This window comes from Acomys russatus, chromosome 5 (genome assembly GCF_903995435.1).
Source record: "Acomys russatus chromosome 5, mAcoRus1.1, whole genome shotgun sequence".
NCBI lineage: Eukaryota > Metazoa > Chordata > Mammalia > Rodentia > Muridae > Acomys > Acomys russatus.
In genome coordinates, this window is record NC_067141.1 from 61067870 (window position 1) to 61356227 (window position 288358).

Genomic DNA, 288358 nt, shown 5'->3' on the forward strand with positions numbered 1-288358 from the left:
TTACTGCACAATGGAAATGCTGGTATACTTTGAGACAAATGGGGTAGCGGGACCTCTCTGTGTTGGCTGTTCCCCGAGGGGGTGCTGTGAGGCAGAAGAAGGAAACCTAGAGAATGAGAAGACTAAATGATGCCTGGGCCTCTCCAAAGAAGTCCAAAGCTTTGCCTGGTGAGAGGCGGGTCTATCATGTTTAGAAGTCGTATTGAGGCCCAGCACTGGGCTGTGTGTATGATATAACTATTTAATACTAGGAGAGCCATTTAAAAGATATTTAATGGGGCCTGGAGAGATGGCTCAGTGGTCAAGAGCACTGGCTGCTTTTCCAGAGGACCCAGGTTCAATTCCCAGCACCTACATGGCAGCTCACAACTGTCTGACACTCTCACACCTATGCACATAAAATAAAAATTAAATAATTAAAAAAAGATTTAATTACATATATTTAAATATACTACCCTATAAAAGATCTATATCTGTCTATCTATCTATCGTCTATTTATATCCTTTTATCTTTGTTTTTTTTGTTTTTTTGTTTTTTTGTTTTTTTTTTTTTTGAGACAGGGTTTCTCTGTGTAGCCTTGCCTGTCCTAGGCTCACTTTGTAGACTAGCTGGCCTCAAACTCACAGCAATCCACCAGCCTCTGCCTCCCGAGCGCTGGGATTAAAGGCGTGCGCCACCACACCTGGCTTTATTTATATCTTTTTAAGACAAGATTTTTCTATGTAGCCCAGGCTTGACTCAAACTCATAGCCCCCACTTTCCAGGAGCTGGGACGATAGGTGTGTACCAGCACATTTGACATCACAAAGATTTGCATCTCTTCATCCCTGAGTCTCAAGGTGCTGGAGTAGCTCATTAGCTTACTTAGCTGGTACACAGCATGTCTATGAACCTGAGTCCGTCTCTTGCTGAGGCCAGTGATCTTCCGCAGAGCTGTCCCCGCCAACCCGCCCAGAAGCCAATTAGGGAATCTGTCTCCTTCCCCCCAGCTTAAGGCAGGGCTTTCCAGCTCCAGCTCCTGTCAGCCTTTTGTGATGGGGCCTGGACCTCTTGGATAGATAGGAGTGGGTGGCTCACAGACTCTATCTCTTTCCCATTGTTTATCAGCGAGTAACCTGGCGGTGCCCTCGGAGCGCCCCACTATTAATTGATCTGGGAAGGGGGCTCTGTTAATTGCTGACCCAGAATAAACAGGGCTGGGAGAAATGGGGCTGATAGCAGGGCGAGTTCCTCGGCGGTGTTGCCCTTTGCCCTCTGGGAAAGGGCGGTGGGAAGGGATGATAGACAGGCAATGGGAGGTGTGCTCCTGGGATTGGCTTTGGAGTGGGGGGATGGAAACTGGCTTCCTGGGCCCCAAGGATTCACTCTGTGTGTCCTTCTGGGAATAAAAGTCTGGGCCATGGCCTGTCAAGGGGGTTGGGATGGCAGCCAGCAGGACTCTGATCCTCATCTCTTTTGTCCTTCCCTTTATCCGTTCATCCTTCCCTTCCTTTCAACATCTTTGCATCTTTCTCTTCACCTCTTCTCCCTTTGAGCCATTCATCCATTTTTTTCCTTCTTCTCCCTCTCAGTAAAGTCAGTTTCTTCTTCTTCTTCTTCTTCTTCTTCTTCTTCTTCTTCTTCTTCTTCTTCTTCTTCTTCTTTTTTTTTTTATTCAATTCGTTCATCTGAAAGCCCGTGTTTTCCTTATGACCCTTCTCTGTCTTCATTAGTCAGCACCATCTCCATCCATCTTCCTCTTCCCTTCCCGCTGCAGAGTGGCCACATGTTTCTAGGGAAGAGAACGCTCAGAGTCTCCTGACCAACCTAGCCATGGGGTTCTGAGCCTGGCTCTTACACAGTCCTGACTGAGCTAACAGTGTGACCTCAGACATGCTCAGCCTCAGGCAGTCTCTCTGTCCTCGGGGAAGGATAAACCTTATGCCTCAGAGTACAGACCGTATAACAGGACACTCCAGTCCCTAGTAGCCGCCCACCTGGGCCACGAGTGACCTCACAACGTGCAGCCATCTTTTGTTGGCTCCAGCCATGGTGAGTCTGTGACTCAGGCCCTTGTCTCCAAAGCTAAGACTGGATTTGGGGATGGGCCCAGTGAGTAGAGCACACATCAACACCAGGCCCTTGGTCAGAGTTGGGTGTCTGATCTCCCTTTGTTACCCCAGAGCCCACACTCCCACATGACAGGAGTACTCGTGTGTGAAGGGGTTTGCTACAGACTCAGCTAGGCAGACCCTCAAACCTAACCCTCTGGTTATTGCGTAAAGTGACACAGAAAGCAACTCGTCCAATAAGCCTGCTTCCAGGTTCCAAACTCTGTCTGTAGGCGAGGCAGGAGGCTGCAGGGAACACTCAGACTCCTGGTCACCTTTGGTTTCTCCAAGAAGGAACAGCAGCAGCAAGAATGTTGGGGCTGGATAGATGGCTCAGAGGTTAAGAGCACTGTCTGTTCTTCCGAAGGTCCTGAGTTCAATTCCCAGCAACCACATGGTGGCTCACAACCATCTATAATGTGACTTGGGCCCTCTTATGGTATGCAGGCAGAGTACTGTATTAAATAATAAATAAATCTTAAAAAAAAATAAACAATGATGGGTAACGATGATGGAGCCTTTGTTAAGTGCCAGACACAGTCCTGATTGCCCAGCCAGTGCTGGTGGGTGTGCAGGGAGTACAAGAGGCTTGCTGGGGGACAGAGCCTTTTGGGACCCTAACCTTCTGCTTCTGCCCCCCTCCCGTGACTCCCCTCCCCCGTGGAGCTCTCAGGTGGATCTTGTTGATTGCTTTCACCTGCCTGCCACCACCCCTCCTCCTGAGCTGCTCTACCGGGAGATAAGATAATCAGGGCCCATTAATCAAGGTGGCCGGGCATGTTACAGGTGCAGATAAGCCCCTGCCGGACTGGCTCCCCAGGGCTGGGCCAGGAGAGGTTGCTGGGGAGTTTGGCTTCAAGTTCCAATATGAAGTGTGTGCCGGTGGAGGTGGGGTCTGTCCATCATGGTCCTTGGGATGGTGATGTGCTGAGAAAGGCAGCCGATTGGGAGTACAGAGATCTGGCTGTCCCCACTGTGTCTTTAGATAAACCCCAACACTTCTTCTCTGGGCCTCTGCTTACACCTGTGAAAGGAGTGGGGGAGGGGCAGGGATGGCATGAAAGGTCCTGTTTGAAGATGCTCTGTGGCCAGCACAGGGTGGTGAAGAGCAGACTCATTTGTTGCAGGGATAGGGGCAGAGGGTGTGTATGGATGGAGGGCATGCCTTGGCTAAGGGACAATGGGCTGGATGGGATTTATCCTACTCACTGTCATGGGGGGTAGTTGGTGGCCATACAGGTTGTGTGACAGTGTGACAGGATAGAGAACGAGCAGTGAGTCACTGTGCACTTTGGGGTCAGGTAGCATAATGGGTAGGATCCGGGATGATGGAGGTTGATTAAGGCCCTAGCTCTGCCACTCTTCCTATGCTGAACCTTGAGTGGACCACTCAGCCTTGTCCCCTTTGGTTTCTCAAGGTCGTAGGAGGAAGGCCAGTGAAGAATGCTCAGCCCCATGCCTGACAGGCAGCTGGTGGCAGGCAGGTGGCAGGTGCTCAGTAAACATTAGTTTAAAGAAAATTATTATTATCCTTTCCTTCTTGGCGAGGTCCAGAGTGCATGGGCGCCTTTTGGTGTGTAATCTGTGTGGCCAGGACTGTGGAAATGGGGCAGCTATCCCCTAAACGGCCATTGACCTGAAGATGCTGAGTCTAAAGTGTATTAGTTGCTATTTTTAAAGACTTATTTTAATGACCTCATTGGTCAGGAGTTCAGAAGCAGCTCAGAGTGGTGGCTCTGACTCAAGATCTCTTATGAGGTCAAGATCAACTGTGCATCAGGGCTATGGCCATCCCAAGGCTTGTTTGAGGCTGGAGGCTCTGATTCTAAGCTTACTTGTATGGCCATTGATCAGGCAACATGGAAACAGCTCACGGAAACAAACCCAGAACTTGGAAGGAAGTGAGTGTGGAAGGAGTGCGGTCCTTTTCTTTGCTTGCTCTAGAGCTGCTAAGCAACACTAGAGACCAATCAGTAAGTCCAGGTCATCTCCAGGGCAGGGGACCTTTCTGTGCCTGGATGCTCTGTGTCTGGATGCCCTGTGCTGGAAACTGTTGTACACTGTTTCTGATCCTCACTCCTAAATCACGAGCTACTTTGCTTCTGCCAGTGAGACCATAGTGGTTCAGAGAGGCTGAGGATCTGCCCAAGGCCACACAGCAGAGATATCTGAGGTAGTGTCTGGTCCTTGGGGCTTGCCTTACTTGCCCTGGGCCATTTCCCACTCCAGCTGAGCCGTGTCTAAGGCATCTTGGCTCTGAAAGACACAGGACCAGCTGGGGGAAGCACAGGGCTTCCTTGATTGTAGATAGAAATAACATAGGAAGCTCAAGGGACAGGAAACAGGGCAATGACCGGAGGGAGCTCCTCTTACTCCTAGTCTTTCATTTATTTTCTGCTTCTTTTTCTGCTTCTACCTGCAGGACGGCTGCAAGGTAAGGGGAGGACAGTATAGGAGGTATGTACTCTATTTGTTATTATTAGGATGGGTCAAGTCACTTGGATTGGTAGCAGGCTGCCTATCCTTGGGAGGATTGTGTATTTTTAAAAAGCCATGTCCCCTTTTCAGTCTGGGGCCTCCCAGGCTGTGGACGGAGGCCAGGACCAAAAGCCTCAGGACAGGAGGCCCCTGAGTGGGGCAGGATTCAGGCCAGACAACCGTCTGCCGTGCCCTGTCAACTCCCACCCTCTTCCTTTATCTCTTCCTAGGCTCAGGGTGCTCTTCAAGGAGTTCCCAAAGCCTTTTGTTTACCTTTCCAAAGGATGGTGCATAGATGTCCAAGCACTTCCCCAGATTTGCCAGCAGAGGGAGCAGATGCTGTGTCTGGGAACTGGGAGGTTCCAGGAGAGGCTTTCCAGCTGAGGCGGTCCTGTCCAGGAAGCCCTTCAGCCCAGATGCTTGCTGGAGTGCGGAAATATTTTAACAGCCCATCCGTCTGTCTGTCCGTCCATCCGTCCGTCCGTCCGTCCGTCCATCGTGTGTACAGGTCAGAGATGAGACAGTTCTCTCTTTCTGCCGTGTAGGTTCCAGAGATTGAACTCACCATAAGGCTTAAAAGCAAGTGTGGCTAATGCACTGAGTCATCTTTCTGGCCTAATTCTTATTCACACTGGGTCTCATGTCCCCTAGGTTGGCTTTGAACATTCTGATCCTGTGGTTACCAGTGTGTACCATCATCTTGGCTTTATGTGGTGTTTGGGGTGAAACTTGGGGCTTCGTGTATGCTAGGCAAGTTCTCTCTATACCGCTGAACTATATTCCAGCTGTGGGATGGGGGTGATTGGAACACAGATGGCCAGGGTGGGAACAGCATCCCAGAAAGGACCAATTTTTGCTCCTCGAGATAAGAAAGGAGGGAAGTGATGGCATTTCCAGGACTGGTGACTTCGGATCTCTGCCCATGGCTTCTGTGGAATCCAGAGGAGGAACAGAGGCCACTGAAGCAAACATCTTTGAGTGTCTACTGTCTGCCAGGTTTGTGTCACACGGCAGGACATGGCAGGCAGGCGTGGTCTCTCACAGGGCTGTCGTTCTAGTGGGAGCGGTGCAGAGGTGGCACATGAAATGGGGTTTTATTGCAAGCAGAACGTGAGGAACTGAAGGACAGAGAGAGTCAGCATCAGGTCATTTGTGCCTCCATTTGTTTCCCTCGATGAGGAGGCTGAGGTGGAGCAAGGCAGTGGGTTTGTGGGTGGGAACTGCCTAAAACACAACATCAGGCTCCCATCCTCATCATAGGCAGTGATGGCAACAGGGGAGACTTGGGGTCCATTACACACCTGCAGTCAGCCACAGGCAAACCCACTGGAGGCCCTGGAGGAGCAGAGCAACTCTGTCACTTAACCAACTGTGTGACAGAACCAAAGGGACTCAGCTCTATTATCTACTTAAAAGTTGGTTTGTGTGTGTGTGTGTGTGTTTTGTTTGTTGTTGTTTAAGACAAGGTCTCACGTAGCTCAGGCTGGCTTCAAGCTCAGTACGTACCAGAAGATGGCCTTGGATTTTTGATCTTCTATCTGCTAGAATTGCAGGAGTCTACCACACATCTGATTTATCCGCTGCTGAGGACTGAGCTAAGGGCTTTATGCATGCGAGGTGAACCTGTGCTACACCCACAGCCCCCTTTGACTTTATTCTTTAAATCCAGGAGTGTGTTGTACTATAGTTTAGGGACACAAACTGCACCTGAAGTCAGTTGAGTGGTTCTGAACATACTCTACATCAGTGGTTCTCAACCTGTGTGTCATGATCCCCTTGGGAGCTGAATGACCCCTTCACAAGGGTCACCTGTGAGACACAGATATTTTCATTATGATTCATCAGTGTAGCAAAATTACAGTTATAAAGTAGTAATGAAATAATTTTATGGTTGGGGGGTCACTATACATGAGGAACTGTATTAAAGGGTCACAGCATTAGGAAGGCTGAGAACCACTGGCCTATGTTCACTCATGGGAAGCAAGCAGTATGCCTTTCAGTAAGCATGTGGATAAACTAAAGTATGTTCATGCAGAGAAATATTATTCAGCAAGAAAAAAGAAAATGACTTATTACCCACGAAGAGCCATAGAAGAAACCAAAAGGCCACATACTGGAAAAGACAAAACCATGGAGATAGAAAACAGGTTGCCAAGGTTGGTAGGGGTGTAGAGAGTGAAAAGGTCAGGCACAGTTCTTTTAGGGAAGCGAAACCATTCTATATAACACTGTCAAGGTGGACAGATGTCACCATGTATTTGTCAAAACTCATAGGGTACAAAAAATCACAGGGCAGAGTCCTAATGTGAACTTTAGGTTTACATTACAGTGTATTCACACTGGATCATGAATTACTAGCCACAAGACACTGAGGCAAGATGTTCATATAAGGGCAACCCGGAGCATTCAAGTTTTCTATAATGCCCGGAGCATTCAAGTTTTCTATAATCTTAGATTCCAAATCTATTTGTTTTAAAATGCCACATTTAATTAAGACCTGAAATGACAAAGGCTCTCCCAGAAATGGCAGCAGCCTTTGAATTAACTGTCATCACAAAGACTATAGTGCTCATTAAAGACTGAGTAGTGAGAAGGTGTGAATTGGAAGCTGGTGTGAAAGCCTAGCCACAAATACTGGCAGTGGAACAATGAATGGCTTTTCAGGCCAGGGGTATTTCACGGTGATACAATTCAATTGTGATAAGAAAACCTAGGTTGATTTCTGGGCTGTTTCCTGATGTCTTAAAATTCACTGCCAGGAGGTTATTAGTAACGTAGGATGCAGTGTGGAAGCAGAAGCTGCACTTCCTGGGTGGCCCCTCTGGTCAGCCCCACCCCCCCAGCCATGCTCCTCAAATGAGGGCTGCTCCCAGCAGAGCACCTGCAGCTCAGCCTCCAGCAGCAGCTGCACCATCTGCAGTCGGCTCACCTGCAGCTGCACCCCGGCAGTCAGGCCTGATGGCCCAGATGGCAACCACTGCAGCAGGTGTGGCTGTGGGCTCTGTGGCGGGGCACACCCTAGGTCATGGCATCACTGGGGGCTTCCGTGGAGGAGGTAACGCTGAGCCCACAAAGCCTGACATCACTTACCAGGAGCCTCAGGCATCCCAGCTGCTGGACCAGCAATCTCGTGGGCCTTGCTCCCTTGAGATCAAGCAGTTTCTGGAGTGTGCCCAGAACCAGAGTGATGCCAAGCTCTGTGAGGGTTTCAACAAGGTTCTGTGGCAGTGCAGAATTGCAAATGGCTTAATCTAATGAAGAAATTCAAACTGAAGAAATGTAAATTGGCTTTACATAATTGATAGTGCAAGTATGGATGCTTATTTCTAAAGCTCCATTGCTTCAGAGCGGCCATGAAAGAGTCTAACCACAGATGTTCACCGAGGCTTGTAGTGGCTGGCCTTCTTGAACTCACTATTGTGTTTTGTGAGTTAATATACATAAAGTGGTTTCTCCGTTGGTAGGCAGCTTGCCTAGCATGGCCTTGCTCCCCAGTGCTAGGTGTCCGAGTGTTCGCCTGTAATTTTAACACTCAGAAAGGCAGAGACTGAAGGACCAGAAGTTCAAGGTTTTATGGTGAGTCTGAGGCTAACTGAGATGCATGAGACCTTATCTTAAAAAATTGGGGTTGTGGGGTTGGAGAGACAGCTCAGCGGTCTTCCAGAGGTCCTGAGTTCAATTCCCGCAACCACGTGGTGGCTCACAACCATCTAGAATGTGATCTGATGCCCTCTTCTGGCCTGTGGGTATATATGCAGGCATAGCACAGTATATAATAATTTAAAAATTGGGCTGGAGCTGGGCACAATGGCGCACACATATAATCCCAGCACTTGGGAGGCAAAGGCAGGCAGATCTCTGTGGGTTCAAGGCCAGCCTCGTCTACAAAGTGAGGCCAGGAAAGCCAAGGCTACACAGAGAAACCCTGTCTTGAAATCCCCCACCAATGGGGCTGGGGAGATGGCTCAGCAGTTAAGAGTATTGGCTACTCTGTCAGAGGACCCCAGTTTGGTTTCCAGCACCCATATGTTGCCTCACAACTGCCTGTAATTTTGGTTCCAGAGGATCTGATGCTGTCTTCTAGATTTCATGGGCACTAGGTGAACATGTGGCACAGACGTATACATGTAGGCAAACACCCATATACATAAAAATTAAATTAAAAGGTCCCTGCTAGGATTTTCCCATTGGTTAGTACTATGATGGTTCGCTGCACCACACTGGGGCCACTCCTGCCAATGTCTTCCCTCAGTGTGACAAGGAACATCGCAGCTCACTTCTCAAGACCTTTTAGCACACAGGAAGAAGAGTTACAACATTTCCCACATCTTTAAAACATTTTAAAAAATTTAATTGACTTTCTTCAAGTATTTGGGGGGCAGGGGAGATGGGTCAGTGGTTAGTAGTATACACAGTTCCTACAGAGCACCTGAGTTTAGTTCCCAGCATCCACATTTACGACTTATAATCACTTATAACTCCAGCTCCAGGGAAAGTGTGAGAGGTTTAAAACTTTTAAAACTAAATAATTTAAAACAAGTATTTTATATTTGTTCATACCAAAATTGGACAGGAAGTACAGAGGCTCCCACATGCTCTCTCCCTCCTATTTCCCCCGCCTCCCCCCCATTCTGTGTCCCATGCCAGAGCGGTACATCTGTTATAACTGAGGAATCGGAGTTGGTGTATCATCAGCATCTAAGTCCATAGTCTACACCTGGCTTACTTAGTGCTGTCCATTATATGGGTTTGGACAAAGGGATGAGGGTGTGCCCCACACTATGACGCCATGCAGAAAGCTCACTGTCCTTCAAATCCCTGTCCCAGTCACTTACCCTCTATGCCCCTATGTGGTCTTCTCCATGAATTTGCCTTTTTCAGAAGTTGATTTTGCTGGAACCACACAGTTAAAAGGCCAGTTGTGGACCGGGCATAGTGGTACACATCTTCAACCCTAGAACTTGGGAGACAGAGACAGGCTGAGCTCTGTGAGTTCCCAGCAAGCTTAGTCTATACAACAGGTTCCAGGTGAGCCAGGGCTACATACCAAGAGCCTGAATTTTAAAAACGAGAAAATTAAAAACCTATTTATTATTGCTGCATGTGTGTGCTCGTATGTGAGTGTACTACAGCATTTGTGTGGAAGTCAGAGGCAACTTCCAGACATTGGTCTTTGCCTTGCACTTTGGGATCAAGGGATGGATCCAATGGTACACTATAGTTTCCAGTTCTGTTAGCATTATCAAGCTTGGATTTACAGTTATTTGAATGCAGTAATCATAGTTGTTTTTGCAATTTATACCTGATAACACCAGTGTTTGTGTACGTTTTGGTCTGCTTATTCTGTCTGTTGCGTTTGATTTGATTTTTTAAAAAAAGATGTTTATTTATTATTATGTGTAGTGCTCTGCCTGCATGTACACCTGCAGGCCAGAAGAGGGCATCAGATCACATTACAGATGGCTGTGAGCCACCATGTGGTTGCTGGGAATTGAACTCAGGACCCCTGGAAGAGCAGTCAGTGCTTTTAACCTCTGAGCCATCTCTCAGCCCATTTGTTTTGTTTTATAGACAGGGCCCAGCCTGGCCTCAATTTGCCATGTAGTGGAGGATATCCTTGGCCTTCTGGTCCTCCTGCCTCTAGCTCTGGAGTACTGGGATTTACAGGTATGCACCACCTTATGTGGTGTTGGGGATCAAACCCAGGTCTTTTTGGGGTGCATGCCAGGCAACTATCCTACCAACTGAGCTACATGCCCAGCCCTATCTGCCATCTCTTATTGTAGATTTCAGAATAATACCTTGATACCTAGGGTTCAACACCCAGAGAATATTTGTATTTTCTTCAGCTGTGATTCGATTTCGGGGCTGGATGGTTGAGAGGGAGAATCCAGAGGATGGGGCTGTCTGCGGCTGGCTGGATCCAGTGTGGCCCTCTCCCTGCTCACTGCGCCCCCATTCTCACACACACACACACACACACACACACACACACACACACACACACACACACACACACGCAGGCTCCGCTCCATGCAGGGTCTGGGTTTGCAGCACCCTTCCTTCACCTGGGGCTTCACTTCTTTCCCTCCAGCCCTGAAAGGACCCAAAGTGCAGCCCTGCTCTGGTGTTTCCAAGGTCAGCAAATGCCCTTGCGATGAATGAAGACAGCCCGACAGCTCAACGCTCTTTGCACAGGTCTCAACCTAGGAATGTCTCGGTGGCTTGTGGTTTTTGGCACTTTCAAGATAATGTTTGTCTAATTTCTTTTGCTTCCCCTCCTTTCATTGTCCTCAACGGAGAACTGGCCTGAATTAACTTGTCTGACTGAGTTTATAGGCAGAATGAGCATCTGTGGCCACGTCTTCCTGAAATAACCTTCCTAGCCTCATCCCGCTGTTGGAGGCTTGCTGTTATCAGATGGGTCGGTGTTGGCTAAGGCCAAGGCTGGCCCAGGCTTTGTCACCTCACAGTCATTCTGTTGGTCCTAGCTGTCCTCTTGTCACAGGCAGTGACAGCCGAGGAGGAGTGGGAGGTTTGGTCTCAGTGCATCCCTCGCCCCTGGTGAGGGAGTCCCTTCCCAGCTAAGCCTTCAGCCTTTGTGTCTTTAAATAGTTTACATGCAGCGTGGGATGAAGAATGTGCTCTCCCACGATCATCTAAAAGGATGCCTGTGAAAACTCCCATCATGTGGCCTGACAGATTTAGATGCCCACAAATGTTTGATGAATATTAATCCAGAGCAGTTACATGGCTCTACCAATTTAGTTGTAAATATTAGAATGGTCCCCCAGGGATGGAAGTGGCAGAAGATGCCCCCCCTTCCCTCCCTTCTGAAGGAGGAGTGCAGGGCTAAGATGTGACTACACTCCATCAGGGTCTCCTGCAGCCTGGCTTCTCCTCCACCCTGGGTGCCCCACCTTCCCATCCAAGATGCTGCCCATGCTGTGCCTGTGTTACAGGCAGTAGCAGGAGGAAGGAAGGGAAATCTCACTGTCCTCCCATGCCAGGAGACACCCTGGAGGTCCTGCAGAACAAACCAGCTCAATCTCTTGGGCCAGGTCTTAACCCACAGCTCACTTGGGGCTGCCAGGGACGTAGAGGGACACAGAGGGATGTAGAGGGACATAGAGGATGGCACCTTTAAACTGAGCAGCACTGGGCAGTCTGTCGGATTCTTTTTTTCTGAGGAAAAGGAACATCAGCAGTGAGTCAATTGAAATATCTTTCCTCATTGGACTTCCCTTCCTCACCCATGGACATCGATGGAGGGGTGCTATTAGCATTTTGAGTGGTGCATTCTTTGCTGTGCAGTGCTGCTCTATGCCATATAGGATTCCTGTCATCCCTGGCCCTGCCTGTTAAGTAACAGTCACGTCTCTAAGCATTGTGATCATCCCTAGGGACATGGCATCACTCATGTCTAGCCTCCCCTGCCCCTAGGTGACAATACTTCTTCCTGCTGAGAAGCCACGGGCCCAGATGATTCTAGAGCCTTCCACCAGTGGCTTTCTGTGCTACTCTGGATTCTGTGGTGCCTGAGTTTCAGTGTTTTTATCTGTCATATGGGTGTGGGTGTGGGTAGGGGAGAGAGGATGGGAGTGCAAACGTCTACAGGAGCCCTCCCTGGAGCCAGAGGGGGAGAGCATCACAGTGGAGTTAAAGAACAGGACACTAGTGGATCTCCTAGTGGAGAAAGAGAAAGGATGGAAAGAAGAGGCCAAGACAGTTTTCCAAGAAATAGGGGGCAGGGGGAGGGCGTAAACTCAGAACACCTGGTCTTAGCACAGCTTCCCTGCTCCTTCCCAGGGTCCTTCACGGTGCCCTTGTGTGAGGGATGAAGGAGAAAGCTGGCAGTGCTGGCCTTCATCTGTCATGATGCCCTCATTAGTGGCTCCCATGTCCATTGGCGGGACCTCATCAGTGGGGCCACCTGACCTTTGGGGTGGCAGACACTCTACCTGGCAGACCTGATCAAAGAACTGGGGCAAGGAAGCCTTGAGACCTGGGCCAGTGCCCACGGATTGGTTCTGCCTCCTCTCTGGCAGGTCTCAGCCCCTACCAGGGTGGGGAGCAGTTAGACGGATCATGGTGGGGAGCAGTTAGATGGATCATGCTGTGCTAACTCAGGAGACACTGATGGAGCCGGGGAAACATTTGTGAGTCATGAGACTTACGCTGCCTGGATCCAAAGCTGGTTCTTACACACTTCTTAATGGTGTGAACATTTGACCCATTGTTTGACCTTCCTGTCTTGTTTGTTTGCCCTTCTGCAAAATAGAGATAATAATAGATGATTTTCACGGGGTCAGCATGAGCTGTAAATGGGACACCACTGGCAGGTTAGGAAGAACAGTGACTGATGCAAAACTGATGCTGGCTTTCAGGAAATGCCAGCCACCAATGCTTTGAAGTAAGACCTCTCCTCTTGGTTCTAGCCTCTGGAGTCTCTGTACATATAATGCGGCTTACAGGGTTTATGGGGTTTGCCTGAGGTTCCATAGACAAGGGAACAGGCCAGGATGGTTGCTCTGCCCAGAGAAGGTGGCATCTCTGGGCCATGAGAGTTATGGAGGCAGTGGAGGGGAAGAGTTTGCCATGCTGAAAGCTTCAGCAAATTTACTACGGCTGGTGGTCTGGTAGGACGAGGACTGTGAATAATCTGTGAGGAAGACGGAGTGTGATGAACTGGACGATGGCCCAACTGAAGCCATATAGCAAGCGGAGCCGAGAGGGACTCCACTCAGAGAGGGCACCTGAGCCTCAGCCTGCCTCAACTATGCCCATCATAGGTTGAGAATGCAGAGCCACTCCCCAGCCACCTGCCCTGGTGTCAACATGGATGCTGACATGGACACAAGGTTACTCTATTAGATTTTTAGCTTTCTACTATACATGTGAAGGTATGCTGGGAGCTGTGGGGACAGAGGTGTCTCCCCCTCAAGTGGAATGTTCCAAGCAGCTACTCAGGTCACCAGGGCTGGGGGCTGGGGTGGGGGTGGGGGTGGGGATGGGGGAATGGGGGTTTAGAAGGCCAACCAGCAGCACACTGTCTACTCATGGTTACTGCAGGGGCTCATACACAGTGTGAATGAAGTGGGTCTGTTGGCTTCCAAGCACACAGCAAGGTCCACAGAGTCCCTGGTGAAGACCATCCATCTCCCCCAGGGTATCTCTTCTTGTCTGCCCTCATTCAGCGAGACTGGGTACAGGGAGGGAGAGGAAGGACTGTGGCTGGGGACAATGGGATATTTGGGTTGACATATTGGATCTGGGGTTTGGAGGCCCAGCGTTGGTTCTAGAATGCATTATTGCTGAGTGTTGTTGTTGTTGTTGTTTTAAGATTTATTTATTTAGTAAGTATACAGTGCTTTGCTTGCATGCACACCAGAAGAGGGCGCCAGATCTCATTATAGATGGTTGTGAGCCACCATGTGGTTGCTGGGAATTGAACTCAGGACCTTTGGAAGAGCAGGCGGTGCTCTTAACCTCTGAGCCATCTCTCCAGCCCTGCTGAGTGTTTTTAAGGAACATGATGGTAGCAGTGACCGTTAGGTGTCAATGAACAGTGGGTGTGAGTTAGTAATGATAATCACCACTTCTTACAGCACTGCTAAGTGCCAGATGCTCACGTGCCATCTACAAGTCCTCATTCACGCTCCCTAGCAACCCTATGAGGAAGGTACCATTTTGAAAAGGAACCACTGCACCAAGAAAATGGTGTGTGACTTTTTCTGCTATGTAGCAGGTCCACAGGGGAGCTGGGACTGCATTCTGCCCTGTGGCTCTCTAACTTCTCTCTCTCTCTCTCTCTCTCTCTCTCTCTCTCTCTCTCTCTCACTTTATCTAATATTTATTTATTTATTATGTACACAGTGCTCTGCCTGCATGTACCTCTGCAGGCCAGAAGAGGGCATCATATCACATTACAAATGGTTGTGAGCCACGGTGTGGTTGCTGGGAATTGAACTCAGGACCTCTGGAAGAGCAGCCAGTGCTCTTAACCTCTGAGCCATCTCTCCAGCCCTCTAACTTCTCTTTGCTCATTGGTGTTATAGTGATTTTTAAGTACTCTGATCTGGGCTATGTCAGAGTGACAGAAGCAGCTGGATGGGGGATGTGACAGGCGTTTCAAGCTCGCTCCACCATTCAATCCACCAGGGTCCGTAGAGTCTGTGGTTCTGCATCAGCGCCTCTTCCACAGACCAGAGACAGAGCATCAAGCAGCACAGCTCCTGCTCTGGAATCTGGACAGCAGCACAGAGTCCTGGGGACAGGCGGTCACCAGGTCCTAGAATAAGCAAGTCCAGAGTTTCTGGGAGTGCTCAATGCTCGCGGGAAAATGAGGGGGCCGGCAGGCCGAAGTTGGTTTCACATGGATTGGAAAACAGGAGCCATCATGACTGGAGTTGAAGCCTGTTGACACTAAGGAGCAGACTGTGTAAAAAAAAAAAAAAAAAAAAAAAAAAAAAATCCTTACAAATGAGGGCTGGGGAGGTGTGACAGGTGACACAGCAAGAGGAAGAGAGGGCTGTCATAAGAGATTTAATCAGGCGGGGCCCAGGCTAGGCGTCTCGTGGGCACTGGCTGGAAGCTTGAATTCTATTCTCAGGGCAGTGGGAGCTGTGGAGTATAACGGTGTTGGTGGGTACTAGAGCAACAGTGGCTGAAATAAACAAAAGCTCGCTTTTTTCACTTGAGAAGGCGGGAGCTGCGTGGCTGTTGAGTCTGTTTCAGTACCCTGTGGGACTGTCCTCTGAGCTTTCTGTTTCTCTTGTACACACAGCTGAAGGAGCCGTAAGTATTCTGTCTCTACTCAAGGCAATGCCTGCTTGCCACTTAGCTAGAGTGGCTTACCACTCCCGCAAGGATGCCTGGCAGAGGAAGCAGTGTGGGAAAGGGGGATTTTGCTGAGGAAGGCAGGGTTGGGGGGAAGTGAGGCGCTCAGCAGGGTTTTATACTTTAAGCCACCTAGCTGCAGCCAGGCACTCAGGTCTCTATGCCCCTTCTGTACCTGTCTGATTGAGTTGGCATTTGGCAAACTGGCCCACAGACAAAAATTCAGCTACCACCTAGTTTTGTGTGGCTTGAGAGCTAAGAATAGATTTCACATTTTGAGTGCAGAATGCAAAAACAAGACTGCTTAGACCTTCATCTAGGACACTTGCTCCATTTTACTTCGGGCCTGCGAAACCTAAAGTATTCACTCTCTGGCTCTTTGTAGGAAAAGCTGACTGGCCCCTGGCCTGCATTAATTGGGTTGGCTCAGACTGAAGAAGACAGTGTGTCCAAGTGTGAAACCCTCCTTGTCACCACTGACCTGTTTCTCTAGCGTTTTAAGTACCCACCGGTTGTTGGACACAGGAGCCTACCACCCATTGTAAGCCCACCCTCTGCAGTGTTCAGCCCAGTCAGATGAGGAGGGAGGGAGGGAGGGCAGGGGGAGGACTTGTTAATGCTATCAGGGCACTGTTCACTGGAACAAGTGATTTATTTAGCATCTAAATTTTAAATGGTGCCTGTGCTTCCCAGGAAACTGTCTGGCTTAGAAAATTACCTATAATAAATGCATGTAATAAATCCACTCTTTTGAACCAAAAGGAAGGTACCCAAGTTTTCTATGAAAAAAAAAAATCAGTTCCTCCTCATCCTTGCTAAATACATGTTGTGTAAATAATTAAAAACAATGGTTTGAATGGATGTTAAATTATCAGCTTGCCAAAATGCAATCAGGGCTCTTATTTTCACAATTAATCATGTGGAAAAAAATTCTGTTGTTGGCTTCTCCCTAGAGAGTGAGTTCCCTTCTCTGCACCTAGATGATCCTGGATCCGCAGTCCTGGCTCAGTCCAGTGAGCTGAGGGGCTTTGCTGGGTCGGGGCAGGAGACATTTGGAGAGGTCATCCTGGTATTCAGGCCTTTCAACTGTTAGAACTGGTTTTGGGGTGTCCTTTGCTTCCTCACTTACTACTGGGGGTGCTCTGCAGTGGTTTTCACACTGTCCCCAAGGCCACCCTACTCTAAGACTCTCCAGGTTCTCACTCAGTTTGTGTTTGTTTAGTGACCAGGAGTTACATATGCTAAGAAGCAGTCAGCTTTGGTCCTGTTGTCAAGAGAGCCAAGTGTCTAAAAGCACCCAAGAGGCTTTTGGGGTGCAGGACCTACTGGGCAGGGCGTGGGGGAGGTACTCATGGGGCCGCTGGGGATTGGGTGCTTCCCTCTAGGGAGTGCCATTTACAAATTCTTCAAGCCAAGTGGTAACCCCTATAGATGAGTTCTGTATCTGGGTTTCTGGCACCCCATGGCCCACTCTGAGGCTGTGTCTGTGCTGGGGAGGAACACCCTGACATCATGCCATGTCACCCCACCTGTCTAAAGATCACATTGAATAATTTCCCTCCTTCCTGTTGCCTGCACCACACCTCCTAATTTAAGAGCAGAATTCATTAGCACCTGCTTCACACTCTCTAGGTAGTCAAGCACCGGGACAAATCCTTGGAGCCATTACTGCATCACTTTGCAGAGATGCTTGCCCTCAGTCTGGGCATGCAATAGCTGTGCATAGGGCTATCAGTCAGCCAAGGATACATTAGGAGAGTGAGGGACACAGGGTCCCTTCTTGTCTTTGAATGCTAGTGTGTGAACATGGGATTTATCATAGGCTCTTGTGATCGTGTTGGATAAAGCCAAAACAATGTCAGAGAAGATGAACCGTGCCTGACATTTAAAAAAATTAATTAATTAATTAATTAATTAATATTCTGCCTGAGTGTGTGCCTGCATGCCAGAAGAGGGCACCAGATCTCATTATAGATGGTTGTAAGCCACCATGTGGTTGCTGGGAATTGAACTTTGGAAGAACAGAAAGTGCTCTTAATCTTTGAGGCATCTCTCCAGCCCTTCTGATTTTATTGAACCACTGAATTTACATAACCTGGAAGTCTCTCACCTCCACACTTTATCTTTGTTAAAATAAAGTTTTTAAGTTTTATTTATGAAATGTTATTGCTTACGCACATGTGTGCATGCTTGTGATGTGGGGGTGGGGCATGTTGCCACTGTGCTTGTGTGGAGGTTAGGTGGTAACTTCATGGTGTCAGTTCTCTCCTGCATTTTTATATGGAGTCTGGCGACTGAACCCAGGATGTCAGGCTGTGTCATCAGGTGGCAAGTGCCTTTACTTGATAAACCATCTCACTGGCCCCTCCACACTTCTTACAAGAACTAATAAGTGCGATTTATTATGTGAGTGATTTCTAGCAGCCCAAAGCTTGCCCTACACGCTTGTCCTTAAAGAGCTCTCAGGGTCACTGAAGAATCAAGGAGCACACCCAGGTACCACGAGGTCGCCGCATGGCAGGAGTGGACAGTTCGGCGTCAACCACATCTTGGGAAAGGAGAATGACGTCAGCAGGAGGGAGGGGAGACCCAAGTTTGTGGGTCACAGAGAAGGCAAACTGCCAAATAAAGGCCCATGGGTGATTATTCCTGAGACACGAGCCACTGGAGGGACCCTGGCTGCAGCCACATGTCTACCATGTGTCCCTAGCCAGCTGAAGCAGTCTCTTCCCTTTGTGCGTCCAGCCTAACTCACAGTGAGAAACTCGGGCAAAGAGTTTTCTTCAGTAAGGTAGGGAGGTGGTAAAGTGCTTGGTACCCAGGTGTGAGGACCCAGAACCCGTGTAAAAAGCCGAACATGGCGGTCCATAACTATAACCCCAGCTTTGGGAGAGGAAAGGGTACAGACAGATAGATTTCTGAAGTTCATTGGCCAGCTGGCTTAACTGAATGGATGAGCCTTGGGTTCCATAGAGACCCTGTTTTAAAAACTAGTGATGGAAGAGCTGCAGAGAGGGCACAGCTGTTAGGAGTGCGTGGGGCTCTTGTTGAGTTTGGTTCTAGTACCAATGTCAGGCAGCTCACAACTGCCTGTAAGTCCAGATCCCTGACACCCTCTTCTGGCTCCGGTGGTCAGCTGTGTATGTGTGTGTGTGTGTGTGTGTGTGTGTATACACATGATTCAAAATAAAAGTATTTTAAAAGGTGGACAGTGATCAAAGAAAGACATTCTGCATCTACCTTAGACCTCTACACACACACACACGCACACATGCACACACGCACACGTGCATACATATACACATGTACACAAATATGTACACATGTACCCATGCATCCAGAGACACACACACACATGCACGTACCTGTACACACAACAGGGTCTTGCTTTTGCTGCTCCTTGCTTGTGCTGTTATGTGGCTCTGGGTTTAGGGCTCAGCTCGACCCCAGAACACAGACTTTCTGCCTTCAGATTGATCCTGAGCTAGTCCCCAGACTTCTCCCTGTCTGTGAGTTTGGACTTCCTGGTCTTGCATCTCTGGAGACACCATTTGGACCTCCTCTTGCACACTGTGAGGACAAACCCTCTGTGCTGGTAGCTTGGCATGACCAGGGATTCTCCCAGCTCTGCCCCACTGTATGCCAGCAAGAGCACGGACATGCTTCGAGCCTGCGACCAGTGAGATCGGGGACTGAAACGTCATGTCTGATGTTAATTCATGGGGATTTCACACGTGCTGGCTTAAACAGGTCACTGGGATATGCAGTGTTCAAAGTGGCTTGCTGTCAGGAAAGCAGGCCCAGACCTGCCATGGCTGCCCGGTAACCAGTGCATAGACCACAGCTGCAGATAGCAACAAGGCCTCCGTAGAGCTTTGGCGTTGACACAGCATCTTTCTCCTCCTTCCCTCTTCTGCTCACCTCCCTCCTTCCTCTCCCTCTTCCTGTGTGTGTGCACATGTGGAGGCCAGAGGTCTATGTGGAGTGTCTTCCTTTGCCACTTTCTTTTTTGTTCACAATTTAACTACTTAGTTTTGTGTGCCTGTGAGTCATGGTATACTTGTGCAGGTCAGAGGACAACTTGGAGTCAGTTGCTATCTTCCACCGTTTAGGTCCCAGGTCAGCCGTGGCCAGTGTCTTTACTCACTGGCCCTCTACCTTTTGAGATTAGGTTTTACCTCACTGAATCTTGGAACTTATCAGTTTAACTAGGCTGGCCGGCCCTGGCCAGAAAGCCCCAGGGATCTGCCTGTTTCTACCTCCTCAGTGTTGGGATTATGCACATGCAACATTCTGCCTGACTTTTTACATGGGCTGTGGATCCAAATCTTGGTCCTCAGGCATGATCGGCAAGTGCTCTCCTGTTGGAGCTGGCTCCTAAGCCTCACCTTCATGCATCTTGACTTGCGGATCTGCAGAAGGCTCTTCCCAGTCCCTCTTCCATGCTGCTATATTCTTTGTATATCCAGATGAAATTTACATAAAGCCCACGAATCTTTAAATGTACCATGTAATTTAGGACTTTTTCTATATGGAGACATCCATATGAGTACCATCAGGATTAGGCTGGGGAACATTTTCATCGTTCTGGAACCTTCCTCATACCCCTTGCCAGCAGCTGCTGGCCCCTGCCTCCCATTAGCCCAGCTTGCCCCAGGAAATCTTCACCGTGGTATGGGTCACTCAGCACAGGCTCACTTCTTTCCTGATCAGTTTCAGACATGCTTGCATCCTCATATGCTTTCAACGGACCAGGCTCCTCTCTGATGCACATCACTCCTAACAGTGTGTCTGCTCTCCAAGATGGGCAGAACCCTTACATACGGCTCCTCTGGCCCCCTTGGGCCTTTTCTCCAGGTGTGGCCGTGTGGCTCTGCTCACTCTTGCTTCTGTGACTCTTGGAGTCGGCACAGGTGGAAGTCTGGACAAAGGTTGAGAAGTGGCCTGACAGAGAACAAACAGAGAGGGTGGGAGTGGGGGTGGGGAATCATAGGATCAAAGTGGACCAAACTGGAGACTCAAGGGAGTCTGCAGTATTTGTGGTGCTCGTAGACAGTCCAGGGATGACTTCTGAAAGTACCTGAGGCCAGGGCATGGTGAATTAGACATTAGCCTTGACCTCGAGGATGGGAGGTGAGGCAACATTGGACCTTATTGACTGACCAGGCTGGTCTCAGGCACAGTCCTCACTCCCCACAAAGTGTCCCTCCCACCTACTCCCTGACAGTATGTTTTAATTTTCTTGGGAGCCCTGTGGCCTAAGGATGACACAGCACCTTGTGTTCCATGAGGCTTGCGATCCAGACTAGACTGCAGCAGACGCTGTGGGGCAGGATCCCCAGGTAGTGTCCAAATCATGCAAGTACAGCAAGTACCAAGAGGAAGCTGGGGTTTAGAGGTTTGGGTCAAATGTAAACCATGTTTCTAGGGCAAAGTTGAGGACCTGACTCCACCATCTGCGTTCCTGATGGAGCCTTGTTCTGAGCACCTCCCTTTGGCACCCGCCCACCTCCAGGCAAAGGGCGTGAGAACCACCTTCTCCAGGCTTCCGGCCCCTGCACCTGGAGGAAAGGTCACGGTTGCCTTTGCCAAGTCTCATCATCTCCTGGAGTCTTTGAACTGCTACCCAGGCAGGGGGCCAACTCCTGGGTGGGACAGTGGCAGCTGGCAGGTAAGGGCCATCTTGCCTCTTTCTCAGCCAGGTGGCTTGACAGTTGCTGGGCTCTGGCCAGGAGGCCGGACTCATAGCTCTGTGCTTGGAGAGAGGGGGACTTGGAGGCTTGTGCGAAGGGTGAGTGCTTTCCCGAGTTGGAGGGGCCAAGACAGAGTGAGGGGTCTTGGGCTATTGCTGTGGGAACTTCAGCTATGAGAGTGGGGGTGATGAGGCACATAGGAGAGGGGGCTATCAGGGAGGGGTCTGAAGAGTGGGGGAGTACATAGGAAGTGCCCCCCTCTAGTGTTGGGGATCAACTCAAGGCCTACCATATATTCGAGCTACACATCCGGTTTCAGGAGGCACGAATTCTTAGAGTGGTAAAGTGAACTCAGGCCTTAAAGTGACCCTGAAAGTGGATGTCATCCCTGAGAGCTTAGTGCTCAGGAAGCAGAATGCAGGGGCCCCTGAGCCTCTGGGTGTTGGCTGTTGTCTGTCCCACACAGAAAAGTGCTGGGCCTGACGGTAGAGGAGGAGAGACTAGAGTGGACATCTGAGGACACTCAGAGAAGATTCTAGGTTCTCAACTTGACCATCCTGCAAGTCCCTAGGCAGCTTTAGACTTTTATCATGTCCTTGTTCTAAGCATTGAGATTCCAACTAAGTATTCTGGGGTGCAGCCTGGTTGCTGCGGTTTTTGAAGCTGCCAGGGGATTTGAATGCACAGTGGTATTTGCAAACTTCCAACTCCCCCCCCCTTTTTAAAAGACGTATTTATTTTAATACGTGGGAATGCTTGCCTGTGTGTGTGTATGTGCACTGCACGCATGCCTAGTGCCCATGGAGGCCAGAAGCAGGCACTGGATACTCTGAAACTAGAGTCACAGGCAGCTGTGAGCCACAGTGTGGATGCCAGGAGCTGAGCCTGGTAGCTCCTCTGCAAGAGCAGCAGATTCTTTTAGCCTTAAAGCCCCCTCTCCAGCCTCAGACCTCAGTCTTGAAGGATCAGGGTGGGGGTGTGCTTCCCTGGTTTTCCCTTCTTGGCTTTTGACTGAGGCCTCACAAGCCTAACAGAGATGTCTGTGGCAGAGCCATGGGACAGACCACACAGAGGAGGATATCTGTGGCAGAGCCACGGAACACACTACACAGAGGAGGGAACTGGAGCACAGAAGGAAGCTGACATTCAACTTCTCTGTTTATGCCTGCTGAGCCTTGTTTGTTACCTAAGAGTTGACCCTAAGGAGCCCACAGCCTCAGGCTCAGTTGACAGACAGGTGCCCAAGTCTGCTAGGCTGAGGACATTACAGGCATCCTACAGCTGGGACACAGCGGAGCCTTGCCTGTTGTGCACTTGTGATAAGTTGATAAGAAATGAAAGTCAGGACTGCTGCCCACAGACTTGACTCACAGACCACTTTTTTCTATCATTAATTCTTTAATAGTATATATTAGCTATACACAATGGGTTTCATATGATGCTTTCATAACGTGTGTATGGTGCGTTTTGATTATGTCCATTCCATTTCTCTTTTTTGCCCATCTTCTTTTTTTCCTCACTTCTGCTATTCTACTGTCATGAAGGTTTTTGGCTTAATGGTCCAATGAGTTTCATTAGAGTTATGTACAGGAGCATGGTTGAGGTTAATTAGAGTTTGGGCACTTTGCCAGTGGCTACACCACTGAAGAAATGTCTCTCCCTTTCCAGCAACCACTGAGTTTGCACAATTCTCAGGGAGGACCATGGATTCATGAACCCCCTCACAACACCATTACAGGATGCTGGGCTTGGGGAGGCAATTTGTGCAGGTAATCATGGTCGCTATGGCTTGAAGGATGCTGCAGTAATGTCACGTCCAGAAGTCAGTGTTCCTACCACTCCCCTGTCCTCCCATCTGCTCTTACATTCTTTTGCGTCCCCTGTTCTGTGATTCAGTCTGAGCTGGGAAGGGGGTGATATAAGTTGTCCTTTTATGACTGAGCATTCAACCACCTGAGGACATGTCTAAAGTCAGCTCCTGGCAAATCAACATGCACTCCCACGGATGTATGTCCTCACACACACACACACATGTGCACACATGCCAAAGTTCTACTAATGAGCTTATTACATCAAATGAAAGAGCAACAAGAAGCAATAGACACAGGAGACTGTTCAGTCATTATGCTAGAGTGTGGCTGACAGAGAGACTTGGTAGGGAGCCAACCCAGCATCCTGAAAGATGTCAAAGCACACAAGAACAGACCACCGAGGCTTCTGGAGAGAGGCGGGGCATTTAAGGTGAGGCTAGGAGGGTGCTCAGAGTTCTACATAAGTTATGTGAAATAACTGTCATTCTGGCTTCCAAAGCAGGTGACACTGCTGAGTGGCTTTTTGCTGTGGCAGCGAAAGTCTGTTTTATTTTTGCTGATGTGGGTTTTTGCTTTCATAGGGAGGTTCCCGCAGAGGCAGTGGGCAGGAGGAGAGCACTGGGTTTGGCTGGGACACTTGATCCAGTTCATTCTGGCTACTTCCAAGCTGGCTTGGATAAGGGGCTTTGCTTCTGAGTTCTGCAGTCATCTGGATGTGTATAGGGGGGGGGGGCAGGGCTTCTTCTGGCCATGAATGAGGGAAGGGACTGGATTTACCCTCCATATGGCAACATTTAAAAAACAAGCAGACAGCATTCTTGGGGTAACGGTTCTCAAGATACAGGACCCAAGATTCTTGACCTCAGAGTGTTATGATTGTCCCTGCTTACTGCTTGTCACAGAGAAGGAAACAGGCTAGGAGAGAAATGGGAGGGTACCACTGTGATGTCCTTATACAGTGTGAAAAGTGCGAAAGAAAGCTGTGCAGACCACAAAGCAGTAAGTAAACCAGCAGAGGTCTAAGTGATCAGCCGGGGGAGGCCATTGAAAATAGCCTTAGAAGAGGCAGAAGCTGGGACTAGAAACGGGAAGCAATCAGTAAAACAACGGTAATCAGTAAAACTGCAAACCTAGCCACAGCAAGGGAAGGCGTCTGGGCACCAATTGTAGATGGTTGGTCTGGAGTCAGTGATTCACCGCCTTGCAGAAACACTTATAAAGAGACAGAAATATGCTGAAGGTGAAGTAGGGAAGAAGGAAACTGTCACCAGCACCAGTCAGCTGGATGCTGGAGATGCTGCCACACCAAGCCTGTTTAGAACAAAGGGGATTAGCTGCTAGGTCAAGATCTCTAGTCTCTAATCCAGGTCTGTGTTGTAGGAAACATCAATCCACGCCTTGTGGGATTTGGCAGAATCCCAAGTGTGGTAACACCTAGGAAACGGCCCGAGGCGAGCCAAGAGGTGTGACTGGGCCCTATTAATTAGAAGTGGAATCACTGAGCCCTTATGAAGAATCAGATTATCAGGCCTGAACTGACGTTGTTGTGGGTAGTTGTCATGGTGGCACCCAAGATGCCAACCAAGGATTTCCAAGTCAGAGTTTGCCCAGACAAACAAATGTGGGAAAGTCAAGGATGCTACAAGAACCACCCGGAGGTTGTGAGGTATCTCAATGGGTGAAGTACATGCTGTGTGAGCATGAAAACCCAAGTTCAGATCCCCAGCACCCATACAAACTCATGGTGCAATGACGTGTGTAACCTGACAGATGGGGCGGGGGAGGGGTGAGACAGGCGGGTCCTGGGGGCTCTCTGGGTAGCCAGCCTTGCTGAAGCAGTAAGCCCCAGGTCCAGTGAGAGATCCTGTCTTAAGAAATAAGGTGATTGGGTGTGGTGGCGCACACTTTTTTATCCCAGCACTTGGGAGGCAGAGGCAGGCGGATCTCTGTGAGTTCGAAGCCAGCTTGGTCTACAAAGTGAGTCCAGGACAGCCAGGCCTACATAGAGAAACCCTGTCTCGGGAAAAAAAAAAAAGGTAGATAGAGAGCAGTAATGGAAGTCACTTGAAGTCAGCCTTGGCCTCCTCGTGTGTATGGATGAACATATCTGCACACACATGCATATAGCGCGTGCGCGCGCGCACACACACACACACACACACACACACACACACACACACACACACACACACTTTAAAACTTTTATATAACCAAAAAGAACTTCTTATACCTTTTCAATGATGACTCTTTTTCTCTTTTTAGTCCCTGGCAACCTAATCTGCTTTTCCTTTTAATGAATTTGCCTATCATGATCATTTTATACAAAGTTAATCATTCTCCATGTAACATTTTGTGTTTTTAGCATGTGCTAGCATTTCATTCCTTTCTATGGCCAAATGTTAATCTATTTTATGGCTATGCCACAGTTTCTTCAGCCACTCATAGACCTTCACTTCTTCCCATCTCTTGGTTATTGCTGCTGTACGTGTGTGGACAGCTGCCTGTTTGAGTGTTTTGTTTGCCATTCTTTTTTTGGTTTTTTGTTTTTTTTTCCGAGACAGGGTTTCTTTGTGTCACCTTGGCTGTCCTGGACTCTCACCACCAACACCTGGCTTGTTTGCCATTCTTTTGAGCATAAACCAAGCAATGCAATTGTTGGGTCATATACTAATTCTATCAAACTGTCATTCCCCAATGACTATCTCTGTCTTTTTATTTAATATGAATTTATTGGTAGTATGGATATGTGTGTGCCTGATGTGTGTGTGAGTGCAGGCATATGTGTGCCATGGCACAGGCGGAGAGGACCTAGGACAACTTTTGAGAATCAGCTATCTCTTCCCATCATGAATGCCAGAGGGGAACCCAGGTCACTAAACTTGTGTACTTCTGGGCTGGAGAGGTGGCTCAGAGGTTAAGAGCACTGACTGCTCTTCCAGAGGTTTTGAGTTTAATTCCCTGCATCCACATAGTGGCTCACAACCATCTATAATGGCAAGAGATCTGGTCCCTCTTCTGGCCTGTAGGCATACATACAGGCAGAACACTGTGTACATAATAAATAAATAAATCTTTAAAAAAAAAGACTCGTGTACTTCTTACCCACTAAGCCCCTCTCTCATTGCCCCCCCCCTCTCTTTATTTTTAAGACTATATTCTTCTGAGTGAAAAGATGATCTAGTATAGGAAAATTGAAAATTCTTGATTGAGAAATTAAAAAGTGTTTTAAAAGCAGTTTAACTGGATGTGTCAGTGCATGCCTACAATCCCAGCACTCAGGCAGTGGAAATGGTAGAACTGCAATTTTGAGGCCAGTCTGTGTGATATGGTGAACCCTTGTTTCATAAAACCAGGATATTTGTAACAGGGCTGGAATTTTGTGGTAGAGGGTCTGCCTAGATTAGACTCCCAGCATGTGAAAGGGGAGCAGTTTTAATTAAGAATATATAAAACTATATACAAATATATGCACATGATTATTGTAACAATTCAAGGAAAATTCTAAGGAAAAAGTCTTTGTATTTGCTCCCTCTTCCCTCTCTGAGGCTGACTCGAGCTTACCTTTAGTGGGCACCGTAAACACTTTGCCATATAGTTAGGAGGTGTAGTGGGGCACACCTTTAATGCCAGCACTTGGGAAGTTGAGGCAAGTGGATTTCTATGAGTTCCAGGGCATCTAGAACTATCTAGGACCAGATAGACCCTGGCTCAAAACAAAACAAAAATTAAAAATTTAATGTTGTTCATTATTATTATTATTATTATTATTATTATTATTATTATTATTATTATTATTATTATTATTATTAATCAGTACTAGGGATTCAATGCAGAGCTCTTCGTGCTAGGCAGGTGCTCTACCACTGAGCTGCATCCCTGCCCTATTGTGTGTCTTTCTTTACATTTTTCTGGGCATCAATATTATTTTGAATATTTTCACATAAATATGTCACACTATCCATATTGCTTTGAAACCCTTCTATTCATTTCTTATTAATTCCTGTTGTTCTAGAGGCCATCTTACAGCCAGACTGAGGGTCCCCACCCTTGATCTGAGACCTCTCTACATTCTATTTAATAAAGTGTGGCCGTCTGATCCTCAGACTGGATATAGCTGCCTTTGGGTATGGGATAGTGAATATAGTATATGGATATATTATAATTTTTCTTTTGTCTGAATATACAGATTCTTTGGAAGATGATCATGAATTACTTTTATAATAAGAAAAAAAAAAAACCAGTCTAGAGTTGAGGTCCTGCAGGCTTTGTGCCCAGCTTGTCCCTTAATTTAGCACTTGCCTGAGTCTTCGTTGCATAATGAGTTGTTTGTGTGTTTGCCTTCTCTGGGGGCGTTTGGGCAAGCGTATTCATCCCCCTGCCCTCCCTACCTCTTCCCACAGAGCTGAGCCCAGGGCTAGGCACACAGCCGGTTAGCTCAGTGGCAGGGTGCCCCTCTGGCTTGCAAGGAGGCTACAAAGAAGGGGGTGGGTCGAAAAGACCCTCATCTCAGACTCACAAGGGGGCTATGAGTATCGAGTCCTGACCCTAGAGGCAGGCGTAGGGGTGGTCACACTCTCCACCTGGATATGGGGTCCAGCCCCCCTGGGATGCTTGGTGTGAACACAGGTGCCTTTGTTCCTGGTAGCTTCAGCCAGGGGTGGCAGGCAGCACCCAGCTGAGGAAGTAATTAGTACTGCCAGGAGTGGGAAGGAAGAGGCAATGCTGGGGGCCCTGGCTCCCTTTCTAGAGAGATATAAATAGCTGGTCTCTGGGCGGAGGTGAAGAGCTGTACACTCAGGAATTGAGGTGCGAACTACCAGTGTGGGGGGACTGGGGTGCAGGCTGCCTTCTTGGGCATGTCTGTAAGTCTGGGTGGGGAGGCCACAGGGAAGCGATACTGAGGGAATGGGCTAAAGTCTGGGTCTAGAAGGTGCCTGGCCAAGGCTCTCCTTCCCCAGCCTGGGGCTTTCCATCTGTCCCCAAAGACTGGCCTGCCAGGACTCACATTCCTGCTGGCCTCTGGTTGCTATTGGGGGCATGAAGATGGCTCCCCAATGCAGGTCCCAACCTCCTTCCTGACTTTCTACAAAGAGCAGGCTGCTGGTGGTCGGTGGGGGCCCAGAAGTCCATGCTATTTATAGCATTTCTTTTGGACCATTCCCTGAGGTGCTGGGCAGTGTGTGCCTGACTCATCTGAAAACAATTTATAAATAACCCAGCAGGGTGGGGTGGCATGGGCTGTCCTCTCAGAGCCTGACTTTAAGCACCCAGGCTTGCTGGCTGTCCTCTATAGAGCGCCTCTACTCTGGTGGGGCTTAAGATGCTGGCAGGAACTTTGTCCGGCCTGGACGGGTTGCATAGCAGGTCGGGACCTCTCAGCCATCATATCAACACTACAGCTTTCTGTTGGGAGTCCCAGGGCGTTCTGACTAGGCAAACAGGGCTAGTATGGACTAAGATCTCTGGGTAACCTCGTACGACCCTTTCCTCTGAGGTCTCAGACTCTCATTGGCTGGTACAGTTTCGAGTCTCCTCTGTAGGTACAGGTTGGAATCCCTAAATTAGACTCCAGGGTATTTACTGAGTCTCTACATGGCTCAGTTGTCCTGGAAACATATTTTAATAAGACTTGGCTGGTTAGCTGGCCTATTGTTTGGGGCCTTTGCAGATCAGTCAATCCCCAAGGATGGTGCATGAGGCCTCTCAAGAGCACAGTGGCCACCCTGTGGCCCTGAAGATGCACCTGGCATGGGATGGGTAGTGAGGAGGCACTAATGTCATCTCCACATCTCCAGCTCTTTCAGAACTCACAGAAAAGATGGGGTCTGGGCCAGTGTACATGTGAGGATAGCAAGATGTGGGTATGTTCAATCACTTGCCCATGCCACACAGCGGAGAACAAGGCTTGGCCTTGGGTCTGGTGACTCTAACCACATGGGGACCCCTCAGTGGCACACTATTCCTTTATGGATGCCAGCCTCCAATTTTTACTTCGTTCTCTCTCAAGGCAGGGCCTCTTTCTATGGCTGAGAACTCTACAACTCACCGTGTAACCTAGGCTGACCTCTGGCTCACAGTCCTCCAGCCCCCTCCCCCGCCCCCCTGCCTTGGTCTCCTGAGTTTCAGTATTACAGACACATATCGCCACATCTGGCTTATTATGAGTGCCATTCTTCTAAAGTATGCGTGGCACCCATGTGCCCAAGGCCCCAACTGTATCTGTCCAGGGTGGCGACACGCACCCTAATGAACATGAAGGAAGGGTGAATTGGGAGGAAACTGCATTGGAGAAATTAAAAAGAAAGAAAGAAAAAAACTTAGTGTCAGCAGGACCTACACCTGAGGCTTTACCTGAGTGTGGAATCAAGTGCTGGGGAAACTGAGGCACATAGGCTTTGGCCTAAGCCTTGGGCTCCTGTTGTGTGGGAGGCTGGCTGGCAGTGGGATGGCTGCAATGCTCCCCGTTTCTGTGGATTGCCATGGGGGAGGAGCCCCCAAGAAACAGAGCTCTAAATGGTCTCTCAGAGGATGTGTTGATGGGGGAACGTTCTAAGGACTCGGGCAGCATATGTGAAAAGCTCCCACCATTGGGAAGCTGAGTTGGGGAAATGGCGAAGTTCTCTGGGAGTCTCCGAGTAGAAGAAAGCCTCATGGCGGGCCCCATGAGCAGGGTTGGACTGGGGAGGATACGTGTGTGTCTTTCTGGTCTTCCCTGAGCCTCAGTTTCCTTAGTTGGAAAGTGGGAAGAAAGAGACCACCTCTCTGCAGGGCTATGGGACTTGAACTGGATCACAACAGTAAACCGGCGCCTTGAGCCAGGGCGCCATCAAAGCTGTGTGGTGCCAGGGAATAAGGGGGTCCTAGTTTCCTTCAGCCTACCCTCAGCACCGTAGCAAGAGGAAGGGAGCGTCAAGACATGGTGGCTCATGTCCCTCGTCTGTTCACAGGTCTCCAGGGCGTTCTTCTAACAGTCCCTATGTGTCTGCTGCTCCTGTTCCTCCGGGCTCCATTCCAGCCACACTGGCCTCTTTGCTATGCCTTACTCTTGTTCCTGCCTTGGGGCCTTTCACTTGCTGTTCCCTTTGCCTCTGGCCATGCTTTCTAAAAAATCATAGATGGACTTCTGCTCCTGACTGACATGGCTCCTGACATGCCTCGTCTCCTTTCCTGCTTTCTCTCCCTTCTCATCTCTCTCACCTTTTAATGCATTATGTATTTTATTTTATTTTTTTTTTTTATTGCTTGTCTCTCCCACTAGAAAAAAAGGCCCACGAGGGCAAGACGTTTGGTCTATTTTGTGCCCTGCTGTATCCCTATCATCTACCTCAAAGTTGCCGTTCGGGAATGTGTGCTGTCGTGTTTGAGTTAGTTCTGGAGCTCAGAGGATAGCATGAACCAGCCTTCTCCTGCTGCATGGAGTTGGCCCTGGGTCTAGGGCCTTAAGGCATCTCAGGCACTTCAGGAGGCTGTTTCCTTCAGGCCCCACATTACCACAGGAGCTGCAGGCAGCAAGTTGACAGCCTCCTCCCCGGCAGATATTCCTGATTATTTCCAAACGCAGCTCCTTCACTCCCTTCCAGGCTCCCCAAGTCCCAGGGGTGGTGCCTGGCTGCCTGTGCACCTTCTCATTTCGGAAGAATTTCCCCAGATCCCGAAGCAGATGAGGGCCGGGAGCCTCCCGCCTGGGTGGCCTGACTTAGAGTTGCAGCTGAGGCTGCCCTTGCAGCTGGATCTCTGGAGGACACTCTGGCCGAGCCTCCTGCCATTTGCACCCTTTTTCTGGAGCTGGGTTTTCCAGATCTCTGGTCTTTGTCCAAGCATGAAGCACAGTCCCGTGGTCCCTCTGACTGCTAGCCAGAGGAGCACCACCCTGGTCACTGGTGTCATGAGATCCCTCTCCTCCCAAGAGTTCCAGTCTCCACCCCCAACAAGCCCCCCCAAAACCCACATTCCACAGGCTTGTCTGACCCATTGGAGTGTCTGTTTTCTGACACACTCCCCAAGACATGTGTCCCCTCTGGAAGCTGTAAGAGACCCAACATTTCGTTTTACGGTGTGGTCAGTTGAACTGCAGGCCTGTGAGGTAGGATTCAGCGAGGCTGGGGGAAGACTTGCCAGAAAGAGAAGAGACAGATTCATGAAGCGAGACTGGGTTCCAGACTTCACAGCTTAGCCGAACCACTCGGCAACTCGCTTGCTAATCTGTAAAGTGGGTATGGCAGGGGTGCTGCCTCCTAGGCTGTAGAAGTAAATGAAATACTGTGTCTGAGGCCCTTAGCTGGGCCTAGCACAGAATAAGGGCTCAGCATAGGCAAGTAGCAGTGGGATGTGAGCCTTGGCTTCCTCTGAAGAGAACTGAGCCATCATCTAGTGGCCCAGGCCTGTCTAAAGTCCTGCAGGACAGAGCATCTCTTAGAACTTGCCAGAGGCACGAGGCAAAAGCCCTTCTCCCTAGGCCTGACTTCTCTATGGCGATGTACAGAGCCTTGTCCTTCGGTCTGTTCCTTCCTTCTGACCAACCAGGGCCCTGATGAAGTGGATCACCCTGAAGTCCCGGAAGCAGCTCCCTGCCCATCATATTGGGTAAATCTTTCTGGCACTCAGCCATACCAGCTTTCTAGAGACTTCTTGAGGATCCTGAGTTACACAAGTCACAGAAGCCAGTGACACTGTGGGATGGGGGGTGGGGAGGGGAGGAAGGTTTGCCTCTGGGTCCAAATGAGCCCATGACAGGAATACTTCATGACCTTGTGCCCACGCCATCCCTCCTGTCCCTGGCAGCCACACTCTCCCCACCTCTGCAGTCCAACCACCATCCTCATCCTTGAGAGCGCTCTCCCAACCCTACCAGAGAGGACAGGCCAGTGAACCTCTTTCTGTGCCCCACTTAGCATTCCGATTGTGGTGCTTTGGGGGTCCTGCTGTTTGTGTTTTAGATGCTGGTAGGAGGCCATGGCCTTCCCGATGTGCATCTGGAGAAGATCAGAAGTGAGGTCAGTTTGAGGGGCCACAGGCAGGGAACTTGGGGTCACCTGTGTTCCCAGCTGAGCTCACAGAACAGGCCCATCTGCTGCTGAGCCTTTGCTGGCCATGGCGTCCTCCTCAAAGGCAGGCCTGGTTTCTCTTTGCCACCTGGCTTCTCTTCGCCACCTTGCCCAGTCACACGCTTATCTACCCTGAAACTTGCCAGAGAGGAGCTTATCTCTGAAATCGTAGTAGATACTTTTCTTTTCTCAGTTACTAGAGATGGAGCCCAGATCTTCACATATGCTGAGAAAGTGCTCTGTGCTTGAGCTATGTCCCTAACCCGGTAGATACTTTTAAACTCGGGGTGGCTCTTTCAGAAAGCATTTTACATGGAGGCTCCTAAATGAAAGGCCATCTCTATAAGGGATGAGACACTGGACCTGTGGCCAAGGGGCCTGCTGGCCATCTGGTTGGCTGGTTTCTGCTGCCTTGAAAATAAAGAAAAGGGAGATGTGGACCTGTGTGGCCAGGCTTTGTTGCCGGGCATTGTATCTGCTGGGATGCTCACACACCACAGGCTCTGCTGTCTGCACTGGACTGCCACCAGCTCCGTGCTTGGTTCCCACACGGTTGTGGTGGGAAATGGCACCTCAGAATCTATTGAAACCCCAGGATTCTATGGCTCCAACTCTATCCCCATCTTAGTAAAGATGGGATCCCAACAAAACCGAAGAATGTCTCCATTCAGGGCTTTGAGCCAAGACCCGATGGGTTTTCTGTTCACCCAGCACACTAACAAGAGCTGACACAAGTTGTTGTGTTTACTCTCCTTGTTTACGTTATAGCATTAGTGTCACCATTTCCCAGATGCAGATATCAAGGTCCCAGGCTCATGAACCACATGCCCACAGCTACATGCCAGGAAGCTGCCAGCTAGGCTGGACTCAGCTCTCTGACCGAAAAGCTTGTTCGAATGACCACCATACTACCCCACCACCAGCTTACCTCTGGCCAACACTTGGCCCCAGTCTTCTAGAATAAGGTAGCTGTGTTTGCAGTCTCTAGGGTCTGGCTCACAGTGGGCTTAAATGCCACCAGGGTGGTGCCTACTTCTTTTGTTAGAACTGTGCCCAACCTCATAGCTCTCCCGGGAGGAAATGGTTCCGACCACTAAGCTGAAAATTCCCAGGGATTCCTTCTGTTCCATTTGACATAATTCTACCCTTCACATCATCTCCAATGCCCCGTCTCCCTCAGAAGGCTGCACAGCCTCGAAGGCCTTGAATGCAATTATCTGATCCCATTTAACTTGGCAGAGGCCAGAGTGTGGCTTTTTTCATTCGCTGCAATTATTCCTCCCCCCCCCCACCCCATCCTGTCTACACACTGTTTCAGATAGCTCATCTCTGAGCAGCCTCCAATTTGGGGTATCTTTCTGGAACGGTGGCTGCCAAGAAACTAAGGGGAAGAACTCATTAGGGGTTGAGGGTGGAGGTCCATGTGCCCACTGAGGGGAGCCATGATCTGTCAGCCACAGGCCTGTCTGGAAGGCCTGATTTCCTCTCTTTATGCATGCCTGGATACAAGTCTTTAGGTAGAGAGAGCTAAGTGCTGGGGTGGCCACAGAAGAGGTAGGTAGAGGCTCTGAGCTGGAACATGGGTGGGATCTGTTCACCCGTCTCCATATTAGTTGCCTTTACCAGCTGAGTTCAGCTTTTTAGTTATTCCATTAGGCTAATCATCACCTGCCCTGTGCCTGATTAGAGCTATGAGACGCTCTAGTTTGAGACGGTCTAGTATGTGAAGCTCTGGTGAGCAGCAAAGAGCTCATGGGAAAGACTTAAACAGAGCGACTTAGTAATGTGAGCAGGCAAAGCTGTGGCAGGGCAAGGGGCAGAGTTCAAGGAAGGGGAGCAACTAAGGGCTCCAAGTAAAGTAGAGTGGCCAAGAACGGCCTCTCATAAAGTGCCATTAACATTGAGATTTGGAAGTGGGCAAGACACTGCCAGGAAAAGATCTGGGGTTTTGGGGACAGAGGGAGAATGTACAAAGCCCTTGGCAGGAGGGCCCATTGGGTGGGATGGGTGGAAGGTCACCACACTTGAGTAGAGGTTGGGGGCAAATTGCCGGAGACCCGAGGGCGCCATTCAGATCAGCTCTGGCCCTCTCTGTGTTGGAATGGAGGTCTCAGTGCCCCTTTCAGAAGCAAGTAGGAAACTTCAGTGAGAATTACCAAGATGGCTGAACCTGGCTCGGGGCAAGGCCTCTGGGAGCCAGATGTTCCTCTTTATTCTCACCTCTAAGTCCCTGAGGAGACGCATCTAGACATCCTAGTCCTGTCTTCATCCTCCATTTCTCTTTCCTCCAAATGTGGAGCTCACAAAGTCTACCTGATAGCAGACTGAACTAGTCAGATTTCAGCCAGCCTGGCCCTGAAGCTTCTGGGCTCTGCAGAGTGTAGACGGTGGAGCAGTGGAGAGAGTTTATACCCTCAGAGTAGGCTGTACGCAGCCTCATCCCACCTTGATGCTCTATGCTCTTTCTTTTAATTATTGTAATTAAAATTTCCATGAGTACAAAGGATGTGTCTGGGCTATGTAATCCATAAGGAATGAAACGGCAACAAAAGCCTGTGCACCCGCCCTCAGTTTAAAGGGAAAAGGGCTCCCTTTCTATCTGGAGTCCTCAGTATGGTTGTCTCCAGTCTTGCCTATACCTAATCATTTTCTTGGATCTGGACTGTGTGTGTGTGTGTGTGTGTGTGTGTGTGTGTGTGTGTGTGTGTGTGTGTGTGTGTTTCCTCTCTGGTAGTTTTTCACTCGTGTTGATTTATATCTAAGTAGCATATTGTTTTAGCGTTTGCATGTTGTGGAGCTTCATATAAATAACCACACTGGATAGGCTCTGCCACTGTTTGCCTTTTTGAACAAGGTCTTCTGAGATCAGCGCAATGTAGGGTCTCTCTTGCCGTGTACCCTGGGTTGGCTTGGAACCCACCATCCTCTTTTCTGAGTTGGGGTATTACAGGTGTGAGCCACCATGCCTGGTCTCATGTTTGGCTTTGTTAAGGTAAAAAGACACCATCTTCTCTTCAGAACCTGTTTCCTTGAATTGGAGAGTGCTCGGCCTTTAAAAGCACTTACTGGGCTTCTACGGACACGTGTGTGTTTTTCAGAATCTGTTTCTAGACTCGAATTCTTGCTTATGCCAGAGAAGGCTACACCCTGCCCCTGCCCCTCCCCCAGCATGGGCCCTTTCCCATCTCCTTTAGGACCCGACTCCTCCCTCTCTTCTCTGCCATCTTCAGTGTGATGATCCCCACATTTCATACCCAGATAGCAAGGCAGATGGTGTTGGTTGCATACCCAGTCTGCCTGTTTTTAAACCTTCTTTCCTGGTCTCCCTGCCCTTCTGGAGTCAGATGAGTCCTGGTTTCCATTGGTGCTAGACACGGGCAATGAAACAAGCAGTGCCTGGTAGGAGGCTCCTGGGAAAGGGAAGCACGTTCTCCCTTCCTTCCCACTGTAGATGCTTGTAAACTGCCCTTGGCACAGCAGCAGCTGGACTGCGTCTCTGAGGGAGAGAAGCAACTGCTCAGGATCTGGTAGAGGAAGGATGGAAAAATCCTACGGACATTGGTGAGCCACTGGGCTAATTTTGGAACTGCCACCCTCCAGACTTCTTATGTTAGTTAAATGTCTGCTCCTCAAACGGTGTTAATAGGACAATCTATTTGCAGCCCGAATGCCCTGGCTGATGGAGTTCCTCTTTTGATACTCCTCCCCTCTTCTCTGTTATCTTGCTTACCTGCTCCCTCTGCCCCTCCTCCTAACTGCTCTCTCACTAGATTCCACGATGTAATTCCTGCCAACCTAGCTGCTCTTGAACCTTCCTGTGAGACCTCACACTGTTCACGCACCTTCCTGGGAGACTTGACTTTGGGCTCCTGCCATAGTCCGGGGCTCAGGGTCCAGCTGCCAGTCAATTTCTCCTTCCTCCCCCTTTGCTGAACACCTAATACAGGCCAGGGCTGACTCTGGCTCTTCCCAGAGCTCCTGTGATTTAGGGAACACTGTGCCCACATTACTTGAGGGAAGCTGGGCTTGTAGAAGTTAAGTGCCTTGCCAATGGCCATCTAGCCAGTGAGTGGCACGGGCAAGGCTGAGCCCACCATTTAATAGCCAACCCCTCATACAGCTCTGTTTATCCTTCTATGAGACCAAATGGTCCGTTTTCATGGCATCACCTATAGCCCGAGGTTCACTTATATTCTTGCACTAAGTCTTAGCCTTAAGGATCATGGGTGTCTTTTTTTCTTTCTTTTTTTTCCATCTTGTATGTGGAATGCATAACACGAACTGACTCCGACTTGGAACTTTCACTGTAGCCTGGATGGAGAGAGGTGACACCTTCTGGCAGTGGGCAAGGAAACAGGGCCCAAGAAGGCATAATGAGGCACAGGAGGAAGAGAACGGGTCCTGGCTGGTGGAACGTGGAATCCTGTAGAGATGTTCCAGCATAGCGCCTCCTCCTTATGACCTGCCAATAGCTAGGAATTCCAAAACCACAGCGCAGGGGTCAGACAGCTCTGTCTGTGGGTATAGTGGCTGAGGAGAGGCTTTGGATGGGCAGACTTTGACACATGGCCAGAAGGTAGGAGTCCTAGCATCAACCTGGGCGGTTTGGACAGCCTTCTCTGCTTCCTGCCTATGCAGTGGGAGCCCTGTTCTCTTCTGCTGAGAACAGGGTAAGGTTCCCAAAGTTAAAGCGTAAGAGGTAGCATCATGATTCTATCATCTAGAGACTTGAAGATGAGCATTGGGAGACCTTAAAGCAGAAATCCGCGCCCCCCAAAAGACTGCAACAGTCATTTCTGTGGGGCAGAGAGGGTATGACCTCTGACCTTTTCTCCCCCCTCTTTTTGTTTCTTTCTGTTTTTGTTTTTGAGACAGGGTTTCTCTGTGTAGCTCTACCTGTCCCAGAACTCACTTTGTAGGCCATGTGGCCTCAAACTCAGAGATCTGCCTTCTTCTGCCTCTCAAGAATTAAAAGCACGTGCCACCGCTGTCTGGCATGGATGCCTGGATTGTTAAAGTCATAGGTTTGTGTTGTATTAGTGATTTAAAAAGTATTGTTCTGGAGCTAGGTGCAGTGGTGCATGCCTGTAATCTCAGTGATTGGGGAGACAGAGACAGGCCTCTGTGAGTTTGAGGCCAGCCTGGTCTACAAAGCCAAGTCCAGGACAGCCAAGGCTACACAGAGAAACCCTGTCTCAAAAAACCAGAAAAGCAAAGCAAAAAAAAAAAGGACTATTCTGCAGAGGCAGAGCATTGGTGGGGAGAAGCCTTGGCAGCTTTGGTGGGCATGAGAGGTAGGGGTAGGGTAAGAGAGTAAATGAGGTGTGTCTCCCTTTATCCAAATTCACCTCTTCTATTTTTCATAGACCTTTCATGTGAGATTGTATTTGAACAAAGGGTTCTTCAGCTAAAATTGGCTTAAACTGCAGGATCTGGGTTGGTTCTCATAATTAATGACGCTTGAAAAGCACCTGTTACCCTTTATGCCCATGCCTTTGCTTCCTGAGAACATGCTGTTCCATTAGTCTTTCCCAGTGGTTGTGGTTTGTTGTGATGACTGAGTTTGCCACCAGTGTACTTGATGTGGACATAAGACCCAAGAGTCAATCATTCATGAATGACACTCCCTTGGGAGCCTCCCTGAGGTGGCTTGCACAGCCTCCAGCACAGTGGCTATTATAATGACAAGTAAACATTTTGGCCAACAGTTTTCTGGTGTTCTCCTGGTCTCTGTAGTTCCCTCTCTGGTGGCTATGAACTCTACTGGTAGACCTTTGCCTCCTACTCCACTTCCTGGAGGTGGGGGCGGGGGTGGGGTGGTGGTGGTGGTGGGGTGGCAGTGGGGGTGGGGCGGGGGTGGGGTGGGGTGGCAGTGGGGGTGGGGCGGGGGTGGGGGTGGGGTAGTGGTGGGGGTGGCGGGGAGGATAAGGAGTTCAAAGAGGCAACCCCACTTTGGCTTAGTCACCTCCTAGTGACTTCACTTGCAGACATGTGTCATGGTCTGCCTCCTCTGGCACTGTTTTTAGGGCAGTCCCCTCATTCATGCTTCTGGGGACTTGAGAGCTGCCTTTGTCTCTGGCTGGCTGCTGCTTCGTTCAATCTGCAGTTCTCAGGTACCGTGTAAGCATTCTTAGCTTCTGCAGCTGTTTACGAGTCTGACGCTAATCCTTGACAGTACTTTTGAAACCTCACATAGCTTTAGGGCCCCACCTCTCAGCACTATGTATTCTTGCTAGCATTTATCGCGGGTCTTGGTTATCTTTAAAAATTTTTTTAAATTTATTATAATTTATTCAGATTACATCCTGATTGTCATCCCTTTGCTTGTATCTTCCCGTTCCCCCCCTCCCTCCCTCTTCCGCCCTATTCCCCTCCCCTAGACCTCTGACAGAAGGGAACTTCTTCCCCCACCATTTGACCACATCCTATCAGGTCTCATCTGGATAGCCTGCTTCCCCTTTCTCTGTGCGTCTGGCCACACCAAAGAGGAAGGGATCAAATTGGGACGCCAGAGTTCATGTCAGAGGCAGTCCTCACTTTTCCCACAACTGTGGAGAATGAGCTGTCTATTGGATAGATCTGAATGGAGAGTCTATGTTTACTGCATATATTGTCCTTGGTTGGTGCAACAGTTTGTGCAGGACCCTTGGGTCCAGATCCGCAGGCCTTGATGGTCTCCTGAACCCTCTGGGTTATTCCATCCTCCTATCCTTGCATACTTCTCTCACCTGGAGTCCAACAGCAAGTCCCAGCATCTATCCTGATCCCCTGCTGGGTGGAGTCTCTCAGAGGACATCTGTGTTGGGCTAATATCCACTTATAAGTGAGTATATACCATGTGTGCCTTTCTGGGTCTGGCTACCTCACTCAGGACGATCATTTCTAGTTCCATTCATTTGCCTGCAAAATTCAATTTATCTTAGTCTTTGTTTGTTTGGCAGCAGGGTCTCTTGGTGCGTACCAGAGACTGACTTTGAACTCCTGCCTCCACCTCTCAAGTGCTGGCATTACAGATACACGTCACGCACACTCCTGTCTTTCCAGTCTGTTTTCTGCTGCTATCGATGCATCCCAGAGTGGGGCAAGTTATAAAGAAAAGATGTTCATTTTGGAACATGGTTCTAGTCTGGGGTCAAAATGTCTTTCTTAGCAAGGTCTTATGGCAAGCACAAAGTATCATGTGGTAAGAGTTAGGGAATGCGGAGAGACCTGGACAGACTGGCTTTTTATGGCAGATCCACTCTTAAGATAGCCCACTAGACCATTATCCATTACCTCATTAAATGCCTGAGCCTTAATAACCTCTTAAATGTCCCATTTGGGTTTCTTAATATAATGGGGATTAAATGTCAACGTACAATTTTTGGTGTGTATTTTATTTATGTGTTGTACACGTGTGTGTATAGGTATTTATGTAATGCACGTGTGTGTGTGTGTGTGTGTGTGTGTGTGTGTGTGTGTGTGTGTCTACTTCATTCCTGTGAGGCAGGGTGTGTTTCACCGTGTCTGGACTCATCGTTTTCCACTAAGCTTGTGGCGAGCAAGCCCCTGTGAATCTCCCATCTCTGCTCCTTTTCTCTACCACAACACTGGGGGTGCAGATGGATGCAGCCGTGCCTTGGTTTTAACGTGGGTGCCAGGGTGTTGGATGCAGTTTCTTAGGCTCACACAGCAACGGCCTTAGCCATTGAGCCACTCCTCCATTCCCTCACCATGCATTTTAGAGAGGGACGGACCATATTGAAGACCATATTCCTGGTCACCACTGATGGAATTTGGTGCTTGTGTAGGGGTGGGAACACCCCACGGTCATCTTTCTGGCAGGTGGGTAGTAAATGATTGTAGCTCTCTTTTCTGTGCGGTAGGAAGACCTGCTGGGCTAGGAAGAAGTGTCGCTCACACCCAGTAGCACACCCACACAAATCCTTTCCTGCTTTCTTCTCAGAAGATTTGCTTTGGAAGTCAGGTAAGATCTAGAGAAAGCTTCCTGTACTTGGCAGCTCCTGGGGGTGTATGTGTGTGTGTGTGTGTGTGTGTGTGTGTGTGTGTGTGTGTGTGTGTGATCACATGACCCCATAATGAATAATGGAACCCGAGGCTGCGTCCCATACAATCTGGCTCCAGAGACACCGTTTTCTACCACACACTTCCTCCCAGTCTCTAGTGCACTGCGCAATGACACCATTTAAGACTTTCCAGACCACCATTTCCCCTCAAGAGCTCATGCAATTGTTTTCCTCCCAGGCTCCATCTTTCCTTCCTTTTCTCCACCTCCCCGAGGTTTGCCAACGCTTTCCCGGGTTCCTCTGCAGTCTGCAGGAGTTATTTTTCCTCTCATCTCTTTCCAGATGTCAGGATTTCCAGATCTCTCAGTTGCTTTCTTTTTTTTCTGGCCACACTCCTCCTTTTGGATACTTTCCAATGCAGCCGCAGATTGGAAGATGATAACAGTGAATTAGTTAGTGGATCTTCTTTGATGTTATTTTGTGGGCGAACTCATTAATTTATGACAAAAACATCAAAGACCCAGGCTCCTGCACGGGACTGGGCTGTCTCAAGGCATCTGGATAATAATGATTAGTCAGATTAAATCTCAGGGCCTCTCTGCCTCGAGAGTTACAGCTCCGAAGACTGGGGTGTGAGAACATTCCATCCTTGCAGTGTCTTAGCCCAGGCTGAGTCAGCACGCTGTGGGGCTCTCTTCTCACCCATGCCTTCTGCTCTGTTGCTTCAGAGCCTTGAGGTCTCTTCCTGTCAATAAAGTTAGTTGTTGAAAGGGATCCTCTGTGCCTGTGTAGAGGACCTCAAGGTTTTAGCATTCTAGTTCTACGGTGTAGGTGGAAAGACTCCCAGGGAGAGGCTGTATCACACTTGGTGCCTCTCAAGCTCTCTATGCACTTGTAGATTGAATGTTGAGGTAAGTCAAGGCTGTGGTTGGTTGAGTGGAGCCTGGAAAAGAATTCATCTTTGTTCACAGTACAGCTGGTCAGCTTGCATCTGTGGTCACTGGCATACTGTCTTCACCACCCATGGTAGAAAACTGGCTGTTCCCCACAGTCATGCCTTCTGTGCCATCCCTGTATTCCACTCTTTGTTGATGTACTACAAGTTCACTCCAGCCAGGTACAGTGGCTCATGTCTTTAGTCTCACCACTCTGGAGGCTGGTGGAGCTTTGTGAGTTCAAGGCCAGCCTGGTCTAGACAGACTGGGCCAGCCAGGATATATACTAAGATCTTGTCTTTAAAAAAAAAAAAAAAGAGTTTTGCTTCTGAAGTTGCCTGCTCTTCTCTGAACCATCAATGTTTGATGTTTCCCTTGCCACCCGACTTCCTGTCAGTGTCCCATCAAGCCCCAGTGTCTGCATCTTCAGAAAGAACCTTCCTGGGCTTCTCCCAGACCACCACGCTGCTCTCAAGGTCGTTACTTTCTCTCCTTTATTCTAAATCTCAAACCCTAGTCAGGAGCACATCCTGTCCCACTGACAGCCCTCCTCAAGGTCACCAGTGACTCCTCTGCTGCTAAACCAACGGTCATCCGCATTGCTTATTTTAGATTCTGTGGGAGTAACATTGGGCAACAAGAGTAAGGTTTCCTTCCCAGCCTTTCCTGCTGGGATCCAGGGTGTCATTCTCTTGGGTCTTGGACTTGGCAGTCTCTTTTTTAGTCTTTTCTGTCTTCTAGTCTAGAAGTGGTAGACTCAGGATTAGTTCTTGACAACTTTTCTGGCTATATCTCTCTTTGTTTCTTTCCCTCTTTCTTTCTTTCTTCTTTCTTTCTTTTTCAAGACAGGGTTTCTCTGTGTAGCCTTGGCTGTCCTGGACTCAATTTTGTAGACCAGGATGGCCTCGAACTCACAGAGATCCACCTGCCTCTGCCTCCTGAGTACTCTACCACTGCCCCTGGCTTATACTTAATTTTTAAATGAACTTATCTAGTCCATTTTTTGAGGGGGAGAGTTTAAGACAGACTTTATTATGTAGCTCTGGCTGTCCTGGAATGCACTGTAGGACGGGCTGGCTTTAAACTCACAGAAATCCACATGCCTCCGCCTCCCTAGTGCTGAGATTAAAAGCATGTGTCACCGTGCCTGGCTACTCCTATGGTTTTAAACCTTGTTTGGGTCTGAAGAGGTCTAGAAGTTTTATTCCTAATGCTTACCCCTTCCCTGACTCCTAAATGCCTTCTCCACCACTCTATACTGTTTATAGCAAACTTCACACCTACTTCAACCAAACACAATTCAAACTGCACCCCCATACCTTCAGGGCTTATTTGGCTCCTAGTCCTCACCTTTCAGGTGTCTCAGATCTCAGCATTGGGATACTTTTGGTCTCATTAAAATCGTACATTTAAAACTTTGCACACACTGTCACCTCATCACCTTCCAGCTGCGTCTGGAATAAGATCCCTCACTTCCTCCAGCGTTGTACTCAAAGCTACTTCTATCTGTCTCCCCACCTTGTCCGCACTAAGTTAATTGGTCTCAAAGCTTCCAACCTTGCCTCTCCTACAACACCAACATCCAAAACAAAATCTAAAAAAACTACAACTAGATAATGTCATGTCTCTACCCTAAACCTTTGACTACACTTTGCCGTCTCATTTTCTTGACTGTGATCCGAAGTTCTTGGGGAGGCAGGGAGCAGCAACTAAAAATCTGGTTGCTTCCCACTTTGTTTTGCTTTTTGTTTTTAGAGACAGAGTTTCTCTGTGTAACCTTGGCTGTCCTAGAAGTGGCTTTGTAGACCAGGCTGGCCTTGAACTCAGAGAGGTTCATCTGCCTCTGCCTCCTGAGCGCTGGGATTAAAAGCATACATCACCACTGCTCTGCTACTTCCCATTAAAAAATAATAATAACCCTATTTTCCTTTCCTTTGCTCTCCATTCTATGGACACTAATTTGGAGCTATTTTTTGGACACATTAGGCCTACTCCTTTTTGGGGACCTTGAACTCTTCTGCCCTTTTGCTCTTTCCAAGGTATTTGTAAGTCTGTTTCTTTCCTTTCAGACCCTTGCCCAAATTTGACCTTATTAAGAAAGTTTCTTCTGAGTATTCCTTCAGAAATAACCTCTGTATGTCAATAGGTCCTTATCACAGTTCACTTTACTTTCTAGTAATGATCACAAGTCTGCATCAAACTGATTTTCTCATGTGTTGCCAATGAGAACAGTCTGTGTGCATTTAATCATTGCTGTATCCCAAGTCTCTACAGTCTAGTACAAAGATAAAATGAACGGGTGGAATGGCTTCTTTCTAGCCACCGGGTAAACAAGGTGGTTTTCAGATGATTGTCAAGTCAATATGATTGAAATCAAGTGAGGGGGATTTGAGGACATGGACACCACTAGATAGTAGGCTCACTTGTTAGCAGTGCCCATCATGGGATTTGCAGATAATCCTAGTTTGTACATTAATGCCAAAACACTTACTGAGCTATATAAGGTAGGCCAGAATGTCTGCCTTTAGCTGTTTTTGGCATGTCACTTATCCTTAAGACCCAGTGTGCTCTTATGAAAAATTGGCAGTTGGAGATGTTGGTCCTCTGCCAGCTTATGGACTGCAAAGTTCTAGAAGGAGGCAATGTAGTGAGTGGACAAGCCACACGCTGGCTTTAGAGTTTAGCTGGCTTTGTCTAAATCCTTCACATGGGAGACCTTGGGCATCTTATTTTGTTTCTTCCTTTGCAGAGTTGGAATAATAAAAAGATGACAGTAATATGGAAATAGGGCTGGGGAGTTGGCTCAATGGCTAAAGTATTTGCTGTGCAAGTGTGAGGAATGGGTTCAGATCTCCAATATCTATGGAAAAAAAAAAGCCAGACACGGCATGCCTGGAAGTCCAGTGCTCATATAGTGAGGTAGGCCAGCTAGCCTGGTGTATGTGGTGGCAAACAAAAGACCCCATGGAAGGTGAAGATCGACACTCAAGGTTGTTCTCTGACCTCCTCACATGCTCTGTGGCATTCAGAACAGGAATTCAACACACACACACACACACACACACACACACACACACACACACACACAGAGACAGACAGACAGACAGACAGACAGACACAGAGAGATTCTAAAAAAATTAAAAAGAACATGCAATTCACAGCAGTTGTAGGGATTACAAAATATATATGCAGTGTGGGACATATTGTCTGGCACACAGTAAATGATCCATAAATGTTTGTTATTAAAAATAGAAAGTTCTTCAGGAATTGGTATAAATATGTCTTTGGGGTGACAAACTACCCTAAAATAGTAGGATTACTATAGAATTGTAAAAGATATGATAAGGATATTGTGATTACATAGGAGAATGCTATTCTGTCTTTTGAGACAAGGTCTTATGTCTCTGCAGCTGCCTCAGCCTCCTGAGCGCTGAGATTAAAGGCATGCGCTGTCATGCCTGGCTTAGGAAAATGTTCTTATTCCAAGGGGATGAATGCTGAAGCATTTGCAGATAAAACTATAGTACACTATCACTTTCTAATGATCTAGTCAAATTATATATATATATATATATGTATGTCCTTGCTTCTATTTCTATCAGTAAAACAAACACATCAAATGGGGTTAAAAAAATACTATTGTTAAGGAAATTAGAACAGTTTACAGCAAATAAACAGCTCCCCCCCCCCACTTCCCCTGTATGTTTGGGAATTTTAAAATAAAAATTCTATTAAAAAAAAAAAGGGCTCTAGCTATAGGCTAGTGAAGGTCTAAGAGAGTATTCTGCAGAAAGAGGGCCATAAACTCAGGAGGTGAGAGACAGTTGCTCAAGGTAGGAGATCAGAAGAAGCCTGAACTCCAGTCAGATCTTCTGGCTCCCTGTTGTCATTCTTCCCTGACCCCACCCCTGGAGTGTGTGTGTGTGTGTGTGTGTGTGTGTGTGTGTGTGTGTGTGTGGTGTGTGGTGTGTGTGTGGTGTGTGTGTGTGTGTGGTGTGTGTGTGTTGTGTGTGTTGTGTGTGTGTGGTGTGTGTGTGTGTGGTGTGTGTGTGTTGTGTGTGTGTGGTGTGTGTGGTGTGTGTGTGTGTGGTGTGTGTGTGTGTTGTGTGTGTTGTGTGTTGTGTGTGCGTGGTGTGTGTGGTGTGTGTGGTGTATGTGGTGTGTGTGGTGTATGTGGTGTGTGTGTGTTGTGTGTGTGTTGTGTGTTGTGTGTGTTGTGTGTTGTGTGTGTGTGGTGTGTGTGGTGTGTGTGTGGTGTATGTGGTGTGTGTGGTGTATGTGGTGTGTGTGTGTGTGTGGTGTATGTGGTTGTGTGTGTGTGCATGTGTGTGAGCGCCTGTGCGCGTGCGTGTGTGTGGTGTGTGTGTGTGTGTGCTGACCTGTGAGCAGCCAGGATATAAAGGAAGTACCCAACTCTCTTCAGACACAGATCTGGGGGGGATTATGGGTGTGTTCAAGGGCACCTGTGTTGGGGTTTCCTTTCTGCTTATTAAGTAGATAAGCCGTTTGATCGAAAGGCCTGATGCCAAATTGCCACCTTGGAGAGCCGGCATACCGGTTTGGCTCTCTCTGCTTGTGGTTTTTGACTGGTGGTGGTAATGGGGAAATGTGTATAAACTCTGTGGTGGCAAAGGGGAGAAAGTGTAAGCGGTAGGACCCAGGCCAGGAGCAGCATAAGGAAAGGCTCCATATGGAGCTCCGAGAAAGCAGGGACCCCAGGCGAAAGCTGGGGTTGAGATGTGTGCAGGTGTTTAAGGGAAAGATTCTCTATCCCCAGCATCTACTGCTAAGCTAATGGGGTCCAAGGAGATAAAAAGGAGAAAAGAGAGGAGGGGATGCCCACGTAAGGCCGGGTAGTGCTTGGAGAATACATAATGATGAATCAGGCTGGAAAGAAGAGAGAGAAAAACAAAAAAACAAAAACGAGAGGAGGTGGCCGGGACAGGGTCGGGGAGGGGTTAGAGTCAGATGTTCAGGGGTGTTTGGAAAGGTAGAGGCCACACATGGCGGCCTGTGGACGATCGGGGTGTCCCCGCAAGCTGGAGAATCTTGCAACAGAATCCAGCCGCTCTCCACTGCCTCTAGAAGTCCTCGGAGGCGGTGGCAGCTCGCGCAAAGCTCTAGGCTCTCCTGGGGCTGGAGGAGGGGGATGAGCTGGGGGGGAGGGCAGGCAGGAGAGGCGGGGCGCTGGGCGGGGCGGGATGGGGCGGGGCGGGAGCGGAGCCGGTAGCTGCGGGCGGGGCTCCTCTCTGGCGGGTGCCGGAGTCTGGGGGCCGCGGCTTCCCCCTCCCCGCCCGCCGAGGAGCTGGCCCCTCCTTCCCCCGCCGCCCCCGCGCCCGCCGCTTCTGCTGTTGTCAATGATAAACCGGGCCGTTGCCTGCAGGAGCCCTGGCTGCAGGCGATCGGGCGGTGAGGAGCCTCGGGCGCGGCCTCGCCTCCCCGGCCCGGCTCCCGCAGCAGCACCGTGGACAGCACAGGCCCCTTCTCCAGGACCCTGCAGCTACCGAGAGGACGCCTCAGGCTTCGGAGATCCCATCAGCACCGCGGACAGCGCCCGGGCCCTCGCTGTCCTCGGCCAGCCAACTCGCTCTTCCAGTCAGTACCGCGGACAGCCCCCCTGGACCAGCCCTGAGTCAGCCTAGGAGTGGTCAGCAGCTGGTGAAGATGGCCACTGAGGTAGGGGCCAGCACTTTCGCCTGCAGGCAACGCCGCAGGAATGATTCCCCACTAGGGGCAGACTGGGCATGAGGAGAAGGTGGGGGCGGGTGGGGCTAGGGGGTGGTTCCCTGGGTTTATGGGAGTGCGGGTATGGAGTGGCAAGGCCGCAGAGCAGGGCTTTGGTTAGTGGCTCCCTCACCTCTGGCATGTCAATCTTGCTCATGCCACCCTGAGACCTGGGAGTCCACTTGTTACCAGTAGCAGGTAACAAGGTGCCAGCTGGGCTGGGCTTCCTTTTCTCCTTAACACAGGGTTCTGATCCCCTAGAGGTTTGGTGATCCCTGCACACCTGTGTAAGGCGAAGGGAAGGTGGCCTAACTGCTCTTGTTGCTATGCAGTGCAGTGTCTTCTGCTAACCCAAATGCTTGAGTAAGGAAGAGAGACCTTCCTCTACATCTGCATTTCCTTAGGAGGAGGGCGTGGACAAAGACATCCTCGGGTCCAGAACCTGAAGGGTTGGTTTTAAAGAACTTCCTGCACCGGCCCCCACTTTCGAGAATCATCATTCCTTGCTTTTTTCTCCATTTGAATTGCTGGTCCCAGAGTGTCCACACTGGTGTCTCTCTGTGTGTGGAAAGACTGCATTCTTCACGGTGTGCCTGCCTATGGACCAAAGGATCTGGAATCTAAGGGCAAAATCTTGGCATAATGCTGAAGAAGTCAGGACTTTTGTCTTCATCCCTAGAGGTTACCCACTCTCCTCCTCCTCTTGTGCTGGAGATGGGAGCTTTTTATGCATGATAAAGCCAGCATATGGGCAAGAAAAGGGGTTGGTTTGGTACTTGTACAGCATGCCAACAACAGAGCTGAAAGTTTCTTTGAATTTTTTGGAGTGTAACAGCACACTGAGTCTCCCCAGTTCGGCTGCTGTCGTCTTTTGTGGTGTCTCCCCATTCCCAGCCTCGCTGGAACACTGCCAAGGAGGAAAGCGAAGGCCTGTGAATGAGTCTGTGTGGTGCCTGTGGGTTTCTGTGAGTGGAATGACATCAGTATGAAGCGCTAGTGCCATTATTCCACTGGGTCTCCTAATATGGCTTGGCACTGTTTGTCCTCCCAGAACCCCCGTGTGGAGGCAAGCCTGCCTTCTAGATGAATTCAGAGTACTTCAGAAGCACCACAGAGACCAAGGGTCTGGTCACTTCCCAGACTGCAGCTGTGTTTGCTTAGAGATATCTGATGAATTCCAAACAGGTCTGTCTGTCCTAGCGTCTCTTCCCTACAGGTCTGCTGTGGCCCACACATTCTACCCACGGGCTCACACCTCTCGGCTGAGGCCAGGTTTCCAGGAAGCTGTTGGTAATAGGCTTGATGACTCTCCCTTGGGAGAGGCTCTGCTATAATGCCTCTGTGGGTACAGCACCATGGCACACAGAATGCTTCTGAGTGTCTGAGCAGCTCTGTGAAGTGGGCAAGGATGGTGTTATTATCTGCAATTAACAGATGAGATGACGGAGGCTTGGAAGCCTGCTTCAGCCTGGTTAAAAAGTCAAAGAAGGCTTCATTATCCCACTTTACAGATGAGGCAATGGCAGTGTTAAGACAATAAGTCATCTTGTCTCTATGACCACTATCTTTGCTGGTTGGCATCCAGGATAGCATATCTAATTAGCCAGTATGATGTTGACTAGAATGCTAGGGGTCTTGAGACAGGATTTTGAGTGAGGAGAGATAGTCAGGAAGAGCTAGAGCAGCAGTTTTCAACCTTTGGGTTAGGGTCATATCAGATATTTGCATTATGATTCATAACAGTAGCAGTATTACAGTTATGAAGTAGCAGTGAAAATAATTTTATGGTTGGGGGTCACCACACACAACACAAGGAACTGTATTAAAGGGTCACAGCATTAGGGGGGTTGAGAAGCACTGAATTAGAGAGACTCAGGTTCTCTGACTGGTCTGGCTGGTCATCTTGAGGGCAGAGGGATAGAGGAATGCCTAGGATGGGTAGGAGCTGAGGGCCAACATTTCCAACCACACAGCTTGGCTTTGGCTGGGCCCTGACAGCAGTGCTGAGAGAAGAAACTCAGTCTCTGCCAAGGCACAGGATGTATGGTGTCTTGGCTGGGGTGAGTCATCCCCTAGTCTGTTTTTACTGTTAGGATTGGCTTGAGACTACCAGGAAAAACCTGTTGGGGGAGAAGGAAAACCTCACTTTACGTTCACATGGTCATTTCCTTAGCGTTCTGAAGAGGAAGAGGAATTCTGTGAGGAAGAGGAGACAGGGAGAGAGAGAGGAAAAGAGAGAAAGAAGGAAGGATGGGTGAAGGGAAAACTGCTTCCTATGGAAACTGTATCTTTTTTGCTTCATAATTTCTGTTTAGAAGTTAGCATTAGGGGAAGGGTGTGTGTAAGGAACACAGTGGAGGGAGTAAGGTTCCTGAGTGAGGAACTAACCTCATTTGGAAAGCTTTGCAGAGCCCATTTCCTGAGCATTGAACCTCTGAAAATGTGTGTCACTTGGAGCAGGGTCTGCCTGGGAAACATTCCAAATGGCCAAGAACAACTGGGAAATGCCTTTTGTTGCAGGGGGTTCCTGAAGTGGATTTTGGCAGGTCAGAGATACTTAAGTGCACCCAAGTAGTATTGCCCAGGCAGGATGTTTGGAGGTCTGATCTCTGAGTCACTGGCTTGCCATTGGGCCCGAGTGTAGGCTGAGGGGAAGGGTGGCCATGTGCCCAGTTTTCCACCCTCAGGCCCTACCTGGCTGCCAGTGACTCATGATCTGCACTCCTCTACTGCCCAGCCCAGTGTTGGCGGATCATATGAACCCCATGACTCTTGAGCTGAGGCTCACCTGCACCTTCTGGAATGAGATGGTTTTTAGTGGGGATGAATCTGTAGACCAGCTGGGACCTCCTGTTTGTCTTGGGCATGCCAGGCCCAGGAGCTCATTGCATTCCGGTGGTTGCTCCATACAAGCCCAGCCTGAGGAACTTTTAGGTGTACAGGGACACACTGTACACTGCTGTGCCCCACCTCCAGGTATCCTTCCATTTCTTATCACATTATGGCTTGGAAAATGGTACCCACAGATCTCACCTCTGATTTTCCTCCTCATGAAATAGCCTTGATCTTGTCCTTGGCTGCCAACAGGCTGTGTGAGAGGGACAGAGCTGAGGACTGTGAGATAAAGGGACTAGCTCAGCTCTCAGAGACATCTAAGACACCCTTGGAGTGATGCTAAGGGGGAGCTGCTGAGGGAAGACACAGAGTCTACAGCCTCAGGGAGTGTTGTGGTGGCCCTAAGAGCTCCTTCCCGCTTCCCGGAGTCTAAGAAGCAGGACAGTAAGTACTTGGGACCTGGCTCTAGCCCCTGTCTTTATTTTCAAACCAGAGCTATTGGAATTAAGCTGTTATTCACAGGTGCCTTTATTTAGTCTGCTTCGTGCTCACACTTAAGAAAATATCGAAAACATTTAGAAATCATGATATCTGATATTAAGGAAATTTGGATTTATGCTTTCCCTAAAAAGTCACAAGTTGAGCTGGGGGAGGGGGTGGTGATGCACACCTGTCATCCCATCACTCTGGGAGGCAGAGGCAGGCAGATCTCTGTGAGTTCGAGGCCAGCCTGGTTTACAAAGGGAGTCCAGTCCAGACAGAGAAACCCTGTCTCAAAGCAAAAGGAAACAGAATATCACAAGTGTCGAGTCTTATCTGCTCATCTATAGACTTCTCAGAGCCCAAAATGCATTCCCCAGGGGCAGAAGCGGATGCCTCATCCCCTGCATCCAGTACAGGATCTGAGGTTCATGTGTTGACCCCTCCCACTCCAGAGCCTTGACAGTGAATGGATCAAAGTCAAGAGGAACTAGGTCTGTAGTATATAACACAGCACCTAACATCTTAACGATTGAAGATTACTTCCTTTTCAGTGAAGTCCTCAATGGGAGGATTCCTGACCAGCAGGCAGATATCCTAGTTCAGCAGGTATATGTCCTCCAAGTGGTCATTCAAGGACTCTGGCCCTTTTCAGTTCTACTATCTTCAATGCTTGGCTCCTTTGGTTTCTGGGGAAGGGAGGCGTTTCGGGTCTGTATGAGTCAAAATAGGCTATCCATCACTTCCACTCATTTTTCTCAGCACGTGACCACTCTAACATGCAAGGAAGCCTAGGGGTGAACTTAGCTGTGTTCCTAGGAGGAATAAGAAATAGCTGGTCATCAGCCAGCCAGTCACTGAGAGACATGCCTACATCTGTGTGCATACAGGTGTGTGTGTGTGTGGGTGTGTGTGTGTGCAGGCTCAGACAAAGGATGACGCCTGTGGCAAGAAGCAAGTCCAGGTCGGAGTGGTTGAGACGTGTTTTTTTTTTTTTTTCTCCTTCCCATTCTTACCACATTTTGTGGTTTAGCATTATCTTATTTTTACTCTGAACTATGACAAAAAGAATCTCCTTCCAGTGGGTCCCTTAGGCTTACCCACTCCTATAAAACTGTCAGAATGGTGTTTCCAGAGCTGAAAGAGTCCATGCTGGCTTTGCATGCTGGCTTTGGAAGGGCAGGGAAGGCCACAGCCTCTTTCCTTTATCAGGAAAATACATTATGGTGCTGACTGGACACATTGATTATTAACTTATATTATTACTAAAGCATGTTGACTTAAAGCATGGATTTTTCAAAAGTACCACGGGATCCTAGTAGATCTTTTCCAACAAAGATCCTGACTAGTGGTATCAAGAAATATTGAGACCAGAGGTGCGCTTATATGCCATTTAATTCATTCCCCAAACTTTGAGATCAAATATCTCGCTCGAAGCAAAGTTTACCTGAATTGAGGAAAGCCTTATGTAATGTTCTCCACTTCCTATGTTCCTAAGACCTTGATACACTAATTCCTCTGTCTTGTCAGTCTCTCTCTTTTCTTTACCTCAGCTTTTAGGCACCTCTCACCTGCCATCCTTTCTGTTAGCAGAGGCCTGTCCTGTTTATGGTCTCACCCTTGACCATGGTACATGTTCGTCTCCCACTGACTGCATCTATTCTGCGAACCAGCTTTGGTTTTGCTAAATGCTGTCCCAAGCCACTGGAGCAGAGCATGTTCTGCCGACTTCTTTACTCCCTCTCCCAGGGTCATCCTCCTCTTCCTACTTTTGGTCAGACCCTGTCATTGCGAATCCCTAACTTTCCCTTGGGATGCAATGCAGTCTCCAGGAAGTCTTTGTGAATAAGCATTTCTGAATAAATGTGACTTTGTTTCAGCCATTCATCGCAGTCTAATTCATTACACATTTACTTGTCTTTCTCCCTGGAGCCCAGAGACTGACTTTTGCTCAGAGTCGAGAGAGCCTGGCACTAGCAAGGACTCAATAAACGAGAGTAGAGTGACTGGATGGATTCAGCTTAATTGCATAGGATGAACTGGCTTTTCTTCGCTCTGCCTTCAGGGCTTGGTCTCCACGTGGTTCCAATGCTGGATGCATTTCACCAATGGGGTGTCTGTCTCAAGCGTGAGTGACTGAGGCTGGAGAGATAGAAGAAAGAGGTATTTTTGTTTTGAGGACTGGAGCCCACTCCCCTCAAGCGCTAGGTCAGTGTCAGAGTTTTCAGGTTGGATGCAGAGACAGAGTCATCCCACTCCTGCCAACACCTGGCTCTGGCCCACTTTATTCTCAATTATCCCTCAGGAAATAGCCATTTTTGGACCCTTTTCTGGGTTGAGAAAACTATTGAGGTTGCTCCTTGGCCTTTCAGAACTTGGCCTGGACCTCAAATCTTCCTTGGGGTCCAGGGACACCTCAGAGTTTCCTCTCCTCCACATGCCCCACTCCTCGACTTGGTTATGAATTTCACTTGCACTGAGTTCTCCAAGCACACAGCTGGCTGCCACTGTGCCTCCCGTCTCTTGTTAGAACTTATTTTTGCTGTGATTGATGGCTCTGCACATCTCATTTTGGGCCGGCTTTGCTCCTGCACAGGGCCAGCTTCTCTAGGCCTCTCCCAGAGCCTGGCTGTGTGGTCAGCTGGTTCCTCTGTTCCAGGAGTCAGGGATGCTGGAGAGCCCTCTCTGTCAGTGCACTGTGACAATGGTCCCCTAAGCATGTATCTTCCATCCATCTTCTCAGGTCCACAATCTTCAGGAGCTCCGGCGAAGTGCTTCATTGGCCACCAAGGTCTTTATCCAGAGAGACTACAGCGATGGCACCATCTGTCAGTTCCAGACCAAATTCCCACCAGAGCTGGATAGCCGGGTAAGGGCACCTTTTGGTTGAGGACATCTTTTTCTGAACATGAGCTCTACCTCCTTGGTAGCATCGAGGGTCTTATTAGAATGAATTTCCCCCTTCTATGTGACACATAAATGCATGACTTGTTCAGCTACCTCAAATGGAAGAATGATAAATTCATTGCATGTCTTGCATTTCTACACAGAAAATTCTCTGGAAAACAAAACAAAACAAAAAACCCCCACAAAACCTCAGGCTTGTTCCAGTCCTGCAGCTCAAGTTATCCTCACATGAGAATTCTCCCGAAAAACGTGTTAAACAGATATAAATTCCTGAGTCCTAGTGGGCGAGATTAGGTGTCACCCAGACCTGCTGACTCAGTTGCTGGCCTGTGGTTTAGAAATCTCCACTTGTGGGCAGCTGTGCTTAACTCTGGTTATACACTAGAATTTTCTGGAGAGCTGAAAAAAATCTGTGCACCCCAAAGCACTTCAGTCCGAACCTTGGGGAGTGGAGCCTAGGCACTGTCACTATTTTACATCTTAATTGGCAATATTAAGTTAACTAAGACTTTTAAAAATCAAAATTGGTCAGACTTCAATTTTTTTTTAAATAAGAATTCTCAGGGGAGCTGGAATTGAGTGGTCCCCAGATCCTGTGTGGGCAGTCTAGCTGGCTGTCTAGCACAGTGCCTCTTTCCACTGCTGGCCTTGGGAAATGGGGGACCAGACAAGGCATCTACTTGGATAGGGTAAGGTGACAGTAGTATTTGCTGCTCTGACCTAGCCCTCCCTTCCCAGGCCGAGTCAGCACCTCTTGGGGCTGAGATTTGAGTGTGGTGTTGGCCTTAAAAAGTGTGGGGAGAGCGGGGACTGCCTCTGACACAAACTCTGTTGTCCCCAATTTGATCACTTCTCTTTAGAGGAAGGGGAAGCGGGCTATCGGGAAGAGACTTGATAGGCTGTGGTCATATGGTGGGGGAGGAGGTTCCCTTCTGTCAGAGCTCTAGGGGAGGGGAATAGGGTGGAAGAGGGAGGGAGGGTAGAAATGGGAAGATACAAGTGAGGGGATAACAATTGGGATGTAATCTGAATAAATTATAAGGAAAAACAAAAAGAAAAAAAAGTGTTAGTGTGTAGACAGCACTGAATACCACGACTAAGCCCTCGGTTAAAAATTGTGCCCTGAGGCTTCTAGGGCCAGCATCACCTGGGAAACAATGCAAGGTTTTGAGCCTACCTTAGAGCTCCCAAATACACATGGGCTTTAGCCAGCTCCTTAGGTTGTGTGCAAGTGCTCATGCATTAAAACTGTAGCATGCAAGGCTCAGGGTGGCTCATCCAGTAAAGTGCTGGACGTGCAAGCATGAAAACCAGAATTGGACCCCCAGCACCCACATAAAAAGTGTGACTCAGGGGCATGTGCCTGAAATTTCAATTCTTCAGAAGCAGAGATAGGCAGATCCCTGGAGCTCACTGGACAGTCAGGCTGGCTGCCTTGGAAGGCTCTGTGTTCATTGAGAGTCTAAAGATTTAGGTAGAGAATTGAAGAAGAAATCTGGTATCAACTACGAGCCTCCAAATGTGTGTATGCATGTGTACACACACACACACACACACACACACACACACACACACACACACACACCCAGAATCAGTACTACAAGAGCCAGGTGCCTACCTTACCTGTTTTTTTCCACTGTCCTCTGAGGTTCATACCAACGCAAATGTGTCCTCAGTGGGTATAGAGGAAAGTAAATACTGTGTGGTCGAAGCTGTGGCTGGGAAGCTTAGAGACCCAGAGGAAGAGCTAGGGGCTGCTTTCCCATTTTCTTTTTACCTGTCTTATACAAAGAGGGGAGGAGTCTGATGTCCCATCTTCATCTGCTAGTGGCATCTCAGGCAGTCAGCCAAGGTCTGAGTTCTGATCCTGTTTTTGAGGGTGTACACCCCCCACTAGGGCTGCCTTAGAGCTGACTTGGGCTTGGAAGAGGGCAGAGACCCAGTGCTATGTTGTAGAGCAGGCCAATCTGAGGAGATTTGAAAGATGAGGCTGCTCTTTGCCGACCGAATCCTCACTGGCTCTTGGAAAACCATGAGCATCCCATTCTTATGGAAGCACACTTGTCTTTTGCAGGAAGTTAGGGCAGTGGTGGGGGCGGGGAGGCCAAGGATGAGGCCTCAGGGCTCTTGTGGTTTCAGGATCACAGAGCAATCCTCACCTGTGAGAAAGAGAGTGAGGATGACAAGAATGCTTTTGAGGTTTTATGAGAGTTTGGGAAAAGGATGGCACATAGAAAGCTCTTTGTGTTTCCTATTGTTATGAGTACAGGTCAACTTCCTGAATGTACACACACACATACACACACGGACCCACAGCCACAAGTACACACACACACACACACACAGACTCACCCCTCACAGACACAGATACACATACAGACACACACAGACACAGCTATACACATATACTCACAGACTCACACAGACCCCCTCCCCCCAGCCACATGCACATACACGCACACACATGGAGGCTGTAGTGGCTAGTGACTTCTTAGCTGGGGGGAAGAGCCTGGAGTGGCTCTCCTGAACTCTGTCAGTTGCAAGCAGCTGAAGCCCCTTCCAAATCAGGAGAATTTGCTCTTGAACTCTTGCACAGCCATCACAAGGGGAAGTGATGTCACCAGAATACTCGCAGCTGAGCTTCTGCATAAAACACTCAGGACAGCAGTTTTTAACTTGTAGCTCGTCTCCCCTCTGGGGGTCGAATGGCCCTTTCACAGGGGTTGCATATCAGATATTTGTATTACGATTCACAACAGTAGCAAAATCACAGCTGTGAAGTAACAACAAAGTTAGTTTTCTGGGCACGCCTATAATCTCAGCACGTGGAGAGTCAGAGGCAGGCGGAGCTCTGTGAGTTCGAGGCCAGGCTGGTCTGCAAAGCAAATCCAGGCCAACCAAGGCTACACAGAGAAACACTATTTTGGAAAAACCAAAAAAAAAAAAAAAATTTTTTTTTTTGTGGTTGATGGTCACCACAACAGGAAGAATTGTATTAAAAGGTCATGCATGGATCAGAAAGGTTGAGAGCCACTGATCTAGGACGTCATGAGCCTTCTGCGTCCAAGGGAGGCCAGCAGCATGTTTGATCCCATCCTACAGTTGAGGAAACCAGCACAGTACGGGCAAGCCACTTGTGCAAGACCACATGACCAGTCCATGGACAAGTCTGCACTGGACGCAAGGTCTCTTGTTCCCAGTGGTCCCTGCTCTGCTTGCAGCCCGTCAGTCATACCTGCACCCCAGTATTTTACCACCTCCCATCCATGCAGCACCTGGGCCTCTTATCCCAGCATCCCCCTCCCCCTGGGATTGCCCCCACACCGAGGAGGCTGACAGTCTGCCTCTCTCTCTCTCCCTCCAGATTGAGCGGCAGCTCTTTGAGGAGACCGTGAAGACCCTCAATGGTTTTTATGCGGACGCTGAGAAGATAGGGGGCAGCTCCTACCTAGAGGGCTGCCTGGCCTGTGCCACAGCCTACTTCATCTTCCTCTGCATGGAGACCCACTACGAAAAGGTGCTACCTCCCCGTCTCCCCTTCCCCAGCTTTCTTGCCACAGTCTCATCCTTAATGCACCCGTGTCTCCACAGGTTCTCAGGAAGATTTCCCGTTATATCCAGGAACAGAATGAGAAGGTCTTTGCTCCTCGAGGCCTTCTGCTCACAGACCCCGTGGAACGTGGCATGAGGGTTGTATCCTTCCAGGCTCTTCAGTGTGAGGTGCAGAGATGTCTACCCAGTAGGCTCCTTGAGTCTGTTGCTAAGAAACGGGAGCCTCTCTGGGGGTCTTCCAAGATTCCACACGCCACTGGCCATAGGCGCCCTCCCACCTTTAGTTAGTGGGACTGCTTGGGAGTTTGGGGCTTTGTATTTATTGGACTGCATGCCATCAGTGCTTATTTCAGGCCAGCCACCATCTAAGGGTGGACCCTTCTTACTCCTCTGTGGGTACCAGGACATTGAAGGTAAGCTGAACTGGGTAAGTTGAAGCAGCCGACTGTCACAGTCAGGAGTTGAGCCCAGACCCTCTTAACCTGTAATGCTGTCGGTTCCTCAAGCAATCTGTAAGCCTTCCACAATCCTTTTATATCCTGTGTTGAGCCCCACCACCCACTGAACACAGATGAGGATGGGGATGCTATCCTGGGGTAGCTGTCTTGGGGATGCTATCCTGAGGTCAGCGTGTGGACGATAGTACTCCTGACCCCATTTGGAACAGTTGTTCAGGTGAGCAACTCCTCTTGCAGGAGCAACAGAAGCATAATAGTTAAAATAATGCATTTTACAGTAAAGCTGAGAGAAGAGTTCAAAAAAACATAGTCCCAGAGACACACATTTTCTTGTGTTTCCTTTTTACTGACCCCTCGTGTTGTGCTCAGTACTCAGATACTCCATTTAATTTGCACAGGAACGCCCCCAGGCTCTGTTAGTGTTCCGTTTTCAGATGTGATCATTGCTGGTTAGCAGGTGAAGGGACTGGCTTAACTTGAGTGAGCCAGTAGGGATCAGCAAACGGAAGTGTTTGTATCTTAACATCATTTCCTGTTGCATTTGTGACTAGGAATCATCCCATAATGCATCTCGAGGAAGGCCAGACTCTGTTCATGGGATTCCGTTGTGTACTCAGCCCTGTGTCCTCTCAGAAGCTTGTTAGCTGAGGCTTGGAGAAGAGTTGGAACTTCTGTCAGGTCTCTGGTCTCTGCTATTGGGCATAGCGGCCTTCAGGTCACAGACCTCGTTCTGAATCTGTAGCCCTTTGTTTCATGATTAGCAGCCGGTGCTCACAGGTCCTTAACTATCGTCCCAGATCGAGATCTCCATCTACGAGGACCGGTGCAGCAGTGGCAGTTCCAGTAGTGGCAGTAGTAGCGGCAGCGGCAGCAGCAGCGCTGGCGGGGGCGGAGCGGGGGCCCGGTGACTGGCCGAGAGTCCCTGCAGGGAGGTGTATGGCCGGAGCGAGGGGCTGGCAGATCTGCGGAGGCTGCGCTACCAGAGCACCCGCTTCTGAGTCTTTCTCTGGGCCCACCCAGCCATGTGGCGCGGGGAAGAGGGCAACTGTCCTCGGCCCGTTGCCCCTTGGCAGGATCTTCCTCTTTCTGACCCTGGAGCCTTTTTTTTTTTCTCCCATGGGGCCGATCTCCTAGGGAAATCTGGGGGTGGGGGCAGCTTGGACAAACCCTCTCTTCCTTGCCTCCTCCTCCCACTCCGCTAAGGAAGGCCTGGAGAATTCCCACCTTGCATGATCCTTCATCTGCAAAGCCCATGTCTACCTGGACTCTGCTTCCTGGGGGCACTTTCTAAGGCCCAAGACCACCACAGGGCTCCTGCTTGTCAACGATCCCATCTCATTGGAGATCTGCAGAGATGGGTGCCCTAGGAGCAATGCGGCCACTCTTAAGGCTGTGGCTTTCCTGTCCTTCACTCAGAGCAGAAAAGTCCTCGCAGCCTTGCCAAGAAGCACCCAGCTCTGAGACTTTGCACCCCACCTGGAACTGGTTATAGGGGTTCAGCCTAGAACTTTGATGGGGTTCACTGGGGTATGGAAACTCTTTGGATGAATGAAGCTGGACAGAGCTTGAACTCCTGAACTGGAGCCAATTCTTGTATTGTGTGTATATATGTGGAGTGCACTGTGTGCACAAGTGTATGTATGTATGCATGAATGTTTATGGGTGGACAAGCATTGTGCACATGTGAATATACAAGTGTACGAACATGAGGGCTCGGATATGTGTGATTGCACAAATGAATTGAGTGAGTCTGCATGAACCTGTTTATCTGGGTGAACAAGGGAGAAGGTGAGCGCATGTGAGCATGCACACACATGTGCAAATTATGCATACTTGTTTACGTGTGTAAGTATGAGCATCTGGGCATGTATGTATGGGGAGAGAGGTTACTTTGTGTGTTCTCTTTGGCTGCTGGGCTGATGACTACCAAGTCCTGCCCTGTCCTGTCACACACTGGTTTGCAGAACTTCCCTGTGAGTCCTGTTCCCCCACCCCCCCCCCCCCCACCCCTGCCCCTCTGTAAGTCAGTGTTCTAAAGCTGAGCTGTCAGCTTGGCTCTTCCCCCACCTCTGGCTCTATGGTGTACATTCTAATGGAGGAATGGCTAGGGTCCTAGGAGAGTAGAGCCAACATTTGGCTCGGCTTGGTGCCCCTCTACCAGCCCCCATGACATAGTGGGGGTCACAGATGCTGCATATTCAGCCTGCCCAGGTGTCAGGGCCCTGAGGTCCTTGTAGGTGAGGCTTCCCTGGACATTCAAGGCAAATGTGCCTTGCAAGGAAAGAAGGGCTGGCCAGCCAATGGTGCTGTGGCTCCTAAACGGAGCCGGTTGAAGGGGAAGGGACATCATGGGGCCTGAAGATGGACAGAAAGGGGCTGCCTAGCTCAGTGGGCAGGAGGTGCTAGAAGTGGACAGGAAACACCAGCCAGTATAGACAGCTTTCTGGAGCCAAAAGGACCTGGTTCTCTACTGGCCAAAGCAGCAGCATGTGACAGCAGGAGACTATACAGAGAGATGGAGAGGGCTGGCCAAGCCCCTGAAGCCTCTGGGAGTCCTGAGCCCTATGAGCCCTGGTGCATCGAACCCCTTCTTCCCCAGCTGCAGCCCCTGACTGCTGGCAGAAGCCTGTGCCTCCATAGCCTGCTGTATGGCCAGGCATAGTGAATGACTTTGCACATCCTGTTGGGAAGAGGCAACATGGAGACCTTTTGTTTTATCTTTTTTTTTCTTCAATAAAAGGACTTGCCAGCTTGAGGCTCCATGCTGTTTCCACTAGTCCATGGTTCTGCACCCCAGATTCATGCAAAGAGATCCTGAGTGTATGTGTGTGTGTGTGTGTGTGTGTGTGTGTGTGTGTGTGTGTGCGCGCGCGTGCATGCGTGTGTGCACGCACTCACGGGCAGAAGGCGCAGACTCCACACAGGACTGGTGACCGCTGTCTCCTGGAGCGTCTGGGTCAGTGAGGAGGTGGACATTCCAGGTTCGCTAGATCTTTACCAATCCTTAACCTTTGGTGGATTTGCAACTTTGGGTGGAGGCAGTAGGTTCAAATAAAAGCTAAGCCCAAAGCAATTTATCAGGGAGTTAGGCAGGTACCTATTTCTTGAGCTGGTACCTTAGGTCAGGCACTGTCTGGGGTTGAAGACTAGAATGGGTTAGCAAGGTAGCTCGACTGGTAAAGTGCTTGCTATGCAAGCTTCGAGCACTGAAACCCATGGAAAGGTGGCGGAAGAGGGCAGACTCCACAAAACTGTCCTCTGATCTCCACACATGTGCACCATGGAATGTGTACATGCCCCACCACCTTATGCATACCTTAAAATTGTAAAAAGACTAGAAAGTGTGGAGATATTAGAAACTAGCATAGCTCTATCTGATTCCTTAAAATTAAGCACTTTTTAACCACCCACGACATACCACTTTGCTAAAGCCATATTCTATGGATGAGGGGGACTTAAAGATTCACTGAGTCACTGGGCATGGTGGCACATGCCTTTAATCCCAGGCCTTGGGAGGCAGAGGGTGGCGGATCTTTGTGAGTTCGAGGCCAGCCTGGTCTACAAAGTGAGTCCAGGACAGTCAAGGCTACACAGAGGAACCATGTCTCAGGAAAAAAAAAGATTCACTGAGTCTTCTCATCAGCTCCAGAGAGCTGAATAATGTGTTTCTGTCACAGAGCTGATGGGTGAGTTAAATCAGGGATCCCCACCCCCCCAGGTAGAAAGTTTCTGAAGGTTGTTGTGGGCCTGGGCCAAGGGTCTGTTCAAGAGAAGACCTCATTAGGCCACAGGGACCTGGTACTGGGGTGGCCCAAGGGGGAGGTGGTCTCTGAGTAGTGCCGAACAGAACTCCAGGCAGCTCAGGAGCATCTGTTTGCTGCTACTCAGGGACACCTGGCTCTGCCTGAGCACTGGGGAGCCTGGGTCTCTGTCTCTGCTTAGTCTTGGTGTGTGTGTGTGTGTGTGTGTGTGTGTGTGTGTGTGTGTGTGTGTGTGTAGGGGAGCTGCTCCAGTGGCAGAGTGGGCCATGCTTAAGTTCTGCCTGGGTGGGAAGTTTGCTTTAGCCTGAAGTCAGGTTTGAACCTCAGCCAAGCTGTTTAGCGAGGATGCCCTGCAGAAGGCCGGGGATTTCCAAATTGGCAAAACTCACCCAACACCCCCACTCCTGCTTCTTGACTGGCTGGGAGGCATTCAGCTCTCCCATTTTTAAATGGCAACGGTAAAGGAGATAAAATCGTAGCTGTGCTGGAGCAATGGTCCAACACTTAAGAGCACATCCAGGGAACCTTAGTTCAGTTCCCAGCATCCACATGGTTGCTCAGAACTATCTCTAACTCTAGTTCCAAGGGACCCAACACCTCTTTCTGGCGGAAGGCACATACATGGTACATAGATACACATGCAGGTAAATGCGCATAAAGATATTTTTAAAAAGAAAAATGGCAGTTAGCATTTGTTTAATGCTTATTGTGCACTAGGTGTGCACTAGGTGAAGCCACTACAGAATTCATTGCTTGGGCCTTCTCATGGTGTGTTTCACTCTCTCCACTTTATAGAAGAGGCTTGCAAAAGCTAAATTGCCCCAATTTACACAATTAGAAAGTAGCAGAGCTTGGCTTTGAATCTAACAAGGAGCCTGCAAACTTCAAAAAGGAGCATGGGTGCATCCAACTTCAAGGGTCCCCCAGTTACTCACAGGCTGAAGCCACAGATTTCCAGGGAAGGACCTGGGGCTATTTGTGTCTGGGTTCTAAGGCAGGCCTGGCACCACCACGCCCCAGCAGCACAGGATTATGGGTGGGCTGTGCTCACAGACATGTAAGACCCATGGAGACAGCTCAGTGAATGGCCCAGGGAGACCTGGCAAAGTGTGGCTTTCTCTGCTGCCTCTGTTCTTAAAGCAGTGGTCTGTCCCCTCTGGCTGGTTGCAGCCATGTCATCACTTCCCCCTCATCAAGCAGACACTAGCTGCCAAAGGACAGGCTATTTTTCTTTAATTTTTTTATTTTTTTATTTTTTTTGTTCCCTTTGAAGGGCGCATCCATCCTGGCACACACTATGGTCTTGCTACAAGCACTGGCTTTCTTTGGTTAAAGACAGGCCCTGTGTGACCTGAGGACAGCAGCGTTTATAGAAGTCCGAGGTGCCGCCAAGTGGTAGGATTATGTACTGCAGCTGAGAGTCAAAAGACTACAGAAAAGCCACTCAGGGAATGTAACACTTGCCAACCACCCTAAGCCAACAGCTGTTGTCACCTGGAAGTTATTAGCAGCTTCTAGAGGTGTGGGTCAAGGCTGAGGTCCTGAGACAGCCCGCTCTTTCTCCCCACAGCTGCTTCAGGCACTGCTGGTGGGAGCCCCTCCCCCTCTTCCTATGAGGTCCCTGAAGAAGCACCCTCACCTGCCCTGTGCCTTCTGTTACCCTCAAGGACAAGTAGCTGGACATGTGGCTCCAAACAGGACCCGAGTTTGAGCTCTGGCTTCGCGGTTATCAGCTTGCATTAAGAGAAGCAGCCTCGGCTTGTTTGACTATCAACTAGGAAGACACTTTACAGAAATGTCCAGACCTAAGTTGAGGCCTGGATTAAAAACACGGGCTCCACAAAAAGTGATCAGACACAGCCTGGGGCAAATTCAAAGATGGACACAATTGCTATGGTGAAAGAACTGACATGGCTGCTTCCGCAGTGAGAGTGGTAAAGGCGAGGGGTTTGGGGACTCTGGCAACTCCTACTTTTCTGCTTCAAGGCTGGAGAGCTGGTAGCACACAGTTCTTAAAAATTCAGTGCACTGAACCCATGAGAGCTTTGCATTTTTCTCTGTGTTTTATTGTTTGGTAAAAATAACCAGAAAAGTTTATTTGCTCCAAGATAAGTCAACGAAAGCACAGTATTGGACTTCGTGTTTTACTGAGGATCTATCAATATGCCTGCCAAACCACATATGTATATACGTGTGTGTGTGTGTGTGTGTGTGTGTGTGTGTGTACCTCCTGTTTGCTGTGGTTGTGGATATATATGAAAATGTTTGATATGCTGAGAGTGAAGCCACCAAAAGAGAACATCCCTTGTCCCTAAGAAAACCTGAAACAGGTTCACACCAGTTGTTTTTTTCTTCCTTTATTTTGGTTTCTTTTGAGACAGGGTCTCACTATGTAGCTCTAGCTGTCCAGGAACTCACTGTGTAGACCAGGTTGGCCTTGAACCCACAGAGAGCCATCTGCCTCTGCCTCCTGAATGCTGGAATTAAAGTCATGTGCCAGGCTACCAGTTTTTTTTCTTCTTTTATTTTTTATTTTTTTAAAAATATTTTTATTTAATTTTAATTTATGGGTGTTGGTGTGAGGGTGCCAGATCTTGGAGTTACAGACAGTTGTGAGCTGCCATGTGGGTGCTAGGAATTGAACCTGGGTCCTTTCAAAGAGCAGGCAGTGCTCTTAACCACTGGGCCATCTCGCCAGCCCCTCTTTTATTTTTTTTTAAAGATTTATTTATTATATATGCGGTGCTCTGCCTGCATGTACACCTGCACACCATTAGAGGGCGTTAGACCCCATTATAAATGGCTGTGAGCCACCATGTGGTTGCTGGGAATTGAACTCAGGACCTCTGGAAGAGCAGTCAGTGCTCTTAACCTCTGAGCCATCTCTCCAGCCCACAGGCTACCCGTTCTTAACCTTAACTTCCACCTCCAACCTCCAAGCCCTGCACTTATGTGCATAATCAGTACCTTTATCTGGAAGACACAATCCATAGCTCTCCGCAGACTCTCAAAGGTATATATGATTGACCTCAAAAGGTTAAGAATAACTGGTTTTGAAGAATCAGTGAGAAAATAGCTGGAAATGGGCCTGGCATGAATTAGGTGGTCTGTAATGCCAGTATCTTTTTTGGCTCTCAGAGTCTAGCCTCTGAGGTTTCCACAGGACTCTTCTCAGATGACTCTAGGAGGCTCTATTTTTTCCCAGGCAGCACCAAGGGCAGAGTACACCGTGCTCACAACTCTTCTTTCAAGAGGTCCTCAAAGGACCTGTCATTTCAGCATCCACAGGATGCAGGATGCAGTGTGTAGCATCCTGGGGTGGCACCAGGGTTTATGTTTTTGAGCCAGGAATGATATAGAGGAGGTGAGCAAATGTGAAGGTGTCAGAGGGTAGTACCCTGCCAGGGGACTCCTCACCCTCACCCCCAGCCACTCCCTTACCTTCTTTGAGCCAATGCTTGGTCATCAGCAGCATTGCAAGAACACATCCTTGTCAATGATAACAGGCTTCCTCAATGTAAGACGTTAGTGTTACTGTGGAAGTGACCCTGGGACCTCATTATGCAATGGACTCATGACACAGCTTTATAGAAGGTTTCAGATACTCACATGAAACCAACATATTTATCCAAAGCTTCAGTGATGCCTAAAATATGGGGAACAATCCCCAAGCATCATTACTTCATTTATTTCTCTAGGGGGGGGTTATATTGAAATCTGATTTTATATGTGAGGAAACAGGTGTTCCAGGTTGTTATGTAGCTTGACAAGAGCCCACAGCTGAATGCCTCAGAGCAGAGTTTTGAACCTAAGTCCTTGATGCTGAGTCCTGCTTTGTTCTGCCCCAGCGTGTCACAGTCAGCCACGAGATGCCGTCCTACCTGGGCTGCCTTTTAAGTACAGGTTCCAGATCCATGGTAAAGCACATGGGCAAATGCGGACACAGAAAAATTAGTTTTGGAGGGGGATGGAAATGCTTGTTACTTTGGAGTAATTCAAGGTATTGATTTCTGTAATGGAAAAGTGATTGGGGACCAGCTACCACCTGAGAGCAGTATTGCTCGATGCCTGGGAAGAAGGAAACATTACACACAGCTTACAAGCCTCATTCACAGTGACGGTCCCTTTTCCCGATGTCCCCAATTAATCAGGAAACCCCTCGAGGGTGGGGATCTTGTCTACTCGTGTCTACCTCTTCCCTCCCACCTTGTCAGGTGCCTGTCATAATGCCTCGCCCTTGGCACTGACTGGTGATGCGGCCTTTCACAGGCTGGCATGAACCGGGAGAAGGTGCGGCTCATGCAATCCGAAGGCCCCTGGGCATTGCGCTGCCAAGAGGCGGGTGCAGATAGGCTGTGCTTATGAGTGATACAATTGAACCGCAAATGGCCACCAAATAACTCAATTAAAAGGTAGAGGCGGTGATGTGGTCATGTCCTGAGCTGGCAGCAGCTCCTCAGTAAGGTCACCCTGGCTGTGCCCTTTTGGCTTTTCTGGGAAAGGAAGGGAGGAAGAAGGCATCTTGACCTGACTTAGCCCTCACCCATCTTGCCTGAGCACCGGGATTTCAAGCAAGGAAAAATCCTTTTGGACTTTTCACGTTTCTGTTTCTGTTTTTGTTTTGGCCTAGAAGCCTAGGCGTAGGTATTAAGAGGGTGAGATAACATGAGTGGCTGGCTGGATGGATGGAAGAAGGGAGGAAGGATGAACTGACAGCTATGTGGGTGGGCACAGAGAGGATGAGCTCAGGGGAGTGACTGGCAGATCAGGACTGAGTGAGAGGGCTGCCTGGCTGGAGACAAACGCTTGTAGACTCTGGAGAGGCTGGTGAACGGATGAGTTCTGATTGGCCCTGTGTTCCTCCGAGCTGTTCAGAACACAGGCCCGGACTCTTCAAAGCAAAGATTCTGTGTTTATCCCATCCCCAAATGAATTCACCATCTGTAACTGAGTGATGGATGGATCTTGCTGCAAAGGAGTCGTATTGGTCTAAAATTGCCTGGTTAATGACTTATGGATTGTTGTAAAACCAGACACCGAAAGACGTGAAGCCAGGAGTCGAGGGCTTGGAACAGATTCTGTAACAATCTCTACATTTCATCAGTTGGGTGTTGTGCTGAGCGCTTCTCTGGAGGGAGCCTCAGTGCCGTTCCACGGGGCTGTTACTAGCTGACTCTGTGGGTGAAGAACGTGAGGCTCAGCGGGGAGACACCTTGCTTCACTTCAGAGTGTGGAAATGGATTGCATGAGCGTCTTTGATTCCACAGACTCTTAGTGAAGGGAACCGTTCATGCATAGATGGCTAGAAAGAGGGTTATAGAGGTCTTGTCCTAGGTCTCTAGGAAGTGACGTAGCATTTAGCACACGGGATCACCTTTTGTATGGGCTGAGGTAGTGACTTTCCTTTTTTTTTTTGTTTTTTGTTTTTTGTTTTTTGAGACAGGTTTTCTCTGTGTAGCCTTGGGTGTTCTGGACTCACTCTGTAGACCAGGCTGACCTCGAACTCATAGCAATCCACCTGCCTCTGCCTCCCAAGTGCTGGGATTAAAAGCGTGCACCACCACCACCCGGCTGGTACTGTGACTTTCTAATGACAGTATCCTGGAGACAATTCCAAATTTCCCCCTGCCCCCTCTTCTCTGTGTCTTCCTGGGACAGCAGAGATGAGTACAGCTGGTTTGCCTTTCTCCGTTTGGTTTGGACCTGTTCTCTTGCCACTCAGGAGCAGCCATGAGCTGGGGTGTGCTTCTCCCTTCCCCAGCAGGCCCACGGAGGAAAGGAAGTTCGCCCTTAGCTTGGAGAGTCATCCGGTCGCTCAGAGGGTAGGATTCGTTGTGGCTGCTCTGGGACTGGCCGTGCAGAGGAGCTATCTTTATGGGAATGACTGGCCTCAGTCAGGTTCTCTCCTTTGCCACTGGCTGGCGTGGTGGATGGTGCACGGACTCTTAGCAGAACTGCCTAGGAATGGTGACTCTCTCCTGACTCCCCTCCTCACCAGCTCCCGACCCTGCCTCCTTGCTCTCAGCTGCACAGCTGTCTCCTGTAGTGCACACCTTCTGCCTTGGAGTGCTTCCAGGATCAAGCCCATTGGCGCTTCCTGTCACTTGATGGGAGGAACCAGCGCTGCCCACGCGTTCTCAAAATTGTGGTCATGTGCTTCTGAAACACTGGTGCTTTCTGGGAAAAGAGGTGGGGAGTGGCCTGGCTTAAAGTCTTTAAAAGAGCCACGGGCAGTGTGGGCCCGGAGGAGGACATACAGGGCAGCAGAGTCTATGGTCTTCAGTCTCCCTGTCTGCAAAGACTGGAGCAGAATCAGACCTCTCTGGTGCCTTAGCACTAAATGCTTGAGGAGTCTGTTAGTGTTGATAGGGCATATTTAGAAGAGATCTGTGGCTCTCAGCAACATTTGCTCTGTGTGGCCCAGTGAACCTTATGCCAACTCTGTTCCAGCTACCTTATTTTATGACTATCCTCTTTAGGAATGGCGCCAATTCTAGGGTCAGGGAGATAGGCTCTGCCCTTTTATGGCCATTCGTGGTCTTGGGAGCTCTTTCTCACTTACCTAGCCAGGGTGGCCAGTGCTTTCCTTATCTCTACTTGCACACCCCGGGACAGTCCAGGCACAAGTATGGAGAAGCTGTGGCATCAAATAGAACCTAGCTCTATCATCAATTTCGGTATTCATTAATAATCAGATCTCTAATTTATTGGAGGCGTACTACATGCCAGGCAATGTGGCAAGTTTAATACAATGACTTTGAGGTATCTATTACTGCTAAAACTCAAGTTTAATAAAGGTCAAGTTCATACCCATTTTATAGATCAGAAACTGGAGTTCAAGGATACGCCACCCACTTTAAATTTTTTCTCAAATGTCCCTTTTGGAGGGGGCTGAGCACTCTGGCCCACCTTACTTAAAGTAACAGTCTGCCTCCACCTGGGCACTCACAAACTGCCTCGATGCTACCCCTCTTCCCTCACACACTTGGCATTTTTCTAACACATAAGGATTTTACCCCCATGTTTATGTCAACATGCCTTGCCCTATGTCAACAGGGAAGGAATACTGCCAGTGTTGTTCACAGATAAATATCCAAAGCCACATAGTCGGTATGCAGTTGATTCTGGGTGAAGTTAGTTGGTTACATAACTCCCCCAGGTGCACATGACCTGGAGATTGACAGCACAAAGCTTAGGAACCCAGGCTGTGGAGTAGACAGTTTGGGGTCCAAATTACAGCATTTGCCAGTCTCGTGGGCTGTGACCTTGTGCAACTTATTCTTCCTCGGCCTCAGTTTCCTCGGTAATAGAGTAGACCAGTAACATTTGCCCCGCGGGATGGTGTCAGGATTGATGGAGACATGGATGTAGTTTTTGGCATACAGTGGGCATTCTGCAAATGTTAGCTTCTCCCCCGGGGATGCTCTTGTGTCTTCTTGCTTTTCATTTCTCCTCTGATGGCGTACCCTCTGACCACTTCACTGCTCAACAGCGGTGCTTAAAAGGACAGAGCTGCTGAGGGTGGGGGACAGTGGGATTATCTGTCCTGTTAACTAGCCCTAGCTTCTCTCCTTCTTCGTCCTTCCAGGATATGCCTGTTGCCAAGGAGACACAGTCTCAGCCCTTGGCAGGTTTCTGACTCCCTGTGGCTTGGCTACTGGCCTTACAAAAGGAATGAGACACCAGTGACTATGAGCAGGGAGGTAAGAAGAGGGACTTGACCATCCTCCTGGGCTGGGAGTTTGGTGGGGCCTAGAATCTCTGGAACCCTGAGATAATGGAATATTCTTTCTGTCTCCATGTAGCTCTTGGAGTTTTTGCTTGATCCAGCAGCGTTGGTTGGGATGTGGTGCCCAAGCCCTGGGAGGGGGCCATAGCAGCCAGAGTGACTCATAATCAGACTCCTGGCCCTCGGAATGGCACCTTCCCAGAGTAGGGACAGCAACTGTTGGTGATGGAGGTGGCCTGCTGTGGGAGAAAGTGGCCAGGCTGGCCTAGGGAGGGCGCTCTCCACATGTGTGTGGCCTGCTCTTCCTGCAGGCTTTAGTGAGACCTTGGTAGGACTGACCGCCTCAGATCCCAGCTCTCTGGGGACTCTGTTTCTCCCTTTCCACCTAGCCCTTGACTCTGGGGAGCATGGGAGACTGTGGACTTTGCACAAACCAGCTGGTTATCTGGATGAAGTGGGTAGGCAAGCATTCAGGTAGGCTAGCCAGACTGGGATGCCACCCACCTTCGCCTGTCCCAGCTGTGTGATCCTGAGGAACCACTTATCTGCGTAACTGGGATAATTACAGCCCTTTCCTCTAAGGATTGCTGCAAGGATTAAGCAAGTTCATTCTTGTAAAGAGTGTACATCCGACCCAGACATGCCAAACTCACTCACTGAAAGCTATTATTGTTATTATAAGTGTGTGTGTGTGTATGTGTGTGTGTGTGTGTGTGTGTGTGTGTGAATCCTGCAGAAGGCTGCGCAAGGAAGACTAAAAGTGGTATTATTATTGTAGATATTATTATTAAAATTATTAAAATTATTTGATGAGGGGTCTTGAAAAATGGGACAAAGTCTGGAAAAGAGCCCACATCTGGCCCAGCTAGAGTTGATCGTGAGTTATTCACTTGCCATGAAGGTCTTTTCCTGCTTTTAATTTTTATAACTTCGAGCACACCCTAAAAAACGATGTCAGGAACTTAAGTGGGCCTGCGGGACAGAAGAAAGACGGGTGCGTGTGCTCAGAAGGGGACACTGAGGGTCCAGATGCTGTAAGTCTCAGGAAGAGGAAAAAGAAGGGAGAAGAGGTTGGGGACACTGGCCTGGTGGCTGACAAGGCTCAGGAAGGGAAGCTCTGGAGCACCTGGCTCATGGAATCCGGGAGAGTGGGCCCTGGGCTCAGGGGGGAGGTGAAGCTGACTGACTCAGAGTCTGCCTGCCTTCTGTAGAGTTTAGCCGTGTATGTGTGTGTGTGTGTGTGTGTGTGTGTGTTTATTTATCTTTATTTTTATTTTTTTTTCCTCCAATATAAACACCTTGGGTATAGGAGACTTGACTTTCTCGCTGAAGGGAGCTGGTCACCTGTCTCATGAGAATACCCGTGAGGTTCTTCATAAACACTTGGTGAATGAACACATGGATGGATGAATGTGTGGAGTTTGCTTCTTGGTGCCCAACCTGAGAATCTAGCTAGACTTTTAAGAAAACTCTTTATGGCCCCCTGCCACCCTTACACTTGGCTTTTCCATCTGGCTGGAGGGAAGGCTGTATAGGGGTATCAACCATGTTACCTTTACATACCTGTTACAAACCCAGGGCCCCGCTTAGGCACTATTGTAGAGCAGGGGTTCAGCCAATAGTGTCTGAATCAATGAGCCACACAGAAAGCCTTCTTACCCCGAGTTTGTTCTTAACAGTTAGGCGGGGTCTCGAACTTCTCTTTTTGACTCGTCTGGCCCACCTACCAGGTAGAATGAAATGGCACAGCTAGATCCTATGGCCTGAAACTCCCATGTGCTATGGAATTCACGCATCTTCTGAAGTTGGCTGTCACACCGAAGCTCCTGGTGTCCTTGGAAGGCTGTCCCTCTGGTTCCCCCCCTCCCCATTTCTCACGCGGTTGTATGTGGCTGGTCAATGGAACTTGTTATCCTGTCATTTCCTACTGTCGCTGCATTTGCAGCCAGTCCCTGTGGGCTCTCATCTCGCTATCTTAGATCCATTTGTTCATTTCTGAAAAGGCAGCAGCTTCCGGGGTGACTAGGGAAAAATCTGAGCAGTGAGTGTGCCATGCCACCACTAACCCTCAGTAAGATGGTGGGAAAGGCTGCAGGCCTGGCTGGGAGGCCAGCTGGCTCTGTGACTTTGGGCAGGGTGACCTCAATTACTTCATCTTTCTGAGTCTCAAGTCGAGGGCCCTCTCAGATCTTTGAACCCCTGTCGATACACAGGGACGGCGCTGGTGGAAGTAGAGCGATTTTTAAGTTGTTATGTGCTTCCCAGGGAAATTGTAGCCGTTTTCATTTTAAAACTTTTCATTTAAGCCCTGGTTCCGAGTGTAAAAACAGCACTAGCTACAAAGAATTCATATTTTGTGATTTATTGGGAGTATTATTATGGTATCAGAAAAGGGTAGTTTTTTTGTTAAATATGTTTTTAAAAGGCTTGCTGCATTCTTAAGTATGGTTTTATTATATCTTCAAGCGACTTTTTTCCCCCATGAAGAATATATCTGTGATTTATAATGTGCCTTCCCTACTAGAGCTGGTCGTGAGCGTATTCTGTGGTGTTACATCATCCCCAAAGAGTGCCCTGGCTACAGGCACTTCCAGGCTCCTCAGCATATTACAAAAGCAGAGTTGTTAAGTTCTTTTTAGAAACCAGGACTGCTGGAGACCAGCCATACCGCTGCCCAGTCACACAGCGGGGGGTCGAGGAGAAAAGGAGGTGTAGGGATGCGCTGAGCCACCCCTCATGCCATTCGCCAAAAGGGAACGGAGGTCCAGAGTGGAGAAGTGAATTCCCCAAAGTAAAGCATGCAGAGCACCGTCTCCGTGTTGGCCCCTTTGCCCAGCCCACATGCCTTGCCTGGTCCTCCAAGTGCACATGTTGCTACACTCACCCAAGCACATTGATGGTGCCTGGATCTGGTGTTTTCCCTAGGTCATGACTTGTTTTCATGTCCCTCCTGGTGGAAGGGTCAGAGCTACTTCAGTGTTCCAGTTAGCATGTACTTGTTCAGACACTTACCCCCACTTGCCCCTACTAGCTAATATCCAGCAGCGGGTTTATTGGCATAATTTCTCCAGAAAAGAGGCTGGAAGACTTAGCAAGTTCAAACTTAAGCATTTTTATCAACAGTCCCAAAGGGCCACCCTTCCCCTTCCCATCACCACCACCAACCCAATAAGGCTTTCATAATCATAGGAAATCAGGTTGTACATAGCAGCAACAGCACAGGCCAAATCAGCAGGCACATGATACATTACTCAATCAACCGAGCAAGCAACCATCTGGGAGCCATCTTTGTTAAGGGCAAAATAAGAAGCTGACAAAGATACGGAAATGACCAGACTGTCTTGGTTCTTCTGAAGGAACGAAGGGTTGGGTAGAGGAGATACTTTCTTTCTCTGTTTTCTCAGAAAACATGCAAAGAAAGGCTTCACAAACAACTAAGATCCCATCAGTATCTCCCAAATTCCCTTCTCAAAGATGGCCACCCCTGCTGTCCGTTCGAAGGAGCACATGGCAGAATCTATTGGGTGTGGAGAGAGGTAGGCAGCAGGAGAGATATAGTTTTCCACAAAGGTTGTTAGATTTTTTTTCCTTTATTGATGGGATTTAAAGTGCATATAACTGAAGGCAAAGTCCCAGGCCTAGAGAAAGATATGCGGCCTGAGAGAGAGGCTCAGAGAGTCTAAAGGCAGCCGAAGAGTACCCACCTAAAAAGGCCACTTGAGCTGCAAAAACGAAAGGGCAAGGAGATAGAAAACGGGGAGGAGAAAGGGGTTGGTTGGGAGGAAGGAATTAGGGAGGAAGAAGACAAACACCAGTTGAGAAATCCCGCCAAAGGCCACTTGGAGGAGGTACTCCCCACCCCAGCTTTGCCTGGCTGACCTCTGGGCCATGGGAGTAGAGTGATAACCACAAGACCGTAAGGACACAGCACCCCGGGGCCCTTCGGGTGTGGGTAGTAGTGATGAGGCCTCTCCAAACCTGACATGGTCTCCCCTGGAGAACTAGTGTGAGTCTAGAAGCCTCCATGGATTCAGGGCAAGCAGGGGCTAACGGCCGTGGTCTGGCGCCCACCCAGAGCCACCCCCTGCCACTCCCCAGCACAAGGCATGTCTCCTTTGCTATTGAATGTGGCCAGGGCAGCACTTACCCACACAGGCTGTGCCGTCTTCGTTGGGCTCGTAACCCCGACTGCATCTTTTATTGGTCCGGCACCTGTAGCTTCCATAGGTGTTGACACACACGGGCTTGTCTCGCGGGCAAACGAATGGAAACTGGATGCATTCATTAGTGTCTGCAAGGCAAGGGGAGACACTCACCAGGGAAGTGTGGGCAGTGTGTGATAGCTTAGGGTCTGTCTCCCCAGCTGCCCTGGGACCCTGGGCATGTCCCTTCTCCTTGTTGAGCCTGTCTCTACTTCAGTGCCCTTGGGGAGCTCCTCTTGCCCTTCACCTGTGCATATTGGGAGAGCTCAGGCTTGGTACTGGGTCTCTCCTACCCACTACACTTTCTCTAGATAAACTGTTTACATGTGGATGAATGTAAACTCCCCGCCTCCGGCCATAACCTCTCCTTTGGGCTCCAAGCTCATGAATCCAATCACCAATGACCTATGTGGCAGTTCCACCCGGAAGTCTAATACACGCCTCAGACCCATCATTTCCAAAGTGGAACTCTGATTTCCCTCAGCCCTTAAGCCTCTTCTGTGCCCCTTTTCTATTTTCCGCAGCTCCATCAATGCCATCACCAACTGCTGTGCCACACCAGTGGAAATCAGCCTCATCTCTGCCGTGCACCCCCCTTTCCCCCTCCCCCCCTTCCCCAGTGCAATCCCTCAACAGGCCCTATGCACTCTGGCCCACAGCACACTTCTCATCTGCCCTCCTTGTCTTTACTCTGCTGCCACTCTATGCCCAGCCCCCATGGGCTCTTGCCTGGATTTCCGCAGCAGCTGCCTTATTGGCCTCCTGCCTTCCATGCTGGAGTGATCTTTTAAAAATGTGAACTGCATGACATCACTCTCCTGCTTAGCTTCCAAGGGCCTAAGACCAAAGTCCATGCTCCTTCCTGGAGCCTCAAGCCCCTCCTTGACCTGGGCTACCCCCTCCGACTCATCTCAGCTGGAACAGCACCTGTGACACTCAAGCCCCGTGCCAGCCTCATCATGCCTTTTGCCTTTGTTCTTCCTCTGCCAAAGAAACTCTTTTGGGGGCTCGTCCCTCTACTCTTTGTGGTTTTAAAAGTCCCTCCACCAGTGGCACTTTTTGACTTCTCTGCCCAGAGTCTCCAGAGAGCACCTTGCTGACAGGGTTCTGGACCCGTTTTCTCGTGCTGTGTCGTCCTGCGCTTGAGGTCTGACGCAACCCCTTGGCTGCATCCCTGGAGCCTGATATGGTGCTTAGTACCATGTACAAGGCATTCTGGGTGACAGTAAGGAGTGCTGTGCTAGGTCGGTGATCTCACAGAGTCTTCTGAGCATCTAGAGAAGACTGGGGGTCGGGGGGGAGTTTCATGTGCCTGTGCAGTCCATATATCATGTGGCTAGGGTGGGAACATGGACCAGAAGGGGCATTCATGTCTTCCTTTAGCCATTCTAGTCCCTAATTCTGATACTTCCTGATTCTGTCCACCTAACGCCTAGGCAGTGTCCCCCCACCCCCCATGGGCACGCTGACTCCCCTTTCTGTGGCTGTCCTACTCGGCATCCCTCAGGTCCCAGACTGACTTCAATTTCTCTAGGCTGCCTTCTGGGATCTACCCCAGATAGCTTAACGCCTCCCTTGGTACTCCCCCTGCGCATTCCATCCCTGGCCCCACATATGGTCGTCAGCTGTTCATATGTGGGCCGCCCTATTTGCTTTGAGCTCCACAAGAGTCGGGCTGTGCCTCAATCTCTCTGGGTCTAATGAAGGAAGAATCCTCTCCCTAAGTCCTCATTGCAAAGCCTCAGGATGTAAGATTTTGGGTCAGACATCTTCTGGAGACTGGGCTACTACACTGTCTCCTTCCATAGTATACTGAGAGACTTTATTAAGTCATAAGAGCCGGCATCTGGAAGCTACAGGCCTCCCCTTTGCTGTAGCAGGATGCACTGTGATCACGTTCCACACCCTATTATGCCCCAAAATGCCTTCCAAATGCTCCCCCTCTGCCTGCCTGCCTGTCAGCCCCCCTCGCTGGCTGCTCCTCAGTCTGGTCGGCCGTAGAATGTTTCTGCTCTGCCTCTGCCAGGGTGAAGCTTATCCATCGTGGCCTCAGTGTCTGTGTGACAGTGTGTGCTGTCCCCAGGTTTATTCTGATACTCGTGGCAGGCAGGCATTGCCAATGCCCAGCAGTGAAGTGAGTCAGCCTGCAGTTGCTAATGTCACTCTTACCTTGGTGAGTCATGAGGGGCTGTCTCGGCATCTGGAGCCCTAAGGACCAAATGGCACCTTTCTTTCTCTCCCTATCTTTCTAACCCCTGCCTGTGTCTTGAGTCTTGGCTGATAGTCCCCAGGAAGATCCCAGCCTCTGCCCCATCCTCTGGTACCTACAGGCAACTCACCCATGCAATGGCCATTGTCCTGCTGGGAGAATCCTTGGCCGCACTGCAAGGTGGGCAGAAGCAGAGACACTTGTGAGTTGAGAGGCCTCATCTCAGTCCCCTCCTAGTCACAGTAACAGAGCAGCCTGAGAGATGCTCTTAGCTTGGGCCTGAGGGGAGCCCCTCCCTCTTATTCTAGCCTTGCACTAGGGATGGAGAGAGATGGTGTTGGGGGTTGGGAGGGCAAGAACAGATGCAGTTCAAACTCTCCCTGTACTTGAGATCTATGTACCTGAGACAGACCTGAAACTGGACCAGAACTATATCCTCAAAAGCTTCCAGAACCTGGTGTATGGGCTGGCTGAGCCTCATCCAAGGATAACAGGAAGCCTCTTCAGGTACTTGGAAAATGCCACAAGGGAACTAGGAGACTAGAGATCAGTTCTCAACACAGCGCAACAACTGGATTGGTAACCTTAGCTGGCCTTGAGTTCACTCTCTGGGCCTCTGGTTTCCTCCTCTGTACATTGGATTCAAAACCCATTGGCTTGCCAGCCTTCCAGGACTCTCTGAGAAGTCAAAGAGATGTGGGTATGGTGTGTTGCCAAACCACAAATGGAGCCATCACCTGAAGCCTGCCCTTTGCTGAGACCATCTGTTATTATTATTCTAGAGGGCACGTCTACAGATTTATCCTCAGGATCATGGGTGGTGCCTGCTTTTTTAAAAAAAAATTTAAAAATTTTTATTTTTTGACTATGCAGCTCAGAGGCCTCTGCCCACCTCTAATGGGGCTGTGTTCTGACGTTTGTCTTCTTCCCAGGGGTAGAGGATCTCTAATACTGAGTTCATCTCCTCGCGGGCCACACTGCGGCTCACCATCTTGCCATCTGGCCACGTCACCTCCACGCTGCTGGCTTCATCCCTTCCTGTGGCAGGAAGGAGAGGGGTCAGGAGCAGAGGAGAGGGGGCCTCTTGGAGTGCTGCATAAATATGTTAAACAAAGGTAGTAACTAATTAAGCACTCTCCCAAGGGCTGTGGGGAGGAATAAGATGTGATAAAGCTCCTCCTTGGGGGGGCCATCCTGTCCAGTCGACCATCCTGGAGTGATAGAAAAGCCCAGTGTCTACCCTGTCCAGGTGCACTAGCCACTGTCCCCAGGCAGGATGAGAGTGGCTGAATTGAACATTTTACTCAATTTAAATTAATATTATATTAAATTAACATACAATTCAACAGACAGTGTCGGATAACTTTCATTCTAGGCAACAGAACAGGCAGCAGGAGGTTGAATTTGGGGAGCTGTACGGCTTGGTGGTAAGCAAAGTTGACTTCAGAGCCAGAGGTTCAAATCTTGGCTGTGTCACCGAAAGAACATGCCGGGGAGCAGGTGGCTGGGAGTCTTGGGGACAAATCCTAGCTCCACAGCCAACTCTGTGACCTTCCAAGCATCCCTCACATTTCTATTTACGGAGCTCTGCTGGGAGCCAAGCCCCATTTTGTCACTGGGAACATCCTCTCGTGGGTTTCCCTCTCCATCTAGGAGGCAGGCAAACAGACGAACAAACAAATGTGGCAGATATAGACATGCGAAGGGAGGAAAAGGAGAACACTGGAGTAAAGACCTGGGGATTGGCCTAGGTCCTGTTCACGGTCAGGGACAAACTCCTGGGTCGGGGGAGGCACTTGAGCTGAGCTGTAAGTAAAGACCCGGGAAAGACAAGGGTAGAAGGGCACCCGGAGATGGCCACTACAGATCCGAAATGCTTACAAAAGATAGCAGTGAAGCTCAGACAATATCCCTTGTGAATCCATCACACAGCCACCCCTCCCCCGCCCCCACCCCAGAGCAGCATGCTGTATGAATGGCAAAAAACAGCTTGGGGAGATTGGTCAGGTGTTCCGGCATTGCCAAAGTCGGCCAAGGTCTGCCCAGCGCCCTCGTCAGGAAGCCTCGTGGCAAGGTCTTGCTAATGATGGCGACCTGGGCTTGACTGGCCACACCAGCTGGCCTTTCTCAGGTCGTAGACAGGCCGTGCCAAGAAGAGTGCAGGGACAGGGCTCAGAGGACAGGACTCATAGCACCCATAGCCCTGCCCCTCACACAGATCCCAGCGCTCAAGCTCTCAAGCTCCTAGTCTGAGTTTTGATTCATCTAGATTAGTGGGTCTCAACCTTCCTGATGCTGGGACCCTTTAATGAAGCTCCCCGTGTTGTGGTGCTCCCCTGACCTTAAAATGATCTTCAGTGCGACTTCATCACTGTAATTTTCCTACTGTTGCACATAGTAACGCGACTGTCTGCATTTTCTGATGGTCTTTGGTGACCCCTGTGACAGATTGTTTCACCTCCCTGCCCCCAGAGGGGTCGTGACTCACAGGTTGAGAATCACCAATCTAGTCAGAGGAAGCTTCTCTGTAGGCTCCACTGCTATCCTCCCGACTCCTAGAGTGGGTGTGGTGGGAGAGGGTTTGAAGAAGGACAAGTATAGGTTTTCTGTTTTGAAGCAGAATCGTGAGACCCATGAAATTTGGCATTTTTAGGGTGTGCTGTGCCCAAATTAAGCGGCACATGTGAAAAGCAAACATTTTCCATTAAAAAAAAAAAAAAAAAAGAAAGAAAGAGACAAAAGCAAGCATTTCTCACCTAAGCCAAGAGAACAGCTCCATGAATATATTTTATAGTCTGACTGAAACCACAAATAACTCAGAGTTGAGGAATATTCATAGACCCAAATTTGCACTCCCCCCCCCCACTGGGGCATGTAGCTCTGGACTGGGTTCTCTCTGCACACCAGGGGGGGGGGCCTGTTAGATGAGTAAGCAAGCCATCCTTTCTGGGCCTCCGTTTCTTTGGCTGAAACTTGGGGGTGCTGCCTCAAAGTCCACTGCTCTGGGCAGCATGGCCTTTCTCTCCTGGGATATGAACACTGTCCCACTGACCATCTTGTCAGCCATCTTGTCAGCATCAGCTCTTAGACAGGTCGGCGGTAACACTGAACACTGACGGCACGCCCAGACCAGGCCAAATGCTTCACGGTGTCAACACATCCGCTCCTCTGCACCATCATGTGGAAGGGGCCATCTCTGAAATCGTCATCTTAGAGATGAGAACACAGAGCCTTGGAGAGAGCAGGGAAATTGCCCAGTCACCCACTCAAGGCCTGTGTGACCTCAGAGCCCCTATCTGCTCCACCCTTGTGATACTGCCCCTACTGAGTGACCATCGTATATCAAATGTCGGACAGGGATCTAGGAGTCAGCATTGAACAGAAAGGACCTACGCAAGTTGGGGAGTGTTGACTGAGGTGGGAGCAAGGAACACAGTGCTGTCCTAACAAGGGAGGAAGGTGCTGTGACGGGGTTGGTGCCACTCAGTGAGAACGGTGGGCCAGTTCATTCGGTTGTCCGGGAGGAATGAACTTGTGAGGCAGAGACGTGTCAGAAGGTGAGGAGCAGCTTGGTGATGACATGGGTATGAAAGGGCAAGTTGTGTCTGAAGATGCAGAGGTTCGAAGTTGGGGGAAGCAGAGCAGGAGGATGTTATTAGGTGGAGTGTGGTGGGCAGGAACCTAGGGAAGAGCTTTGGTGCTTTTGAACCTGCAAGGTGGGCATTTCATTGCCCATTTTCTGGATTTAGACAAAGAGGCTTGGCAAGGTAGGAAGTGACTTGGGGATGGGTGTCTGAGCTGGGGCTGGAACCCGGCTCCTGTCCCTGGACAGACAGATAGGTCCCTCAGCTTTAGGCTGCTGATCAGGCCTGGCTCCTGGCCTCTGAGGCTGCCACTCTGCTGGACCCATGTGCAGGGAGGGATCTGCCTTAGGAGGGGCAGTTACCCAGCAGAAACGGAGGTCAGGAACAGCAGGGAGTTGCCTCTGGCAGCTTTGAAAGGACAAAGGCCAGGGCGTCATGTGGAATTGCGCTCTTTAGAATTACAAGCAAAACAGATGGTGAGAATACAGTTGGTGGAATATTTTTGCACTTTAATAAAGGCATTTTTATGTGGGCCACTGAATTTTCCTTCCCTAAATGAGCACCAGCCGGTTTGGAGGCAGCTTTGAGTCACTTACAAACAATTAACTGAAAGGAAAGTGTGTGTGTGCGCGCACATGTGTGTGCGTGTGTGTGCGTGTGTGTGTGTGTGTGTGTGTGTGTGTGTGTGTGTGTGTGTGATGTGTGCACGCCGGAGTGGGATGGTATCAATGCATGGGGTTGGGAGAACTTGAGTGGGTGAGGCCAGTGGGGACACATGGGGGCCAAGTGGCTTGGCAGTACTTGTTTGTATTTCTGGGTTTGACTGTGCCCTGGTTCAACCTCCTGGCAGTATGGAAATGTAGAGGCAGCCCTGTGGGGGCTGGGTGGGCAGTATTCAACACTATAAACAGAAAAGCTTATTATTTATGGAGCCAGCAGGTAGTCTGCACCCAGGAAGAGCAGGGACAAGCCAGGGCAGCTGTGCAGGAACTGCAGAGCATGCTGAGGGTTCCCTGGAGTGAGGACAGGACCCATAATGCCCTGCAGAGCTGAGTGGGGTCCTCAGGGGGGAACCCCTGGAGGTCGAGGCTATGAAAGGTTGCCAAGGTTGTTTTGTTTGGTTTTGTTTTTCTGCCTGATGTAGCATACGTCAGGTTTCTAGGGTCTGAGTCTTCTGTCCTTTATTGTTTTCACACAGACCTAGTAAAGCCTGGAGTGTGTGGAGAGGCAACTGCAGGCAGGTGTGCCTCAGCAAATGCAGCTGGCAGGGCTGGGGGTTGTATGCGGAAGAGCATACTCACTCATATTCGCCCACCGACACCAGCTCACCACACACTGCCACAACGTCAGAAGGAAGCATCTGCGAGTGATCCCCTGAGGGAGGACCACCAGGGAGCAAGCAGGGTTACTTAGGTTGGGCCAGAACTGCGTGCCTCCTGTCAGGAGGGCTTCTTGTAGGCCCTCTCCCCTCCAGCTCCAGCCCCTGGTCACAGCCTGCCCCCCCAACTTACCCCCCCCCCCACTCTACTTCTCAGTCATACAGGGCTGGCCTTTCTTGAGTAAGTGTTCTAGAGAGCCCCCTTCTCATCCTCAACGGCCTCACAACTGGAAACAAGCTGGCTGTCCATCAACAGGGGACTTGGTAAATAAATTATGAATGCTGCCACACAGTGAACCGCTGCAGTGCTGGGGGCAGGGGTGGGGAATAAAAAAAATGCATAGGTGTAAGGGGGGAGGGGAGGATGGCCAGGCTTCCACTGTGCAGGGGAGTGAAAGAGCAAGTGGAGGAAGTATCAGCAGTTCTTGTTTAAAAAACCCAAACCTACGTCGTATGTATGTTTGTAAATGTGCCCCTGTGTGCATTGCATGGGATAAAGGCTTATTTGAAGCTTGGCCTCATATTTGAAAATTGCTGCTGTCGCTTCTCCTTCCCATCCTAACCCAGCTTCCCTGCTTGTCCCTGCTCCTCCCCACCCCTAGCCTCCTTTCTCTGCTTGGTGGCAGTTTCTTTCTTCGTGGCACCTAATAATACAATCTTAGCATGGTCTGTTTCACCTGTTTAGTCTGTTCATCGTGTATTCCATGCCTCTTACCTTCCCATAGGAGTACAGGGGTACTCAAGGCAAGGCCCTTGACGACGTTCTTGTTGGGCACCTAGTAGGAGTTCAGTGACCACAAACCGAAGGAATGAATCAAATGGTGCTGGGGTGAGTGAGGAAATGTTTTTTGTTTGTTTGGTTGGTTGGTTTTTTTTTTTTACTTAATATTCCAAGCACTGTGATGAGATTGTCGGTGATTTTTTACTTCTTTTTATGATTTGCTGTATTGTCTCATTTTCCTATAATCAATACACGTTGTTGTCACAATCAAGAGAAAAATTTTTAAAGAGGCCTCTAAGAGCAAGTGCTGTGGTGGGGAATGCTGCCTCTCACAGCAGCGCTGACTCTGGCTTTCCTGGACCTGCCAGGGATGTGTCCCCTCTGTCTGCCAGGCCCTGTCCAGCCTCCCTTGGAGACCCCAGGGAGCTTGGCCTAGCCCCCCCAGCCCCCACCCTGCTTTCCAGGATTTGCTCCTATCCCTTCAGCTGAATACTCCCAACACTAGGCCTTGGTTCAAGCTACCCCCGGGGCCTCTGGAATGCTCTCAGCATTCCCACTGTCTTGCTAGCCCCCTTTCCCAGTCTTCTCCTTGGCAAAGCTGCCCAGAGCAGGGTTTTAACTTCACTTGCCTCGTCCTCTCAAGGCAGGGAGCATCCAAGTGAGCCTTGCCTAAGACTTCCTGGGTTTACCTAGCAGCCCCTAGCATTTCTTTTGGTCTCTTTCCATCAGTCATTCCCAACACCTGGTTTTCCCACTGTCTCCCTCCCTGGCCGCTCTGCCCCATTGCTGGCTTCCCCACCACTGAGGAAGGAGACTATGCTCAGCCCATAAAGAACCTGCTGGGATCATAAGGGGCTCTGAAGAAGCTGGGGTGGAGCTCTTTAGGCTTCTGGTCTGATCCCAGGAACTGCTCTGATGTCTGATACTGGTCTTAGCAAGGGTTTGTTCCTAAGAGTAGGCCTCCTTCTGTCGTCTTTCTGGGAAGGGAACCCTGCAAAAGAGGAGCTTGATGGGGGTAGGGAGGGGGACCCTTGCAGCAATTTGGTTCAGACCAACAGCAAGTCCCATTCTTTACACAGTAGCAAGGGCAGGCATCAGGAGCCCTCCCCCGCCCCTCTGCCAGGTGCAGTGTATGTAGCCCTAAGCATGGGTGGTAGATAGCTCCCGAGCACCCTGGATCTCACCACGTGATCACAGTTGAGGAAGCAGGCTCTTCTGGTGGTGACAGACTCTGGCCAGAGAAAGGAACCCTAATACACATCTCAAAATAGCAGAGACAGTCCACAGGATGTGGGGCCAGATGGCCTCAGCCCAGCTCCTGCTCTCTCTGCCGCTTTATTCTCAGAGCCTCAATTTCCTTTTCTGTCCAGGGGAGAAGGGCTGACATCTACCTTGGTAAACATTTCATGTGTGAGACAGCAGCCACCTTGGTGTTTGAATGGCCGCCTGGGATACCCAAAAGCTGAGGGGATGGACATGTCAGAAAGAAAGAGACAGAGAAGCCACAGGGTGTGAAGTCATGGAGCCCAGAAACTTAGTGTCTCAGGTGGGGTGCAAAGCCAACGCTTTCCTACCCCCAGGAGCTGTCAGCTGAGTCAGTGTCTTTCTCCACTCATCTCAGGTTTCTGGCCTGTAAAGTGTGGACTATGGTTCATAAGTCATCAGATTCCCAGGAGGACTGATGAAGAATTTAGGCAAAGCCCTGCACCTGTGAGACACACTGCAGCTGCCAGCTACCGCTGCGAGAGGGACAGCTCTATGTTTAAAAGGCTGCTTGTACCTGTAGGGCCAGCATAGCAAAAGGCTGCCTTAGGAGTGACAAATGCCCCAGGCTCAAGCTAACCCATCCAAGCGCAGTAGCCCGGGAACACGCTCATATAACCAGGCCCTGGGTCCCCCTAAATATTTATTGCTTCCTTTTCAGACTACATAAATATTATGTGTTCTCTATAAAAACCAGAATGTGCGCACATATACTAGAACATAGGGTAAAAAAAAAAATGCAAACCCGAGTTTCATGCAGGCCTGGGTTTGAATCCCAGCCCTGCCATCTGAGAACCGTGAGCTGATGGGCAGGCTTCCTCTAACATTGAGACCCATAGCTTAGCTTCCTTATTATGGAGATAATAATGACCACCCGAGGGTACTCGTGGGGACCAAATCCTGAGAACCGAGTGACCTGCACTGTGCCCAGAGCAAGTGGCAGTCCCTGTGGTCACCTAGCCACTCAGACAGAAGCACTGCTTATACTCTTAGCAGTTCCTTTCTATATTTCTGTGCACATCTGATGTGTGCTTAGTGTTACTGCTGGCATATACCTATTGATTAGAGAACATATTGTCTAATCTTTTTATATTATGATCATATCACCTCATGAGGTGCTAACACACGGGAAAGTGTCTGGTTGGAGCTTGGGGATCTTTGACTCAGATGTCTGAACTTCTGGTTCGCCTCTTCCTCAGCACCCTTCAGTCTTTTCCCCCATTAATTGTAATCCCCGCATACTCCCTGAAGCATTTCACATCTCCCTCTAACCTCCGTGCTTTAAAAAAAAAAAAAAAGACGGTTTATTTTGAGATAACTGGAGAGGCAGCAGGTTGTGAAGATAGCGCAGAAGGGTTCCTGGGCACAGTTGCCCTAGTGGCTCGCTTTATGATTGTGTCACATTGAAATCAGGGCTTCGCCATGGGAACAGATGTGTGGACAGGTCTCTGTCATGTAGCCACTGCCACCGAGACACTTACTGCCCATCACTGTGGAGATGCCCCCTATAGGCACCTACCTTCACCATCTTTAACCTATAGCTGTCAGTCTAGCTCTAATGACTGTCATTTTGGGAAGGTGACCTTGGAGGTAAGACCTCTTTACACAGCAAACACCCCTTACTGTTGGATCACATCCTATAGCACCAATGTAGCACGGTGTGCTGAACCGTTAGCCATTAGCCATCAGCCAAAGGACACTTGTACTGTTTCTGTTTTGTTTTTTGAGATAGGGTTTCTCTGTGTAGCCCTGGCTGGCCTGGAGTTTACTCTTGTAGACCAGGCTGGCCTCGAACTCAGAGATCCTCCTGCCTCTGCCTCCTGAGTGCCGAGATTAAAGATGTGCACCACCCCCCCCCCAGACATTGTTTCTGGTTCTTAGCTCACAAATATAACAGTTCCATGAGTAACAGTGCAGAGATCATCCTGTGTCTATTTTTTCTTTCTTCTGAGATAGATGGAGATATTACAGACTGCCCCCAACTTCTGATGATGGCATTTGTAATTTTTTTTTTTACTTCATTATGATGTGAAAAATAGAGACATTCAAGTAGAAAATGAACCTAGGACCTTGAGTGTGTGTGCGTGTCCTCTCTTGGGACACTGGGCAATGGTGGATAGTCATGAAGTGCACAGCTGACACTCTGCAGCATACCATGCTGTTAACTGAGGATGTGTCCTTTGTATGCCCAATGCCTTTTCAATTCAAGATCTTTTAACTTACCTTGGCATGGAACCTCAGTTTAGATCAAGGAGCAACTGTAACAGTTGGGGCATACCTAATAGTTTTTCTTTTTTAAAAGAATCTACCAAACAGGCCAGCGAGACGCCTCACAAGTAGAGGCACTTGTCATGCAAGCCTGATGTCCCGAGTTCAATGCCTGGAACCCACATAAAGGCCGAAGAGGCAACCAACTCCACAAAGAGACAACCAACTTCTCTGACCACCACATGCATGAATGCCCCCACTCCCCACTAACAAAAAATACAGAACTAAAAGTATGATCTACCAAAGCATTTTCAGAATGGGATCCCACATCCTACATCCCACATCCGTGAGAGAGCCAGCTTCTTCTGTGTCTGGGAGCTAGCTGCCCAGCACCTTGCAACATGATTTTGGATCTGTTCAAAAAGCTGTGTAGTAAGAGCCCAGTAGCTCCAGGGTCCAGCTCAGGTCTCCAAGCCTTCCATCTGAGGAAGATGTCAGGCTTTGGGTAGCGCCTTAAAGACTGAACCAGGTCTTGAGAGGTCAGGCGGACAGTTGCTCTGGATGTATTTGGTGCAGATCAGTGTGTGAACAATGCTATGGCCTGGGCAGGCTTAAGAATCGAGAATTAAGTACTCTGACCTCAAGGTGAGCTAAGTCCACAGACGCCCTGGGGTGGGGGCTCCTGCAGGCGAGGGGCAGCCTTCCTTTCTTCCTCTCTCTTAGGCACAGACTCACCACAGAACACAGGTGGTCGCCTTTACGGTAGGCATCCACTGTGCTGCCACAGGGAAGTTGCATGCCAAGGGCCGGGGGTGTGCCTGTCCCGAATCGCACAGCACGGTTGAGGCTTAGCGGCAGAATCTGCTACTGTTCCCATGGGCCCCGACTCACCCAGGCCAAAATGTGCCACAGGCTCCATCTCACACAGGTAGCCGGACCCCCCATCAATGATCCGTAGGTGTGCCCCACTCTTCTTGGTGTACAGTACAACCTTGGCACCCCTGGCAAAGGCTCCAAACCGGGTGCGAGGCACCACACGCAACCAGTTGTTGCTGAAGCCCTGAAGGAAAGGAAGGTGACAGGCATCAGCCAGGTTGGCATAGAGCAGGGAGGCAGGAAAGCTGGGAGGGTAGTAAGAGGAGGATGGGGGGACGCGGAGGGGGCGAGTGCAGAAGAGGAAGGGGAGAGGAATGTGGGTAAAGATTGCTACAGGGAGGAGGGAGCCAAGAGGCTGTGGGGCAAGGTTTGGGACCGAGAAGTTCCTGTAGCAGAAGCAGAGGGCTGAGCACGGGATTCTCCTGGGCGTGGTCCTTCCTGAACTATGTGCTTCCAGGTTCCTGTGCCCTCATCCACACGTGGGTCTCAGGGAAGCTAAGCCCCTCCCCCTCCCAGGTCAGTGCATACCTGATTCCCCCGGAAGACAGAGAGTGGTTGAGCCATGGACTCTCCATGTGACAAGACGAGGTCCAACATCCCATCTCCATCGAAGTCGGTCACTATGCCCCCTACAAACAATGCAGATTTTCTCTCTGGCCATCAGCAACTAGACTTAAGGGGAAGAGGGGCTGCTCAGATGTGCTGACAATAGCCATGTGTGTGAGAGGCAGAGAGAGAGAGAGAGAGAGAGAGAGAGAGAGAGAGAGAGAGAGAGAGAGAGAGAGAGAGAGAGAGAGAGAGCGAGAGCGCACAGAGCTGGGGCAGGAACAGGGCTGCAGGCCCATCTCTCTCCTGTCTGTCATCCAGCTCAAGGCAGGCATTCACAGACAGCTTTCCTCCTTCCTTTTCCTGAATTTTCATGTAGGGATGGGTGCAAGTTACTTCCGGTTTCTTTTGTGGTTTGAATCATATGTCTCTTTATTTACATAGTGGGTTCCCCCGCCCCAACTTCTCCAGTGTTTGCATAGGCATGCTCTCTTTTTGGTCCTCCTTACAACCCAAAGAAATGAGACAGGCAGATATTCCCATTTTGTGGAAATCAAAACCCAGAAAACACAGCATCCAGAGACCTGGGTCTTAGGACACCCAGCCAAGTGTTCTTTGTCTGACACTGAGCTGATTGCCAGGAGGGAAAGGGACAGACACAGGATGCCTGCCAGGGAACAGAGGGGCACATCCCTCAGCCCTCCCTACACAACACAGGGTATGGCAAGAGAAACTGCTGCCTCCCCACGGATCCTGCCCCTCCCCAGTAGCCCCAAAGATGCGACGGTCTCCTGCCCTGCCTTCTTTCTGCCTTTAGGCCCAGACTCTCTTCTGTTCTCATCCCCCCACTTTGGGTCTCTACGGACTGTGCTGAGCTGGGTGGAACAGCTGCAGCCTTCAGGCGCCGCCTTACCTGTGCCCCGGCCCTCAGGCTCCAGCGCATCACCAGGATTGAGTTCCTCGATGAGAGGGTCCCCGTGCTCCCTGCGGATAACACTGTGGAAAGGACAGACTTATTCCAACATGACCCTTGCGGGTTCCCTACACCTAACTGGCCCGGCCACTCTGTTCTGTCCCTTGAACAGCCCCAACAACACTCTGGGTGGTGGATGCCCAAGGAATTTCTCTCTGTTTACAGACTGCCTTCCCTATGGCAGTTCCCTTCTTGCGTTTTAATTTATGTGGGCAAACATTGATTTTTTTCCCCCCTTCTCTAATAGATGAATTATAGACAGCCTGGGGAGGGGCAGGTGATGGATGGAGAAGGGCAGAGGCAGAGCTACCTTCAACTGACCTTCATGCTGCTCCAAAGGGCTCTGGGCTCCATAGCTCTGCCTGTTGCCCAGGGTTCAACCTTGTGCTCGGTGTTCTCCCTGCTCAGCCCACTCCCCGTCCACTGGCTGGCTGTCCTGCTGGAAGCCATCCCTGCCGACTCTGTCTTTATCACCCTCCTGGCCTTTATCTCTTTCTGCCTGTGTTTTAACTCTGCGAGGGGCGTCTTATCTCTCAGGCCGGTCTGGGAGCTTGCTGCAGGCTGGGTCCTCCTATGATCCATCTTCCCTTCTCACCACAGCGTCAATGCAGGGCCTAGCTCCTAAGCAAGCTCCAAGCACATGTCTGTGGCGTGCTGGAGGTGCATTCTGGAGGCAAATGGGAAAAGTCCCTTTGGGCTGGGAGACTCAGTCCTGTCCCTTCTGAGACTCCTCCCCTTGCCTTGCTGTCTCTATATGAAGTGAGCAGTGTGTGGCCAATGGTGGTATGAGCTTTCCTCTCTAGCTTCTCTCACTTGTTGAGTTCTGTAGCTGTGGGGCCTGTGCCCTGGCTGGGTGAGGCAGGAGTCTGGGGGCAGGAGGCACTTGTATTCCTCTCCCTATCGTACTGTCTGCTTAAACCACAGAGGGGGACGTCTCTGTCCCAAGAGCTGGAGCCTGGGGTGACTGGATGCAAACCGCTGCAGAAGTCCAGGTACTTGCAGGGCTGGAGAGATGTCCATGATGCAGGCGGTGTGTACCGTACCTAGGGAGGGTGCTGTGCATAAGTATACACGGACGTATGCTCATCTACTAGAGCTGTGACGCTTCAGCTTGTGTCCTTTTGACTATTTGTGTGATGCAGGCTCTGCTGCAGCTAGACAGAGGCAAAGGGTGGTAAAGGGGACAGGGGGATGGTCAGACTGGCATTTCAGCAGGTTGCTCTGTTGGGATAGAGACTAGGGGAGGGTCGGGGTGGCACAGAAACTCCCACCCACGAGAACAGAAAGTGGTCTAGGGGGACTTGAGAACAGACCAGAGGGATTTAGATGCCTATGTGGGAGACAGTTCACACCCCAATAGGCTGGGAAGTGTCCTTGCTTGCATGGTCATTGAAGACTCCTGTCACTGGGGCTTGGATCCAGTTTGGGTGACACACTGCCTGAAGCATCATTAAAGGACCATGGGGCTTTGGGTCCCCTGTGCCTGGGCATGTGGCAGGAGAGACACTGCTGGTCCCTTCGGTGATAACAACAAACTGGCACAGTATGGGGCACATGGGGGTTAAACTTTCTAACTGTCAGTTGAGCAGTAACTACGGCTCCTTAGCTGTGTGCTGAGGACCCAGCCATCTGCCTCAGGGACTTAGGGGCATAGCCGTGCTCCTAGACAGTGGCTCTGTTGCCCCTGAGTGGAAGCCAGCACTGCCCCAGGGGGTGACCATGTGGTGACTGTCCACCGATAGCTCAGAGCCAGCCTCTCTTGGGCAGCATGGGAAACTGGGAGGGTGAACCGGGCCAGGAAGGTGGGTAGGCAGAGAGGTACTGGTTCTTGGACAACACAAAACCGGAGGCCTAGACAAGTCAGTGCTCAGGGGCCCCGGCAAGTGACACTTTATTAGCCAGAGAAGGAAAGCAGCGTCTCTGTTAACGAGCAATTGATCTTCTGCAATTAATCTAGAAGTTGTGAATAAGCTCTTTGCAAGGCACCTAATTAGTAAATCTGGTGCCTTCAGGGGGTGATTACATCCAGTCTGGATTGATGCTTGGTTAATAATTATATTTTAAAACATGCTTAGTCACAGCTTGCGCCTTTTATTAATGGTTGAGTGCCCCCTGAGAGAGGGACTAGAGACTTGGAGGGCCATGCAGGTGACCTGACCCACTTCCTGGCTCCAACACCCTTGTTCTATCTCTGTACCCAATGTGCCTTAGTGGCAACTCAGACCGTGTGAGGTTTGTCGCCGCAGTGCTTTTCAAATCCCTGTGAGGTAAGAATGGTGGGGTGCCTGCTGCTCTAATTAGATGTGCCCAATCCTGAGCCTCGAACCTTGAGACCCCACCTGGAGATTTGAGGGGGGCCCTCAGGCTTTACATGAACACTGTGGGAGATACATCCAGTTCCTGAGATGCTCAGGTGTTTGAGGACTCAGATCTCTCCATCCTCTGTCATTAACCGTCTCTGTCAGCATTCCCCAAGAATGCTTGGATGAGCACCCCCTCCCCCTTCTAAGGGAAACACCTTGAAAGATGTGTCCTGTGGCCAGGTCCGTTTGGAACACTCCATCCGTCTTTTGGAAAGCTGAACTGCACTGATGTTCTGTTACAGAACATCAGAAGCCCGCAGTATATAAGCCAGACCGACTCTCTTTGCTTGACCCAGGCTTACCCAATAGACATGGCCCTGGAAGCCTTTCTGTGGCTGTGGGGTTCTGCTTTGCAGGATGGAGGTGTGGGCCTATCCGGACCATGTCCTTTCTACTCGTTCTCCAGGCGCAGCTGGGGCTGATGTTTTACTCCGGCTCTCCCTTTATCTTGCTTGGCCTCTGTCCTCCCCTCCTCTCTCTTTCTTAAGTTGGCACAGCCTCCCTGACCCTTGTAAGCCCACCTTCTATCTCCCCCCACCCCATGGTCTGGAAATGGTACCGGAAGAGGCGATTGGCTGAGGAGCTGCGGTAGGCGATGTTGTTGAAGAAGACTTCCAGTTCCTGGTCATTGTCGAAGTCAGCAGCAATGACAGTTCGGACAGGGGAGGGTGTGGAGAACTTAGGTGACGCAATGTCCTGGAGGAGACAGGAGGGTCCACACCCATCTACGGTGTGATGCAATGGGGAAGGCCCCAGAACCTCTATTATGTCTCCTCTGTTATGACCTGGGTGGTGGCCCTCGGGATCCCCCAAACTGCAGAACAAGGAGGGCAGAGTAACAAGAGCTGCAGCTCACACGGGGGAGCTCTGAGCTGGTCCCTGGTCCAGATCACACGTAACCCTCCTCCTAGTCCCCCGAGCAGCCCGATGCTAGCGTCCCACTTTACAGGTGGGATAACTGAGTCTTGAGGAAGGAGCGGGATTGCTAGTGATGGGCCCCAGAGCCAGAGCTCCAGATTGCAGATTCTGATGAGGCACCCTTCCTCCTCAAGTGTGGAACCAGAAGCCAGGACAGCACCGGAAACCACCTGCTTTTAAATCCAGGCTCCAGAACTGGCTAATTGCTTATCCTCAGGGAGGTTACTCAACCCTTGGAGTGGATCTCACTGTGGCTAGCAGCATCCTACACTGTGAGGCCTGCATGTCAGGTGTGCGTTGCGTCATGGAGTGGCCAGGGGACAGCTCCCTGGCAGTCTCTGTCACCTCATCCCTGTCACCAGTCCCATGGAAAGCCAGATGTACCATTTAGCTTCATCTTTTGCTGCTTCTATTTCCCCATTATGTTTCTTGGGAGTCTTGGGGTTTTATTTGAGACATGATTTGAAGGGTGTCACTTTCACTTATACCTGCACAGGACTTAGGAGACTGGACTCGAGACAGCCAAGCTGGGAACCCTGCCTACAAGTGCTGGCAGGCTTGAGAGGGTCTGGCACAGGGTCCTAGGTATGGGATTTGCCTCTGCAATGGAAAAAGAGCTGTGCAGATGGGCTTTTGTTTCTGAGCAGAATACTCCCATTGTGGGCAGGTTGTGTCCCTTGAGACACTCAGTAGTGGTCCACATCTGCCTAAGTGAAGAGAACCAGGAAGGGCCAACCTGGTTCTTTGGGAGCCTCTGCCCTTGAGTCAGGCCCTGCCCTTGGACCAGGTCCAGCCTTCCTCTCTTCCTGCGGCCTGCTTTGGAACTATAGGAGGGAGCTTTCTGGGCCCTGGCTGCAGCGATGCTTGCTCCTGGAGGCAGGGGAGGGTGACAGTCCTCATCAGCACTGTAATGAGGTTGATTAAGAGCCTGGCTGGCTGGTCAGGGTGGGCTGCGCGGGGTCTTCAGAGCTGGGGAACAAGGAGACCTGAGGATCTCTAACTCATTACTGTTGCATCGATCCTGTAAAAATGGAAACTTACACAGCCCCCCTGGGGTTGCCCCTCTGCATGCCTGGGCTTCGAGATAATCTATGTAAAGCTCTTATCAAGGATCCTGGCACATGGGTGGCACGTGATAAATGGGACATTTGTTATTATTGTTATTGTGCTCTGTGCTCTGTGTCCTGCGCAGGGGCCTCAGAAGGCTCGCGCACGCTCTAACCTCAGCCCAGGACAGCTGGAGCCAGGTGATTCTTTATAGTGGGGGCTGACCTGTGCATTGTGAGATGTCTGCAGCAGCCTCTCTGGCTTTTGTCCTTTCTCAGGCAGACAATCCAACACGTTCCTAGACATTGTCAAATATCCTGGGGGCAGGGAGGGCAAAATCATTTCTGCCGTGAGTCTGGGCTAGAATGCCAGATAAGGAGGGAACTCGCCCAGAGAGCTCTGGGATCAGTGCCCTGAGTTCAAGGCGAGCACCCTCCTCACCAGATGACTTGGAGTCTCCGCGGGGAAGGGAGCCCCAAGATGTCTGTGGGTGGGGCCTTTTCACTGTCACACCAACTGGGGATCCTGGGCAGTTCTCTGAGTCCACAAAGCTGGGAATGCCGTAACTTCTCATTTCCTGTTTGCGACTATTATCTGCCAAAGTCCTAAGTGTTTCGAGAGCAGCCTCTTGGTATTGGCTTCATCAAATCCATATGCTGTCATCTGCTGAGAAAGTCCCAAACCCAAGCTTGCCACTGCCACCCAGCAGCCCTAGGGGAGAATATCTGTCACTACATTCTGCAACAGCTCAAGGAGGACAAGGCTGTGTGTGGTCATCCTATCCTCTACTTGACTTTAGGGACAGCAGCCTGGGAGCTTCCTGGCCTCAACTTCTTTCTTTTCCTGTCATTCCACCTTGGGTCTGAACTTCAGCCAGAAGGCTCAGTTAGCAGCTGCAGGTGGGGTGTCCCGGGAGCCCCAAGGAACAGGGGTTGCCAAAGAATGACTTTTCCTGACATGATTCCTTGGAGGATTCTCTTTCTCTGTGGCCACTTGTTTTCAGCCCTGGGCCTGAGAGTCTGCACAGAGCTCAGGCTGGTGTCCTTGGGCCCCACTACATGTCGCCTTCCTTGAGACCCCACGCCCAGCTCTCAAGAGACCCAAGACCTCCTGAGCCTATCAGGAGGCACTAAGGCAGGCTCCATCTCTCCCGGTCTACCTAAACACTGTGCAGTGCCTGGCTGCTCTTACCCTAAATCGGACCTTCCCGTGTACACTCATCTGCAGATAGAGGCGGTGTGGGCCATTCCAGTTGCCGTAGACAATGTCTACTTTGCCGTCACGGTTGAAATCTGCCAGGGCCACACCTCGTCCGTGCTGATGAGGGTCATCTACCCCTGGGGGAGGAGAGGAAAGAGCTTCAGGGTGCTATTCCTCACACATTCCATAAACAGTCATCTTCAGCAACAAGAGATGGTGACCCTCATCTGGTCCCTGTGTCCCTAGGAAGATGGGGAGGCGTACCTGAAGCTTAGATGTTCTCATGGGGGGCAGGAAGTAGCATGGCCACCCACTCACATGCTACCTGGACTCAGCTCAGGGCAGCATGGTCCAGGAGAAGGAGAGTGTGATGGGCAATTCTGGGGGACCAAAGCCTTTCCCACCACTGTCACGAGGCCACAGGGAGACATTAAGTTGATCACATCCTCCTTGGCTTAACTCTTTCAAGAGCTCTGTGGTACTTCAGGTCAAATTCAAATTTCTGCCTGGAGCCTTGCCTTCCTTGCGTTTTTTTACTATTTTCTTGGCTGACTCTGGTCACCATGGTCCGCCCATCCCTTAAGTGAACTAAGTTCTTCCTATGTTCTAGATCTTTATTCCAGTTGGTGTCTCCTCTCCAGATGCCTTCCCAGCCCCTGGAAACTTAACCCCGTAAGGAAGCCTTTCATGACCTGTGCATGTAAAGTGGCCCATAAAAATGAACCAGCCTCAAGAAAACAAGCATGGCCTTTTGTTTTGTTTCTGTCTCTTTTTTTTTTTGTTTGTTTTTGTTTTTTTTCAAGGCAGGGTTTCACTGTGTAGCCCTGGCTGTCCTGGACTCACTTTGTAGACCAGGCTGGCTTCAAATGTACAGAGATTTCACCTGTCTCTGCCTCCTGAGTGCTGGGATTAAAGGTATGTGCCGCCACCGCCACCCAGCAATGTGTTTTTCTTGAATATGTGGACTCCAGGCATTTGGGCATGCACGCGCGGGCGCACACACAGGCGTGCGCGCACACACATGCACGCGTGTGCACACACACGCACATACAAAGACACATACATATACATAAAACTTGACTTGGAAGCTGTAAAAGGCCTATGGAGGAAGAGGCCTAAAGGTGCCATGGGAAGTGAATAAGAAAAGGCAACAAAATATCTGTGACAAAAAAACAGAGTGAAGGATTGTTTGGAAAGGGAAGTAAGGGAACAGTAGCAAGAATGACAGGAAGCCACTGGGGAGGCGACTAAGAGCAAAGCATAATGACATATGTATGAAGATGTCACAATAAAACTCATTATTTTCTATGCTAAGTGAAAGGATTAATATAAAGAAGGAAAACAACCCAACTCCTTAAAGCAGCCCCTCCCACCTGCCCCCTCATCTTTCTAATTTTTTCTTTTCTGGTGCTGTTCCCAGGGAGACTCTGCTCTTTCGGGGGTCTCCTTGCTTGGGGTCTGGTATCTCCATCTGTCCCGGCTGTCGCGAGGTCGGTCACGCCCCTGAGGTTCCTGTGTGCCGCAGGTCTACCTCTGTGCCTGCGGTTGCATGGCAGCGTTCAGTAAGTACTTGCTGAATGAATGAAGAGACATAAATAATTTGACAGCAGGCAAACTGGGGATGCTGGTGACAGCAGAGGAAAATACAGCAACCATGACAAGAGAACCCACAGCAGGCCTATGAGAACAGGAAGGGTAGGGCCCTGCCGCCCACTTTCACCATCTACCAAGGAGCTCATTCTAGGGAAGAATGCAATGGGCACAGCCCACATGGCCCCTCTTCCTGGGTGCAGGGACGGAACTACCAACTCCCGGCCCGGTGCAGGGCTAAGCGAAGATGACACTTTCAAAGGACAAACAGCTGCAGATTGCCCTTGGGTACAGGGTAGTAGAAAAGTAGAACAGAGGTGGTGGGGCAGGACATCTGCAAGCAGATGATCCTGAGAGTGGAAAACTGAGGAGGCAGGGGTGGGGGCTCCGAGAACCTTGGAGGCGAGGTGTTCTCATGGAGAAGGGAGGCCTGGGGCTGCGCAGTGATGGGAGACAAGGCAGAGAGTCCCAGTTCATGAGGGTGGCACTGCAGGGACTGTGGGCAGCCTCCAATCCCCAGGGCTGATATCCCATTAATTCTCTGCAGACTCCCTTGCCCAAGCGTCGGGTCGGTGGCCTTCTGAGCTGGCCCATTTCTCTCGTATCTGTGAGGCACCTTGACAAGGAGCTGGTTCCTTTTCACGGGACTAAGCAGTGCCAGGCTGCATTTCACAGCGGCATCTGTTTGGGTGATGAATGCCCCCTTGACATGTCTTGTTAAACCCCTGCAATCACTCTGACTTTCAATTACGGGGCCTCGCACCTTGCATCTCCTCCCGCCTGATACCCTTCTCCCGCTCCAGCTTGTTCGCTCACCTCGGCTTCCATCTCCTTAACACCTTATCAAATTCTCTCAGTTTTCTGTGCTACCTCCTTCTCTCTTCGCTCTGAGATTTCTCAGCAGCAAGAGCGGCTGCTGCTGCTGGAGTACAGCCCGGGTGGGGGGGGGATGGGTGCAGAGGGCAGGCCAGATGACCACACCCTACTCTGCTGGGGAAGGAAAGACACTGCAGCAAGGATACTGGGCGACAGGCAACCAGCTGGGGTAGGTGGTGTTTCAGCTGGGGCTGGTGGGGTGGGGTGGGGTCGGGGGGGGTGGGACTGGGAGGGTGGTCTGGAGTCCAGCAGGAAGCTGGACGAGGAGATACTCTTGCATCAGAGGGAAGGGGTGGGCTCACACTTGGGGCTCAGACGCTGCTGTGTGTAGAGCTGATGGGTTCAGGTCCTCAGTCACCTCTTGCTTGTGCACCAAGGAGGAGGTGCATTGAAGCCTTCACTCTTTCTCAGGATGAGAGGAAATGGGGGATGAGGAAGGGGCTGGAGGGCACATACCATGCCCATAGCCTTTTATATGGTATTCACTCTGTCATTACCTGGGTACCAAGTCCTTGTGCAGCACACAGACCAATCATGAGGGCAATGTAGAAATCTGAGTGAGAGAGAGGTACATGCCAGGGGCAGTGGAGACAGAGAGCAAGAAGGAATGTCTTGCCAGGCACACAGGAAGTCAGAGAATGCTCCTCAGAGGTGACACTGAGTAAAATGTTGACAGGAAGTTCTACAGAGAAGGAGGGCAGTCCCGAAAAAGCAATGGCACATGCAAAGGCCCTGTGGCTGATGAGGGATCATCAGAGGCAGGAAGGGGAGCAGAGCCAGAAGCCATGATGACCTTTTGGTTTGCATTTACCCTGCTTCTCCTGTGTCTTCTTATAGCTGCTCATGTTGACGTTTGTTTCTAGAGTGTTAGTTCCTTTCTTAAACGTGGGGTGGCCTCAGCCTTCCTTAGGTCAGCATCCCCAGCTCCTAATACTAGCCAGACAGTTAACAAAACACCTTGACATGATTGTTGAATTAGCCGGGCATGGTGGCGCAGGCTTTTAATCGCAGCGCTTGGGAGGCAGAGGCAGGCGGATCTTTGAGTTCGAGGCCAGCCCGGTCTACAGGTGAGTTCCAGGACAGCCAGGGCTACACAGAGAACTGGTGTCTCAAAAAGCCAAAACCAAACCATCCAACCAAATAAACAAACAGACAAAAACAAAACTAATTTTAACAATGACTGGTCTACTTTGAGGCCCACACTATGAAAAGGAGGCCATTCCTGACATTGCCTGGATGACCAGGAGCCAGAGTCTGGACAGCCCAGAGACCTAGGATAGAAAAAAGTCAATAAAATGATTCCAAGTGATATTTTACTATACTCATGGATTGGTGTGTAGCCCAATTGTTATCAGAGAGGCTTATTCTAGTAGCTGATGGGAACAGATGCAGCCAAACACGAGAGAGAGAGAGAGAGAGAGAGAGAGAGAGAGAGAGAGAGAGAGAGAAATCTTCATCAAGTCCCTTACCTAGGAGCTCAGGAAACCCCAAGGAAGAGGGGGAGAAAGAAATGTAGGAACCAGAGGGGTCAAGGACACCAGAACACAGCCACAGAATCAACTAAGCAGGGCTCATAGGGCAGCAGTCATGGAGCCTGCATGGGTCTGAGCTAGATCCTTTGTAAATATGTTACGGTTGTATAGCTCGGTGATTTTGTGAGACTCCTAACAATGGGAAAAGGGTGTCTCTGACTCTAGGCTGCCTTTGGGACTCTTTTCCTCCTCCTGGGTTGCTTTATGCAGCCTTGAGCTGAGGTTTTTGTGCCTAGTCTCATTGTTAACTTGTTACGCTGTCTTCACCTGATATCCCTGGGAGGCCCACTCTTTTCTGAAGGGAAACAGACAGGGAGTGGATCTGGGGGAGAAGAGAGGTGGTGGCCAGAACTGGGAGGCATGGGGGCAGGGTGGGAAACCACGGTCAGGAAGCATTGTATGAGAGAAGAATAAAAAAGAAAAAAGAAATTGTGATAAGCGAGAGAGACGTCTCAGAGGGTACAAGTCCCTGCTGCCAAGACTGTGGCTCTGAGTTCGAGCCCTGAGAGTCACATGGAAGAAGGAGAGGACTGGCTTTTGCAGGTTGTCCTCAGACCTCCACTTGAGTGCTATAGCATGCATACATCCACACATGTACATGTGGTAAGTTAAATGTTAAAAAAAAAAAAAAAAAAAGCCAGGCATGGTGGCGCACGCCTTTAATCCCAGCACTCTGAAGGCAGAGGCAAGCGGATCTCCATGAGTTCAAGTCCAGCCTGGTCTACAGAGACAGTTTTAGGACAGCCAGGGCACAGAAAAACCTTTTCTCGAAACAAACAAACAAACAGAAGATAAAGGGGAAGAGGCCAAATTGGGGGGTGGGGGGAGAGCTTTGAGGAGAATGGTTTTGGGGAACAAAAGCAGACTCTGAGGCTCAGAGGCCAGTGCCACTACGGGGACAGGGCATGCCTGAAACAGCAGTCTCCCTGCCCCATCAGCAAACACCCCTGTGGCTTGAGGGTGGCAGAGAAACCCACTGTCTCCTGGGCCCCGGGGACCTCAGAGGTACAGGCCATCTACTCACCAGCACTAGCTGCAGCATCCACGAAGGTGCCATTGCCTTGGTTGTGGAAGAGGAAGTTGGGCCCATTCTCGTTGTCACAGAAGATATCTGAGGCACTGCTGCTGAGAATGGGGCCCACGCTGACACCCCGGCCCGCTAGGAGAAGAGGTGCACCCACAGTGAGGGACTGGCACTCAGCCCAGCCCCCCCACCCCCAACCCCATCTCCTGGAGGACTGGGCTGCTGAAGACTCCATTTTAAGGAAACAATTCGGAAGAGCCTCAGGGATCTGAACTTTGCCATGCGTCCCTGAGCTAGACCTCAGCTCCCATTCTCCGTAACTCTGAAGGCACCGAGCCCAGAGAAGAGCTGTATAGGATCACTTTGTGCCAAAGGCTTTATTCCACATCCCAGCAGTGGTCACCACGCATGCCAACTGAATCACCACATCCCTAAACTCTGCTCCACCCCTGCAAGCACAGGCAGATCACAGGACCTGTAACAGCACCTCACTCCCTCATCAAGTCCCAAATACGCCTGTCAGAATCTACGCCTATGTTCTTGGTTAAGCGTCAGAAGACATCAGCTCTCCCTGCAGGCTCTGATGGGCTGCTGGTTCCAGCTGTAGACCCAATGATTATTTGGCTTTGGCTGATGTACTAGGCAGTTTTATCCATCGGTAGTGAACTGGCTGGATTATGGTGCATCCATATGGTGGATCATTCTGCAGCTACTAAAAGTACTATGTAGATCTATATGTATTGACTTGGAGGAGTGCCAGTGATTGTTTAAAAAAAAAAGTGGGGCAACTTGGCAGGCAACAGTTCTGTGTGATCTTACATTAATTAAAGAAAAAAAAAAAAAAGCCAGCTCTCTATTAGGCTTTAAGGAATAACATCAGTTTTGAGTTCCCGATGTGCAGAGGTCCAGCTGAACAAAGCATCCTGGACCAATGGGCTTCAAGTAAAGCTTTTGCTTCCTGGGCCTTACCTGCTTCCAGGAAAACCCACCCACACCCAGGAAGTTGGACCAGCCACGGCTCCTGGATGCTGGGCAGCTGTTGAAATGGCCCCACCGGGAGCAGATGGAGAGTCTTACAAGTTGCTTGACTAGAGATAATTTGTTACCTACTGAGCATCAGTTTCTTCTGCTAAATGGAGGCGGGGGCCGTGTTTCTGACTTGCCCTTTCCATTTCAGTTCTTATAAAAGTCAAATGAGTGAGAAAGGATGACAGCTTACAAGTGTCCAACGAGAGGGAGGGGAAAATGAATCTATGTATACGATTGGAGGGAGTATAAATTAGTACAACCACGAAGCGGTATGGCATACCCTCAGAAAAATAAAAATAAAAATAAAAATAGAACTACTGTATGACCTACCAATTTTGCTGCTGGGCACACGTCCTCCAGAGGAAATGAAGGCAGCAGATTCGAAAGCTCTGCACTCCCGTGTCCACTAAAGCACTATTCGTGAGTGCCAATATGAAACCACCCTGAGTGTCCATCAGAACACTGAATAAAGAAAATGTGGTACTTTTCCACAATGAAATGTTATCCAGCCCTCTGAGGGAGGGAGATCCTGTCATTTGTGGCTACACAGATGAGCCTGGAGGACAACGTGCAAGAACCCTAAGGTGTGGAGTCCAGAGAGCAAGCGATAGAAGCAGGGCTTAGGGTCTGGGTGAAGGGGGAAGGTGGGAAAGGGGTGACAATGGTGAAGGGGGACAGTTAAACACAGAGCTGAGTCTGAGAGACTGCAGTTAGTAACTACATGCTGTTCTTGCTGTCTAGGAGGGTGGGTTGTGAGTGACATCACTGCAAGTAGACCTTAATGCTTGTTCAAACCAGCTACTCCACAAGGCATTTATTTCAGAGCATTATGTTGTGGCCAGCTACTCCACAAGGCATTTCAGAGCATTATGTTGTGGCCAGCTACTCCACAAGGCATTTCAGAGCATTATGTTGTGGCCAGCTACTCCACAAGGCATGTGTATGTCAGAACATCATGTTGTGTGTGATGAATATGGAACTTTCGGAAGTCAAAATTTAAAAGATGAGGTAAGAGAGGTGGAGGTTTTGGTGAAGGCTACAGCCTGTTGCACTGTCAGGCCTGTGGACCTGGTGCTGGGGCTTCTCAGAAATGCCAAATCTCAGGTCCTGCTGAGTCCTGCATCCCGACAAGACTACTATGTGTCTCCTATGCCCACTAAAGGAAGAGCCATATCGTTCTAAGGCACTAGCCATGGTGACAAGAGAAGAACTGGGGCTGGAGTTTTTAAGTATATGAAAGCTCCAGGAGAGCCACGTCCTCGGCCAGGTCCTTGGCCACCCTCTGGATGGGTGATGAGCTAATCCCAGACAAGGGGTCTTGGGTTCTTATGGCCCTTCACCCTGAGCGATGCTCCCTGACAAATTATAAGGTTTTGTTCCCAATGTGAAGGGAGCTGGGGCAGGGGCCCCATAATGACTTCACCACTTTCATTACTCTTGCTCGATGTCTTGCTAATGCCTCTTAGGCTTTTTTTTTCCCTCCTGGATTCTTTCTTCCTAGGTAATCAGTGTACATCTCAAAGGAGAGTCCAGTCTCATGAAAATGAGCAACAGAATCCCCATTATCCCTGGGGGGTCCTCCTCTCAAGAGGTACCATGTAGCATGAAGGTCATGGAGTAGGGTGGTGGCTTTCTGGCCGCTTTCTACAGCCAGTCGGAAGAATGCTGAGACATGACATTGCCTCTGCCTATTAAAAAGAGGAGCTAGTGGCAGTTGTCTCTGCCCTGGTCCAGACTCCAGGCCAGGGGAGGGCTTCCAGGAAATTACAGGTGGGACTCAGGACTAGCCACCCTGCAACTCAGTCCTTCTCTCTCTGTGGCATCCTCTGATTTCCTCTGCCTCTGGCTCCCAAGCTGTGACACATTCTCTTCATTTTCTACAAAGCAGGTTATTTCCCTTTTGGACAAATTTCTAAATCTTTCTAATTAACTAATTGGGTTGGGTTGAAGCCTTGCACCATTTGTAACCTGTAATTACTAGAAAATTGCCATGGTAACCACACTACTAATTAGCAGCAATTTATTGCCATAGCAACCGGACCATAACAGAGATGTTACCCACAACTCCTTTTTGGCAAGTTGGCCACGCAGTTGGAGAGCAGGTGAGTCCACAGTCAGGGAGCCAACCTTTTGGGGCTCATCTCCAGAAGCCTTAGGATAGGGTCCAAACTGGGGTCTGTGACAGGACAGCCAGGTGTTACACCCCTCGCGGATGCCATAGATTAACCAGCGGCAACCTCCCATCAAGACTGTATCCTTCCACTCTGCCTCTTCGCCAGTCAGGGATAAAAGTAGTAGCATATCTTCTCCCAGGGTCTGTCTCTTCTTTTTGTTTGTTTGTTTTTTTTCTCCTGCTTTGCGACACCCACCCTTCCCTCCTTTCCCGAGGCTCAGGGCTACTCAGAGGGCTGCTGGGGACATCTCTGTTTAGGCTTGGAGAACAACATCCTAATGGAGCCGACTCCACCCTTTACTGTCTGAAGCGAGCACCTTCTCTCACAGCCGCACAGCTCCCCAGATGAGCCTGCAGGGCTGTACTGGTGGGAGGCCAGACCTCAGGCCTGGTGATTGGCAAGCCCGGGTTTGAGCTGTGTGACCTTGGGCATATCACTTAACCTTTCTAGGCTTCTGTTTTCTCATCTATGAAATAAACTGGTAATAATAATAGCTCCTTCTCAGGGGTGTCATAAATATTAAGTGGGATGAATTTTGGAAGGTACCTTGGAAAATGTCAGGTGCCACAGACTCATTAGCTGGGACTATTTACCACCTGCTGGGTGAATAATATCACTTTATTTTTGCCCAGCACTTCAAGCTTCAAAGGTCCCTTTGTTATGCTGTTGGCTTTGAATGCTTCTCTATCCCCATCCTTCCCAAGGACAGATGCCCCCTCTGAGAGGTTGTGAGTTCCAGGGTAACCGACCCTCTTTGATCCCCACTACCTCTGGTTGCATTTCAGGCTTTCCTGTTTGCTCTTTGGACCCCCATCCCTGTGGGAAAGCATTGGTTACTTGTGGTACCCGCATCTCGATGCTTTGACAGGGGTCTCAAGTGTGATTCTGCTGCAGAAGTCCGTCTCCTGGCTCTAAGGGGTTGGATGGGGAGGGAAGGGAGCACACACCCTGGGAGCTATGGATGGAGCACACACCCTGGGAGCTATGGATGGGGCACACACCCTGGGAGCTATGGATGGAGCACACACTCTGGGAGCTATGGATGGGGCACACACCCTGGGAGCTATGGATGGAGCACACACTCTGGGAGCTATGGATGGAGCACACACCCTGGGAGCTATGGATGGAGCACACACTCTGGGAGCTATGGATGGAGCACACACTCTGAACTGCTCCAACCATGGGCTGCTGACCCAGCGATGAAGCAGCAGACTGGGACCCAGGTTCCTAGGAAAGGCCTTTGAGTTCTTTCCTGGGCTATTGCCTCTCTCTGGCTTCTGGAACGTTGGAAGGTGTTCTCCAGGAATCAGTCCCCTGCATTGCAAAATGCCCTGAAGGTTTACTTTTCAACATATTGAAACAGTTGGAACACATTGGATTCAGTTTCCTGCCCCACATCTTGCTGCTCCCCATCCAAGGGGTATGGACCCGTGACATTCTCCTGCTGGATGGAATCTTGTAGAAACAGGGTTCTTGTGGGCACCAAGGTCCATAGGCTGCCAAGAACATCCAAGGTATTATGAGAGAGTTGGTCTAAGATGCTGGAAAATGCATGAGGCAGAGGGATGGGAGATGTGAGTTGGAGAATGGGGAGACAGGTAGGATGGTGATGGGGTTTTCCTTTCTAAATTTGTTTCCTGCAGAATTCCAGATTGAGATGTTGATGCTGTGTTGGTGCTGGGTGAGCCTGCTGACGCCAGGCGAGGCTGGACTGTCAAATTGTGTGGGGTGCTGAAAAGACCTGTAAGGTTTACTTTTCAAGCAAAAGCTGTGTGAGGCTGGAGTGGGTAAGGGACTGGAGGGGAGAGCAGGGTGGCTCTGTCCTATGTGCTGGGCATAGGCACACACATCTCACATTAAGTGTCATGACACTTGGAGGTGTGTCTTGCCACCACAACTTTCTTAACTGAGAAATAATAAATTGCATATGTTTATCACATGCAACATGTTTTGAAGAATGTATATGCTATGAAATGGCTAAAATGAGCTAATTAACATGGGCATTACCTCACTTATTATTTTAATTCTGTGAACACTTAGAACCTATCTTCTTGGCATTGTGCAAGAATGCAATGTATTGTTACTAACCATGGTCACCTTAGCTTACAGTGGACCTCTTGAACACACGTGTGTTCAATGTCCAGTGTTTATTTAACCTATCTTCTTGGCATTGTGCAAGAATGCAATGTATTGTTGTTACTAACCATGGTCACCTTAGCTTACAGTGGACCTCTTGAACACACGTGTGTTCAATGTCCAGTGTTTATTTTGGCAAATACCTCTTGAGCGCTCTCCAGTTCCCTCCATTTTCCAGATGAGGAAACTGAGGCTTACGTAGGAACCTCACAGTTGGCAGACGTTAGGGTCCTCACTCAAACCTTCATGTATCCCCTCAGCTTGCTTCTCTCACACTTCTCTCAACAGGGAGGGGACTGTATTGGCACCTGGGGTGTGTGTAGCCACTAGTGTCATTTCTTTAAAATCTCTTGAGGCAGCTGAGAAAAATATGTATAAAAATTAAAGCTTCAGTCTATCACACATCTATACACTTCAAAAACAAGAACAGCCCCCCCCCCCCCGCGACAATCACCAACTGCATCTGACCCTCCTGGGAAATGGCCCTTGTGTAGCCTGAACTTTGAGAACCCCTTTGGGGACCTTCTTGGGGCTTCTGGACCTGGATGAGGTACCTGTCACTCCAGCCTTGCCAGGTCCTGGCTGCTGGAGCTGTTGAGCTACTACTGCCAGAAGGCTGGCACCCACCTGGGGACCTGGGAGGCACCTCAGCCCCCACCCAGCAGGCACCAGCCATGCTACGGATGGGAGTCTGCCAGAAGGGCTCAGCTGGGCTTTGGGCCTCTCCGTCTCTTCCAATAATGACTTCCTATAAATCAGATCTGCCCTCCGCTTTGTTCCACACTGCTCCCAGCCTACAGCGGCAGAACTCTCCACCCAGCACCATAAATCCACCTTCATTTTCTTTCCAAATTTCTTTTAAGGCTTCTTTAATCACCACCTTGCAGCCTAGGCAGATGCTCCCTCAAAGGGTGAGGCCCAAGCGCAGAGGTCCTGGGGTGAGGGGAGGCTGTGTGCAGAAAGATGGGTGACAGAGAGCTGGGCGCCATTTGGGGGAGGAAATGAGGACGCGTATGTGGTGTGCAGGCCTGAAAATACAGACTTCATGCCTCCATGGCAGATGGGCTGGCTACCCCAGCTACACCCCTGAGGTTAGCTTGAGGCTCCCAGGAGATGCCCAGCAGAGGACCCCAGTGCTATTTTGTCAAGAGCCACAGGGCAGGTGTGGCTGTGTGCCAGGCCATGGACTAGGTATGCTCCACGTTCTTTCATTCTCCAAGACCTAGTGAAGGTAGAATTTGTGTTGGGAGAGGTCACTGTCTTCTAGGGCTTTCAAGACAGGCTGGCCCGGTGCAGGCCGGGTCTATGAATGGCAGCCTGCTCCCTTTTAGCCACTCTGGTGGTTGGCTGGGTCAAGGTGCCTTGACCAGAGGACTTTGCCAAGTCCTCTGCAGGATGGAACCGGCTTCTCAGGGCTCCCACACACCTCAGCTCCCAGCACTTCCTGGATCCAAGAGGTCTCTGGTAGTTGGAGAGATTGGGGCTTGGAGTGTTCAGGGAGCCACAGCAGCAAGGGACTGTAGGCCCTCTGCTGACATTGTGGGTACTGGCAGCTGTGGTTCAGATGCCCTCCAGGGGCTGAGTCCCCAGAGAGCAGCCATTTCAGCCACTAGATGGCACTGTGACCCAGCAGAGTGGCAGTGGATGCCAGAATCAATAGTGTCTGGAGAGATCTCCCCTCCCCCTCCCACACAACATAACAACTTGTCCATGGGTTGCGTGCCGTTGCCCCCCTCCTCCCCCCCCCCCCCGTCACTGCAGCCTGCTGTCCTGAGCACCCCAGGCCAGACAGCTGCTTCAGCCTGTCAGTCTGAGTACACAGTTCTGGGCCTGTCTGCCAATGCATCCCCAGAGGGGGGGTGTGGGGGGACCTTCCTTTTACCAGCTTGGGGCATACTCAAGCTGGAGGTCATCAGAAAGGTCAGTTGGCTGAGGCTGGTTTAAATATCAGGACATATGGCCCCAAGTGCTGGCTTTCTAGAAATCTATTAAGTGACCTTGTGTGAGTCCTTTCTGTTGTTTGGACCTAGTTTTGATCCCTTGGCAAATGGGAAACCCTCCCAGTCCACATGGCTGTCCTGGAAAAAGGAGGCTGTACGGCTTGGCTGTAGAGGACTCACATCCCTGAAGCACATCTGGCCACTGCTTGCTTCTCTCCAGCCTACTTAGGCCTTGCTCGTCCCTCCTGGCTTCCCAAACCCCTCTCACTGTTCTGGTGATAAGCACTGGCTACCTGCCCAGAGTCGCAGCCATTGGGCTGGGCTCTGCATAGTGGCCCTTACATTTGGGGTTCATTCCTAGGGCTCAAGGGAACACTCAGTGGTCATTTTCCAGCCAGATGTCCATGTGTCATTAACCGAGTGACAAGTGGGGGTTGCAGGATAATGTTGGGGAGCTGGGGAAGGCGGGCAGACAGAACAGTAACTTGGTGGGCCAAATTGGTTCTTGCCAGCCAAATAGCTTCTGGAAGTCTGCAGAACTGCTCTTATGCATCCTCTGGGCATGCCAGCTGCCCCAGCCTCCTCCATGCCTCCACAGAAGCTGCTGCCCCCGCCTTGGGTTGCCCTATCCTTCCAGCACGGCCAGCACAGTTGGCTGGGGCTCTCACTGCATCTCTGCTCCTCAGCTGTCTTTGCTTGGCGGCACCCCCCCCTTCTCCCTCCTGGGTTCTGTGCCAGCCCAGCCAGCGTGAACAATGCCCCCTTCATGCTCCAACCTCCCGAATTCTTCCATTCTGTGTGTAATGCACTCTCCCAATCCCTGCCTCCCTTCCATCTCATCATTTTCAAGTGTTTCATCCCCCAGCCCACTCTCCCCCACCCCCTTCCTGCAAGATCAAGGCACTTAATTGCCAAGCCAGCCCAGTACATAGAACTGGGAGCTCACTCAGAAAAATTGACTGTACCAATCTAAGCTGAAGCGCCTCATGTTTATTCTTTTTCCCAGGGAAAGATGGTTTATTACTGACACTCAAGCTTTCCACAGCGCATTCATGCCCAGGGCTCTCTCAGGCACTTTGATGGGGCTTGAGACACACAAACTATTTTATTGTCTAGTCATATGTCCCCACAAACTTTGTCAGATAGGTCAGCATTAATCTCTGTCTTTCACTGAGGGTAGGGGGGTGGCAAGTTGGCTAGGAAAGGGCACCATCAACTCCTTGCAGGTCACAACAACCTTCCTGCCTGGAACTTGGAGAGTTGCTACCAGCCATGTGTCTGGAGGAAGGGTGATGCCCAGATGACCTCCCCATGCCACCTTCCACTTCCAAGCTTTGAGTACTGGCTGGCTGCAGCTTTGGTAGCGTCCGTGGTATAACTTGGATCAGATGTATGGAGAAGGCTAGCTAACAGGAGGATTTCTACACTCAACAGCAGGGCGGGTGTGAATGAGACCAAGTTGTTATGCACAGCCCTGGCTTCCTGATTTTTGGCACTCATAACAGGAACTGGATGGCTCTGCCATCAACAGCCCATTGGCAGATTATCAGAGTTTAGTCAGCAGCCCCGCTGGAATTAGAAAAACAGCCTTCCCTAGAAAGAGCTCCTGTCAGAGGCTCTGACAATAGGTCTCCCATCCAGAACGTTGAGGGGGGAGCACACCTTCCATAAAAAGTGCCGGGAGAGGGTTTGGAACAAGAACACAATTCTTTGAGCTCAGTTATCCGAGACGGAACCCAGCCGGAGCTTAGGGACTTAGCGCGCAATTCCTGGCCGCTTATGTGTAAGTAAATAATTTCATCTGCTGTTGGGCAATAAAGGAAGGTTTAAATCTCGGCTCTTGCGATCTGTCAGTTTTCTCCAACACAATCTGCTCACTCATGACTGGGGTTAGAGCAGGGGAGGGGGCAAGAGGTCCTTGGGACAGGATGACATGGAGTTCTTGTCATTTCAGCGTTTCTTTTGCTTTTTGTTTTGGAAAGAGCCTATGCCTCTTGTATGGTGCCCCCACCCCTTCAAGCTCACACTTGCCAGGCACCTCATCTCTTCTTAGAGGGGCAGCATCCATGGTGGGAGGGGGACAATGCCTTCATCCCTGCTCAGGGATTATAAGCCTCCACCCTCCTGCTTGCTAATGAATTAGACACAGCTCTTCCGGGGCCCCGGACCCCAGCTCCAGCCCCTCCATAAACTCTGCATACCTGTGTATTTGCTGACCCCAGCTTCAGCAGCCACGTCCCTGAGTGCCAGGATCCCCCGAGACAGGTCACTGGCCTCAGGGTCCATTTCAATGAGGGCATCAGGCCCCACATCACCATAGGCGTAGTTGGCGATGTAGATAGCGTATCGTCCGGAGCCCTGGGGGAGAAGGGAAAGGAAGGAGGAGAAAGGGTGAGAAAGCCCATGTTAGTCCCCAGAAGTTGTCCTCACCCCTGGGATCACAGCTTTGTCAGTGGGTTGAAGTCTGCGTGGGGGGGGGGGGGGCGGTCACAACCCCGGAGAGGTGCTTCTCACAAAGGCGACGTGAATGATGCCCACCTCCTGAGCCAGACAACAAAGCAGCCTTGCTTGTTCTAGCCTGTTCCAGAAGAACACATCTCTCCCTCTCCCCCACAACCACCTTTTTATAGACAATTTTCTAATGTGCCTCCCTCCAGCTGAGCTCACTCCAGCTGCCAGCCAGGGTAGCTGCTCAATAAATATTTGCTGATTGATTGATCTACCAGTTCCCATTATTCTCCGTCCCTCTTGCTCCCATTCAAGCCCACTCCAGCGGAGATGACAAGCAAATTCTGGAGCCTGCTCCCTCTCCTCCTCGCAGGAGAGGCGGGGGATTCTTGTGGTTCTCCTCCCCCTCCCATTCCTAGCCCATCTCTCTGTTTTATCAGGAACGGATAGTTCACTGTTTTGGCCTTTATAATACCATCTCCTTTCTTTTTCTTTACATGTCAGAGAAGCCCCGGGCACTGGCTTCTTCAGTAGCCATTCTGTTTTAGTAGTCCAAACCTGCGGCTAAGATTCTTTTCTGCCTGTGATGATAATAGCGTTATTTCTCCAGTGGATGCTTCCTTCTTCCCAAGAGATACAGACAGCTTCCAAATCTGTTTCCAGCTTCCTTATTATCTTTTCATCACTTCTGTCCGGAAGATATTTCTTGAGTTCTCACTATCTACGAGGTGTTCTTCAATAAATTCGGAACCCACAGTGCCTGTCTTTAGGTGGCCTAGAGTCCAGTGTGGAAGGACAGCCAGGGAGAAAAGAAGAGAGATGGCTGAGCTGGAGGTGACAATGCTGCCACCCTCATTGGCCTCCTCTGCTTGCTTCGGTCTCTTATCCTGCGGCATCATGATCGGGGACCAGGCATCATGATCGGGGGACCATCAGGCTCACTCACTCCACACCTACCGAGGACCAAGTTTTCTTTGGAGGGAAGCGGATTCAGAGACACCCAAGTGACAAGGGAAGGAGCTTAGCGCTTCCCGGGGACACAGAGGTGTCAAAAGCACACAAATGCATGACAGGTGCAAGGCACAGGGTTTCCCCGGCTGCACGGAAGGGGGGCTTGCTGCCTGGAGGCAGGCGCCTCAGTATGCAAACTTTAGAAAAGGTTTTCTAAGAGGGGGGTCCCAGCCAGTGACGTGGAGAGGAAAAAACCTTCCAGGCAGAGAGAGAATAGTGGATGTGTGGAAGGTGTGGCTGGGCCAGTGTTGCCAGGAGGTAAACTACAGCAGGAAGTGTTGGGAGCTGTAGCTGGAGACAGGAGGGCTGCTGTCCGAAGGCCTCACTGCCCATCTTCTTTGGGTTACTGAGTCTCAACCCTGTTGTCTGGGGCTTGATGCTTTACAGGTCCCATTACTCAAAGGGTCCTTGATCAATAGACACCCCGATACCATTTGGGAGCCAATATTAGAATACAGAACCCCAGGGCCCACCCCAGACTTGCTTATAAGAATCTGTATTTTATTAAGACCCCACAGGACTCTAAGGCAAACTGAAGTTTGGCATGCTTTACAACCCACTGGCTTTTTGACGGGGCAGGGGGAACATTGAAAGCGTCTCACTCTTGCCCATCACACAAGCTCAATATGTGCATATGTGTGCAGTGATTGGATGAAGAAAGATATGAAGAAAGGGCCACATGGAGAGGTGGACCATTTCTGACCCCACCACCCACTAGCAAGCTCATCAACCAATGGGCAACTAAGTCCACATGGACTGAAATGCACACTGCTACAGATTTGGAGATTTATACAAATTCAGTTACACTTAGACCCTTACTTCAATTCGTTTATCTGATGAAACAAATAAACAAAGCCGTGTTATAGTTACAGAAGATGGTGGAAATTCACATGTGAACTTGACCACAGTAATTCTAAGAGGGTGAGATGCTTCCAGGCATGGGAGGTGCTTCTATAGTTGCTGGGTCTAGAGCTAACAGCAGAATCGCCTGGCAGACTTGTTAAACACAGACTCTGGGCCCCACTCCTAGAGCTCCCAACTCCAGAGCTCTGGAGTGGGCCTGTGGTATGTGTACATCTAACAGACTTCCGGGTGCTGCCGAGGCCGTAGCTCAGTGGCACAGTGGTCGCCTGGCATGAATGAGTCCCTCAGTTCAAATCCCAGTACTACCAGGAAAAGAGTGAGGGCAACAGATATGTGTGTGTGTGTGGTTGCTGCTGCTGACCAGTGACTTTAGACTCAGAAAAGCACCTGCCAGAGGTTTTTAGCCTCGTCCTGGTCTAGCCTCAGGCCCTGAATGACTCCCTAGCCTTGGGCAGATCCATCAAGGTCTATAGGCTGTCTCCTGCATGTGCTAAATGGGGCTCAGACTGCCCCCTGCTTCCTGGCAGGGCAGTGGAGGAGCAGAAATGAGACAATGCATGTGAAAGGTCTTTGAAAAGATAAAAATGCTATGTAAACATGAGGCATAATCATTATTGACCAGGGAAGGCCTCTTGTAAGAGTTTGTCTTTGCACTCGATCCAGGAAGGTGAGTGAGTGATGAGGCAGCAGAGATAAAGGGCAGGACGGCTTTCCAGGTTTGGAGCAGGGTAGGAGTAAGGGATGTGTGGCTGGGCCGGTGACCTAGTCACTTCAGCACACATCGTAGCTCCCTGTCAGTTCCCCCGGAGTTGAACTGCCTCTGGGCATTATTCCTGGGTATTTCGGACTCAGCTGGTCTGAAAGATACAGCAGGCAGGGGTTGTTCCTGTCAGTGCATGCACAGGGTCCAGACGAGGACACTGTTGTCCTATTCGACTCTGTCCACTACAGTCTCCTGAGAAAGGGTCTCTTACTGAACCTGGAGCTTGGCTGGTGGCTGGCAAGCCCAGTGATCCTCTTGTCTCTAACCCCTCAGGACCAGGGTTACAAACACTTGTAGAAACATGCCTAGCTTTTCATGTGGCATCTGGGGCTTTGAACTCAGGTCCTTATGCTTGTGCCGCAAGCCCTCTTACCTGCAGAGTCATCCCCACAGCCTCTGGATCTTCATTCCTTAGCAGTGTGTATGCCAACAACAGGGGGCCACACTTTGAGAATTACTGACCAGCAAGCCCAGGTACGGGCTGTGGGGCTAAGCAAAGATGCTTTGAAGGGAGCTTCAGGAAAGCCTGTCTGTCCGTTATCACTGTACCCAGAGCCAGGACAAGAGAGAGATGAAGAGGTGTACCGCTCAGCTTTCGGGCAGGCAGGGTTCCATTCCCAGCCGTGCCTGCCATTTATTATGTGACCAAGGTCAAGTTGTTTAATTGCTCTAAGCCTTAATTTCCATATCTGTAAAAGGTGATAATGGTAGCTTGTACTTCGTGGGCTTATTGTAAAGTTTCAGAAAGAAGAGGCCTGTGGCACACACAGGGCTCCATGCATGGTTAGCTGCGCAAGCGTATGCTGCTTTTTTTTTTTCTTTTGTCCTTTGCCGTTGCTTTTGTGTTTTCTGTGCCACACTGCATTCCTGTCTTCTAGTTTTCTACATTGGCCTTGGCCTCTCCTAGCTCACTCTCAATTCTTAGGTCCCAGGAATGGCCAAAGTGGTAGCTGGACTCAGAAAACACCTCTTCCCCTGGTGACCTACTGAACGGCTTCTGCCCCCCACCCCCACCAGTTTTCCAGGCCTGGGAGGATGGAGTGAGGCCAAGCAGGAAGCAAGCAGCTTCTGAGCACCTCCCCCCCACTGTGCTGAGATGTCACCCCTTTTCCCTTTTGTCTTCTGCACAGTGCTTTTGTCCTGTGGTTAAACGCCAGTGTGTGGATGACCTTGCTAGGACACAGAGTGAATCTCTGTGATTAACCTCCAGCTCCTCCCTCCAGCTCTGGGAGAACTTCCTACCTTGGCCAGTGTGGGAGGGCTCAGTCCTGACCGGGGAGGCGGGAAGCAGGAGGAGGGTGGACAAGGTCCCCAGCTGTGACCAGATCTGGCACCCAGGCCCTCCATACTCTCAGGGCTGTTCAGACCCGCCTCACTGTCCCCTCCCACCAGGCAGGAGTCCAGGTGGCATGGATTCAGGTCAGGGCTAAATGTGGCTTCACAGCCCAGCTTGGCTTCTCTTCTCAGCACCAGCTTGTTAAGAAATAAATATTTATACCTGGCACCTGCCTTCTCCTAAGGCCTGGAGGCCCTTGCTGTGAACATTCACACTGAATCCCAATCCCTCTGTGCCATCACTTGGAGCCTACCCCTTCAGCCCCAGAACTGGAGCCAGAGATGCTCTACGGAGCAGCACAGCAGCTGTGTCCCCACTGCAGGGATCACTGGTATAGAGCCAAACAGGTGGGTGGTGGAGGAGCAGGTGACAGGATGGACAGATCACTTTCTCAGGAGTCTCTGTCTCTGGTAGGGCTGGGTCTCCGGGACCCAGCTCAGGGCACAGATGGCAGTTCCTCTCCCTACTTCCTATTCAGCCACGCCTCCCCACGTTTTGGGCTGGACACCTCTGGGTAGGATGTACTAGGAAGGTGTTGACGGAACCATCGATGGACCAAGGTTCCAGAACATTCAGGTAACCATGCCTTGACCACTTTTGCACTCCCCCGTCACACCTTAAATTTTATAAAAATATGTACAGGAGGCCACGTGACTCAATGCCTAACCCACAGGAAGCATTTAATGTTAGTTGAACGGTGAATGAGCACTCCATTTAGTACTGGACTTTGGTTCATGTCTTAGACATGTCGCTGACCTATTTTCGGTTCCCAGTTAAGCCACTGCTCCAAGCTGAGCTTCACCGCCCCCTCCCCCAATCTGATACTCATGATGATAAAACCCCCTCTTGCTTCCAACGAGGTCACTGGGTCACTGGGAGGGTTGCACACAAGAAGGGTGTGAAAGATACATTGTCACATACTCTGCACGCCTTGGTTCTTAGTCTTTCGCTTCTACTTCTGTGTGGGACATTTGGGAGCTACCAAGTTGGGACAGCCTTGGGCCCTCTGCTTCCTCCCAGGCCCTCATGTGCCCCTGCACTCACCGTCCTGTCCACACAGGCCACTGAGCGTCCGGCAAAGAGGCTGGCCACTCCACGGGCCACGTTGACGTCATCACTTAGGATGTCTTCCCACCGGTTATTGCGGAACTTGAACAACTTGTCAGTGTACGTGGCCACACCTGGAGAGAGGAGGAAAGGATGGGTGGTAGACAGTGGTCAGGGGACAGGGGGTCTCCGGTTCTGCCTCTTGGCATGTTCCATGAGGTGGCTGAGCTTGAAGATGTCAGGTGGTTAAAGGCAAGGAAGTCCTCTGCAGGCCAGGCTCCTTTCTGCTTCCAGTTGTGAACTTGACTCTGGCTGGGGGACAGTGATTATATCCTGGGGTTTAGAATCAGTGAGCAAAAGTTCCAGTCTCAGTTAGACCTAGATCCAGGACTTTGAGCAGGTTGCTCAGCATCTCTAAGCCTCAGCGTTCTTATCTGTGAATGAGGATGGCAGTGACCACATTCAAGTGTGCTCTGAGCAATGCATGGATGGCTATACAGCAGACGTTTGACACAGTCCCCTAAGGGTGGTTTGTACCAGGCAGAGATAATTTACTCATTCCAAATATTCCAAATCCTGTAGAAACCCCAGATCTGCAGTTCACAGCCTTGGTAGTCAGTGATTCTGGAGGTGTGGATAGGAGTGCAAGTGTGTTAGAGCGAGTGTGTAAATCACTGCAAGTATAAGAATGGGTAAGTGTGTGAGATTGGGGTGTGCAAGTGAGAGTGAATGTGGGAGAAGGAGTGCGAGTGTGGAAGTGAGAGTGTTCGGGATGAGTGTGAGTCAGCGTGAACATGGGAATGTGTGTAGCTGAGTGGTGAGAACACACAGGAGCAAGTGTGCACTGGTGGGACACTGAGAGTGGATGTATAACACAAACAAGGGTACAAGGGTGTGTGATGGGGTGTAGATGCATGTGTAAATGTGTGCAGTGGCAGCACTGTGTACCCAACCCACCAGGTGGCTCACTCCAAGGACCACCCATGGAGGACCAGGTGGAAGTGACAGAGGAGACACAGATGCAGGTTTGCACAAAGCTGCTGTGTCTTGGGAAGGACACTGATGTGTGTGTGTGTGTGTGTGTGTGTGTGTGTGTGTGTGTGTGTGTGTTGTATGTGTGTGCTTGAGTGTGTGTATGTGTGTGTGTAGACTTGGGGTGCTGGAAACTTCTTTCTCCTTTTCCAGCCCTTCCCTTTCCTCATCCAAGAATGACAGGTAATAGCTGTCCTCACTCACAGTGTCACTGTGGCAATTGTGAGAAGACACATATATAGCCTGGTCACAGGCCAGACAGGGTGAGAGAGCACAGTGACAGCTTCTCAGGGACATATGCCCTCACTAAAGTCCCTGGAGGCCTAATGTGTTCAGAAACCTAGACTCTTCCCTCATCTTGTAGGAAGGTAACATGGTAGGAACACTGTTGATTATATAACGCCCCAGCAGGGACTGGGGGTGGCACCCCATAATTAAACACGTTAATATTTCTGCAGTGAAACATGAATATTCACATTAAGTGGGATAAACAGAGCTTATAAATAGCTCACATCAGCTCAGGACAGGTTTTGTTATGTAGTGAGTTTCCAGCAAACTTAAAAAAAAAAAAAAAAAAAAGAAGTGCTGGAGGCTTCCAGGATGTTCTGGATTTCAGATCTGTGGAAAATGACTTGTGTTATAGCTGTCATCACTGTGGCTATGGGAGGCAGTAGCAGGCTGGCCACTGCTTCCACATGCCTGGGGGCTTCTGAAGATGGCCCCTGCAGGACTCCAGCCTCTGCCAGCAGAGAGCAATCCTTCTCCATCTCAGTCACACTGGGGCCCCCTTTTGCTCCACTACCCACTTCTTGAAATGACACCAAATACTCCGCACCAAAGCTTGGCCAGGCAAGATTGGCTTCTGTGCATAGCCTGGAGCAAGAATTCCATGATCTTCCAAGTTTGGGAAAGATTGCATACCCCTCAAGAGTTATCAAATTATTAAAAATCTGAAAAGGCTGCAACAGATTATCTGCTTGTTTTTGTTGAGCGCAGCCCCTCCCAGATGTACTTGGCCATGGAGCCCTTCTCTGGAGACTGTCCATTAGCTAAACTGGCTCTGGCTTAGCAAGTCGCTGTTTAGGGTGCTGAAGTCTGAATGGGCTTTGGGCTTGGTAGGCAAGGAGTTTGGGTACCTTGTGTTGTTGGTATGTCCCTCTCACTGGTCTTATGGCTTCTGGGCTTACCAGAGATGCCTAGAAGAATAAACTAATTAAGGTAAAATGTGCAACAGCGATGTGGAGCCTTGTAGATCATAAACGGGAACGGCAAAATCAATGGCAGCCCCTGTGCAGGCAGAGGCCTGGAGGCCTGGGCGACAGGAGGGTTGGGAGCCTGTGATTTAGGAAGAGCAAACGCGCTGGCAGCTGCAACCTGGGTAATTAGGTGTGTCAGGAAGACAGATAAACAGCGAACTGTGCGGGTCGATGGCACAGGCAATAACACCCAGCCCTGGCCCCCGGCCCAAATCAGTACCAAAGTGGGCCTTGCCTCTTGGCTCCTTGTAGCTGCACTTTGTCCTAGGGTCCCACATGAAAGTGGGCCAGTACTCAGAAAGAGGAGGGCCTGTCTGTAGTGTGGGAAGTGGAGAGGGGCTCTCCTGAGTACCTGGAGGGGACATTGGAAGGATGGGGGCCCAGGAAAAAGATGTTGAGAGGCAGGTGCGGGGGGCCTCCTGGGGTCAGTGTCACAGAGGTAAGTCTAGGGACTCTAAGGCACAGAGGTTACCACTAAACAGCTTGGTGGCTTTGTGACAGCCAGAAGCATCCCTTTGTGGGTTGATCTTGGGGAGCCATAAACTTACCCTTCTCTTAGCTATGAAATGGGGTAACGGGACTGGCTACCTCTTCATCAGGCTGTTATGAGCAGAAGAGAGTTAATGTCTGTAAAGTGCTTCCAATAAAGCCAGACACGCTGAAATTCCATAAACAATAAGAGCATCTCTGTCCAGTGCTTCCCCTTCCTCCAGGGAATTATAGGGCATGACCAGGCCAGTCCTCAACAAACCACATCCCAGGAGGCAACCGTGACATTAAGTTTCAAATGCCTCACAAGGCATAGTCAATGGAGAGCTAGCAGAGCAGTGATGGCCCCAGAGGGACAAAGAACTAGTTTAGACAAAGGATGTGTTTAAAAAGAACGAACTCAGGCTCACGTGGTCCCTGGTAGATTCCTGACCTCTTCTTCCTCCCTCTAGCCCAGAGTAAAGAAGGAAACCCTGCTGGGGCTCCCCTGCCAGCATCCTTAGCTTCCTCCAGAATCTCCCCCAGGAAGATGCGTGGCACACAGATCAACTGGGGGCTCAGGCATCAACTCTTTTGCCTGAAGTTGCACGGCTGCTGTCAGATGGCAACGCCCATTTCCAAACTGGCATGGTGTGGCAAAGCCCTCTCAGCCAGTGCTACAGGGCTGGTGGGAGAAACTCTGGGTCTTTAGCTGAGACCAGCTGATGTACTCTGGGTCCTAGTATGTGTGTGTGTGTGTGTATGTGTGTGTCAGAGGACAACTTTGGGTGTCATTCCTTAGGAGCTGAGCACCTTGTTTTTGTTTTGTTTTCATCTTGAGACAGGGTCTCTTACTAGCCTGGAGTATGCCTAGTAGGGCCAGGCTGGCTGGCCAGTGAACCTCTGTGTGGTATAGTGCCTGTCTTATTTTTGTTGGTTCTGAAGAAAGAACTTATCTCCCCAGCCTCCAATTTTTGTTTCTGAAAACGTGATCTCATATGTCACAGGCTATCCTCAAAATTCACTACGTAGCTGAGGATGACCCTGAACTCCTGATTTTGCCTCTGCCTCCTCAGTGCTGAGGCCAGAGGCATGTGTCACCACACTGGCTTTTGCCATGCTCTATGGTGCTGCTCTCGTGGCCTCTCTCCCTGCACGCTGCTCATTGGTCACCCGGGACGAGGCACAACACAGGCTGGCCACGGAGTGCACAATTTCTGAGGCTGTCTTTTAAATGGGACCAAACTGGGACAGCTGAGAGCCAGGACTCCGTACCTAAGGGAAAGTAGGCTGGGGATCCAGAGACCCAGAAATCCATTTCGGGGCCCAAGAAAAGGGTGGAGACTCACAAACGGATGAGATGATGTGCATTAAAATACATCTTGGACTTATGGGGCACAGGAGGCTCCTGGAGATGGCAGTTCTGGGCTAGCAGGTGTGGGGTAAAGCCTGAGAGAACCTGCATTTTTCTGAGTGTCCAGCTGATCCCAAAGCTGCCAGCACAGGCATCACACTATGGGTAGTGAGGTGCAGGCCCTCCGGGTGCAGCTGGAGCCAGCCTCGCTGAAGGAGCTGCTGGGCTGGGCAAGAGGTGCATCTCCGGAGAGCAGATGGCCCATCTGCTGTGTAGGCAGAGGAGGCCGGGAGAGCAGCCTGCTCAGATCCTTTCTTTTCTCTAGTATGGTGACTGACACTTTGTCTCCTCTCTGGGAGGTTACAAGTGTCCCTGCAGAACACAGAGTGTCCCTCTAGGTGTGACATGGCCCAGAAGCTGCACAGGAAGAGCCTAAAATCCAAGTCCGTAAAAAATGAAAGCTTTCCATATTACAAAACCCGCTATGAGTGAAGCCAAACAAAAAATGACAAACCTGGGAAAACCAACCACAAAATGTGTTTCAGACAAAGGGCTAATTTTCCTAATTTATAAAGAGGTGTTCCAAATCAATAAGAAAAAGACCAATAGTCAATAGGAAAAAAATAGGCAAAGGCTCGGAGCAGACAAGAGAGTCAAATATATAAAAATATTCTCAGCCTTACTCATTTAAGAAAAATGAAAATTAAAACTACACTTGGAAATCAATTTTTCCCCCCTATCAGATTGGCAAATACTGAAAACAAAATGGATGAAATACTGTGCTGGCGAAGCCTTGGCAAGTGTTTGCTCGTCGGACACAAGAGCTGTGTGGTACGTGCTGCCCCCAGGGAGGGCAATCTGGCAGTCTGAGCCGTAGTCACTGTTTCTGTAAGCTTATCTTACACATGGCCTCGGAATCATGAGAAATGGTGGATTGTGCTAGCTCATTCTTTAAGTGACACTCTTTGTTAGGAGAGTGCAGGGGGCCAGTGCTTACCTATAGAGGAGTGATTCAATAATTGACAAATCTACACATGGGAGTGTACTATACAGCCATAAAGGAATGTGGGATCCTTCTGTGTGCTCTTGTGATGTAATATCAAAGTGTATTGAAAATGCAAACAGCAGGACTGTGATCAGGGCCCGCTGTGTACATACAAGAGGGTGAGGTCTATGAAGCAGAGCTGGGAGTTAATAGAGATATTTTAATACCAGTTTAAGCATAAGGTTTAAGATAGAGGCTCTCAGAAGGAAGATAAGACACCCCACCCCAAGCATGGCTGTGAACTTTTCAAAGAAGAATCACAGAGAGTTAGTGTGTGTGTGTGTGTGTGTGTGTGTGTGTGTGTGTGTGTGTGTGTGTACCTCTAGGGCAAGTCACCAGGAACAGGGACTGCAGTAGTGCCTTGCACACACAAGTCTGAAGCTCATCTTTTTAACTGAGCGAGTGTAAAGAAAGTAAATGCTGGGTTCATAGGTGGTGACTCACCCACCACCACACTCCCAGTCAGGGCCAGGTGGTGATGTGGGCAGGGTGGGGACTCCAGGGGGGATGAATCTGCCTAAGAACTAAGGAGGTTTCAGGCCCCCACATGTGGAGGGAGGTCCTGGCTGCTTCTTGTCCCCTCCTGTCCGGTGCAGATGGAAACACCCTGGCTTGTCTTTTCCCAGGTCAGTTCAGCACACGTGGGTTTCCAGGCTTGGGCCTTCCTGGGACTATGGTTAGTCCTCTTCTCCTGTTTTCTCTCCAGCTCTCAAGCTTTGTTGACCCAAGCCCACATGGGGCCCTCATATGTCCGTCTTCCCCTGCACCTAGTCTTCTTGCTGCTTAGATCCCTCTGCTGTGGCCTGGAGCAAGCCTATCATCCTCTTCTCGGGGCACTTGTGGAGACTCTGGCCTCCTGTAGCCACAGAATCACCCTGTGCTGTCAGAGAGTGCTTAGCAAATACAGGAGCAAGCTAAGTTCTTTTCATCCTGTATCCTGGCTGTTCACTCCAGAGTCTATATTTGATACTAAGTGACAGGCACCTCTTTGGGTTCTGGAGTACAATGGTGAGTAAGACAAAGTAGGAGAGCTGGACAGAGCTAGCATATGACCCACTTCCAGACACGGGTAAGAGCTATGAAGGCAATAAGCCAGTTAAAGAAGTCAGGGCATAGTTTGAGATAAGGTGCTTAGGGGGGCCTTACGTGAAGAGTGAGCCCTGAGAAAATCAGTGGGAGAAGCATTGCAGGAATTAGGAACAGCAAGTTTGAACAAGTTTGGCAAACATGTAGGAAGTAGGAGAAAGGGGAAGGGTTAGCACAGCAGTTTGGCCCCACCGGGAGGAGTGCAGGTAACCGAAAGATTTTTAAAATGGTCTGTAGAGCCATTGGAGATAGAAGAGTGTGTGAGGCCCATTCGGTTCCTGTTCTATAGACTCGTCAAAACAGATGGGTCAAGAGCTTGCCTAGAGGACATTGTAGGGTCCTGGGAGCTTCTAGGGACTGTAGTGCTAACATCCCAAAAGCTGGCTGAAGGAGAGACACAGCACTGTCAACACCCCAAAGGCCATGTGACTTTACCGGCTGGTAGGGCTCCCAAAGAAGCTCTCAGGACCCTCACAGAGGGCAAGGTGGCAGTGGCTGAGTACTGTCTGGTCTGGACCCAAGAAAGCGCTGACATGGCACAAATGCCCCTGCTCCATGCCCAGCCCATGTTGATGAATCAATGGATTACTCAACTACAAAATTAACTGAAACCCACAGACATCCCTCAAACCCACAGAAGGTCACCAGGAGGTGTACCCTTGGGCCTGAGACTGCTGGGCACTGCTGCTGTCCTTGCCTCTGCCCCTCAGGTGCCTTGGTGCCGTTCTCCTAGAGCCAGGTCTCCCAGGCTTCGGGCTGGTCTGCCTCCCTTTGACATCTCTTTTCTCTGCTTAGGCAGTGGCTTGCTCACCTTTTCTTCCTGAGACTTAGTTATTCAATTTTAATTAAGCTTGTAAAGACCAGGCTGGGGCCAATGGGAGTCACACGGTAACCCTCTCTGTTATGGGGCTTAGAAATGAGGGACCGGGAGAGGATGTTGGATGCTGAGAGAAACTGCAGGCTGTTGTGGGGGAAAAGCATGTACCTCTGGAAGGACTTCCACACACTCAGGCACCCTCAGGGCCCACAACAGTGCAGGCACACAGTAGGTGGTCACTAGCAATTTGTCCAGGAAATGAGAGCATCCACAGGGGATATTCATTGTTTGGGTGACTACATAATTGGCATGATGCCCAGGTAGTGGCCATCGTCTTGGGCTGCAGTGTGGCGTTGAAAATTGGGGTCCTATCCTACTTTCAGCTGGAGGTTGTCAACATCGCCCTGCCCCGCCCTGCCCCGCCCCTCGAACCTCTACAGAGCCATTGCTCTGGGATTCATAGTGAGCACTCTAGGCAGGGATGCCTCAGAGACAGCCCTAGGGTCTCCTCCTCCAAGGCCACTGGCTTGGGGGAAGCTGTACCTTCCCCTGGCATCCTGTCAGCAAAGTCCACTTAGGACAGTTGTCCCTGTTCCTGCTTCCTGGCTTTCCAGGGCCATCCTGGGGACCCATCCCTTCTGCAGGCATCCCGGACTCTGCTCCTTTACTGACCTTGCCCCACATTAAAGAGTTGATCAGCCCATCAATTAATCGCGCCCTAATCCAATCTCGGCTTGGTGGAGAGAGGGCAGTAAATCCAGCTGGGTAATCATGCCCTGATATTTGTGTTGGGATAATTACCATCTCTCAGGCCTCACTCGGTGGCAAGATGAGATGAAAACCCATAAAACACCACTCGGGGCTGTGGCTCATTGTTTCTTGGCGGCACAAGACTGGCTCCCAGCCAGCCTGCCCGCCCACCCCTGCCCCTGGCGCAGGGCCCCAGCCTTATTCCTTCTCATTCATGCAACCGGCTGAACTCAAATTCCAGGGGGCAGCCTGGGCGGGATGCTAGACTGGGACTGGAAGCCAGGGAAAGCCTGCGTGTGTTGCTGGGGAGTGTTGAGGGGCAAAGGGTCCCATAGCCAGGCACTTGGTAGCCTCCTGGACCTCGAGGAACTCAGGACAGTGCTTGTTTGTAGATATCTAAATGGCAGATTAGATAGACCAAGAATCAGCTGCCATCTGGAAGGTTCCTGTACGTAGACAACCTCACCTCTAGGAGGTGCCATGGTTGGGACGCTCTACAAATTCTACCTAACTGCCCTATAGGAGTGGGCTTATTGATGAGTACAGTTTAGTCTGAGGAAATGTGGGACAGGGGTAGGGGGTGATCTACAGTCTCAAGCCCCTAACTTGTGAAATGCTGAGTGTCCACCGTAGCCCGGCTCCCTCTTTGTCCCTGGGACATGGGATTGAGAAGAGCTACAGCATGTCTTGATGCAAAGGACAGACTAGGGTGGGACCTGGGGTTTGAACCCTGAGACTTAAAGGCCATTGGGTTTGGGAGAGTCAGCCAGCTTCTTAACACCCTAGTTTCTTCAAGGTAATGTAAGACTGCTAATAATCAGACTGCTATGAGCCTGCCTGAGGTTGGCTATATAAAGCTCCAAGGGCTGCGGGTCAAGGCCTGGCACACAGAGGACATTCTTTATATCAGTCACTCATAGTCTGATGGACATCCATTTCCCGGCCACTCGGTGTGGTCCCTGGGCCATCTGTACCCGATAGCCCAGGAGCAGTCAGAATAGCAGGCTCACGCCCAGACCAGAGAAGCCAGAATTCATTTATATAGAGCTTCAGTTAACAGGGATGCATGTGGTGTCATGGGGGCTAGAAGAGGCCCCAAGAACTCCAAGGTCAGCCTTCCTTGGAGTTGTGTGCCCATCCCCGTCCTGGCATCCAGAGTCTCTGTCTGGCACACAGGAACCTGTTGGAGGAATCCTTGCGCTAGGCTAAAAGCTGAGGTGGCAAAATCTACAAGGACTCCAGAGCATTTGAGAAAGGCCCGGAGCAGCATGAGAATCGTCCTCGGGACCCTGGACTGGGGCAGAGGGGCATGGAAAAGGTGCCCTCCTCTCCTCCGGCTGCCCCACCATCTCTGTGTGGTCCTCCAGCTCCTCCAGACCACTTCTGGAATCCAGAAGGCCAGTCTTGGGGAGAAGATTCTTTTTTGGGGGCCCCTCTGCCCTAGTGCAGGGTCCTGATGATGAAACCCCGAGCTCCAGCAGAGGAGCTGAAGGGTCATCCTTGGGTCTCTGCTCAGAACACAAGATCCTGGAAGCAATGGAGACTGGCCAAAGAAAGGGCTGTCGGTGAAGGAAAGAGCTAACTGGGGCAGGGAGAGGACTGAGAGCCCGACCCTCACCTGAGAAGGCGTTGTTGGTGTTGAGAAAGTAGATCTCCTCACGGCCATCCCCGTCGATGTCACAGGCTGTGACTCCAATGGCGTTCCCCTGCCGGTCCCTCAGAGCGTAGTAGGGTGAGCTGCGCTCGTCCACTGCAATGTTCACTAGCCGCTTCTGGGCTCGAATGTACTTCAAAACCAGGTTGGGGCCGTTGTACCTGGAGAAGCAATGGGGGAGAGGGGTTTGGGGTGAGTGGCTAGGTCCACCCAGCTCACTGGAGCAGGGCGATGGGCTCAGGCAGTTTGACTTTGGATCAGCTTGGCCCCTGGAGTGCACAGGAAGGAAGGAGCCTTGCCTCAGGAAGCCCTGGGTCAAAACAACCAACCAACCAACCAACCAACCAACCAACCAACAAAAACCCAAAACCCAAAACAAACAAACAAAAAAACCAAACCAAAACAAAAAAACCTCAGGCTAGAGTAGATCAGAGCCGTTTAGAACAAATTCAATGAGCAGGCTGGTCAGGGGGGCTGGGCAGCCAGGGACAAGGCCTAAGCTAAGGGCCTGGCTGCAGAGAAACCTCCCTGACATTTACCGTGACCATTTCAAGGTAAAAGCCGTTTTCCTACTGATGACCTCATTAACCTGATGTATAACGAAAAAACAGGTGAGACCGGTGTGGGAGGCCATGATGCTGGTAACTCACGTCACAGACGAGGCCCGCCTGAAACGTTCAGCCCAGAGGAGTTGAGTGTAATTCCGAAGGGAAAACAGAATCAGGTGTCAGTCCTGCACCCAGGCATCTCTCTGATCTCCCAGGAGCCCTCACCCTCCATAGTGATCCCTGGGGAAGGCTGCATCCGCTGGCTAGCAGGAAACACCGAGATTCGACAGCTCTGGGGATGGGAGAGGACCCATCTCAGGATTGACGGCTACCAGGCAAACCTGCTGGCTCTTTTTTTAGGGAATTGGGAGGAAAGTTAAAGCTGCCCCTCATCTCTTAGGCCTGTCTCTCCTGAACCCGTGCAGCCTCCTTGTCACACCAAAGCCTCACACTTTCCCAGACAGCATGGCCCTCTGCTTTAGGGGCTTTCCACTTGCTGTGCCCTCTATGTGGGGTGCTGGTCTCAACAGCCACACAGCTGGCTCCCTCCCCGACTTCCTCTGATTCTCTCTGACCGTACTCCCTGCACCTGTTCCTCTACCCACTTACTCTTTCTCCATTTCCCCCACAGCTCAACCAGTCTCCGTCTTCTGGCTCATCTTTCCCTGCTCTCTCTGGTCCCTCTGGAATGTTGACTTGGCAAGAGTACAGCCTTTCCTCCTTGTGGCGCTCTAGGTACCTAGAACAGCACCTGGCACATAGTAGGTGCTCATTAAGTCTTTACTGAGTGAAACCTCTGAGCTTGCACCTGAGTCTTGTGGGCTCAGATGCCCCATAGTCAGCATCACCTCATCATTGAAGGTATCCAAGACTTTCCCAGACAGCATGGCCAAGCACCATGCCTCCTGACTCCAGAACACTGGCTTTTCAGGATCTCCAGAGAAACCCACATGCCCTATTCACCAGGGGCTGCCGGCTGGCCTGAGTTTCCAGCTGAGTGTGTCTACGATGAACAGTGCTGGCTTAGATGACCCAAGGAGGACATTCATCTCACCTGGGTCTTTGGGAGAATTCTTTTCTTAGTCCTGAAACAGACCCGACCTGGTTCTCTCCTTTGTCACTAGAAGCCAGTGAAGTCTGGGGGATGCTGGTGGCTGGCCAAGAGCCTTCTGGCACCCACAGAGTGAAAGGGGAGATGCAGCTCATGGAGGCTGAGTCAGCGTCGGGTGATGGAGGGTGTGTGCCTTAGACACCTTGATGAAGTGTGTCTGAGAGCCGAGTATCAAGGGTGCAGTTACCTTTAAAGACACGCCAGGGCAGGCGAGACGGAACACTTGGGTTCCAGCCCTGTCAGCAGCTGGCTCCGAACCCCACCCCCAGGGATGTGACTTTTAGGTGTTAAATGCCAGCCTTGAAAGTCCCAGGCCCTCCACTCTCCCATCACACTGCACCTGCCTTATCAGACCATTGTGTTCAGTAAGTGTTGGCCTCACTAAGCGCACTGTCATTCACTCTCTTGCTCGAGCCACGCACAACCCAGAAAGGGAAAGGTAGGACATGTTTCTGAAAAAGAAACTGAGGGTTGGAGAGGCCAGGTGAGGGCCAAGGTCACACAACCTGTAAGTGGCCGCTGGGCTTCTCTCTTCAGGCTAAGGACTCTATGCTCTTCCCACGCTATGACATCATCACTCAGTCCTGTGCATATTGATTTCTCTGGTAGCTTCCCCAAAGTAGTGGCTCCGAGGGATGTGCGTGAACTTCACGTAGGTGGTGGAGACAACAAGAGCCACACGTTCTAACAGCATTTTACATAATTTTCCACAACGCTTTCTGCTTGGTGATCTCATGGAGGCCCTAACTCTGCTGTAGTTAGAGTGGCGGCCTTGGGCTCCAGACCCCACTGTTCTCCTCTGTGAGATGGAAACTGGACTATATGAAGCTGCGGGGGCGTGCATCCGGGCCTGCCCTCTCCCATTCAACCAGACTACTCCCAAGAAGATGCTTCCAGAATGGGGTGAACAAGGGGTCCCTAGGCTGAGTGGGACAGCCTGGAAGGCCTGCAGTCCCAGGGCTCTGACTAAGCTTAGGAGATGGGCAAGGCCAGTGCTGGAGTGTCCCACGTAACACCCAGCACTGACACCTCGTTTACCCTCTACCTCTTAGGTAACCCAGCTATTTGCCATGCCCTGGGGTGAGCTCCCAGCAGGAGGGGAGGGGAACGTGGCCTTCCCACATGTTGGAGTCTTTTGCCCTGAGTTGGGCAAAAGCCCCTGTCACTATGATGTGGCATCTGATCGTTTTTTCTTGGAAGATCACGGGTGCTAGTCTCAGGGTGCCTCCTATGGGGATGTCGAGGGTAAAGTAGATAGGCTGGGTCAGTCTTGACTGGTTACACAGTTAGCATATGTCAAGGGGCTTCCCAAACCTTACACGGGGCTTGGAAGGAGGTCTAACAGTCTGGTCATGCCTCCCCAGGTAATTAAAGACACGCAGTCTGTTCTGAGGTGGGGCAAGGCCAGGTGGGGGGAGTGCTTCCTTCAACAAGCCACGCTGGGCTGGCCTCATAGCACCAACAGCTGCTGTTCCCAGGCGCTCCCCAGGATGAGCCCCTACCCCCTTTTCCTGGGAGCTGTTGTTACAGCTTGCTTCCTCACCAGCCCCTGAAGAGGCACTACCCTTCCCGGCTGTTCCTGTGTCTTTGTTCAGCTGCGGCCACCGCTCCATGGGGGATGTTCTCCCACCATCCTGTGTGAAGTCAGCCCCACCTGCCAGACTAGATGTGACCTTCTCTCTTCCGGGCGCCCTGCAGCGTCTTGCGTTGGCTAGCTCTCCAGAGGGCAGAGGTGTCTGTACCACATCCCTCCCCTCATTAAGTGCGTACTGCTGGAGTCCAGAAGGTTCTGTGTCTCTAGCGTGTGCTATGCCTAGGGCCTGCTACAGCAGGTTCTCATACACGGGAAGCAAGAATAAGGGGTTAGGGGAGAGACGGGGAGAAAGAAGTGGGGGCGGGGACGAAAGGTGGAGGGTACGTGGGGATGTGAGAGATAGGGATGGGAGGGTGAGAGAAGGAAAGTGAAGGGCTGAGAGGTGGAGTGTAGGAATGAAGTGATGGGTGATAGGATGGACGGGTGGTGAGAGTTGGGGGGTGAGGGGTAGAGATGGAGGGTCAGGATGAGTCAGGATGGGGTCAAAGGAAGGATCAAGGTGTGTGCGTGTGTGTGTGTGCGCATGCGTGCACATGCGCACATGTTTGTATGTGTGTAAGTAAGAGGGATGAGGCATGGGGGTAAGGTGATGTGTCTCTCTGTTTGTGTGGCTGAGGATATATGTACGGGAAGCTGTCTGTTTGTTGGGAAGGGTGTGTGTATATCGAAGTGAGGGCGTGAAGAAGGTGTGTGTGCAGAGGTGAGGGAGGGCGAGGGATGGGCTGAGGAGGTGAAGCAGGAAGGAACGTATTAAAGCTATCCTGGGCAGCCTTCAGAGAGCAGTTCCCATGTGCCAACTGTGGCGTGCACTTTTAAATCCCACTTCATCGTCACGATAAGCCCAGGGTGCTGGTCCTATTAGCAGCCCCATTTACAGATGCGGACCCTAGAGCACCGAGGCGAAGTGACTTATCCACAGTCCTACCCTGAGGAGCCTGGGAAAGCCATGGGGTTTTGTGTTTCTTTCCTCCGACATTTGCTGGAGAGCACTGTATTTGTATAAGTCCAACGGGCTTTGAAGAACAGTTAAATGGAGTCAGGAAATGGGGCGGAGCCCCATGTACTTGAAAGACAGCTATGGTGTTGAATACCAAAGGGTGTTGCGGCCGTGGTTAGACCAGCATCGCCTTGGGAGTGCATCCTGACTCTGGCCTTGAGCTTGCCACCCAGTCCGTCTAAGTTTTCAGCTTCCTCATCTGTAGCTCAATGCTGCTCACACCTCAAAGGATAGCCGTGAGGAGTGTGAGAGTGTGTGTGACAACACGAGGTAAACTGTGAATAGTTACACAATTGTAAGCTTGCATCATTAAAAAAAAAAAAATCACAACAAGCCCGAGGCGTGACCTTTCGCTCCCCAGTGTTCAAGTAGCTAGTCTCTAAACATGCTACTATTTCTCATCCCAAACATCCCACCCTTGGTTGTCCTGCCTCTATAGGCAGATTTCCTTATTTATTCCCCTGGCTAGCCAGATTTCTCAAGAGTTGTCTTTATAAGCGGTCTCTGCTTTCCCATCATGCATTTCTCTTTCCCATCCAACCTTGGTCTAAAAAGCTGCGTTAGTTACTGTCATTGGTGGCTCCGTCTGTCTTTACTACCTTTGGCCTCTTAGATGTGAGTGGCACTGTGGCCACCCCCAACTGCCCTCCACCATCCCATAGGACAGCCTTCTCACTGGGCTTGGCAATGTCCTGTCTTATTTTCCTTCTCTCTCTGGCTTCTTCTCCTTTCCTCCCACTGATGGGTCCCTTTCCTATTCCTACCCTCTGATTGCTGGAGTCTCCAGGCCTGGCTTCTGGTTCCGCCATCTTCTCTCTTGCTCGCTCTTTTACTATTTGATCATATCCATTCCTATGACTGACAACCCCTAAATTATATCTCCTGCTCAGGCTCAGACCCATATATTCGACTGCCTACCTGACATCTCCCCTCATGCGCCTGAGATGGAACACGTCCAAAATGGAACTATTGATTGATCCGGCTCTCCCGCCCCCCAAAATGGGCACCCAGGCACTAAAACCAGAAGCCTGGCACCAGCCTCAGTGCTACCCCCTCCCCCTTCATCTTCCCATCTAATCCATCAGCCCATCTTGTCATTTCTACCTCTAAAAATATCTCAGCTTTATTCTTTTCTTTCCTCCCCGACCGACTGCTACTGTCTCTGGGGTGCCTCCTTTCTTCGTTTCCTTGCTTGTCCCACTGATCTAATCTCCTCCTACCATAGCCAAAAGCATCTTTTAAACATGTAAGCCACATTGTGCCAGCGGCCTACCTGAGGGTCTTGGGTGGATGCTGTGGTTTGGGTCAGCCATGCTCCGCTCAGGCACAGGTGCTCAAACACTTTGTCCCCAGCAGGTGGCGCTCTTTTGGGAGGCTGCAGGACCTTTTGGACTGGGGCCATGGCTTATGGAGGTGGGAGTGGGACTTTGAGGAGTAATCCAGGATTTCCTTCTGCTCCTAGTTGCTGCTTCCCGGTCCACCAAAATGTGAGCAAGCCTTAGCCACTCTCGTCTGCACCATGAGCAGCTTCACTATGTGCTCTCTGCCATGGTGGACTTTATCCTCTGATACCATTGGCCGAAATAAAATGCCCTCCCCTTAAATTGCCTCTGTCAGATATTTTGTCGGGGACCGAGAAAAGCCAATAATGCCTCAGCATTGACAGCGCCTGGGGCCCGGCCTCTCGGCTGCCCACTGACTTTGCTCAGCATGCTCTCGGTCGGCTTCCTCCAGCGGCACTCCACAGCTGGCTCATCTCTTCTCTTCCAGCTCCTAATCCCTGCATCCTCTTTCCTGCAGTTACCTGTTCTCTGGCCTATTGCCTGTTTTCCCCAGTAGACTGTGAGAGTCAGGATGGTAGGTAGGTACATGCCTACTTGTTTCACTTCCACCAGCCAGTGCACACCACCTGTCCAGTAAATATCCTCACAGTGAACAGAAGAGAAGGAGCAAAGTACTAAGATATCTTATGGCTGAACAAAAGGCGCACTCATGCCCCAATTTTAGTAACTCCCTAAACATGTGTACAAACAGAGCAGTGATGGAGAGGATGTGGACAGCTAATATCCTGGGGAGGGGTAAGAAAGAATTACTGATGGAGAGAGATCTACTTGTTGTTCTTGTTGTCGTTGGTAATTGTGACCTATGTGAGTGGAAAAATGACTTAGACCGTCACATAGAGGGGTTAAAAAAAAAAATGCAATCACTGAGTATTTACTATGTGCCAGGTACTAGGTTAAATAATTTACATGTGATATCTCTTTTTATAAAATAGAAAGCTTTTTAGATTTGAAAGATATGTAACATATCTATTTTGAGAATTAAGAACAGGAAACATCTTCTAAAAAATTAAATTATGAAAAAAATCTACCTGACATACTAGTCAAGAAAGAAAGAAACAAGGAGCATACACCTTTAATCCAAGTACTTGGGAGGCAGAGGCAGAGGCAGGGGGATCTTTGTTAGTTTGAGGACAGTATCAAAGAAAAAAACAAGGTGGGTGGGAGGGGAGAAGGGCCTGGGTAAGAGAAGGGCACATGTATACAGAGATGTCGGACATTAGAGATGCACTACACACAGATGGACATGAGTGTCAGCGAGCCTATAAACAGAATCACACACAGAAACACACATGAAGAGGTGGGACTCAGACAAACAGAGATGCATGGAAAGGGGGAACCAGTCAGCCTGTAGACTGGAGAGATGCAAGCTGGGATGATTAATTAGGCTTGACTGTCAACCTGATTGGAGGTAGAGTTCCCACGAAAATAACCCTCTGGGCATGCCCATGAAGGCGGTTCTAGAGCGAGTTTACTTTGATTGGTTGGGATTGAGGAGACCCACTCTTGCCTGAGGGTGGCACCATTCCGTGGTGAGGACCAGATCCAAAGGAGCAAAGGAGCTGAGCACCTGCTTTTGCTTCTCTGCTTCCTGACTCTGAAGCAACTGCCGGGAGCTCCACTCCATCCATGGCTTCTCTACTCTGATGACCTGTGCTCACACTGTGAACCGAACAACCTCTTTCCTCATGGTGCTTTTGAGGGTGTTTAACATTTTTACTTTATTTTATTATGCATCTGAATGTTTTGCTTGCTTGTATGTATGTTTACCATGTGCATGCCTGGTGCTCAAGGAGGCCGGAAGAGGGCGTTAGATCCTGTGGAACAGGCTGTAGATGGTTGTGAGCCACCACATGGGTGCTGGGAACTGAACCTGGGTCCTCCACAAGAGCAGCAAGGTCACTGAGCCTTCTCTTCAGCCTCTCAAGGTAATGACAGAACTAACTAATACAGCCTATCACCAGGAGGCCGAGACATTGCTACAGGGCAACAGTCCCATCTGGTGGCTACTTTAGACACTTCCTGTAAAGTGTCTGAAATATGTCACATTTTCATGACTATGAGCATAAAAGAAGTATTTTATTCTTGGTCACATTAATACCCTCAGTTAGGAGTGAGATTCTTATCAAGTGGTTAGCTAACCAGTAGATAAGATAAATTGAGAAACAAATTTATCTTTTGGTCTAAAGCAGTAATCAGCAAACTATGGCCTAAGAACCATGTGTGGCCCCCTGCCTACTTTTATAAGTACAGTTTTATTGGAACACGAGTATGCAAAATCATATATCACATATAACTGCCTTTGGCAAAAGACAAGTTTGAGTAGTTGCAACAGGGACTGTATGGTCTAAAAGCTAAAAGTACTGTTTAGCTCTTGGCAAAAAAACCCTATCAACCCTGATCAAAAGGTTGTTAGCTATATATATTATCACATATATAATATCTCAAATATATACTATATTATAACATAGTATGGTATAACACATATAGAATATATGATAACATATAATAAATAACACATACACACACATATATGATATATGATAAAATAGCTTGAGTTTGGGATGGCCTCGTGATTTTTTTTTTTTAATATTTTATTTAATTTTAATTTATGTGACTTGGTGTGAGGGTGTCACATCTTGGAGTTACAGACAGTTGTAAGCTGCCATGTGGTTGCTGGGAATTGAACCCTGGTCCTTTAGCTTCCAAAACAGGCAGTGCTCTTAACCACTGAGCCATCTCTCCAGCCCTGGCCTTGTGATTTATTCAAAACATGGTAAAAGTGATGATGGCCAACCAGTTCTGTTCTTAGCCTTTCAGTAGCCTGGTGGCTTTTATCTGTCTCTGGGGAAAGCTAATTACCATGCAAAATATTTGGTGTTCACCATATATATGATAATATAGGATAGCTTTATATAATACCATCATCATAACAAAACAAAAAAATTTAAGTAAGGTTGAATAAGATTTAAGTTGGGGTTCAGCATTTGGATTTACATTAACAACAGCAAAGTGTGGTCAGGGTCAAGATGTTAGGCCTCAGGATGGGGATGAGAGGCTGAGATGGAGCATGAGAACATTGGCAGAATGAGACGGCGAAGAGTCACTCAAAGGAGAGCTGTTTTTTATCGATGACCTCGTTGGGACCAGATGGCCATTTCAACAATGAGGACATACATGAGCCCTTTAAGAGAGATACAGAGCAAAGGGGTGTGGCAGGTGGTCTCTGCAGGCAACCAGGATAACTTCCTGTTTCCTAGGTGTGCTCACATCACTCCATTCCTCCAGAGCGTAAGCCCATTGAGTGTGGGATGGGCAGAATGTGGCAAAAAGTGATGTTTGGCTGGTTCTGGTCTTAGCCTTTCAGAGGCCCGGCGGCTTCCATCTGTCTGTGGGGAAAATCTGGTTACCATGTAAGAGAATTCTGATGTTCATGAGACAATCAGGAGCTGCAGCTGTCAAGTCAGCCCCACGGAGGAGCCGTGAAGCACCAGGCAGGTAGACCAAGGCCTCTGTGGCCTTCAGCCCAGCCTGTTGACGCGGGAAGCCGCAGAACGAGCGCACTCAGGTGTTCCGTAGAACAGGAGAACCACCCAGCAGGTTCTAGACCAAATTCCTGGTGCCCGGGATGGGAGGAGCAACAAACCATTTTTAAGCCACTAAGTTCTTGGAAAGAAATCAGATAACGACGAGCTATCACCTCAGACCTAAGGGAAGAAAAAAAAAAATGTATCCCTGGAAAGTAGGAAAAAGGATTACCCATAAGTCAGCGGGGTTCGCTAGACATGCCGCTTGGATTCACAACCAGCACATCTGACCAATGGGAGACCGGATACACCTGCCAAGGAGCTAGGCTCGGAATATCTGGTTGCCCAGAGCCCCCAGAGGGAAGATTGTAAGGAACACAGGAGCGGGACGTGGCAGTGCCTGCCTGTAATCCCAGGATTTGGGAAGCTGATGCAGGAGGAACACAAGCTGGAGGCCAACTTGGCTGCTCAAAAACAAATAAATAAAAAAACAAAGAAACCCAGGACAGCCCCTGCCTGCCATAGGGATTTCAGATGCTACCATTTTTTTTTTTAGCCCTTGTTTTCTTGCTAGCTCGGTACGGCTTGGGTATGAAATCTCTCTCTCTCTCTCTCTCTCTCTCTCTCTCTCTCTCTCTCTCGTAAGCTCACGTGTTTGAAGACATAGTGTTGTTTTGGGAGGCTGAGACCTGTGACTTCAGTTCGAGGTGAGTTCCTGGGGACAGGCCTTGAAGGCTAGCTGTGTCTGTTTCCTCACTCTGTCCCAAGCCTTCTGCCTCATGTTCTGCCACTAGGTGAACAAGCTGTGCTGCTGGCTCCCCGCAGCCATGGCCCGAGCTAGCTCAGCCACCATGCCTTCCCCTCTCCCTCTGACACTGTGAGCAGAAAGGGCCCTCTCTGCTCTGGGGCTTCGTTTGTCAGGTATTTGGCCACAGTAATGAGAGAAGTAAGCAACACGCAGATGTGGCTAAATATTCCCCATTTTAAAATGTGTACCTTTGAAGCACAGATTAGCTCTTTGGAAATGTATGCAACGCTCTTCTTTCCTTTCCTCATATTTAATTCATTGAGAGCCACTGAAGTTAAATAGGACCTGAAAACATAAGGGAAGACACTCAGACAGGGGATTCCCAGGTTGCATTCTGGAATAGGATCCGTCTGGAGGAGAATTCATCATGAAAGAGTGGGGCTTTGGGAATGGGAGGTTTCTGAGTGTGATGAAGGGAAGGTAAATTGTCTAAGCCTGAAAGAAGTGGCAAGCAGACGTGATCTTGATTTAGGAGACGGCCAGAGTGAAGGTGACCACGTGAAGACAACGCTCTACTGAAAACAGTAACTGGGATGAAAGGAAAGTCCTTTTCTCCTGAAGGGTGGGCGGTTTTCCAAAAAAGGGATGTTTGGTACTTAAAGGTCAGGATAATCTGCAGCCACAAGTGTCTGTGTTTTGTAAAAACGCCACATGGAGTGACCGGTGTATGCCTCGTTCCAAAAAAGCTCTGCATTCCCATGTGAGCTCGGTGCCCTTGGAATTTCCTGTAGTTTGATGTGCACAGAAGCACCCAGAAGGCAGAGAATCCCCCACTGGCAGTTCTGTCCCCCACTGTTCCTAGGACAACACTGGGACTGGGCAGGTTCTCTCTCCTGTTTGTTGATATGGACAAGGATGGTGAGGATGAACAAGCCTGTGACTCTGTTCCTCAAAGTAATTCCAGAGAAGGAGGGAGACAGGGAGGCAGGCATTGCAGAAACTGTCAGAGGAGGGATTCAGGGGCCAGATGGAGGCCGTTAGCTAAGGCGCTTTGATTGCGTGTGATGAACACTGAAGCTGAACCAGCCGAGGACTTTCTTGGCACAGATTCTAAACTATAGGAAGAGCAAGGGTATAGGTAGAGCTGAGGTGACTGGAGTGAGGGTTAGGAGACAGGGACTGCAAGGCTTTGCCTTCCTTCCCTCTTCCTCGTCTCACTGGTGGCCTCATTCTCTCACACCACCCTTCTGTTCAAAAGGCTGGAACAGTGACAGCGTCCCAGCCTCATGTATATATGAGCTCTAGTCCCACCTTGAATAGAAAACACTTTCTTCTCTCTCTCTCTCTCTCTCTCTCTCTCTCTCTCTCTCTCTCTCTCTCTCTCTCTCTCTCTCTCCCCCCCTCTTTTCCCCTCCCTCCCTGGACAGTACTTTTTCTTATCATCTTATTTATTACTGGTGTATGTGATGTGTGAGCTGAGTGTTCAGACACCACCATGTGCATGCAGAGATGAAAGGACAAGTCAGTTCTTTCCTTCCACTTGGTTGAGGTGGAAGTCTTCCTTGTTTCTGCTGTGCTGTATACTCCAGACTACGAGGCCCAGGTAGTCTGTCTCTGTCTCCCATCTTGCTATGGGCATGCTGGGTTAACAGATGCAAGCCAGGCTGGAGAGATGGCTCAGAGGTTAAGAGCACTGTCTGTTCTTCCAAAGGTCCTGAGTTCAATTCCCAGCAACCACATGGTGGTTCACAACCATCTACAATGAGATCTGGTGCCCTCTTCTGGCATGCAGGCACACATGTGGGCAGAATGCTGTATAAATAAATAAATAAATAAATAAATAAATAAATCAGATGCAAGCCACTGTCTATTTCCTTAAGAATATTTATTAGTTTTTATTTTATGTGTGTGACTGTTTTGCATGCCTGTGTGTATGTTGCCACCATGTGTGCGCCTGGAGCTTTGTGGAGGCCAAAAGAAGACATCAGAATCCCTGAAACTGGAATTGAAGATAGTTATGAGCAACTGCGTGGGAGCTGGGAATCAAACCCAGGTCCTCTGAAAGAGCAACAAGTGCCCTTAACCACTAAGCCATTACTCTTGCTCATGCCCCCCCCCCTTAAAAAAGCCGTGGGTTTCCGTACTCAATCCCATGTCATGAGGTTTGTAGAGTAAGCTTTCACTCATTGAGCCATATTGCTGGCCCAAGACACTTCCTTTCTTAAGTTCCAGCAGAACAAACTTCAGAGAAGATCTATGATTGGCTCAGCTGGCTTTGTATGGCAAATGTCAGAGCCAGGAGATGAGGGCCTATGATTGAGAACCTTCAAAGAAGAGCTATGTGTCATTAAGAAGAGAAGTGTCTGGAAGGATGAAGGACGTGTCTCTAGGTGGCAGTGACTCATTTAGTCCGTTTTGGAAATACTCCTCACAGCCTACTGATGGGAGGCAGGGCTTCCCTCACTCCACCAACTCCCGGTGTCCCCAGAGAGATCTCCACACCCTTCTACTCTTCTCCAGACACCCGAGGAGGAGGCCAACACTGAGTGCGGAACACCTGTCTGTCTAACTGTGTTCTGGAAAGGGACTCAGGCATGTGCCCAGAGGGCAGGTCTCGGCTGTAGACACTGAGTCATCAGCCATGACACCGGCATGTAGATCTACTTGCTAAGAATTTAGGGGGTCCATTAACTGCTTTGTCATAAAAGATTTTAGATATCTACTCAAACTCTATAGCATGCTGTGACTACCCTGGATCTGCCACTCCAAACTGTTGGTCTCTTTCAGTCAAGGAGGTATGCCAGTTTAGGTCACAGTGGTGGTGCACATGGCTCAGAGATGTTTCTCTCTTCTAAAAGAGCAGAAATGATAAGTTAATAATTGACTTCATGTCACCCCACAGTGGGATCCTGCTTATAGCTGGACCCATGGCCAGGTATCATGATGAATACATGTGGCCTTGGTGTATATCTTTGCCCAGGCCTCAGCCTGATATGGCTGAATAAGTGACCTGAATCCCAAGTGTTTGGGAGATAGAAAGACCACTTACATTGGAAGAAAAGATTTCATAAAAATACATGTGATTGAGAATCCAAAAGCAAGCATAGGCTTTTCATAAGAGAAGAGCTAAGGAACAGATTTGAGAGCAGAAAATTTGTTTAGGCAGTTGGGTAAGTTGGCTGGACAATATGGCGATGTGTGTGAGGTGGCAGAAATGACAGGTGGCAGCATGTACAGTGGACATGCATAGAAGCTAGGCTGGTAGCACCTGCCGTATCATACCAAGGCTTCAGATTTTCTTTGCTAGAAAATGAAGGGAGAGCCAACATATTAGGAACAGAGTATACCAAAGTGCTGCATTGGAAAGCATTGTCCGTTGACTATATGCGTGAAGAATTAGTCAAAGGAAAAAATTAAAAGGTGCGAGCCAAGCATGGTAGATCAAACCTTTAATACTAGCACTTGGGAGGTTGAGGCAGAAAGATGGGTATAAATTTGAGGCCGCCTTGGGACTACATGGCAGGAGGGGCAGCCACTAGTGCCAAATGATTCAGGATCAAAAGGTCAAGGATTGGACCAGCAAATGAGTTTGGGAATTTGGAAGCCACTGGTGACCTTTAAGATGGCTCTTTGCTTAGAGAGGACAGAGGAGACAGCTTAGAGTTGCAATGTAGACAACTCACTGAGGACAAAAGGGCTCAGGAAGGGCTCAACCATGGCCAGGGGACACAGGTTGATTAAGAGTCTCCATATGCTTCAAGCCTTGGGCATTTGTGTAGCAGTGGGTTGCCAGGCTGCCTGCGCAAGGTAACTAGGAGGCAGAAGAAACAGGTGTCAAGGACAGCTGATTTGCTAGGCCTGAAATCACAAGGAAGGAAGCCAAGATGGGTGAGGTGTGAGAGAGCAATCAGAAGTGATAACTGGAGATGCGGTCCACTCATCGGGCAATGGGTGGAATTTCTCTTTAAGAGAAGGGAATGGCAGCCAGCTTGAGGAAGGAAGATCTGGAAGAGTGATGGAGACATGGTCCCAGAAGGTGACACTGGGGCACTAGAGGAATGGTGAGCTATAGGGCACCAGATATAGACTTCAGTCCCACAAAGAAAGACTGATTCTACCCTGGAGAGGGGAAGTCCATGGAGAGAGGCCAGAGCAACATGGTGTACCAACATGTGGAGGTACCTACCACCAAGTGACAGAGAGAGCACTGGACGCAGAGGCAGAACATACAGGCAGAGAGGACTGAGGTACTCAGAATGGGAGGGAAACCACCCGAGGCAGCTCCCAGCCACATGAGCCTCTTTCCAGCCTCAGTTCCTCACTTGAACATAAGAATATTGCTCATAGGGTATCAAGTCTCTTCTTGGCAACCTGCTGTCCTTCCTCTGAGTGCCACCAGGTCTCCTCCTCCAGGAACAGTCATAGGGGAGGGGAATAAGGGGAAAATGGGAGGGAGGGAAGAATGGGAGGATACAAGGGATGGGATAACCATTGAGATGTAACAAGAATAAATTAATAATAATAAAGAAGAATATTGACACCTGCTTGCGTGATGAGGATGAAGATCTGCTCTGTGTCTCCAGGATGGTTAAAGTAGTGTGTGGCCCAGTGCACATGCTCAGGAGACACTGGTTAACAAGACTGTCTTCTGCCTGACACATAATGGTAACTCAATAAATATTTTTGAAAGGCTGAATTATTATTATTATCGGGCTAGCCTTGAGCACAGGAGACTGAGTTCCACAGTGTTCTGGACCATATTTTATGCTTCTAATCCCAAATACAGGCTTGATAAAGAACCTGCTTATATCCGCTAGGATTCATTTTCCTCATCTATGAAGTGGGGTTAATAACATTTGCTCTACCTCAAGGCAAAAGGAGATAATACATGTAAACAGTGACATACCCATTGGTTTTACGCACAACACACACACACACACACACACACACACACACACACACACACACACACACACACACGTTGTCCACAGCAGAAGCAGCTGCTTGGGCCCTCCAGAGAGCGCTATCTCTTTTACCAAGTTCACCAGGAGCTGACAGACAGGCTCTGTGAGCTGCAAGAATGCCCTGGTTAGGAGAAAGGATAGGCATTGTTAAGGATCTGGTCAGCAGAGTGGAATTTGGGGCTGGGCATGGGCTGGAGATATAAGCCAGGCTGGCTTGCTATCTGCACTAAATGAGCAAAGAGACATAAGGTGCTAGACACTCTTCAGAGGCCCTCGTAAGGGACAGTGAGTAGGCAGGGTTTGAAGAAGAGTGCATCTGTCACTCAAAGACAAGGATTAGGCACGCTTATGTTGCTCATGGGTCAGCAAGGAATGTGACTGGGCATCCTTAGATTAGAAAAGACCTGCCCTTCTGGCTTGGGGATCTGTCTAACCAAGGTCAGGGACCACATGCTAGCTTGATGAAATCTCCGACGATGGGATTTGTAATATAAGTCACTGTTCAAGTCCCCAGTGCCTGTCGAGACATATGGGCCCCACTGGGTTGGACTCCCTCTTCCTTCCCTTGCTGGAACCCCTACAAGCCCTGTCCACACATGTGCACATCTGTTTGCTTGCTTTCCCCGGCTACCCCACCTCAGTAGGGAAATCAAGTTCCTGCTAGTGTTCTCTCTCATGCTGCAGCTAATGGGGGACGCCTGGCTGTGTCTTGAGAAATAATGGCCGGAGGAAGCAGCGAAAGCCTTCTAGTTGCTATGGAGTGTTAACTGATGAATCCAGCTCTTCATTTTGATTGGGAGGAAATAGTTCTAGAAGAGACTTTCGCTTTTAAAAAAATATAGAGCTGCCAACAACGAAATGTGTTCATTTCGAGGGGTCTTTGTTGCCAAGCTGGCTTCAATTCCCTTAGCCATGCATTAACACTAATCAGAATCTGGCTGCTGGAGCAAATGTGCATTAAAGTTTAGGGAGAGGAAATGTTGTGTGTTAAGTATTAGTGAGAAAGTACCAAATTGGACCCAGACATTTATTTCTTTAAAGTGCTTGCTGTATAAAAATTACCTACCTGACTGGCAGTTAAGACAAACAGTTATGCTAATTATAAGTGAAAGGTACAAGACTATAATCTAAGATATTAGGTCAACAGGCATTTTATGATTTGAATCCTCCATTCAGAATAAAAGCCTCGCTAGGGCTGGCTGATCTCTTAACTGCACGAAGCAGATATATACTACTTAAGGTATAAGTGTGGGGGCTGAAGGCGTCATTTGGGAACACGTTAAAAATGTAATGGGGGCAGGCATCCCAGATCTTTAAATAAGGGTCTGTATTTTAGCAAGGGCATTCACGTGCACATCAAAAGTTCAGCAGAGGGCCTGAGGGGATAGTTCAGTTGGTAAATAAAGTGCTTGCAGTACAAGCATGAGGACGCGAGTTCAATACCTAGAGCTACTGTAAGAAGGCTGGGTATGTGGCACACTTGTAATCGTGGTATCAGGGAGGTGGAATCAAGCAAACTGCTGGGGCTTGTTGGGTGAGATCTGAGTCCCAATGTGCGTGTGCGTGTGCGTGTGCGTGTGTGTGTGTGTGTGTGTGTGAGAGAGAGAGAAAGAGAGAGAGAGAGAGAGACAGAGACAGAGACAGAGACAGAGAGACAGAGATAGACAGACAGACAGAGAGACAGAAAGACAGAGATAGACAGACAGACAGACCCTGTCTCAAATAAACAAGGTGGGAGTTGAACTCTGGTTGCCCCATGTCCATGCACACATGCACATGCACACATACATGAAAACACACAAAATAAAGAGTTGAGAAAAGTTAGGGAGGGCTGACCTGGATCAGTGTACCTCAAAGAGCAGAGTACAGATGCTTACATTTGAAATTCCCAGGGACAAGTGAGAAACGCAGAGCCCAGATTGAGAGCCGCCCCGACAACAGAATCTGTTTGGAACCCATGTTCCAAACGTCCTCCAGGTGGTTTTCACATCCATCGAAATGTGAGACGTGTCTCCAGTCCTTCCTACCTCCTTTAAGGACCGACTAAGACACGGTGTCCCGAGGCCAGCACAAAAGGACCCGGATGAGGCTCATCCCCGCCATGTAGGCATTTATAGTGACAGTGCGGCAGTCAAACACAGTGAAAACAAGCTGTGTGGTGTGAATACCCAAAGGGTATTATTGATTAATTCACAATGCATTTGAGTTTCCCTCCCACACTTGCGAATATACGTCCTCCCTGAGGGTAGAGAACACAAATGCATTGTCTTCGTCGTTCCCAGTCCTGGAGATGGGTAAATTCCCACTTGGATCCACCATTTGTTCTTCTGAGTCACTGGATGGAGGCCAGGTTGGCATCAGACACCCCAGTGTCCTGCTCTTAGCAGACAGGAGCACTGTGACATATTTCATGAGCCTTTTCCTCTTTGTACCACCAACCCTTTTGAGGACTGTGTGGACCTGTGCTTTGAACCTATCCCCACACCCAGTTGCCCGTGGTTCAGCAAGGGTCAGATCAAGCCTTGGCATCTGCGAGTGCTCTGTCCTTTGGGATGGCATGAGCATTCTTCTCCTTGTGATGTGTGCATTTAGTTCCTTTAGAAAGAAAAGGATTCGGACCATAGCACTCTTTTAGAGATAAGAGAAACCAGCCAGCGTCGTTTGAAATTCAGTGTGTGACAAGCAGAGATGGGACGGCATAGAATTGAGTCGGCCTGGATGTCTCTGATGATTTGTAGCCTCAATGAATGGCCAGAAGGCAGCAGGCTCCCATCAGTGGTCCTTGGGTGGGACAGTGTCAACTGTGGGATACCTAGTCCGGACCCCGAGGTACAGAACACAGAACCAGAGAGGCACAGGGTGGAGCCTTCAGTCCTTATCAGCCCCAGGGCCAGGCAGGCACTTGCAGATCGCTTAGTTTCCCCACACTGGCGGCTTAGTCCTCTCAGGGAGAATGTAGAGCCATCATTTACCCACCTACCTTAAATGTCAAACTAAGCCCGAGGTTAGTCATGTGCCCAAGGCACACAGCTGGAAAGCGGCAGGCAGAAGCCTGAATTTGGTTCCTCCAGCTCTCCATTCTAGCTTCTCCCCTGCACCCAAGCCCAGCCCCAGTCACTACGTCTTCTTTTCTTCCTGCTCTTAAACTAACATTTTAACTAGACCAGGGATTTCTTTTGGCGGAGTTTTCTCCAAATCATACCAGCGGGTGCAGAAGGAGCACGTGGTACCCTCTCAACAGGTGTGGCATCCAACCCTCACCAAAAGATACCCAGGAAAGCTGAGTGACGGCTTTTTTAAATGTTGTGCCTCTGGCAAATTCTCTGGAGGCATAGCTGAAAAATCAGATCCAGATGGCTATTGTGGAGACCTCCCCCACGGCTCTGAGACTGTCCAGGCACCCTGGGAGGGACATCTCTGTCGCTGGGGAGCACCCTAGCGGGCCTTAGTCCTCTGGAGCTCCTAGTTGTACTGTAACAGTGCAGACCTAACTTGGCATGGCTCCCTCTTCCTCCCAAAAGGCTGCTAGGAAAGCGACTCTCGGGGAGAGGACCTGGAGCTGGCACTGTGTCTAGGAGGTATTGCTGCTCATCTGGAGAGTCCCCCACAGGCCTGGATGGAGAGGGTGATAAAGAGGAGTGTGACAGCACAAATAAGACTCCTGTCCGCACGATCATTAGACTCAACAGATAAATGCGGCCCCGTTGTCAGAAATGACAATCTGGGTGTTACAAATAACTGACTTGCCATTGTGACTGCTGGAGCTGAGACTGTGAGAAAAGTGGAAAACCTGAATGGTGACCCGCTTCTGGTCCGAGTGCAGAGCGGGTCCCTCCCTGCCTAACCTTGCTCGCTGTGGGGTGGGCACTGTTGATGTAGTATTTCAAGAGCACTGGCACATGCCCTGTGCCTTCCTCTTTGTGTGGGGCAGATGTCACACAGAGCATAGGGTGGGGCCACACGGGAGCAGGGACCTGTACCAATCCGCTGGACTGCTGTAACCAAAGACCATGGTGGGTCGACACAGAAATGCTTCCTCCCACACAGCTCTGGTGACCAGAGGTCTAGAGGAAAGGGCCAGTTATGTGGCGTTCCATGGCAAGGCTTTGCCTGATGTCAGTGCCCGCCGCTCCCACCCTCACCGCTTCGGTGGCTGCAGGGTTGATTGGCTTATGGAAACATCACTTCAAGACAGACTCTTCCCAAGGCCACATTTTTGCTACACAAGGTAAAAAAAAAGTACCTGGGCTGAATGGACCAGGAAGTAGATTTTGGGGGTTACCAGCCATCCTGCTCTGGACTAACACTTTCTCAGAAAATGTATCAGTGAGGTAGCTGGGTAAGAGATGCTGCTGCATCAGCGCGTTGGGTTTTCCTGGCACTCAGTGAGCCATTTGCTTTCCCTTCCACAAAAAGGAAGATGTCCTAAGCTTCCACACTCCTCCCAAGGGTCCTACCCTGTGTTCTGTGCATCCCCAAGGCTCCCAGAAGCTCCTCCAGATCCGAGGGCCCGAGGAAGATGAGAAGGCTCTACATCCTGGACCAGCTTCCATCACAGCAGCACCACCTTCCTGATTTGTCTGTAAGATTTTCCACTTGTTCTGAAGTGTTTCAGTGAGAAAATAAAAGTTTGCGGAGCCCTGCTCTCCACACCCCACTACCCCGGGCTGTTTGAGCAGGACCCCCATTTCTGCAGGCAGGACACTGAGAGCATGGATCTCCTTGCTGTCCTTTTCCCACTCTGTGTCCTTGAGCAAGTTACCTGCCATCTCTGCTTCTTGGTGGTGTGATGAGTTATCAATAATCACCAGCCCCTGGGGGAAGTGAGTGAGACAGTGCACCCATGATGCTTAAAGCACACCCAGCAAAGAATAGATGTCATTCTCCACCGTCTTCCGCCGCTCAGCTCCCCTCAGCCTTGGACTTCTGGGAAGTGAAACTGTTCATCCAGAACAGGTGGGTCCAGCTGTTTCCCTTGCTACAGCCTCCAGGAGAGGTGGCTGGCAGCCCTGGGCAATGATGTGCAACGTCTCTCTCTTGGACGAGGATGCTGTCATCCACAGAGTGCCCAGAGGGCCCCCACTATGTACATGGGGGTGTGGTGATGCATCCGTTGTGCAGCCAAGGCCTTCAACAGGATTCTTCCCCAAAGGTTGTGATGACCAATTTATAAGTCATGACCCCATGAGGAGACTTTCTGGATGTCTTCAATAACTGCAAATGTTTATTTACACACATCTGTGGGCTTCGAGTGACCTTGTAGTAGGCCACTGAAATCTCAACGGCCAGGCACAAGTCATCAGAAGGGGCCACCCAAGTGGCAAAGGGCAGTGAGCATGCTTCTGTGAAGGGCCCCCAATTACCCTTGCTTCCAGATTAAATTCAACCCGTGAGCTCCAGGAGGCAGGCTGACTGACACCAAACCTTCCGCTCTACTCCCAAACAGCTGCTTGGAGCACAGGCTCTGATTGAGTTTTAGAATGTGTCATAATGACAGCTTAGCATGTATTGACTGCTTACTGCCTGCCAGGCACTAGGCTAAGAACTTCATATGCATGTTCTCACATTCCCCCAAATGAACCTATTATCCCTTTTTACAGATGAGGTATAGGAGCTCAAGTGACTTCCAGAAGGTCATTTAGCTACAAAGTGACAGTGCACGGCTCAGGCTGGGATTTGCATTTCTCTGGAGGCTGCGTGCCCCATCCCTCTCTAGTGTTCTTGGGAAAGGATTGTGACTGCCCGAGTGAGCTTGGCATCTTTTTTTTTTTTTTTTTTTTTTTGGTTGGGGGGAGGGGACAGGGATTTTATCCTCACCATTAAACATAAATGTTCTAACTAGCAAAAGTGGTAATTAAACAAAACAAAACAACAAACCCACCCACCATTGCCACTACCAAAACACAAAGGAACCTCTCGGTCCAATTCCCTGTTTAAGCTCTGTAAAAGGACAAAGCTAATAGGATTGCAGATATTTCCCTCAAGGCACCAGGTGGTAGAAATGGGCTCTTGGAGGCATCCCACAGGAAGAATTACCCGAAAGAGCACCGAGAAGCAGGTACGCACTTTAAGGGAAGAGGCATCTCTTTGGGAGACCAAAACCGGAGTGTTTGTTCATTTGTTTGGTTCTTCCTTCCTTTCTTTTTGAGACAGTAGTCCTGCCTGTCCTGGAACTTGCTATGTAGATCAGGTTGGCCTTGAACGCACAGAGACCCACCTGCCTGCTTCCCTCTCAAGTGCTGGGATTAAATGCATACTTCACCATGCTGGGCCCCAAAAGGCAATGTTCAAAAAGGTCTTGGCACAAGAATGTATGTAGTATCCGTGTGTGTGTGTGTGTGTGTGTGTGTGTGTGTGTGTTTCTTAAAGTCAGGAGAGAGGTAATAGGGAGCTGCAGAAAGGGGTGGTAGGGAAGGAGAGTCACATTAAAAGGGTTTTCCTTTTCCCACTGAGGCCTGAGAAAGTAGGCTTCTTCCAGCAGTACACTAGTGACAACGCCAACAACACTCACAGTGGTAGCAACAGCAGTGGCCGATATTTAGCGCTGACCTACTATGTACCATCTGGCCCCTAGCTAAATGGTCTTATTTAATTTTCACACTCTGTAAGGTAGAAAGCATTATTTGCTGATGAGGAAGCAAGGCTCAGCAAGGTCAAGTGATTTGCTTGAGGTTGCACAGCTGAAAGGCAGCAAAGCCAGCCCAGTTCAAACCCAGGCTCTTGGGCTTACCACGGTTTTTGCCTTCCTCTCACCTGGATGTTGTCTGCCTTGGTCTTCTAGAGGAGATATATTTTTTGATGTAGCAAGGGATGACCTGTGGCATTGTTTGTGTCTACTACATTAGAAATGGAACAGGTGCTTTGCCTCTAGGAAGTTCTGTGTGGTGGGTAAATTATCAAAGCCACAATGAGTGGTTGTGTGTGTGTGTGTGTGTGTGTGTGTGTGTGTGTGTGTGTGTGTGTGTGTGATGGTGTCTGAGAAAGAGGAAGTGGTAACTATTATGCCAAGTGGAGGTGGATATGAAGTTGGGGATGCCAGAGCAGGTCCCTCAAAGCCCCCCACCCCTGTGCCTATAGCACCCCTGGGGTTACAAGGCCCTTTCCTTCCTAACTTTCCCCATTCCCCTGCCAGGCCTTTATTGCCACCCTATGGAAACAGGATGTCCATTGCAGGGTCATTTTTTTTTTTTTTTTTTTTTTTTTTTTTTTTTACCAGAAACCTCTGGCTTTCTCAGCCTCCGGGCATTTTAGGTGAAGGATGCAGTTCCAAAGAGAACTGGGTGTTCTGTACCTTCTCAGGCTGGGAAGATGAGCCCATCACTTGCCAGTTGGCAAAGAAAGGGGACAATTTCTCCCAGAAAGATATTCCAGTGCATTTAAGAGAGAGAGCAAGCGAGCGAGCGAAGACAGTCGGTAATGTTAGAAATTAGCTGCCCTTTCAGAGATTGTCCACCTCTTGATGCCTCAATGCATTTATTACCCCCAACTCACACTTACAAGGGCTACAGCATGCCTTTATTTAAAAATATATATATACTTCATTCTTTTGAAACAGTTTAGGTTGACAGCAAAACTGGGCAGGAAGGCCAGAAATCCCCATGTGTCCCCCTCCCTCCACCTCTGTCATCCCACCCATGGCACATTTGTTACAATGATGAGACAGCACTGGCATGCCATTACCAGGCAGAGCCCAGGGTAGCTTGACCATGCTTTAGTGGATGGCTTTGTATCCATGAACATAAGGACAGTGCAATAGGGCTTATGGGAGGAGGAGGAGGAAGAAGAGGAAGAGGAAGAGGAGGAGGAGAAAACAGGAAGTTGGGGGAGGTGTGGAGGGAATCTAGAGGGAGTTAAAGGAGATATAGGGGATGTGTGTGATTATAGCTCATTGTATACATGTAAAATTCCCTAAGAATAATAAAGAAGTGTGTGATACTATGAGCCAAATGCCTGTGGGCTGGGAGCCCCTAAGGCCACTCCAGGTTCAATGATTTGCTTAGAGGCCACTCAAGATTCAACCCAGAATCCCACTGATTGCTGAAATGTATTGAAAAGATGCAAAACAAAATGAGCAAAGAGAAAAGGCACGTGGGTGAGTCTGAGGTTACCAGGCACCCGCTTCCAAGCATCTTCTCCCTGCAGAGCACACAGACAGCACTTAATTTCCCCAGCAACGAGTTGTGACAACAAGTGTGAAATGCTGTCCACCAGGAAAGCTCATTAGAGACTCAGTGCCTGGGGTTCTTATGGGGGGCTGGTCCCACAGGCACCCTGTGCCTAGCACATACCAAGAAACCTGTCTCCCAGAAGGAAAGCGGGTGTTCAACATAAACCACATTGTTTATATTAGCATCTTAGGCACAGTGAACCAAGCATATCTGTCCTGAGGATGGTGGGAAACATCCCCAAAGCCAGATTCCCAGACACACCAGCCAGAGGCCAACCTTGCCAGCAGGTCCTTCTAAAGATAGCAGCCTCAGGACTGCTGTGACTCTTCTCTGCACAGCCTGCTTGGCTGCTTGGCATGTAACAGATGCTCAGTAATCTTCAGCTTTTATCATCATAGCATCATACATTCCCTTCTATCTCTGCAACAAGGAGAGGCCATCATATCACCACTGTTATCCTCCAAGTCAAAGGCGGTACCCATTTGGAAAACAGAACAGGTGCCTCTATGTATTCCCAGACATGTTACCTATATCTACAGCATGTTTCCACGATGGCTTCTTTGCACACAAGTATGAATCTGAGATGACAGAAATGCTCACGCAATAAACCTTTCCCTTTCTAATGTTGAACTGTTGTGCTTCCATTCTACATTTTAGTTTGCCCCTTTCAATTCTGACTGCCATGCCTTGCAAGGCCAGCCGAGCCACTGATGGAAGTGGGTTCGATGACATAAGTCTCCACCGAGAGCTTTCCTTCTGGTTCCCGAATCAACCTTTGGGTCAGGATTCTAGCTAAGAGAGTGATCGTTCGTGCTTATAGGCCAACATATTCAGCGTGACAAAATATGGGGAGATTGTTAACTGCTTCACTAAAATGAAAGTAAACAAGAGCATTCTGCCAGCCCACTAGCAGATGCTTCCCCATACGGAAACAGACATAGTCGAGTGTAGATTAGCCTTAGCTGGTCAGTGCTTGCTTCCAACGATACTACACAGGGTCCTAAACTCTTTATAAGCCATTAGTTTGAAGCCACTGACTGTTCCTTAATCTTTATGTCTGTTTCTCCCCCCCCCCCCCCCCGTTTGAAATACTTTGCCTGTTGTCTTTTGGCTGCCTCATTTTTCTGGGGCCACCACAGGTTATTAAGAACGCGGCCCGCACCTTGTCTTTGAGTTTTATTTCAGATGGCCAGATGTGTGCCTCCTCTGCCTAAGGCTGTGCTTCCTGGTAGGCCCGATGAAAAGGATGAAAGCAACAGTAACTGTCAGCTCTGCTTTCACTCTGTTACTTTTTTGTGTTCCATCCCACAACCACTTCCACTATTTCTCACTCATACTCCAGACAAGTAAAACACCAAGACTTTATTAATTAGGGAAAATACCACGAAGGTCCAAAATTATGAGGCTATATCTAGGCCATTGGACCAATGTATACAAATGTAATGTTTCAACACGTGTGTGTGTGTGTGTGTGTGTGTGTGTAATCAGACAATAATGTCTACAGTACTAGGAGATGTGAATAAGCAGCCTGGGTCTTAGGTTGGTGAGAACAGAGAGGAGAGACTTTGCATATAAAGCAAAGTACAGGACTATGAAGAAATTATTAACATCCATAAGGCCTTGTAAGCCCAAAGCCTAAAATCCAACTGCACTATGAGAGCCCAGCTCTCCTTCCCCAAGGGTAGTGATGGAAGTCTCATGGCTGGGGATGTAACTCAGCTGGTATAATATTTATCCAGCATGCACGAAGCCCTGGGCTCAGTCCCTAGTGCCATATAAGACTGGGCATGCTGTTTTATGACTGTAATCCCAATACTTGCTCAAGTTACATACAAAGTGAGTTCTAGGACAGTCTGGCTTATATGAGACCCTATTTCAAAAATAAAGACAAAATAATCACATAAACAGAAAAGAAAATAGAGAAAAGGGAGTGAGAATCCCCACTGTTTCAGCAGTGATGCGACGTTCTAGATGTTGGACTGCTTTCCCTTGGTCTGCTCTAGGCTACAGTGCAATAACAAAAGATAGCTGGTTAATTTCCTTGTTCATTTCTCAGGTATTCCTTATGCCTGTCATCTTTGTTGTCCTATGGCTGCCACCTTTGGTAGTGTCATTCAAAGGACAGAAGATACTTTCCGGAAAGCCATGGGACATCACTGAGCTTGGGAGAATGCCCCTCCCCAGATGTGGTGTCTTTATGTTCACTGTTTCCTGTGCCCTGTTAACAGCACACTGGCTTCACATCACAAGGGCTGGGGCTGGGTCTCTCTGTCCAGTTTCTAAGTGGACTTTCTAGACCAGAGCAAGGAAAGAGAAGATGGGTGTCTCTGAAGCAGCCTCCCCGGGTAGAGTGGAAATGGCGGATCACAGCCAATTTCCCAGGAGAGCTCTGTGATGCAAAGAAAAGAGGACACTGCACCAGCAAGAAACACCCAGAACCATTTTTCAAAGCTAGCAGCTGTAAAGGAATTAACGCAGATCACCATTTAGTGCACGCACAGACTCGTTCCCCCCTCAGAGAGTTCTGCGGCCATTATTAAAGGACACATCTCAGAGCATAATATTATTAGGCTATTGATTGTTGTTTGTTTCAATGTTTAATTCAGTAACAACTTGGGTTGTGGGGAGCTCTAAATGAAACGGATGCTCTGAAGACTTGCGTAAATGTTCTAATTTTCCACTGGGCTTCACAAGAGATTTGGCCATGCCGTGGGGATTGGGACTTCATATACAGGGGCTAGCTGAGAGCTGGGTTCTGTGGTCTTGCAGTCCAAAAAAAAAAAAAAAAAAAAAAAAAAACAGAAAAGACAGAGAGTCACGCGTGCATCCAAACAACATACACGCTCTCTGTCACCACGCAGTAAATGATCCGGGACCAAAATTCAATACACACCTCAGGCACTCTTGCGGAACGGTCCCTGCACATCTCGGTGCTATCAGCACCCCAGGAGGAACAGACTGGAAAGAAGAAGGGTGGAGAAAAAAGGGAAGCTTTTTCTGGGCAAGCATGGATGTAAAAGAGACCACCTCAGAAAGCCAGTCCCTGCTGGACATCAGGACCAAATTCCAAATGTGTGGCTGGGACCACGCACCTCTTTTCTCCAGGTGGCAAATCCACAGGGCCCTAAAGGCATATGGGATACCCAGTGACAGGCACACTCGGAGCCCAGACTTAGATGAAGCTGAGTTCTGGAGCCCCTGTCACCATTCCTTGTCCATCCTACCCTGTTGCCTTGTTTAGAATGGACATCTCCTCTTTCCCTGGCCAGTGCCAGTTCTTCTTATGTCTATACCTGGACCATGCCTCTGTGAACAAAGTGTGGTCCCATGATTGGGTGTGCCAGCGTCAGGGTAAGCTTGCTGCAAACCTGTATTTCTCAGGTCCCATCTCAGACTTCTAGAACCAGAAAGTTTAAAAAACAAAGCTGTCTAGTTGAGATGCTTAAGGTGCGTTTTAAACAAGCCTTCTGAGCACTTTGGGTACACACTCAGTTTTGAGAACCATTGGTTTGAACGATCGCAGCAGCCAGTGATGGTCTCTAGCCCTCAGTTCACCCCTCCCCTGTCACCAAAGCTGATCTTCTAGAATGCAAACCTCACCAGTGTTGATGCTAGCGCAGCCTGTCACATAGACGGTGCATAATAAACTCTACAGAACGAGTGGGTGAAAGGTGACATCTACTTTTAAAACTGAAAGCTACTGATGACCTATGAAAATGAAGTAGAGTTGGGCTGGGTGACACAGGCTTGTAATTGCAGCGTCTCAGGAGGCTGAGGCAAGAGGATGGGGTGTTCAAAGCCAGAACGAGTAAGTTAGTGAGATACTACCTCAAGCTAAAAAATAAAAAGAGAGTATGGATATAGGTTAGTGGTGGAACAAGAGCATAGTATATGTGATGCCCCAGGCACTGAAAACAAATAGATTAGTCTCGGTATAGGAGGAATTATCTTACTGTAAGTATGATTATTACTTGTTTATTGTTAGCACTATTTTTTTTTCTAGTACCTAGAGTGGTGGTTCTTAACCTTCTTAATGCTGTGACCCTTTAATACAGTTCCTTTTGTTGTGGTGAAGCCCCCAGCCATAAAATTATTTTTATTGCTACTTTATAACTTTAATTTTGTTACCATTACAAACTGTAATGTAAATGTCTGGTGTGTGGGTTATCTAACATGTGACCCCTGTGAGAAGGCCATTTGATCCCAAAAGAGTTGTGACCCACAGGTTGAGAACCTTGGATCTAGAGTTACAAGGGTCATTTTTCATCACTCCAAGAAGTTTGGTAAACATTGTGCATTTTTTTTTCTTTTAACTCTCCCAGCCTGGAGAGATATGAGTAGGTAGTTTATCTTTGCAGATGAGGATGCTGAGGCTTAGAGAGGTTGTGCAAAGCTGCCTCAGGACACACGAGTGGTGTGAGTAATGAGTTGAAATCCAGATCCAGATGTGTGTCTCCACGGCTCATGCATGCCCTTTTATTTTAATTTTATCTATTATTTGTATATGAGGAGGGGGCGTCTGTGTGTGTATGTGTACATATGTATGGTGTGTGTGAGTGTATGTGTACGTGTGGAGGTCAGAGGGCAACCTTTGAGAATCAATTCTCACTTTCTACTGTGGGATCTGGGGCTCAAACTCAGGCTGTCAAGCTGGGTCATCTCACTGGCTTTGTCCTTTCAAACTCAGATCTCGATGTCCTTGCTGTACCTCTCTCACTCACTGAGTCTCTTAGGGTTCCACTGTATGGCCTGAGCTGGGCCTTCTTGCCAGCATACCCTTCCTGTTCTCCAACCTGGAGGACTGACAGCCACCCAGAACAGTGCCTCTGTTCCTCACTCATGGCAGAAAACAAACAAAACAAAACAAACAAACCCTTGCCAGTCACACTAGTGATTCGGTTCTGTACATATGCTCTGAGCCCTTAGCTTACTCTGTCTCTTGCGTCAGACGCCCCAAGAGTGTGTGAGAAATGTAGACCCCCACGCCATACACTCCTGGCCCCAGTTTTAACACAATAGACTGGGAGTATAGCTGGTGATGCCTCTCCCTCGAGCATCCCACTCCCCACTGATGAATCTGCACAGAAGTGTTTGAGGACTGCTGCTCCAGGGTCTGTGTTAGCCTTACTTGCACTGGCTGCCTGCAGTGGATGGATGCACGGGGCTGCTGCTTGACAGGCCATTGGAGAATGAGTGAATGAACCCTTTTCTCTCAAAAGGATGGAGGTTGGGTGGGGTGTCCCATAAAATACTCATAGGAGAAAAGAAACCACAGCAGAAACAGCCTTTCCAGATGTGGCACCAGCTGTTGGCACATAAGCAACAAGCTTGAGTGTGAATAGAAGACACATGTTCCCAGCCACAAAAACTTGACGTATTGACTTTGGCAAGCCTTGCAGACCATGCAGTGCTGATAACGTTATTAACGCTGAATGTATTTGCCTGACCTTATCAGGCTGTATAAAGAGCACAGGTGTCTAATTAAGTTCGGATGCCAGCACCTCCAACTTCTTTCTCGGTAACTACCGAGCCCATCATTTACCCCAATGCTCCTGAAATGATCATCTTTAAAACCAAAGACAGTTGGTCATTAGCATTTGTAAGGCGCTTGTCATGATTTGCAGTGGGAGGAATCTGGTGTTCAGAGATGGAGGCTGTTTCATTCCACTTGGCCTGACACCAGCCCAGCTGGTAGGAGACATGGCTTTATCACCGTATCACACTTGCCATCACGCTTTGCCCTTTACCGTTGTCCACTGGGTGGTCACACAGATGACTCGGAAGGGGACCCTGACGAGCTCACTGATCATATGTGCAGATGACATAAGGCTGAGAGAGGAAAAAACAATGATGGGTGTCAGAGCTGAGACCCAAGGGAGACCCATGAATCAGGAGTGAGTTGTGACAGGCCAGTGGAAGGTCTTCTGCTGGGATTCAGGACAAATACTAGAACAACTGGAAATAATAGTAAATGTTTATGTAGAAGCTACTATGTGACCCAATGTGTGCCGAGTCCTTTGCACATATTAGGTGCTTCAATTCCCTACACCTATGAAAGTCCACTGTTATTCTTATTTTAAATATAAGGAAACTGAGGCAAGAGCAGGTATGTGCCCTACTAGGACAATAAACTGCATCGAACTGCTTTTTAAACTCTACTCAAGTCAATTCTACTTAGTTTCAACTCAAGTCTTCCTTTTCACACTGTGGCTGCCAACTCAAATACTTCCAATGTTTGAATGCTCACCATTTCCAGAAAAATTCTTCTGGAATCCTCTCCCTGTTTTCTCTCCTTTCTATTCCTCCTCTTCCCTCCCTCCCTACTGTCTCCTTTAATTCCTGCTAACCCAGTTCTGAGTATTGGGTTCACTTCTGGTACCTTAGTGAATTTAGGTAAGCTGTTGTCGAACAGGTGAGCTGGTCAGTGAGAAAAACAGGTCTCTTTGGATTTGATGAAGAAGATGGAAAGCCCCAACTTGCAAACGGTAAGACAGATGAGGCAAAGGGGTGGTGACTCTGAAGGCCGCTACTGGCAAGTGTTCTTGAAGGACTCCGGGATAACCTGGTCTACAGTTTGGCTCTCAAGTGACCTAAAGTCCCCTGTTTTGACACCATGGTTCCAGGGGAGAGAGTAGTGAGAGTTAGTGGAATTTTTAGGGAGGGGAGCTTCTCAGCTGCTGTTTAGGTCATTGAATTTGTCCTCCACTGGACCTTGAGAGACACAGGCCACCTCCTTACTGTTTTTTTTTGATGAGGTGCTGAGGTGAGTGGCTTTGCTTTGCCATCTGACCCTGCCGTGCACAAAGACCAAAGTGATGGGGCCAATCAGTTATGGGTAGAACCAAAATGTGAGCCACATAAACCTTACCACACTGTAAGCTGAGTATCTTGGTTATTTATTACAGTAATGGGAGCTAAGGAGCACAGCTGACCTGGGGCATTTCTCCATGGTTTTTAAACCCTGTATGTAGGTAAGGAAGGCTGATTTTCCTTTTCAAGTAATTTTTTTTTAGATTAGGAGAGCCTTAGATTTATAGAAAAAAATTGCATACATATTTCAGAGGGTTCTCACATCTGCCATATTCATTTTCCTTTATTGTTAATCTATATCTGTCATAATTACTGCACCAATATTGAACTATTTTTATTGGCTAGTATTTAGACTTTATTCCTACCTCCCTAGAATGTACCCCGTGTCCTCAGGATCCCATCCAGGCCATCATATAATATCATATTTAGATGTCAGGTTTTCATATCGTCACTTCACTGTCAGAGATGGTCACCATCCCTGTTTTTAATGATCTAGACATTTTTGACTGGTACTGGTCAGGTATTGTTTTGGAATGCCCCTTGATGCTTATCTCATAGTTAGACTGGGTTGGGAGAGGATGAACATATGTACATATATACATACGTATGTACATGCATATGCACACACACATGAAAAGGATATATGTATATAGAGCATAAACATATATAGAAAAGAGATAATGTGCCCTTTTCATCACTTTGTGTCCAAGAGTTCATGCCTTAATTTTACTGATGCTGACTTTGATCACTTGGTGGATATGGTGTCTGTTGAGTTTCTCCGTGGCGTAGTTAAACTGTCCCCTCAGTGTCACACTCTGAGGGAAGCCACTGTGCAGAACCCACATGTAGCAGGTTATGCTTCACTTCCTCGAAGATGGAGTATCTACATGAGTTATTTTGAATTCTTCTATGCGGGAGATTTATCTATCCCTTCCCATTTATTTATCTATGCAATCATTTATTTATATCAGTAGAGATTCATTGATATTTATTTTACACATCAGGTTATAATCCAGTACTTCATTTAGGTTGCTAAGCAGAGTGCTCCAGCGTTGTTAGCTCTTGGGAGTTCTTCGGGTATCTTTGGCTCCTCTTGTGACGGTGGGTCTCCTTGACACACCTCTTCTGTGTAGATTTTAAGCACTTCCTTACTTTGTCATTTCCATATGCTGCTGGCTCATCTTGTTATGTCTCCCGTCTCAGTCCTAGACTCAGCCATCTCTCCAAGGATCGCTAGCTCTTTTATTGGAGGGAAAATAGTATTATAAACCAATATCTGGTGTTCTCGGCACTACTGGGGTATCAGTTGCTTTTAGGACCTCTGAGATGACACAGTAAGAAACTACATGCATCGTATGCTACCCTACGTATCCGCACATCTAAATATATCCCTGTAGGTAGCCATTTCTGTCTGCACTAGGCTAAATGTGAGCTCGCACTGGTGTCTCCAACTCCTTTACCTCATGCTCGGTCTATCCCAGGGCAGGCCAATTTCTAAACAACACAAGAAGGAATTCTGCTAAGTTGGAGCTGGTTGTCTTTAGAGGTAGTGAGTCCTCTGTAACTGAGACTATTCAAGCAGGCCAGACATCTATAAGGAGAGGCAAGAGATAGTGGGCAGAATTGGGAAGGCAAGTTCAATTTAACTATGTTCTAGGCCGCTTCTGGTGGTTGAGACAGAAGTACCATATAAGGAAAGGTACATCTACACTATCCATGTCTTACCACAAGGATTCATGGTTTTCTAATTTCAAATATCTAAGATCTGCGCAAGGAGAAAGAGCCGGCACTTGGGGAAAATGAAGGAAGCACTGCCAACAGGTAGAAAATTTACAGCGGTTTGTAATCCAAAGAAGAGAAAACAGGCTTAAAATATAAATGACGCTCAAAAAGGTTTAAATTCACAGATGACAGCCAGAATGGATTAAGAAAGGAGGATGCTGCTGGCTGGTGGGAGGGTGCTTGCCAGGGCGGCGCTGGTATCTGAGGACTTAACCCTGCTGTCTCGGTAAGAACTGCGGGTATTCACAGGCATGGGGACAATTCTTTCCTTGCACTGCTGTAGCTTGGAGTCTAGTCAGGGAAAGGGGGGAGGGGCACCTGAGAAGCCAAGGGAAGGAAACAAGGGACAGACAGTCCTGAGCATGTGAGAGGCCAGGTCCCCCAGAGAAGCAACACTACCTCATCTTAGGATGTGTTATAAATGAGGCCACTCCGCCCAAGACAGGAGACCCCCGCACCCAGTGGTTCTTCTCCCTGAGAAAGCCTTGCCCATGGATCTGTACAAGAGGAAAGAATAAAGACGGAAGGCACGAAGAATTAATTCACCAGGGCGAGCAGTAAAAACACAGGCTGCAGAGGCTGAGAAGACAGTGTGGTCATCAGTAAAGCGTTCGCCTTTCAAGCACGAAGACCCAGGCTTGATCCCAGAATCTACATTTTAAATTTCTAGGTGTGGTTGTGTGTTTACCTAGTTCTGGAGAGGTGGAGGCAGGAGGATGCCTGGAGCTCACTGCCCAGGCAGCCTTGCATAATTGGTGAGCTCTAGGCTAACAGGAGACTCTGCCTCACTGAGGGTGGATGGTGTTCTTGAAGATGATGCCCAATTCACATCCACATGAACATGCACACATGTGTGTACACACACACACACACACACACACACACACACACACACACACACACACACACACACACTACACCATGCAGCTGTGGCATCCAGTTTTAGTTTTTAACATCATCTCCTAGGTGATGCTGATATGAGAATTTCCCAGCCACATGTGGAATATCAGTGGTGGTTTTAATGCTAGAATTTTCTTACAACCGTCTCAGTTGAAAACTGACGCTTGTTGTCCTGGAAAAGTTTTAGAAAATTCCCTTCATGTCCATCAATGTGAAAAGCATTCTGGATTGGGTACCAAATTATCTGGCTGCTCTTACCAATGGGTGTGCGTCTGAGCTACAGGGGAGAAGTCATGTGCTGGTGGGCCCTGCGCAGCATTGAATACTAGATTCTCTCTGAAAGATAGTCGATATTGGAGGTGAATGTTCTCACTGAGGCAGGAGAGGGTTTCAGAGTCTCCTGGGCTCAGGGGTCTTGGGGACCAGGGAAAATAAACTGACAAAGCCTCCCAGGTGTTTGATGCTCTTTCTTCTTGTAGTCCCTTAACAGTTACTACTTAGAAGTAGGAGCTGGCAGATAGGGACGATGCTGTACTGCAGCCCACACCCTCCCGTTGGGCATCTTTCCCTCCCTTTCTCTTTCTTTCTCCCATGTCTGCGTTTTCCCCCTGCCAGTAGTATCAAAGGGCTGCCAATGTGCTCCGCCCTGTTGGTGATGAGTCTTGAGATTAAAGAGTTGGCTGATCTTTGGTCAAATGTAACCATGGAAATCTGAGACTTTAACCATTGCCTGTGGGGGAAGCCCTGATAGGAAGCACTCAGAATTTCTCTGCTTATAAGAAACATGATAAATCAGTGCATCTACCAAGCTGCTGATCGGAAACACAAGGTCTGATCACTTCTCTTCTTCCTACCCATGACGACACTCCCATCCTGGTGTCCTTTTGTGCTTTCAAACCACCTAGGGTTCAAATCTCTCCTGAGACTGGCGGCTGGCTCAGTCACTGAGCAACTATCTCTACTCTCCTATCCAGCCCTACTGCTTGGTGACCTCACATGGTATTGAGCTTTAAATACCAGCTATACACTGACAACTCCGAAATTTATGTCTCTACCCCAGACCTCTTCCCTGAACTCCAGCCTCATATATCCAGCTGCCTGCTCGACATCGCTCCTGAATGTTTAATAGACATTTCAAACTTAACTTGTCAAAAACTGAGCTCCCAACTGCCCATCTGGATCCACTCCTGCTGTCTTTCTGTCTGAGACTCCTGACTTCCAGGTGCTCAGGCCTGAACTTGAAGTCTTTCTCCATTGCCTCTCACCCCTCCCTCAACCCATCAGCGTATACTGTAGCCCCACCTTACACTGCACACTGCCTATTTCCCACACACTGCTGACCTGGGTCTAAGCCACTGTTTCCATCTGGATTGCTGTGAGAATTCCCTAACCACTGCCTTTCCTTTGCCTTCCTTCAGTCTGTTTTCTTTCTTTCTTTCTTTTTATTAAAAGATTTATTTTTATTTTATTTTATTCAATGTATACAGTGTTTTGCTCAAATCCTCAGATGTCAGAGGAGGGTTTTGGATCCCTTGGAACTGGAGTTACAGACAGTTGTGAGGCCCCATGTGGGTGCTGGGAATTGAACCCAGGTCCTCTGCAAGAACAAGTGGTCTTAACCACCAAGCCATCTCTCCACCAACCCATCAGCCTATTTTCAACCTGAAAATCAGAATGGTGCTTTTAAAGTGAGTCATGTCACATTACTGTTGGCTCAGAATTCCTCTCCTACTAGTCCTCCTCTCACCAATAGAAGGAAGGCCAAGCTTGAGCAACGAGGGCTTGGTAATGGTTTACCTCTTCTGAAACTCATGTTGAAATGCCTTTGTGGCGGGGTGGGGAGGTGGGGTATATGAGGTGATTAAGTCATTAAATGGATTAATTCCTTCCTCAGAGAACTGGATTAGTCACTAGGCGAGCAGGCTGTCTTCATCCTGCCCCCGTGCTGGCCTCTTCCTCTTCCTGTCATGAACAAAATAGTATGAGCTCCTTACCAGATGAAGCTATCCAATATTGGATTCCCAGCCTCCATGTGGTGCAACAAAAGGAACCTCTTTTCTTTATCAATTACCTTGTCTCAAGGATTTTGTGACAGCAGCGGAGACTGACTAAAAAGCTGGTCCCAGGACCAGTGTAATCTGAGGCTCCGCCCATTCTCCCTCATCCTCTCTATCTCCCTGCACTCATGTGAGATAGCTCCTGTGCTCCTGGCTCTGGGCCTCTGCTCAGGATGCAGCCTTTTCCTTGGATACCCTCTGAAGATAACCCTAAGGTTTCCTTCCTCTCTTTCTTCTTCTTCTTCTTGAGGGGCTTGCACAGATTCCTCTGGGGGTGTTGCCCATCACCAGGCACTTCCCTGTTTAACTCCTGAGCATGCACACCACCTAATGCATTGCATAGGTTGTTTAATATCTTCCTTCCTTCCTCGGATGCAGACTCCATGAGGGCAGGGTTTCTGTCTGATGGCTCAAAGCAGTGAGTCCTTTGCCTAGATAATGCCTGGGGCAGGCAGAAGGCACTGCAAAAAACCATTGGTGCTCATTGCCCTAATCATTTATCTATAAAGAGCGCATCTAAAGCAATAAGGGAAACACTACATCTTCAATAAGAAAGTGATCAGAGGACATAAAAAGACAATGTACAAAGAGGACACTCACTGCAGTTAATGGATACACACACACACACCACACATATACACACATATATACACACATACAAACACACATACATACATATTTACCTTTATTGAGAATGCTCAAATAAATGTATATTAAAAACATCATGCTATATTTCTATTTATTTATTTTATTTTATTTTTATTTATTTTGGTTTTTCAAGACAAGATTTTTCTGTATAGCCTTGGCTGTCCTGGACTCACTTTGTTGACCAGGCTGGTCTTGAACTCCCAGAGATCTGCCTGCCTCTGCCTCCCGAGTGCTGGAATTAAAGGCGTGTGGCACCGCGCCCAGGTCATACTATATTTATAGTACTAAAATAACAAAAACAAAAAAATATTGAGTGCTGATATGCACACCCATACAACATATATGCCATATACCGTCATATAAAAATCTTTGTGGAACATTTTTACAAAGCAAGCTGGTGACGTGTATCAGGAATCTAAAGTTTTTTTTAATTCCTTTTGATCAATGAATAGCAACCTATTCTAGAGAGACAGTCAGAAGTCAGACAAAACCCTGTACAGTGACAGATAAGTAGGTACACAAAATGTGCTGTATACACCAGCGGAGTCTTAGTCAGCCTTAAAAATAAAGGGAGTTTATAACACACTCCACAACATGGATGAACTTCAAGGACATTAAGTGAATCGAAATAAGCCAGCCACAAAGGGTGAGACTGTATAAACGCACAAATGAGAGATACCTAGAATAGTGGACTTTGAGACAGTGGAATGGCAGCTGCCAGGGGCCCAGGACAAGGGCGGGGATGAGTCATTGGTAAACCAAGGTGGTTTCAGTTTGCCTAGGTGAAGACGGCTCAGCAGATGGTGGTAGTGATGGTAGCACAGGGAATGCCTGCTTACAAGTGGTTATGATGATAACCTTTATGATGTGTATTTTACCACCATTTATCTAAAAAGCCATTGGATTGGACACAGAGTCACACACTTAAACCCATCAACAGCTCATGACCTAGCTCGGGGAAAGCATAATACACATTTTTCAAAGAATGATTAGCTTGTAGGATACATTTACCTCTGGGTAAATATGAACAACAGCAAAACATTTATGCACATCATTTTCACCAGGGAGCTGTATGCAACAATGAGAAAAAAAACCCAACTCAGTATCTGTTGATAGGAAATGGTTGTGTAAGCTGGACTATCCCGAGCAATAGGATGTTATACACCTATTAAAAACCGCCTTGGGGTGTGGGAAAATGGCTCAGTGGGAAAATGCTTCTGGTACAGGCGCTAAGACAGGAATTCAGAACTCTAAGACTCAAGGAAGTGCTGAAGGGTGTCACAACCCTGCCTGCAATTCCAGCACTCAGGAGGTGGAGACAGATTCTCTCTGGGGCCAGCTGACTATAGGCCCTAAAGCAGCCAAACTGGCAAGCTCTGGGTTCAAGTGAGACACCTGCCTCTGTAAAGGCAGTAGACGGTGCTTGAAGAAGACACTTGATATCAACCTCTAGTCTCTATAGGCATGCGAGTATGTACATGGCATACACACAAACACATGCGAACTTATATACATGCAAAAAAAAACCCACCCCATCCTATTTTAGTAAGTAGTTTTATAACCTGGGAATTTTTGTGACACAATCCCAAGTAAAGCAAGGCAGAAACTTTGCAATACGATGGGAATTCAAATTTAGAAAAGGCTACATAGCCTAATTTGATCTAATTCTAAGACACAGATTCCTTCCCCCATCACCCACATTTCCACCCACCCAAAAGGGGAGTGTCTCATCTTCTCTGGTAGGAAGGCTTGTATCAAGCGCAATTTCACATTCTCAGTGACACAAAAACTCAGCTCCCAAATGAGGCTGTCTTTTGATTTAATGAACGCATATAGGAAAAAAAGAAAAGACTAACAGAAGTGCTGTGACAAAATATGAACTGTAATTATATGTTTGTGTTTCCCTATAGTTATCTATATTTTAAAGAAAATCCTATAATGAGCTTGAATGACTTTCAGAAACAGAAAAATACTGCGCATTAAAATTTTCTTCAATGGCTGTTCATTGCCTGACAGGGTGAAGTGATTTCTCATGCCTTGTACTCTCTGGCTCCTGCCTGGGTTTTGGTGTTATCCGCCCCCCCTTCCCACACCTGCTCCATATACCCCAAGATATTACCCTTAGTTTCAAACATCACTTGGTCTCCGAGGCCACCATCTCTGTGAGAACGTTCTTCTCCATGCCCACAGCTCCCTCCCATGCCTCCCTTTCTCCAGGGTGAGTTCTTCCTTAGCCTTCAACAGCCTGTCTCCAAAGCACTGCCACCTCTTCGCTTCCCTTTCTCTTCCCGCCCACAGAGGAGCTAGTCCGCCATCCTCCAGCATCTTGCCTCTCAGCCTGGCCTTGAAAATGGAACTTTCTTCCCTCTGGCCCCGAAACATTCTCCCAGATCACCACCAACAGCTTGTGATGTCTGGTTTAATAAATAATTCTCAGCTTTTGCTCTCTGAACCTTCTGAGGCATCTAGCCCATGCCATCCCCTACCCTGAGCTCCTTTTGGTCTGCTGTGTCAGTGACTTTTCTAGAAGGTTCTCTTTCTTCTGATGTCAGATGAAACTGGGGGAGGGGGGTGGCAGTGTTTAGGATGGCATGGCTGTAGACCTAAGATCTTTCTAAGTATCACCACAGAGCTTTCCTTTGGGAAGTTACTGAGATACTGTTGTCCATAGCCTCCCTTCCTTGGTCTCAGGGTTCAGAAGTCAGCAGACCTGTGGATAGGTTGTTTTGTTTTGTTTTTCATTACAGAGTTTCTCTGTGTAGCCTTTGGCTATCCTGGACTCACTTTGTAGACCAGGCTGGCCTCGAATTTACAGCGATCCGCCTGCCTCTGCCTCCTGAGTGCTGGGATTAAAGGCGTGCGCCACCACGCCCCCAGCTGCGGATAGGTTATGAACTTCCTCCCAGTCTAAGTTCCAGAATGACAAGGTACTAATTGCCTGGAGAGACAACCCCATCACTGTCCCATACAGCCACTCCCAGGCTGGCAAGATGGCTCAGCTAGTGAAGCGTGTCTGCAGACCCGAGTTCGAGCCCCAGGACCCACCTACAGAAGGCAAGAGTTAACAACCAAAATTACAAAGTCGTTTTCTGGCTTTACTCCCCCAGCAATAAACAACATTTTTAAAAAATTGCCAAGCCCTCACCCCAAAAGGTCACAAATGACTGCCCTGGACCTTCTCTATTGGGCAGTGGTGGGGCACACCCTTAGTCCTAACACTTGAGAAGCAGATCATAGGATCTGAGAGTTCAAGGCTAGCCTGGTCTGAAGAGTGAGTTCTAGGACATCCATCTATACACAGAGAAATCTTGTATCGGGGGGAAAAAAGATGTGATACAAATTATTGCTTCTGTTTTTAAATCTCCCTTTGAGGAACTTGTAAGTCACAGCACCGTGTGCTACACGCAGGAGATATTTTTGCACGGAGGAGGTGTTTTTCTAAGTCTCACTCAGCCAGCTCTGCCTTACACATGAGGAAGAGAAGTCCCGGAGATACCCAGGAACCCTGTGTCAGTGTGTGGCAGAGAGGGACGAGGCAGAAGCTGCCTTAAAGCAGGACCTGCCAGCAGGCCCCGCCAGGCACCCCCTGCTGTGTAACAGGAGACTAACTTTGTTGTACGTTTCTGATCACAACACCAGAGTCTGTCTCTTCCCGTGCTCAGCACCTCTGGTTAATGCTCCCGGCTGCAAGGTCACCTGCCTACAACTCAGAAAAACACCAGACAGCAATGCTTAGAGCACCGGAATAGAATTCTGACTGCAGGGCTGGCACCTCGACCTCTTTGAACACTTTCCAATTTCCTCAAAATAAAGAAAAAAAAAATATTCATCCAGAGGGGGGAGAAATCGCTCTGGAAGAAATTGTTTAAATTGTATTCTTCTTGGGGTCGCCAGAGCAGCTTAGCTCCTTGAAGATAAAAAGTGCATTTCATTCCTAATTCTTTAGAGTCCGGTGGCACCTCTTACCCTGCCCAGCTGCATCCCTTCCCTTGGTCTGGGGTCACTCCTGCCCAGGAACTGCGGGCCTGAGACTGGGCTGCCTCCCAAACGGGATCAGGGAGCAGGAGCTGCGATCCTAAGGCCGGCATTTACACTCCCTGCTCAGAGATAGGAAAAAAAGACCCTTTTCTTCTGCTTGATATATTTAGTAACGACCTTAAAGAGTCTGCGAGGCTGAATGAATTGGTGCATCTCGCTGCATTGGAAGCAGCTGCCACGGCTCAGACAGGAGGAGGGAGAGGCTGGAGGGGAAGAGGGGAAGGCGGCGGGGCGGGAGCCGTTGGGAAGAAAGGGAGCGGGAGGCCGGGAAAGAAGCGAGGGAGAGAAGGTGGAGACGGTGGGGAGGAAGCCAAGATGAGGCGCTGGAAGCGCCAGGCCTGGACGGGCAGCTGTGTGCTGAGCCCCTGGCTGTTTGGGCGGCGGGGAGCCTGGGATCGATTCCCGGTGACTGTGGAGGGTCAGCCCGGGGTGCGGTGGGGGTTAGCGGTGGGGGCGGCGGTGGCCAGAGTCTACCGTTAAATCTGGCTAAATGGCAGCACTTAAGAGCCCTGTGAAGGAATCCAATTTGCTCACAAGGATCGTCTACAAATTTATATGTCGGCATTTAACACAAAACGCGCCTGGACCAATCCCAGAGCAGAGAGAAACCTAGCGGGGCTGATGGATCCACCTTGCCATCCAGAGCAAGTCTCTGAGTGGGGGAGGGGAGGCCGGCGCCTGACCTCTCCATAGGCCTGCTGACTGCAGGGTTGGGAAGGCTCAGGACCACTGAGTCTGGTGTGCCCAGATGTTGAGATGTCCATATAAGAGACGAAGGGGCTGGGAGGTGGGGCAAGGAGTAGCTGACAGAGTCCTGTTTGGCACCCGGAAGGAGAATGAAGATTAAAACCTAGTACTTTAGCCCAGGTGGCGATGAAACCCTAGCCCCACAGAAGAGTTTTTGCCCCCCAGCACCACTGCTGTCAACACTGTTGCCTATATAACTTTAGCATAGGTCTAGATAAAGCCTTCCACTGCGCCGGCACAGCCTAATGGAGCAGGGTCATGTCTGTATTTGCAGCCCCTATTCACAGAGGCCCTGTCTAAATGCCACACTCTCCCACCTAGACAGGAACACCTGGCAGAGCTTGCTCCAAGGCTGGCGGGCAACAGACCAGTTTGCAGCTTCTGGGGACCATGTGGTCTCAAGCCACGAAGCCAGGAGAGAATAAAAGGAGCCTTGCTCCTCATCAAGCACAATTTACATCAAAGACCCCTAAAAGGGAGTTGAGGCAGGAGCCCAATGATACAAGGGAGAGACAGGCTGGCCTCTGAGAACCCTGCAGACTCTGAGAAGAGGGGGAACCTGAAGAGCCTGGCTGGGCTCTCCCAAGCTCCGAGAGGCGAGAGGCAGGCTGCCGCAGCTTGCTCTCATCCAGGGCTCTGCTGATTAGGTGGCTCAAAAGCCCTCAGAGAGAAATAAACAAACATCTTCAGGAGGTCCTCAGTGCTTTCTGTGCTTCTAACAAAGCTCTATGGAGCTGATTAGTGGCTTAAACATGAGGGTGATAAAAAAGAAAAGCAAATGTCTGTACAGAGAGATGAAAGAGTTTCATAGTTTAGCAGCCGGGGCACGGGCTGCAGGACACCTGAGTTCAGATCCCAGCTCCCGACATAGTATCAACACCTGTCCTGATAAGCAGCTTGCCAAAGGGTTTAGAGAAACTGTCCCGAACAAGCCTGAACAGAGGCCCCTTATCAATTAATTCCCTTGGGCCCTCTTAGTTCAGGGGCCCACCTGGTCCCTGAGACAGCACACCTGGCCTGACCAGACCTCCCTGGTCTCACCTGTACCACACAGATTGCATAAACACCCACACTGTGGGTTGAACAGACCAGAAAATGAGCTAGCCCGGTAGAGTACTTAAGATAGCGCCTGAGACACAAGAGGGCTCAATTCTCAATAGTGACGGTTGGGTTCGCTAAACACGCTCATTGCTAGGTTCAAATTCTGTCTGTTCTTAGTGGGGAGGGGAGTGGAGGGGGGATGGGGGAAGGGGGGCAAATCAGATCATGGCCGACTTCTCCATCGGAATTAATTTCCTCTCTTACCCAGCTCCCAGCCACACTTCCATATCGGAGTCTGTTGTGGGGGAGTTTATCACGTTCTATTCTTCGTACTAGATATCTGGAAATGTCTGTGGGCTCAACTAGAACAGATTTCCATGCTCTTGAATTCAAAACTGCACCGTATACATCTTTGTTTCTTCTTGAGTGGCTGGCAAAGTTCCTTCCTACAGTTCAATACATGTTTGTTCAGTTGAATACAATGCAGACACACATAGCCTGGTGCAGTCATTTTTGTTAATTTAGGCCCAGGGAACAAGAACTGGATGCGTTCTCTCTCCCTCCCTCCCTCTCTCTCTCTCTCTCTCTCTCTCTCCCTTGGAATCTTTGCTGGACCTTCAGGATGTCATAAGAAAAAGTGGAAGTGTTTGCCAAGCATTTATAAAGCACTTGGTATTCACCTGCTGTCTACTGGCAAATTACTGTTGGGCTCACCTGGAATATATGGGTATGGTTTAAACAGCTGGACCAGGTGGGTCCCTGACAGCTAAGAGGGCCCAAGGTAATTGATAAAGGGCCTCCGCTCAGGCATCTTCCATGACAGTTGCTCTAAGTCCTTTGGCAAGCTGCTTATCATAACAGGTGTTGAACTGTGTGTTTGGTATACTGTGGCTGAAGAGAGGAACCATGGCTGCGAGCTTACTGTCTGCTCATATGCAAGAGAGGAGGAGAGAGGGGAGCAGTGACTGCATCTCAGTGGGTGGGACAGTTTTGAGACTGGGGTGGGGCTCCATTAAATGATCCCCCCAAATCAAGGAGTATTAGCATTTTTCCATCTCTAGGTAACAGTGGGCTAATGTGATGACGTATCTGCTGTTGAAAAAAAAAAATCTATGCTCCTCCCCACCCTTTTGGGATAATCAAAATGGCACTTCTCCCGGGTCCCGATAGGACCCTGAGCTTTCAGGACCAGACTGGAGAGGGACAAGATCTGGTTGGCTAGGAACTGGAAGGCAGCTATGTCATCCCCAGAAACATAAGCGAGATGAGGAACGCTGGTTTCATGGAGTTGGTTTTCGCTATCAAAACTGAAACCTAAAATAACTCAACAAGTTCCCCATTGGAATTGATGAGCACCCCCTGAGCGTAAATCAGAGTGGCAGGGAACCAATATGCTGCCATCATCAGTATGTATGGCCTGACCCAGGCTGCGCCTAAGACAAAGGAAGATTTTACACCAGCCTGGGCTCCAGCCTTTGCTGTGTGCCCGACGAGGAGGGGGAGGCCCTGGTGCCTCCTCCAGGGGCATTTTATCAGTGTCTGAAAAGACTCTAACCTCTGATATTGCATCCCTGGCTAGGTAGGGTTGGGAGATGCTAATTCCAAGGACACAGTCTAGCTGGCCAAGTAGCCACAAGATGAGTAATCCACATCCCCACCCCCACCCCCCATTCTGACCAAACAGGAAAGGGTCAGCATCCATGGCAACCTGAGATCTTTTACTCAAAACATGATCCATGGACCAGCTGGAGCTTGTCAAAAATTCGGGATCTCAGGCCGTGCCACACACCCTAGGGTGGGAGCCTACCGTTAAATAAAGCACCTAGTGGTCTGTGTGCACAGGAGGGCTGGATAGACTGTGATGTAAATTCCATCCTTATCATCCCTGGGTTTCCCCGCCCCCTCTGAACAAAAAGCATCATCTTCTATGAGGGCCATCAAACTGCTAAAAGCAACGGTACCCCTGTAAGGGTTCTGCCACTGGATAGGAAGTTTGACGGATAAAGGGAACTCATCATCCGGCATAACTCGAGGATGGGTACCCTTTTCCCTCTTACATCACGGACTGCAGTGAGATAATGGATGAGAAGAGGTTTGTAGAGCTTAGAAAACATGCGGCTGTTGTGCACACATCAAGCCCTGCTTGCTTTCTGTTCTTGTCATGTGCCAAGCTCATTCTTGCCTCAGGAGTTATTGCACAAGCTGTTCACTCTGCCCTGTGGCTCTTGTTCATCCTTGATGCCCTCATTATTTTTAAGGGCCCAGTTGCAGCAGTCTTGCGTGTGGAGGAGGTAGAGGCACTCTTCTTTAGGTCCTTCAGGGCCTAGCTCGGTTTCAGCATTCAAGTCTCAGCTCCGGCATCCTCCATTTGAAAAGGCATTTCCGCCTTCTGCAACCTCAAGCTTCCATCTCTGTGATTCACCCTAGCTTGCTGTATTCATGTCACCGAATTCACACTCTAAGACCACTTTTCGAGTGCTGGTAGCTTCTTCTGAGAGCTCCTCGGAGTGAGGATATGGTCTGGTTGTCTACCATCTTTCCCCACCATCTTTTGCCACCCATTAGAATGCTGCTAAGTACTGGCAGGTAAGCTCTGCGGGATGATTTTATGAATCGTCACTAGAGTCTGGAAGTGTGACTGGAAAGAAGCTCAAGGGTGTGGCGCCTCAGTGGTGTGGCCAAAGGGTCTGACAGAAACTCTGTCCTCCGGCTGCACAGGGGTAACGCCAGCATGACAAAAGGTGGGCACCTCCCTATAGCATCAGTCCCCAACCCTGGTCCTGAATCAGCACAGGCCGGAATGGAGTCCTGCCATTGGTTTTAACCAGCTCTCTGCGTGGGTTTGGTATACTCTGTGGTGTGAGAACATTGTGGTCAGAGACAAGAGCATCCCTCCTTCCTCCAGCTCTCACCTACCCACACCTTAATTGCCTTCAGGCTTCCTTCAGTGTTCAATCAGGATTGGGGAATCTAGGGAAAGCAAGGATCGCTGTCACACCCCGCTGGCTGTTTGGCTTTTCTTCCTTCAGTCTCTCCACACCCCCTTTCAATCGCAGGGCTGGAAGTGGGAGACAGCTGGCCAGCACGGAGTGATTCTTCTTTTCCCGGTGTTTTTGTAGAGTAAGTCAGGCTGATTTAATTTTAATCAGCCGAAGCAACAGAGCGGTGGTTCTCGACCATGGCTGCACTTAGGAATTACCTAGAGAGTTGGAAGATAGTGAAACCTGGGTCCCACTCCAGTGCGATTAAATCAGGATGTCTCAGGGCGGGCCTGGGCACCAGTTCCTTTTAAAGGCTCCCCTGACAGTTCTAACTTGCAGCTGGAGCTGAGAACCACCACCACGCCAACACTGCTCTCTCTCCCACAAGCTTCCCTGTGGATGAGAACCACCAGGGATTCTGGTAAACATACTAATGCCAGTCTCCCCGCCCCCCACCCCAAGCTGCCTTGGCAGAGAAGCTCCAAGGTTTTGAGGGCAGCGGCTTTAGCAAAGACCCACTCCTTCTTTTAACCAAACGTGGGAACGCACTGACCTAACAGTCTGGGTTCTAACTCTGCGACTTCACATAGCATAACAAGTGTCTGAAGCTCGTTTTCCTGTCTGGAAATGGAGGAACTAATAGATCTTGGGGGGGATTGTCGAGGATTATATGAGGAAGGAGGCTGATGTAATGCTTGACACAAGGATGGGTACACAGGCTAGAGGCTCAGTGGCCACTGGTTGCCACTCTACCCTCACATAAAATAGGTTCTAGGAAGATGTTTCCAGTGATATACTGGCTTTTTGTGTCCATTTGGTACAGAGGTTTGGGTTTGCATCTCCTCTTCATCAGAGACCGTGTGTATTGTTGGCCTCTGAGCCCCTAGTGCTGTGTGCTACACTCTGAGAGCTCCATGCCTGCCCACGGGAGAGGGAACTGAATCCCCTGTTAGCAGTACTGCGAGGAAGTCACGGGATTTCCTCCATATTGAAGAAAACCGGATGAGATGAAGCTCAGATCACACCATACCTTCCTCGTGGCACAGCTGAGAGGCAGAAGGTCTTAAATTTCCACCACAGAACAGTCACTTAGTGAGAGAGGAAACTATGGCAGCTATACACCAGGACAAAGATAAGACACAAAGAGGAGACACCCGCCACACACACAAAAAGACTCTAAGGTGTCTAGCAGTCTTTCAACATTTCAAGGCACACAGATTTAAGTACCATCTGTAGGTGGCAGGGTCAGCAGCTCCCTGCTACTCTTGGGCAGAGAGATGGTGAGTGAGAGTGGATGCTGAACTCTGGAAGGAGCGTTTCAGATACCCCAGTTAGGACCATTACCAACAAACACATCTTATAAACCCATCTTGTGATATTAGAAGGCACCACAGCCTAACTCCTGACAAGGTGCAAAAACCACCAAGCAGCCGAGAAGACACAGTGCACCATAGACAATGGAGTTTCTGCTAGAATTCCCCCAAATTAGACAAAGAGAAACACAGTTGTTCTTCCTGCTCCTGTCCCAAGGATCTCAAACTCTAAGCCATAACATTTTTGAGTGACCCATTGATTGTTGGGACTATGACCATTGAAAATTCTTCTTGATTATAGAAGGATTTCCTGTGATGCTTAATCTTGACTGACAACTTCTGTGTGTGTCTTCAAACCTGCTTCTGGAGCTGGTTCAGTCAAAGGGTGTTGGTGTCATCAAATGGTTTAATCCATCGATGCACTTAAAACTTGGAAAGACCACTGGGCTGTGTTGGGGTTGCAGGGAGCAGGCCTACTTGGGGGTAGCGTGTTACCTGGGTATGCCTTTGAAGGGCCCTGACCCCTTCCTGCTGCTCCTCTTCATTTTCTGGATGTCCTGGGGCTTGGATCTATCACTCTTTTTCCTCCATTGTGTTAGTCTTCCCTCTGCTCAAAGCAATGGAAGCAGCCAACCATGGGCTCGAACCTCTACAACGGTCAACTACAACAAATCTGCCTTCCTTTTAAATGGCTTCTCTCAGGTGCTTGTCATAACAAGAAAAGTCTGACTAATACCTATGTCTTGCAAATTTAAACAGAATAGAAAAAAAAACCCAGAAAACATAAATAAAAACTACCTTGAAATCAAACTCCTGGAAGACTTTGTAATATTTTGATATATTCCCTTCTAGTCCTTTCTATGCACACTTAAATGTTTTACAATGTTAGCAACCATAGTAGTGAAATTTTGTGTTATACTTCTTTCTCTTAGTTATGATATCATGAATTTTTTCTCTCATGCCCTTAAATATTCTCTGAAGAGAATTTTAGCAACTGCATAGTATTTCATCCCACTGGTGCTCCATAATTTACATAAATGTTTTGTTATTAATGGGTATTAAAACTGCTCCTAGGGTTTTTTTTTTTCTGTTATAAAAAGGTGAAACAAATACGCCTTCACATAAATTTTGGTCATATATTTCAATTTTTCTAAAAGAGTAGAATTATAGAGTCAAAAGATCTATATACATTTAAGCCTCTTGCTTTTTTCTTTTAAAAATTTGCTTCCATATTTTTTTATGCCCCACGGGTAGATCACTGCATCTTTACCAACTCTGAGTAGCCCAGCCTGCCTACATTTTCAACTGTTTTATGAGTGAAAATTAAAGTCTGATTTTATGCCACATTTTAAAGATTCTTAGTTGAAGTTGTATTTTCCCCCATCTATTGGCCATCTGTATATCTTACATTGTGAATTATTTCTTGTGATTACTTTAAGAATTTGTATGTAAAAATCAACTGCACATACCGTGTTCCAGGAAAGTCCTGCACACGAGCTGCCTTCTTCTGCATCTTACAGTGACATTAAGTCATCCAGAATCAGGCCCATGAATGGTCATTGTCATCTTTTGCCAGGAAAACTTAGAAACTATACTCCTGGTTTTTTTCCCCCTTTCTGATTCCATGAAAGCTCTGACTCACTCAGATACTAGTCACTGTTGGAAGATTCTCAACACAAACGCCCATCCCCAAAGTGTCAACAGTTATTTTCTCTACTGTGCTTTGTAGGCAGAAATCTTTGATAATGTACACATTTTCAGACCTTTCAAGGTCAACACAAAAGTTAAACAAGGCTGAATCTCATTCCAGTCTTCCTCGACATTTCTTTTGCTGATGGTAAGTTATGTCACTAACCATCTTCCAGCGAGAAGTTAAATCAGTCGATGGACAGTAAATCTCGGCCGACGCTGGGGGAGAAGTAAAACCCACTCTGATCTAATCAAATCTAATCATCAAGCTCAAAAATGCTGCTGCGGCGGCTTTAATTTCAGTAACAGATCTTCACACAACTGTCAACATCATTACCAAAACACATCAGAAAATTGGATGAAAGTGCAACATGTAGACAATCATAATCCCCCGTCATCTATCTCTCACGGTCCCCAGTTGACAATTCAGATTAGGAGGTGAGCCTCCCGGGGGCACAGTTTGTAAATCGACTTCACAAAGAGCACGATTAACCCCAGAAACACCTCAACTTTGTGAACTTGGTCAGTGGACAATTGAGGATCAGGAGGGAAAAGAAAACTGTAACGCTTGAACAGAGTTTACAATCTAGCCTATTTGTTGACGTAGCCCAGGCAACTGTGAGTTGAAGGAAGTGAGAAACTGTTGCCCAGTGGAAAGTTTTTTTAAATACATAGAACAGATGAAGAAATGACAGGATTCGAAAGTGTTGAGCAGTGGGCAGGCGATGGCACTTCTGTTGGGTACACCAGGTAGGTGTTACAGTCTAAACGCCAGAGAGGAGCCACTGTGTTTCCATAATGAAAGAGCACGCTCAGAAAAATGACAAAACCCATGTTGTTGTTGGTGGTGTTTTTTTTTTTTTTTTTTTTGAGACTAAGCACCAAACAAATATAAAACGTGCCAAGGGGCAAAGGTAACCCCACCATGGGAGGTAGCCCACTGTTGGGTTGTCCCTCTGTCGACAGGGAAGGCATGGGGAGGTGGAGGTGGATTCACACCTGTGAACTGCTTTCTTCAGGTCAGGCACTGGCCTGACAGTCAAGAACACAGGTTAAATAATTTGTCCAAGGTCAGGCAGATAGTTAAAATCAAGTCATCCACTGAGAAACTAGCATTTCAATTTTTTATGACAAGAGATAGAAAAAGAATGTTTGACAGAAATGAGTTACAGAACAAATAAATAATCCAAGACTGTCTTGGAGCCTGCCAAACGCAGAGAGATTCTTCTTCCTCTCGTTGGGCCGAGAGCCTTTGATCATGAACAGATGGAAATCGCGAGACATCCACAGACAGAAGTCAATTGTGAAAGCCTCACTCTTCCTTTGTTTCCTTTTCAAAAGACACATCAAGAGTGACCACCTTTCTTCTGCCCGCAGCCAGAGGTGGAATTCTTCCGTTTTCAGGATGGCACAGAACTTTGCACTTGAAAATAGCATCTAATCTATTCTAAGCAGCAGAAGACAGAGGATATATCAATTCCCCTGTCTGGTGTTGAGTGGGAGCATCCCGAGACTATGTCTAGAGGTAGGTGGGTAGTGGGACCCACTTACTGGGATGTGTTAGTTTGTGTCATTCAAATATATATATACACACGGCACACACACACATAGCATCTCCTTTCTCTCTCTCTCTCTCTCTCTCTCTCTCTCTCTCTCTCTCTCTCTCTCTCTCTCTCTCTCTCTCTCATTTTAGGAAGCTTAATGTCAAGCCTTTCCCCCATCTAAGATACACTTAAAAGGCAAGGAAGCATGCTGCCAATAACACAAGGGGCTGGCTTTAAAGCAGAGTTTGCCAGCGGATGGTCCACGTTCTCTTAATTCAGATTTGCAGCTCATCCTTGGGCAGGAGACATACATTCTGCTTAAGAGCAACAGATAATGGCCACTGCCTGTTTAACCTTTATCTGCCTTCCATGTGAAGAGAAAAAATCCTTATGTGGGCAGGGGTGTGGGAATGGGATGTAGAAGGGCCTCAGGATGCGTGTGGGAGATTTTCCAGAGGGTCATTAAAAAAACATCTACTTCTTAGGCTTTGGAACATGAGTCTACCATAGTGTGGCTTTTTGATAATGAGATGGGCTATTCAGTAAATACATCAGAATATGCCCATCCAAATGAATATCTCTCCTTCTAAGCTGTCATCAGAGATGCCAGATATTTATCCCAAGGCTGTGGCCATTGTTTCAGACACTTTGGGGGCTCCCTGGAGAATCTTCTTCAAATCGATGCCACATTATTTGGAATAAGCACAATAGTGGCAGATTTTCATCCTGTGAGGCTGGATTTTATTTTTGGAAACAGTCAAGAGGCTTTTTGGCATTTGTAGCCAAGCCCAGTGAATAACCAGCTGATTGAGCTGGTAACGTTGTTCTGGGTCCAAACAGAAGCATGGTTATAAGGTGCCATGTTCTGGTGTGGTGCGGAAACAGGCTCCCAAGGTCATTTCAGAGGAAAAAGTCCTGGACTGCAGGACCAGTGACACAGCCTTGCTGGAGCCCCTGTGAAGAGGACAGCACACATTTGGGTGGGCAATGCTTAGTGGCCTCTTTGGTTGTCAAGCAACAGGAGAAGAACCTGCCTGACTCAGGTGAAAAAAAGACCTTGCCTCATAGGCTGAGGGGCAGCTTATTGCTTCAGAGTGGAAGCCAAAGGACCAGGCTCTGAACAGACAGCTGCAGAAGAAGTCAGAATCTCAGAAGCTGAAGCTCAAACGACTAAATTCCAAACTAGTCTTCCAGGCAGGAATTGTTCTGCTCAAAAATGAGGCTCTGGGGAGCTTCCAATTGGAGGAGCTTAGGACTTGTGCCCACCTCCTGGCTCTACCCCTCAGCATCTGATGCTACAACCTCCAGGGATCCTTTTGGCTGCTGTTGAGTGAGGGCAATAGTTCTTGATTGCCATTTGTCCCAAAATGCCCACAGAAAGGGAGAAGAGTGGAAAGGGAGAGAGTAATGCTAGGGGGAAAGAAAGGAAGGAAAAGAAAAATATGAACCACAAATAAGTCCCCTTTTTCTTACTACGTCTACTGCATGGTGTTATGTAAAATACTTGGTTCTCTTGTCAACATTTTCCTTGTGCTGTGAACTACACTGGCCTCATTAGCCATCTCCAGCTGCATGAGCTGATGGAGTCCTTCTCCTTTATCTCACTGCTCCTGAAAATACATAGGTCTGTAGTTTGCTCTTTCTCCAGCAGAAGCGAGACGGTCCTTTTCTTCGGGGCACTCATGGAAGCAGGACACCAGCTCTCTTCTCATCCTGCTAGTGAAGAGCACAAGGCTCTTCGTGTTTCTGTGTACCTCTGCCATAGTCACATTTGGCAACTGGACTGTGCGTCTGTCACTGAGGATGAGCTGGGGCGTGAGTGACAACAGCACCTTGTGTGCCAGATGTGTTCTGGCTTCAGCAAAGCTCCAAAGTACCTATGAACACCAAATGTGTTTGTGTCCCCAAGAAACCCAGCCACCAGCCTGTTCAGATGAAAGCCACTCTCTAACCCTTGTACACAGCAGGAAATGCCACATGCACATAACAAATCATTACTGCCATGTGAGGCAGAAGCTGGCCCACCCATCCCTGCCTATCTGACACTTAAAGGAGAATTTTTGTTTGTTTGTTTGTTAGCTATGAGCTTTGGGGAATTCATTTGACCTTAGTGTTTTTGGACAGTAAGGAACAGAGCCATAGTTCCATTCCTGGTTTCCCAATTTTACTCTCTGGGAAGTTAGAACACTGAAAGGGGGTCATAGGAGCAATCTAAAGGCCCACTCACATGCTGCTTACAGAATGTCTGCAAGCCACTGTGGGGTTGGATCCTGGGAAGGAGGCGGTGGACTGGGAGCAGCGGTGCTCAGCAGCATCCTTTGGGTGTAAGCAACAGAAGCAGACTCTGCCTTTCAGAGTCCAACTGACTCAGCTTTAAAGGGAAAGGTCCTGGTCAGGGTCTCTTGGAATGGCTGCTTGGAGTGGACTGCACAGCGGCTGTGCAGACTTTGGCTCAGTAGCAGTCCACCAGCATCTTACAGTAAGACTTTCCATCAGTGGTGTGACCTGTCTGAGGTAATGCAAAGAAGCTATCCAGCTGGACTGCCATGGCGGCCGCTCAGTGAACGCCAGCTTTTGGGACACCAGCCTTATACAGAGCATTGCTTTCCAGACTTTGGGACCCTATGGCTTGAGGTCTTGTGGCACACAAACTTCTGGGTACTCACACATGATCGCCAACTGTCCAACCCAGGACAATGTTAAAAAAGAAAGAAAGAAAGAAAGAAAGAAAGAAAGACTCCTCACATCCTACCAGCTACAACAGGACTATTAAAATACTCTTTAGTTACTCCTCCAAAGAAATATAGATAAAATTTTAGGACTAAAATTTTTTTTAATGTAGATTATCTTTATGTAGCTATTTCTGCTACAAGATGGCAACAACTTTATTCTAGGCCAGCCCAGGTCAGGAAAGGCCCAGGGTCCCAAACAGGTCATAGCCCCTTCACAGCTCTGGCTTTTGCTGGCTATCTGACCTTCTGGATGAGACTAGTCCTTTGGTTTCACTTCCCTCCTTCAAGGACTGGAAGCAGCAGCATGGCCCTCATCAGTGAGAGCATGTGTGCAGGGCAAACCATGGAGTCTGGTATACAGCAAGTGCTCACTAAGTGCTAGTTCCAGGGCCTCCTAAGTTAAATAAAGACTGAGTAGCCTATAAGTTCTGGGACCACCGTACAGATATTTTGACTGAAAACAGGCTTTTATGCTCATGAGCCTATCATAATGTCACTAAAAAAACAAAACAAACAAACAAACAAAAACCAGAGGGATGTCAAGGCAATATTGCCAAAACCATCCACACAATTTCAAAATAGTTGTTGTCCTGGCAGAAAATACCTGGACATTTCTCACACAAATATGATAGATGGATGTGTGTACACCTTTGTGACGTCTACATTTGTGAGATCAGAACCTGGTAGCACCTTGGCCCCAGTGATAAGCCCTGATCGACTCTGTCCTAAGCCAGGGAGCTCACAGATGACAAACTCAGAGACACCAATTTTGCTTGATTTTCTTCTCCGTTGTTTTCCCAGTCTGGGTTCATAGGGAGCCTTGCTTCCCACCCTGAGTGCACAATTCTGAGCATGTGGATTTTGGAGAGCTAGCTAGTGTCAGTGAGAGCATCACTGGTTCTCAATAGGGTTGTAAAGGACTAAAATGGAGGCTTAGAAGGGAAGACAAATGGCTGCTGAAGTGGATGCTTTAACTAGAGGGTTCCAAGGCAACTAAGGAAGAGCAGGGGACTGTGCTGGGGGCCCTGCAGGTGGTGATGTAGGCATGCCAGCGCCAGGATCTTGGAGGGTTTCCTGGAAGGTGTGCGTATAGACAAGACACCTGTGTGTGCTACGGTGTGCAACCTGCTTCTCTGCAGAAACTCGAATCTCCCACCCACCCATTCCCAGTGCAGAATACAGGGCCGGGCAAACAGCAGGTACTCAGTGACTGAATAAGTGACTGTACACACCATGATTGGGTGTCTTCTCATCACCCCCTTTTAGACCTACGGATAGAATCCCTCACATCTGGGGATCCACCCTTCCTTCTTCATAGCCACATGGTTCCTTTAATCCCCCAGGCCAGGCACATGGCCAGTCAGAGTCTTTTTCTTGTAATTGGAGCCTTCTCACTGGTTTTTCAGCCTGGGAGATTTATGCCCAGAATTACTGGCAGTTTTGGTGCCAGACTCACAGAGAAAGATACTCTGAAATAATTAAGCTGACAGGCAAGGCATGGATACAGGGACAAGAGGCAGAAACACCAAGAGCCATCCTGGCTGTGGTTGGTTGGTCTCTGGCTCCTGTCAGTCCTGCTGTCCCCCTCCTGCCCTGTAACTGCTTTCTCAGGCTCAGCTGGTAAGTCTGTGTTACATAAGTTGTCTCTGTGCATCTTCATAAGATATGCTTTGCCTTTTTTTAAAATGAAGGACAGGATAACAGAAGGTTAGTTTCTACCACAACTAAAAGTTCCAACCAATCTCACTTATTAAAGATGAGAAATGACCAGAGAGCAGCGATGAGATATTGGCTGACAGGCAAGACTGAAAGAGCTCATGAGTAGATGCGTGGTGGGACAGTAGGCAGTGATGATCATGCAGCCAACATCTGAAGACTTTCCAGATATTGGGCACAGAATCTAGTTGTGTGTTTATACGTACATGTGTGTGTTTATAAGCACATGTGTGCACATGCATGTCAAAGTCAGGGGACAATTCTGAGTGTTGTTTCTCAGAAGCTGCTCACCTTGAATTTTGAGATAGCATCCCTCACTAGGCTGGAGCTTGTCAGATAGGTTAGGTTGGCTCGCCAGCAAGCCCTAGGGATCTGCCTGTCTCTGCCTGTTCAGTGCTGGGATTACAAGTGAGTGCCATCATACCTGGCTTTTTAAGGTAGGTTCTAGGCATGAAATCCATGCTCGCATGGAGAGCACTTTTAGCAACTGAGCTATCCCCCGGTCCCTGCGTGGATTTTTGCTTGACTGCTGGGATGGATAATTTTATATGTCACCCTCAGTATGCCATGGGGTATCCGGATTAAATATCGCCTCTGCTTGTGTCTGTGAAGTGCTTTCAAATAAAATTTGCATTTGAAATGCGTTCTTTTTGCTTTCTTAAGAATTGAACCCACGGCCTTGTGCATGCTGGGCAAAGTTCTTATTTATTTATTTATTTATTTATGTATTTATTTATTTATTTATAACCAACCTATTTCTGCAGCCCTCATTTTATTTTACATCTAGAGAGAGGGGTCTTCTTACTCTGGCCAGGCTGGCGTTTAGCTTGTGATCCTCCCTCAGCCTCCCAGGTGGCTGGAATTACAGGTATTATCCACTCTCCTGGTTGGCTGAAATTAGCACTTGAAATCTATAGATTGAATACAGAAGAGAGCTTGCCCCAAAGCCCCAATCATTCAACCCACAGGACTCAAAACAGGGTAAGGGCCTTTTCCTCCCGTCCAGCCCCATTACTGAGCTGGGTCACATGATCATAGCTCCTCCCACCCGTGAACCGGATGTACATCACTGCTTCTCTGGGTTCAAAGGCCAGGCCCCTGGCTAGCTCCCTTAGGTCTCCATCTCCCTACTTCCTACTCTTCCACCCCCCACCCCCGTCTCTCATTTCCTTTCAGTACCAAGTGCTGCGATATAGGGTACAAGTTATTGCTGTTTCTGTAGACAAGGAAACACTCAGGAGTTAAGGACCGTGTTCTAAGGCCTCCCAGCTTGGGGGAGAAGCAGCTAGTTTAAACGGTTCTGTGAGTCTCCGTTTCTCCTTTTCTCGCTCTCCCACTCCTAAAATTCCCTCATCCTTCATGTCTTAAGTCTCCCACTGTTTCTTCTGTGGGTGACCTTTCCCTGGCTGCTCTTGACCCCGTTTTCATGATAGCCCGTAAGTATGTATTTTAAGACTGGTTTTTCAACTCTTTTCCAGTATGGAGATACTTTCTAATATTAAAAAAAAAACAAAACAAAACACCATATACTGGTAGCTGCACGCTCAGGTATTGATAAAGTGCCCACACATAGATGGATCCTCAGACGCCTTATAATAACTCTGTGACCTCTAGGTTGGCATTCACTACTTTAAAATATATGGGAGAATCGCATAGCCATCCCTCTTCCTGCTATCTGCTTGGCTTGTTACAATATAGAAAAGGCTTAGAAACGCTATTTCAGTGCTCTTCTTTTGCTCACTGTCTGCCTTAAGGCTACTAATTTCTTCTGAAATGTGGTCTTTTTGTCCCTTCTTTAATATGCTTAATTATTTAAGAAGCCATGAACTATGATACTTACATTTTATATATCACCTCTTGATTATGCAGGGGCTGATTAATTCATAGGTTGCCCAAGTCATGTCCTCCTCCCTCGTATCCCCATTTTGTTTTATCATTCCATTTCTTATTAGCGTTTTTAAGTCAGAATGGACAGTGGGAGTGAGAAATGATTCTGGATACAAATTATGAATTCTGATGAAGGATTTGGTTGGTGGAAGGTGAAATTATTTCCCAAAGTAAGAATTTCTTTAATTCATCAGGCATATTGATTCTCTCTGAGCTCTGTGAAGGCCGGGGTTGCTCTCGTTCACAACCAACCCCCAGGGCTCAGCAAGGTGCCTGGCACATGGTAGCTTAATAAAAAAAAAATTGTAAAATGAATGAATAAGAGCTGACTAATATAATAGGGCCAAATAAACTTTCTCCCCTGTGAGACATTGATTTATAGGACACCAAGTAAAATGCAAGATACCTTATTTTAGGGTTGTATGTCTGCAGACAACACAGAATAACAATGTTAAAATGACCGTGTTAAAAATTAACAACGGCAATATGCAGTTCTAATTTACAAAACAAAATACACTACCATGGTATCCTTCTGCTAATGGAAGAAGGAACAGGGAGGCGCTGAAGCTGCTGAGGTAAAGGTCAGCCCAGCCAAATTCTTCCTGTTGTATTAGGCTTAAATAAACATATTCACCCCCTGTTGGAGGTTGGTCTGATGTATTTTGATGCGAATTACTGCTTGGTGTCTCTGTGCCCCACTGTCCCTTGCCTAAGAGCCTAACCTCTTTGACCAATAAAAGTCCGTCACACCTGGCCAAGGCAAACGGGATAGGCGGGATAGGCGTGGCTAAGGTTCCAGGGCTTGGGGGGAGGGGGTGGACAGAGAGAATCTTGGGAGGAAGACAGGCCACAGGAGAGAAGAGGAGAAGAAGGCTGCGCCATGGGTTAGGTGGAGGAAAAAGCACATGGCTGGTGTGGATGGAGACTTGGCCCAGATGAAGAACATTAGCAAGTATTTGGCATAATGGATGGGAGGTAGCTTGATAGAAGTTATTAGAAGCAGATGGCATGGGATTGGGGCAGGGATCCCACACCTGCCCCATTATGGGAAGTAGTTTAGGGGATTAATATCTGCCCTGCCCCAGGTTAACTAAGGCTATTTTAAAATATAACAGGTGTCTGTGTCTTGATTGATTGCTAGCAGGTTAGAAAACAAACATTATTAGGCCATACTGGTAAAATAACTGCAACACACCCCCAAACACACAAAGCACTGGGAACTTTGTAACTTCAGGTGCTGTGCTAGGGACTCTGCGTGTCTTATCTCATTTGTCTCTACTACGAGATAGAAAACAGTATTATCTGATAGCCATCAGACAGTTCCCAATATGCCTAGGAATTTTCTTAAGCGCTACAGATTTTTAAAACAGGAATGAACTTGTCTTCTTCTTCTTTTTTTTTTTCCTCAAGTTTTAAAATTAAATATTTATTTTCTCATGAAATGTTAGATGTGTTTGAAAGATTAATTCAGATTTTAGATATGGCTTTGGACGCTTACACACAGTTGTTCTCTCACTAGTTCTTGCCTTTTGGTGTTAGTGACTCTTCTCAAAGGCAAACTTTGATAATGAAGTTTCCCAAACTTTCCAGTCTCCTTCATTTGTGAAAACAAAGAGATGCAGAAGATCTAGTCCACATCCCTGGTGCTGTCCAGGACCATGGTGCTGAAAGAGTTTAACCAAAGCCTTCCCAGTCCCGCCTCAGGGAACAGTGGCTGATGAGAATTGGAGGCATGGCGCTTAGGTGTGGCAACACTTTCCCCAGATTGGAAAGCAACTGTGAAGTCTCCTGGAACAGCCCATCTTATTTGGAGAAGTGGAAGAAAATGCTAAAGATGTTCCTGCTGTTTCTTCTCTCATTGCTTTTAGCTTGGGGAGAAAGGTAACAATAATAGGTTATTGATGAGAAAAATCTGTTTTCCTACAAAGAAAAAATACCAAGAATAATGGTGGAAAATGATATATAGTTTCCTCAGAAAGTTAAAAATACGATCCAGTAATCTTACAGCTAGGTTTGTATCCAAAGAAAGGACAGGTGTATGTTGAAGGGATTTCCTCACTCTGATATTCACTGCAGTACTTTTACAACAGCCAGGTTCTGGAACACAACCATATCTAAGTGCTCGCCAATGGATGGCTAGATATAGAAAATGTGAAATATATAACAGATGAAATATTATTAGGCTTTAAGAAAAGGGGACAGTCCTATAATTTGTGACAACATGGATATGCCTGGAAGACGTTATGCTAAGTGACACAGACAAAGGCCAAATGAACCCACTCACATGTTGAATTTAAGGCTGATAATTCCTTAGCTCTTAGAAGCAAAAAGTAGAAAGCTGGGCGTGGTGGCGCATGCCTTTAATCCCAGCACTCGGGAGGCAGAGGCAGGCAGGGATCGCTGTGAGTTCGAGGCCAGCCTGGTCTACAAAGCGAGTCCAGGACAGCCGAGGCTAACACAGAGAAACCCTGTCTCGAAAAACCAAACCCCACCCACAAAAGAAGCAAAAAGTAGAATAGTGATTGCCTAGACCCAAGGTGAAGGCAGGTGGAACTGGGGGCATGATGGGGGAAAGACACACTATTTTAGCAGGGAGGGGTTAGTTTAAGCAATCTTTTATTCGGCATGGGGCTTATACCTAAAAACAACGTATTATGTTTTTGAAAAATTGCCAGGAGATCACTGACTGTAACTGACCTCACCACAAAAAGTAAGTGTGCGAGGCAATGCATGTGTTAACGAGCTCAGCTAAGTCATCCCACAATGAGGCAGGAGTTGCTCTCATTTCCTAACCTCCAGGGCTCAGCGAGCGTGGAAAAGCTTCGTGTTGTGCACAACTGCCATATGCCATTGTGAGTTTTCAATCCTGGACATGCAAAGCCAGGAAACGGTTCATTCTGGAGAATTTCACTTCAAAGAAAGGAACTAGAAACAACTAGGACTAAAGGCTCCATGGAGCTGTCAGTCCCTTGGGACTACTCAGTCAACAAGTAATTATTGTTATTTAATGAAAAGAAAATGAATATAGAGACCCTGGCTGCAATAGTAAAAGATCAAACCCAAAACATCACAGAGAAATTCCATAGAGGGGTTAAAAAAAGTGCCATATTACTTCAAGTGAAATTCTGTATTTCCAAGAAACTGGACCATTCACTGGGGATATAAACCCCCCAAGTACATTGAGCATGGACGAGTTCTTTCTCTCAAGCACACAAGTTATTTTCAGACACAACTTATCTCTCCAATGACCATGAGGATTTATGGGACAGGATCATATTCATGTATTTGCAAAAGAACTGGGCACACAGTTATGCACACAATAGGTAGGCAGAGAATTTGTTTGCTGAATTGATTGATGCTGCTCTCAAGGCGAAGGCCCTTGAATCAATCACTTCTGAGTGTAGCTAATGTTTATTATTTTCATTAGTTCCCTTACTTAAGAGCCTTCATCCATCCACAAGACCCCTGCCTATTTCATTTCACTGAACACTGACTATGTGCTAGGCATTGTAGGTGCACAGATACACCAAAACACAAATGTCCTACTTTTAGGAACCTGCAGTTTTAGAGAACATTATTGGTCATATGTATCATAATATATACATATATACATTTTGTTTTAGTGTCTTTTAAAATCTGATTCTACTAGCAAAACCCCGTGTTTCAGAAATGTAAGTTAACATAAAGCTATTATATAGCATGGTATTTACAGTTAAAAACAACATATTGTGTTCCTGAAACACACACACACACACACACACACACACACACACACACACACACACACACGCATACATACATATGAAAACAGATGGATTCCAAAGACCCTTCCCTCGGACTAAACGTCTCCTTTGGGTCTCTGGTCTGCAACAGCACCTGGCAGTGGGCTTGCTCTGGCTTGAAAAGAGGCTTGCTCTTGTCTAACTTGTATCGTAGACTTGGTATTAGATGATGAAAATCGCACTAGAGTAGCAGGAAGGTGAGGAGGATTTACTGAGGGTGTGGCCAAGGCATTTCAAACCTGAAGAAGAGTCGTGGGAGACACATAGGTCTAGAGACCTCAGGGACAGGACCGTGCCCTCAATGGCCACCAGATTTTCTCTGGGTGCCTTCATTCTTTAAGGGTTTCCTATGAGTCAAGGAACAGGGTGGGTGGTAGTTGTGACAGGTGCTTACAACTCATGACGGGTGAGCTAAAGGAGAATTTTTTTTTTCTTAGAGTCAAGAGGAAGAAACCGGGTAGAGACACTGATTGGGCAGCCTTAGGTCACAGGGAGCCCTGCACTACTCCTAGTGGACAATGGGCTGCTTTAATTGGTAGCCCACGGGATCCTGGGACTGGAACTTTGTTCTAACGAGTGAGGACTTTTCCTCACAGAGGCTATAAAGGTGCTGCGGAGGGCATGCATCCGATCCTGCCACCTTATTCTGAGCGAAGAGCACCCTGCCAAAGCAATGCTGCTCTCCAATAGTGCTTCCCACAAGTGGGGTCTTCATTGGCTTGCTCTTTTTCCCACTCATGGACAGCATACAGAATGACTACAAAGTTGGCTGAGTCTGTGACTTCACAGGCTACACACAATTTATAAACAGCACAGGAGATGGCAGGTGAGGGTGGTCTTTGATGTGGCAGTCACACACTTTGTTCACTGTTTGCAAAGTCAACAGCAATGACACAACTATGTCCTAGCAACAGACTCTGGTTGTGGGTTATGATTGTTCCGTTTTCTTCCAGAGAAGTCAGGCTTAAGGATCTTGTCTGGTTACATGAAGGCACAGGGCCCACTGAACATGCCAACACACACACACACACACACACACACACACACAGAGAGAGAGAGAGAGAGAGAGAGAGAGAGAGAGAGACAGAGACAGACAGACAGACAGACAGAGACAGACGAACACACACACCGGGGGGGGGGGGGGGAGACAGATAGACACAAACATAGACAAATGCACGCACGCACGCACACACACACACGGGGAGGGCAGAGAGACACACACACACACACACAAACACCCCCACACACTTCCTTGTCTATCTTCTGTGTGTGGAATAAGTTTAAGTATCTCTGAGGAGCTAAAAGACAAGGCATCTGAAGTATGGCTGGTTTGGCTGTTCGTGCCCCTTCCATGCTTTCTGAATGTTAAAGCTTTGAGGACCCCAAGTCTGTTGGGAGCCCCAGACTCCTGTTTACATTTTAATTTAGACTACTAAAGAATCCTCCCACAATAAAACTAGATAAAAACCATATTTTACTAGACTCAGAAATGTAAAAGGAGTCTCTAAAAGCAACCCCATTCACAGAATGGTGAGTGATGAACAGTTGGGAAGAGGACCCAAAAAGCACCATAAAGAATATTACTAACCATTCTTCAGGCAGCACAGTGTCCAGGAAGGGAGAACTTCAGAATCCTACATTAAGCCAGGGCCACTGGAAAGAACCAGTGTTATCAGGTCAGTAGGACCTGTTGCCCTTGGTAGAGGTGGACAGAAAGCCTCTCTGGTAAAATGGGCATTTAGTTTATGACTGTATAGCTCCCATATTGTAAGATCGAGAAAACATAACTAGAAGGCAAACTGCTATAAGTAGGCAGAAATAAACACACACACACACACACACACACACACACACACACACACACACACACACACAAAACCTCTAAGCACTACTGAGGACAGAATTGTCAAATATAGAATATGGCCACATGAGAAATATTCCAAGGGAAAAGAGCAAAAACTCATAAAAGCAGGTGAGCAGTAAAACCACATTTGGAATTATTAGGGAGATTTGGAAAGGATAACGTGAAACTCTTAGAAACAAACAGGGAAAAGTGTATTTGAAATTAGAACTCAGTAGTAGTTCAAATGCAAATGAATGAAGAGTCAGTGAATTGGAGCAGCACAGAGAGGCAACGAAGGACATGCTACAGGCAACGAAGGACAAGCTACAGGCAACGAAGGCCAGGCTACAGGCAACGAAGGCCAGGCTACAGGCAATGAAGGCCAGGCTACAGGCAACGAAGGCCAGGCTACAGGCAATGAAGGCCAGGCTACAGGCAACGAAGGCCAGGCTACAGGCAATGAAGGACAGGCTACAGGCAACGAAGGACAGGCTACAGGCAACGAAGGACAGGCTACAGGCAACGAAGGACAGGCTACAGGCAACGAAGGACAGGCTACAGGCAACGAAGGACAGGCTACAGGCAACGAAGGACAGGCTACAGGCAATGAAGGACAGGCTACAGGCAACAAAAGGACAGGCTACAGGCAAGGCTAAGGACTTGGAAGGCAGGCCGGGAGCCCAGCATGTCTACAAGGAGTTTCCAGAAAGAAAGGGGAGAGAGAAGAACATGGGAACTTTTTCTAAGATGAAGACCGAGAACTACTTGGAGCTGACTTGACTCTTCTGACTTAAGAAGCACAAACTTTTTTTTTCCCCTTCAAACTTCTCAAAAGAAGCTTTGGCTATCTATGGAGATGGCTCGGTAGATATAAGTGCTTTCTGTGAAAACAGGAGACCCTGAGTTTGAGTCTTTGGCACCTATGTAAAAGTTGGGCATGGCAGCATATGTCTGTAGTCCCAGCAAGGGGCTGGTGACACGCAGATCTCAAGCTTAGTAGCCAGCTAGTCTAGGCAAATCTGTCGGCTTCCGGTTCAATGAGAGATGCTGTCTCAAAGCGAGGATGAGGATGGTGGTGGTGGTGGCAGTGGCGGCAATGATGACGACAGTGACTATGTCAGCTTCTATTCTCCATACACACGCACAGGTGCATACACATATGAACACATACACACCACACACCCACAAAAGAGATTCCTATTTCTACATGTGGCTGTGAAACTATAAGATACAAAAAGAGTGGGGGTGGGGGGAGAAGAAAAGAGAAGGACAAGTAGCAGATTGTCTACGAAGAAATGCCATTACTAGAAATAGGCATCCAAAGCAAAAACCAGCAGCTAGGAGACAGTGAGAAAATAATCTTTGGTCTGAAAAACATCTTTCCAGAACAGAGACACAATAAAGATATTTTTAGAGAAAGAAAAACCTGGGAGTTTACCAGCATCTGGCACAGAATAAAGAACATTCAAAATGGGGTAATACCAAGTAAGGGGGAAAAATGATCCCAGTGGCCTTTCTGAGATGCAAGGAGGAAGATGAACAAGTAAAAAAATGCTATAACTATAAAACATAGCTTTTATATAATAATAACACTGTAACGGGCAGGGTTAATAAAGAGCAAGTCTAAAACACCCTCCCATGCTAAGAGGACACATGCACAGTTAGAGTGTGCTGGGGGCCTGTATTGTTCCTGAAGGAGGTTAGGATAATTTTAGAGTTTGCACAGTTAAAATGTATCATAAAAATTCAAACTAAACCACAAATAAAAGAGAAGTAAAGGGTATTAACCCCAAATCAATAGGCAAGAACAAAAGAAAAATTAAAAACCCAGTAGCTTCTCTTATTTTCAATTTTTAAAAGCCCTTTAATAAATAAAACATTTTATTTTTTACAAAGTCTTATTGTGTAGCTCAGGGTGGCCTCCAACTCAGGCTAATCCTCCTGCCTCAGCTTCCTGAGTGCTGAGTTTACAGGCCTGCAAGCACCACCTCATCTTGCTATTGTAGTTTAAAAGGAAAAAGAAAAACAGCTTTTAAAAACATGGGAATGAACAAATAATAGAAAGAAGCATAGGAACCTGAGCAGTTTGATGCTCTCATTTTATAGAAGCTGACTAAATCCTTGGAGACCATTGGGTGTGACCAAACAGTCAAAAAAAACCAAAAAAACAAAAAAACAAAAAAACCCAACAACAACAAAAAAAAAAACCAACCAAGTTAGAAGTACCTGCCTCAGATAAGCACACAAAACCCCCACATAAAGATTGTAAAAAGTGTACTCTGTGTGGCAGCTTTCTCTCACTACAAAACCAGAGCTCTGCTAGCAGGGTTCGGGGCTCACTGTTTCAGAGGTTTTATTGGCTGGCCTGTTGCTCTGGGGCCTGCAGGAAGGGAGCACATCATGGTGCAAGCGCAAGCCAGACCAAAACCCGGTCACTCACGGCTAAGACATGAAGAAGGAAGAGGGAGGAGAAAAAGCTGGAGCCCTAGCATCCCCTTTGGGGTGAGCCATGCCCCCAGCGACTGATAGCCTCCCAAAGCTTACACCTCTCAAAGTTTCCATCACCTCCTAACAGTGCCAAGCCGGTAACAAAACCCTTAACCGAGGGGCTTTAGTGGGCCTTTGACGCCCACACTAGGTAGCCCGGGAAACACTAAAGAAAAGAAAACCTACCAGCTATGCCATCAGGCCAAACGTGTGATTAAGGATGGATGAAGAAACTTCATATCGATGATGGATCCACTCACCAAGAAAAACACGAGAATTGTAAAGTTGTACCTAATAAATTTGCTCCGGCATATATAATACAAAAATTGACAGACTCCGAGAAGAAAATGGGCCACCACAGTAGGGCAGTGAAAAATAAGCTTCTGGGTTATTAATATGACAAGCAGGAAAAGGTTTAATAAAGATTATGATTTAAACAACACACTAACAGGCTGGATTTGACCGGGCTTATAGAGAACTGTGCTGGCATCTTTTACCACCCCTGGGATCCCGAGCAGATCCCTGGACCTCAGTTTCCTCATCTGCAAAGTGGGGCCAGCACTGCAGAGTATTTGAATCCAGTCTGAGGCCTCACTGGCGATAAAGCTCACTGTTGCTTCATGAGTCTTTAGAAGAAGAGGAAGAGCTGCTGACTCAATGCAAGCTGCCAACTGGAAATCACATGTCAGTTTGGGAGATATTAAAATGTAACAAAAATTGTGACTTGGAGTCGATGACATGCTGTTTCTTGTGTGGGCCGCTGTGGTGGTTAAAATGAGAAGGAATTCCCTGTTGGTTTTTTTTGAAGGTCTTTGCCTTCAAAACTGGTTTACAAGCAGGTGAGGGCAAGCAGGGCAGATCACGCTGAAACTCAGAAAGGGGCACGCTTCCTTTTGATGGCTTCAAATCTGCGTGCATTTAGAAAGCAGCAAATCTGCTTCCCAAGTCAGCAGGCCTTGAGAGGAGAGGGGAAGGCTGAGTCAGAGGCCTCCGGAGCCCACGCTGTAGAGCTGCCAACGGTCAACGGCTCTCCTTTGCCTGGCAGTGAGGCTGGGGGCGCTAAGAAGGCCAGTCCATCACTTACAAAATGGGGAGGAGAGAAGCTTCAAAGCAAGTGACGGGAGACAAGAGCATACGCTGACTTTTTGAATGGATGAAAAATTCAGGTTGCTAAAAGTAGCCTTGCCGTTTGCGGCAGCGGCAATTTTAGTGTCTTAATTATATTACTATTTTTGAATGGCTTTTTATAAAAACTCTTTACTTCTTTGCAAAAATCAGGGCTTTTTGTTGTTGTTGTTGTTGTTGGTACCATGCCCTTTAAAAACAAATTCAAAAACAAATAAATGACAACAAGGAAGTGTGACCAGCTTTGACCTGAGAGGCCTACGATGTCCCCTCACTAAACAGACCTATCTGACTACCTCTCCTCTGCCCCCTTAGGTGCCTCTGTGAGTCTCTGGATGACCTCTGACCTCCAGGGGTGCCTGTAGCTCTTGGATGGTGACCTCCAGGGGTGTTTTGTCTCATGAATGACACTAGCTATTTGGGACCTTCCTAGTTTGGGTGTGTTTGTCCCATTAGAGACAGTGAGTAACAACCTTGTTACAAACCCTGAGTCGCTTCTGCCTCTAGCCAATCATGGTACCAGGAGCCCAACAGTGAGTTATAGGTGGGGTTCATCCAAGGTCACCAAGGAGCAAAGTGGTGTTTGAGGAGATGGCTCCACATGAGGAGATGGCTTCCACAAGTAGTTCAACCCCCAGGATCTACTCTCCTTCCAAGGAGAGAAGAAACAAGTCCTGAAAAATGTCCTCTGACCTCCATGGCGGTGTGAAGTGGTATGCCTGCCCTTCACATAATAATAATAACAAATAGTTTTTTAATTAAAAACTTATTTTTAAAACTAAGCCATGTTCCTCTGACAGGAAACAGACACTGATTTTGAGAGATGCATTTGTTGGAGAGATGCATTGTATTGTTGTGAAATTATAAAAATACCGTTGTTAAAATTCTCTGAGGTGATGGCCATCACCTCTCTGAAAAATGACACCAAGCACTTGACCTTTTACGCACTGTATTTGGTTCCTGTGGCTGCTGAGACAAATCACCCCAAACCTAATGGCTTAAAGCAGAACAAATTGATTATCTTACCATCGTGTGTATTAGACAGCTGATGTTGGTCTCGCTGGGCCAAAATGAACCGTTGGCAAGGTTGTTGCCTTCCAGGGATGCTGGGCAATGCTCCTTCACTTCAGTAGTACCTACAGTGTTGTCCCCTGGCCTGGCTCTTGGCCCTTCCCTCTACCTCCAGTGCCAAGAAGAGAGGGCAAACTGTTCCTATCTTGGATTACTTTCACCTCCTCTTCTACCTCCCATTTGCCTGTTGTAAAAGTGCTATAATTATGTGGGAGTAACCTCCCCATCAAAAGGTCATTAGCATGATCACATCTGCAAAGTGCCTTCTGCCACGTAAGAAAACATTCATGGTTCCTGGGGACCAGGGCCACAGGCCTTTTTGGGTGGCTGTTGTTCTACGCCCTGCAATCCTGCCCCTTTTCTGTGTGTGTGCCTGCGGACAGGAAGGACATAGAGGCCTGGGTCTTTTGAGCTGGCTGGCAGAGTCTGTCGCCTGCCCTTGTTCGTGGCTGCCCAGGGCTGCAGAGCAGGAGGCATGCATGCAGCGACGAGATATTTCTGGAAAGCCTGCTACACACTGCTGAGAGCTCTTCTTAGGGAAGTTTTGAGAATGGGGTAAGAAAGGCCTAGCGGCTCTAACAGGGTCTTACAGTACTCAGCGTCAGGGGCCAATCGTGCTGTACCACAGCTGAAGACTCAGCATCCACGATCACTCTTCCGTGACACCGATGACAATGAGTCTCAGGGTTAAAGGTGACCCGTTTAAGAAATACATTTTTTTTTCTTCAGAGAAGGCTTTAGAGGAAGTCCTTTTTTTTTGCTGTTTGAATTAGAAAGTATTGAAGTTCCTCTGCCTGGGTTTTAACAGCAGCAGCAGGTTCTGCGGAGGGAGAATAGTCCTCGTTCTTTCTTGGAACTGTTAATCTAAATTGATAAAGTTCAGATCCTGGGACGTGGGTGGCTGCATGTATAATAGGGGCTCAGACAGCTGTTGAACTAAGTAATCCCCAAGCTTACTTTTTGCTTACAGCCTATGAATAAATAGAAAAAGATCGAAACTAGGAGCAATCTAGTGATGGCCATTAAAACTTAAAACATACATTTTTTTCCTTAAGCCAGCATTTCCACTTCTTGCTATCTACCAAAAAAAGTTTGTATATGTTTGTAAGGACAGCGTGCAGTGTGTCAATACCTGCAGTGGTTGGAAATGAGAAGCAACGTAAAGCCCACTCGAAAAATGAAGAAATGTGTATGATATGCCCGCGCTAAATAACTTTTAAAAAGATACATGTACTTACTTGAACATCTATACAGGGGAAAAAAAAAAAAAAAACCAAGTGTGACACTATGCATCACAGTGACTCCTCCCAAAATTAAGTGTATATATATATACAATAAAGAATAGGTAGATATCTATCATCTATCCACCTATATCCCTATCTCTCTATCTACAAACAAATACCAAACTGGAAACAATTGTTATTCTGAGAGTGACTGAGGTGAGCATGCAGGAGAGGGCAGAGGTTGGGAAAGGTGGATTTTTACCTTCATGAACTATATTGTCTGATTATTTATTTATTTATTTATTTATTTATTTGCAATGAGATATATTTAAGTGTAATTAAAAGAGAAACAGTTTACAGTAGAAACAGAAACTGGGGCCTGAGTAGATCACTCTGCTAATAAAGTACTTGCCATATGAACATGAGAATTTGGGTTTGGATTCTCAGAACCCACAGCAACGAGGAGGTCTGTAACTCCAGTGCCTAGGGTGGGGCGGGGAGCAGGTAGATCCCTGGGGCTTATTGACCAGACAGCCTCACCAAATCAGTGAGTTCCAGGTTCAGTGAGAGACCCTGCCTCAAAACTAAATATATAAGGAGGAGAACAATAAAAGAAGACGCCATATTGACCCTCTAATGTCTACATGCTCAGACAGACATGTGGGAGTACGTCTGAACACAAACGTACACATAAAAACCTCTATGTCACACACACATATATACAGAAACCAAACGAGATAATGTAAAAGTTTAAGATAATATCAAAACTTTTGAACAAATGTATCATTTGTGTGTGTATACTAATGCCCATGTGTGTGCAGGTCCATATGTGTGACCAAGTACAGATACATACATGTAAGCATGTGTGTTGACATTGGAGCAATCTCCAGCATTGGTCCTCAGGCACCAGGCACCTTGTTTTTGAGACCGAGTCTCTTCATGGCCTGGAACTCAAAAAGTAGGCTAGGTTGGCCAGTCAGTGAGTCCCATGGATCTGCTGGTCCCTGCCTTCCCAGGTCTGGGCGTATAAGTGTTTCCACCATGCCAGCACTTTTTGCCTGAGTTCTGGGGAGTCAAGGACTTTACCAACTGGGCGACCTCCCCAGCCCTAAAACATTTTTTTTTTAGCCAACAGGACTGAAAGTTCAAACATAGTTATTCCTGTTTTGTTAAAAGCATATGTATCTGTGTGTACATCTGTATACATTTAGACATGAGCTTTAACATAGCATAGAAACCTAAATGTATTTCTATGCACATGGAACCTATTATTTATGACACCTGTCTACTCAAAGCATGCATATGCATGCACGGCAACCACACAAATCTGCCTACAGTTATAATACCATGGTAAGTGCTGATTTAGTTAAATCATAGATAAATATCCTATTCTTTTTCATTGTTCTTATTATCTTTAGTGGTGTCTCCTATATGATCATGATTAATCAGGTAATTGAATACAGTTTGCCTTTTAAATAATTCAATTAGCTTTAGTAAATTAAAAAAAAAAAAAGTTCCCTGACATAGTTGCAAAATTGGGAGGGAAAAAAGCAAAACAAAACAAAACATTGCTTTAGAATCTGCAGCGTCCTTTAAGTGAAACCCTCCCGAGTGTGAAGAGCACGCTAAGGTTTTACCAAATGAATGCTCTTTGTGTAGAAAAACTGATCTAAATCATGGTTTAAACTTTACAACCACTACAGTCTCTCCACTGGAGCCAGCTCCTGCGGGTAACAGGGCCAGAAGGGTGATCTCAGACCTGCGGGGATGGCCCTTACACCGCTGCTGCTGTAAAGGATTGCAGCAGATTGACACCGACAGGAATCCCTCTCCAGACTCCATGAGACTGGAGATTGGGTGTTTAGTTCCAGTGAAAAGAAGAGGGAAGCCACTGGGCTTTCCATTTGCCCAGGGAACAGTCCAGAAGACCCTCAATGGTCTGTGCGTGCGCAGCCTTCTCTGGGGGCGATCAAGTCCTCCCCTCGCCCCCACAGGGAGGCAGCTATCCGCAGACCTCAATCATGCACCTGCCGGTTAGCAGATAAGCCCTCCATATGCGCAGGCACTCGCCCAGCTGTGGCAGAGGAGCGGTGAGCCGCCCCTTCCCTCCCCCATCCACGCAGAACAAAGGGCGGTCATTTTCTGCTCCTCCCAGAGTCAGAAGCACGCACACGCCTTCCATCACAATTAACTCAAGAATCCGAAACACAACACAAACCCACCCGCAACATGTGCAAAATCAATGCCGTCAATAGCCAGACCGAGGATACTGAAAAAGCAAAGCAAAACAAACCTATTCAAAGAGTAAATACTCAAAGTAACAGGGGCTGCGGTCAGACACACTACAAGGTCAACAAATCCAAGGCAACTTCAAGTACTAGATGCCTTATAAACCAAAGAGCTGGCCATTTTCCCAGGGGTTGCAAAAGTAAATGCATTCAGGGATGGGCTAATAAAAAGATCTGTAAGATAATAAGTGGGCCTGCCCCTACCAGACACCCAGTGCTCCGGGTAGAGGCATTCCAATTCAATTTTTAAAACTATCAACTCCTGCGACATGCCTCTTAGAGAGTCTACAATCAGACAGAGAAGGAAGCAAAATTTAATACTGGTGCAGGGCGCACGAAAGAGTAAGAGTCTAAATCAGAGATGCTGCCAGGGACTCAGTAGATGAGAGGCAGGGCAGGAATCCTGGCTGTCTCTATGTGAAGCAATGGTGGCTTTATATCTTCAAGGCAACAACGAAACAAAGGCTAAGGGAAATGGCCTATTAAGCTCCCATCCGAGGGGCCCAGATTAGTCAAATCAATGTTGGCCTGAGTAACTGAGCTGGATGGCAGAAGGATCACCACTTCGGATGATGCTCAGTGCTCTGCTCATCCACACACTACAGGACTGGCCTTGTCGGGAGGCAAGAGGTGGACTAAATGACCTCTCAAGGTCCTGATTTAAATACGTCTGTGTAGTCAACTCTTGGTTATCCAGCCCAAAGGAGAAGACAGTGACAAATCATCCTAAGCTGTAGATAATAAAAGTCGTATTTGCCTTTGGAATGTATGTTGGTACTTAAATTAGAACGTGTCTTCCTGATGCTCCACAAATCCACAATGCTTTGCAACAGCCACAGAGAACCGCTGACCTGCAGCTGGGAGGCGGCCTGATTTCTCCGTTTTCACTTATCCCATTCTCCCTGTAACTCTTTTCCCTTTGGGCAAGCAACAAATACATTGCTCGGAGTGACTTCTGTAGCTGCCTGGGAGAGGACCAGGGGCCAGGACACTACGATCTAGACCTTGTTTCCAAAGGGTAACTCTATCACCCTACAGGACCAGGGCAAGCTGGACATGGGGTAGTCATTCTACACTGACTGAGAGTGACAGTCTAGTTTCTCGGCCTCAGAGGACACAAGAGCGAGACAAGGCCTTGTGGGAGAGGGGGGTGAAATGCACAGCCATTGCTCAGAAAGGAAGGAGCCGAATGCTCAAGGAATTCAGGAATAACTGAAGATGGCGCTCAGAATGAGACGCTCGGAAGCCATGTTTAAGCCAAGGCTTCGGTAACGGACATCAACAATGGTTCTGTTGGGTACACGCACTACCTTTGACCTGAGAAAGAAAAAGAGAACTTTTTTTTTTTTGGGGGTCCAGACTGGGTCAGGATGAGCTCGGGGCTGAGAGTTTCTCTGTGCCCTGCTGTTTTTGCAGCTGGAAGATGAATCACGAGGAGGGTGGTGCGGCCTCCTGCTACTGTGTCAGCATGCCTCGGAGAGGGGAGCCTTTAAAGAGGCAGAATGAAAGGGACTTGGGAGAGGCCCTTGCATCTTCCTCCATGGGAGCTTTTTTTTTTTTTTTGCTCTTCAAGGCTTTTTTCATGCCCCAGGGGGACCATGGGAAAAAAGTGGGTAACCACAGGAGGGCAACAAAAATCTCCTGAAGTGGCCATGCAGGGGGAGGACAGGGCAGAGGAAACACCAGGGATATGGGCTGCCTAAGATACTGAGGCCATAGACAACCTCCCTGTGGAGGCAGTGAGACACTTTCCATGGTGGGGGGAGGGGGAGCATGGTAACACCCGGCAGGTGTTCCACGAGAGCAAAGGAGGGCACAGGGACTTGCTGTTCACAGGCCTTAGGTTTTCCATAGTAACTAGTGAGAAAAATGAGCTCATATCAGGATCCTAGTTGAATAAAGAGCATACCCATCATGCTTAGGGGTGGTAGTGGGGGAGGAGGAGGGAAGTGGTGTTCTCTGTCCTCTGGCCCCAGGGCTTCCTTGGAAGAGGTTCCTGTCCCATCTTAGAAACAAGAAGGTGGCATGTTTCTCTGGGAACTACACTGGGCACGGTTTGGCTTCTCCCTGCTTCAGGGGACATCTGGGCACTACAGGATGAACAGAGGTGAGGCGCCCGGCTCACCATGGGAGAAGTGGATCCCTGCCACCGTCTGTATTTGCACTGTTTTTTATCATTTTCTGTTCTTTAAGCAGAACTGAACCGCCAGCTTGAAATGTGGCTATTTGATTAGAATTAGAAATTCAGTTCCTTGAACTGGGCATGGTGAGGCATGTCTGTAAACCCAGTACCAAGGTATTGCAAGCTTCAGGGCATCCAGAGTACATATCAGAAGATGGTATCCAAAAATACAGCAAAGAAGGAATTCAATCCCTTGACCATGTTGGCTGTACTTCAAGTCTTAATTGTCACATGTGCCCGCCTAATGAACACCATACTGGGTAACACCACTTGGCTTCTAGAAGGTCTAGCATCGAATAATTCTCAAAAACAGAGCTGAAGTACAAAGTTTGGCAACTATTGGGTTAAATATGGTTAAACCTAAAACCAATTCTTCACTGTGAGTTGTCACACCTGCCTGTAACCCTAGCACTTGAGGGGTGGTGGTAAAAGGAATTAAAGGCTAGCCTCAGCTACATAGCAAATTCAAGACTAGCCTGGGATAGATGAGACCCTTTCACAGAAATGTTTAAAACCAATTAATTCTTCCATTTCTGAGGACAGCACTTTTGACTGTTCCTCATGACTGCTACAAATAATGCCACCTGTTAGGTACTTGGTTCTATGGCACCAAAAAAAGCTCAGGCCTCCTAGAACTAGGCAGATGGCCCCTGCTATGTTTTTGTTACTGGCTAATTTTTGAAGTGATGACTAAACTTTGTAGAGTTTGGTAACTCTAGGACACCTATATATGTATGTGTCCTATATACATATATATATATACATATACATATATATATATATGTTATACAAAGAAAGGTAATTATTGGGCTGGAGAGATGGCTCAGAGGTTAGGAGCACTGGCTGCTCTTCGAAAAATCCTGAGTTCAATTCCCAGAAACCACACGGTGGCTCACAACCACCTATAACTCCTGACCTACAGGAGCTATATGCAGGTAGAACACTGTATATGTAATAAATAAAATTAAAATTAAAAAGGAAAAGGCAATTGTTGTCATTTGTTTGGCTTTCAGAGACAGAGTCTCACAGTACTCCTCCATCTCCCAAGTGCTGGAATCACAGGTGTGTACAGCACGCATGTAGTGGTGGGGGCTGAGCCCAGGATATCATGCCTGTTGGGCAAGCAATCTGTCAACCAAGCTATGTTTCCTTCTCTCCACCTTTGGGTCCCAACTCTTCACCTCTATGTGGGGTGATACTGTTGTCAGAGGGGCGACGGCAATGCGTGTGGAATATGAAGTACAGAGCCTGGCACGCACTGACGCTCAATAAATAGCAAGTATCTGTGGTGATTGGCAGAACTTACGATGCACTCTCACACGCGATAGCCGAGTGAGGCCTCAGGACAAGTTACCCGAGCGATCCCTCCCTTCCAGATGACGCATGTGAACCTCAAGATCGTACAGCTAGAAAGCTGTACACCCAGGGCATGGCTTGAAACCATCTGAACTCCGAGTCTCTGCTCTTGAAGCTGCACACAATATTACTTTTTATTTTTCTTTCGGAGGAGCAGCAAGCAGCATGCCTGGCCAGGGGAGGCTTTAACTATCCCTCTTGATTTCCATCTTCACTCTTCTTTGAAATGGCTAATTAACGTTTTCTTAGCCTTACGTAAAGTGCCATGAGAGTCAGTGAGCATGCCGCAACCCTTCTGCACACTAACACTTTTATGTCCTGCCGGGTAGAACATCTCTGAGAAGGAAGTAATACCTGCACGACCAAGGACGCTGATGTGTGACAGGAGGCCGCCTTGAAAAGCCTATAGACTCAATAGCTTTCCTCTAAGCTGCCCAACCCCCCCCCATCCCCCCACCCCCCCCCCCCGCCGCTGTGGCAAAGGGCAAAGGCACAGCATCCTAAAACTGCAGCTCAGCCAGCCAGGCTGCTGCTGACCACAAGGGGCTGCAGACCCCAGTGAGAACAAGCATTTGCCACTGCACTGTGTTTTGGAGTTACTGTCACACAACCGTGTCACCAGAAGAGCTGACTGATATATCTGTCAAACTCAGGGTGGGAGGCACTTACCCTGCCACAACGATCTCAAAGTCCCCATCATGGTCCACATCCGTCACTGCCACTCCATAGTTGAGCTGGGTGGGGTTGCTGTCATAGTCAGGGGGCAGAACTGAGTTGGTGACTGCAGTGAACATGGGCTCAGCCCTCTGGGATCCCCCAGTGAGGGGCAGAAGCCACAGCGGCAGCAGGAGCAAAGCCATCCTGACCATCTGAAAGCAAAAGTTAATAACTTTACTGAAAGGTACCAGAGCTGAGTAGCTGGGCAAATCCCCTCCAGGGAGGCCATGTGGGTGTTCTGCCCTGTCCCAGCAATTGGAGGACTATTCACTGCTTTTTGAGCTCTGTCTCTGTTATCTTGTATAAAGCCACAACCTGCCTCCACTACAGACCTGCTTCCCACCCCCCCTTCTGTAGGACCCATCACCGTACCACATGCAATGGGATTTACTATGCATCACACTTGGTTACTGCCTGTCACCCTCTGCTAGAGTACAAGATCCACTTTGGCATGGATATTTGTCTGTTTCATTTACTTGATATGCACCAAGCTAAGGACAAGGTATGCAAGGAGCAGTCGGTACATATTTGAGGAAGGAAGGAAGGAAGGAAAGAAGGAAAGAGGGAAGGAAGGATCTCCCATATTCTGAAAGAATGAAGAAAAGAACAGATGCCAATGCAGAGTTGGGGGTGAAACCCTCACAGGTCACTGGGTCTAGAGCAACAATACAGGTAGCGAGAGACTGCTCTCCTGTGGGACCTACCCCAGAGGTAGCCTGGCACATCCCCCAAACCAAGATCCTTCCCAAAGGCTGTTGGTCATTGCCTCCAGACTAAGAGGCAGTCAAGGGATGCATTCCAGCAAGGTCTGGCGGGTAGCACATCATTCACTTGGAGAAATTAAACCATTGTGTGCGTGTTTTATTATAAATTAATTATGTATAATGCATTTTATAATTCATTATTATATCTCTAACATAACTCAGGGTGTTGCCAAGCAGCCTGGGGCCATGGGAGCCAGTGGCACTCACCCAGGAGACAGCTGGGAATGGCCAGGGAGGTGGAACTCCACCTGCTCTGAGCTGGAGGAAAAGACATTTAGACTGCTGAAGCGAGCGCCTCTCTAAGATTCTGCCTTAGGCAGAGAATGGGACCTCACAGAATGTCCCCGAGACTCTCTTGGAATTCCAGAAAGCCCGTGCAGGTCCAATCCACCAGCCAAGCACTACCGTCTTGCCTTCAGAAGGCAGCAGGCCTCCCCCTGATAGAACTTGGCTGCTTGCTTGTCAGCGCATCTGGCAGCAGAGAACAAGGCTGAGCCGGACTGACATCTTAATGAGGGAAGAGCAAAGGAGATCTGAAGACTGTCTCCCCATATGGAGACAGATGCTCCTGCCAGCAAATGAGCTTGTGCTCCAGGTCAAGGACCCAAAGGCCAAAATGGGGGGTCCAGGCACTGCCTTTAGATCTAAACAGAATCTGAAGCCTTCCTGATGTCTTGCTGAGAAGAGAAATGCAGGGGCAGGGCTCCATCGCAGGGCAGAAACTACACAGGATCTACCCTTAAAGGAGCTTCTAGTAGTATCATGTTCGAAGTACCCAAGTTGGGAGTCATGATACCAAATGAAGTCATTCCAAATTAAGAGTCCTCTGGCTAAGACAGCATCTTCTACTGGGCTGTTGAATCACTAAAGACAAACACACTGCTCTCAGAGTTCTGCAGCATCGTAGGACATTTGGCCGGGTAAGGAAACCAAGAGCCATCTCTACAAGCAGCTGTGGGCTGGAGGATAAAGAGGATTTAATAGGTAGGGTGGACACAATGAAGTGTGGCACGGATCTAAAGGTCACTAGCCTTTTTGTTTTACTTTCCTTTATTGAGAGCATGACTTCTATTGAAGGGACAATCGCGAACTTCTACTTGAGAGCCAAATCCAATTGATTGGCAGCGGCTGGGGTGTGCGATCAGCTTCCAACACCTACAGGAGAGTAGGCTCCTAGCAGCTAGTCAGTTCCTTCCAGGCTTTGCAGCTGCAGTTTGGATTTTTACCGCAGCAGGGGCCAGATCGTTGTAGGGTGATGATGCCTAACTGGTAAAAGAAAAAAATTTTTTTCTAAAAAGGAAAAAGTCCTGTGACCCAGCCTCTTGATTTTTGCCTCTTCTCTGGGGTTAAAAAAAAAAAAAAAGGCGTTCCTAGGGGTTGACCTCAGCTTTGTTGGGTGATCTTGACAAGTTCTACTATCACTGGGTTCCCACACTCTCCTTTGAAATGAAGGTTTGGGAAGAGACCTCTGAGGGGCCTTTCTGCCTCCAAGACTCTATGATGGATAAAAGGAAGTTTTTAAAGGAGATATTCAGAAGTCTCCACTCCATGTCCGCCAACTGTTTCTGCAAGTCTCATACCAACCTGTATGGTTTCTCTGTCTGAGGATTTTAAACCCATTTTAAAGAAAACAGCTTTCTGCCAGAGTCCTGCAGTATTTCCCTCTAAAAGGCCAGGGCTGGAGAGGACAGACTGTTAGTAACATAGATCCCAAATTCTCTGAGCAGAGTGGATCAGTGGGGGGTGGGGGCTTCACCTACAGGGGGTTGGGACTTAGGGTTTGTGTTCCCCATGTTTAATTCCTCTCTTATGCCAAAGGTACCCCGAACACCCTGTCCTGGGGTGCGAAGGACCAGCTTTGGGAAATGAGATGGTCAGTGCTGGGCTATTAGGAAACAGTGATAGTGAAAAGCTTGGGTGAAGCCATGGTAACCGCACCTGCTCCTCTCACTGATGTGCTCCTCTGCATCCTGGCTACTCAGAGTGGTCCACAGAGCATCGGAAGCATCACTTAGGAGCCTCTTAGAAATGCAGAATGTTGGGCATCGCCCCAGACCTAATAAATCAGAATATCCATTCTAACACGATTTCAGGTGATTTGTATGTATGTTAAATTTTTAAAAAACATTGCACAGTCTTGGCTATACATTGAAATCACATGAGGAGCTTTAAAAAATTTTTCATGCCTAACAGTGATGTCTTAGATAAGATACCAAGAGCACAGATGACAAAAGAAAAACTAGGCAAGATGGACCTTATCAAAATTAGAAGCTTTTGTGTGTCAAAGAACACCATCCAACGTATGAAAGGCCAACCATGGGATGGGCATAAATATTTGCCAATTATACACCTGATAAGTTGTTATTATCCACGATATATCAACAAAACATGCCTACAACATAACAGTTAAAAAAAAGAAAGAAAGAAAAAGAAAAAGAAAAAGAAAAGAAAAAAAAGAAAGAAAGAAAGAAAGAAAGAAACAATCTGATTCAAAGTCGGCAAGGGACCTGAATAAACATTTTTCTATATATGAAGATGTCCCCCAGAGTACGGAGCCCCGCAAGTTATAGAGCAAATGCAGATCAACACATTGACATATTTCACTCCCATTCAGGTGACTGCAACAACATAATAAAAACGCAGAGAATAACAGATGCTGGTGAAGATGGGGAGAGCCTCGGAGCCTGCACATTGCTCGGGGGAGGGGAAATGGCACAGCTGTGTGAGAAGACGGTACAGGTACAGCGATTCTTCAAAGACCTCACAATAGAGTTACTCTGAGATCTAGGAATTCCACTTCTGAGTGTGTACCCCAAGACCAAAAGAGGAAACTGATTTTCAAAACTCGATTGCATTTACTGTATGCTGGTTGTCTTTTTCTTGGGTGCAATCCCTCTCTGGCTTAGGAACAATTTGTTCCTTTTCTGTGAGGGTGGTCTTTGTGAGCAGGGGAGCTCCTGTATAGGTTAATGAGTTCTGGAGGTTTAGCAGCCCATCTTGGGTGTTTTGTTCACTCAGGTACGATGAGTGGCTAGAAAATCTACATCTAAACTCTTAAGTTTAATACTTTAAAGCATGGGCAGAAAAACTCCACACTCAGCCCTGTCCATGAGCCACTGCCTGGTCAGCACATACCACTTCACCGCGGAAACTGGATGGCTCTGGTTGTTTGTTTAAAGAGTTGCCTTTCAGGATGCACGCCCCTGAAGGTCTGGCCTGTTTGAGAGATGTTTCTAAATGGGACGCAAAGACATGGACCTCTTGACGAGTATGATTTTGTGGAGTTTTCTCCATCAAAAAAGCAATGAACTCCTTTCTCAAGTCACCCCATACTGCTTAATGGGAGAGCGAGAGCAAGGCCTTCTGGGAGAATTCAGGAGAAATAGCTAGCTGCACACCTATGTACATAGCAGCTGTAGTAATCACAATGGTCAAAAGATGAAAGCCAGGCAAACATCTGTGGGTATACAAGCAGAACACGGCACACATGAACAATAGAAGTTATCAGGTAAAGTAGGGCAGTCACGGGAAGATGGATGCCATGTGACTCCATTTGTGTGAGGTACCAGGAGCCGTCGGACGCACATACGTTTCCAGATGCTGTGGAGAAGGCGTGGGAAACCAGTGCTTGATGACTGCTGCATTTCGGAATGGGAAGATGAACGGATTCTACAGATGGATGGTGTGATGGCGGCACAACACTGTGAGTGGGCTTTGCACCTCCGAACTGGAGTGCTGGTTGTGATTAAATGGTAGATTTGATGCCCCGGATATTTGACCACAATTTAAAAAGTGCAGAAGCATGAGTCTTCTCTCGAGACTATCTGACTTAATTGGCCTAGGATGGAACCTGCACGTAAGAGTTTTAAAAGTTACCATGTGATTTCAATGTGTTGTAAAATCTGGGAAACACTACCCCAGACTAGCGCTTCACGCCTCTCAGGCTTTCATGTGCCCATGGATCATCTGGTGGTCTAGCTGAAATGCAGATTCTGGTTCAATAACTCTGCCATAGCGCCCAAGATTCTGTATTTCTAGCAGGCTCCCCAGTGGCATCCACGATGCTGGTCTATAAACTGTGTGTTGAATAGCAAGCAAGGTTTCTATGCTGCAGCTCCCAGAGTCATGAAACCAAGCAACATAGTCCATGAAAGTCTGGGTTTGATTCAAGAACCTTCTCGTTGGCCTCTAGATCTGAGGAGTGGAGTCAACCAAGGAGATGCAACCCTCAGAGCTGCTCAGGCTCAGCTCATCTTTATATATATAATCAAAGCACCAGCTGTCTTCAGCTCATGGTAAAACTACCACAACAGGTAGGGACTGAGAAGAATCCCAACTTTGGTTTCTGCATAGAAGTAAGAAGAGATGAAGGGGTCAGGTCAAGGAGGTGGGAGTCAAGTCAAGGAAACAAGAGGTAGGTGCCATCTCAAAGGTCTGAACCCAGAGGAAATGGGGGTAGGGGCAGGTAGAGACACATGTCAGTGTGTTCCCAGAATCCATCACGAGAGGTGTGCTATTAATACTATTAAGTGAAAGAGAGGTGGAAGGAATACATCCAAGTGGTAGTATGAATCAGCAGAAATGGCTTGCAGCTTGTCACAGGTGTCTAAAAGCTGTTCTTTCTCTAAAGAAGCACTTCTCAAACTGCAGTGTGCTTGACAATGACCCGAGGGTGTGTGCTAGAGCAGGCTCTGATCCAGGTGCTCTGTGTGTCCCACAAACTGCCAGGCAATACCCAGGCCGTGCGCTCTATAGACCTCACTTCCAGCAACAGGGCTCCCAGCTAGCAGTGCCCAGCCCCCTGCTGCCCAGTGGAATCAATCACCCAACCTCTGCCCCTGGGAGCACTGTGCTGAGACACGTGTTACTGGGTGTGATTTCATTGGTCTATGGTCATGTATGGATGCTGGGGCTTTTCAGGAGCTGTCCAGCTGATGCTGATGGGCAGGCCAGGATGAGAAACACTGCCCCAGACTCACAGTCCCCTGATGAGAGTGTTCACTGCGATCTGATTTGAAGTGAAAAATGTTCCTCTTTCTGAAATTCATCATTGACTTGTTGAAGTATATGAAGAAAATCCATTTAGCTGAAGAGTGTCAATGGAGGCAGAAGATATGAAGTTTGGGGAAGAAAGCAAAGCAGTCTGGGAACTGCCTGAGGCAGAAGGGTGGGGGTGCCCACAGTGACCTCGCATCTGGTATGACTTGTTCAGGAGCCTCCTTGTCACATGACTGTGAACATTTGACACAGGAAAGGGAGAAAAGGTTAAAAAAAAAAAATCAAAAACAGATTCTTAAGTTGGTTAGAAAGGGTGTTGTTGTTTTCTTGGATGCGTGAGTATCAATCATCTGCCAGGCGTTGTTACAGAGTACTGTGCCTGGTACTCACTAGCACCAGTACTCAAGCGGAGCATAGTGTGCACTACACACAGTACTAGCACCCTAGTACGTAGTAAACAGCACATCTGCTGAAGATGTATGCGTTCCATGAACCAGGGGTGAACAAAACCCAGTCCTTGCCCTCAGAGAGCTTGGCAAACAAGCAGTGGATGAAGGATGCCATCCTGTGTCAAGGCCGTCTAAGACTGTCCAGGGGTAAAGCAGACCAGAGGAGGAGAGGCTGAGCTCAAAGGCAGAGCAAACTGGCAGAGGGGCACTGGGCCAGAGTGCATGGCATCTCAGCAAGGAATGGAGAGTTCTGCAGCATGGTTGTGGGGACAAGGACAAGAAAGGCCTCCATAAGGGCCAGCCGGTGGCTGGACTTGTGTTCTGGTCTGCGGGAAGAACTGCATCACCATAATAACTTCTTTAAAATGCTCCATAAGCGAACTTTTCAACACTCCTCAGTGAGAAGGAGAGAGGGAGCCCAAAGCTTGGAGTCAGCGACCTGGATCTGGACCCGAAGCCCAGCACAGACCAGCTAGTGACCTTGGCGTGTTCTCCTACCTTGCTGATCTTGGATGTCCTTGTCTGTACTGTGGTATCACCTGAGGCATGGTGATGAAAGGTTAAGTGAGCCCCAGGGAAGGTCTGGCAGAGGGCCAGGTGGAAAGCAGCTTGGTGGCCCATAGCAAGGGTGGAGAGTCTTCAGACACTGGCTCCCAGTCACATGCAGAAAATTCCGTTTTCTGTGGCCTTAGGACTTTCCTGAATTGGGTCTGAAAACTGGTATCTAAGCAACCTGGCTTCTCTGCCGTGGGGTCAGGCAGCTGTGGGAGAGGCTTCCAGGGGCAATTTCCAGGGCGCACAGTTCTTCTGCAATTATCCAAAGTGCAAGGACACACCCCATGCTCTCACAAAAAGCAAGAGGCCCAAATGTTGGAAGCAGGCAGAGAAAGCAGACCCTTTCAGACACTTGTCAGACAGCTGAGATAAGGGAAGGACACAGCAGCTGCAGGAACATTCTGCCTCTCATGGACTGGGCCATCAGATCCTCAGAGACCCACAAAAGAGCTTCTGGAATGAAAGCACACCACTGGAGAAGAGCTGACGGAGCAACCTGGATCAGTCACCCCAGCAACACTTCCTGCAGACCTAAAATGAACCTGGCCTTGAGTGAGGCACGGGGGTCCCCAAGGACATAGTCATTCACCATTTGCTGTATGGGGTGAGGGGTGCTGTGGAGCAGGGACCACAGAGAGGCCTGAGCGATCCCCCTCGCAGAGCTGGGATCGCTTCCCAGAGGGAGACTGCTGTGGCTGGGTTTTAGAAGGAAGAAGAGGCCTGAACAGGGAGAGGCTGAAGAGGAGGAGGAAAGGACAAGCAGTGCAGGGAGCAGACATCTGCAAAGGTCAGGGGGACCCAGCTGTCACCCCGACCTGCCCTCGGCTGCCTGGATCAGTGTGGGAGGCAGTACTCACTCTCCAGTCCTGGACCTTATCTGGAGGATCTGCCACTAGACAGGTGGTCCTCATCAGATGTCAAGTGCCTAGAAACATTTTGGGTAGCAAAGCCAGGAAAGCAGTTGCTGATGGCACCCTGTGGGTAGAGGTCAGAGATGCCACTAAATGTCATTCAGAGAACAGACCAGACCCCAGAACAGAAGCATCTAGCAGTAAAAGTTCGTTTTGTGGTGATGGTGAGAAAGCCCACACTACATTGCCCCATCCCCCATCAAACTGGTCAGTTTGAAAGACTGCTTGGGAGCCCTCTGGAGCAGGTCCCTGTGGAGGCAACTTGCCTTGTACTGAGCTTGACCAAGCAAGTTAGCCTGCTCTACCAAAGGGGGTCTGCAGTGGGCATTGACAGGGCACCAAAAAGGCAAGCCCTGCCAATCAGCTGTTTAGGTGACAACAGTGGCATTTCGTTCTATCTGCTGGAGTTCTGCCTCCAGCCTCCGCTGGTCCCCAACTGGGTAGGAAAGTGAGGTGTTATTCACCGAAGCCCTTCAAAACCAACACAACCATTCAGGCCGCAGTCCTGTTCTCCTGGTTGTTATTGTCGCTTCAGTTTTCATGACCCCTGGGGTCAAGTTCCTTGCAGATCCCTCAGAGCTCCCAGCATCTCCATCCTGGCTGGTGGGCATTCCTTCCTTCATCCTCCATCCCTGCAAACTCCTCTCCTCTTACTCACTCCCCTGCTTCCTTTTCTGTCTCAGAGCTGATAGTGGACTCTTCCTGGACCAAAGCAATCTGAGGGGCACAAGGCTGCAGTTTCAGGGAGCAAAAGTGGACATTCGGTGCTACTGCCCCTCACATGGGTGACTTGGTTAAGCCTCACCGGAAGCCTGGGAGGCAGTGTCCCCATTTTTACAAATATGGATGCTTGAGCACAGAGGAGTTAAGGAAGTTGACCAAGGTTGGATAAACTACTACGCAGTGAACCCAAGATTTGTGTTTAAGCAAACTAGCTCCAGGATCAATACTCCTAGACACCTCACTACACGGTCTCCTTCACTCCACTTAAATCAAGTAAGGTGGGGACAGAAGGGAAGGAGAAAGACGGCGATGAGCTAGCCACAGGGCCAGGGTGGGGACTGTGTCTCAGGCTAGGGGGACAGCATGTGCATGGTGGAGGTTCAGGTTTTTGTAGCACAATGGGGCTCTGTATGGTAGGAGCAGGGCACGTGGCAGGAAGGATTCTGGGAAACAGGCCTACAGAGACTAGAGGCCATATGGCGACCAGGTCCAAAGGATGAAAGGGTGGCAATGTGATTGTACGATAAAAAGAGTACGGTAGGGCTGAAGCTGTGGCTCACCGGAGAGTGCTTGACTGTGTTCACCACACCCTGGCTCCCACTCCTAACACTGGAAGAAAAAAAACTAGAGCAAGAAAATAATAATTACATTAAGGTATGCAGGAGACCAAGAGAAGAGGAAACAAGAATAATTAAGAGGGGACTACTGGAGCCGCTGTTTGCTCATTCATTCATTCACTCAAGATTGTTTATGGCCTGCTTAATGCCAGGTTGTGCTGGTCACCAGGAAAACACTGTGAACAAGAGAAAACACATGTGCCATGGAGTGTACGTTCTAAAACCTTCTGTTTCTCCACTCTGTTCCCACTGCTGGTCTCCTGCATGGCCAGCCTGGAGAAACTATAGACCTCTGCACCTCCACCCACTCACCCAGAAGGTACATTAGGTATCTCTCCTCCCATTGTGGTGGTAGGGATGGAGCCCAAGGCTTCGTGCATGCTAGACAAACACCCTACCACTGAGTCACAGTCCCAGTGGCCCTGTCCTATGCATTATCCCCAGCACTAAGAAAATACACTGCTTCCTCCCAGTAAAAGAGAGCTCTAGACAATGTGTGATACAGTACAAGAGAGGAAAGCTGGGTGTTTCCAGTAAAAGAAAAAAAGAAAGAAAGAAAGTCTAAGAGACCCAGGTGAAGGCATGTCACAGAGAGCGCTCTGCTAATGAGATAATGCTTATGAAAGAGAGAGATGCACGGAGACTGCTAGTCATATACACAAAGGCAAGGTAGGATGTTACTAAATGTTATCAGCGGCTCAGCCTTCCTGGCACGTAAAATGGGAAGACAGGCTTGTAGACTGTGGTGAGGATGGACTGATATGAATGCATGTGAACTTCTAAGCACAGTGCCGAGCATGGCAAACGCCCACACAGGGTAGGAAATGGTAGCAGCAATCACACTATTACCACTACTAATAGATGCATCGCAGGAGAAGGGGCCAGGCACGCAGGTGCCCCTTCCAGGAGCAGCTGTCAGAGGTTGAGTGGAATGCTCTGGACTGTAAGACTTTGAAGAATAGACTTGCTTCTGTTATTAATTTGTCTTGGGACCCCAGAGGAGTTCTTTGGCTCCTTTAACACTGCTTTCCAAATGCAGAAGCCCTCAATACACTTAGATACCCATACTCATTCTTCAAACACGTAGGAGACGCCTACTTAGCAGGTTAGAAATGACAAGCCAGGCGTGGTCCTTGGTCTCAAGGAGCTAGGTTTGCACACAACCTCGTGGTCTAAGTTCACAGGGGCAACAGGTACAAAGACTAGATAAAGCCAGTGCGGCGGGAGGGGGGGAGGGATTAACTAAAGACATGGGTGGGGAGGCCAGGCAGGAGAGGGTGTCTGGAGCAGGTGAATTGGGATTCCAGGTGGCAGAGACCTATGGATCAGAGGCATGCACGTGAGACGGATCGGTGCATGCTGAGAATGCAATTGCTGCTTCCAAAATGCAGAGTCTGGACGCAGGGTGGAGGAAGGCTGCAGCTGGGGTGTGCCGGAGCCTGCAATACCAGAGGAAGGAGCCTAGAGTCACACTGTGGGGAGGTTTTGAAGTAAGGCCCAGACATGATCAGGCTTTCGTTTTTCAAAATGACATTTAGCTTTGGGGCAGCCGAGTGCAGGACATCTCCTGTGTTTCTGAGCAGTGCCCTGGAGATGTGAACAGCCTGGGGTGTGGGGTAGGATGGGCCACTGGATGGCCTCCAAAGTTTTTTCCAGACCTAAGAGTGTATGGGTCAGGGGTTCCCCCCCCCCCGAAATCATTTAAAATGCATTAGTGGACCTTGCTATTTAAAAGCCTTCTCTCGGGAATGGTTATGTGAAACAATGATTCACTCCCTATCACTCCCTAGTTTGTCTTCAGTAGAAATCCAAATTTTCTTCTGTTCCATGGGCCTAAAGCAGGTTAAGGCTGCTTGAAGGGTGCATCAGGGAATCTACTTGAAGTGAGGGAGGGGAGAGGAGAAGCAGTTGTGGATGGTGAAGAGGAAAGGAAACTCACTCCAGGCTCACAGCTGACCATGGTCCTATCGAGCGGATCTTACACGGGGTCCAAGACCCCTGATTACCAGGGTCCTGGAGGTATACGCGGCTCTGATGCCAACAGCTAGCTTTGAGAAGGAGGCGGAAGGGAAACAGGCCACGCTGAATGAGGCCAGCATGAAGATCCGCCTTAATGCCAGAGGCCACCTCTGCCTTAGAACGGCCACCTCGATCCCCTCTACATTTTTTTTCCACTGGGCGCTCCGGTGAGCTCTACTGCACAGGCAAGTGCCAAATCTGGTGCTGTCCTAGGTGCTGAACCTGTACATGAGAGCCACTGATGCTGTCTCCCCAACACCACTGGCAGGGTAGCACCTCATTGGGGACTCTTGCTCGGACCCTTGCAAAGGCCTCTTTGGATGAGAAGTACACGGCTGTGAGGTGTAACAGAAGCTTCTTCTAGAGGCCAGGGTGAAAGATGAGCTGACTTCAAAGGAAGGGGCCTACAAGCCTCAGAATGGGCTGAGGCCCAGCTTAGGTGGCTGATTTCCTGAGACCTGGGTCTTCAGGGCCCGCCCTGCATTCAGGCAGGGCTCTAAGTAGTAAAACCTCACTCTCCAGTGCAGGTAACCTTAGTCCTCCAAGGGAGTCTTAAGTGACTTCTTTCTCCAATCCTGACCACAAGGAAAGAACCACCCTCCAGCCATATCCAGAGAACATGGAGCAAGGCCGTTGTCTACCGCCTAACCTACAAGAGCTTTGCAGACAAGCTTCGAGGGCAAAAATCTAAGCATCGGGGCCTGTGCCTCTCAGGAGAGCTCCAGTGAGATTTGCAGGTTGAGGTGGCTCACTTAAGGCCAGTGCGACAAAGGAAGCTAGGAGGCTCAGGCCAGAATCCCCACCCAAGTATCTGCTCTAGCCAGAAGGAAACTGGCATAAGCAAGGGAAAAAGTCCCTGTGATCCTCTCTCTGGTCACTAAGATGGTCCCTTAGCTCAGCAGTGATTCCATGACCTTGTCAGAGTACTTGTATGGTGCAAACAAAGATAAGAGTAACTGGAAACACCGGCAAGGGTCATTTTACACTCTCTGCACTCTCCCTTCTTCTGTGGCTAATTAAAGCAATATGTCAAAACGTCCCTCGGAAGAGATCTTTAAGAATATGTCTCTTAAGTAAACAAGGTTTTACTAATTAACGCCCCGCCTTCCCATCCCTCCCTGAACTTCCCTGTAGAACTTCCCAGGGCCAACTGCCCCTCCTGCCCTGCCCCCAGCACAAAGGGCGGCTGAGAAGTCAGTCTTTTCTGCCCCAGGGACTGGGGACAAATCCAGTCGCCTGTCATTTGTGGAGCTATCAGTTTCTCCTCCGGATGTTGATCAGATTTCCTGGGCTGGAACCAACTCACAGGGCCCGGGGACTGGAATTTTTCCAAGAAGTAAGCGTTTTGTTTCACACAAAGTCCACAGGATTTCTTTCAAGGAAAAATTTTAGCCCCCCCCCCCCGCCCCTTTTTCTTTTTCTTCTTCTTCTTTTTAGGTGTCTAGCATTTTTGAAGGGCAAATCTTTGGGCTTTTCTCTAATGATAAGGATTTTGATCCTTATCTTTTGTTAAGCCCCCCTCTCCCATCCCCACACCACAAGTACACACAAAGTGACACGGGGCTCTGGGAATGATTGGTCCAATATTATGCCATGAGTCAGCACCACAGAAACAGAACTTTTCAAACCCCCCAATTTGTAATAATAGCAGTATTAATAATAGTCTCCTTGTAATTTTCTAAGTGTTTTCACAGCTCATATTTATTCTTCACAACAACTTTGGGGGAATTTGGGTAAACCAGTCTCAGAGAAGCAGATATGAGTTCCAGACTAGCTTTGAGGTCCGCTTGCTGTAGGATCTGCCTGGCCATCACTCCATCCTGGACCTCAGTGTCCTCAGCTATAAAACAGAGCTTGTTAGAACAGTTCCAAAAATCTCTGCTTCCTGTAATGTGCTGCTGTGCTCCAATCTTGGTACCGCTGACTGTGTAACCAGCAGTGCGGGGTGTTTAGCAGCATCCCGGGCTCTCCCCCACTAGGTGATGCTTGTAGCATCCTTTACTCCAATTGTGGCAATATATATTATCTTTAGACACTGCCAAAAACCTGGGTGGTGTGGGTTAAGTAACCTCTTCAGTCATTGCTTGGGGGCTTCAGGGAGGTCAAGAACATGAGTGGCTTGGTGGAACAAAAGGTCTTTCTATCCTGTCCTTTTCTCTAACCCTTTCACACCATTTGGAACATGTTCCAAACCCAATCTCACAGTCCTTTTGCCACTTCTGATTTCTTAAATGCCCTAAGTGGCCCAGAGTGTGTTTGGTGTGATAATGAACCAATTGATTTCATACTTTCTCCTAAGAAGAGTTCACCGGTTTATGTCCCCTAAGCTACCAACCAGACTCTTCAGAGATCCAGAGCAGAGCCCAGGCTGGCCTGGAAGCCTATCTGCAGCCTGCAGGAGGCTCAGTGAGCATGGATTTGTCAGCACTCTTAAATCACTGGCCTCTGAGGAAGGCTTCTCCCAGCAGAAAGCTCCTTCCTCAGGAATCAATAGCTCAGGGCCTTCCATCACATTCAGAATTATCCTGGGACCTGTAAAATTTCTCTTCCCCAAGCATGACAGCACCCCAATGTGAAAATCCAGCTGTGGGTCAGAGAAGAAGGCAAGGAGGGCTGCCTGCCAGTCAGACTTTGCTCATCAGTCCCGATGTCACCGTGACCAGAAGCTGATGTGCGAACCTCGTCACTTGGCCTTGGCTGCAGGGGGAAAAGATCCCATGCGGTTCCCTGTGATCTGGCGCTAATAACCCTCTTCCAAATGACTGGCTCTCTGCATCAGTCTTAGGGGGATGCATCTCAAAGATGATCTCCCTGCGCCTTTGCTCCCCTTCTCTCACAGGAAGACCCCCCACTCTTCCAAATACCGAATGTAATTATACTCCTCTGACCTTATTTAGAACCAGATCAAGACTGAGAATGCAAGGAATTTCTCCAGTTAAATCAAAGTGGCTCATGGGGATCTCAGACACAGCTCCCGGAATCCCACTTAAGGAAAGGGGCTGTGGTTCTGGTGGCTGACACAGTCCTCTCATACGGATGGAGACCCATCTTGCCTGTGAGCCTGGGGAAATGAACAATCTTAATTAAGCATTTTCCTTGGCAACAAGCACCCATTGTGTGAACCTGAGGGCCAGGGGAGGACTCAGCTTCTTGGAATTGTGGATTGGCAGTAGGGTTCCTAATGAAGGCAGGCCACTAAATCTGCCAAGGCTCCAAGTAGAACCCCACGAAAGTTCATATGGTCTATAAAGAAACTGGGTGGTAGCGGAAAACAGAGGGTTAGCCCTGGACCCGCCAGACCAGCAGAACAGAAGGGCACCAGAAATGAGAGTGTCTTTTGGTGACTGAGATGCTAGAAGAGGAGAGATCTTTGAAGCCAGAGCCTCCATTACTCTGACCTTGAGCTGAGAGTAGCAGAGATGGAGGACATTGGGAAACACTCTTTGGAACATTCTTTAGTTCAACTGTGATCTGAGTTTAAGAGGTCCCAGCGGCAGAGGTGTGACTGCAAAGCAGAGACTCTGATCCAGCATGCCTTAAAGGCTGTCTAAGCCTTGGCTTGGGTTCTAAGACTATCTGGCGATGGCCTGGGCATTTCTGAGTCCATCACACAGAATTGCAAAGCCTTTCCCTATAAGACAAGACGATGGAGAAAGGCTAACTCGGAACTTCTACAACCTGTGTAGTTTCAGCATGAGAACGTTACCTCCCCTTGCCTTCCTTCCAAAGAAAACTTCCCCAAATTTGCTGAAGCTTAGTATACCCACGTCTGGCCAGTCAGTAATTATCAGTGCCTACTGTCTAGAAACATATGTCCATTTTCACAGCACAGAAGAAGTAGGTCACTGGGGTGGAGAACGCTCCAACAGGGACATGGGAACCCTGAGGCTTGGCCCCATCTCTTCCACCAAACAGCTACGTGACCTTGTTGTCCATAAATACAGTGTACATGGGAATGTGGGGGTAGTGGGGTAAGGTGGACTAGATGCCCCCCAAAGCTCTTTTTTCCTCCCCTAGTCTTGATAATCTTGGCTTCCCAGAATTTAAAGAATACAGGGATACCAAGCAGAAAACAATGATCTCAGAGAGAAGGTGGAGCCATGTACCAGCTCTGTCTCCCAGGACTACACTGCCTCACCCCAACCCACTGCATCTGAGGTCCCAGGACCGCCCGAAGTCCACAGAACACGTGGTGGAAGGGCTCAATCGTAACTGTCCTCAATCACAATGGTGATTGTTGAGGGTTGCGGCCTGAGTTTGCTAAAAGCCTTAGTTACTGTGGCCAGTGAAGGGTAGGAAGTAAGTCACTAGTCCTGAGCTAGGTGCTTTTGGTGCCCCCTACTGGTTACCAAGGAGCCTGTTGCGCTTCCAAGCTTCCACTGGCTTCACGGGAGGCAAGGAGGCTTGAGGACCACATCAGGTGGTCACAAGCTGTTTAACAGAACTACTTCCTGGTTGGTGGTCTGTGCTCTCTATAAGAGTCTATGTTCCGCTCTCCAGTATTACACAGGCCATTGGTCTACTCACTCACAAGGCTCCTCTGTGCAACCGTAGGATACCTTAACCAAACACCCTGGTGCCAAAGAATAAACATCAGGGGTCAGAACACCAGGCGCAGGCCAGATGGAGAAAGGAAGAAAGAGCAACAAGCAGGCAGGCATTTTACTGCACAAATCCCTAATGGAGAGAAGGTCTTGGGACATGCAGTAGAGGAATGTTGACCACAGGCAAACAGAGAATGCGCTGGGGGTGGGGTGGGGGAGGCGATGGCTTGGTAAACCCCACCTAAGATCGTTAGGGCGGGTATCCGAGGAGTTTGAACAAACCCCCACAGCTAGGGTAGGGGCACCGTGAATGATCCAGCCACAATTCATCATCTAAAGAGCTGAAACCAGCAGCAGCCTTCAACCTTCTTGGAGTCCATCAGCACCAACTGGAGACAAACAGGATTCTAATCTGGGCCCTCTAGGCCAACACCAAGAGCTAAATTACCCTCATCGCCTAGTAAGTTGACTTTAGAACCTGCCTCCAGAAGAGGCTTTTTAATCAAACAGGAGAGAAAACCGTTTCCTTGAAGAACATACTGGAACAACAGTCCATATTCCTGCTTTTCCACCCTTCATTTCTCTGTCTAGGTGCCCAAGAGTGAGCAACTGTTCTGGATTTGCTTTAACTCAACAGGGTATTTCCGGTCCCAAGTTATCACGGTTTCAAATCTCTCCTGATAGCCTTTCCCAGGCGTTCTTTTCAGGCTCAAGGCAGCGTTACACAGAGCCGTCCTGACTTTGGGATCCTTGCTTTCTTTCCCAGCTGGCTTCATTTGCAAAGTCTTGCACCTATCCCAGAAGGTACCTCAAGTGCAACTCATGAATGCTTCCAGGAGAATTGAAGCTCCTCTGGGGTACCCAGAAGCCACGGTAGCTGAACCCACCCAATAGCAATAGTATACATTAGTCATTCAAAGAGGAAACACCCACACCCGCCCCTAGAAAGGCTCCCATCCTGGCTCGGATGACTTTGGATTCTTTCGTTGGTTTCTGCAGAAGCGGGACTAACCAGTACTGTCAACTACTGTACTGCAAAAGAAGCACGCTGCATTGCTGGGCATGCCCCCAAGCCTGCTTGCTGCCCCACAAAAACCTCTATGTGCTTCCACGAGATCAAGGGGTACCCCATGGTTCTCCTAGAATGCCAGAAAAGAGCTTGCCTGAAATAGCCCCAACCAGAAAGCCAGACCACACCTCGGTCCAGCAAAAGGCGGCTGGCAGCTATGCCGCCGTGCACCGGGCTGGCTGAGCACTCTGCCACTCAGCGCTGTGCAGGGGGAGACAGCTCTGCTTCCCTAGGGAAGAGCTTTGCCCCCCGGGGGATCTTTCCCAACCTGGAAGCTTTGGCAGTTGGCCGAGTCTAGTAGCTTCGTCGGCCCCAAGCTGAGCCTGCCAGGCTAGGTGACACCCCCGCTACCCCCTGTACAGCCTTCACCTGCTCCGCCCCCTCCTAGCCCCACTGCCCTCTTCTCAAAGCGCTGACCTCCATCCACTGTGCCCCTAACTCGTTCTCAGCCAACTGCGGGCTGTCACCCCCAACACCTCTGCTTTCATCTCTTCCACCACCTCCAGCCCGGCGCCCGCCTCGCCCCCAGCCCGCGGGGAGGATCTGCGCGCCAATCGAGTCCAGTGCCTCTTGGCAAGTTGGGAGCAGTGCCGCTGCCTTCGCGGTCCCGGTCTTTCCGGGTCCCCCGTTGCATCCCTGCCACCCCTGGGGGGCGTGCGGGGAGGGGTGCGCTGGGCTGGAGAAACTTTCTCTGCTGGAAGGGGTGGGGGCTCCGGGAGCCGATACTCACGCCCAGGTCAGCACTCGGAACCGTCCTCTAGCTCGCTCAGCCCCACCGCCTGGGGGCGTCGGAGCGCGGGGAGCTCACTGCCGCCTCTGCTGCCGGCGCCGCCGCTTTGCAGCGCCCAGCCCTGGTCCCGGGCTGGCCTCGAGCCTCCCGCCCCGACGACGCGCTCTCGCTTTATACAACTCCACTCGAGCGCGCCCGGGCTTATGTAAAGGCTGGCGGAGGCCCGCAGCCAATGGCGCGGCAGCTGGAGCCGGGGCCCAAGCTTGGGGGGCGCACGAGCGGCCAATCGCGGCCCGGGGAGCCCGAGGAGCTGGGTGGGGGAAGGGGCGCCTCCCCGCGCTGATTTAGGAGCCGGGATTGCGGTGGTAGCAGCCGGCAGCCAGGCTGGCCCGGCGCGGCGGGCATTGGGGTGGGCGGCGGCGCGGGCGGCGGCGAGGGCGGGTGCCCCCCGTGCTCTGCCGCGCCCCTCCGCCGCGCCGCGTAACCTTCAGGAGGCAGCGGGGCCTGGCGAGTGGGGAGAGGGCGCCTTGGAGGGGCGCTAGGGACCCGGCGGGCGGGAAGCAGATGTCCCTAGGGAGGGAGCGCGGGGAAGGCTGTGCAAAGGGGGAGGGGAGGCCGGTGAGCCCCAGGACCCCGCAGCCACCCTGCGCGCAGGGCGGGGGTGGCGGCGGCAAGCCTTCTCTCTGCCTCCCAGATAGCAATCTGGCGTCTCCGGAGTCCGGTCGGAGCGGCTGCGCGAGCCACGCCGATGGCGAGATTTTTCGCTGCGGAGCGAGCTCTGAGTCGATCTTTATCCAGCTAGGGGACGTGTCCGAGCGCCTCCGGGGGACTGCTCAGTATGGGGAACAGAGCTTCACCACGGTCCCAGAAGGCGGGGAGCAGGCGAGCGCAGCTCCGCGGTCAGGCGCGGCGGCCCAGGTTTCTGCCGGAGGAGTCTGCTCTCCCCCCCGCCCCCCGCCGGCAGAGTCCCCACCTCACCTAGCCCTCCAACAGCACCCACCAGTGCTGAGCCTGACCCACCTGCTGAGGCTGTCTCCATCTACTATCCTCCCTCACTGCTTTGCCCACAAGGTGTGCTTGCCACCATTGCCACCCCCTTGCTCGGTGCGGGGCGATGGCTTTAGACTCTCTGACCCAAGGGTAGTGGTGGGAGAGCAACTAAGATGACTTGGTCAGCAGCGCCCCAAATACCTGTGTCTGGGGCAGAAAACTTGTTTAGGTCTACAACAACGACAGACCCCTTCTTTTACATCCACAATAGAACCAGGCGCATAGTAGGTACTCAGCAAACAGTGAATTTTGACCTTTCATGAATAAGACCGGTGGGTTTCTGAAAGCAGGACTCAGGGCCTCGGAGAAGGATCTAGGATTGTTTACCCAGCTTCAAAGGCTTTCTGCTACCACTAACTAGCCTGGCTTCTGTATGCTTGACTGTTAAAATGATTCCAATGAAGGCTCTGCTATAGCGGGCCCTGCCTGGACCCGGTTGTCCCCAGTACTGATTAGAACTGTCAGCCCAGTTTTAAGGTATTTACACTCTTCTTCATAAAAGCAGAAGCTAAGCATAGACAGAGCCGGTCTCTTGGGCTGTCCAGGAGCTCCGGTTCTTAACCCTCAGCGGTGGAGAACCTTTGAGAATCCGGCAAAAGTTACTGGAGTCTTTCGGTGAGGGTGGAGGGTGGGAGGGGGAAAGAATGGCTAACATTTACACACAAGCGACTTTTGAGTACAATTTTAGTATCATAAGGACTCTCGAGTCTTTGGGTGCTCGGCCCAAAATCCAGACCAATGGTTTGTAATCACTCTCTCTCTAAGAATTGGAGAGTGTCCTGAACCCTGTGAAACGGGGATGTGTGGATGTGCTTCCCAGAAAGATGCTCTCTCTACACAAAGGAGTGTGTGGGAACTGCTAGAACGGAATCCAAGGCTCTGCGTTAATGTTCTTTATCCCCCAGCAAGTAGACTGGGTCCCAAGGGCACTCCTGGTCCCCAGCTCCCTCCATAGGAACAGCAGTAGGTCTGTACCGTGTGGTATCTCCTGTGCCACCGAGGTCGTCTACATCATGTGGCTGTGGGCATGGCACCTGAGAGACTGTCTCTACACTTGTCCTCTGCATCTTAGTCCCCTGCCACCCTCTTTACGTGGAAATAAGTAGCAGATTGTCAGATTCTATCTGATTCATGAGTGTTCCTTAGCCAGAAGCTCCAACTCTGGGAGACAGCAAGTGACTGGTAATTAACCAGTCTCACTCAATCCCAAGCATTGGAACACACCTTTCTTGGTTGTGTTCTCACCTCTCCACTCTCTCTCTCTCTCTCCCTCTGCTTTGGAAGCTGTGAGAATGAGCCCCAGCTGCAGAGCCTCACCTCACCTAAACCTGACAGATTTAGTAACCAGTGCAGTTAATTATCAGCATTAACCATCCAGATGTGAACAGGTTGTCTGTGCAAAACAACTCTGTAGTGATCTCACTTTCCCACAGCTAGTCAGGTGAGGGGCTGACAGGGCAGAGGGGCTGGGGAAGGACAGAGACATGGGAAGTGACAGGTGTTCCACTCGGGGAGTCCTTCAAGGAATGGGTTGGGCAGATCTGGTCCCAGAATTTCTAATTCTTCTAATGTTGCCTGTGTCTGGAAACCCTTGAAGCCAGGGTGCTTTAGAATTCAGAGAGGTGCCAAACATGTGGCACCATCCTGTGAGGTCTGGCGTTGCATCTGAAAATCAGACACATTCATATTTCCACAGTGAAATGTCGGGATTTCTGGAGTGAGCGTTGAGGATAAAGTGGTTTCGTGTCGGTTTAGGTCAGGATTTGTCTCCAGATGAATTACAGCCCCAAACTAGCAAAACCCCAAACAAATCCCAAACATTTTTAACTCTTGGGGATTTGGACATTTGAAACTGCAGGCGAGAATTGTGTTTTAGGCTGGTTGTCCCTGAAGAAGTGAGTTTGTTGTGAAAGATGGAGGAGCAACAGCAGCGGACTGGGAACCACAAACTCTGATAGGCATTCCAGGGATGTGAAAAACCAACTCCCTTCTCAAGCCAAGCCCTTTCTCGGTGTGGTCCTCTCTTCTCCGGGAGAACACGTGCATCATGTGTCAACAGTGCACTATGAGTGACAGGTGGGCAGAAGGGGCTTTTGTCTAGGGTGAAAATAGAGAGGTACTTCTTCTTGTAGAGATGCTTCAGCCCCTAGGGTACAGTTTGTTCTAGGGGCATACAGAGAGGAACCTTCCATGTGGCCAGGTTTAGGTCAGCAACTGGAGATGGGGCTGTGTAGACGCATCGGGGGAGGGCAATGCAAGGAGGCGTCTGGTCATGGTGGTCATCTGTGCTTAAATGGTTGGTGCTCTCTTGCCTCTGTGTGGAATATGCTTTTGAGGTTCCTCCATGTTGTAGTTGAGGTGACTCTCAACCCGAGGAGCTGGATGACAGTCTGAGGCAGGGAACACAAAAGAGAAAGGAACAGCTCTGGCGAACCTGTCACTACACAGCTCTCTGACCCCATTCGAAATGTTTAGCCACAACCCCCACCCCCAATGTCATGGGGCTCTTTGGAGCTCAAGGTCAACAGTAAGATTACACTGAATGTTAAGGTTAGTCTGCTGGCCTTCGGCTTAAGCCCTGGCACCTTTTCCTCTGACCGAGTTCTGCCTGGTACCTACAGGTTTAGTGAATGGGGTGCTATGTCATTCCCTCTTCTGGTCCTCAGGTTAAAGATTCCGAAACCTGGATATTCTTCTCTCCTTCCTGTGGCTGAGTCTTTGTCACCTGTGGTGACCCCACATTCTTGACATCAACTCCCTTCTCAGCTTCTGCAAATTCCCTCATCACATCACTATCCTGGCATCACCTCCTGTTCCACCAGCCACTAGGAACCTGTCTCTCTCTTCTGGTACTTTGGTGGTCAGGTCTTGGTCCGGGCACCGGCCCCTCCCAGTCTGGCATCTTCCAACTTCCAACCCAGCCAGCTTTCTGACAGACATGAGCTCATGATTCCAGAATCCCTAACCCTGAGTTTAAAGAAAAAAGGTGTCCCTTTGTGGAAGTCAGTCCTCTTCATCAGCAAATGCCAAGGAGAGGCCCCAGGCTGAGGGACACCTTTGCCAGTTTCATCCTGTGGGAGGAGAAAAAAAAGGTGGAAAAAGTGAACAGGGGTGGGAGTAGGGGTGGACAAGGAGGAGCGAGAGGAGAAGAATCAGAAGAAAGAAGGGGAAGAGAGACTCCAGCTGAGGGGAGGAGAATGTTTGAAGTCTTTTTCCAGTGTCTAAACTGAGCGAATCTCGTGAGCAGCAAAGGGTCAAGCGCTGAAGATGAAAAGGGGACCCAGTGTGTGTGCAAGCCAGAGGAGGGGGCCATAGAAAAAAGAGATGGGGAGGGCATAGCTGGGTTCCACTTGAAGGACTAAACTCAGGAGAACAAAGGCTGATGTCACCTCAGGGAGGAAGCCATGTTTGAAATTCACAAGGGTTACTTTCTGCTTACTCTATCCTGGGCTCACTAACCAGAGGTTGTTGGCCATCTTTTCATTCTTCTCTGGTTTGTCCTGAAGCCCCGTCCTCTACCTGGCACAAGACAGGATGAATTTTGCAGAAGTTCTATCCTAAGATATTATGGGTGTGTAAACACACACACACACACACACACACACACACACACACACACACACGTTATAGCCCACCAGATCACAGTCAAACGGGAGTAATAAAAGCTTTGACAAGGGACATGTCAGGTAGTGTGCACACAGCACTCAGCAGAGCTCACACATAGTGGGTGTGCCCTAAGTGACAGCAGTAATTGTTTCCCTTTCCTTCCCTCTGCTCTCCATGCCCACGATCACCTCCTCTTGGCTTTTCTTCCCGGGAAAGACCACTCAGTCTCACCCCTTCCTCCTCCTCGGCCCTTTGGCATACAGTATTCTTATTTTTCCAAGGCAGAGTTGGTAGGCCTTTCAGCCTTCATACAGTCCCTGCCCCTTTACGGAATAAGGCAACTCTCATTAATGTACACCTAGGACATGGACACATGAGCAAAAGCTCAGAGAGGTGAAGTGCCTTGCCCAGAAAAGCACAGTTAATGAAAGACAGCTGAAATGAAAATTTTGCCTCTTGGGTCCAAATCAGTGCATCCTGCACTGTCCAGAGCTGAGTGAGTAATTGATTGTTTCATGGTGCTATTCTTGACAGTAGAGACCTGGTTTTCTGTTTTCCATAAACATCTGCAGGCCTGGCCCACAGCAGGCCCTCAATTGCTGTCAGTCAGTTCACTTCTAGGTACCCAAGGGAGCCCTGGCCACCCTTGCTTGGCCTTTCCTACACATCACTACTTCTGCTTTGATGCTACCTGCTCAGGGCTCAGGGCAGCAGCAGCCCAGAATGAGCCAGCCCTGTGCACACTGTAGATGAGAGCTGCCCAGGAGCCCAGCCACTGGTCCACGTTTCGACAAGGCAGGAGAAATTAGATTTGTTTATGTATAGCTCAGACAGGTAGCAACTCCACGCTCACTGCAACAGAAAGGAGCTGAGACTTCAAGAAAAGAAGGCTTTCTTCTCCCTGAGAGTTGAGATGTTAGAACAAGATTTCCTGCAGAGGTTGTAAAAACGGCTCCCCTGGAGGTCTTTAAGAGCTGGAGAGAGAGTGGCTTTCTAGCAGGGATGTGGGCATGAAGGCAATCATGAGTGTGGGACCAACCGGAACACAGACAGCTGGAGGAAACCTCAGCATGCACCAGGCTTGACCCAGCATCTCCAGGGATAAGGCAAAAACTAAAAGGTGGGTATGAGCAGGGGTCAGGGAGAGCAGACCTAGTGGGACCGAACAGAGGTTTGGACAGCAAGAGCCCTCTAACAGGCACCTTCCTGGTAGATAGCCCAGGCTGTCCGTTGGTATTAGTGGGCTGCTGCACTGGGTGAGGGAGCATGGAGACAGAGCACACATGCTGCATCCTCAGGTTGATTGGATCCTCAGGGACAAAGGTCACACTTTTTCTTAGAGCAGAAGCAATGCAGAGGCAAACCCAGACCACTAAACCCACAAAGTGAGCCAGGCAGTGGAGCACACCCAATCCTAAGCACCAGGGAAGCTGTGGAGAGAGCTTAAGGCTAGCCTGGCCTACACAGTGAGATCTTGTCTTAAACACGAACAAGGAAGAAATCTCCAATAAACCAGCAGTCTTACGCAGTCTCCTGAAGCAGGATGCGGGGGAATACTCTAGAAGCACAACCTACCTCAGACAAATGAGTTCCTGTTTTCACCAAATTTACTTCTGGGGGGGTGGGGCGGGGAATGGAAAGAAATGTGATGGATAAAAATTTTAAATATAAAATTAGGTATACCAGCTGGGTGGTGGTGGCGCACACCTTTAATCCCAGCACTTGGGAGGCAGAGGCAGGCGGATCGCTGTGAGTTAGATGCCAGCCTGGTCTAAAAAAAAAAAAAAAAAAAAAAGTGAGTCCAGGCCAGTCAAGGCTAAAACGGAGAAACCCTGTCTCAAAAACAATAAAAAATAAAAATTAGGTATACCACGCAGGTCAATGTAAAATTGTGTAAATATATGGTAGACACAGCATGGGCCTTGAACAGAGCTTTAAGGCTCGTTTGTGGATCAAGGTGAGGTACCCTAGTCTTTCCAGTTCAGAGCACTTTTTGCCGGAAGTTGTCTCAGAGCTGCTCTCAATGGATACAGAGCCACATCCCACCCAGGCAGTGGCTCGTTGGGCTGCTCTTCAAGTGTCTGCAACACCTGTGCATCGGGCACTATGCTTTATGACAAACATGAGGTGCTTATGTTTTTCCTGTGTCTGAGATGAGGAAATGGGCTGTGAAGAAGCACCAAAATCGTCACATGGCTAGGCTAGGCTCCCTTTCGGCAGGTGCTTTCCCCTTCCCTCATATGGGCTTTCTTCTCCATGATCAGCCACCCCCTGGCCCAGGCTTGCTCCTTCCATTCAGCAATTACCCAGCACTCCTGCCACATTCCACCCTCCCCAGAGCCTCCCCGGCAGGAAGGACAGGTCACAGGCAAATAGGAAATCCCAGAACATCAGCTGTGCTGGTGTTTCCCCGCCTCTTCTGGTGCCCACTTTTACAGGTAAGGACCTTAGCATGGAGGAGTCACCAGCATCCCTGGGTCAGGAGCAGAGCATCCGATTCCAAAGCTGGCCAGTGGAGTTACGGCTCAGTGCATCGCCCAGGGTCGCCTGGAATGTAACCAATTCAGTGGTGAATGGCCCAGGATGGATTGTTTGCCACTAAGCATCTATCCAGGGCTTGTTAGGTGCAAGCTCTGTTAGGCCACGGGGAACAAAGATAAATAAGACCTCTCTGCCTTCAAGGAGCTTACAGCACAGCAGGGAATTGATGCCCAAATCGTGCGGAGAAAGAAAGACTAACAAAGGCTGCAGAGACAGACCTCAATACCCTCCTTTTGCCTTGTGCCATCCTCCTGCCAGCAGGGGCGTTGTGTCGCTGGAGGCCACACTTCCAGCTACCTGTATCCCTATCTCTACCCAAGACTCCCCTCTCGATGGTCCTCACCCTCAGCTAAACCTTTTTTTTTTCCCTGCAGCTCCCAGCAGTCACCTCAATCAAACTCTAGCCCAGCCTGGGTCATTGGTTGACCCTTCCTTTATAGAGGCTGGTAGCATTCAGAGGCTACTGAGCACATGTATATCTGCTTTGATACTTTAATTTGCCTCATGAAACTATGATTCTGCTGTTGCAGAATTTTATAGATTAAAAAAAAAAAAAAAAACGAGTTAAGGGAAGCCATAAGTAAGTAGAAAAGCTGGGAGTGCCAGGCCACCCCACTGAAGCTGTTGCACACACAGCATTTACTGCGGGCTTCTTGACCATCATAGTGTGTTGGTTGGCCTGGAAGCTGAGATCTGGGAAGGATAAAGTGTTAAGCTCAGCTGGTCTACAGGGCAACTGAAGTTAGTGCCCTGGCTACTTCAGCCCGGAGCATTTGCTTTTGAGACTGCACTACAAATCGTGTATATCTCCAGCCACCCTGCAGCCACCTGGTTTTTGGGAGCATTGGGTCTGCCCCCCCCCCTTCTTTTTTTCTGGGGTGAAGACCATGACAAAACAATCTTGGTCAGACTATGCGGAAAAGCTAAAAAGACCGCCACCTGGTGGCTTCCTGGGTGGTGGCGAGGGACCTGGGCTGGGGCTGGGAGCGTCTGTATAAGAAAGTGATCTTGCAGAGCACCCACTGGGCCAGACACTCAGTTCTGCACACTATGTGAACGTGGTCCTATCACAACACAGTTCCCATTTTAAAGGCAAGGGCACTGAGGCTCAGAGGCTGAACGACCCCCTCAAGGTCATGCAGCCTTCAGGCTCCAAGCTGGGATTCCAATCCTTGTTCTTCAGACTCCTGGTCCCTCGTCTCTTCACCCACTCTTCCCCGCCCTGACTCCCCAAACCTCATAGCCGCAGGCCCTCACCCACCTCTTCTGCTTCTCCCATAGATGCGGCCACCCTGACCTCTTTCTCCTCATGAAAGGCCTTTGCGTTTACTATTCCGTCTGCAACATTCTCTCGGGGCCGCCCATCCCTGCCACTGATTCTCTCGGGTCCACCCGCCCGTCCCTGCCACCGACACACATCTCACGGAGGCCACTTCTTGAAGAGGCTGTTGTGATGATGCATCCAAGTTGCTCACTCTCCAGTCAGCCAACGCCATGCGTTTCTTCGGGTTTAATGCTGTCAGAAGTTGTGGGTTTTGCTCTTGTGTGCTTCTTTGGACAGGTCAGCTGAGGGCCGGCAATGCTCATCCATGATGGCTCCATTTACTGGCTGTGTGACTTGAAGGCGGAAGCAGGAGAGAAGAGGGCCCATGACTGACTGGCCTTTTGTCTATTCGCCTCTAAGGCCTTCTCATCCACCCCTCCCTCTGTGGTTTCCTCATCCTTGGTTTCCCATCTATCTATCTATCTATCTATCTATCTATCTATCTATCTATCTATCTATCTATCTATCCAGGACCAGTAATGAACTTCTGTCAGGGCCAAGGCTTAGTTCAATGTGGTGGGAAACATACAGCAAAATATCAGACCAGGCCAGTAGTGGCACACGCCTTTAATGCCAGTTCTTGGGAGGCAGAGGCCAACAGATCTCTGTGAGTTGGAGGCCAGCCTGGTCGACAGAGTGCGTCCAGGACAGCCAAGGCTACACAGACAACCGCCCCCTTCCCCCCAAAATCAGTGCAGTGTGGGGAGAGAGAGGGCTCCTCACATTTGGCCTTCCAGGTTTAATGTGGTTTTAGTGCCTGAGCTTTTTGGTGGAGTTTGTTGTTAATTCTTGTAATTAGCTCGTATCCTACCGATATAGCTCTTGGCCATTTAGAAAGGGGTTTAATTGGGCATTCAGGCCTGGACCCTGTTCTCTTCTCCAACTTTATTACTTCCCCCACCACATTCAGAACCAGGAAAGGTAGATTAGCATCTCGGGATTATAAACTACCTGTTTTCACTCACCCACACTTGGCCAGGCTCCAGGAGGCAGACTCGGGCTTGCAAATTTGATCTCAGAGACCTGCTCTTATGCAGAGAAGGCAGACCCAGGCTGGGTGCCTGAGACCTGCTGGTAGGAGGGGCAGGCTACACACTTGCAGAGGTGAGGCCATGACAGTAGCAGGTAATAGGCATCATTGACAAGATGATGCCGTTTCAGGGAGTGGCAGTGAGGTGTCAGGGTGAGCCGCCAACCCGCTCATTAGATCTACCATTGTTGTACTGTATTTCCTTTCCTCATTCTGGAGAAATCAGCAGAGCTGGAAGATCACAGATTGACTCCCTGCAGTGCTGATATTCTAGGCCTTTCTCTGGGAGTGGGAGTGAGAAAATACCAGAGGGAAAAAGGTTACTGTCCACTGAGCAGGATCCCATAGCCCCAGGGTGCTGAGCTGGGCACATGGTCTCTTGTCATCCCAGCAGCTCCACTGAGGACCTCTGGCTGCCTGAAGAGGGAGGGAGGGTGGGAGGGTGAACATACCCAGCCAGAGAGCCCAGAGCAGAACTGGTCAACAAGCTTTCACTTATCACGGGCAGCTGGCACTTCATTCCTTTCTTCCCCTTTGGTCCAGAAAGCCTTGAGCCTCAGGATGGCTGTCCCTTAGGGTGGATCACCAGTTTAACCCTCATAGTGACGCAGAAGGGACAGCTCAGCTGGAATCAGATTGGTTGGTTTAGTTCAGACTGCTCCAGGCTCCTCGTTAGGCAGCTCAGGGGTGAAAGCTGACCTTGATGTGAGAAATGGGCAGTGGACCTATGTCACCAACTGGCCCTACGGGACAGGGTTAATCTGTAATTACACCATCCAGTGTCTACCTAGGGCTGCATATTTGCTGAGGCCAACGGCAACAGCAAGAAAAACAGCAGCAGCAGCTAGCTGGGCTCTGGGTGCAGTGACACACTCATGCATATGTCCATTGCCTATGAGGAAGAGAATACCCCTTATTCCCTGGCTGTGAAGGCTGGGTCTCCAGCCCCGAAATATGAGATACATAGCCCAAGGCTGAGCTACCAGAGTGGACAACAGGCGTCTCCATGTCGGGAAGATGGTGACATGACAAGAGGTTGTGTTTTCTCAACACAAACATTGTCTGGTACCTGAGTAGAGCCTTGCAGGACCAGAAGCAGCTGTCAGTACTGAGGACCGCACGGTTCTCACCATGGTTACCTACTTCTTGATGCCCCTCGGCTCTACACTCTCTGTTTACCATGCTACTGTCTGCCTACCCAAATCCCTCTCACAGAGGCTAGTCACTCTGACCCCCACCCCAACCTCCACCCCCCAACACTCCCCCACACACTCCCACCTCCTGCCATCACCCTTTCCTCATTTATTTTGGTAGACACTTTAGGAGCTGATTGGTATAATTCACACTAACATGTGAATGACTGACAGCCACCTGCACTGACAGATGCCTTTCTTTTTAAAGATGCTAGTTAATGCCTTACTCAGAGGATCCCAGCTGCTGGCATTCCAGGTTCTATGGAGCTAGGTAGAGAGAGACCACTCTCCTTAAGGTGCTATTTTCCACAGGGAGAGTTTTTTTTATCCGATCTTCCTGGTGTCTGAGCAGCACACAGAGGATATGGAGAGCCTTTCCTGCACCTTTTCCATTGGCATCACCCCACATTTCAGAACCCCCTCTTCAGTGAGAAACCATTTTCATAAGGCTGTAATTTTGTTACAGAAGTTTGTAATTAAATATCCTTAAAAGAAATGAGGTTGCCGGTCCCTATCTCCCAATTTATCATAGACTTAATGCCCCAAGTTACACACTGTTTAATTAAGAATGTATCCCCATTGTAACTGCATGCAGCTTCCTGGCCTTAGAGATAGGCAGTGCTCAGAATCTATCACGAATGGCGCTTTCTGTTCTTGTTGTCCTGTTTACCAAGCGATCCAAAGTGAGGGCAGCAGCCTTCCTGACCCCAGCCCTGCAGGGACTCTCTCTCCCTCAGCACACCCACCCTTCAGTCCTTCCAATCGGAAGCACCAGATTAGCTTCTTCATTTAAGGAACCAACATGCTCCCCCTGCTGGTTGAGGGCAGCCAATACACCCATGTGCTGGAAAATCACAGCTTTGTCTTTGGTTTCCTGGGAAGCCGCGGTATGTGCTGGGCCCAGTGCTGAGGGATGTAAGGAGGATTATATAGGAGAGCCTGGGTGCACATACACATACTCAATGGGTTAATTTCTGTTAACTACAGCACAGAGGACATACGGATGAATTACTTCTTCCTCAGAGGTGAGAGAGTTCATAGGGAGGCTAGCATCTGACCTGCATCTTGGAAAAGCAGCCAGATTTTGGAAGGTTACCAGGGACAGGATGGCCAGAGTAGGAAGATATTGGGTTGGGGACCTGAAGAAACTTGTGGCCAAGTGAGAAAAGAGCTTTGCCCGTGATGGGAGTAAGTGCCAGATTGGAATCTATAATCCACTTTTTCTCACTCTAGCTCCCACTCACCAAGAATCCTGGACGGAGGGAAGGTACGGGCAGGGGAATGCAGACATGCCAGGGAAACAGAGGAAGGCGCATGCGTTGCTTCAAGAAATTCAATCCCACTTACCGAGGAAGTGAAATGGTCTGGCTAATTTAATTTTCTAATTAGATGGAAGTTCTGTAGAAAGCTTGCTTTGTTAGAAATGTGGATTTAAAAAAAAACTTCCTAAACTATTTTATGCCACTTTCCTGCCTTAGCAAGTGAAACAAAGGCACCCGCTCAGCCACTGATAACCCTGGGCCTTGCCATGTCTCTCAGTGTAGCTGTGGAGAGCAGAGCACACAGCCCATAATATACAGAGCTGTAGCAGCTCTCAATCTTGCCACCAGCAGTGAATTTACCTGCTGCAGATTTCTTTATCATCACCTACAATATTTAGGCTTCTTTATTAGTGTGGATAAAAGCATTCTGGTCAAGCTGGGGTCCTGCCTACCTGTGCCCTGGGGCAATGTAGGCTTTTTGAGCTGTTTAAAGAGACCCTCTAGAGCCCCCGGGAGTGCTGCCCACTTCCAGAACTCTCCCGGGCAGCAGGACTTCACCAGATACCTGGAGCTCATCTGTGAAGGAGCAGGCAGGGCATTCTGCTGACAGTGGCTGGCTCATGCACCTATCCACACTGGGGTACCCCTCCCCAGCAAATCATGAGAGAGTAACAAAGCTGGTCTGGGTAGGGTGCCAGCTTGGGTGTAGAGGCTAGCCTCCTGGGTGGTCCCCAGTGATTCTAGCCTCCTGGATGGTCCCCAGCGATTCCTGGTAGTGAGAGACATGCCCTGTGTAGATGGCTCCTATAACAGCGATGCTTCATGACCACTGGATGCACCAGATTTTTGACGAGGCGCTGTTCCTAGGTTTGGATGGAGAGTGTGCCTTCCATCTTTGGAACTCTGCCCGCTTTACAGGTCACACGGTTGGAGGGAAGCCTCCAACCACTTTGTGAGCACCACAATAGGCAGACTGAAAAGACAAGGACCCGAGGCCACCAGCAGCCAGCCATGAGCGTGAGCCTCAAAGCAGAGCCCACAGCCTTTTCACGTGACAGCAGCCCTGTGATCTCTTGACTACTGCTTCAAGGGACTCTGAACCGAAACCACGTGGCTCAACCGTCCTCAGTGTCCTGACCCTCAGAAACTGGGCGAAGTGGCTAAGTGAAAGTGAATAAATATGCTACAGTAGATAACCAGTGCTCTCAGCGAGAGTCCTCGTTAGCGCGAGGGATCCTTGAGTACTGCCGTCCTAACTCAGTGACTAGGATATTCCTGCATCCTGGGATTTAAAATCCAGATGCAGCCGTGATGCTACTCCAGCCTAGTTCTCTCATTTGCAAATAGGAAAGGTGGGGCCAAAAAGGAATGGTTTTGAGTGCAAACATGTTGAGACAACTCTCCGCTCTCCTGATTTGGGGTTCAGCTTTGTCTCCCCTATTGTTAATCCAACCCTTACACAACTCAATTTACTACAACTTCATTTTATTTGTTTGTTTGTTTTGGTTTCTTGAGATAGGGTTTCTTTGTGTATCCTTGGCTGTCCTGGACTTGCTTTGAAGACCGGGCTGGCCTCGAACTCACAATGATCTGCTTGTCTCTGCCTCCCAAGTGCTGGGATTAAAGGTGTATGCCACCATGCCTGGCCATTTATTAAATGAGTGTAGAGTTCCTACTGTGTGCTAGTAGGAGCTGTGTCGGGTCCAGAGCAGGAAAGGGGCTCTGAATACACTCGGGAACTGTGGGAAAATCTCTCATCGAAATAACACATGCAAGAGGGAAGGCATAAACAAACCAGGAAATGCATGGTAGTGCTTTCTCTGCCTCCAAAGTCCTGGATTCCTCGGTCATTCCTTGAAAATGAATCTCCCAGGCCAGGATGCAATAAGAAGTCTAAGATTAAAACACAATATTAAGGGCTAGTAAGATAGTTTATTGGGTAAAGGCACATACTACCAAGCCTGGTGACACGAGTTCAATCCCGGAACCCATGAGGTAAAGGAGAGAACTGACTCCTACAAGTTGTCACCTAATTCGTCCACGTGCACCGTGGCACATTCAGGCAAACACATATACAAATAAATTGATGTAATTATTTTTTTTTAAAAAAGGAAATAGGATTGGGGCTCTGAAGATGAGTCACTGGGTACAATGATCGCTGGGCAAGCATGAAGAACTGAGCTCAGAATAGCCACATCTCTAACCTTGGCATTGAGGAGAAGGCATTGCAGCTAAAACAGTAATCTCCGGCTTCAGTGAGAAACCTTGCTTCAAAATAAGATGACAAGCAATAGAGAAAGATGCTCAAGGTTGACCTCTGACCTCAATAGGCAGGAATGTGCACACATACTTGCAGGCATGCACGCGTGTGCACACGTACACACACACACACACACACACACACACTCGGGAAGAGAGGGAGGGTGTCATAGTATTGACTTGGAAATCAAATGTTGAGGTATTGTAGAGGGAAACTGATCTCTTTGAAAATTAGTCATGTTCTATGTGCCCCTTCAACATATATGAAACCTTTACATGCAATCACCAGGGTTCCCTGATATGTTACAGGCCTCATCTGTGAGTGATCCGTGACTCCATAGGCCAAGTACTCTTCACATTATCTAACGTGCTGTTTTAGATGAGAAAATGGGCTTAAGAAAGGGCAGTGACTCGCCCCACTTTTCTCAGCAACTTGCAGTAAATGAGACCCGATCCTGGCTCCCCACAGCAGAGAGCTGGCTTACAGGAAGTGCACAGAACTGCACAGAACTTCCTGTGCTTCAGGAAGCCCCACGCTGATATTTATTGTCTTTTAATATCTCTCAGGGACAGACAGAATGGCTCAAACAACCGACTCTGTCTCCAGAGCCAGGCTAGCAGGCACCAAGGGATACCTCCTAAGATGGGGCAATCAGAGAAAGGCTTGGCAGAGCCAACAGAGTGGGGGAGTCAGGCTATGCAGCAGAGCCCCCTAAACAGTTGGCTTCATAGTGACCTTCAGCTGGTGCTGGGGGCTCAGGTGACTCCTCAGCCACATGGTGACAGTTTAGATGTGAGTTGACCTTGGGCTACCGTGTTATCAAGTGCTTACTAGTGTGCACCTTGGGCTGCTAGCCAGCCTCTTTTCCTGACCTGTGAAACAGGGACCCAGATGGTCTTACACATCACAGGCTTATCATAAGGACAAAACTAGTGAGATTTTCAGAATACCCAAACAAGATGACAACAATGTAACAAGGTCTGTGTAAATATATACGACCAAGGACAAAACATTATATGCCTTCAGGTTTTGGTTTTTGTCTACACTTTAAAAAATGGTTAGACTTTAGTTAGATGTGGAAGCACACACTTCTAACCCAGGGACTTGGGAGATAGAGGCAAGAGGACTGCTCTAAGTTCAAAGATAGCCTGACCAACAGATTATCAGGCCAGCTGGAGCTACATAGTGAGACCCTGTCTCAAAAAAAAACAAGTTGTAAAAAAAAAATCAGCTCTATTGAAATGAAACTTTCCACCATAGTCATATGCACCACTACTGTGAGCACATGCTTAAGCATGATCATGTAATGGCTAGCTCTATGCATGGTGTGTAAGTGTACATTAATTAGAACAGGTGACTTCTGTCAGACAGATGCTCTCAAGCACTACCTCAATCAGGATGCAGAAGGCTCCATGACCCCACAAAGCTTATATTCCCTTATCCCAGGCAATCCTGTTTATTCCCAGCCCCAGCGAGGGGAGCCTGGTCTTTTTTTTTTTTTTTTTTTTTTTAGGGCTCTATCAGTGTGCAGCTGTCAGGCTTGCAAGGTATAGGTACACATCTGTTATATAATCTGACTGCTGTAGCCCATAAGTCCTGCCATCCCACTGTTAGACACACAGGAAATCTTATAATTTACAAATTAAGAACAAATGCAAGAAAATTATTAAGCAAAAGGATGACTCATAAATAATTGGTAAAGAAGAGATGAAAATATTTGTACAATTCTTGAAGGATTTTTTTTGTCAGCTCTGCATTATGCAAAAAAAGATAAACATAAATAAATATCAGTAGACAGAGAGGTACCACTGAGCACGTTGCCCATAAATCTTTCTCAGAATCTTCTGGAAAAACCTTCAGCCTTGCCACACCCCAGGTCTGGCTACACATTGAAGGATTCAGATGGCCTTAGGTGTCTGCTTTGTACACAGCAAGACAGTCAGAGCTGTCCAAGACCCAAGGCCTTGGCAGGAAAGAAGCCCCTCCAGCTGGCTGAGTCCATACTGGCCTTTGGCATAGAAAGGGCCAAGCTTGAGTTTGGCGAGCAAAGAGCTGGCTCAGGTTAGCAGGCAGCTGTGTTTGCAAAAACACTTTGTGTCCTTAAAGCACCATAAATGCATCGCAGGGCTCAGGGCATCCCACGTCCCTAGAGAACAAGGCTGCTTGAAAGTAAATTAAGTACGGATACCATAAAATGTCAGCTAGTTATATGGCTGCGTCTACTGCTGCTGCTTCCTTTGGCTAAGGTAGCCAGCCATGGAGTTTGCCTGGGACACCCCCAATCTTAGCCTTGATGTATCTGCTCCTTTCCCTTCTGGGAAAACTGGGAAGGCTGGTCACCTAGAGACTATCACTAGTCCTAAACTTGCTAGGCTAGCTTCAGCTACCATGGCCAGAATAGGCTAATACCTATATTCACATATTAGGTATCTAAACAGCAGATATTAAGTTTCTCACAGGCCTGGTTGCAAAGGTCTTGCAAGACTCTTGTTGACAGGTCCCTGGTGAGGGCTTTCTTCTGGGGGCTTGTCAATATGGCTTCCTTGCACTGCCCTCCCTCGCATGCCCTTTTTTTTCCGTGCTCACGTGAGGAGAGGAAAGCAACTCCTGAAATCTCATCCTCTTATAAGGTGGTGTAGAATCTGTCTCTGTGATTTCATTTTAACCTGATTCCATCTGAAAAATGCCCCATCTCCAAAATAGTCATGTTGTGTGAATTTTGAGTCATACCCACTGCCACCCACTGGTCTATCACCACAATCACTTTACCTGTGGCTTCCGCCTTGACTGTCCCTGCCCTGGGACGGTTCCCACACCGGCAGGTGTCCTCTACCATTACCTCCCGCCATTGCCTTCCCTATTTCCTTTGTTCTTAGCATTTGTTGCCCATGAAGAATGTTCTAGGTCTTAGTACACCCCTTCCTGCAGCCACATTTTTTATGAGCTAGGTCTACAACCCCAGAAAACTCTCTGGTCCTCATAGCCCCGCTTTTCCTTCCCCTGGCTTTGTCCTGACAATGACCATGTCATCAGCAAGAAGCCCACCAGCTTCATGAACACAGGGACTTGTGAAGGTTAATGAGGCTCGGGCTGCTAGCCCTCCTGGAGGTCACTGTCACCAAGAGTCGTGCCCCAGAGCCCCACGCTGGCCTCTTCCTGTCGCCGGGACATCATTAGAAATGTTAATTATTAATTATCACTAAAAGCCCTTTTTGCTGCATTGCTGTTCTCGAGTGTTTTGCTATCTCTCTTTTCTTCCTTTCTTTCTGTAACTGGATCCTGGTTCCTGGGTTTCCCGTTTCCCTTCTAGGCCTCTGCCTCTGCTTACCTCTCCTCTACCGTCTGGGAGGCAGGGAGAGACATTTAGATGCAGTCTCTTACCAGAACACTTGCTTCCTTCCCTCAAAGTGTGGAGGACCCAAGGAGGCACAAACTGGGAAGACACTGGGAAGGAACTAGGTGCTAATGCCCTTGGCAACCCCTGTTCTTCTACCCACTTTGTAAATCAGATGCTAAGACAGCGTGGGGGAGTTACATACTGTGTGTGTGTGTGTGTGTGTGTGTGTGTGTGTGTGTGTGTGTGTGTGTCCCTACAGCTATCATAGTTCCAAAATGTCCTCGCATCCAAGAAGAGCACAGAAAAATAAAGGAACAACTCAAAACCACAGCTGATCACCTGAGACCAGATCACCTTGGCTTTTCTTGGGCTTGATGGAAAGAGCGTAGCCTCGGAGATAAGAGACCTGGGTTTTAATTGTTTGCCTTGTGCTTGCTGTGTTCATTCAGATAAATTAAATGGGCTCTCTGAGCCTCATTATTAAAATATGGCAATGTTTTCCCTCCTTGGGATTATTAGTAAAATCAATGAGATGGTGATCTAACCTGCACCATAGTAGGTGTTTAATCTATGTTTGAGTCTTATCCATAAAAAACTGAAAGTTTCTGTCTTTCTATATAACAAGGCTGAAAAACTCTTAACCAACTGCGGTGCCAGACTCTGCTCTACATGTTTTACACATACTATTCATTTAGTCCTTGTGACAACTTTTGGCAGAGACCCTATTACTATTATTTATTACGACCATTTAGTAATGAGTATTATAACAATTACTTCCGAAGTAGACAGTCAAATAACGAAATGTTAAATAACTGGTCTGAGGTCATGTGCTAGCAAAGGGAGTTGGGGAGCTCTAGGATGGTTTGGCGCCTAGAACTGTCATCCCGTAATGTCAGGTGCAGCTGATGGAACCAAAATGTTCCTTGAGAAGTCCACATTGGATTATAACAACAGCAACAAAGAGGGTGTAAAATGACTCATTTATACTTTATATGGATGATATTATACCACTTTGATATATATTGAGATTAGAAAATTAATCGCACCCATTTCGTGTGTGTGTGTGTGTGTGTGTGTGTGTGTGTGTGTGTGTGTGTCTTCACACACTTGCTAAGCAAGCATTCTTCTATTGAAACTATATCCTCATCCTTCGTTGTCCCGTTGTCAATGTTGATTGTTAGAACATTTTTGTTTAGTGGTAGATTGTGCTCTTGGGATGTACAAGGTCCTAGTTCAATCTTCAGCATGAAACAAACAAACAAACAAAGAAAACTAAGTGATGTGAGGATCACACTGCATGCTCACTGGGCTGCATAGCCTGGACCATTTCTTCTAACTTCTGCCATATTGTCACCAGCAGTGAGACTGTGTGGAGAATGAAAAGCTGGGTGATGTTTGATGTGATGGCAAAATTGCAACTACATCTGACACACTCCTGCCCCGGGCCTACACATCCCTGAGTAAATACGGGTTCGGGCCTTCTCCAGGGCCATCCCAGAATGGCCTTGGGAGACCATGGCTTTGACTGTGAATTTTTAGCCCCTCCCTACCACCCAGCCTAGAGGAGGTAGTGAAAGCAGAGAGTTTGTCCCCACAGAGTAGGTTGACTGCCCAGGACTGCCTCAGGTTGTGGGAGAATCCCACCAACTTGAGCTGACATCCCAGCCAGCAGTGTCCAGATCTGGCAGCAGGAGAGACAGCAGAGATAAAGCCTCAGGGTTCCCAAGACCAGCTCTGCCTGGACATCCCAGATCTTGGCCGTGAGTACTTCTGTTTTTGTTTTTGTTTTTGAAGACAGGGTTTCTCTGTGTAGCCCTGCCTGTCCTGGATTCTTTTGGTAGATCAGGCTGGTCTTGAACTCATAGAGATCTGCCTGCTTCTGCCTCCCAAGTGCTGGGATTAAAGGCATGTGCCACCACCACCCAGCATGTGATTACTTCTAATGACAGAGCAATGGCCCTGCATGCTGGCTGTAGAATTGTTCCACTTTTTATAAGACTCCTTTTGTTTGCTTGCCTTGTTTGTTGTTGTTGTTGTTTGAGACAGGGTTTCTCTGTGTAGCCTTTGCTGGAACTCACTTTGTAGGCCAGGCCAGGCTCGAACTCACAAAGGTCCGCCTGCTTCTGTCTCCCTGAGTGCTGGGACTGCAGGCATGTGCCACTGCACCCAGCTATAAGGCTCCTTTTTTATATTGAACCTCTTTATAGGGAGCTCAAATACCGAAAATAATTCTGAGTTCTATTTTCTGGAACTGTTTCCTAAAGTTCCAGAAAACGTGACGAGTAGTTCAGCATTCCCAAAACCTGCTGAATCAGACTCTTGGGGATGGCCAGGAATTCTTAGTCTTGGTGCCACCAGTACCCAGCCACCAGTAATCAGGTGTGATTAGATATGGCATATGCTGTCAGTAACTTTTCCTAAAAATAAAGTGGCCAATTTTTTTGAATCATTTGCTTCTTAAATGAACATGTATAGAGTCACAGTTAACCCTCCAGCGTGTAACTTGTTCTTACTTGCTTCCAGGGTGCTTTCTGAACCAGAAGGGAAGGGTGTGGCACTGCTGGCGCATGATCACAGCGTGCATGCAATGCAGGAGTGCAAGGACTGAGTCACCCTTTAACTAACACTGTGGCTTGCTGTGTGGTCAGCAGTGAGCTCAGGACCTTAGGGCTGTTCTCTCACTTCGTCTCCCACTTAGCCTCTAGGGAATCTGTGGGCTGTGGACTCATTACTGGCTTAGTTATTAATGAAGACACTGAGCAGAGAGGTTAGGCAACCTTTTCAAGGTCACCCAGCTGGCAAACAACACGTCAGAACGAGGCTGTGAGTAAGGAGGTAGCTCCATTCTTGGTGGATATGTCACTTCCCTGATGAGGGGTGGTGGCTTCAGGGACCTGGCTGATCTTTGTCCAGGGTCCTCGAAAGACGGTGGCCTTCCTTCTAGAAAGACTTCAGAGACACAGAACCCAGGGAGCCAGACAGGACAAAGACCACCCTCTGCTCCCATCCCCAGGACAGAGTGCCAGTGAGCTACGATGGGCCCTTTGGGGAACTCTTCCTCCATCAGGAATAGCCTAGGACTAAAGCCAGCCAACAAGCCTGCTTTGCTGACTTCTGTGCCAGCACATCTACCCAATTCTTAGCTTTGGGCATCTCAACTCAAGGAAAACCCACCCTTTCCAATAAGAAGCAGATGAGAACACGAAGGGCCAGACGCACATCAGTGAGGTGTGTTTCCCACCCCGGGCTGCAGCCCCCGCTCAGAAGCCAGCTGAGTAAATAGGACAAGAAACTGTGACGCTTCTCCAGCCAGCAGACTTCTGCAGGAAGCCAAATCATCGTGACCAGTATGACTTGGATTGTTGTGACAGTGACGAGCCAGTGTTAGTTCTTTGCAAGAACAGGGGAGAGAAAGAGAGAGTCTGAAACTGGGATCTCCGGTGGGAATGTGCTGGGCGCCTGAACACTGTCACGTGGGTCTAGCAGAAGAACACAGGAGGATGACATTCAGGTAGAGGTGTCCATAAGAAGGCTGACTCTGGTTCCCATGTGGTGGCTCACTATGCATTTGGAGCTGTATTCATTCCCGTTCCTTTGTGCTGCCCTCTGGACCACGGTGCTCCACTCCCTCCAGACTCCAGGTGCATGGCTTAGCTCTGCACTGTCTGCCTGCCTGCCATTCTCAGGACATGTTCCTCTCCCTCCTCTTTCTCTGTGGCTTTGTGTGCTTGTGTGAGTGCTTTGTGTGCATGGGTGAGTGGTTGCCTGTGCAAGTGCAGTATGCATGTGTGGGGCACATGTGCATATGTGTGAGATGCGTATGGAGGTTCTAAAGCCACCTTTACTTTCTTGGTAAGGGTCCCTCACTGGCCTGGAACACACAAGTAGGCTAGGCAGCAAGCTCTAGCTAGATGCCTCCATCACCTGCTCCCCAGCACCAGATTACCATGTGTGTCACATGCCTTTTGTCGTGTGGGTGCCAGGGGTCAAATTCAAGTCCTCCTACTGCGAAGTAAGTCATTTGCCAACTGAGCTTCCTCACCAGCCCCTGAGCTCCCATCTCCCAATTATCTTCTTACTCTGTCATGCCCAAGGTGAGCATGGCATTCCAGACAGGACTGACCAGTTCTGAGCACACAGGCCATGTGATGGTCTGGACCAAGGATGCTTTACTTCCCCTAATGCAGCCAAGTACGGTGTTCACTTTACGTATCATGTGTCAACCACATAACACAGCTGGACCAGGACGAGCTCGTGGCCGACTTACAAACAACAAACAAATAGGTCATTTTCACGTGGATTGCTGCCAAACCGGGTCTACCCCATCCGGTACTCATGCAATTAATTTTTAACCTAAATGCAGGACTTTGCATTTCTCTCCGTTCCTTTCCATCGTGTTGGTTTCATCCTCCTGTTCCTTCCTGCTGAGGTCATTTCTTATTTCCATCCTGACATCTGTAGTGGTAACTCTGCTTCCCAGCCCCATGTCTGTTGTAAACTCGATTAGAACACCTTGTAGGCTGTCTTCTGAGTCACAGGTAACAATGCCAATGAGGTCACTGCCAAGGACAGAGCGCCGTGGCATGCCACTAGAGACCTCCTTTGGGTTGACACAGAAAAACTCATCAACATTCTTTGACTGCAGTTGCTCATCTGGCTATGACTCCATTTCCCGTCCTCTGACCTTGTTCGCATTCCCCCATCGCGTCCTCAAGGGCACCTTGTCAAACGCCATGTGCTGTCCAGACACACCGGGCCTGTGGCACAGCTTTGATCTTCTGTTCAAGCGAATTGCTGCTGACCTGTGAGGGACAAGATATTAAGTTGTTTGGGGTTGGGGGTAGAGAGGAAAAATAATTGTGTGGAGGGGGAAGCCCCGTTTAAAATCAAAAGTTTATCTCTCCTTCTAGAGAGTACCATCTCACTCCCTCAGGCATTCATACTGTTTCCTTAAAATAGTCTGTTGTGCATCGTGGTTGTTACACGTGGTTTTTCTCTCTCCTGTAAGCTTCTGAAATGCCTTTCTCTCCCCTCTGAAGCTACATTGCTATCTTTTATCACTGTGTGACCATGGAAATGGCTCAGCAGGTAAAGGTGCCTGTTGCCAAGCTTGATTAACTGCATCCGATCTCTGGGCCTTTACATGGTGAAAGGAGAGAACCAACTCCTGTGAGTGTCCTCTGACCTGCACAGGTGTGCCTTTGCACATACGTGTGTACACACACACACACACACACACACACACACACACACAGAGCTGTTACTAGGTAGAGCACTTGTCCACTGTGCACAGTCCCCTGCATTCTGTTCTTAGCATCACAAACAAAAGCAAAAAAAATTTTTTAAATCATTGGGGATTATCTAAATCATTACACTCAAATGCATAAAAATTATGAAGCCAGGGGATTGGATTAATATAGGAACTTAAAAATCTTTGTCTTTGTGTACCCACAGCACGTAGCTCAAAGCCTTGCATTCAGTTGGTGCTTGACAGACGTGTGGGTGATGCACGCATACACAACTGAAGGCAGTGGGGGTGGACACCACCCTTCCCTTGCGTTCACAGCGGTGCAGGTAACAAAATGATTGTGCCAGGAGACCTAGAACTCGGGTTACGGAGGAGCACACACATCCGTGACAACTCAACCACCTTCACAAGGGACCAGTTGTTAACAAGAGCACAGTATCCCTTTAGGTCAAGGTGTATTGTTGACATTGGCACAGCCATGTCAAGGACCCCAGGGCCTCAGACCCATGGAAATTGGCAAAGCCTTCCTCGGATCCATGAAAGAATTTTGACAGAGTACACAGAAAGCACCTCCTCCATGATCAGTGATTCTCATCCTTTGGGACATGATCCCTTTGGAGGTCGAACAGTCCTTGCACAGGGGTCAGCTAAGGTCATCAGAAAACACAGCTATTTACATTATGATTCATAGCAATAGCAAAATTATAGTTTGAAGTAGCAATGGCAAAACTGTGGTTGGGGTCGTCACAACATGAAGAACTGTATTAAAGGGTCACAGCATTAGGAAAGTTGAGAACCACCATCCCTGATGGTCACAGCTTGAGACCGCTTCTGCCCCCTGCCCCCCAGAAACTCCTGCTGAGACTAGCTAACCACTCCTGTGCTATACATAGGAAGCGCGCTGAGGTTCTGGGTTGCTGCTCAGCTAGAATGCCTCCATCAGTGCACTCATGGCCCACATGGTCCCAGCTTTTCTCTACATGCATCTGTCCTTTCTTCATTGCCTGGTATTCTCAGTCAAGGTTCCAAGACCAAGCCAGGCTTGACAGAGCACATGCTAGTGTATGTTGGCAACTTTTCTTTCACTCCACCTCCAGGAAGATAAGATAGCACATGCCTGGGCAGAGGATGTAGACCAAAGAGGCTTTATTAGGTATGGGGAGAGAGGAGGGATCCTGGAAAGAGGAAGAGCAAGGACAAACGATGGGCTCAGTGAGAGGCCTTGTTTCCAAAAGAAGTTAAATCCACAGCCTACCGGGAGTGAGAGGTGGACACAGGTCTCAAAATGGCAGATAAACCAAGAGTGTAGGTGGCAAGGTAATGTTAGAAAAATTAAGGAGCCAAAGTGGACATGCATTACTACCTATATATGCCAGGTAGCCTCAGGTTTTTACTGTTACTAAAGCAAGTGGAATGGCACCTGAGGCCTGTGGCTCTTTAGATTTGAGCCCGGCATGGTGGCACACATGCGCCTTTAATCCCAGTACTTGGGAGGCAGAGGCAGGCTGATCTTCATGAGTTCAATGCCAGCCTGGTCTACACAGTGAGTCCAGGACAGCCAAGGCTGCACAGAGAAACCCTGTCTGGAAAAGCTGAAGAAGAGGAAGAGGAAGAAGAAGAGGAGGAGGAGGAGGAGGAGGAGGAGGAGGAGGAGGAGGAGGAGGAAGAAGAAGAAGAAAGAAGAAGAAGAAGAAGAAGAAGAAGAAGAAGAAGAAGAAGAAGAAGAAGAAGATCCAGATTTGGACAAACTACTAAGTGACTTAACTCAGGGTATCTTAAAGTTTTTCATTTGTGACTCTTCTTTATCCAAGAAATTTTTATATGACCCTGAGTATATAAATCTGTAAAAACATTTGCTGATAACAAATCATAAATTTATTTTATAATAATTTCTTGGTGTGCATATAATTTTACTATTTATTAAAGAGTAAAGAAAATCTGTATATTCATGATATTGATGTGTTTGTTTTTATATAAAGAACTGACTCTTGGCTGAACATTTGACCCTGCAGGAAGTGATTTTTTTTTTTTTTACAGCTGATATTTTGATTTTGTGATCATCGATTCTGAGAATACTGTTTCGCATAAATATGTAACAAGAAATGGCATAAGTATGTTTAGAGCCATTTCAGAGAGTATTGGAACTCTGATCTAATCCCAGTTCAAATTCATTTAATAATTTTTGTGAATCAAAAATCAGCAACTCAAACTGTAATTTTCATCATATCTTTTTTTTTTTTTTTTTTTTTTTTAGGGGAACTACACATCCCATGATGTGGCACTCATATGGGGGTCAGAGGACAGCTTTCAGGAGTTGGTTCTCTCCTTCTATCACGAGGGTCCCAGGAATGAAACTGGGGTCATCATGCTTGGCAGCCAGAGTTTTTACTTGCTGAGCCCACCTCACCGACTCAAACAGTAACTTTCTACATCATCATTCTAACACAAAGTAACCCGAAGTCACATGCTTTGATGCTCACATGCTGGGAATGAAGATAGGAGAACATTAAAGTCTTTGCTTTCTGTTATTAAACTATATGTTTCTGTAAGAGCAGAAACTACTTCAATAAAAACGCTGCAATTTAAATGTAACAATATTCTTGAATTTGGGGACAAGGTGTTCCAGGCAGCCTTCGGTGGTGGTGCATGGTGTGACAGCACAAAGTATGCGTGTTACGTGTGCAGCACAAAGTGAAGTTACGGAACACGGCACAGGTGAGCCTGACTAGAGTCGACCTCAAATACCCCAAATTCATTCATGTTTGATTTTTAATTGATGTTTGGTTGGTCTGTGTCTGGAAATATTTTTGCTGTGGCCAAGATCTTTGTGACCCCTCTTTCTGTTGTGTGACCCCTCATAAAAAGTTGTGATCTCACTCTGTGCTCTCCCGGCTTCACGCTGGAAATGTCAATACGTTCACTCTAGGTGTTCCTTATAAAGTCCTTTACCGAACAGCACGAGGTTCTGTACTCCAGGGCAGTCCTGGGCTCCAGTGCCAGTTCTGTCCCTTGTCACTGTGTGATCTTGGGGGAAGCTCCTTAGATTTTTCAAGCTTTTGAGACCTCACCTGCCAAGTGGGTATAATGATAATAATATCTATGCTTTGCGTCTGCTGGGAAGCTGGAGTGAGCATGTGTAAAGATGCTGTGCAGGCAGCTGCAGTAAACTCTATCACTGTTAACTGTGTGACTTCAGGAAAAGGTCACACAACTCCTCGGAGTCTCATTTTCATGGACATGACAACTCTAACACTTGTAAGGTTATAGGATGGGATGCTTTGTAAAGCATCAGCAAAAGTAAAAAAAAAAAAAAAAAAATCTTACTGGTTGCTTGAAGAGCTTAGGAAGAGCCTCACTATTTTGTATACACACCAAACCTAAGGAGATGCCCCAAGTTAGGGATCCAGGGAAAATCCTTTGTGGGCTATGTCTGTGATGCTTTCAAAACTGTCTGCAAAGCACGTTCCACACACAACATAGAGTCTGTAACTTTAATTGCATTTTTTTTTCCCAAAGGAGCCCACAACCCATTGAATATTAAATAGCACTATCCTAGGCAAACAAGTCAAACCATAGTTCTACAATGTTGCCGTTCTGTCTGAGTTGTGAGGTTCCTTTGGGGTATAGAAAGACAACAAAGTCAGCACCATGTACATCTAGGGTCCATTTCCCCCTGGATCTTTCTTCAGCATCGGGGAATCTACTCAAGGTCAGAGTTTGCTTTGACCCTGCTTGCTCCTGGGAGCATAGCATGTGAGCCTTCACCACAGGCCTCCTCGTTTGCAAAGGCTTCTATCTCCTGTCCCGGATAATCCCAAGCAGGTCTGCAAGCTCGCTGAGCACTAGGGCCCCACACTCTGCCAGCTGTGATGCTTAGAGAAGCTCAGAACAGTGGTCCCCAGAGATTCTATGCACAGTGGAAGTAGCATGGTGAGCCTTTGGGAACAGAAAGAGACTACCCTGGGCAGTAGTCCAGGGTCTGGCTGTGGAACTGGTGGATCACTGATTTCAAGGACTGTTTGATAGCCACAGGGACCTTGTAGGAGAGGCACAGGGATCTTGGGGGTCCTTTATACAATGCTTTTACTCATACCCGAGGCCTGTGAAACTGGGTGTGGCCCAGCAGCTCATGTGAGGAGAATGTGCCATGACTTCTCCCTGCTTCCCTGTCTCCCTGTAACGGTCTCAGCCCTGTTATCATCCCTAGACCCCAGGAGCTCCTCCTTAGAACCTAGCTTTGCTCCAGGTAATGGAATAGGCACTCTTCTTGCTTTCTTTCCTTTTCCTTTGCCATGGTCCATCCTTGGTTTAGACCCAAATTTGTGTGCTGAGGAGGGTAGATGGTCTCTTTTGATGTAAAGGAGCAAGTGTCCAGCACAGTTCACCCATGGGGAAGAGGTTAAAACTCCAGAGTCATGGCAAAATGACTAATGTTTGTGCAGTTACGCAGTATGGTTTTGCCAACAATAAATGCATGTATGCTCCCCACAAACCTGTCATGTGATGGTACCCTGTTAAGAGAGAAGGGAACTGAGGCATGGGGAGGGGAAGCTCATGGCGGGTGTCTGTGACAGGATCCAGGCCCTGTGAATGTGGCTTGGTAAACACATATGCTTAACTACTGCGACACTGCCGCTGCAGGAGGAGAGCGCTGTTTCCTGGCCCTGGCCCTCATCTCTGCATACAGCCACACCGGGACCTTGCTGAAACAAGGGACCCCGAGCCAAGGCTCTGTTTCTACGCTTCTGTCTTGAATGATGTGTCTGACCCATTTCCTTATTTGTAAAGTGGAGACTTATGTCCAAGTTCCTTACTGAGGTTGTGTGGGGCAAATGAGCCCTTGCTAGGAAGTTTCTGTAAACACCGGACATTGCTCAATAAAGGATAATAAACCATTATTCCCGGGTGAGCACACCTACCCCTGGTGATTTAGACCTTTCCATCCATTTCGTCCAAGGCCCAGACACGCTACCTCCCAGTTCTCCTTCAGACGAGTTGACAGGAGACATTTTGTCCTCCAGCCTAGAACTCTTCCCGAATCCCAGGAGGAGATGTGCCAGGACACCGACCTGTTTGCCAACCCCCTTTGCCCAGGTGCCCTGGCCAGCTCCCAACACTGTAATCAGTCATGGCCAGCGTCTAGCAGCCACTTGATGCATTATGGCACCACTGTGCTTGTCCGTCCTTGTTCTCATCCTGTGTATGGTACCAGCCTGACACAAATGATGCTGAGCTGCACTGCTTACAAGGCTGAACTCTGCGGAATGGTGAAAATAGTAAGGAAAGTACAGGGGGGAAAATGGAAGGCGCCTGTGTCGTGTCTCTAAGATTGCTTTTTCTCATGCCCACCTGCCATAGTGAAGAATCGGATGGTAGGGCCACACTGTATGAGTCACGCTGTATCCAAATGGAGAGTCCCTCGGTGGGACTGCAGCACTTCCTGTTTGCTATATAGGGATCTCACTTCTAGAGAGATGGGCTATCCAAGTAGAAAAGACTAATGAGGGCCTACCTTAATGGGAGGACAGATCCCTTGAACTAAGATTGTCGTGGGTGGGTAATCTGTGAGCTCCTTGCTTTACAGATGGGGAAACTGAGGCCAGGATTGCATGGATAGTGATGGAACCAAAACTAGAGCTGGGTTTTAGCCCGTGAGATGGTCTGGCTGACATTCCACCCTCTTTCCTCCCACTGGACATAGCTACCTTCCAGGATGGTGTTTCTGTCATTGGAAGGATCTCGAAGCTTGAAAGAATAACAATGGTGTCATTTTGAAGGCAGGTTTTTGGCAGAGTTGAGGAGCATAGATAGGGGTCAGAGTCTGTAGGGGAAAGCGGACCTCCCCCCACTGTGGCACTCGGCTCGTCCTGATTCTTCTGTCTCCTTCTGGCCGTCTTGATGACTTTCCTTCCTGTGTCTCCTCCCGTGACCACTCTCACTCAGCCATAAATAGAAGTACATTCATCATTACTTTCTGTTTTTAATGAATAATACACTATAGCCCCTGTTCTGAATTTTAAAATCTCTCTTTCTGTCTGTCAACTTACAGCACTTACTTGTCCACTAAGTACTGATTAGACTTAGTGGCCAGCGCTGGGCTACATGAGGTCCAGCTGTGAATGAGGCTGCCTGCCTACAAGCAGCTTCTTCCTTATAGAGGCGTCACCTGCCTCTGTCCTCATCCCTCGCTTAATATAGACTCTTGTATCACTTTCTTTCTGGTACGTGCACACACACACACACACACACACACACACAGAGAGAGAGAGAGAGACAGAGACAGAGACAGAGACAGAGAGACAGAGAGAGACAGAGATATGACCACAGGCAGAAAGCAGAGTAGGTCCGGTCAATGGACTCTTCCGATGTCCTCGATACAGGACTCGACGGCTGTTTCCCAGGACTTGATGGCTATCATAGTTTGGATAAACTGTCTCCAGGGGCCTCTCCAAAGGCAGTTTGGGGAAGGGTGCTGGATAGGAAGCATAGTGCTGGGCACATAGCAGATGGCTCAGGAAGATTTGCTGAATAAACTTGAGTAGGCGGAAGCTCGGTGGAAGTGCGTGGGAGCAAGACTAGGCCTAGTGAGGTGTGACCATCATAGAACTGTATCCCAGAGCCACAGGATCCTGGGCCTTCACTGTATGGCCCTTTACTTCGTGTATGTCTTTCTTTCCTAGGAGCCTTGTTCCTGCCTTCCCTGCAGCTGCTGGGGTTTGCAAAGTCTTAGGGGAGGGTCCTGTTTCTCCCAGAAATGCTCCTCTCCAGAGCAGACAGGTCCTGGGAGACAAGGCTGGCTGCTACTTGCACAGTAAGTGCCTATAATCCGCTCAGGGACGCAAACCCAGAGCCTCATCCTCTGAGCCAGGGATTAAAGGCCCGGATTTATGATTGCAGCTCGGCTGGGGATCTCTGCCACACACCCACAGGGAGCCCCAAGAGCACAGCTGCCGCTGGAGGAAGTCGGCGTGGGGGACTGCCAGTGGCAGGCTGTTGAAAACAAATGGGGCAAAGAAACGATTCCGATGCTATCGATTGGAGCTGATGTTTGCAGAACAGCCGGAAATGACTTACTTGGCTTCAAAGCCAATAGGGAAACTGAAGTCAATGAGCCTAGGACAGATCTTGCTGAACCTTGTGAAGGGGGTTTTGATATCCCTAGCCCCTCCCCCAACACTCCCATACACCATCCTACCCACTCCCACACCACTGATGAGGGATGACAACACAGGAGCTCTCCTGGCTGGCCCAGCTCCTTTCTCCCTCCCTTTACCTCAGATGGCCTATAATGCCTTCCTCAGCCTCCCACGAGCTGGCTGGCTGCCTCACCACCACATCTGGCCGCTGGTCCCCCTGGCTACTGCCATCAAGGCTCCATAGTGTGAGGAGATGTGGCTGAGCGCTCTCACCACTCAGCTTCGACAGACAAATGGAGGTTTTGTAGTTGTTTAGTTAAAAGGAACTCCACTAGTAAATTACCAAAACAAAACAAAACAAAAAAAACCAACCAACCAGGGAAGTGAATTTCAGAGGTGAGTTTACAGAGCAGGGATACCTGAGTCTTCAGAGCTGCCTTTCGCCTCCATCTTCACCTTGCCTTCTCCCTCCCTCTTTGCCACCACTTCGTGTTAGTTTGAGGTGTCGAGGTAGCACATGCCAACACAGAATTAAAGGAGTATGGATGTGGTAGGAGAAACATCTGTGGGAAGAGAAGCCTCAGAATGACCGGAAGCAACGTCACAGGTTTGCCTTCCAAGTGTAAGAGAGGAGGAGGGAAGATAAGGGGAGTGGCTCTGCAAAGCTGCTGAGGAGCGCTGGAACCACAGTGGGCTGCCTGCCTTTCCCCCAGCGCAGCTCCCTCCTAGGCTAAGCCCAGTCTCAGTGTAAACTGGTGATGGAGTTCACCACGAGCCATAACACAGTCTGCTCCACTCCTCAGGAGCCTGCCTGGTGCATACTGTGAGCCTAGGCAAGCCGGAAGCCAGTGCACAGGCTGAGTGTGGGCTGTGACTCTGCCTCATTTCTTTCTGCACCCATGTGTTTTGTTTTCATTACCCCCTCCTCCACAAGGCCTTCATGATCAGAAGGCCTCAGACTGCTTATTTTTCCCCCACACCCCTTCCCAGCCATTTCCTGCTATCGCTGTTAACCTACTCTCTTTTTTTCTAATTTATTGGGTTTACTGTCTCTCCTCCTAGGATAAGGTTTTTAAGATTACCCTTATTATTTTTAAGTGTGTGTGTATGCACATGCGGATGCATGCGTGCATCAACAGTGCACATGTAGGTATATGCACATGCGTGCAGGTGCCCACAGAGTCCAGAGGCATCAGAGCCGCCTTGGAGCTACTGAGTTACAGGCAGTTGCAAGCTACCAGATACAGGTGCTGGGAATCAAACTCAGGTCCTCTGCAAGAACAGTAAGTGCTTTTAACCACTAAGCCATCTTTCCAGCTTCAGGATACATGTTTCTTGGGGGCAAAGACTTTTGTCTGATTCAGTGTCAAGTCCTCAAAGTATAGTGAGTGCCTGGAACTTGATAACACTTTTCGAAAGAATGGAAGAGTGGCTATTCTTCTGAACAACCTTTGGGCTCCACACCCCTATAGCCAGCTGAACCTCAGAGAGGGCACCTCCTTTAGAACCTGACAGTGTCACCTCCCTTCCAGGGAGCTGCATTGGTAGGTGCTATGCTGCAAGGGTTGAAGGCGTTGGATAGATTCATGTCCTGGTTCCAGATCCAGAATTTGCCAACTGTGTGACCCTGGTAAGACATTTGACCTCTCTGATCCACAGCTTGCTCATCAGTGTTACAAGGACAAGAATCCACCATTATCAAAATGACTATGAGGTCTCAGGGTTGGGGATGATGGTGCTGATGAACTCAACTAAGCCTTGAAGAAGTTCTTCCTGTTTAAGAGGCAGTACTCACTAATGTCTATTTGGTAGAGGGAGAACTGGTCAACCCAGTTGCCCAGGGTCTTATGTTGAGAAGGTACTCAGTGATCCTGCTAAGTCATCCTAGCCAAACAGGAGGGTGTTATTGTCATCCCGGGTTATAAACATGGGAACTGGGGGTCACTCACAGGGACAGAGCAAATGGTAGATCCAGGACCATCTGGATGAAAAGGGGAGGGTTTCTATTCTATGGCTCTGTACAGGCATGGTCTTTTGTTACATCTCACCCAGAGGGAGAGATTGGAATGCAGGTTCAGACTCACGATGGTCCTCTAGCTTGTGGTTATAGGACATATAGGTTACTTCAGTTCAGTGGAGGGGGACAGCATGGCCTCACAAACACCGTGCCCACTGACTTTATTGCAAGCACATTCTTTTCCAGGTTGAGTGAATCATCCTTGGTTGGCAGGTAAGCCTCTCTTAATTTTTTTTTTTTTTTTTTTTTTTTTTTTTTTTTTTTTTTTAGCTGCTCCTGAATTCTTGACGATGTTGAGTCATTCCTTGGCAGGACATTGCCAATGTTGTGGCAGTTGGGACAATCGATGTAGGCCAAGTGGCTTAGTTAACTAACCTATCTATTTTCTTTATACATGGCCGAGTTTACCCCTGTTCTGGGGAGTCACTGAAAGATCAATGGCAGTCCTTTGGTCCCTGCAGAATGCGTTTGCAATTTCAAGGGCGGGTGGAGGTGGGTGGCAGATGGAGGGGTATATTTGTAAACTGTAAGTGATGAAGCCTTTTAACAATGCAGGCTAGGTTATTTGTGCTTAAAAGAGGCTCAGGCATACACAAAAATACACAAACGTTCTGTGATGAAAAGCTTTGGTGTTTATTATACAAACAGCTGTGTTTCCCTGTAAATGGTGCAATTAGAGTGGCGTTAGGGATAATAAGTAGATGGTGGCCTTAACCGGGGTCATCTCTTTGATCTTCCCAGAAAAGAGCTGCTGAAGAGGAATGGCACGAGAGGGGCACCCCAAAGGCAGTTCTTCCCCTAATTCACCCAAACCCATTCTGTTTTCAGCCAATGGCTTTTGTTCATTGGTCACTGACAAATGGTTGTTTGGGTCTTTCATAAAAGATCAAGAGTACAAACACATGATAGCTGGTAGCGTGTTAACACACTCTGAACAATGGCATATGAGGCATGGTATTATCACTCTAGTCAGCCAATGTTCTGGAAGAGCTGAGAGCACACAGGTGGTAAGGTGTAGATAATTGTCTCTGTTACCACCCCGTCCCCAAGAACAAGATCTCAATTTTTCTTGGGGGAAGCTATCCTTTGTCTGAACTTTCTCATTCCATGATATTTCAGTGGGCAGTGATTGGGTGAAAGTGCGTATGTGACCTAGGGTTAGTCAATCAGAGCAATCGTTGCAATCTTTTGGCTTTTATAATTGGTTCTAGAGTATACATGTGACTTGAATCAAGCCAATGGTGGAGTATCTTAGACTTGTGCTGTTACGGAAGGGATGGAGCTATATTCTTGAAGGTTGCTAAGCTTGTGGAATATAAATCTGGGCCATCTAGTTTGGGGTGGGAGGCAAGAAGGAAGAACAGCCTGCCTGAGAGTCAAGGAAGACAGAGAAACAGGGTTGAGGAAGGAGAGGGACAAGTCCCTCAGGACATCATTAGAAGCCCTGGATCATGTCATGCCTGCAGCCAATTTATCTGTCAACTTTTAAGTTACATGATATGGTGAACTAGTAAATTTTCTCCCCCTCCATTTCTCCCTCCCTCTCTAGGCCCTCCCTTTTTCCCCAACCCCAAGGTTGTCATTCAGAAGCCGAATCCTGCCTGATATGTTTTGCCTGTGTAGTCTGTTTTCTGTCCACCAGGCCATAAGCATCCAAAAGCAGAGATGTTTGCCTAGCCCATCTCTGTACCCTCATTGTCTAGTACAGCTTTGGAACTGAACAGAGGCAGCCAAAAAATAAAGGTACAAAAAAAAAAAAAAAAAAAAAAAAAAAAAAAAAAAAAAAACCAACCCACACCAAGCAAGTGGCTAGGGTCAAGAAGATGCTGTATTTGTCCTCCTAAGGCAGGAGAAAAGGGAAAAGATAGACCTTTTCTGAACCATTGTATAAGGTGCCTTGGGAAATGTAGAAAGTGGACTGTAGAGAGATGGAGGTAGAGCTGGGTGGGGTTTCCATGTTGACCATCAGTGGACAGAGGGGTTAGTATCCAGAGGCAAGATGCAGAAACAAATGGGAAACTTGGACACTCACAAATGCACATCCAGATGAAAGCTGGCAAACAAGAGACCCCTAGATGGATCTTAGACACCAAAGTCAGCGTTTGTGGCCCGGTGTTTTATAGAGAAGTTGGGACCATTCAAAGGGGACAAGATGGGGCTCCAGGAATATGCTAACATGATTGCTTAGTAGACATAAGGCCCTGGATCTAAGCCTCAGCATCACAAAGAGAAACAAAACAAAACAAACAAAACTTAAAATGTTTCAAAGAGGGCAACCTGTGATAAAAGGGGTGCTTTCCCAGGAGGCTTATGGGGGTCAATACTGTGATTCATCAAGTTGACAGAATTGAGAGTCACCTAGGAGACACGCCTTTGGTTATACCTGTGAGAGCTTATCTAGATGCTGTGCCTGTGAGGGATTGTCTTGAATAGGTTGAGATGGGAAGACACACCTTAAAAGTGGGTGTCACCATTCCCTGGGTTTTGGCCTTGGACTGCAACGAAGAAGGAGAACACCAGCTATCACTGCCCTCTGCCTTCTGTCTAGGGATTAATGCAATGTGACTATATTTTCCAACACAGGCCCAGTCCATTGAGCCATTGTGTCATTCCTACCTCCCAACCTGAACACACTATTGCATTTAGAACAATTTAGGATCTTGAACGTCCATATACCTGGAGTGCTTCAAATTGGTCCGAGCTTTGCCTCTATATACAATGCTTGCTTCTGAGCAGGGAAGGATGTCCCTATAGCTTGAGGGAGTCAAACATTAATAAGCCTGAGCAGTAAGCGCTACTGGGAGTGATGGAGGGCTCAGCAGTTGACAGTCACCCTCTTTAGAATTCTTAACCACGTTCCACAGGAAAACCTGGTCAATGTCCTTTCTTCTTTATCTTCTGGCTCCTCTAAGTCCTTATGCCCACAGCAGTCAAGAGCTACCTGGAAGGTGCATCAGCAAGATTCTGCTTCTGCACTACCGTGTAGAGGTCATAAAGAGCCTGGAGATTCAGAGTCTAATTCCAGCTCCTTGAGCCTTTATCCATCGGCCTTTGGATAGAGTCTTCCCTCCCTTTGTGCCTGCAGCTGGTTGATGGTGTAATTCAGGGAACTGATGATGAAGTGATGTCTCGAATCTTCCCAACCCCATGAATGGGATGAAGTGCAACTCAGAATGCAGGCTGAGCATTTGGCCTCCGTGAGTGGGTTGTGCCTTTGTGGGCTAGCTGCAATCTCTTCAGGCTGACCCTGCCTTCTGTACTTGCCCTCTTGGATGTACCTCCCAGAAGGTGCCTGGGGTTTAGTTGGGAAATCTAAAATTGGCATAACTAAAAGGGAGACAGAAAATGTTGGGCCACCAGAGACCAAAAGGGGTTCCAATAAATGAAGCTTCAACATTTAAATGACTCAAGCTAAATTCCTCCAGAAAGTTCCTGAAAATAAAGATGATTCACTTAAACACCCAAAGATAGCATTTACGAAAAAGGCACTCTGCAGAGAAATCAATCTTAATGTTGCCTTCCACATTCCAAACCCTTGCACTCTATTAAGAGATGACCCTTTAACCTTTCCCTGGTTCTCCATTACCAGGACCCTCCCCAGCTAGACCTTGTTCTGCCTCAGATGTAAAGATGTAGACGTGGTGGTGGCAGTGGGAGAGCCAGTAGCCCTATGCTGACACAGAACCCAGGAAGAGTTCTCGTCATTTGGTCCCATCTGGGAGGGAAAAGCAGAATCATTAAAAAAGCACAGTGTCCAAAAAGTCCTGAATTTTGGAATTTTCTCTCAAAACTCTTAGTCTGAGAATGGTCTTTTGGAATCCTCTGCCATCATGTGTGCACATATTTCTGCTTATCTCAAGGAAAGAAGAAGCAAAACTTTCATCTGTCTTTGGATTAATTTTAGGTAGCTTTGAAGTTGGGACAACATCAAGTGATGAAGTGAACAATGACATTCTTGTCCTGCCTTAGATCATAGTCTTCCTATTACAGAAGCACTTATAGCTATCTGAAAAATAGCCAGACAGATGTATGAGAAATATATTATTTATTCATTCTATGGACGTTTCTTTGTTGTCATGCAGAATCCTTTGTCATAATCTGGGGTCCTACCAAGTCTGTCATTCAGATATTGGGAATTGCTTAATATTTTTCTTTTTTTTTTAACCAACACACACACACACACACACACACACACACACACACACACACACACACACACACACACAATAACAGCACATATAGAGTGTTTCCTAGATGTCCACTACCACGCTCTTTTGCATGTACAATTCCACCTGAGTCTCATGACTACCTTATGAAAAGAGACATCTTATACTGTCTCCAGTTTTTGGATGAGGAAACACACACTTAGGCATGTAAATCAATTCCTTCAAGGCCACAGGAATAGTTAGCGGCAGAGTTAGAATTTAGATGCATATATTTCTGGTTTCAAGCCTCCTGTTCTTAACCGTGGCATTAGCATAGGTAGCGATGTAACCTCTGTTACTTTACATCTTCAGGTTTACCACAAAGAACTAGCTCAACAAATGCCTTGTAATCTGTCAATTTGTGGAGAGGAGTTTTGCCTTTAGTCCTGTGATTTCATTATCTCTTCCCAAATGTGGCATATTAACTTTCTTGCATATACAACATTGACGATCTTGGATAGCCTTGATTGCCAAGTGTTCCTCTAAGTTCTGAATTTCAAATCAGGAATTAATAGAGAGATGCCAGAGAAGTAACTGAGCTAGAACTCCTGACTCTCAGTCTAATTAGGGAGCCTGATGATGATGATCTTGTTTACAAACTTATGAGTCATCCATCCCATTACCCAGGGCATTCAGCTAAGTTTCCTCATCACCATCAGCACCATCAGCACCACCACCACCATCATCAATCAGCATGGATTTACAGAGCCCTTTTTGCTTGCCAGGCACTTTTCTAGATCCCACGCATAGATACAAAGAAGCATAATCTAAGTCATAGCGTAGAACTTCCTTTCTGATGGGAAACCAGAGAGGGCTTCATGGTGGAGGTGATTTACCAGCCCTCCAGGGGAGAGTTGCTTGTAAAGAGAGGAGGAATCTTGTTAGCATTGTGCTATCCCACAAAGGAGGAGGAGCAATATACGCAAAGGCAGAGCGTATGGATGCATATGTTTAATGAAAACAATTGAAAGACATTTAAAAGTTTTTTCCCACACGTAACTTATTTTATGGGGTGTGCAGCAGGGATCTGGCTGCTTTCCTCCATATGGATTGCTAAGGCCACAGTATGACTTAGCAAATCATCGCTCCTTCCTCTCATAATTAAAAACAATTTTTTTTTTTTTTTTTTAAACAACCAAATTCCCTCAAAGGCTTATCTGTTTCTGAATTCTGTGCTGCTTCATTGTCCTCTCTGTCTGTCCCAGGGCCAGTACCACATTATTTAGATTCATACAGTTTGGTAATGTGTCTTGACATGTGGTAGAACAGGAACCTTTTCTTTGTTCTGTTTCAAGATAGTTATGGCTATTCTCGCCCATTGCCTTCTCCATACACATTTTAGACGTTGCTAATCAAGTTCCCGGAAAAATCACGGGAGGCAGGAAGGGGATGCTGCGAAGCATAGAGGGAGTGTAATGGACCATGAGACTAGTAAAATAGTCTGAAGGTCAAATATCGGAAGCTCCAGTTGTCCAGCTAAGACAGGCAGAGCCAACAGCACTTCTAGGTACTTATAAAGCTGTGGCGGTAACCGCCATCATCCAGACCCTTTCTCCCTTAAACAGCTTGTCTACAGTGCTTTGCACGTAGGTATCTACAGACCGGTTCAAGCAACCATAACCCCTTAGTCTGCGGGGTGGGCTGACAGAGAGGCTCAGGCAGTGCCGGAGGGGCAAAGAAAGGCTTGTCCACCTTGCGTATTCAGAACTCAGACGTGACCTGGTTCTGAAGGCCCGAAGCAGATCCTTTTTCTCTGCCTTGGTGTTTTCATTGCCTCTGCCCCTCTTCACATGCAGCCCTCCCTGGCTGCCATCTGTCACAGTTACAGATGATTGGACAAGGATAAGGAGAGAGAGTCAGCTGCCCATTGTGTCTTCCCTCTGAGAACTGATGTCAGCCCTGGATCAGAAATCACGGGAAGCAATCCTGGCCTTTGGGCAAGGAGAGGGAGCACATGAGCCCCCCCAGGATAAGCCTCTGAGGACCCCTTGTCCTCTCATCCATCCCATTCCATTAGCTACCAGACAAAGACATGCAGCAGAGACACGCCTCCCCTCTACTTGCCTCTCTTGTTTCTCTCTTCAGCTTTATTTGTGTCTCCACTATAAAAGTATTCGTTGAACTCTTGTTATGAGTCGGGTGCTTAGCAGACAATGTGGACAAAACGGACTTGGCTTCTGTCCTCAAGGAGCCAATAGTCTAGTGGAGGAGACCTCTGTGGGTAAGCTGGCTACCAAACATATGCAGACTTTTCTTCCTCTCCAAGCACAGCTCTCCTCAGGAAGCCTCTGCCAGAACAGAAGACAAGGATGGGACGAGGAGGTGTGTCAGGATGGAAGGACCCCAGGGCTAAAGTGTCTTTGGGAACCTCACCTGGGTTCCCATTTGCTTGGGAGAATGCCCAGTGTTTACAAAGCTTCCCTCACTAAATGGCAGTAGCCAGTGTAGGCAGATGAACTTTTGTATTATAAGCCACAGAGGAGGATGGTATATTCTGGTATATCCCGAATCCCAAGAGGTCATATGTAAAACACCCCTCTCAGAGGTGTTCCTGGGACCTGTAACGACCATGTGATGTGTATGGCTGAAATTCTGTGCCAGCTCTCTTGCTGGGCCAGTCTGAGAGACCGAAAGAGTAGGGGGTGCTTAAACAAAGGATGGTGGCACAGCTTTTAACACAAGGCCCAGGTGCTTTCATGCCTTGAGAAAGGAAAAGAGCATCAGTTTCTGCATTTCTATATAATTAAGTTATGGTGAGAACGAAGGAGTAGGGTGTTTAAGAATGGTCTTTAAGCCAGGCAGTGGTGGCACACACCTTTAATCCCAGCACTTGGGAGGCAGAGGCAGGTGGATCCCTGTAAGTTCGAGGTCAGCCTGCTCTATAAAGTGAGTCTAGGACAGCCAAGGCTACACAGAGAAACCTTGTCTCAAACAAACAAACAAACAAACAAAAAATGGTATTTTAAATCTCTATAAGTTTTCTGCCTTCAATATTGTGATTCTATTTGCATTTCCATGGTAATAAAACAGGTGTGGTAGGGTCTGTGATGGGAAGTTTTAGCTTCATTTTATGTTATATTTTTTGGAGTCTGTAAGCTCTTAGATGCTTTCTTGGCATAAAGGTCACACGGCGTTTTGTTGAATAATGGAAAGAATGAGAAATAATAACAGATGAAAACAGTGTGCTTTACTTCCAGGTTGAACAGCCCAGATAATACACTCAGAACAGTTGACGGTGTCAGCTAGGCCATCCATATTAGCTTCAACACTCCCACTCCAGCTGCAAGGCGAGCTGTGGACAGCCCATACTGCTGAGTGTAGAGTTATAATGAGGCGTGTGCTCTTTCCAATTCACTGTTCACCAATCCATTCACCCCACAAACATTTGCTGAGAGCCTTTTACATGCGGGGAGCATCCAGATACAGGAGGGAAGGAGAAGTCATTGAGCATTTTTAAGTTGACTCTCACCTGGGAGGGAAATGGCCAGAATCTATTACAACAACACAGCTTTCAAAAAAAGAAACAAACACAGAAAACACAGAGACAATTTCAGTCTAGAAAATCAAGTTAAGAAAGATGAGGACCAGCAGGCAAAGGGAGAGGGTCCAAGAGAGGGAAGGGGGCAGTGAAACATGGAATCAAAGCACATTATACACATATATGAAGATATAATGGGATGAGTTATTTTGTAGGACGAATATGTGGTAATAAAAATTTAAAAATAGTAAACTAATACAAGGAAAGATTGGGGAAGTCTTCACAACTGCTGTCATTAATTGAATGTCTACTATAAGCCAGCCTCTGTATATACATTATTTCTAACAGTTCACAAGAAAACCACCCAGGAGGGCATGGGTCTGAGATCACATGACATAAATAGTGGAGCAGCACAGAGGTCCATGTCGTTTTCCTCTGAAGCCCAGGCTCTTGCTCCACCTTCATGATCCATTAAGAAAGTTATTTTCACCTTGGGGAAGAAGGAGAATGGCTGTTTGGCTGCTGGGATTCTGAAGAGGTAGCTGGGCCCCTTTGTTCCCTCCTCCCCTAGGTGGCCCCTTGCCCTGGGAGAACACCTGATAGAGGGGGTAGAGGCTCTAGGACTAGTTGAGATGTGTGTTGAATGCTCATCAGACATCTTGCAGGAGGATGAGTTTCCCTATCTCAGCTAAGCCTAGCTGAAATGTCGTTAGGTCATGGGACCTGGCAGTCTGTTGTGGATGAGACTTCAGATAGGCTGAACCTTGCAGAGAAGATACCATGTTCTCTCAGCATGACTATGTCTCAGCATGACTCTGTCCTTCCCCACCCCCCTCCCAGACCTCCTTCTTTGACCATGGAAACAAGATGGCATCTAAGAATCCCCAGAATCCCATCCTCTTTGCTTTGCAACACCAAAATGAAACCGTCTTCTCTCTTTTGTCTCCAAGCACCAATCACAGGTGAGACACTGAGTGGCCCTGCATAGGCTGAATACTGCACATGCTCTGATGGGTCAACCTGAACTGCACGGCTTCACCTGTGGAAAACACTAGAAGAAAGACAATGAGGAATCAAGCTAGATAAAAACAAATGACAAACACCCAGTAAAAAATAGCCCATACAATCAGGTTGGGATTTCCTGTGTAGTTTTCACCTTCTGAGGAGAAGCAGGGGGAGCTCTGGGAAATTAGGTATAGGAAAGCAAGATGCTCTGCTGTGTAGATTCTGGGTCTTCTGGTGTCACTGCAGAGCTCATCGTTCTAATGTTGATGATCAAGCCTATCCATTTCTCAGTCCTTGACCAAAGGTTGTTTGGCCATATCCCTTTCAGATCTTCAGAACAGCTTTACAGGGAACAAGGGCAGGCATTACTTCCCCATTTTACAGGCAAGGAAACTGAGGCAGTGGGATTCTAAAATGACCTTTCCAAGGTCACTCAGTTGGTTAAGTTGCAAGGCTGTAACTTAACCAGCTCTCCAGCATAAGAATTAATTACAAGGCTAAGAAAAAAAATATCTAACAGGAAACAAGATTGGTTAAGTGATAAAGGACAAATCTCATTGGCCAGACAAAAAGCTGCAGAGAGAACAGGCTGCTCTCTGCCAGTTGGAAAGGCAAAAATCAGGAAGCTTGGCCCAATTGCCCAAGAAGAGAACAAAGAAATTGCTAGAATTTATAGGCATAAGAAGAGAAAAAAATCAAAGAAAGAAATGAGATGCGACCTGCAAAAACACATAAAAGGAAACAGAAAAAACATTCTTTAAAATACACTGAGAACAAGAGAAAGATAAGGGGGAATGTTCTTCCCTAATAGATGATGAGGGGAGGCTGATAATAGATGACACCAGAAATGCATAGGTTTTTAATGCTCTATTCCTTGAGTAGCTGGAACTAACTGCATACAGACTAGAAGGCAAGGACAAGGGCCAGAGAGTGGAGGGCAAAGAACAGTACCTGCAAGGAACAAGAAAGCTTGGGGTTCCTCAGGGCCTGAGGGGACCTAGATGTCATCATCCTCCCCTGATCTCGCTTCACTGAGAGCAAGGCTGAACATCAGGGACGGAGATTGTGCTGCTCAAGGTCACTCGGTTAGAGTTGGCAGAGCAGACCCAGACCCTGGGCTTCTGGCTCTTAGTGCAGCATGGCCCTCTCCCTCGTGGGAGACAGAGAGGAGAAAGACAGTGATGGATAAGCCAAGGCATATACAGTCTAGTGCCAGAGTCAGGCAGGTGCACAAAGAGCTGGCCGGAGCTCTGGTGAAGGACAAAGCTTAGGAAGCGCTGGAGGCACAAGGCAAGGAAGACAATGATATTGAGCTCGAAGCCTCCGAGGAGTCTGATTCGTCAGCTTCTTGGTCTCTAAGTCCCTCATGTTCCACAGCTTCTGAGCCACGAACTCTTGTCTGGTGTGGGGACTCTGCCTGTCTCACTTTGTGTCCCACACTAGCTTCCTGTCGTCACAGAAAAGTAATGACAACTAGCAAACCACCCCAATACCCCCAAAGCTTAACACTGAGCATTTGTTTACTTTGTTGTGGGCCAGTGATTGAGGCTGGGCCTGGCTGGGAGGGGGTCCTGTAGTAGCTGAGTTTTTTACTTTCTGGGGGAGGTTAGGCTGCTGTTATCTGATCTAGGACAGCCTTAGCTTGATGACTTGGATGACTGGGACAAACGAGATGAGTGAGTTAATGAATGCCCAGCAAGCTAGCCCAGGTGCATTCTCATGGCACGGCAGGGGCACGTGACTAGCAAACCCAGGTGTACAAGACTTGGGAACATGTAGGCACTTTCCAGTGTTCTGTCAACAAATATATTTGCTTCATTTCATTGGCCAGAGCACATTCCACAGCCAAATCCAAGGATAATTTTGTTGGAGTCAGTGCTCTCCTTCCGCTCTGTGGGTTCTAGGGATTGAACTCGGGTCCTTAGGCTTTGTGGCAGGCTCCTGTATCAGCTGAGCCACCTTGCTTGCCCTAGGCTGCTGCTTCTGAGCCGCTATCTACAGCACCATATTATGGCAGCCCCAGTAGCCTAGTAAAGGTGTCTTGGCCTTGGATGTTCCACCAAAGACATCAGGAGGTTTTGAGACAGTTCTTTGGTAGCACAGCTCACCCAGACAGGAAAACACTCAGCGGAGACGCCATCTGTGTGAAACACCTGCTGGTCTACATGCTGACAGCTGAGCATGGCCAATCTCTCTTTCTCAGGAGCTCTTGATCTGAGCATACTTCCTGTGGGACAACAGATCCTAACTCTTGTCTCTGCTTCTTGGATTATGTGAAGGCTCCCCAATTCTACCTACCCAGTTCTCCTCTACCTCCACCTCTGTCTGGGCCTGTACCCCTCCTGCGTCTCCTCATCCCCTTGCCACTGGCTAAGTGGGTACATTCATTTCTTAACCTAAGATCCTATTGCCAGGAGGATGTCTGGGTCTTCATCCATTTAGGATGTCTAATCCCATTCTCTCCTTTCTGTCACCCTCAACAAGATAGACTATTTGGGGTGTTGTTTCTGGAAGAACTTGATGTCCATATAGTCTTGGGAGAAGTATGAGCCTCTTGCAAACTGAGTAGGTACCCAGTGTGAAGCTCTGAGGCAGGAGGACAGCCTGCCGAGGGATGAACTGATTGGATGCTGAGCACAGTTCAGATGAAAGGGGCTGAGTGGAGGCTAGTGATGGGCCGTGCAGCCTAAGAATTGGCAGCTTAGAACCTGGTTCTGCCCGTTGTGCCTGTGCTTGTTGAGTGCTGTGCATCGTACCACCTTGTTAGGTACTACAAACACAGTTACACATGGCAGGCATAGATCTTGACACCTTGGAGGTACTCAATCTGAGTGTAACACTGAGAAAGTTCACTTCTGAATCTCTAAAATAAGAAATTTGGGTTAGCATTTTTTATGCTCTTTCCTGTTCCGGCATGGACCTTGAAATCTTGGAGGTACTCAATCTGAGTGTAACACTGAGAAAGTTCGCTTCTGAACCTCTAAAGTAAGAAGTTTGGGTTACCATGTCTCATGTTCTTTCCTGGTCCAGAATTCCTTAAGGGATTGCCCTGAACTAAGATGGGGTGAGGACCTACAGGATGACCGCTGCAACGCTGAACATGAAGTGGGAAGTGTGGTTCTGCAACACTCCCAGGAACCAACTGACTGATGGGTATGGAGAGGGCATAGAAAGGGCATAACGTGCTGAGGTGTTTTTGTTGCTGTTTGATTTTGGTTGTTTGTGGCAGGGGGTTGTTTGTTTGTTGAGACAGGGTTTCTCTGTGTACTGTTGGCTGTCCTGGAACTCACTCTGTAGATCAGGCTAGCCTTGAACTCAGAGATCTGCCTGTCTCAGTCTCCCAAGTGCTGGGCACCACCACTGCCCAGCAAGTGCTGAGATTTTTTTTAAACCTGAAAGTGTCATTAAAAAAGGAAAAATAAGCCAGTAGTGGTAGCACATGCCTTTAATCTCAGCACTCGGAAAGCAGAAGCAGGCAGATCTCTGTGAGTTCGAGGACAGCCTGGTCTACAAAGTGAGTCCAGGACAGCCAGGACTACAAGAGAAACCCTGTCTTGAAAAACCAAATAAATAAATAAATAAAAACAAAAAGGGAAATAGAAGTAGACATAGAAAAAGGAGGAACACTGGCTCACATGAGATAATCTGGTAATTACATATGAAAGTGAGGCAAACTATGCAATTTTTATTTAAATAAGGAGAAATAAACCATATGGATTAAGATGTGTGCAGATATACATTTGAGTGTGCGTGTGTGGGAGAGGGGAGCCCTCGGTGGCTACAGACCCATGGGGATGAAAGAGATCTGAACTCCACAAACTCCAAACCACAGGTGAGTGTTTCATAGGACAGCCATTATGCAGAGATACAGTGACAGACGGGAATTGCACATCCAGTGAATATGACTCCTTGTGCATCTGAGCCCCACAAGGCTGGAGAAGAAACCAGCCAGGCCATTCACTGTTTCTTCTCTGGGGGATTAGGAGCCTGAAACACCATCTTTCTTAACAATCAACTTTTCGTCTTCTAAGGCAGCTGAGTGCCTGGCAACCTGATGCAAGCAAGACGTTAGGTGCCAAGGAAGCAGTGATGAGTAAGAGGGTCCCTGTTCTAAAATTAGGGTTTGGGGGGGGGGGGGAGGCAGACAAGACACATGTCTGACTCACGCAGGAAGCCTGAGACTCTTTGAAGTGTTGTAAGCAAAGTGAGTTATTTTGAAAGCTGAGTTCTGGGAGGGCCTCATGGAGGAGGTGGCATCTGAGCCTTTGTTTTTGTGCTATCTATAATGCAAGAGGCAGAGAAATACAGGAAATTAGAGAAGCGTTATCTATAGGCTTTGGCAGGAGAAGAAGGGCACAGGGTGACAAGAGAAGTAGAAAATGTTCTGGTCCAAGGATGTGACTAAATTTGGAGGTGGTTTAGGGTGGAAGTTTTCTACCCTGGGTGTCTTAGTGTCCACAGAGAACAGGAGGTGATGATTCTCTGATTTAGTGGAACCCCCACCCAGGCGATGGATGGGAGAAGTCCCTGGTAGTGGTGGTGGGGCAGGAAGGGGGCGGAGCCAGGGAAGAACGCGTTACAAGCAGGCAGGTGGATCTGGAAGGTTTCCCCAGTGCAGCCTCAGAGGGTGAAACAGGCCAAGCCGCAAAGGCGTGCAAGGCTCCAAAGCCTGAGGGACAGCACAGCAATGAGCTGCTTGGGCAGTGAAGCAAGGAGAGCCGAGATGGCAGCTGAAAAGATCCACGGGGTCAGTGGAGGAGGGAGGCAGGAAGCATCTGGGGACCTCAGCTTCTACCTCCATTGCCACCTGAGGCCTGGGGCTGCAGGGAAGGGGGCTCCGGGCCTTCGCCAACATCTGCACAGCTGAACTGTGGAGCAGCTGTGGTACTCTAAGTGAGGTGAGAGCCGTTTACATGAGAACACACACACACACACACACACACATGCAGAGTGCTCACCTGGCAGGTATTACAGGCAGGGAGCAGGTGCGCGCCCAGACCCCCCAGCTGCTCCTTCTAACCTCCTCTGTAGGCCTCCCTCTCTCTTTTTCTCTCCTCCTCTCTGCTTCTTCCAGCTCATCCTATCTTCTTTCCTTCTGAGCAACAAAAATGTATTAAGCATTTATTACATGCATGCTAGGCTTCTGCACTGCGGTTTAGAGATCCTTAGAGAGAGGAAAAACCCAGGCCTACTTTCTGCTTTTCTCTTCCTGACTCCCAGCTGGAGTCTTTTGAAGACCCCATGAGTATCCAACCTGGGCTGGGCAAGATAAACCTTGAGGCTACTCCATTCTGATGCTCACTGACCTGGCAGATGGCACGCCAAAGGGGATTTGAAGTAGGACTCTCAAGTTCTCACACAAAGTCTACCCTTTACGTGAGCATATTTTCTTCTTGGCCATGATTATCTTGCTGATGTCAATCTCAGCTCTTTCTGTTTGCTTTGCTCTAATTCCTGGCCTTCCCACATGGTTTAGAGAGAAAGCAGGAAACTTTAGCTGGGAGGATTAATAATAATAATAATAATAATAATAATAATAATAATAATAATAATAATAGCAGCAGCAACTACCACTTATGAAGCAGTCATAAAAATGCCAGGCACTGTGTTAGACAAATAACTTTATCTAGTTTTTAGGAGGAACTATGTTAGCAATACATGAATCCCCTCAATGTTCAGATGAGCACACCGATGCCCAGAGAGATTAAGTTACTTTGCCCAAGGTCACACAGCTACCAAGCAATAGCTCCCATATTGGATGCTAGAGCTACTGCATCCGGTATTGGTCCTAGTAAGTATCCTAGTTTGACTCCTTTTAGTCTTCAAATGTTCATGGGTACCTGTTCCTTGGTATGAGAGCCCTGATGGGCTCCTTCCTTTCTGACCCATGTCCCTCCCCAATAATTTAGACATCTTCATTTCCAGTCTCCTCTTTATAATTCAGGTCCAGTCCCCTCCCCCATGATTCAGGCAGCTTTAGTCCCTGCACCATGCAGACGTTTTAATACCCACTGCAGAACAGCTGCCCAGGAGGAGAGCTTGGGGGCGGTCATCCCACCACCTAGGAGCGAGGGGCGGCCAAGGTAACTTGGCAGCGTAAAGGACAGAGCTCAGACACATAGAACACCCGAGGACAAGGGCAAGGGAGGGAGCTGGTTCCATTTTTCAATCCTGGTGACTTTATTGGCAGGGCAAGGTAACCAAGCGTTGCCAAAGCTAGTTCATCAACCTGCACTTTTCTTTCTAGCAGGAGCTGACTCTTACATTCCCATCAAAGCAGGTTGGTGTCCCAGGGCAGCTGTTGGCTCTGGTTATGCATCTATATCTGCTGCCTTCTCTCCTTCCCAAGTCCCCAGTTTCCTTCCCAGATAGTCCAGAGATGACCAAAAGATGTGGTGCAAGCTATCAGCCCTCATGGTGCCTTTCCCCAAGTATCCTCATGCCTAGTGTATTTAATCCACTTGGCATCAACATCAAGGCTTTGTTTCAGTACATGCTGGCTAGCTCCTGGAAGGCCTGGTCACATTCTGAAATGCTCTTTACCCGGCTTCAATTTCATCTATCACTTTATGTTCAATTAGGATAGAGATACTGCCCACTGTAGCAGTACATAGACCTGGGTTATACAGTGAAAGCATGCCTCAAAATCAAACAAACAAATATGAGGCACCAGAGTTCATGTGAAAGTCATACCCCACTCAACTGTGGAGAATGTTCTGTCCATTGGCTAGATCTGGGTAGGGGTTTAAAGTTTACTGCCTGCATTGTCCTTGGCTGGTGCCTTAGTTTGAGCGGGAGCCTTGGGCCCAAATCTGCCTATCATAATGTTCTACTTGTAGGTTTCTAGGACCCTCTGGATCCTTCTACTTTGCTATTCTCCCATGCTTCAAATTAAGACATAGGGATGCTTAAGACCCTATCAAGTGACATCAAATAGTTATTAACTAGAGACGCCAAGAGCCCGGGTCTCTCCATGCAGACAGACTGTGCTGTCCCCTTCTTGAAGGCCATGTCTGAGTTGGGCCATGATATTCAAACAGGTTATCAATGCTGAGTGAACAGCAAGGAAAGCCATGAAGATGGAACACTCCACAGTGAGCGGTTCTAGAAAAAGAGACAGAAGTTTCTTTTCAAAGGACCTTCTCTGCCATGTTAATGACCTTGACCTTCACTGCAGGCATGGCCCATGAGGAGGTGTTGCAGACAATACCCTCTACTCACCCCAGGTACGGATCCCACAACAGACCAAAGTTCAGATTCCACCAAAGTCCAATTTGGTGAACCCATGAGTTTTATTGGGGGTTACTTACAGGAGTATAGGTAAGGGGTTACTTAGAGGAGCAAAAATAACTCAAAGACAGCTGTATCATCAAGACCTACCCCAGCATGGGTGACAGCTAACGAAAGCTAGGAACCCGGAGCACCCTGCACAGTCTGCAGATAGCTCAACAGTTTGGACAGTGTCCTTTCCCAGTGCCTCTGGTCTAAATCTCTTCCAGGCAACTTGACTGGTTTCATCCAGGGCAACTGGTCTGGTCTGAGTCTTGTTCAAAGCTCAGCTTCCTTCAGTCTGAGGGGGATGCTCAGTTTTTATTGCTGAGGGGCTTAATGAATCTGGTCAGTTTCAGGGTCTTCCTGAAGCTATTTTGAGTTGTTTACCTTTTTTCTTAAGGGGATTCTTGCAGGATAGAATGTTTTAATCTTGAAGGAAACTGTTGTATAACAGGAGGGAAGTTGTTATCACCTAATTGTGTTTAAAGAAATAGGGATTCAAAAGGAAAGGTCTGACATTCCAGTATTTGGAGATTCAAATGAAAAAATTAAAGTTGAATTGAGTAGTTTCGTCCAATGAGATATCCTTGAAGCTGAGGCAAGTCTGAAGCTTATTGGTCAACCTAAGAAAAACATAAAAAACTGTCAATCTGAGCTGTTGGAACATGCTGTGTACCCATAATCCCAGCACTAAGGAGCCTGTAGGCTCAAGTGTTTCAAGCTCAAGGGTAACCTGAAATAGAGATCAAAATCAGCCTGGGCTACTTAATAAGATATTGTCTCAAAAAAAAAAAAAAAAGTGTTTGGGTAGAGCAGCTGCCTAGCACATGTGCGGCCCTGGAGTATTAGAAGAAAAGAGACTCATGTCTTCCCAGAAGCTCTTGAAGCTGACCGTTGCCTTGGTCAGTGCAGAAAGCTTAGGGACTATCCCATGGGGATCGGAAGCAAGAACGGTTCCCAGGTTTTTATCGGCTGAAAGCACAGATGCCTGGACTTCAGGAAACAGCCCAGGGTCCTGAGAACAGTAACTTTTACCTCTTTAGGGAAATCTATGAGGACTAGTTCCCATGGGGGCAAAGAAGAGTCCAGGGCTCTGAGGACAGTGTTGACGGTTTTATGGAAAGAAGGAATGAAGAGAGCCTAAGATCTGATCTCCATGATCACCTGGGGGGCGTGGCAAAGAGAAAGGGCTTTATCTTTTAACATTGGTTCCCCAGAGGAGATTCAACAGGAGCTCCCCAGCCTGAAGAGCTTGTCCTCCTTCCTGGATGTCATCTCTTTCCCTACTCACTCACTGTCGAGTTCCGTTCAGCATTTGCAATTTAGAGACCGCTGTATATGTTTGGCATCTGTCCCCTCCGCTAGAGCACACACTCTGCCTGAGTTGTTTTCTGGTATACCCGCGCCTGGTGCGGAGTGGGCACGCAGCAAAGGCAGCCTCTGCGTGGTTGACGCTTACTGCCTGGCGCTGAGCCACATGTGAGAGCAACCCGTGCCCTTGTGATAGCTTCAGGTCCGTGAGGTTGTAGGGCCGTTACTCAGGTTTCGGTGGCCTGGCAGGGCTGCCACAGTCCTTGGGAAGTGTGAAGAATTCCCAGAGGGCTTTGGGGCCATTCCAAGGTATCTTAAGAGCATTTACTGGATCATTTAAGAGACTAATTCTTCTTAAGTGGATTCTTGTTGTGGTTGTCCTCCAAAAGCCTGAAGTGCTCACTCATATTCCCTCCCACCTTTCCTGTCTTTCTCAGTCTGCCTTCATCCCTCCCCCCTTTCCTCCCCCCTCTCCTCTCCTGCTCCTTCTCCTCTCTCTCTCTCTCTCTCTCTCTCTCTCTCTCTCTCTCTCTCTCTCTCTCTCTCTCTCCCTGCAATCACTCCTATAACACAATGCAGTAAGAATTATGCAATGTTGCCACAATCCTTAAGACTGCCCTCCTCTCACTTGATACAGCAACCTGTGGGGTGAGCAAGGACACTACTATAAACCCTGTTTGACAGGAGTGGCATGGGATGGGCAGTAGGGGAGCCACTGTGCACTGTCCTATGGGCTCTTCAGATGCAAGCCGGTGGCCCCGTTTTTTTTCCTCTTGTGGGGAGAAATAAACCCTCACTGGAAATGCTGTCACTGGGGCACACTTTTACCTTTCCCCGAGGATCTCAGCTCACGGTGTTCCTTTAATCCAGGGCAACCATGCAATTCTGTAGTGGGGCAAGAGTGAGCGAAGGAGAGCCACGCTTCCTCCATGGTTGCATGTCCACGCACGGGAAACTAACCCCCTGGGCACTGCCTGCGTGTCTGGCACAGCTCTAAGGCTGATGTCCTTACTGCTGTTTTGACTCTTCAAGAGTGCAATGAGGTAGTGCTCATGCTGAGAACCCATGTACAGTAGGGAAATGGGAACCTGTTACAGCAGAGAAACAGAGGCCTAGAGAAGATCAGTGACTTGTCCACAGTCACATTTTTGGTAGCACAACGAGGATCAGCTTTCATCTATTGATGCCAAAGTCGGCGGGCTGTTCATATAATCACATTGCTTCTGATCCAACTCTCTGAGAAAAGTCCCACAGCATGGGCTGGGCAGCAGGGAATGCTGGGTAAATAATTACCCCCAGCTGTTCTGACAAGCAGATTCGGTCCTTCAGCCTCCAAAAGTTTGTGAGTGAACCTAACCCTAGGGAAGTCCTCCTCAGTCTGTCACTGTTCTCTTCATAGGGACAACTGGAATGTTTATGTACAAGCTTCAGGTGTGTCTGACCCTGGAAGAGATATGAACACGCGGTGGGGACATTTGTCAAGTGAGGAAAACAGGACAGAAGAACAAAGAGAAGTTAGGGGCACTAGCGAGAAGGACCAGGAGTCGAGGGGATAGTGGATGACAGAGAAAGACAGAGTGACTCTGGAAGAGGGATGGGTGCCCTGGGGGGAGGGGTTGAAAACAGGACTGGATTGTCTAGCTGCAATTTGTGAAGTTTACAGATAAATCTTGGTCCTTTCAGCAAAGCTTATCTGTAATGGGCTCGGCTCGCTGAGGCCCCGTCTCCTGTAGACATAAATCATTTTCTAATTTATAACATGAATAATTGATTTTGCCTCTGTAGCCTCAACAATAAATCTCCCGATCACACATGCATAAGAAAATAATAATAATGAAAGCGATCAGGATATGCCGCCATCGATTAACTGTGAGAGGGGCCACTTGACTCGCAATTCATGTTTTAAGTATTCCAGGTGGCACTGTGCCCACTGGCCACTTCTGCCCTTGGGCCCTGGGCCCTGCCTGTCACTTGTGGGGTGCAAGGAAGGGGGGGCAGTAGTTTGCTGAAAGGAGGGAAATCAATATGGACACAACTGGGATCATTTCAAATGTTTTCTTGATGGTTCACACTTGTTCATTCGGCAGCTGTTCATGGAACGTATTGTACCTGGTAGTCCTTGTCCAGAGCTGCACAGAACTGGTCTCTGGCTTCGAGGTGGGGTGTGCATGACCCTGGTAAGGGAATAGCAAGGAGAGACTGGAGGGGAAGGGGGCCTTCACTTTCCTACTATAGCTGCCACCAAGCCAGGGACTCTGGAATCTACTGACTTCCTCCTCCACCCCTAAGGAGCTCCTACAGATTCTGTCTCCAACCCAGCGGCTCTTCACCCCATGCTGCAGCCTAGCACTGCTCTCTCCTCAGCTTCCCCACATGGTAATGACCTTCTACATGGCTGCCCTGCTTCCCCACCCCACCCCCGTTTTTTTTTTTTTTTATCCCAGTTCCCATCCATTCTTTTAGAGAAAGATCTTTAAAACTGTAGGTTGGTTTTCCCACAGCTCCTGCCAGACTAGACAAGACCTCCCTGATAAGCATGCCTGTCGACTAAGCACTCTGCTCCCTCCTGTCACTCATCTCATTAGCCGTTTCCTGAGGATGCTTAGGGTGTTTAGGACCCAGCACAGTGCCTGGCGTGCAGCAAGTGATTGATAAATGCTTGTTGAACCTCATTCATCACTTTTGCTGACTCCAGCACCTCCTCTGGATCATCCCATATTGAGCAATTTGACAATATGTATTTATTACTGTGTGTGCGCGCGAGAGCAGCCACGTGTGCCATGGTGCACGTGAAGAGGTCGGGGGATAACTTCCAGGAGTCTGCTCTCTCCTTGAGTTCTCACCATGAGTTGCAAGGATCAAACTCAGATTCCCAGGCTTGTTTGAACAGCAAGCACCTTGACCCACTGAGCCATCTTGCCTACACACACACACACACACACACACACACACACACACACACACACACAGCCATGTCATTTTGTTGTTATTGTTTGCTAAAAAAAAATGTATAATTATTTTTCTGTGGCTTACTGATGAAATCCAAATATCCTAGCTTAGCCCTGACAGGAGAAACATGGGCCTCTTTCTTATCTGGACTCCCATTTCTAGTGTTTGCAGTGAGCCCATTGCTTCATTAACCCTCACCCACCTTGCCTGGGCTAAAGGCCAGCTCTATCAGAGCGTTGGTTCCCTTATATACTGTGGTCCATGGCTCCCCAAGCTGCCAGGTGAAAAGAGAGGGGCTGCAAAGTTTGAAGTGAAGGATGACGTGGCCAGTTCTGGCTTGGGTTGAGGGCATCTACATTAGAGGGATTGGGGGGGATCAACAGCACCTGAATACTCATGGAAGTAGGGTTCTCTCTGGCCACAGTGACCCCAACTGATATCAAGGCTGCTGCCATTTTAGCCACTCAGTTCTGCTCTGCTCTGGCCCCTGGGACTGTGGTTTCCTAGCTCCCAAGATCCCTGGCCTGAATCCCAGGGTCTCTCTTACAATGGAACCTAAAAATAGAAGTTGTGTTTATAGAGAAGAAAAAGGGCGAAGGACCTAGGTAATGTTTAAATAGACGGTCGTGGTCCCTAGGGGGCTCTCTGGGGAGCCTGAAGATTGTCCCATGAGGCACTGAGCACAGGGGCAGGCTCTCTGGCAGGAGACAGAGTGGAGCTCAGATTGCTTTGAGACGGCTTTGCCTCTGCCTCACTAAGTCTCTCACTGCAGTCCTTGTTAGATGCTCAGGCCTCGGTCAGTGTCTGTGCTCACTGGAGGTAGCTCTCTAGCCATGGAACCATCACACAAGCATCAAGGATAGGGAAGGAGATGTGAAAGCAAGCCTGAGGGGCGGAGCTGAGGACGACAGTGTAGAGGGGCTGGCAAGGCAAGGCTGATGAACACAGTCACCCCGGGCCACCTGGAACAACACAGCTCTCTCTCACTGATGTTCTCCTCACAGTGCTGCTCACCCAGAGTCACTGAAGATACCACTGAGCTGAGGCACCGGAAGGACCGTGTCATACAGTCCTGACAGGACAATCTTAGGACTGGTTAATTTGCTGGTAAAATGTCCTCACATTTAATTTTAAGATACAGTTGTGATTAGCCAGGCGTGGTGGCTCTTGCCTATAATTCTAGTACTTGAAAAGATGAGAGGGAGGAAGATTGCTGCAAATTTGAGGCCAGCCTGGGCTATATAGTGAGTTCCAGGACAGCTTCGGCTACAGAATGAGTGATTTTCTCAATAAACATTTTGTGTGCGTGCGGGTGCATGTGTGTGCATGTGTGTGTGTGTCCGTGCATGCATGTGTGTGTGCGTGTGTGTGTGAGTGTGTGTGTCGGGGGACGGGGCACATGCCACAGCTTGTATATAGGCATCTGTTCTCTCCTCCCACCGTGTAAGTCCTGGGGCTCAAACTCAGGTAGTCAAATTTGGCAGCAAGTGCCTTTACCTGCTGAGCCGCCTCACCAGTCCTCCAAAAACAAATTTTAACCGAAGAAAAACCACAGTAGAATTTGAAATTAAAACAAGGAAATATAATAAGTCACACAGGCGTCAAAGATACAGCCTGGTGGCTTTTTACATGCCTGTGCAGCTGTGTAATCCTCAACCAGACCTATACAGAGCATTGCCAGCACATGACTCCTTCCCAGTGGAAAAAGTACCACCCCGTACTAACATGAAGGATAACTATTATTTCTGAATCCTATCCCAATGTATTTACTGTAGGGTGATAGATGCTGAAATACATCTAGATTCACACAGAATCCACCTTTTGGAGTCTGAATTTTTTTCCTTCCCAGAGTTCTGTCAAATCTAAATGACTCCACGGTCCTTAGCATGGTAGCTGGTACAGCACCTGCCACGCTGTGGCCACCCCGCCCCCAAACCTCCAAGGAAGCATGCGGTAGTTTGACACCAGTTCTGTGTCTTGTCAGCCATACGCCATTCCCATCTCATTCTTCCCATCCATGTAAAAGCGATCATTGTTATCTCATGGGCTGTCACGGGAATTAAAGGAAACCAGGAGGGTGTAGGATATGGCGTTATGTGTTGGCTCAGTGTCCATTCCGTGTCCCTTCCCACCGTGGGGCTGAAGCCCCAGACAGTCGACAGCACTGACTGTAGACAGGCAGTTAGCTTCCTATAGCCTGTGGTTTTCAGCTTGTGCTTGCTAGTCACGCGTCAGACCTCAAGGGCTTGTAACTTACTACACACACCACAGTCTTGTCCAACCAGCCAGTTGGATATTGTGTGGAAGGGAAGGCAAAGGAAAATGTAGCCCGTACTGATTGGCCAGAACTTCCCTAAACCTCTCCAGATAAACTACACTTCAGGGCAGGATGCAAGCCAAGGCGAAAAGGCAGTTTTTTCATTTCTCTGTTTTCTCAGTTGCATATGGTGGCAAAAGGATCAAGAGTTTCAGAGCCTGAGCTACACAGTGAATCACTGTCCCAGAAGAGTAAGCGCTGGGGATGAGGCTCGGTGATGGAATGGTTTTAACACGGATAAGGCCATGGGTTCGATTCCCAGCACCCTGCCAAAGCCTTTCCTCAGCCTATAGATTGCTTTTGTGGATCTCTATACCTCTATACATCTTATGAAGAATTAAAGTAAGGGTTAGAGAGACGTCTCCGTGGTGAAGAGCACTTGCTGTTCTTACAGAGGACTCAGATCAATTCCTAGTACCTACACAGAGGCTCTCAGCCACCTGTAACTCCAGTTCCAGGAATCTAATGCCTGCCCCCCAAGCCTCTGAGGGCACCAGACATGCACTGCTGCACGTGCACACATACATGCAGGCAAACACGAATGCACATAAAGTAAAAATGAATACTTTTAAAAAGAATTAAAGTACGCCAAGTGTGGCAGCACAGGCCTGTAATCTCACTTCCAGCAAAGCTGAAACACAGTATTGGGAATTCAAGGCTAGACTGAGCTATCGAGCAAGACAATATTTCACAGAAAATGAAAGAAAGGAAGGGATGGAGCAATGGAGGGATGGAGGGAGAAAATATGTTTTATGATTCTATCACTTCACATTCATGCAGGGTGAGCATAGTTCCAAGAATACAAATATGACCCAAGAAATTCTGTATCTTTGGCCATGGTCACATGTAGCTGAGTCACTAACACTCTGACCTGAGGCTTCTGTTGAAACTTGTGATAAAGAGAAACTCTACTTCAATGGATTCTAAGGCCACCATATTCAGGTCTGCCTGATGGAGAGAAAACAAGACAAGAAACAGGAAAAGTTTTGAGAGATGGGCCACAGGGAGATAGATAGCTTAGTTGGTAAAGCACTTGGCATGGAAAGCACTGGAACTTGAGTTCAATCTCCAGGACCCAAGATAAAAAAAAAAAAGCCAAAACCTGGACCTTATGCAACGTGCTTAACCCCAGCACCTGAAAAGTGGGGACAAGACGATCCCCAGGGATCACTAGCTGACAGGAGGAGCCTACCTGGAGAGCCCCAGAGCAATGGGAAGTGATGACTCAAATCAATGTGGGTAGCTCCTAAGGAACAACAAAGGTTCTCTCTCTCTCTCTCTCTCTCTCTCTCTCTCTCTCTCTCTCTCTCACACACACACACACACACACACACACACACTATCTGAGAGGACAAGGGAGATCAAATGCCCAGGTTCCAATAGCCTGATCATGTCATCTCTGCCCCTAGATCCAGCTGTGTCTGAAATAAGATCTAACAGAGATGTTTCTGTCCTTGTGCTGATAAATTATTTTTCCACTTAAGCCAGTTTGAGTGAGTCTCTTTTTGCTTGCCACCAATAAACCCCTGCTTAATACCTAGTCAGATCAAAGCTTATTCCTGGAAAGGCACTTCCCTTTAAAGCCGTGGTCTGGAGAAGCAACACTTACTAAAAAGTAGGTTAGAAACTTAGTGAGATAACCTGTAGCACCAACTTAACAACAAAGCCATCCCTTACTTCACTGTCACCGGGAGGGGGAGATTATTCTGTTTGATCCCTGACCGTTCACTGGACTTGGCTGTGAATGACTGGTTCCTAAACTCAGGTCTACCCCAACTCAGCTGGTGAGGACTTACTGATGAAGATAGGATGCCAGCTAGCAGAGGATGGGTGGCGGGCACATCTTTGAATTTGTGCTTTGCTTTTCAAGGTGAATAGGAGAGAATTAATTTGCATAAATGAGTTGTAGTATGAATTACCAACCTCATTATCTTTGGTCATACTTTAAAGATAACAGCAGTTCCCTTGGCCTCTTTTGCTTAGAGAGCCATATGGACCCCATTTCCTCTGTGTCTTTAATGGGAGAACTCATATTCCCATTTCACAAAGAAGAAGAGCGAGGCTAACTGAAATTCCAAACAGCCCTTCTGTCCAGCTGCATGTGTCAGGATCCAAGATAACATACAGAATTACTGACTGAAATGGGGGGGGGGGGGGGGGGGGAGGGGGGGAGGGGCAGCAGAGAGCAGGATATACAATGCAGGAGGGGAAACTGGGACAAAAGCGGGATCAGACAGAGCCCAGGTGAGCTAAACAACAGAGCGGCAGGGTCTCACCGCAGTGGCATCTCTTGTGCAGCTGGCAGTGGGCTGGGAGCTCACCTGAGTTACAGTCAGTTAGTCTCCAGCTCTGTGGGGTGCTGCCACTGTGTGCATGACCCGAGAGAGAGAGAGAGGGGGGACATCATGGCTCCTGGCCTCCAAATTCTGTTTGGAGAAGAGGTTTCTCACCCCCTAGAGAGGTTTACTGCATCCAGGCAGTTTAATCCCCCCAAGTAGTTGGGCAGGCCCTGGAGATAATAAAGAAAGAAGGTAACAGAGTGGATCTGCAAAGCCTTTAATACACAGCATTAAAGGGTAATGGGAAAATCGATGGGACTATACAACAGGGTCACCCCAATTGCCAGCAGCTGTCATTAATGGGCCACTGTAAGATGGCTGGGCAAGGTCCTAGCACCAGGGCCCCAGATGACCTATTCAGAGCTCAAATGGTTTTGTGTGCTCTCCAGCTTCTCACTTGAGCTAGAACACAGGAGGATGGTCTCTCTCTCTCTCTCTCTCTCTCTCTCTCTCTCTCTCTCTCTCTCTCTCTCTCTGGCACACTCCACCCTCGCACCTTGGGCCAAGTGACTTAATAATCACTGTCGCATATTGATTAGTTGCTATGGGCCAAGCTGGAGGCCAAGAGATTTCTGGATTGTCATTTAATCCTTACACAAACTCTATGGATCACCTACTGTTACCGTAGTTTCCATTTAACATGTATGTAAAGTGAGCTCCTGGTCACTGGCCAGGAGAAAGGCTGGATGTCTCAACATAGGACATGAGATATGGAAAAGCTGGGAAGAGTCTCATAGAACACGTGGCCTGACCCCTCAGGACAGAGATGGAGTGGCTTTCCCTGGCTTTGACTTCTCCAATGGGTCAGAAGATGATATGAAACTATAAAGCAGGCGTCTATCATTTAGTTCTGCGCTCCTTGTTCCCACTATATCATCTGTTCCTCTCCATCCACAGAGCACACACTCCACTGGCTTTGGTACTTCAGAGTCATTTATTGTAATTAAACGGATGGCCATAGAGGAATTGTTACAATTCAGTGCAAAGTCACTACTAAAGCCACTCTCTGTGTCCTGGGTGTGTCAGTGCTAAAGATCAAAAGAGTCTGGTTAGTGCTCTTAGAAAACAAAAACAAAAAAACAAAACAAAACAAAAAAAACCTATGCCATCTGGCTGGAGAGAGAAAAACACATGGACCAAAAAAGAGCCTTTGAATAATTCTCGGACAACAAGGAAGTACGTGTGAGAATATGTGATGGGATGAACATGGAGCACCGAGGAGTCAGGAGTGAAGGGAGGAGGGTCTGTGAAGGAGAAGGTTTTGCATTTGGCTGTTAAAGGCAATGAGGCGCTGGGCTAGAGAGAATGAGCAAGAGGAGCTTGTCTGATGGGGACACTGCACAGACACAGTCCTGGTGGGGGGAAGTGACATACTATGTATGAAATGATGGTTGTGCAGAAGGGAGAATCCACACTGTAGAAGCAGAGGCTGGCGTAGGTGGCAAGGGTGTGGGAGGCAGTGTGGAGGGCGGCATGCAGGAGGACAGCAATGGGTTTAGGAAGATGTAACGGGTAGTAGGTATCTCAGAACCTTGAGGCTCAAGTGACTGGATTCTTGCCTAGATAGAGTGAAGTTTCGAAGGCGTGAGGTGGTGACAGGGGCTGGTATGAATGCCAGAAACCAGTTAAAGGGGTAAAGCTAGTTGTGATGGCCCAGCCTCCTGGTTTTGGTGTTAGGGCTGTGGGAGAGAGAGAGACAACTGAGGGAATCTCTACAGCCTCTCTGTAGGCAAGCTGGACAGCAGGCAAGGAGGCAGGCTGCTCAGGAGGAAAGACAGAAAGACAAGCACAGGAAGGCCCATGGGTAAGTGGCAACTGAGAAAACAGCCATTTTTCTCTTCAAGATTATTCTGTCTGGGGGGAAAAGAAACCACCACAGTGGCTCTGCTCAGGTGTCTCCTCCCTTTTAGCCAACCCCAACGTACTTGTGCTATGAGCAGTGTGAAGCGTTAGGGTTGTGCCCGGCAGACCAGCAGCTTGGATGGCGGTCCTGGCTGACTTGGCCAGCCTAGAGTCCTGGTTGCATCATGCAACGGCAATAAAGGGAAGGGAAAGCCATCCTTAGCACCTTGAGATGACGTGGGAGGTGTGGAGAGTGTTGGCTTGGGTTTCTAACACATACACGCTGAGTACATATTAGCCACTCTTTCCACAAAACCAGTTCCTGCACAGCATATACAGTTCAAGTTCCCAGTGCACCAACGTGAGTTAGGACTCAACTGTGTGTGAGTTAGGAAAGGATATTAGATGAGATCAGAGAGGGATGAGGGGTGGGAAGTGACAGATAGGGATTAGGGGAGGGAGAGGAGAGAGAGAGAGAGAGAGAGAGAGAGAGAGAGAGGGAGGGAGGGAGGGAGGGAGGGAGGGAGGGAGGGAGGGAGGGAGGGAGGGAGGGGGAGAGGGAGAGGGAGAGGGAGAGTCTGAACCTGCAGCTTGTCCCCGTCTGTCGCCCCCCCCCCCCCATCTCTGAGGCTTTCAGATGTGAGGATAGCCTCCTGCCTATGTTCCAAGGGGTGGTGGGGACTGCGGTTCTCTGGAGTCTCTGCAGAGCTAGCCAGCGGAAGCTCGGGACAGCATCTACAGCTGCCGTTAGTAAGTGATCTAGGTGATTGAAATGCAAGCTGAAGTCCAGTGACACAAAGCTTCTGGGGTGAGGTCTCCTGCTTATGTCCTCACTGCATGATGACAAGGAGCTTACCTTCTGTTTCCGGTCGATAAGGTCTGTCCCAGGCCTGTGGGCTTCTCAGAGAAAGGAGGAGTAAAGGAAAGGAAGAAGGGAAAGCAGGCGAGGGATCTGGTGGCAGGGGCAAGAAGGATACTGAGGGAAGAAGGAGGAAAAGATGTTAGCTGGAGGGGGTGGGCGTGTGGCGGGGCTGCTGCGCTGAGACAGGGCCCAAGCCTGCTGCTCCCTCTGCGGTACAGTTGCACTGGGTTATTAACAGGAAGAAGAATGGGCCTCTGTATCTCAGTGGAACAGGGCAAGAGTCATCAGCAGACGTTATTAAAATCTTTTCCTCCTCAGTGAAAGACACTTATCACTCTTCATCAGCACCGCTCGCTCGGTCTGAAAAGGAAAATCAACTTCACAGGTGGGGACTGTCCTCCCACTCCTGTAAAAGAGACTAAAGCTGCCTCCTGTCTGCCTGAAACCCTGGCGGGGGGTAGGGGGCGGCTAACGGTGCTTCCCAGGATGGCAGTGGGGGGTCTTGAGACCCCACAGTCTTGACCTGTGTGCAAGAGACAGCCTGCAGCAGGGACTGTCTGAATGGCAGTTGGTGGCGACTGCAGATGGATGCAGTGGTACCAGTGTTGGCTAACTACCTCAGAGAAACGCTGGGGCTAGCGCTGCAGTGTGACTGCAGGGGCAGGGCCTGGTCTAAGCTGCAGCCTCCTTCCTGGTGTCCCTGTACCTGCTGCCTTCCTTCTTTCTTCATTGTGGCATCTGTCTCACCAGAGCCCTGTGGTCTGAATGGAGCCACCCCTGCAAACAAATGCCCAGGGCAGATAGGAGCACAGTCACCATCAGCCCAGTGGGCCAGCCTGACACATAGACCGGCCCTGAAAGCCCCAAGCCATCTTCCAGGCTGCTGCTGCCTCCTTGCCAGGCTGCAGGCTGGCAGCTGGTTGGATGGCTCTTCCTCAAACCTTGCTGCCCTTCCTGGGCTGCCTCCTTCCCCCTTTCCACCAGGTGATCCACTTAATGGGCCAGCTCTAGTGTCCCCTCCTGGGGAAGCCCTCCTGCCCTCTCCAGGCAGAACTAATTACTCCTCCTCATGGTTCCTGCACAAAAGCTCCTGCTGTGACAATGGCCATGCTCTATGCTCTGGTGTACTTGTTGCCGTCCGTGTCTCCTCATTAGGTACAAGAAGGGCAGGAGGACCATAGGACTTGGCGTAGTTTTTGTTTGTTTGCTAGAAACAGGGTCTCCCTACGTAGCAGCAAGGGGCTTGTGCACACACGTGAGTACTGAATTCCCAGCTCCAACTCTTCAAAAGTCAGATACCTGTAATTCCGATGCTAGGAAGCAGTGACAAGAGGACCCCTGGGACCCGGTGGCTAGGGAGAGACCTTGCCTCAAAATTGAGGGGGAGGAGTGATTGTGCATACCTTTGACCTTGACCTATGGCTTGACCTATTTAATAACGGGTATACACATATGCATACATGTGGTCTCTTTTCCCCCTTCCCTTTCTCTGTCTCTGTCTCTCTGTCTCTGTTTCTGTCTGTCTGTCTGTCTGTCTCTCTCTCTCTCTGTCTCTCTCTCTCTCTCTCTCTCTCTCTCTCTCTCTCTCTCTCATACACACACACACACACACACACACACACACACACACACACACACACACCTCAAAACAAAACAAGCACAGCTAGAACTCTGGGACCTTAATATATATATTATTTCACATGCTCCTCCGAACAACCCTCTAAAGGTTTTAAGGCTCCTTTTACGGATGAGGAAAACAGGCTTGGGGAAGTTATGTGATCTGCCCAAGAGCATGCCACAAGTAGGGGGCAGAACTAGACTGAGTGTGGTATCGATTTGTTGACTGACTAATCCAGCCTGCTGCCTGTTCCCCAACCCTGGTTTTAGCTGCCCATCAGGTAAGCTAACAGAGGGTCTGGCTCCTGAGCCAGGTGTCATCAACTCATTCCTTTCCCTGTCTCTGTGAGTTTAGGCTTTCTTTACTCTGGGGTGTCCCACCAGTGCTCTGAATCTATTGACATTTTCGCAAGGAGAAGGGGCAAGGCCTGAGGAAAAAGTCTCTGTCATGGTCCCAGAGCTCAGCTCCATCACTAAATCCTCTTGTTTCCTCCATTCCATTAATCCAACTGGCTACACCCTTCCTTCCTCCTCTCTCAAACCCTGCTAGTCCAACTTCTCTCCAGCAGCGAGGTCCCCAGTGCTCCTCAGGCCTCCAGCTAAGCTTTGGAAAACCTGTGCAAACAGCATTCTTGTTTCTGCCTCCAGATCCCAGGTAACCTGGAGGGGACAGAGCCCTGGGCAGTTGTCAACATCTTTCTCCACTGGGACTCAGAAACAGCTTCTGCGTAAGCCCCAGTTTTCAAGACCAGTTCCAATTTTACAACCTTGTAAACATTGTAACCACAGAAGCTATTTTTCCCCATTCTGTGGACCCCACAATTTCTTGTAGGAAAGAGAAGGCATAGTAAATGTCCAGTGGGTGGCAAATAAAGGAGGCTCATAAAACACTAAAAATATTCTGTAAGAAACTGGGCGTGGTGACACATGCCTGTAGTCCCAGCACTCGGGGAGGCAGAGACAGGTGGATCTCTGTGAGTTCGAAGCCAGCCTGGTGTACAAAGCGGAGCAGGTCCAGCCAGGACAGCCAAGGTTACAGAGAGAAACCCTGTCTCGAAAAACAAAACAAAACAAAACACAAATCCATGAGGATTGAGAGGTGGTTCAGCCAATAAAAGCTCTTGGTGTGCAAGATTAACAACTGGATTCAGTCTCCAGATCTCACAGTGGAAGGAGAGAGCAGACTCCCAAATGTTACACACACACACACACACACACACACACACACACACCAGTAATAATAAAAATACAAGTCCAAAAGGCATGTTTTCGTTAGCCTTCATACTGAATGCTCAGCAAGGCTGATTCATTGATCAGAGCTTTGGTGATTATGAAAGGTTTGGCATGTTGCAAGTCCAGAGCCTAATTCTCTTGGGTTACCTTTGGCCTCTTGAGAACCACCCATGGTCCTCCTCTGTTCCTCACCTAAGAGCTTTGTGGCCCTTGGGTAAATCTTTTGAAAGTACAGAGCACCAGTTTCCTCACAATGTGTTAGCATAGCAGATAGCCAGCTTCCATTGATCCACAAGCTAAGGGTGCCATCAGACTGCATCCACAGGCTGTCCCAGAGTTTCCATTGATCCACAAGCTAAGGGTGCCACCAGACTGCATCCAAAGGCTGTCCCAGAGTTTCCTGACTTGCTGTGACCTACCTCTCTGATGATTCCACCGATGTATTTGAAAAGTGTCTTGGATTATGACTCTTTTTAATCTGTTCATATAAAAACTTGACAGGGCTGGGCATGGCGGCGCACGCCTTTAATCCCAGCACTAGGGAGGCAGAGGCAGGTGGATCACTATGAGTTCAAGGCCAGCCTGGTCTACAGAGTGAGTTCAGGATAACCAAGGCTACACAGAGAAACCCTGTCTCGAAAAACCAAAATAAATAAATAAATAAATAAAATAAATAAAAATAAAAACTTGACAAAACTCCTTCCATGTTGGAACATGCATTTGGGTTCATCTTAATCTGTCTTCCCAGGCCATAGTTGCTCAAATTTGGCTCCAGAGTAAAATAACTCTTATAACCTTAATTTCTTTTTTTCACAAATGCCTTCTCAAATCTAGCATTTAATCCGAACACTTTATAGCCTGTGCCAACCCTTTTGTTCTTCCGGTTCTGGAAGGGATAGTCTCTCTTTGCCAACTCTGCTGTGCCCACCTCCCTGGACAGCAACTCTTCAACTACCCTCATCACCTGTTCTCTGGCACAAGCCCGTGGGTCCCATGTTTCCCTCACCATGCTCTGTCTCTTGCTTCAGATGACCAGCAAGCATTCTTCTCATTTCTACATCCGCTCTGCAATAGCTGACTGAGTGTCAACCCTGTGCTGGGAATGAACAAGGGAACTGGCTCTGTGTCATCTGGTGAGACATAGCCCATGGTGGGACGAGTCACACTGTTTTGTTCACCGTTGTTTTTCTGATGCCCGGAACAGTGCTGAGTGCAAAGGAGATTCAACATACACTTGCTGGGTGAAGAAAGGAGCGAGCGGCTGTTGTGTGTAGTGTGTTGTTCATTTCCAGCTCAACTCTCTATCCATCAGCCTCTTGTACTCCAGGAATCTCAGTCAAGCTTTCCCCTCAAGGATCTTTGTCCCCACCATCCCAAAGGCCTCCAGTGTTATAACACCCGCCTCAGGGGCCCAGAGCTCCCACTCATTCATTGCTATCAGCACAGCTCTCTCTCCCCTCCTCTTGTTTTCCATTCTCTTCTGACCTGTTTCACTCTCTATATGTCACAATCTATTTCAGCAGAGGACTTATCTCTTGGCGACCTCTGCCCTTGTGACCCACCCACCTTAACAGTGATTAGCTATCAGTCCACCCTCTCGCATGTCTTTCTCTGCAAAGGGAGATAGCTCAAGAACTCTGTGATCACCATCGCTACACATCCACGCCGGCTTGCTTCAGCTGCTTGCCAACTCCTTCAAAAAAATGTTTATTTAAGCAATTTTCTAAAGAGGAAAAAAACCTCTTTACCTTCTCACACTGACTATTTACATAATTCAGTGACCTTTTATGAACCACACCATTGTATAAACATCACTTTCCAAGGTAGAAATCAACTTATCTGTCTTATTTCATACTCCACTGTGTTCACCTAACATTTTTCTGGGTATACTTTCTCAGGTATTGACAGAGTACTCATATTTGTCACTTGTAATGGTTCTATAATATTCTAGCACATTAATGTTCTCTGTAGTTTGTTTAACCATTCCCCAGTTGTGGAGCATTTGGGTGTTTTCCAGGATTTTATTATTATGAATAGAGCAGTCATAAACATCTTTTTTTGCAAATGGTTTATATTTACTTTTCAGTTACTTCCATGGTATATATTCCCAGAAGAAAGATTATTGGGTCAAAGGCCAGGAATGCTTTTATGGCTTTTGTTGGGAGATGCCAGGCTGTTCTCTAAAAGGAATAGGTTGATTTGCAAGTCTCCAGGCTCTGTGTTCATGTTTTTGGAGCCTCTTAATGATCCCTCAGGGATTATTCCAGATTTTCAGGGCTTGGCTAGGATACCCAGCTCTCCTGGACCTCTAGAGGTGATTTCATCTAAACCATTACATGCATGACCCTGGGCTCCCCCACTTCTTTCCAGGTCAACATTTCTGTTTCCAACATTTCTCTTTGCATCCTGGCTCCCCTCTAGGCTGGTCTCTGAGGAACAAGTGTCCAGTTTCCTTTCTGAAAATCCTCCCTCCCTACACACCTGACTTCACTCTCTGCTCTGGTCTCCCTCAGGCTCCCATGGCCTCTGTTTCTCAAGCCCTCACAGCATCCATTTCTCCCTCGTCTGCTGCTCTCTCCTCTCAGCCTGCAAATAGTCTCGTCTCCCTTTGTCTAAAAGCAGCAACTATTTTCCCCCCCCGCCCCATCACCATGTGTCTTTCTGAAAGGATAGTCCACCTGGGTTGTTTTCTAGTGTATCTTCAGTCTTTGCTCTTTCATCTATGACCAGCACGCAGCTAATGCTTCCATCTTAGGGCCTCCAATACTTTTCTTCATCACCAAAACAAGTGACCTTTTATCTGTCATCATCTCTACCACCTTGTTGGAGGTTGTATTGTCACCGACACATTCTCCTGCTCAGGTTTCCATAGCAGCACAATTTCCTTGGAGCTTTGTCTATCCCACCCATACTGTATCACTATACGAATCTGTTCTTGGACCTTTGCATTTTAAATGTTCTCAGTTTCTCACTGTGTAGCAGCCAGGAGTCCTAGGTAGGACTGACTTTTATCCCCAGGACCCTGGTAAACTATGACCCTTTCTTATAAATGTGCTTCTCCTGCCACAGTGGTGGGAAGAACCAGATCACAGCAACCAACACATGACATTACATGTAACATCTTAATAAAGCACAAACTTCCTTTTATAGTTGTGAGAAGTTACTTTTTTCTTTTATTTTTGGCTATAGGTAATAATGTGAGCATAATTGTTGACATATGTAGTGGAAACTTTGGTGTCTTAAAAAGCTCAGTTACATTATGTAAACATGTTTTGTGTGTGTGTGTGTGTGTGAGAGAGAGAGAGAGAGAGACAGAGAGAGACAGAGTCTCTCTGTGTTAGCCTTGGCTGTCCTGAACTTGCTTTGTAGACCAGGCTGGCCTTGAACTCACAGCGATCCACCTGCCTCTGCCTCCTGAGTGCTAGGATTAAAGGCATGCGCCACCATGCCTGGCATGTTTTTGCTTTAATCCCAGGTGTAGGATATGGGGCTGATTCAGACAGTCCGCAACAGCAAACTATTTGCTTTGTGTGGGTCTGAGGGGCTTTTTGACCGCTGCAGATAGTTTAATTCTGAGGAATTTGGAGAGGGAACAAATTCCAGAGGCCAGAGAGAGACAGGGGGCTCTGAGAAAGAGGAAGAAGGCTGCTGCTCCCCCTGCTGCTCCTGGTTGCTGTTGATGCAGTGTGACAAGAAGTAGGAGATAAAGATTGGACTTGCTGCAGGAACCCAGTGACCCTAAACAGCAGGAAGCAGCTAAGGAAAACTAGGCCCCCTCTTCCCACTAATCTTCTATCTCTCTTACCTGGGGTTAGATGGAGAAGGGCAGTACAGGCGTAAGGAACCCAAAAAAATAGATTTTAAAAAATACATGCTACAAATGGTGCCTAATGAGGGGCTTGGACTAATAGAAAAATCTGGGTTCTAATGCCATAGAGGAGACATCAGGTTATGGAAAAACATTTCGGGACATCAGCAAAACGTTTGCTACAGCTTTTGACGCCGAGTTCTCTCCCACTTTACGTCCAGAGGGGATTTTCTGTTTTTTGCTTAGTCTTCCTCCTATATTCCGTCTCAAAAAAAGGTGAGAGGAATGGTTGAATAATTTGAAAAGTTGCAAATGGATATGGAGGGGTATGAGAAACAAACAAACAAAAAAATGGGTGAAATAAGAAAATCAAGGATCACTCAATTCTCTCATTTTTGAAAGGATGGTAGCGTTGGGTATGTAACTAGAGTTTGTGGGTAGAGATGGAAGCACATTGGAAGTGAACGGCGCTGCTGGGAAAGGGAGAACAAGCGGACTACCAGAGGTTCCCAAAATTGCAGCCCTGCGCTCTTCCTTGTGCTTTTGGTGTCAAGTTCCCAAAGCCCCTGAGGATTCGGGGAAAAGCAGAAGGCTGTACAGGGTGAAAAGGTTAAAAAGAAACAGATGTTTTGAGAGAAATGGTTAATATTGAACAAACTGAGCTGTCAGAGCAGCAGCATTGGGTTAAGAGATCACCACCATTAGCTTTCCCAGGAGCTACCAAGAGCCTTAGGTATCAATTACGGTAAATTTGGTCATTTAAAAAGAAATTATAACCAAGCTATTAAAAGCCTCAGAGCTCAAAATGACCCATGCATTAACTCGGAGAAATACGGTATTTTCTGCCAGAGAAGAGAACAAGCCATTTCTGGTTGTACTGGGTTCTCCACAAGAATGCCTGAGCTTCTTGGGGTTTGTAGATTCTGTGGTTAAAAATAAGTCATTTAACTGGTGAATGCAGGGCCAAAAGGTACATAGAAGGTAACCTCTTGCCATTAGGAAGTGGCTTTGGAGTCCTAGCTTGAGGCTCATCAGCAAATAGTACCATTATAGACAAAAACATCCAAGGGGTGCCAGATTATAGAAGAAATTATTGGTTCAAAAAAGTGTTTGGTTCATTGATAATATCCTTTTAAGAAAGCAACAACAAGTCTCATTTATATTAGAGAAAAGGCCATTTTTTTAGACTAAAATGGAGGAACTGTAGTAGAAAATTTTAGTGTCTTTGAAAACTCAGTAATGTTATGTTAACATACTTTTTGTTTTAATCCTAGGTGTGGTATATGGGGGATGATTCAGATTGTCCATAGCAGCAGACTATTTGCTTTGTGTGGGCTCGGAGAGGGCCTTTTTGCCAGCCATGAATAGTTTAATTCTGAGGACTCTGGAGAGGGAATAAGTGCCAGAGCCCAGAGAGACACAGGGGGGCTCCAAGAAAGAAGAAAAAGGCTGCTGCTCTTGGTTACTGTTGATACAGTTTGACGAGAAGTTGGAGCTATACCCTGAAACAAAGATTGGACTTGCCCCAAGGACCCGATGACCCTAACCAGCAGGAAGTAGCTAAGAAAAACTATGGTCCCTCTTCCCACTGACCTTCTTTCTCTCCTACCTAGGGCTGCGTGGAGAAGGAAGGTAGAGGCATAAGGAACCCACGAAAATAGATGGGAAAAGACACACTACAGATATCCTTTACAGCCTTTAAGGACTCTAGATTGAAAATGACACAAGTCACAGACTAGGGCTGACGGAGCTGACCCAGGCCCATGCCTGAAGCCCACTATGCTGGGTTTTCTGTCATATGTGCATTTACTGTGGTATTTAAACCACAGTGTGTAAGGATTTTTGTCACTTGCAATTGAAATACATAATCCACATGGTTTTCCCTTTATGTTCTGTATTACCTTGATCTCAACCACTCTGTAATCACATCTCACGGTTGCATTCGATCAGAGGATCCTTTCATACCCCTTCCTAACAACTGTCTCCTCATCTTTAGCTCCAGAACTTCTAGCTTGTGGCTGGATAACCAGGACAATTTATGAGATTTCATTCTTAGCATAGTTAACACCAAAATTTTCAGTATCGCCCAAGTGAAATTTAACTTATCTGATTATCAGTTGTCCAAATTTGATATTCTCCTATCCTTCTCTCCTCCCTTGTCCACAGGCATGAGCCACCATGACCTCAGTCGACTGTTATGGCCTCTGTCTCAGTGCTTTGGCTCTTAGAGTGGAATTCATATGGATGGTTCTGGAAACTGAGGGATGATTTCCTCTCCTATAGTATCAATCAATATGTTGTTGCTGCTTTTTTGAGATGAAGTCCCATGTAGTTTAACCTAGTCATGAGCTTGCTATGTTTGAAGCTGGGTTTAATTCCTGATCCTGGTGCCTATACCTGTCAAATCCTATCACCATGACTGGTTTTATAATATCAATATTTAAGGGAACTCTGAGGGGTGTGTGTGTGTGTGTGTGTGTGTGTGTGTGTGTGTGTGTGTGTGTGTGTGTAGGTCAGAGTTGATATCAAACGTCTTTTTCTATCACTATCTATATTTGTTTGTTTATTCAGGAAAGGTCTTTCTTCTCACTGAACCTGGTGCTCATTGGTTGGACTGGCTGGCCAATAAATTCCAAGGCTCTACCTATCTCTCCCTTGGCTAGCACTAGTTACAAATATGTGCCACCATACCTTGCTTTTTGCATGAGTGTTGGGAATTGAATTCAGGTCCTTCTGCTTATTCAGAGGGTGTGTTACTGAGCCCTGTCTCCAGTCAAGTTTTTTGCTTTTTGAAGGTAGTAGGAAGAAAACAAAGGATTGAGAAACCTATGGGCCTGTATTCTGGCCTGGGTCTTTCCTTAACTGGCTTCATGACCTTGAACAAGTCTTTTCGCTTCTCTGGGATCTAGTACTTATTTACTAGGGAAACAATTGAGCTAGGTTATGACGTTTCTTGAGATGTGGTACTCAGAAGACTTGCATCAGATTCACCCTTGGTGGCTTTAAAAGACACAAAGTCAGGTGTTACTAAAAATGTTAGGTTCTTTTTCTTCCTGAGGTGAAATGAGCTAATTCAAGACACGTTAAAGTATTTAAACACAGGTTTACTGGGGGCAGCTCTTGGCAGCTTCACTGGTCCCAATGAATGGGACTAGGGAAGCCACAATGCTGGGGGAGACAGAAAAGTGTGGGGATGTGGGCTGCCTGAGCAGAGAGAGGAGAGAGGTAAAGAGAGAGGGGACGAACCCAAAATGTCTGGATTATATAGTGAAGAGCCTCTGGGACAAGGGAAGCCCAGCTCCTGGGCTGGAGAGTTCAGGGTAGAGGGCGGGGTATATTATCTGTGCTTTGTGACAGTTAGGGACTGAGGGATGCTGGGAGGACTTGGAGGTCAGGTCTGCCTTGGTTCAAAAGGCACCTCACTGCTTGTCCCACATCTGAAGCCCCAGAATGTATCTTTGTCTGGGCGGTAGTGGTCCCAGCACTCAGTGGAGCTCCGTGCTAGAGGCCAGCCTGACCTACAGAGCAAATTCAAGGACAGACTGGGCTACACAGAGAAACCCTGTCTCAAAAACAAACAAACAAACAAACCCACAAAACCAAACAACAACAACAAAAACCCCAAACAAAACAAAACAAAAAACAAATAGATCTTTGGAGCCTGAGGTCTATAGTTGAGCAAGTTCCCCAGGTGACTCTTATTCTCAAGTCGAAAATTTCCAGAACTTTACCTTGGTTCTTTCTGTTCTAAGATATGGGGGTGGGGTGGTGTGGGCTAGCAGGTTAAATAATAATTTGAGTTAGTTAGAAGTGTCAAGTAGAGTACATTTGAGTAGAGAAGGTGTTTTGCCTCAATAGAATCTTTCTGGAGAAGTGAGTCCTCACCCACGACTGAGCTGCTGGGTCCCAGCCTGGCCATTTGCTGCTGCCTCCTTTCTTTTCTTCTCTTCTCTTCTCTTCTCTTCTCTTCTCTTCTCTTCTCTTCTCTTTCTTTCTTTCTTTTTTTTTCTTTTTTTTCTTGGTTTTATTTTTTCAAGACAGGGTTTCTCTGTGTAGCCTTGGCTGTCCTGGACACACTTTGTAGACCAGGCTGGCCTCGAACTCACAGCGGTGCACGTGAATCTGCCTCCCGAGTGCTGGGATTAAAGGCATGCGCCACCATGCCTGGCTCTGCCTCCTTCCTTCCTTTCCCCTACTCTCCCCTGGTTTTCTTTTTGTTTTTTCTCCATCTTACCTACCCAATTCCTTTTTCCCCTCCCTCCTCCTCTCCCTCACTTCTTTTCTTTTTCAATTTCCCAATCGCACTGCTACTTGGGCAAACACATCATTATGAATACATTCATTTGCACTTACCTAATATACTTCTCCTCCACGAAGTCTTTCCGGCTCCCTCAATCAGATGTAAACATTTCCTGCTCAGAACTCTCACAGCACTTTGAATTTCTCTTATGCCATTAATCATATTTTGCCACGTAGTATTTCTAGGGCTGCTCTATTATATGCCCCCAAGGAAAAAAGCTGTTGTCTTCATCTGCGTGCTGCTTTCTACAGGGCCTAGCACGGGTGCCCTGCACGTGATGATAATATTTTATGTTTACTTACTGTGCATTAATCTAAGAAGTATTTGCATAAATATCAGAACAATGACGCTGAAGAAGCGGTTTCTAAATGGACTGATGAACAAATTCTTTTTTTCTGTCCATGTCCAGGAGGCAGGATTGTACAGAGGCAAGGACATTGACCTTGGAGTTAACGGGAGCGAATTGGAAACCTTGTTCTACTGTGTAAAAGCTGGTGGTATTGGCAAATTGTTTAACTTTTCACAACCATGATTTATGTACAAGGTTGTCATGCAATACCCTTTTTCTCAGGGTTGGTGCTGTTTAACTGCAACTATTTGTGGAAACATCTGGTACATAGAAGATAATTTTAAAGTATTTGTTAAATAGAATTATTCCCATCTCCCACACCTTCGTCTCCATTATAATGTACCTTACAGACAAACACTGCCCTTACTAATTCTTTTCTCCAGAATTTTCACACTGTGTCTTGGTACACCAAATGAAAAGTGTGTAGAATACATTTTGTGGGCTCAAAAATAGCCAATGTCACAAGGTGAAACAAATATGAAAAGCATTTGAACTGAAATGAACAAACCGTATTTGTCAGGATTCTTTGTTACAAGGTCTGTACATCCAATTCAAACAAGCTTGAAAGGAGAAAGGAAAGAATTATTTACCCCCATAATTGGGAAGTACTGGGCAGACATGGCTTAAAGTGCAGCTACGTTCAGGGTTAAATACTGGAGTCAGAATGCTGTCTGTTTTTGCTCTGGGCCTTGCCTCGGTGGCTTTATTCTCAGCTAGCGGGAAGGATGTATGCTGCCTTATGAGCCCAAAGGGAAAAGTCATTTCTGTCTTTTTGTCTATGTGAAAACACCATTGACTCTGCTTGGGTACTGTGTCTGAATTTAAGCTAGTCAGTGGGTACAAAGGATACAGTCCTGTGGTTGGTTCTGCCAGGGCCCTGTGCCTACTCTGTGGCCAGTGGAAAAGATGTAGTGTAGTAAACGGTCTCTTAGATTTTTTTAAAAAAATAACTTATTTTTATTTTATGTGCATTGGTGTTTTAGCTGCATGTGTGTCTGTGTGAGGTTGTAAGTTGGAGTTACAGACAATTGGGAGCTGCCATGTGGGTGCTGAGAATTGAACCCTGGTCCTCCGTAAGAGCAGGCAGTGCTCTTAACCACTGAGCCATCTCTCCAGCCCCGAGTCCTTTAGATTTTAAGGAAGAAAGGAGAAGTGGAGAAGTAGTTCCTTCCATAGGAAAGGTGCTGGCAGACAAAATCACCTTCTCTGTGCACAAATTGATCTTGTGGAGTTTGTTTGTTTGTTTGTTTGTTTGTTTTTGGCTTCTGCTAGAGGAAGAGATTGTGATGTCACAACTTCCTCTAGGTCATACCTCTACTGACCCAAGACCCTCTTACTAAGCCTCATCTCCTGAAGGCTCCACTACTCAGTAACACCGTCCTGCTGACCAAAGCCACCCAGAGACATTCAACATATAACACAGCAGTGTCCTATGTGTCAAGTAGCCCACTCGGTGTCATTAAAAGGCTCATCTCATTTACTGGTTAATGTATTTATTCACTGTTATTAAAGGGGAAAAAAAACTGTTCTTTTGGTTGTCCTGGTGCCACGGGTTGGGGTAAAGCCACGACAGAGACAAAACACAGGCTTCCTCCTACAGAGTTTCTGTTCACAGAGGTTCAAACACCTGTCCTGAACACCAACGAGGGGTGGTCTCAGTTCCGGAGTATCATGTACCCTGCACAATTGATCTGTTGGCTGTACTGGCCTCTTTTAGAAGTGATCACAGGATCAACTTTCAGATGAAAGAGCACACAAAGCCAGCTCCTTCAGCAGGCTTGGGCATGCTTCTCACATACGGCACAAGGGAAAAGCCAGGCTTCTCAAAAGGAACAGAACTGATATTAAAGGGGGGTCGTTACACTGACGTACAGCACACAGGCCCGGTAACCCAGCAATACCTGTCTCACAGCGGAAAGGCTGAGAACTCAGCGGTTGTTCAGTCTACAAGACTGGAAGTCTCTGCAGCCCCAGCCTGGTGCTAGAATGTGAGCTGCTGTTTTTCACTGCGGATTCTGAAGAAGTTGGATTTAATACCAGCCACAGGAACAAGGTAGATAAATTCCAGTGAAAATGAGGACAAATAGACAAAGAAACGAAAGCGTCCTTTGTCCTTGTCCTTCTTCTATAGGCTGCCACTAGAGGGGGTGGGCCTTTCCACTTCAAATAATCTGATTAAGAAAATCCAGCTGGGCATGGTGGCACATGCCTTTAATCCCAGCACTCGGGAGGCAGAGGCAGGAGGATCACTGTGAGTGCGAGGTCAGCCTGGTCTACAAAGGGAGTCCAGGATAGCCAAGGCTACATAGAGAAACCATGTCTCGAAAAACCAAAAAATAAAAAAAAAAATAAATAAATAAATAAAAATTAAAAATAAAATAAAAGAAAAAAGGAAAAAGAAAATCCCCTGCAGGTATGTACGGCATCTTGGGTTTTAGTTGATTCAAGATGTTTATGTTTTTGTCACACACATACAAATCAAAAACAAACAACAAAATACCTGTCAGTTGTGGCAAAACACATGCACCCTAACATTTGTCATCGTTGTCATTTTGAAGTGCATAGGCTCAATTCATCTAAGTCATTATGTGGCCATTCGCCAGGATGTTTTGCCCCTGTAAAACTGAAACCCTACACCCATGAAACAACAACTCCTCATTCCTCCCTCCCCCAGGCCCTGGCACCCCCTTGTTCTATGAATGTGACTTTTCTAGTTACCTCCTATGACTGGAGTCATGTGGGATCTGTCCTTTTCACTTAGCATGACATCCTCAAGGCTCACCCCAGTTGTAGACTATGTCGGAATTCCCTTTCGTCTTAAGGCTAAATGCCATCCTATTGTATGTACACCTCATTCTGCTTTCCCGTTCGTCCATGGGTAGGCACTGGATAGCTCCCATTTTCTGGGTACTGTGAATGTACCCTGAGCATGGTTGGTGGAGAAGACCAGTTTTGATGGCGGCAGTCCGAATGTTCTGGGACCCTCGGCAGAATCCAGATGAGGCAGGGTCTCAGAAGGGCCTTGAATAGACAGACGGGCAGCACAGGGCTTAGGATACCATCTTCTAGGTTTGGCTGGACTTAGAGGATCGGGTGGCTTTCTGAAGCTGAGGAAATATCCACGCATGCGGGGGAGGATCCAAAGGAAGGGGAATGCCAGGCTCCATCTAGTTCACAATTTGAGCAGCTGCTGGCCGCAATTTCACACTTTGTTGACTTGTTTTCCGAACCCTTGTCAGGTCGTTAGAGGTGACTTCCAAACTATAGCATTGTACTAATTATGTTAGGAGAGATCTGTACAGCTCTTCAAGTCCCCCGCCCCTCCTCTTCCTTTCTCTGCTGAATGTTCTGCCAAAAGCTCTCCCAGAAACCACTACTAGTTCCATCCTTGTGCCCCCAATAGAGCTTGGCTTCCTCCTCCATGATCCCCCAGCCCACGTGCAATTCTGTTTGTCAGCAATGCCTACAGCAGACTTCCTAGTTCATCTATTTATCTTTTGTCTACATTAAATGGAGATGAGAAGACAGCTTTAGCTAAGTGGCCAACTATGCTTTCCACAGGTGGATCACTGTGAGTCCTGATGTTCCGTCTGGTGGCTTTGAAGGCAGGAAAGGACAGTGACACAAGATTGAACTGAGGGATACTTAGTGGTACCCAGTCTAAGCTGCCTGTTAGCTGGAGGCTGAGCCAAATAGAAGTAGAGTATCTAGGGGCCTTTGAAATGGCTGCTGAAGACAAGGGAATTGTTTGTTGGAACTAGGCGACCCAGGAGCAGGCTTCACGGTGCTGGGGATCAATACTGTTTCTTCTAAGGAAACAAACAGAATCAATGCCAGCTGCCCCAGGTCTCAAACTAGATCTGAAAGCCACAAGCCCATGGATGGAGGCTCCATGCTGACTTTGTAGAATACAACAGTGCGTGCTTGTTTGGGAAACTGAGAGAAACATTACTGAATTTCATTCCAACAACTATACCCGATTACCAAAGGCCTAACCCACAAGCACAGAGCATCAGAGCAACATATAACCGAACGGTTAGAAGAGGTCTTAGGCATCTGTGATAAGCATGACCTGCTCCTGTGTCCACAGTGGCTAGATGAGAGTATATCCTTGCCGGACACACACAGCCTCAGAATGTTCTCACTGCTATCAGGAACCGACACCAAATACTCCTGCGGGCACTCTACATGAAGGTTTGTACATGAATTCTTTGCTTAACTCAACCTAACGTCATACCAAAAGGGCTCCTTTTCTATGGCTTTCTAGTGAGTGGCTCTGGAAGTTTTGTGATCGTGCTTTGTTGCTGAATAGCTCAAATTCTTAAAGCTCAAATTCAGTTAAAACCCACTGTGTTCTTCTCATTGTAGGACAAACCCTAGGCTGTGCATACAGAGGTGTTTCCTTAGGCGGGGCCTCTGCCTTGTAATCAATTCCATCTGCCCTGTTCTAGCCTTCCAAACAGCGCAGACATTTCTCTGTGCATATGGCAGCGCTCAAAGGCAGCTATTTTCCATCCCCCCCCACTGCTCTTTGCTGTCTTTCTCTTTCCTACAGGAAGTCTTTGAAGTCATTCTAGTTGTTTCTTATGATATTTGTCTTTGCGACCCTTTGCTTTCTGGCTAGCCTCTAGTGGTCATGCCCTGAATCATCCACTTTCCTATTAAACTGGAGTACCTACAATGCATTCTATATTTCATCTGTGATTTGGAGGGCTATAGAGCACAAGCCAGCACACAGGGACATTTAGGTGGGCCTTGAAAAATGAAAAGGAGCTCACCAAGTTGACAAGGTATATCAAAGCATTTCTCAGCAGGGAGATGTCAGCCGAAACATGGCTGTGACTTATCTGGGGTGCCTTAGGTCCGTTCTTATATGAGCCAAAGTCATTACTTTAGGTGATTTTAAAAATTATTCTTAGAATTATAAAATCTCAGTTACAAACATCCTTAGATGTGTACAAGCCTGCATCAGACAATTAAAGGGCCAGGCTACAAAATTCTCTATCTCCTCCCCTGACAAAAATGTGGTTTTTGAGCATCTTAGGTATGAGGAATGTCACTCGTTTGAAGCAGACCATTCAATATTTTTTCTTCTCTGTTTGAAAGTTCCTGCATTTCAGTTGAAACCTGCTTCACTGCCATGTTGGTCATTTTTTTTTTTTTTTAGTGTTGTTAGGCATCTCATTTGCTCAGCACTATTCTAGGTGTTGTGTGTCTCTGGGGGCTCTGTACAGGTGCATGTGGAGAATCAAAGAGGAGGAACAGAACAAATAAGTGCAAATAACTTGCACCATAGTGGGAGAAACCCTAGGAAAAGAGAACACAACAAATATTTTCATGGAGACGTGGATTAAATACTGAGGGTGTGCAGAGGAGAACACAGTCAGCTTCTATGAGGAGAGCAGAAACAACCTGTTCTCTGGTGTATGCAGCAATCAGAGCGACATCTTTACAAGTCAGATGACGTTACATTCTGGACCTTTCCAGGCTTTCCATAGTATTCAGCAATGAAACCCAAGCGCTGCAGGACTCAGCACAAATCTCTTTCAGTGACCTCTGTTGCTCACGCGAACCCCCACACTTCCTCTTCTGATGCCACTGACCTTGATGTCCTGTGAACCAATTAGTTCAGGGCTTTTTGTTGTTGTTGTTGTTTTGTTTTGTTTTTTCTATTTGGTTTTTTTCAAGACAGGGTTTCACTGTGTGGCCTTGATTGTCCTGGACTCACTTTGTAGACCAGGCTGGCCTCAAACTCACAGTGATCCACCTGCCTCTGCCTCCCGAGTGCTGGGATTAAAGGGGTGCGCCGCCGCCACTGCCATCACCCCCCCCCCCCCCCCCGGCTCATTCAAGGTTTTTACACTGTGCTTTTTCTTAAGACCGCTTTCTGGGCTTCCCCACGGATCATTCCTTTATATCACTCACCTGTCCAAAGTCCTCCCACGCAGCGTGACGCATCACTTGCAGTCCCTCCACTCTGCTGTACGTACCTCATGGTGTTCATTACTACTGGAAACTTCCTTGTTATTGTCAGTCTCTGGAGACTGTGAGCTACAAAAGCATGGGGCT

The 288358-nt window shown here is 48.5% G+C and overlaps 2 protein-coding genes and 1 pseudogene across 2 annotated transcripts; 2 read left to right on the forward strand and 1 right to left on the reverse strand.

Annotated features, from left to right (window-relative positions):
* Positions 1-7348: 7348 nt before the first annotated feature.
* On the forward strand, positions 7349-7824 carry LOC127190093 (coiled-coil-helix-coiled-coil-helix domain-containing protein 2-like; annotated as a pseudogene).
* Positions 7825-46359: 38535 nt separating this feature from the next.
* Positions 46360-57955, forward strand: Golga7b (golgin A7 family member B). The gene is made up of 5 exons (XM_051146582.1): positions 46360-46573; positions 52680-52805; positions 56208-56360; positions 56435-56536; positions 57651-57955. The coding sequence occupies exons 1-5, from the start codon at positions 46562-46564 to the stop codon at positions 57759-57761; spliced, it is 504 nt and encodes a 167-aa protein (XP_051002539.1). The 5' UTR covers positions 46360-46561; the 3' UTR covers positions 57762-57955.
* A 13472-nt stretch (positions 57956-71427) lies between these two features.
* Crtac1 (cartilage acidic protein 1) lies at positions 71428-194171 on the reverse strand. Its single transcript, XM_051146583.1, has 14 exons — positions 193972-194171; positions 121028-121224; positions 111599-111735; positions 106334-106490; positions 96854-96988; positions 91823-91968; positions 89226-89362; positions 86244-86326; positions 85313-85413; positions 84800-84968; positions 75647-75792; positions 74885-74927; positions 72491-72634; positions 71428-72065 (listed from the first exon to the last, which is right to left on the reverse strand). Exons 1-14 carry the CDS (start codon positions 194169-194171, stop codon positions 71947-71949), a joined length of 1914 nt encoding a protein of 637 aa, XP_051002540.1. The 3' UTR covers positions 71428-71946.
* Positions 194172-288358: the final 94187 nt, after the last annotated feature.

Coding starts and splice junctions, on each gene's coding strand:
- Crtac1 (XM_051146583.1), bottom strand. CDS start 194,171: ATGGTCAGGATGGCTTTGCTCCTGCTGCCGCTGTGGCTTCTGCCCCTC. Junction 75,793..84,799: donor TGTGGCACATTTTGGCCTGG/GTGAGTCGGGGC, acceptor TTCCTGCCACAG/GAAGGGATGAAGCCAGCAGC. Junction 72,066..72,490: donor AGACGGCACAGCCTGTGTGG/GTAAGTGCTGCC, acceptor TCGTTTTTGCAG/CTCAAGTGGCCTTTTTAGGT.
- Golga7b (XM_051146582.1), top strand. Junction 52,806..56,207: donor CACCAGAGCTGGATAGCCGG/GTAAGGGCACCT, acceptor CTCTCCCTCCAG/ATTGAGCGGCAGCTCTTTGA. Junction 56,537..57,650: donor TGGAACGTGGCATGAGGGTT/GTATCCTTCCAG, acceptor CTATCGTCCCAG/ATCGAGATCTCCATCTACGA.